The 237,836-nt window shown below is 36.9% G+C and overlaps 2 protein-coding genes, 1 long non-coding RNA gene and 1 pseudogene across 13 annotated transcripts; 3 read left to right on the plus strand and 1 right to left on the minus strand.

Moving 5' to 3' along the window:
* Positions 1-5,280: 5,280 nt before the first annotated feature.
* GAS2 (growth arrest specific 2) lies at positions 5,281-188,477 on the minus strand. 11 transcript variants are annotated; one of them, XM_058305636.2, is made up of 10 exons: positions 157,764-157,966; positions 156,551-156,716; positions 150,075-150,239; positions 139,268-139,389; positions 99,721-99,862; positions 87,807-87,870; positions 75,028-75,169; positions 67,782-67,889; positions 55,509-55,562; positions 5,281-6,481 (listed from the first exon to the last, which is right to left on the minus strand). In XM_058305636.2, the coding sequence occupies exons 3-10, from the start codon at positions 150,217-150,219 to the stop codon at positions 6,263-6,265; spliced, it is 996 nt and encodes a 331-aa protein (XP_058161619.1). In that variant the 5' UTR covers positions 150,220-150,239; positions 156,551-156,716; positions 157,764-157,966; the 3' UTR covers positions 5,281-6,262. The 11 variants fall into 11 exon arrangements, with proteins under 11 accessions (XP_058161619.1, XP_058161615.1, XP_058161617.1 ...); XM_058305632.2 differs by lacking the exon at positions 157,764-157,966 and adding an exon at positions 157,031-157,123 and having other exon boundaries at positions 139,253-139,389; XM_058305638.2 differs by lacking the exons at positions 156,551-156,716; positions 157,764-157,966 and adding exons at positions 15,301-15,403; positions 157,976-158,216 and having other exon boundaries at positions 6,348-6,481; positions 139,253-139,389.
* Positions 67,228-71,350, plus strand: LOC131280049 (uncharacterized). The gene is made up of 2 exons (XR_009187615.1): positions 67,228-67,406; positions 71,160-71,350. It is a non-coding gene; the product is annotated as an uncharacterized lncRNA (long non-coding RNA).
* LOC139439731 (large ribosomal subunit protein uL23 pseudogene) lies at positions 158,960-161,005 on the plus strand (annotated as a pseudogene).
* Positions 188,478-195,354: 6,877 nt separating the features above from the next.
* Positions 195,355-200,966, plus strand: FANCF (FA complementation group F). The gene has a single exon (XM_004482443.5). It carries the CDS (start codon positions 195,537-195,539, stop codon positions 196,677-196,679), a length of 1,143 nt encoding a protein of 380 aa, XP_004482500.1. The 5' UTR covers positions 195,355-195,536; the 3' UTR covers positions 196,680-200,966.
* The last annotated feature ends 36,870 nt before the right edge of the window (positions 200,967-237,836 follow it).

Raw genomic sequence — 237,836 nt, forward strand, 5'->3', positions numbered from 1 at the left:
TAACTCATTGTGACAATTAATTTCATGCATCAGCTTGGCCAGTTTATGGTTTCCAGTTGTTTGGTGAAGCAAGTAATGGCCTGATTGCTACTGTGAAGGGTATTTCATGTATTTAAATCATGAATCAGTTGATTGCATCTGTGGCTGATTATGTTTATAATTAACAGAGGAGATTGCCTTCAGCAATGAGAGGAGTCTCCTCATCCAATCCTTTGGAGACCTTAAAGGGAGAACTAATGATTTCAACAGTCAAAAAGAAGAATTTCATTCTCTCCTTCAGAGAGCCAGGTTCTTGGGTTAAGTTCATCACATTAATGATATTTCCACTGTGCATCCTGACCTATGGAATTTGGACTTGCCAATACTCACAGTCATGTGAGCAGTTTTCATATAAATCTCTTAATACTTGTGCGTCCGTATGTGTGGGGGCACAGGTGTCTGGTATGTGCACATAGTTGTGGGGTGGGTGTATATCATGTGTGTGAGACAGTGTGTCTGGGTATGAGCATGGGTTGTGTGTGGTGAGTGGGTGTATCAGAATGTGCATGTAGTGTGTGGACGGATGAGTGTCAATATCTGTATACAGTCTATTTCTGAATATAAGTGTATAGTGTGGAGTGTGTGTCAGAGTACATGTGTATAGAGTGGGTAGGGTGTCTGTACATGTGTATAGAGTGGAGGGTGTTTGAATCGATATATATGTACAGGGTGGAGGGTGTGCATGTAAGGGTGGGGGGATGCACGTGCATCTCAGGATACATGTACAGGCTGTGGGCATGTGTCGGTACATATATTGGGTGTGGGTATGTGTCATTGTAGGTGTATGGGGTGTTTGTGAGGTGGCATATGGGTGTTGCAGTAACTGGGATATGTGTAGGTGGTGTGTGTGTCAGTATGTCTAAATAGAGTGGGTATGGGTGTGTCAGAGTATGTTTATATAGTGTGGGAGTATTTATGTGTACCAGAGTATGTGAATATAGTGTGTGGGTGTGTCTCCGAGTATTTGTATATGTCATGTTATGCATATACAGTGTGTGTGTGGGTGTGTGTACTCCAGAATATAAGTGTATATTGTGAGGGATATTGTCATGTGTATATGGTGTATGTGTGGTGTGTGTCTCAGAATATGGGTATATAATGTGTGTGTATGGGTGGTGTGCATTGCAGAATATGTGTATAGTGAATGGGTTTGTGTGTGTCAGTATAAGTGTGTAGTGTGGATGTTTCAGGGTATATATGTACACTGTGGTAGGGATGTGACAATTTGAAGTTTTTTGTGGACCCCAGAAAGGACATGTTCTTGAAGCAATCCATTCCTGTGACTATGGGACCCTTTGACTGGATTGTATTCAGTTAAGGGGCTTTTCATTGAATTCTGTCAGTGAGGCATGACCCAGAGTGAGTCTTGAACCTCTTGCTGAAGTCCTTTATAAATGGAGGGCTAAAAGCAGCAGACACACAGAAAAAGTCACAGAGATGGAGAAAGGGATCGAGTTGCTCAGAGAGGAACCCAGCAGAGAGGAAGCCACAGACGGAGCAGCCAGAAGCTGAAGGAACAAGACCCAGAGAAGAGGTATATGCCTCCATGAGTCTTGCCACGTGGAAGGAGTCCAGAATTGCCAGCAGACCTTCGTTAAGACAGCATTTCTGATGATGCCTTCATTTGGACATTTTCACAGCCTCAGAACTGTAAGATTTTAACCTAATAAATTCCCATTATAAAAACAAACCTATTTCCGGTGTATTGCTCCCAGCAGCTTTTAGCAAACTAAAACTGTGTGTGTGTGCACCAGGGTATATGTATATACTGTAAGAATGAGTGTGTGTCAAAGTACATGTATAAAATGTGTATCAGGTTATGTGTTTAGAGTGCATGTTGGAGTATGTATAGAGTGTGTGTATGTCAGAACATGGGTATATAGAGAGTGGGTGTGTGGGTCAGTCAGAGTATGTGTATAAAGTGTATATCTGAGTCAGTATGTGTATATAGTGTGTGGCACTGTGCGTGTCAGAGTATGCTTTATATAAAGTATGTGGAGGCGGTGTCTGTGTCAGCGAATATGTATATAGGATGGTGTGTGTGCGTGTATCAGAATATGTGAACATAATGTATGGGAGATGTGTGCCAGTATGTGTATATGGTGTGTGGGTGTATGTATATCAGAGTATGTTTATATCAAGCATGTGTTGGAGAATGTCCGTAGGTTGGTGGGAGTATATGTGTATCAGAATATGTGAATATATTGTGTCTGGGTGTGCCTCAGAGAGAGTGTATGTGGTGTGTGTAAGAATATGTGTATATGATGTGTGTGGGGAGGTATGTGTGTGTCAAGAATATATGCAGGGAAGCGGACCTGGCCCAGTGGTTAGGGTGTCTGCCTACCACATGGGAGGTCCACGGTTCAAACCCCGGGCCTCCTTGACCCGTGTGGAGCTTGCCCATGCGCAGTGCTGATGCGCGCAAGGAGTGCCGTGCCACACAGGGGTGTCCCCCATGTAGGGGAGCCCCACGTGCAAGGAGTGCGCCCCATAAGGAGAGCCACCCAGCATGTAAGAAAGTGCAGCCTGCCCAGGAATGGCGCCACACACACGGAGAGCTGACACAACAAGAAGCAACACAGATTCCCGTGCCGCTGACAACAACAGAAGCGGACAAAAAAGAACAAGCAGCGATAGACACAGAGAACAGACAATTTGGGGGGAGGGGGGAGTGGAGAGAAATAAATAAGTTTAAAAAATATATATATATGGATATGGTATATGAGGGAGGTGTGTCAGAGTACATGCATGTGGTATGTGTTGGGGTTGTGTATGTCAGTGTGTATAGTGTGTTTAGGGAGGTGTGTCAGTATATGTGTACATGGTGTGTGGTGTTTTTGTCAGTGATGTGTATATAGAATGCATAGGGTGTATGTGTCACACTGTTTATAGTGTGTGTGTATAGGAAAGACTATATAGTGTGGGTGTGTGTATGTATCAGAATATGGGAATATAGTGGGTGGGTGTCAGAGGGTGTAAATAATGGAACCGTGTGTGTCAGAGTATGTGTATAGAGTGGGAAGGCATGTCAGAGTATATGTATATAGAGGGGGTGTCAGAAGATAAGTACATAGTGAGGCAATGTGTGTGTCAGAATATATATTTGGGGGGTTTCAGAGTACATGTACATAGTGGGGAGGCTGTGTGTAAGAGTATATGCATACATTGGGTATGTGTTTAATAGTATATATATATATGGTGAGGTGTGTCAGGATATGTATTAAGTGGGTGTATGTGTCAGAACATGTATAGAGGGGGAACATGTGAGTCAAAAGGTATGTATATAGTGTGTGTGTGTATCAGAGGAAATGTAGAGTGTGTGTGCATCAGAATGTCAGAGTATGTTTATATAAAGTGGGGGGGTGGGGGTCTGTGTCACAGAATCTATATATGGTGTATATGTGAATATGTGAATACAGTGTGTCAGAGTATGTATATTGTGTGGGGGGTGTGTAGATCAGAATATGATGTAGTGTGGGATGAGTTTGTCAGAGTGTATGTATGAGTATGTGTATATAGTGTGTGTGTCAGTATGTATATATATGTGTGCATGTCAGAATGTATATGGTGTGTGTGGTGTTTGTGTCAAAGCATATGCATATGCTGTGCTTTGGGGTTTTTGTGTGTATGTGTGTATATTTAGTGGAGGGGTTCAGAGTATATGCATAAAGTGGGGTGTGTGTATCAGTATGTGTATATGCTGTGCATATAGTATGTGTGTATGGTGTCAGAGTGTATGTATATAATGTATGTCATATATATATACTGGTATGTGTGTCAGAGTATACGTATATAGTGGGGGGTGTGTCAGAGGATGAGGATATAGTGGAAGTGCCTGTGGGTTATAAGATGTGTATATAATGCATTGGTGTGTGTGTCAGAGGATGTGTATATAGTGTGAGGGGGTGTATGTCAAGAATTTGTTTATACTGAATGTGTGTGGGTTTGTGTCAGAATCTGTATGTAGCATGGTGTATATGTATATATCAGAATATGTGAATATGGTGTGTGAAGATTGTGTGTCAGAGTATATATGTGGTGTGTGGTGGGAGTGTGTATATCAGATATGTGAATATAGTATATGGGTGTGTGTGTGTTAGTATGTGTACATAGTGTTTTGGGATTGTGTGTCAGTATATGTGTACAATGTATGTCAAAGTATATGTATATAATGCATGGTTGTGTCAGAATATGTATATAGTTTGGGTGTGTCAGACTGTGTATATGGTATGTATGGGTATGTGTGTCAGACTGTGTATATAGTGTGTGTGGATGGTGTGTGTCAGAATATATATATATGGTGTATTTATTGGGGGAATGTCAGAATATAGGTATATAGTGGTGCGTGTGTGTCAGAGTATATGTATACAGTGGGGCAGTGTGTCAGAGAACATGTATAGTGTGGGTGTGTGCCAGAGTGTGTATATGGTATGTATGTTGAGGTATGTGTCTTAGTATGTTTATTGTGTGTGTGGGTGAGTTGTGCATGTCAGAATATAGGTGTATGGGATGCATGGGGAGGTATGTGTGTGTCAGGATATAGGTGTATGGGGTACATGGGGATATATGTGTGTATCAGAGTATGGGTATATGGGGTACATGGGTAGATGTATGTTTGTCAGGGTATGTGTGTATGTGTGTGTCAGAGTGTGTATATGGGCTATGTGGGTGTCAGTGGGTGTGTGTGTCTAGTGCATGCATTGGGAGTATGGGTGTGGGTGTCGGTGGGTCTGTCCAGTGTCTCTGGAGAACCCTATAGTCACTGTTAACAATAGTTTGGTAAAGATCAGATCACTCAGTGTCTATATTTTAAATTAATTACTGTTCTAAGGTGAATTTTTTCCTACAAAAAATTTTTTTAATTTTCACTGATTTTTATTTCTATGTAATTACAATCACTTCTAGCACCACCAAATTATACTATGCCTCTGGTAAAGACGTCTGCATTTTAAAAACTTCCCAATTAACAGGTTATGCATACTTTGACTAAATTAGTCATATGATGAAACTCTTCCCTGAGTCTGGGGCAACAAAGTTATTTTTTGTTGTTGAAAATTGAGGAAGCAACAAATTAACATTGCCTGTGGTTATTAGAAACTACTATATTAAAATCTAGGAACTCTGCTAAATCCAACAACAACAACCGCCACCTGCCCAAGTCTTCCCATCACGCTTGGGGAAAGTTGCCCTTTGAAGATCAACTTTATTTCAAAATAAGTCACTGACACAGAAACAGGTAAAAAAATTTTAAAGTTATCTTTTTAATTCTTAAATCAGTGAGGACAGTATTTTGCCATTTATTGGCAGAAAACAGCCCTGTCCCAGGTATACAAGGGTGTTACTTAAGTCTGTAACATCATTGGCTACAGTGAACTTACTTTACTAAATAGAGTAGCAAAATAGGATTAACTAAAGATATATTTCAATAAGAAAATGCTTTAAAATAACATGAAGTTGAATAGTTGACTGTACAATTTACTCTGTCAAAATATAAATGTATGTTAACTTGTATGTGTGAATTATACTAAATCGTTCTAAACACAGCCATATGCTTTAAAGTGTGAAACAATTCACAAACAATTCACAAACAATTCTCTAAGGGGGTGTACTGAAGACTTCTGAAAGTGCCCCAGGTATTTGGTCATAGATAAAAGATAAACTTTAAAGCAATATTCCAAGTGAGCGTAAAATTTCTGAAGTGGCCTTTCCAGTTAAAGCTTAAATGATGTTACTCCTCTATACTTAGTTACAAGTGCTGTTGAGTATTTCAGTAGCACATTATTGCGCTAATTGTCACTTAAAAAAATAGCTTAAGAATCCTGCAATTATAAAAGTGTCGGGGTGCTTTTACTCGGTAGGCATAAAGCAGGCACTTTCTGTTGACTTAATTTTAAGTCTTAAATATTTTCAGCTAATAACAGTTTTAGCTAGAATTGTGTTTCTTATATTGCTTTTGTGTTCTAAATATTATGTTCACTTATTGAGAAATAATTTGTCTACAATTTATCTAATGTAAATCTACTTTAGAATTTATTTTAATAGGTCATTTTCTACAGAAGCACAAAAAATAGATAGTGCTACTTTTTGAACATCTTTCTATTTGACACTTTCTCCTTGTTACACTTTTTCCAAAGTAGTTTTCTGAGCGTATGAACTAAACTGACTACACTGGAAAAGTGGATACAGGCCATTCTGAGAGTCCCCTTTTAGTGACCAACTAGTTTCACTTAATCTCCTTCTTAGCCTTATAATTGGCAGAGACTACCAGGTAATTATCTGGATTCATGTCCTTAAGTGTTGGAGATTTGCTTTGGATGGGAGATGTTTTGCCATCCACACGAGAGATCTGCAACATTCGGCAGGGGTCATGTTTCAACAAATACCCAGCAAAAGTTTCCCATCCTCCTCCCACGCGGACCATGACATGTTTGTTGTGCAGCATCTGAAACGAAAAAAGAGCACAAGTGTTAAATTCTAAGAATTCTTAGGATATCTCGAGTCAACTTCCAGTTCTAGTGAAATTAACGTTTTTGTTCTTGTTTTCCATGCCCCATTGTTTTTCTTCTTGGTGCACAGTGTCTGAATTAGCAAACAGTTTATGAAAGAAACCTCGTTTTTCCTATGCTAATGGTTGACGGGTACCCATCCTCAGAATGTGAATGATACTATTATGAACACTGGTGTGCAAATGTCTGTTTATGCCCTTGCCTTCAGTACTTCTGGGTACATATCTAGGAGTGGGGTGGCCAGATCATATGGCAGTTCTTTATATGGCTTCCTGAGGAACTGTCAAACTGTCTTCCACAGTGGTGGCTGCACTATTTTATACTCCCACCAGGATTGGATGAGTGTTCTTCTTTCTCCACATCATCTCTAACACTTGTAATTTTCTGTTTTTTAAATAGTGGCCATTCTAGTAAGTGTGAAATGATATCTCATTGTGGTTTTGATTTGCATTTCCTTAATAGCTAGTGATGTTGAGCACCTTTTCATGTGTTCTTTAGCCATTTGTATTTCCTACTTGGAAAAATATCTGTTCAAGTCTTTTGCCCATTTTTTAAATTGGGTTGTTTGTCTTTTTATTTTTGTAGGATTTCTTTATATATTCTGGATATTAAACCCTTATTGGATATGTCGTTTCCAAATATTTTCTCCCATTCCATAGGCTGCCTTTTCACTTTCTTGTCAGTCCTTTGATGTATAGAAGTTAATAATTTTGAGGAGGGCATTGATCTCTTTTTTCCTTCTGTTGCTTATGCTTTGGGTGTAACATCTAAGAAACCATTGACTACCACAAGGTCTTGAAGATGCTCCCCTACACTTTCTTCTAGGAGTTTTATGGTCCTGGTTCTTACATTTAGGTCTTTGATCCATTTTGAGTTAGTTTCTGTATAACATGCGAGGGAGGGGTCCTCTTTCTTTTGGATATGGATATCCAATTCTCCCAGCACCATTTCTTGTAGAAAGACTGTTCTAGCCCAGTTGAGTGGACTTGGCAGCCTTGTCAAATATCAATTGGCCATAGATGTGCGGATCTATTTCTGAACTCTCAATTTGATCCCATTGGTCAGTATATCTCTCTCCACTGCCAGTACCATTCTCTTTTGATCTTTGTAATATACTTTAAAGTAATATTCTTTAAACTCAGGAAGTGTGAGTGTTCCAATCTTGTCCTTTTTCAATATGCTTTTGGCTATTTGGGGCCCCTTATCCTTCCAAATAAATTTGAAAACTGGCTTTTATATTTCTTCAAAATAGGCTGTTGGAATTTTGATTGAGATTGTGTTGGATTTATATTAAATATATATTGGTATAATAATGATATTTACTCATACATGAACACAGAACATACTTCCAATTATTTAGGTCTTTGATTTCTTTAAACAGTGTTTTATAGTTTACTGTTACAGGTCCTTTATATCCCTGTTAAATTTATTCCCAGATTTGATTTTTACTTGTGACTGTAAATGGAATTTTTATTTCCTTCTCAGATTTTTCATTCCTAGTGTATAGATTTTTGGATGCTGATCTTGTATCCTGCCATTTGCTGCATTTATTAGCTCTAGTAGTTTTGTTGCAGATTTTGGGGGGCTTTTTCTATATAGGATCATGTTATCTGCAAATAATGCAAATTTTACCTCTTCCTTTGCAGTTTGTATGCTTTTGTTTCTTTTTCTAGCCTGCTTGTGGCTGTTTTGAATTTGGTGAATCCCCCAAAAAGATTGTTTTTAAATATTCCATTCCTGTGGGTACGAGACCATTAGATTTAAGGGATCTTGATTAAATCACTTGATTATGTCACTTATGATTGGACTACCATCAGCAAGGAGTAACTTAGGTTAGGTCTCCACCCCTGTGGCAGTTTGACATTATTTTATGAATCCCCCAAAGAGAAATATTGTTTGTAAACTAATCTGTTACTCTGGATGTGATACCCTTGATTGCATTAAATTCAATCCAAGGGACTTTTATTAGATTACTGTTAAGATAGATTTAGGGCTTTTGATTTGACTATGTCAGTGGACATGACTCAGGTTGAGTCCCTGCCCCTTTCTGGGTTGATATAAACAGACACTCATACAGACAGACACAAGAAGAAAGAGCTCTGTCATATTTGATCCTGCCATGTGACGGTAAGGAGGAAGTTTAAACAGCTGAGGTCCCAGGGAGAGCTGATAGCTTACACCTGAATTTGGGAAGAGATCAGAACAGCCCAGACTGATACCTAAGAGCCAAACCCTATGCCAGCCTACAGCTGAAATTGGGAAGAAAGCAGAGCACCTGAGCCTGAGAAAGGACTGCCAGAGGGGAAGGCTGAAACCTCGCAAAGATCAGTGGCCATTTTGCTTCATCATGTGGCAACACACCAGGATCAACAGCAGCTGACTCTGGTGAAAAAGCATCTCTGCTGATGCCTTGATTTGACCTCGGAATTGTAAGCTTTTACCCACCGAATAAATCCCCATTATAAAAACCAACAGATTTCTGGTACTTCCCATTGGCAACCCTTTGGCAAATGAATACAGCCCTTTTACTGAAGGTTTATATAAACAGAGACACAGAGAAAGCAAGCTGCCATTATAACCAGCCATGTGAAAGAGAATACTCAAGGATCACTAGCAGTTGAAGCTGAAGCAGGAAGCTCCCACAAGCTGGAGAAGTTCAAGACTGAAGAGATGAGCCATATGCCTGATAGCCCACAGCTGAATTCTGGAAGAAAGCAAAGCAGCCAAGATTGAGAGAGGAGGCCCAGAAAGAGACAGACCCTATGCCTGGCTGCCCACAGATGAGCTCCAGAACATGGTAGATTCTGGAGGGGAAGGCAGGGACCTTGGCAGAGATTGGCTGTCATTTTGCTTCACCATGTAGAAGGACATCAGGATCACCAGTAGCTGACTTTGATAAGAAGGCATCTCTGATGGTGCTTTGATATTTAATGGCCTCAGAATGGACTGTAAGATTTTTCCCTAAAAAATTCCCATTATAAAAACCACCCTATTTCTGATACTTTGCATTGGCAGCCCTTTGCCAAAGTAAGACACTGCTCTAGCTAGAACTTCCAGTACAATGTTGAATTAGACTGGTGATAGTGGGCATCTTTGTCTTGTTCCTGATCTTAGAGCTTTCAGTTTTTTACTATTGAATACAGTGTTGGCTGTGGTTCATATATGCCCTGAATCATGTTGAGGACATTTCCTTCTATTCCTAGTGTTCTGTTTTTATTAAGGGTGCTGTATTTTGTCAAATACCTTTTCTGCATTAATCAAGATGATCATGTGGGGTTTTTCCACTTTGATTTGTTAATATGGTCTATTACAGTAATTGATTTTCTTGTGTTGAACCAGCCTTGCATGCCTGGGATAAAACTTACTTGATCATGTTGTATAATTCTTTCGCTTTTTAAAAATTTTTTTAATTTTATATTTGTATAATTCTTTGTGTCATTGGAGTCAATCTGCAAGTATTTTGTTGAGGATTCTTGCGTCTATATTCAGGAGAAAATGGTCTGTAATTTTCTTTTCTTGTAATATCTTTATCTGGCTTTGGTAATGTTCTCTTTGTAGAATGGGTTAGGTAGTGCTCCCTCCTCTTCATTGTTTTGGGAGAGTTTGAGCAGGATTGGTATTCTTCTTGGAATGACTGGCAGACATCACTTGTGAAGTAATCTAGTACTGGGTTTTTCTTTGTAGGAATTTTAATGACTAATTCAATCTATTTACTTGTAATTGATCTGTTGATCTTTTATTTCTTCTAGAGTCACTGTGTTTCTAGGAATTTCTCCATTTCATCTAAGTTTTCTAATTTGTTGTCATGCAGTTGTTTGTACTATCTTCTTATGATCCTTTTATTTCTGTGAGGTCAGTGTGAGGTCCCCTTTCTCATTTCTGATTCTATTTATTTGCATCCTCTTTTTCTGTCAGTCTAGCTAAGGATTTGTCAATATTATTGATCTTCTCAAAGAACCAACTTTTTGTGTTGATTCTATTGGGTTTTTTTAAATTCTCAATTTCATTTATTTCTGCTCTAATCTTTGTTCTTTCTTTCCTTCTGCTTGCTTTGAGGTTAACTTTTTATTCTTTTTCTAATTCCTCCAAGTGTGCGGTTAAGTCTTTGATTTTAGCTCTTTTGTCTTTTTTAATGTAGGCATTTAGGGCTATAAATTTCCCTCTCATCACTGTCTTCACTGCATCCCATAAGTTCTGATATGTTGTGTTCTCATTTTCATTCATCTCGAGATAGTTACTGATTTCTCTTGCAATTTCTTCTTTAACCCACTGAGTATGTTGTTTGTACTCCATGCATTTGTGAATTTTCCAGTTCTCTGCCTGTTACTGATTTCCAATTTCATTCCAATTATGGTTAGAGAAAGTGCTTTGTATAATTTGTCTTTTAAAATTTATTGAGATCTGTCATATTACCCAACATGTGGTGTATCTTGGAGAATGATCAGTGTGCACTTGGGAAATGCATATCCTGCTATTTTGAGATGCATTTTTTCTGTATATGTCTGTTAGGTCTAGTTCATTTATCATATTATTCACTTTCTCTGTTTCCTTATTGCTCTTCTGTCTAGATGTCCTGTCTATTGAAGAGAGTGGTGTATTGAAGTCTCCAGCTATTATTGTGGAGATGTTTATTTCTCCCTTCAGTTTCGCCAATTTTGCCTTATGTATTTTGGGGTACGCTGGTTAGGTGCATAAATATTTATCATTGTTTTTTCTTCTTGGTGGATTGCCTATTTTTATCAACATGTAGTATCCTTCTTTGTCTATTTTGTCCAGATTAGTATCGCTACCCCAGCTCATTTTTGGTTACTGTTTGCATGGAATATCTTTTTCCAACTTTTCACTGTCAACCTATTTGTGTCTTTGGGTCTAAGGTGAGTCTCTTTTAGACAGCATATATAATAGATGTGTCATGTTCTTTTTTTTTTTTTTTTTTAATCCATTCTGCAAATCTTTGTCTTTTGATTGGGGAGTTTAATCCATTAACAATACAATATTATTACTGTAAAGGCAGTACTTACTTCAGTCATTTTATCCTTTGGTTTTCATATATCATATCTTATTTTTGCCTCTCTTTTTACCCATTTAGTTACCCTTACTAATAATCTTCATTTTGACACTCTCCTTCAAGCCTCACTCTCCTATCTTTTCCCTTCAGCCTGTAGAACTCCCTTTAGTATTTCTTGTAGGGCAACTCTCTTCTTCACAAACTCTGTTTCTGTTTGTGAATATTATAAACTTATGCTCATATTTGAAAGACTGTTTTGTCAGGTAAAGAATTCTTGGCTGGCACTTTTCTCTTTCAGTACCTTAAATATATCTTATCACTGCTTTCTTGCCTTCATGATTTCTGATGAGAAATTGGCACTTAGTCTTACTGAGCATCCCTTTTATGTGATGACTCACTTTTCTCTTGATGCTTTCAGAATTCCTTATCTTTGATGCTTGACATTCTGATTAATGTGTGTCTTGGAGTAGGTCTATTGGAACTTATTCCGTTTTGAGTACCTTGTGCTTCTTGGACATGTATCTTTACGTGTTTCATAAGGGTTGAGAAATTTTCAGTCATTATTTCTGCCTCATTTCCTTCTTCTCTCCTTCTGGGACACCCATGATGCATATGTTTATGCACTTCATGCTGTCATTCAATTCACTGAGACTGTCTCAATTTTTTCCATTCTTTTCTCTTATTCTGACTGTATGATTTTAGATATCCTATCTTCTAGTTTGATGATCCTTTTCCTGCCCGTTCAAATCTGCTGTTGTATGCCTCTAGTGTATTGTTAATGTCTTCTGTTGTTCCTTTCATTCTCATAATTCTTTTTTCTTTGTATACTTTCAAATTCTTCTTTATTCTCACCCAGTGTTGTCTTAATATCCTTTATCTCTTTAGCCATATTTTCCTTCATCTCCTTGAATTAAGAGATTTGTTTAAACATATTTGAATAGTTGTTCCAAATTCTTTGTCTCCCCTAACTTTTTAATTTGTTCCTTTGACTGGGTAATATCTTCCTCTTTCTTAGTATGCCTATAATTTGTTGCTGATGTCTAGGCATCTGACTATCTTCATGAGCTTACTCTGATGGTCAGTTTCTATCTCTTTCCTAGAAGAGATTTGGCTTTGTGTTAAGGCTTCTTTTACACCTTGTATACTTATGCTAGATCTTTAGAATTGCCCATGTTTAACTGATCAAAAAAGGACCTGGGGCCTATGAAGGGGACACAGACTAATTCCAAAGGGCCCTGAGGAGAGGGTCAGGAAAGACACCAAAAAACCTTTTTGTTGACTCCCTGAAGCTGCATTTTGTTGGCCTGCCCAGCAGATGGCGATCCTTGGAAAACTTGCCCACATCCCTAAGAAGGGAGTGCATTTTTCAGCTTCCAACTGATCCATCCCTGTGGGGTGGTGTTGAAGCAATGGCCATGGTGATCCTTGTCTGGGGCAGGCTAGGACCATGATTCAGAGCCAAGACCCAGTGTCCAAACTCACCAGTCAGAAGCCATGCTCAACACTCTCCCTGTTCCCAGAGAGCAAGAGCCTCCATGTCCCTCTCCATCCATGGTGGCCAGTAACAGACTGTACCCCATACCCATGCTTTGAGGATGAGGGATAGGCACCAGGCACTGCTGTGGAGGAATTCACTCAGAGTTTTTTGCTGCAGCTTCTTGGTCTCCCCTTCCTGCTCTTTCCTGGATACTGTCTAGTGTTTCCCTGGCCTCCCGAGTACTGGGACCATTGTTTGAAATAGTTTTTGTCTGACAACTAGCTGTTTTTGGAAGGGGGTTGTGTCCTGTAGCTTCTTATTCTGTCACCTTCCCAAGGCAAGATGTTTTTGAATGGCCAAACATTTATGGTTTTCTTTACTTTTGTTCTAACTAATTACTTTAAAATGCATCTTTTTAAAAAAAAAGTTACCTCCATCACTGGACGCCATCTAGACCTCAAGGTTAACAAGGTTACAGATTGAAAATGTAAAGAATAAATGGTTCTTTCTATCTAGTAAAAATATATCAGAGTCATGGTGTTTGGCATGGAAAAGCAAAGAATTTGACCTTGGCTTCTTTCAAAATATCAGAAAATGTAGAATTAAGGGTGTACATTGTACTATCACTAGAATCCCTCCCTGTCTCCCACCCCACATTATTACAGATATGTACTAGCAATGTAATAATGTAATGTTGGAAGGGAATGTAGTTGAGAGAGGGAGTTGGGGAAGTTATTTCATTGTAGAGCTTACAAAAGTTGGTTTGAATTCTTTTCACTGTGTGTTAGTCCAAGATCTAGACTTCTTTGGTTCCCATTGAGTAGGGGATAGCTTCTGTTTCTAACCTGTGAGAATCTGATGAAATTCTGGTCCCTCCTTCTATATGCCCTGGTCCACAAAGTTTTGCATGCATGTTTAGAAGTTTCAAGGACTCCCTGAAGCCCATCCACGGAGTCAAACTAAGAAATCCTGATTTATGGAGGTGACATGAAGCAAATTTCAAAATCAATAATTATGCAAAGTAATGTACTGAGTAACAAAAATGTGCTGAGTAACAATAATTAACACTAACAATTAGACAGGTAGGAATTAAATATAACTACTGGTTATTCTCACTTAGAGTATTAGAATTTTGGAATAGAAGAAATCTTAGGAAACATCTTCCTGCTGAAAGTTATCAAGATTATTTTAGCATCAGAATCCACTCATCAAACAAAACCTTAGGGGGAAACCTCAAAATATAAAGCAAGTAAAGGCAGTCAGGATTTACCTTGTAATTGCTTGGCCTTATTTCATTTTATAGATGACACTGATACCCAGATCTTTTAAGTGATTTCCATAGATTGAGACCCAAATTTCCTGACTTTTTCTACAACAATGACTTCTTAAAATTTAAAATTCCTCAGGGCTTTTATAATTTTATTGGCATGTTCTTATTCCTGTACGCTCCTGTATATGCCTCTACTGCCAGCTTCCAAAACATTGAATCACTGGGATAAAATTGTGAAGGTCAGGTCAAAATAGCACTTTCACCCTTTCTTTCACTGTTTCAGGCAGTGTCTGTGTCTAATGTTGAAGTTCTGGCAACTCCTAGCCTTGCAAATTACATATAAGAATTGCCTCTTAATATCCTCAGTATGAATGTTCTGTCAGAATGCCCAGTTCGCTTGACTTGTGTTTGTGAATAGACTGTTTTAACCAGAAAGAATTGTTTATAAACTACTTAATTCTGGGAAACAGTGTTAGAAAGACTTTTTCAGCCTGGAGCATGCTAATCATTTAGGTACATATTCTGCTTGTACATTCTTTAATGAATCCCTAAAACCATGTGAAGTGGCTCCAAAATGAAACTGTCATATTGAATGTGAGTAACACGGGAATTAAATTTCTTCCCACCTCATCTTCCACATTCTTCCTAGAGTGGATGTGGATTTAGGCCCAATTTTCTTGCTACAGTCAATAGCTGAGGATTAAGCAGAAAATAACAAAATATCTAGTTTCAAGTTCCTGCCTTAGCACCTGGAGTCTAAGGAACACAGTGCATTTTGTGAGGAACTGACATCTCCTGAAATCTAGGTTCATTATATGAACTCTTATCTTTCATGGAACTACAGCTGGGGAAGAAGCAGAAATAATTTTGCAGAGGTATGAAATCTTTAATTGATTGTGTGTTTTGGTTATTTCTTTGTTGCTGTTTTTAATAAATCTCACACTTTACCTTTTTTCCCATAAAGATCTGAAAAATTTCTCATCTTGAAATCTGAACCTACATTTTTCATGTAATTGTCTCAATTTTTGTTTGTTTTCTGTAGATGATCACTGAAGAGGGGTTTTCTTCCAAAAGTTTATGCTGCTCATCTCCCCATCTGCAAACTTTGTAAGCAAACAATGAAAAGATAATACATTACACCTTCAATTTTTCCATTTACCGCAAATTAGAGAAACTTTCCCTTTTTAGAAACAACAAATATAACTTCCTATGAAAAATTTTATTTGGTCTACTTGAGACACTGCTTCATGCAGACACCCCAAGAATTGGGGCATGGCTAATCCTAAAATCAGACGTTGGAGGTTTCACTCCCCATGGAATACTCCTGTCCCTATTAGGTTATTGGTCTCAGCCTTAGCTGTTTGGTTTTCTAATTATTCCAAAGGCAGTTTCTCCTGATCTTCCCTTACATGTGGATCCAGCCACAGCTCCATAGCCTGGGCCCTTATACATTTCGCAGGACAGTTGAATGCCTCTCTCTTGCTTTGGAGCTAACCTACTTTTTTCTCACTTTCTTTTGCTTCTATTCTATATTTTAAAAGAAATGTATTCATTAATACATAAACACCTTTCATATATGTCTTATTCAATGCAATATTTTTCAAGGGCCTGAGGAACTATGTCCCATGTGAACTTATATTTACCTATAATACTTAAAACAAAGAGGACTTTTCCATCCTCAGAGAATATTGATTCCATATTGAGGAGCAGCAATTGTGGAATCCATTACCTTTTCCCATAATTCAGTGTGGCCATTCTGGAGAGTTAGAAGGGTTTTGGGTTGATATTGTTATGTTTCCACAAGCAAACCTTGGAAAATCAGATATGTTCTACCTACTCGGAGATTAGTAGCCCCGTCTGAGGATGTATACAAGAGTACAGACTTTTCAGTTTTGAGACATTCTTGCTTAATGCTCAGTTGGACCTTGCTTAATGCTCAGCTGTGATCCACAATTTGTGAAGAAAGCCAGTAGTCAAACTGAGCAACAAATTCAAACAGGATGAAAATAATAGGGCCGTAGTGATTTACAACTTGGATTGTAGAGATTTAAAAATGTCTTTCTTAAAAAACAAGTCTTTGTATGTGCTCAGGCTCAAGGAAAAAATATAACACCCTATCCCCATAAACAACACCCCTACTGTTTAACCTAGAAGCAGATCACCCAGCTGTAAACAAAATACTCTCAATTCCTACCCACTCTCCCTGCCCTCACACTGTACCACTTACCTGACAAAATCTCCAGATTGGATCAAGTGTGTAATATTCCTTCAACACTAAGGCAGAAGAACCCATGAAATTCCTTTATGTCTACACTCACAGCACACACTTTCCTTCATGCTTCTGCACTTTTATCCTTAAATGCAGAATGTCCTTTCTCTTCTGCCATCCCTACCCATCAGAACCCGCCAACATTCTCCCAATTCATATATCACCTCCACCTAAAAAGTCTTCCATGGCCATCTCCCTCTCCAGATAAGTGAATCCTTCCTTACACTGTGCTGGTTAGTTTGAATATTATTTCACTGTTACATTCATTCTACTGTATTAGAATAGTTGATCTATCTAAATGTCTTTTTAGTAGAGTGTGAGCCTGTTTGAGGAGAGGGACAATGTATCTCTCATTTTTGGAATATCACGTATGCAAACTTAAGAACACTGTCAATACTATAATTATATAACACTCCTTTGTGCTTATATTTCTACAGGCTCTACTTACTTTGCCTACCTATAGTGTCATTATCAGTATTATTCCCATTTTATGGATAGGAAAATTGATCTCTAAGAAATTAAGCAATTGCTCAAGATCACATAGCAAATCAATGGCAGAACTAAGAGAAGAATCCTTTCTTCCATTACACCATATCCACATTCCATAAAGCACTTAGATTTGGATTTTTGTACTTGTGTATTTACTAGTGATAATTTATCACAGGAATTAGTATCAGAAATACTAATAAGATTAAATGCTAATTTAGTGATTTATAGTGTTATGTCCTGATAAACCCTAAATAAACACGGAATTCAATTAAAGAAGATTATCCTCTACTAGCCCTAATTATTTCAGAAGTAAATATGTGGGAAGAGCAAGTAATAGTATAGAATATATTGATAGCCAGGTATCTGCTGGCATAGGTAGGATGGGGCTTTGATGTTCAGTGTACATCTTACTGGTTCTTTATTTTGATGCTTTACATGTTGAACAATGTTGTGTTCTCCACTCCAAAAGGTAGCCCTCTTGACCAGTAGCATCAATATTGTATTGCAGTTAATATTGTTTTTCTCTGTTGTTGTATGTTGTATTTCTTTTCAAGTAAATGCAAATAAGTTAAAGTTGCTACAAGCTCCCTAACACCATGGGTCCCATTCTGGTCTTTGCCATTTTCTACAATCAACCTTACTCCTCCCTATGCCTTGGATTCTAGCAAAAGGGAAAATGATTGATTGCCAACTTAAGTAACATTTCTCAATGCTGAAAGGAAAATACAAAACCAAAACCAAAATCTTGTCTCATCACTTCTCTCACTGATCTTAATGAAGATCTATAAGCAGATCGGGACTATTGTAAAACTTAGAGACATTTTCTTTTTTGATGTCTGTGAGTGACACATGTTCCTTATCCAGAGAAAAGAATCAATATGCATCAAAGTTTTGTTTTTGTTTTGAACAATTTCATTCAGTTATCAAGGAAACTTTTCCATTTTTTTCAAGAGAATTTTGTTGTATGACTTTGTCCTTCTGACAGTTTTAAGCATTTTGTGGACCCCATAAAAGTTCATGTCCTTAGAGCTAATGCATTCCTGTGCATGTAGACCTTTTATAAGTGTCAATTCTTGATTAAATTACTTCTGTTAAGGGCCTTTGATTAAACTGTGTGACCCAGGGTGTGTCTTAATCCTCCTCCTGGAGTCCTTTATATACAGAGGACTTAAAGCAGCAAACACAGAAAATTCTGCTGAGATAGAAGGAACCCAGGGGCTCAGAGAGAAAACTGGGAGAAACAAGAAGCTGAAGTAATGAGACCCAGAAGGGAAGCAGATGCATCCATGTGTCTTGCCTTATGAGAAGACTCAAGGATCACCAGCGGCGGATCTCCTGATGATGCCTTGATTCGGACACTTTAATGGCCTCAGAACTGTAAGCTTTTAGCCTAATAAATGCCCATTGTAAAAACCATCCCATTTCTGGTATAGTGTTCCCAACAGCTTTTAGCAAACTAAAAGAGTCCTATTGTGATTTCAATTATGTTTTGTTTTCTTAGGAAGCTTCTTCACATGTTCCCACAAAAGGGGACCTTTTTCCTTAGAGTCACACTATACCTGGCACATGTTAGATGCTGTAATAATCTACAAATATGTCTTGTTGAAATAAAGAGGATAAAAAGAAACAGATCATCAGCAATAGTTTAACTTCATACATGTATAAACAGATAGAGAGGAAGCCATAAAGATGGTTCACACAGAGCCAGCCTAGAAACCATACCCCCCTTATTCTCAATCTAGTAGATAGCCTAACAACTTGAAAAGCTGTATTATTCTAAAAATTCTTACTCTAAAATTCTTATTCCAAAAATGCGCCTACTCTCTAAAGGGTGAATCAGAATCACTTAATATATTGAGTAGTGGTTTATAACATGTCAGATAAGTCACCATCTTTGTTTTACTGAATTAAACATATATTTGGTTAAGGTAAACTATTCCAAATTAACCAACTTCTGTAGCTCTTCCAGATATTTAATGAAAAAAATTTTAAAAATATGGGTCGAAAGAAATAAGTTGATTTTTCCCATGTCAACTTAGAATGTGATGGAAAATTCATAAGTTGTAGCAATGATCTATCAATAGCTCACTACAAATCTTGAGAAGGTCACTGTGTGGAATCAGGAATTCAGTGCACTGGCTCTTATGATATGTGATAGAATTTCAGAAAGTTTTTTTTTTTTTTTCCTTTCTACCTATGTTGCTTGGAGAGACAGACTGGAGTAACATTGGGTGACTTAGAGCAAGGAAAAGAATGCATTTTCTCCTCCTTTGGGACATTAATTAGTACTTAGAAATATATCAACTCATTTTCCACTGACAAGAAAAAAAAACTATATGTAAATCCCAGTAAAACAGTAAGTTTTAATAAATAGAAAATAGTCACATAGCAAACCCTGAAAAAAAAAATGGACTTATTGGTAATATACTTTTCAAGGTGATCAATCTACATATAGCTGTTAGGTAAACAAGCAAAACCACCAAAAATAAAAATAAAAAAGGAGCAGGGAATATATTAGGTGGACAGAATTTAAAGTTAAAAGCTTCAAGTTGATATTTGAGAATTTTATTTTATTAATACCCCAACATGGATCTGCTTGAACATCCGTGACTGTCCTAAACTATAATTCCTATGAAATGCTTCAGGTGTCATCTTCTCAGGACAACACTGACAAATATTTTTCATTCTGATATCTGGTGTTGTGGCCTTGAAAATGGAGCACATCTGTTAAGTGCTCTGAACACTGAGGTCATGAGACCCTGAGGATTGGAAGCTTTCAAGAGGGTGCCCTCATCATCTCGCATTTCAGTAATCCACTAATCTTCAGTGCTAGAGTGATCTTTCTAAAAGGAAATTAGATTGGGCCATTGCCTTGCTTAAAAACCTGTGAGTGGTTCTCCATTGTCTGTAGTGTTTCCAACCATTTTTAGCTCCATTCCACTGAAGAGATATGACTCATTCTTATTAGCACAGTGAATCGGTGCAGCAGTATGCAGCAAGCATTCTGGGAAAGCAGCAGCGTGCGTGTGTGTGCGTGTGCATGTGTAGGAAGGGACGAGAATCAACATCTCCAAGTTGAGCAGAAGTATATATAATTTGGAGAAACAATTCTTCCTGACATGCCCTCTCCTACCTATAACCCCTTCCTCCCCACCAACTGAGGAAAACGAACCTTTATGATCCAACTCCCACCTGTTTTCTCAGTATGCCAGGTGGAGTACTGCACAGTTACAGAGTTGTACTATTGTTCTGCTTACCTTTGCTGAGGCTCACCCTCCAAACTATCTACACTGCAGATATTCTGACCTCCTTAGAATACCCTGAAAGTGGCATGCCTTTCTGCATGCAGGGAATTGTCCACATTCATCAAATGAATCCCTTCCTTCATCCACTTAAGTATTTGTTGACTCCCAGGCAAGGTTATTAATTCCTCACTAAATTTAATAGCCCTGAGGGCCTCACACAGTGCCTGGCACACAGTGGACTTCAACAATGCCTGTTGAATGAATGAAGTTAATACCTACTAATAGTCTGCCCAAGCCTCTCTGCCTTTATAAGTCATTTTTCTGTACTCTCTGACCTGTAGGTTACCTCCTGAGCTCCCTGATGGGCCACATCCTATTCAAATTTGTAAACCTGGTGGCTATTACATACTTGATATGTACAAGACATATTTATGGCAAGGTAGAAAAAAGGGAAAGGTAAAATGATCCACGTATTTTTATAGAAGGGAGAGACTGAAATAACCAGGATGGGGATAATAATCCACATCAACCTTTGCTGAGAGAGTTTCTCTGAGAGCAAGATAGCCTTGGGTCAGAAAATGAAGCCATAACAGGAATCACGAAAGAAAGAAGGAAATTGTATTGAGACTCAGGAGAGAAAGAGAAGAAAGAGAAAGGCAGAGAGGAGAGAATATCAATGAACGAATCCAGAGCTAATTAAATATATTATTCTCTTCATGCTCTTCTTTCAAATCCTCATTACACCTGAAATGCTTTTTTGAAAAAACATAGCAGTGGGAAGTAGATTTGGTTCAAATGATTGAGCGTCTGCCTACCATATAGGAGGTCCAGGGTTCAAACCCAGGCCCTCCTGACCCATAGGGTGAGCTGGCCCATGCACAGTGCTGACATATGCAAGGAGTGCCGTGCCATGCAGGGGTGTCCCCTGTATAGGGGAGCCCCATGCTCAAGGAGTGCACCCTGCAAGGAGAGTTGCCCCATGCAAAAAAGTACAGCCTGCCCAGGAGTGGCACTGCACACACAGAGAGTTGATGCAGCAAGATGACGCAACAAAGAGACACAGATTCCCGGTGCCGCTGACAAGAATGCGAGTGGACACAGAGAGCAGACAACAGGGGGGAAGGGGAGAGAAATAAAAAATAAATAAAAATTTGAAAACAACACAGCAGTAAAAATCACTTCACAGAATTTTCACCCCCTCCCTTTCTCTCTCTTAATGCTTAAGTACTGTGGGTACCTCATTATCACTCAGCAGCAGCCTCTCCCCTCTTAATTGACCACAGAGGCTTATATTTCTGCCCAATCTGTTAACCGTTCTCCACTGGAACCATCCTCTTACGTGGCAACCCTATCCAACATTGGATGCCTGGAGGAGACAAACCACCTAAATTTAGATCAGTTCAGCCTCCTGGGATATCATATGCTTCCTAACACCTCCTTGTGAACCCCATTCACTGTGTGTTTTTACAAGCCATCATAACTTGAGTGAAAATATTGTTTTTAGAATGTAGTCATCTGCTCTCCAGGGGAAGAGTGTTAAATTAATTTATAGGGCAGCAGACTCTGTCATCATCTAATATTATCCTGAAATGGCATATGCTCAAAATTGTGCAACAGGGAATTCAGCTATCTGCCTAAGGTACCATGACACATGGAGAAGTAAGGTGGCAGGTGTTCAATTGATAGTTTGCCATGTTGAAAGTCTACTACAGGTATTTTCAGCGTAAGAGATAAGGTCATCGTTAGCAAGACAAACTGAGGTTCCATTACCAAAAGACATTTGAAAGCTTCTTTGTCAAGGGTTAGGGATTCATCTCAACCTCTCCAGCTATTTGAAATGATAAATGGATTAATCACTGCCCAAATAAGCTTCTGTAATCAGCACTTTATTGTTCACTAAGCTGTTTTTACATTTATCATCTCATGTTACCTTTGTAACAGCCCTTCTGTTTATTACACCTGTTGCATAGTTAAAGCTTCTGAGAGATGAATAGCAGCAAAACAATACCATTTGTTTTGTATTTGCCAGACTGCCTCAGCACAGTTACCACTATCCAGCTTATGACCCTAAGAAATTTATTTATCTGTGGCTTAGCTTCTCTCCATTAAAGGAGGATTATTTCCTTCTTCCGAAAGTGGTTGAAAGAAAGGTGTTAATGCACGTAGCATGGAACAGTGCCTGACATATGGTAAGTACTCAATAATAGGCTCCTATCTTCATTACTAATAAAATGATATTGTTCTTGTGATTGATAAACTTCTTATAGACTTAATTTCATTTAATCTTTGGAACAACTCTAAGAGATATGCATTATTGTCCACATCTACAGATGAGAAAAGTAGCTGAGAAAGGGTAAGTATGTTGCCCAAGGTCATCTGGCTAGGAAGTTGCACGTTACAGATTTGAACTTGAGTCTCTCCGACTGCCAAGACGATGCCCATAACCACCTAACTATACACCCTGAAGGATTTGCCAAGGGTCATGGTCGAATGAGTCCTTTTCCAGACTCTTGCCATGGGCAACTTTTCTTTTGGAATCCAGCCATTTTATGATGTCTGTATTTGTGACTGCCCAGAACAAAGAAGGTGCTTAGTACAGGCTTGGAAGGATTTACTTGAATTTGAATCTGATTATTTCACTTGTAAAAAAAGATTGAGAGTGAGATGTACCTAGAATGCTCTGCCCTGCACTGCACATTCCAAAAGGAAATAATATTAAGAAAATTCCCTACCAGTCTGAAAGTACTTTCTTTTTTTATATCATTTCATTTTGCTACCACAACTACCCAGTGGTTAGGCAGGCTGGTATTACTGTTTCCATGTTACGGATGAATAAATAGAATCTGAGAGGTTAAGTACATGTCTCATGGATGCACAGCAAGAACACAGACATTAATATTCTGATTTATTATCCTCAGTAATAAATCATATATTAGTAGGAACATAACCTTCAAACTTTCATTTGAAGGGTAAACTGTAGACCTCTAAATGGAGATAGCCATTTCCCTCAACATGAATAGCGCTTGAATCAGAAATATTTGAGCTACTGGAGTTGGTCATTTCCAGTCCGCTGTTTGCCTCAGAAGGAAAGTACGCAGCCCAGGCTCACTGTAGAGACAAATGACTCTCAGGAGCTGCCTTCTGGAAACAAACATGAGAAAAGCAGCTAGCGTGTGACATGTAATAATTTACTGGCACAAAGTTCCATTTGCATCTGCTTGGAAATATGTGGAGGGGCACTTAATGCCAACTGCATATCGGTTCTCATCAACTTGTTACATAAAGTCTCTATTTTCCCAGCTTTGCACCAAATGAAATTAAGAAGGCTGAGCTGAAATCTAATTACCAATCTATGGCACCATTTCAGACAGGGAAGACAAAATTATGATATTTTATAGGATACTCAGTGTGGTGAAAAGAACAAGGTAGAAAATGCTGGTGTTGGGAAGGAAAAAGCTGCCTAAAGAAAGGATTTGTAACTGGCATATACCAGAGAGAACTAGAGTTCTCCCACCCCCATGAATATAACAACTTATCAGGAAGGGGAGCTGGGCTCCAAGGGTCAATAAAAAATCATCCTACGGACATGTATATTACTTGAGGGAAAGCTAAAAAATGTAACATGGTACTATATAACACAGTGAAACCTCATGTAAAATACAAATATGGGTGATATTGTATATATGACTGCTTTTACAAAATATAAATACAAATAAACTAGAGAGAAGGAAACAACAGCGGCTATGTACAGCAAGGAAAGCATAGAAGGATTGAGAAATGATAAGCTTTGTTTGGTCTTTGTTTTCTCATATTAATATTACTAGAATAATGAAAATGCTCTAAAACTGACTGAACTGATAAATCCATAACTAAGTGATTATACCGAATATCATTGATTGTATGCTTTGGATGGATTTGTGCTTTATTAGTATCAATAAGATTAATTTGTAAAAAAACATTAAGAAAACAAAACATCCTTCCACTAAGCAAACCAGGGTCATGTTTACCTGACTCAGTCTGAGCTCCATTCTCTCTTCTAAACAGTGATGCCCAAACCCAGCAAACAGCAGGCTAAGCACTGGGAGAGCCAGTGGGTAACCTTTCACGCTGGTTTCCAACCTAGTGTCCTCTGGGCTACTGAAAGGTAACAACAGTGTCTTGGCCTATTCCTAAAATCCAGATATTCTGGGGGAAAAAAACAACTTATTACTTGCCACTGTTTTTAATGTATCTTTAGTATAATGATAGATCGATTAAAATGGAAAATAAAGTTTTTCTAACTAAATACAGCTTTTATACTGGCAAAATATTTTAAAATATGAATCTCCTTCCTCTCAAAGCCCTATTCAGATGAAAGGTAAGGAATAAAAATGTTATAAAGTTACAGGGACAAAGGGAAATTGAGAGGATATAACAGCAGGCAAGAAAGGTCAACGAATTTTCAGCAAATGGAAAATGGATAAGTTGTAACCGAATGAACATAAAAGCCTGAAAAGGCAGGTGTCATAAAGAAAGCAAGCCAAATCACACCTTGACATTCTAAAAAATTCAGGTTTTAGACTCCCCAGGTGTCTCCATCAAGTGAGGAGCAAAGTACATCTGAGAAAAAGGAGAATTGTTTGAAAGTCAGTATAAGGACCAGTTAGCCAGATTTATTATGCACCCCACAATCTTTACAATGCCAGCAACTATCCCATATTGCCAGGAACTATGTCATCTCAGCAGGAGACCAGAGGTTTATCTCTGCAGAAACTGAATCATAAATACTCCAGATGGGAAGATGAAACAGGCACAATGGATAGAGAGATGGAGAGATACGTCATGTATTAGTCAGCTAAAGGGGTGTGGATGCAAAATACCAGAAATCAGTTGGTTTTTATAAAGGGTATTTATTTGGGGTAGGAGCTTACAGATACCAGGCCATAAGCATAAGTTACTTCCCTCACCAAAGTCTATTTTCACCTGTTGGAGCAAGATGGCTCCTCCCACCCCTGTGATGGGGACTAATGACGTGGCCCAATCAAAGCCACAATCATAATTCAATCACGCCCAGGTACAGGCCAGATAACAAACATAATCGAATATCTATTTTTAGAATTCATAACCATATCAAACTGCTACATGTCACAAGGCAAATAGAGCAAAATATTAAGTATAAAACCCAGCAGGTAGTTTTATGGGTACTAACGTCTTTCTATTGAACATTTTCATGTTAAATGTTAGGAGAGAAAGACACCCAGAATCCAACCTATTCTTACCATCTCCACTGTTCTCTCCCTCTTCCAAGTTTCCATCATCTCACCTGGATTACTGCTAACCTTCAAACTGATTTTCCCACTTTTACACTTGACCTGAGTCTATTCTCAACAGAACAAAACAAAGGATCTTGTTAAAACAGAAGTCACTTCATGTCACGACTCTGTTCAAAATCCTCTATGGTTCCCCATTACACTCGGAGTAAATCCAGAGTCCTCCCAGAGGCCCCCAAGGTCGCCCATAACCTGGCCTCGGGCTACTTGTGTGACTTCACCTCCCACCACCGCGCCCCTCATATGCTGTCACAGCCTCTTAGGCCTCCTTGCTACTCCGTGAGCCCTCCCGGCCCACTCCAGGGCACGCTCTGCACTCCCCTCTGCCTGGAATACATTTCCCCCAGATACCCAGATATCTGCAGGACCGATGCCTCAGTCCTTCGTGCCCTTGATCATATTTCACCTTTGCAATGTAGTTTACTCCAACCAGTCTTAAAATTGTAATCCCTGCCCTACTTCTTCCCACCATGGCATGGCATCGATCATTTTTCTAACTATATACTTCATGTATTTACTATGTTTATTATTTATACAGTATAATCCTTCCCTGCCATATTTAGCAAATAAATATAAAGGACACCCCCAATAAATCTGAATTTCAGAGAAACAAAGAACTTTTTTTAGCATAAGTATGTCTCACACAATATTGGGTACATACTTATTCTAAAAAGTATTTGTCATTTATCTGAAATTCAAATTAAATTTGGCCTCCTGTATTTTAACTGGCAACGCCAACTCCAACACACATACACACACACATGAATATAAGGTTCTCAAAGGAGTCAGGGGTCATCTGTATTGTTCTCTGATTCATCCCCACTTTCTAGTACACTGATTCATAGTAGATAATCAAAATATACACTGGACAAATAAATGAATAATTACACATTTTTTCAGGATGAATAATAAAATAAGGTAGTAATCCAAAGAAGACATGAGATCCAGGAAATAGAGGATACAACATGAAAGCAAGATATAGGAAGTCTCAGGATGACATGGTGAGGCAGGCTAGGGATAGGGGGCCAGAAACGAAACTGATGGATCAACTGGTGCATTTGCATGTGGCGTTATTTCCATTGGTCAAACCATTCTCTAAGGGGATCTGTTAAGGACTTCTTGGTGATACTTAACAGTAAAATGAAACAGTGGCTTTAAAGCAAATAGAAACTCTTCCAAAAAGGAAAAGTAACCATAGTACGCTACAATATTTACACATCATTATAAAGTAAATGCTGAATACCGATTTAATCAATATCGTGTTATCACTAATAACACAGGGGAAAGGAGGAGGGGGATGTATGTGTGCAGGGTGGTAGCAGTGAAAGTTTGCTAAATCTTCATCTTCCTATTCCTGCTACCTGGGGTTTATGGGTATACCATAGAAAATGTCTAACATTTAAAAATTAAGACAGAACAGAATAACCATATAATTTAGAAGGCTGGAGATAAATTCAAGAAGGAAAAGCTATAATTTATGAAACTAGCTGCCTCTGGGGAGGAATCAGGAGAAAGAAAGTGTGAAAAGGAAAGAGATGCGATGGGGAAAGTTTGTTGCTTTTTGTCTCATGCACCGTTTTACTAATTATAACGTGTATTTTAAAAAAACTTTACTCACACACCATAAACCTCTCCAAAATGTACAATCAATGGCTCTCAGTATACATGTACTTTTTGATAAAAAATAAAATTCAATTCAAAATACCCAGGCCTGGTCCTTAGGGAAAAAACCAAAATGGCAAAAATAGAAATTCCCAAATGTCAACATAGTTGAAAAAATATATTTTTCCCCCAATTATTTTACTTCTATGAAAACCTTAGTCTTCTTTTTGCAAATAGCTAGGAAACTCTCATATACATTAACACATAAGGATGCAGTTTCACTTGAATCCACAGCAGAATTAATAATCTTCCCACCCTTCCCCTCTTAGCATAGTTCAGCTGAAGCAAATAATGGAACAGTATTTGGACCTTAATCTCAAATCAGTTTTTGACATTTCAATAGTCTTTATCGTTTCCCATGTCCTTTCTTGCATTTCCTTTTATCTGCTGTTACTTTTAAAAGAACTTTTAATTTAATAACACATTCTCACTTTTCTTGTCACCAAACAAAACCATCAGAATGTTCTCAAACATGATGATGACATATTAGGAACGCAAAACTTTGTTATTTGTGTTGTTTCATCCTTAATTTGCTGTATCCCCCCTCTTCTGTATGCTGCTTCTGACTCCTAAACAGAAAGTCTCTATTTCTCAGAATCTTTCTTTCCAAGATCATGATTCTTTGTTCTTCCTTTTTCTCCCTACACTTTCCATAGCTCAATTAGTCTTCACTGTAATGCTCATTGCCTCCAAAATCCTCTGTGGCACAGAGACAAAATATTCCTCTTCTTTTAACTCTGTTTCTCAAATATTTTTAGCTTAAACTATGCTAGTACACAAATTCTTTCACAACTTCAGTGCTCAGATAGTTATGAAGCTACTTAAACAGTTCACTGCCTATAAGAAAAAGTCTAAACTAATTTCATGTCTTGATATATATATAAAAACTTATTTTGAATATTTTTTAAATTTTTTATCTTCCACATGGCTATAATCTCTGCTATATCTTTTAAATTCCTTGTACTGAACTAAAAAATTTTATTTACTGAATATTCTAATTCTACTATTCATTTTCTGAAATGAGTAGGTGGAGTTTGGAGCTCACTTGCAAATTGTTCAGGCTTCTTAAGGGTGAAGTCTAGAAGAATTAAGCAATTCATCATTGACTGTGCTTATCCCACCCTGCTGCAAGGCTTGGTACACACACTGATTTCTAAATGAGCCTATTGTTCCATGGGGCCATTCAGAGGTCCCCTTGGGGCAGATGACACAAACCCTGTTGACAGAAGCCACACAAAATTAATGCACCAGGAAATTAGCTCCAGAAACTCCCAGCTCAAAACGCACCTACCATTTTCAGACATGAACTTCCAAAATTCTGATTGAAAGTTGATCTTTGTTCTTTGGTTTATTTTCACTTCCCCAAATTCTAGTATCTCTTTTTCTTTCAAAGTTTACATTAAATATTTTCATCAGGTCATCTTCAGTTTTTATATTTACATAATTTTATGTATCTGTGCACTCTTTTCTGTAATTTTGCTCATGGTTTTCTAGCCTTTTGTATATGTGCGTTTTATCCCATCCCCATTTCTACGTCTTTGTAACTTCGTCTATTGTTAGATGGATGTTGTTTGTCTAACTAGGGCCTGGCTGGCAAACTGCAACAACTGTTTGGTTCAGCTTTCTCAAATGATATGCATTTCCTAGTGATAAAAATCCTTGGGATGAATCCTCAGCATTGTGGGTGCCTTGGCCACTTCCTTCTCTCTCCCCAACAACCGGTTGCTCATGATGATGTTTTTGTTTGTACAAATATCTTCACACATTTTAGAGCATACCTGCAAAGTCATATCGTTGCATGTCAATGAAAAATCATAGCTATTCTGGTAAACATCTCCTGTGTCCCTTTCATTTTAGTTAAAGCAATGATGTGGAAGGGGCACCTATTTGACTCCTCATTGACAAGTGTAACCTACATTCCTAATCATTTATTTTCACCTCAGCTAGACCTGCAGTAAGTGCTTTGCTTATAGAAGGCCTCCAATACAGACCCCACCCCTAACTTGCCAGTAAAAATGCCACCACTCTTGAGCTCACACGCCATCCCCTTATCTGGTATAAGGGTCTAGGGAAGCAGAGCTGGCCGTGGTGTGCCTCACTCTAAATCTGATCCTTCCTTTTTTTGTCTTGAATCCCTCCTCTTTTGTTTTTTCTATCACCTTTGAAGGTCAGTCACCCAAGGTGACCTTCAGATCTGCCACTTCGTGATTCATGCTCTCTAGCATATTAACCAGCTTATGCAGCAAGATCAAAACCAAATTTTTTATATTAATGTTTGAGTCACATTAGTGACCTCCCGATTTTAAGATCCCTCCTCTCTCCTCTTGCATGTGATCTGATGAAAACATGTCATTTAATGCATATGATTCTCCATCTTTTGCCCACCAGCTTCTACAAGTGTCAAAAGCATGCCTGTGTGAGGTCTTGAAGACCTGCGAGCTGAGATCTATCTACAACAGCCTGCCAGTGCTACTCGAACTGTAACAGCCGTGCCTCCCCTCTTCGTCTAGTTCTCCACTTGGAGAACTCCCTCTCCCTTCTCTTCACCTTTACTAGCTCTTTACAAAGCCTTCACAGGAAATTCAGTCTCTCAGCACCCTCACCATCTATTCATTCTTAAATCTCAAATCCAGCATCTTTTGTCCTCTGTCCTCCTATACCCTCAGACGTCTTCAGGATGGGGATTTAATCTTGCCTAACCTTTCTTTTCTTTTCATCTCTACTCTGTTTTATCTCTGATAGCAGTTAGAATTTCTTCACCTTTTTAGGGACTTTGTAGTTATCTTTGCTCTCCTTTTTGTTTTTTTTTTACTTCTCCCTCAATGTTTTACAGGCTATTTTATTTCCAATTCTCTTTGACACTCTGAAGCAGAAACACTTACTGTATTTTACATTTCTTTTTATACTTACGTAAGTTTACTAATTCCCCACATACCTCTGTCATGCTTTCTAGGATAAATTGTGCACAGGAGGCTATGAAAGCATACTGGAGATAGTGTGAGCTAAGTGTTTGAGGGAAAAGAGGTATTGTGAATGTTTCTTGGAGGAAATGATCTGAGTCCCAAGGAGAAGGAGATTTGGTTTGATGAGTAAAGGGTAGAAGGGCATCCCAGGCTAAGCAAAAAGCACATGCAGAGGCACAGAAATGTAAAGCGTAATGGTATGTATATAACTCTGAGCAGTTTACTCTTACCACTTAGTAGTACCACAAATAGTAGTTTACTATTATTACCACAGTCTAACTGTGAGAGGGCTGGGGAGAGACTGTAATGAGATGTGGTAGGTAAATTGTAACCACGTATAAGATGACCCTGAATGCCTTCCAGTAGCACATGGGATAAGGAAGTTCACCAATGGGTTTTAAGTCAGGGGTTGGCATGACTAGATCTCTATTACACAGGGATTCCTCCCGAAGACTCAGGAAGTCAAAACCTGGAGCGAGAAAGATTAGACAGGAGGCTTTAAGTGTCTAGGAAAGAGGTGACATCGGCTGGGACTTACATTGGGATGAAGAGAAAAGGACACCTTAAAATGACCTTCCTACTGCAACCTGACCTCCAAGTAAGTTATTCCATCCCCCAGCTGTGCTTTTCCTTTAAGGAAAACAAAATAGTCAGCATTATGGTCCAATGCTTTTCTTTTAAATCTCTTCTACTCCTGGATAGGGCACCACACTTTATGGGATCCCAGGGTTTGAAAGGGTATGTTCTTGGGGATGAGCTAATGGGAATCTCATTCACTAATAAAGGAAGGTTTAGGCAATGTCTCAGGACAAAAGGCTCAGGGCAAGGGAAAAGCAGAACACTCAAAACAAGATGGATGAGCCGAAAAGCTGCCCTACTCTATGTAGTTGCCCAACCCAGTAGGTTTTAGGCTTTAATTTTTTATCTCAAATCAGCTCCATAGTTTCTTACTCCCATCATCCATTTTCATATCTTTGTTCTCTTTCTTGAGAAAGGAGTAATTGTTTCCAGTTGATCTGCCTTTCTTTTCAAGGCCACTAGACACTGCTACCAGATTGAACTTATCCTTTACTAAAAACTCTTCGATACCCACATTCTAGGGGCCTTAAAATATGGCCTGATCCAGACTCTCCAGCCTTCTTCCTCATACTTACTCAGGTATTGGCCAAAGCAACTGGTACCCGAGAACCCAATTAACTTTCACTACCTCCACACCCTGGCTCCTGCGGTCATTTTCTTGGACTAGAATATGTTCTCCCAAAACTACTGGCCAAATCTACTTCTTCCATGGATGCTTTCATGCTTTCCTACCTCTGATCAAATACCATTTGTCCCTCCTTGGAATCATTCCCTTGTAATATTTAGAAATTCTCATTTTATAATAATTTTTGTATACTTGCCTTATCTCCTATAGAGGGAAGAAAAAGGAAAAAAATAAATGTTTATTTTGATCAAGGAGTCTTACCCAACATTATATCCTCCACAGTGCCAACACTAAGTTCTCTGTACTCTTTACTCAATCTTCCAAAAATGTATTTATTAGGCAGATAATATATTAAGCACTAGGTATATGATATATAATAAATCTAACACATTTTTGCCCTCTTGGAGCTTAGAGTTGATCAAGAAATCAGGCATTGAAAAAGAAAATACATTTGTGATGAGTGCTGTAAAGCACAAGGTGAGGTTGATAATGGATCCAAAAATACAATTTGAAAGCTTACTGAGGTTAACCAACTGAATGGCCATTTTCAATCTCCTTTCTTTCTTGCCTCTATTCTAGAGGCTGGGGAATCTAAATGCTTCTCAGCTTTCATTGATGAGATGGCCATATGACCCAGCTGGCCAAGAAGAGGTAAGGAGATGTCTGAAAAGAACCTATGACTAGACAACTTCTTTCCACCTTCTTCCTGCCTTAAACTCAAGCATGATGTTTCCAACTTTCAGATGCCATCTTAGACTCACAAGGAAAGAAAAGTGAACATTGAAGCTAACACACTGAGGACAGCACAGTAGAAGAGAAGAGCTTTTGTCCTTACTGGTTTCCCTGTGTAAATGAACCAACAGCTGTAATAACTGACCTCTGAACTTTTCAGTATGTGAAGTTTAAGTTTCTGTTACATACAACCAAATGTAATCCTAATAGATCCAAAGGAAACTAATAGTGTAGGGAAACCCAAGAAGGTGTTCTGAAGACAAACCTTGCGTGCTGAGCCTTGAAAGATGTATGTGCGTTAATCAAAGGATGTTGGGGACAGCAGCAGACAGCGAAGAATATTCCCTCCACAGGAATCAGGTTGGGCCAAGAACCTGAAGCAAAGTGTATGTGGCAATGATGGTGAAGAAAGCAGCAGTTCATTGTCATCAGACAAGCTTCATGAGCCAGGCAGGAGGCCCTTCAAGACCCTAAATTCCATATGAAGCATTTTAAGGTCCCTAAGGAGGGGACTTGCATGTTTACATTCTTAAAAGTTCACTGTGCTAACAATGATCAGGAGGAAAGATACGGGAGGTCAGTGTGGAGGCAAGTGCATTAGTCTAGGCTAGAGACAGTTGACTGGGCCAAGTGATAAAATATTTCTTAAAGTGGTTTCATTATATCACGTTCATCTCACTTTTCTCCCAGGATTTATGTTGTCTTCTTCCCAGAAGGCACCAGTGATTCCCAGGTGGGGATCATGTCGTTTCATATTCCCCAACTGCCTTACCAATTGTTTCACTGCTTTAGAGCAATCTCCCCTACAGGCCCTGAGATCCTTGCCTGTGTGTCACGCCAAGTTAATAAACTGCTTTATTGCAATGAATGCATTATAGTCAAACTTCCCTCTAATGTGCCTCTTACTTTATAGTTCAGTCAGCATTCAGGGGTGAAAAATATCTTGTACCTGCTAATTAATTTAAAGAGTATATAAAGCAATATTGATTTTTTAAATCTAGAGGCTATAATACTGCCCCAGAATGTGGAAGAACTTCTACTTCAGCAGATTAACTAATAATAGCAGTTGATTCCCTAAAAGCATCTCTGTCAAGTTAATGTCAATCCCAATAAAAATGACAACTAATTGAACCCTCTGTCTACCACAATAATTCAAATAACTATATCTACCTTATATTTAACTTCTCTCTCCACCATCACTCTAGTTGACTTCAGATTTACTATGCCTAGGTTTGCCACCATTATCACCCCAGTGCCTAACACAATCCCTGACACATAGCAGGTATTCAAAACTATTAAACAACCAATAATTATTGAGTGATTACTATAACTCCTAAGTACTTTCAATGCAGTATATTATATAATTTTCACATTAATCCTATTAAATAGATATAATTACTATCTCCATTTTGCAGTTGAAATAAATGGAACTTAGGAAAATTAAGTATTATATTGAGTCACAAAGTCCAGTAAGTGGCAGAAACAGGATTCAACCTCAAACCATTTATTGTTACATGATATAGCCTCTCCTGAGCATATGAATTGGTTGAACTTGCTAGAAAGCCATTAAATATTGTACCTGTTTTGACCCCAATTAGCATAAGCCCCAGGCTAACTTAAACAGAAAAATCACTAATTATATACCATTACCATAGCCTTCTTTAAGGTCAGTAGTTCTCAACCCCACAGAGCATTGGGCAATGCCTGGCTTCAATTTCGGTTGCTACAACTTGGGGAGAGGAAGTTCTTTGCACCAGCACGAGCGGCTAGAGGCCGGGATGCTGCTAAACCGCCCACAAAGCACAGAGGGTACACTAAACAATGCAATATGTTAATGGTGCTGAGTTTAGGTTGAAAACTCCTGTTCAGAAGTCAAATTATACTGAAACCATTCCTGTAAAAAGGTTAAAAAAACACATTTTGATAGCTTTCTCAATCTCAAACTTAATTTCTTGTTTTGGTGCAAACTTTACTGCCATGAGATCAAGGAAAATACAAAACTCACAAATAATATTTTATTTTAGGAATTGTAACAGTGGGAATAGAGCGGAGGTAGTGACCGTGTTCCTTTTCTTTGTGGAGAAGAAGTGCCATGGTGAAATGTAGACTCAAAGAAATGCAGAGGCACCCTGATACCTTAAAGAAAGTTGAGCCACGTGACCAGCATGAAGCCAGTAAAACGGTACACCTGGACCAGTCAGCTCTACACTATTATATACTCTAGAAAGGAAGAGAAATAAATACCCACAGACACTTCTCAAAGTGTTTAACATCTGCTTCAAAACTATACCAAGGTACCTTGCATGCTGTTTTCCATAATGAAAGAAACACACAGCAAAGCTGCAGTTACTGAATCGAACCACTAGGTGGCAGCAGCATATTAGTGTGTGGGTTCAGTACCTGAATTAAAAATTTAGCACTGCATTGTTTAAATTCTGTTGGTCCAAAAGAATCATGGTTTCTTCCAATATTTTTCATCATTGACTATGCTCATCGTATTCATTTAACTATGCTTAAAATTATTGAGATATTTTTGTTTTCAGAATAAGTCTTTCCACTCCAGAATATTTTTCTTTGTATGAGAGTAACATTTAGTGTGTGTATGCGTGTGTGTAGATAGATAGATAGATAGATAATTATGCACACTAATAAATCATATATATATAAAATTCATAATATTAATGGTGAGGATACAATGATATTAATAGGTACTCACTATTGAGCACTGTTTAACAACCTATTAGGTTGATTCTCCCTTTGAAGTTTAATTACCAAAGAGCAGAGAGCTTGAGCAACTTGGCCAGGGTCACACAGCCTCATGAGCTACAGAATTGAGATTTTTACTATATATTTCAGAGAGCTCTAAGTATATGAGCTTTTCAAGAAAGAGATCTTGTCTTCTTAATCTCTACTCTCCTACACCCAAAGTGCTCAATAAATATATGAAATCAGCTGTAAGAACAGCTGGGGTCCATTTCATGGTGATGAGGAAAATTTCTTCACAGGGAAAATGAAGGTGATTACTGGATGTTTCTCAAAAATGCAGATTCTCAGCCTCCCACCACAAACTAATTAGGATTTCTTATGGAAAGTGATTTTCTTAAAAAGCTATTGTTGAGAATCTATAGGATAGGATAGGGACTCCTTTTGTGATCAATTTTGTGATCCAGTGTGAGAGGCAGAAATCTACTTTTGTCCATTTCTATAAATAGTGTTTCCACACAAGACCAACATTCATAGAAATTAGTGGGAGATCCAGTTAGGATAGTTTCTCTCCTATATTACTTATTAACTTCCAGGACCTCAGCAAATCGTTCAAGATATGTCTTGAGATGTAGCTTATTATCAATACAGAGAAGTTGCTATTATTAAACACAGATCCTGGCATATAATGGACAAGTGATGACCACTTTGTTAAATGAATAAGTGGATAAATGCTTTTTTAACCATTAATAAGTAGGTAAATGGCTGTAGGCGATAAAACATGTGCCTGGTCTTATTGGTCAATCTTCAAAAACCCACTTCAAGGCAATTCTTAGTCATTTCTACCAGTGTTTCTATAAGGCCAATTGTTACAATCCAGATTGCTGGTGACAGCACAAAGTTCCTTTTAACAATTTTTTTTTTTTTTTTTAATCAACCTAGGTGAATGCAGGTCTGTTTTTAGAAATAAAACTCTGGCAAGTTTTGTGATTGTTCTAACAGAACTATGAGATATAATTAGAAACATTCTAAGCTACTGTGAAACAAAAATAGATCCTTTGGAAAGTTAATACATCAAGAGAGTGACATTTTTCTTTCTTTTGGTTTTGGTGTGGTTTTTAACCAAAACTCCCCAAGGAAAACGAAGTTGATGCTTTTGGAGAATTTATCCAAAAGTCTACCTCCTATGTACTACTCCTTTATGTTCAGAAGCAATTTCAGATCACTACATGTAACTCACCGTCAGTATTATCTTGAAACTAGTTCCTGGATGTGCTCACATGTTAACATCTTTCACAATTATAATGACAGTTCCTCATAAATGTGATACCACCCATGTTAATAATTTGTTGGTCATTTACTTCCCTGCAGACTCCTCTGATGAAGAGGGGGCACTAAGCAGGCTTTCTAACCACTCTTCCAGTGAAGTTGGGTACCATCCAGTACTGTCAATGGCAGAGAGCTGAGAGCAAACACTGCAAGTGCTGCAGATGTAGTAACAAAAGTAAGGGTGGAGACACACTTAGCAAAGAGTCCCCAAGAAACTTGTAATCCATCGACATTTTCAAGGCACAGCTGTGGAGGTGACTGGAGCATTCTCTGATTCCCAAGACAGCAGCAAAGTCCTTTAATCCACACGTACATTGTTCTGTACATAATATTGTTCTTGAATATTAAGCAGCTGGTGATTCAGTGCCATCTGGCACTCCCTTATTAAACACAGCTCTGGTATGGTAAATGTCATGGGAAAGGAAAAGCAGTTTCCAAACGAGGATAATGTGTCACAGTGAATCAGAGAGGCTAGGTGAGAGTATGAGAAAGGACAGAATATTCAAGGATGGATAAGAAATGAGGAAGCGGTAGGGTACCAGATTCTTTGTGCCATTGACCTGCTTTATTCATGCAGGCTCGAAGGACTCAGTATTGCAAGTTTTCATATTGTTTTGTTTTCCCTCAGTAGTGATGCTGAGGAGTGTAGGCCAGTGAATGTAGAGAAGGTTAGGATCAGAGGAGAAAACAGGTACAATTCCCACAGGCAAACAAGCTGCCCTTCGCTTTCAGAATCCTGGGGATGGGGAAATGGACTTGGCCCAGTGGTTAGGGCGTCCGTCTACCACATGGGAGGTCCGCGGTTCAAACCCCGGGCCTCCTTGACCCGTGTGGAGCTGGCCCATGCGCAGTGCTGATGCGCGCAAGGAGTGCCCTGCCACACAGGGGTGTCCCCCGCATAGGGGAGCCCCACGCGCAATGAGTGCGACCGTGAGGAGAGCCGCCCAGAGTGAAAGAGAGTGCAGCCTGCCCAGGAATGGTGCCGCCCACACTTCCCGTGCCGCTGACAACAACAGAAGCGGACAAAGAAACAAGACGCAGCAAATAGACACAGAGAACAGACAACCAGGGGAGGGGGGAATTAAATAAATAAATAAATCTTAAAAAAAAAAAATCCTGGGGATGCAGAATTTGAGTGTGATAGACAATCCTCAGGGTTTTCTTTTCCCTTTCTGTCCTTCAAGAGGAGGTACTGGTCATCACAGCCACTTGTCGCATTCACTGGAGCCTTATGTGGCCATGCCAGAAGATGCAAAGTGGTCTGCAAAATAATTTAAACCATGACCTCAGACCTTATAATCAGAGAAGACCAGATAGAAAGAGTAGTAAGAGGATAGCTCAGAAATGAAAGTTAAATGCCCTTATTATACAAGAGTGAAAGAAGATGCTCAGAGGCTCTAGAGCACTATAAGAACAGCACTGTGCTGATCCCAAGGCCCCTACTCCATCCAAGTAGACGCTTGGAGTGGACGCAGAGAACTTGGCCAGGATAGCGAAGAGCCTAGGAAACTTTGACCGTGAAGAAGAGCTTGCGAACTCTTGAGCGTGATCAGCCACCACTTCCAGTTTAAGAAAATTTTATTCTGTGCCAAAATCTTTCTGTACAATAACCTGTAGGACAGATATTTCTATATCCATTGTATAGATAAGGAAACCAGCTCACAGATGATCAGTGGCTTGCCAGGTAACACCATTAGTGTGTCGAGCTGGGAAGTAGAAGTCTTGGCTGGGTGGTGAGGACTATAGGCTAGAACATACCTAGACTAAACTAGAACATACCTTAGAGATCATCAATCCAACGTCTCCTTTTCACAGATGATAAGGAACCCTTAAGTGGTTGACTTGCCCAAGCTGACTGTATATAATAGAGAACTCAACCAGCTGAGTCTTATGTTGAACACTCAAACAGTGCTTCCCAGTCCTTTCCCAAAGTAGAGGTCCCTTTATTTTTATGATAAGCCCCACTTTTTGAAATAGTAAGAATAATGATGATGATGATGACCATAATTTATTGAGAGGATACCTAGTTATTGTGCTGGGTATCCTCTACTTCTCATAACAATTCTGGCATAGATATTATGAATCCTGTTTGTATAGATGAGGGAATTCATTCTCACACTTACTCAAAGTGTCAAAATAGTACCAGGGCTTAATCTTATATTTTACTACAAAATCTGCCTTCTTTTTATGAATCATGCTGAAAGATTCTGTCTACAAAACTTAGTAAGAAATAATTTAGTCCCCATTTTAATTAAAATTTTAAAAAACATGTATACCTGCTATGCAGAACATCAACTGATTATTAAGAAACAATTACTGGGGAGCAGATGTAGCTCGAGTGGTTTAGTACCTAGTTCTCATGTACGTGGTCCCAGGTACAATCCCTGGTACCTCCTAAAAACAAAATGAAGAAACAAAGGAAAAAACTAACTCGGGGGAGCCAGTGTGGCTCAGTGGCTAACTGCTAGCTTCCCACGTACAAGGTCTCAGATTCAGTCCATGGCCTCAGTAGCTCAAAAAAAAAAAAGAAACAATTATGATATTAATCTGATATGAGTCTGGATAAAAGAAACCTGATGCTTTGGTGAGTTCATGTAGCCTTGCCATGGCTACAGATCCAAGTTTCATTTTACTTTCTAAAATACTGAAATTAGCCTATGAATCCTCATTTCTACAAGCATAAGACGTGGGGATCTATACATCCCAAAATGGGAACAATGCTACATTATTACAAAAAAGAATCCCTGCTGATACTGTATTTTTGAACCTTATACTGCCTTAAAATCTGAAACCTCAGGTGTTTGCACACATCTCTTTAGGTAAAGGTACAGACTGATCTGACAAACCAACAATTAGGGTTTGCTTTCCATTAAGCTTCCCAATGAAAAGCCGTAAGAGTTGTTAAAAGGGTTACTCATCTTTTGCTATAGAAACAAAGGCACTATAAACATGCAAAAGGTAATGAGCATGGACCTCTTCTCTCTGAGAGAGAAAAATTACAAAAGAGAAATGATAGATGGTGCTTGCTGGAAATTTTAATTAAACCTGTGAGTGAAGAATTCTGAATCAGACGAGTGGCAGCTGCACTCAACATGACCTGCTGCAATAGCAGAGGTGGGGCACGTGTCAGGAAACAGATACCCTGAGAGAACAGCCATAATATCCTTGAATTTCATTTAATCTAGCTCTTCATAAGACCTAGTTCTGAAGAGCCTTCTAGGTGCCCCCACCCCCGCCCCAATAGCTCGGCATAAAAGCACGGGCTCTTGGTTGCTTAGTGACTCGACTGCAGACAATGTCTTTAGTGGGGTCGTGCATGCGCGGGGGTGTGTGTGCGTGCACTGCCCTCGTTTTTCAAAAAACATCGCACCCTGCCACTCCATACTTCTGGCTTTGCTGCAGTAAGTATTTAAAAGCCCTGGCCTTGGAAGCTTTCATATGAAATTTCTCTATGAACTATGATCAAGAATAGCAGCGATGGCATATAAATAACACAATGCATGTTCCTCTCTTTAAAAAGGCACTTGAGAAACTCATCTGTTCTCATCTGTACCACCACACACTGTCCTGGCCAGGCTTCGACATGACTTTGGGCGAAGTATCTAGATGTAATATGACATGAACATGATTCAGTCAGGACTCCAATACTTACACTTTGTCTACTTGGGCCTAATAGGTTAACTTCTCCATTTTTCATCAGTAAATCTATCTAACTTTTGGGATTATAGTAGTGAAATGGGACAGTATAATTTAAAGTGCTTTGTAAATGGTCAGGCATTATATATTTAAGCTACTGTGACTTTCTTTTTTATTTTTTTTTAATTAAATAAACTGTGCTTATTCTTTCCCAACCTTTTTTGGAAAGTTAAAGACTTAGATGAATTAGATGAATGATTGGATTTAATCTTGAATCCAAATGAGAAGATGCAAGCCAATACATTTCATCTGAAAACCATGCTATTCCTTATTAAAACAGTCCTTGACCTGACCTGCACAACTCCTGTATGGATTCCACAAAAATGATGAAACAAAAGTGAAAACTGCTACTCAAAGGGTATCATTTAGTATCGATAACTCTTGTTTCTTTAATTTTTATCATAAATGGTAGAATCAAAGCCTTAAATCCAAGGACACAGCTAATGCTTGATGATCTGCCAAGTGGTCATTTAGTTTACACATACTCACTGTGATGTTTACCGTGGTCTCCTGATAAAGTTAGTGAGCGCCAAATAGCTGTTTTTCTCTCCTTCCAGAGCAGAAGAAATTTTAATTGGGCACATACCTGCCCAGAAGAAAGCCAATTTTCCTAGCCTCCCCAGCAACTAGATGTGGCCACATGTCTAAGTTACACTCAGTAAGATGTAAGCATAAGACAGTAAGATGTAAGACAGCTTCCAGGGACTTTCTTTAAGTGGCACATGCACTTTGTCCCTTCTTCATCCTTTCCTCTATCTTTCTACCTGGGATATGGAACAGCTTGCACCACGTGTGAGTCCCACCACAAGTGATGGCAAAGTGATGAGCTGGAAGAATCCTGAGGCTTTGAGGTACAGAGGCATCAAATTAGCCCAGGACTTTTGTGATGGAGAAAGAAACTTCTGTCATCTTTAAATCACTGCTACTTTCTTTCTATTACAGCCAATCCTAATCCTAATCAATAAAATTACTTTTTCACTTCTTTTTTGTTCACTTTTTTTCCAGAGTTCCTCAACTTTCATGAATGCTGTATTATGTCCCATCCACCTCTGTTTATCCCAACTCAATCCATTTGACAAATATTTATTAAGTGACTCTCATGCTTGGCAGCCTATTAGAGAGTGGTAGATTGCACCAGGAGAGAACGGTTTGCAACTCCAACACAGTTCTATCCTTATGATTCCTAATAGTGATGAAGGAAAGAAAACATACCAAAAAATAACTCCAACACCATGAGTGTCTTGAAGAAGTACAGGGTGCTTGGGACCAACATCCTTTAACAGGGAAACCTAAACTAACATAAGCCCAATCAAGGGAGGAAGGAAGTTTTGTTAGAGGACAAGCCATTAGGAGTAATGACCAAAAAATGAGACAAATTAGTTGGGCAATGGACAGAGAGGACAGATTCATTCCAGAAAGAGGAACCAGCATTCCAAAGGCCCTTGAGCAGGAAGGAGCACAGTGTGTTGAAAGAGAGGCAGTCTAAACCAGCTACAGCGGAGCAAGAAGCACACCAGTATGTTTCCCCAAATTCCCTTTCTATTCTTTATTGTCTCCCCCGTCATCTTCGAAAAAGGGAGGTGCAGCACAAAATGAGAGGGGCGACGAAGGTGCAGAAGAAGAAATTTCCAGGGTCCATTTTTCAGAATTTTCTAGTGGGTGAGGAGATAGAATTTAAATACACACTACAGAATCAAAGTATTCCCTGATTCTAGTTTTTTTTTTACCCAAAAAAGAAAAACACTGAAGTTAAAAAAAAAAGATAATCCTTAATGGGATCATTGTTTTGCCCTAGTTTATATGAGAATGAACAGACCAAACTAAAATATGCAAGTCATTCCTCTCAACAGAACACTTCTTATTGCCCTCTGTTTCCTATCCTTCTCATTTGCAAGGATAAAAATGGTTATAAATCTCTCCTCTTCAACAGAAGCTGACTCCTCAGAATTTTTTGTTTCTTTGTTTCCTACATAAAGGAAAAATAATGCATTTCACCAAATAAACTGGCACGCACTTCAACATTCCCCATGGCACTGGGGAGAGTTCGGAAAGCCTTTAAGAGCATTAAACATTCTCTGGAGGACACTAGAGGGCATGTGTTCCTTTTTAACTTGCATAATTTATATCCACAGACCGATAACTAAATGCTACCCATACCTAAATTGGTCCCATTTTTCAGAATTGTTCAAATGTAAGGTAAAAAATCCACTGCACTGCTCCTCAAATAAGGAAATTTTGATTTGCTCTTCCTGTCACCTTTAAAATCTTTTCCCAGCGCTTCTCAAGACTGGCTCTTCCTCATTGCCTGGGTCTCACTGCAAATATCACTGCCTCGGAGTCTGTCCCTTTCAACACTACCTAAAGTAACCCCTCCTAAATCCCATTACTCCATACTGCATCAAGATCTTTCCTTCTATAAGAGCATTTATCAGAATCCAAAGCTACTTTGCACATTTTCTTACTTGAAAAGAAGTTAAGTCTAGTAGAATGTAAGAGACTTTGCCTTATTCACCACTATTCTCAGGAACTAGGAAAGAATTTCTGGAATATCTGCTGAATAACTGAGTGATCAGCTCTCTACAATGAATATATATATATAATTCATATTACAGATGAATCACAGAGATATTAAATAACTTGATCAAGGTTATGCAACAAGTCCATGGTAGAATTACTTGACCATCTTTAAACTATAAATGTTAATTCTCTTCTCAACTAAATTTATACAGGGATGGGGGTAGGGGATTAATTTCTATTATGAAGATCAATATTTTCAAAATTCTAGTTTCTTCTTGGCCTTTCCCTGTTTCATTAATCCCCCAAAAGGGAGCAGGTGTAGCTCAGTGGTTGAGCACCTGCTTTGTATGTACGAGGTCCTAGGTTCAATCCCTGGTACTGCCCTAAAATATATATATACACACACACACATATATGTGTGTGTGTGTAAAATCAAGTCAGCCTTCAGTATGCTATTTACATTGTCCATCCTTTTTCTTACAATGTTCTCTGCCACCATTTTAGTTTATGCTTTTATATCATAGGAACAATTACAATAACCTCCCAAGGGTTAGCAGCATTGTACTTTAGTTTCTTCCTGCTTCAATCTACATTCTATATATAAACCTCTGTGAGATTAATTTCCTTAATTTCAATTTTGTCATCATAATTTTCTGTTCAAACGCCTTCCATTGTTGACTACTGCCTTCAGGTTAAAATGCAAATTTTTTGGCTTTATATTCCAGGGCCTCCAGAATTGCCCCCATCCTACATTTCTCACATTATCCCTTACTTAAGTTCCCTATAAAAACTCCAGACACTGAGCCCTGAATCTCAATGGAGTTGCACCCAGGACAACTAAGGGGAGAAGATGATAGACAAACAACATACCAAGGAACCCAGAGTTCCTACAACTGTAAGCAAGAGAGTACTGTCCACTGAATGTATGGGATTGAAGCCCGCCTCAATTGATGGGAACATTTTGGGGACTTGGGAATCATCCTGAATGACATTACAATGACAGATACAGGCCATTATATATCTGGCCATAACCCACAAAGTCGAATGGGAAAGAGTGTAAACCACAATGTAAACTATAATCCACGCTTAGTGGCAATGCTCCAAAATGTGTGTATCAATTGCAGTGAATATACCACACTGATGAAAGATGTTGCTAATATGGGAAAATGTGGGAGGTGTGGGGAGCGGGGTGTATGGGAACCCCCTATATATTCTCTGTAACATCTATGTAATCAAAGTGTATTTTAAAAAATAAAAAAAGTGAAGGAAAAAATAAAACTCCAAACTGTGTTATTTCTATTTGTCTCCCATTCTAATATCCTCCAAAATACTTTCCCATTATTTCTCAAGACACTGATGAACTTCCATCTTCTTTTTGATAGATTTCCAAGTAAATTTAGCGCACATTGAGCCCACCTGTCTGAATTCACCAGAGTCTAAGAACAGTACTCGGCAAATTTTTGTTGAACAAACTAAATCATGCTTTCCTCTGGTACCTTTCATTTTATATTTTGTTCTTTCATTTGTGTTATTAACTCTCTGGTCTTTCTAACTGGATTCTTTGAGTTCTGAGGCCATAACTCCTATTTAACTCCTTGCACATAGGAGGTAATATCTATTACTGGACAGATTATCACACATACTTTAACCAAGTAAATCACGCCTTACATATTATTGTCAATATGTTTGCATGCTTTTATTTGTTGTATGGCTCAAGATCTGATGATAACTACACAAAAAAACAACTAGCCCTTCATATTTATTAGAAAGACCACTGGACTTTCAAAAGTAGGCACTGGGGAGTGGATGTGACTCAAGCGGTTGAGCGCAAGCATCCCACATGGGCAGTCCTGGGCTCAGTCCCTGGTGCTTCCTAAAACAACCAACCAACTGACAACAACAACAGAAACAAACAACTCAGGAGGAGCCTATTTGTTTCAGTGGTTGAGTGCCAGCACCCCACATATGAGGTCCAAGGTTCAATACCCAGCCCCAGTACCTAAAAAAAAAAAAAAAAGTAGGTACCACCTTCTTCAGTGAAATAGTCACCATATAGCCAACTTACCATGCAAGAATGTGCTATGAAAGCAAAACATCAATGAGCCACTTCTTGTTGGAATCCTAGCTGTATTTTTATTTTAACTTTCTGATCCTTATGAAACCATAATCCAATACTTTGGTGCACACACTACGTAAGAACATCGAAGTAGGCATGCAAGAAAAAACTAGTATAAACCACTACCCATACATTTCAAGGCAGCACACAGAAAAGGCATACTCTCCACTGCTACCGTGCCAAGTGAGCACTGTCACTAATAAATGTTATGAGGTAAAGAAGCCTGGGGCATTAACGGAAGCTTTTCTTCAATGGCAGTGCAACACACACTGATTCACTGCACATGGCAGGCCTCTTCTACATGACCCCTGCCCTCTATACACTTGTAATCTATTATTTAACTTTTATAACTTTACATATTTTTTCCATTAAAAAATGTACTGGATTCTATAATTCATAAAGAGTATATGTAAACAATAACTGTATCATAAAAATTGTGAACTTACAAAACAAACATGCACAGCAACATACAAGGCTCCTATACATCACCCACCACTAATGCCTTGCATTGTTGTGAAACATTTGTCACAAATTATGAAAGAGCATTGTCAAAGTATTGCTACTAATTATAGCCCATAAGTTATATTTGGTGTATTTTCCCCAAACCTACCCTGTTATTTTTTTGTTCATAAACCATACAATTTACCTAAAGTGTACAATCAATGGCATTTGGTATAATCACAGAGTTGTGCATTCATCACAATCAATATTAGAACATAATCATTACTCCAGAAAAAAACAAAAAACAAAAATCAAACCACTATCATACCCACTTGTTAGCACTATTAATTACAAATCCTATGATATGCTTTCACCATTCCTATGCATTTCCAAACATTTCCAAACAACTTTTCACTAAGTCTTCAGAGATTAAACCTCAGTGTTCCATTCTCTAACTACATTCTATTCACTGGCAACTTATATTCTAGCTATTAACTCCATGAGTTTGCTTCTTATATTTAGTTCGTAATAGTGAAATCATATATTTGTCCTTTTGTACCTGGATTGTGTCACTCAATGTCCTCCAAGTTCATCCATGATGTCTTATGCTTCACAACTTCATTTCTTCTTACAGCTGAATAATATTCCATCATTGTATATACCACAATTTATCCATTTGTCAGTTGATGAACACCTGGGCTGTTTCCATCTTTTGGCAAATAACATCAATTGGAACATTGGTATGTAGATGTCAGTTCATGTCACTGCTCTCAGTTCTTCTAGGTATATTCCTGGTAGTGGTATTGCCAGGTCACATGGCAAATCTATACCTAATTTCCTTTGGAACCACCAAACAGACATCCACAGTGGCATAGCATTCACATTCCCACCAGCAATGAAAAAGCATTCCTATCTCTCCCTATTCTCTCCAACACTTGTAGTTTTCTGTTTTGTTAATAGTGGTCATTCTAGTAGGTGTGAAATGATATTTCACTGCAGCTTTGATTTGCATTTCTGTAATAGCCAATGATGCTGAGCATTTTTCCATGTGTTTTTCTTACCATTTGTATTTTTCTTTGGCAAAATGATTATTCAGATATTTCACCCATTTTTTTAATTGGGTCATTTGTCTTTTTATTGTTGAGTTGTAGGTTTTCTTTATATATCCTGTGTAGTAGACCCCTGTTGGATGTGTGATTTCCAAATATTTTCTCCCATTGACTAGGCTGCCTTTTTACCCTCTTCACAAAGTCCTTTGAGGTACAGAAGTGTTTAATTTTGAGGAGGTCCCATTTATCTATGTTTTCTTTTGTTGCTCATGCTTTGGGTGTAAGGTTTAAGAGACTCACACCTACTATAAGGTTTTGTAGATGCTTCTCTACATTATTTTCTAGGAATTTTATGGTCCTGGTTTTTTTATATTTAAGTCTTTGATCCATTTTGAGTTGATTCTTGTATAGGGAGTGAGACAGGTCCTCTTTCATTCTTTTGGTTATGGATATCCAGTTCTCCCAGCACCATCAGTTGAAGAGACTGTTCTGTCCCAGAAAAGTGGACTTGGTAGGTTTATCAAATATCAGTTCACCATAGAGTGAGGGTCTATTTCTAAACTTCCAATTCTATTTCATTAATCAATGTGTCTGCTTTATGTCAATACCATGCTGTTTTTACCACTATAGCTTTATAATACACTTCAAGGTGAGGGAGTGTGCAAGTCCTGCAACTTTGCTCTTCTTTTTGTAGGATGTTTTTTGCTATTTGGGGCCACTTTCCCTTCAAAATAAATTTTGCAATAGACTTTTCTATTTCTGTAAAGTAGGCTGTTAGAATTTTGATTGGTATTGCATTGAATCTATAAATAAGTTTAGGTAGAATTGGCATCGTCCTGATGTTTAGTCTTCCAATGCATGAACATGGATTTTCCTTCCATTTGTTTAGGTCTTCTTTGATTTCTTTTAGCAATGTTTTATAGTTTTCTGGATACAGATCCTTCACATTTCTGGTTAAATTAATTCCTGGATATTTGAGTCTTTTTGTTGCTGTTGTAAATGGAATTTTTTCTTCTTGATTTTCTCCTCAGCTTGCTCATTACTAGTGTATAGAAACACTACTGATTTTTGCATGTTGATTTTGTACCCTGCCACTTTTTTTCCTTCCCCTCCTCTTCCCACACCCTGCTGCTTTTGCTTTCTGTGTCCACTCACTGTGTGATCTCCTGTATTTGTCTTTTTGTCTTCTTATCTTTCTCCTCTAAGATTCACCAGGATTCAATTCTGGGGACCTCTGATATGGAGAGAGGGTCCCTGTCAATTGTGCCACCTCAGTTCCAGGTCTCTGCTGTGCTTCACCTTGACTCTCCCCTTCATCTCTCTTTTGTTGCATCATCATCTTGCTGTGTGACTCACTTGAGCAGGCACTGGCTCACCATGTGGGCACTCAGCTTGCTGCATCACGCAGGCACTCACATGGGCACTCAGCACACCACACGGGCACTTGGCTTGCCACACAGGCACTCACACGGGCATTTGGCTCACCACATGGGCACTGGCTCACTGCATGGGCACTGGCTCACCACAAAGGCACTCAGGTGGGCACTCAGCTTGCCATGTGGGCATTTGCATGGGTACTCAGCTCACTGCATGGGCACCCACATGGGCACTCGGCTCAACGTGCGGGCATTTGGCTCCCCATGTGGACACTTGGTTCACCACATGGGCACAAGCATGCTGAGCAAGCACCCTTTCTCTTCTTTTTCACCAGGAGGCCCCAGGGATTGAATCCAGGTCCTCCAATTTGGTAGGCGGAGGCCTTATCAATTCAGTCACATCCATTTCCCTATCCTGCCACTTTGATGAACTCATTTATTAGCTCTAACAGCTTTGTTGTAGATATTCCATAATTTTCTAAATATAGGGTCAGGTCATCCGCTAATAGTGAGAGTTTACTTCCTCTTTTCCTATTTGGATGCCTTTTCTTTTTCTTGTCTTATTGCTGTAGCTAGAACTTCTAGTGCAATATTGAATAACAGCTGTGAGGAGTGCCCACTCTTGTCTTGTTCCTGATCTTAGAGGGAAAGCTTTCAAACCCTCCCCATTGAGTATGATGTCAACTGTGGGATTTTTATATATGTCTTTTATTATGTTAAGGAATTTTCCTTCTACATCTATCTTTTGAAGTGTTTTTATCAAGAAAGGATGCTAGATTTTGTCAAATGCTTTTTCTGCATTAATCAAGATGATAATGTGGGTTTTTCTATTTTGTTAATGTGCTGTTAATTGATTTTATGTTCAACCATTCTTGCATACCATGAATAAAACCCACTCAATCATGTGTATAATTCTTTTAATATGCTGTTGGATTTGATTTGTATTTTGTTGAGAATTTCTGCACCTATGTTCATTAGAGAGATTAGTCTGTAGTTTTTTTTTCTTATATCTTTACCTGGCTTTGGTATTAGGGTGATTTGGCTTCATAAAAGTGTCAGGTAATTTTCCATCCTCTTCAATTTTTTGGAAGAGTTTAAACAGGATTGGTGGTAATTTTTCTTGAAATGCTTGGTAGAAATCACCTGTAAAGTCCTGTACTTTTCTTTGTGGGAGATTTTTGATGACTGATTCAATTTCTTTAAATGTGATTGGTTTGTTGATTTCCTGTATTTCTTGTAGAATCAATGTTGTTTGTGCATTTCTAGGAACTTGTTCATTTCATCCAGGTTGTCTAATTTGATGGCAAACAGTTTCTCATAATATCTCTTTCAGTACCTTAATTATATCATACCACTGCCTTCTCTCCTCCATGATTTCTGGCAGTAAATTTGTACTAAATCTTACTGGACTTCTCTTGTATATGATGGTTCACTTCTCCCTTGCTGTCTTCAGAATTTTCTCTTTACTTTGGCATTTGGCATTTTGAATATTACATGTCTTGAGGCAGATCTATTTGTATTTATTCTAATAGAGTATGTTGTGCTTCCTGGGCTTGTATGTTCATGTCTTTAATAAGAATTAGGAAATTTTTAGCCATTATTTCATCAAATACTCTTTCTGTCCCTTTTCCCTTTGCTTCTCCTTCTGAAATTTCCATAACATGTATGCTGGTGCACTTTGTGCAATCTTTTATCTCTCTGAGCCCCTGCTTAATTTTTTTCCATTCTTTTATTTTCTTTTCAATTTCAGCTGTTCTCTATGTTGCTGATTTTCCCCCAAGATTTCAAGTCTGCTCTTGTGTGACTCTATTTATGTTTAACCTCATTTTTTATGTTTTTCATTCCCCTAAGTTCTGTTATTTTTCTATACAAGGTTTCAAATTTTTCTTTGTGCTTGCCCGTGTCTTTTTTCCCAGTGTCTTTTTAATGTCTTTTATTTCTTTAGCATGTTGTCCTTCAAATCATGATTTGATTTAGGAGATTTGTATGAACCTCATCAGTTGTTTCAAGTCCCATGTCTCACCTGGAGCTTTGATTTGTTCCTTTGCCTGAGTCATTATCTTCCTTTTCTTGTAATGTTTGCTGATGTCTAGGTGTCTGATTATGATGCTGAGTTTACCCTGATGTTCAGTTATTCTCTCTTGCCTAGGGATTTACTGTTAAGTAGCTGTGTACTACTGTTCTTTAATTCTTGGTTCAACTTGTTCCAGATATTTAGGATTGACCCTGTTTAACTGCTCAAACCAGGGCTAAGGACCAAGTCGTGGGGTGCAAGCTAGTTTTCAAGGGCCTTGCAGAGGGAGGAAGTAAAGGCACCTGATTGCCTCTTATTTGTTTATTTATTTGTTAATTTATTGTTTTTCCCTTCTTTCTGTGCACTTTTCTGGTTAGCCAGCAGATGGCAGTCCTTGGCAGACCTCAGATGCTAGGGATGAATGCATTCACTGCAAATCCACAAGAGGCTGGCAGTGCAGAAGCAATGTCCTCAGGGCAGGCTAAACCCAGCAAACAAATTTTCTCAGAAGCTCTTTTCCTCCCTTGGCTGGCCACACCCTCCCTCCAGGGCAGTAAGGAGGGTGGTTGAGAAGGTAAATTATCTTTACTTCCCTGCAGGCTCTCAGAGCAAATATTATTGTAGTCCTACCCAGCCTGGAAGTGTGGGACCACTCCAACACAGCAGACCAAGTTCACTAGCCAAAATCTGAATTTGCTGTAGGCTCTGTCCCTTCCTCTCCTCTCTTTTGGGTAAGAGAACCCCTGCAAATCCCTCCATCTGCAGCTGCCTGCCAGGGGCCAAAGGACCCACTTCTGTTTGCTCCAATGGTGGGTGGATGGGTGCCAACAGCTGCTGCTGCAGCTTTACTCACAGAATTTTTCCAGCCGAGACTCCTTTCCTTTGTTCCTTTTTCTTCTGGGTGGTGTCTAGCCTTCCCCTGGTGTCCTAAGCCTCAGAACAGCCCTCCAGACAGTCTTTGCCTGTCCTCTCTTATCCTCCATCTTCCTGGAAGTCATCTACATATATATATATATATATATATATATATATATATATATATACACATTTTTTAAAGATTTATCCTCCCCCTCTTGCTGCTTGCTAGCTGTCTCCTCTCCGTGTCCATTCACTGCACTTTCTTCTGTGTCTGCGTGTCTCCCTTTGTTGCCTCTTCTTGCTGTGCCAGCTCTCCACGAGTGTGGGCCATCTACTATTCATGGGCATGGGCCGTCAGCTCTCTGCAGGCACGGGCCACCTTGCCTTCACAAGGAGACCATAGGACGTGACCCCACGGCCTTGCATAGGGTAGACAGGAGCCCAATCTATTGAGCCACATCCACTTCCCTCTACTTATATTTTTAAGAGAACAATAGATGCTACTGACAAACTGCTCTTTAATTGCTCACACATTGATTTAACCCAATTACAAAGAAGTCATTCCCAACCATTCTAGCCGAAATAGTAATACCCAGAGCATTTTTTCCACATTTCCCTATTTTGTCTTCTTTCTAGCCCTCATTGGTACATGAGAAGAGCTCAATTCTTTATTGATCTATGCCAGCGGTCAGCAAACCATGACCTGCAGGATAAATCTGTCCCACTGTCTTTGGTAAGTAAGGTTTTATTAGAACACAGTCAATGAGTGAATATGCTCATTCAATGCATATTGTCTATGGCCACTTTCATTCTAAAATGACAGAGTTCAGTGGTTGTGATGGAAACTGTATGGCCCACAAAGCCTAAAATATGTATATCTGTCCCTTGATCTATGTTTATTGCCTGTCTTCCCATTCCCAGAATATGAAAAGAATTTGACTGTTTTGTTCACTGCTCTATCTCCATCTGACACTGCAGCCAGGCACATAGTAGGTGCTTAATATGTTACTGGCTGACCTCACAAACTTGACAGAAAGGTAAATTACATTACCTTGTACTTAAAGCTCTGGACTTGGTCACACATCTGGAATCACTGCTTTCTGGGTATATATGTAATGAATTCATATAAAGAAATCTGTAAATGGCTAAAGAATACTCTCGGGAGGATTCTTGGCCCAGTAACTATTTCAATATGAAATGCCTTGGTCTCACTGCTGGGCTTACAAAGGGCAGAGCACTGTATTTTTCATAGCCTGGTTATGCTAAACGAAACATGTACTAAATCACCAGACCTGCAACTGAGAAGCTGGGTAACATCTGGAGAATAAGCTTAGGGTAACAAATTTCTAAAAACTTGTTGATAGGAACACCAGCCTATGTTTTTTAATTAATTTATTTCACTCTGGTCAATTGATATACCCAAGGGTTTTTAGAAAAACCACTACAGCTGTAAAATATAAAAACACCATTTCCCATCATTCTCTTTTTGTTTCCATGAGTATCCTGCAATTTTATTCTATGTAAAAGTCTCACCAAAGAAACTCCTAATTAACAAGTGGAAATTCTGACCTAATGAAACCTAGCCAATTCCTCTATGCCAGGCAGATATGCTAGAACAAGCCAAAATCAACATGCTGCTTTTTGGCTATTCTGCTTCAGGGGCAAAGATGAACATTAACAGTGTTTCAATTTAAATAACCTATACACCAAGATAGAAAGCCTCACCTAGAAGATCATAATACATAGTATATGTGTTCTTTTATTTTTATCAGCTAGGTCTCTCTCCAGATTGGGATGCCATTTTCATGCCCTCACCAATGCCCATATGGCTTGATGATGCTTCTCCAATTTTACGCCTTTTCAATCCATTCTCTACACTACAGTCTGAGTGATTTGCAATGTCATCTACTTTCCCCTTCCAAACATTCTTCAGAAGCTTCATAGTGCCTTCAGGGGAAATTCAAAGCTCTGACTCATAATACAGGTGACTTTTCACGAGTAGATTCTGTGTAGCTGCCTGGCCTCTTGCCTTCCCTTACCATACTCACTTCTCATGTCTTCTACACCCCTGGCCCTCTCTGCTCAGAAGGCTAAATGACTAACAGTTTCGATAATGTCTTGTTTTATCTCCATCTCCCTCTTACCTTCTCCGTTGGTGCTTCTGGCCCTTGTGTATACTGCTTCCTTTCTGATTCTGGTTGGAAGACTTTCCCTTTTACTCTGTTTAGCTAACATCTGATTATTCTTTGAGTCTCATCTCAGACTCTGCTTTCTCCTAAAAGCTTTCCTTGATCCCTAAAGACCAGATTAATAGAAACATACCCTGATAGGTTCAGTTCTCTTAAGAACTCCAACCCCAAATCTAACCTCCAAGAAATGAAAGATTGAAGAAAGGTAGAGCTGAAGCTTAACTATGACATCTCCCCAACATGGTCTCAATTCTTAAAGTCAATGTACTAACCAAGTATTGTTTGAAGTTCTCTCATAGGCAATTCAACTATGGTTCTCTCAGATAAATCTTCCAATTCTTTGCTACCAATCAAATTCAGGGATTGTTCTTTTATTATATGGTAAAAGTGTTGTTTAAATTGGCATACTACATACATTTTAACTAAAAATAGAAATCTTGTTTTGAAAGCCCTTTAGTTTAAGAGAATCAGAGAGAAAACATGAAAGAAGATAGGCCACATACAGCTCCACCACCTGAAATATGAGAAAATATTGGGTTATTCAGGAGGAATGCTTGCAACAGAGTAAACAGACTTGGTGATCATTAAGTGTAAAGGCCCATGTTAAAATGAAAATAGAGCATTGATGTATTTCACTAGGAATTTCTAGACTGCAAATACTGGGTAGAGGAATTTTAAGTATATCAATATCTCCCTTACAAGCCTTTGATTTTGTGAAAGATACTCTAACATAAATGGTTAAACTGATGTCTGCTTTTTCAAAACCTGCTGTGGGAAAGGGGTCAGAGAAGGAACCTGGGGGTGAACACAATGGATCTGAGAAGTGCACACAAAGCAGCAGCCCTCAGGAAGAGGAAAAATCAGGAGATTGGTGCTGTGTAGCCCTCTGGGACCTATAGGTGTTTCAGCCCTCAGGTCCAAGGTATGACAGAGCCTTCCAAACCCTGCTTGCCACTCTTTGGAAAACTCTTAACACCCTCCCAGAATGTCCACTGGTTCATGGTGAAAGAAGAAATGACCCCGAAAGGGGCTACACTCAGAGAAGGTCCTTCTCATTGTTTTAGGACAAGAAGAGTCAACTGATATAGCTTAGGTCCAAACTCTTTCTTCGGGCATCACAGGATCCTTCAGGAGGTGAGTCTTGCTCTGGATTCTAATGCACTTCACTTCAATGAAGAGAATGCCAGTGTTGTCACCCCATGTCTGTATTTAGACAGAAAGAGAAACAAGGATGGGGATGACACCCCCAAAACTTGGCAAAGGATTCTCCCCTCTCCACTCATCTTCTTTGGGAAAAAAAGGGAGATAGAGAAAAGGAAGAAGAGAAATCTGGATAATTTTTAGCCTCTAAAATAGGAGGATTTGAACAGCTCTACCAAAACTAGCATGCCAGCTCTATTACAAACCACCCAAGTAAAATCCACAATGCCTACTGAGATCACAGTAACTTCAGAGATTTTCTTTAGAGACTCACTTAAATTATGGACTCATGACTCAGATTACAAGATTATAAGACATTCCTGTCTTTTGAGTTCAATACAGACACACTTTAAAAAAAAAAAAACAGTTCTAAAATGTAAAAAATTATTTTTAAGAGAAGAAAAGAGTGGTATGTCAATTTAAGTAGTCAAAGAACACGGATATTCTTTGGACAAAGAAAACATGTCAGGCAACATCTTCCTCTTTAACCAAGTGACAACCAAATAGGGAAAAGGGTTGAACTATCACCTAGTCAACAAGACTGGCTGAATCAACTTTGGTGATGAATGGGGTCAAGGCTGACATTGTCAGATTAGTTCCACAAACATAGGTTTCAAGTTCATAACTTATTTCATAAATTTTTCGCAACCTCTTTTAACAGATCACAAGGAAAGGTATGTCGGATGTTTCTCCCACCTAACCAAGTCACACAACAATTTCTGACTAACGTATTTGCAGGTTCATTGAGGAGATTTTAGCAGTGACTTTCTAGGAACTCATCTCTTTCTACAGTTTATCAACTATTAATGAAGACAGCCAATTAAATTGTACTTGAATATTAGAATAGATATTAGTCTACGACAACTTAAATTAAGCACAATCTTTAAAAAGAAACAATATTTATAGAGAAATTATATCCTCAAGATTTCTAACAGTTCCTTGCATGTAGAATGCACTTGTGTATTAGGTAAATGAATGAAGAAATAAATGCTGGATAATAAATGAATGCATTGAGCAATATTTTTCCAGAAGTCAAAACTAATTCTCATAATGCAGTTTAAAGACATATTCATCCTATTTAAAGCATAATTTACAAAATGAGATTTTACTTTTTTTTTTTTTTTGTATTTAGGTATAATAGGCAAGACTTTCCCGAGTAATCTGTTTCTTTAAAATTATAATTTTTCATATTCTAAAATCTAAGAATGAGCCTATCATCCTAACCTTGGGACCTCAAATATAAGTCCTGTCCTCTCTCTCTCAATTTTAACCTTTATCGTACTGGAATCGTAAATCACCATTGATACATATGGAAGGCTAGGGACAGTTAAAGCACTTTGATACATATGGGAGGTTAGCACAAATTTGGCTGAGGTGCATGAAGTTCCATATGCATAAAACCACAAAGGGTAATTTGTGGATGGGGAGTAGAATGGGAACATTCTGAAATTATATGGAGCTTTGTTTTTATTCCACAAGTGTATTATTTTAAATATTTTAAAGCAAAGGCCAAGATGATAGTGCATAGAGAAGCTAAAGCATGTTTATACCTTTGAGCCATTTTAATAGTTCAACAAAGGAACACACTGGAGTAATGGATCTTATGCTAAGAAAGACAAAAATTAGGTTACTGCCATTCACTGACCCATAATAAGCCCCAGATTGTCAATATTTCTAAGTATTATGGGAAAGCCAAAAGATAAACAGTATTTTAGTATCACACTGGAAAAAAAAACAGGTGAAATATTCACTTTTGGGTGCCCAACTTCCCTCATTGGATCAGAGGTCAAGGTTCCACAGTTTAAGCAAAGTAGAGAGCTTTCCCCCTTAATTATCTAAGTAATTACCTTCAGTGTCTGCTTTGCTTTGGCTGTGGAGACATAGTCACAACCATGAAGACCCTACTGAAAGAAGAAGATATGAAGTTGATAAAATGCTCCCCATCTCCATTCCGGAAAAGCACAGGAACATTACCTAAAAAGGCAAACTGTGATCTTTTGTGATGAAACTGTAGAAAATCTTTTTTATTATTACAAGAATAACTATCTCATTATTTTTTCATATCCTAGTTAAGGGAAGTTTTATTGCATAATAATCCACACTAAGTGACACACGAGCAATATAGTCTGAGAATTGTAGACTGTTGGCTGGTGGCACTTTAAAACACAAAAGTTGGAGTTATTTCTCTTCTGAGGGTCCTTTGGTATCCTGTTTCTTGCTCAGGGCTCTTACTGTAAAAATAAGAAAAATGTAAAGAAAGAATTGTGGTAGGGAAACAGACATAAAGTCTGCCTCTTGATTCCACAAGCGAACCATACTAGGCTCTAGAGAATAGTCTAATAACGTCCCGAAGAAAACTGTAAAGTAAATGGGAGTTTTTATTTTCTGTGTGAAACATCCTCTTTTGGGGCAACATCCTGCCATCTTGTTGTGGCTGCCCTGGAACCCACTCACCTTACCCAGGTTGACCTTTTCGCTTGGCTCGAAGGCCTTCCCATTATAATGCCCCACAGAAAACCGACACAGAAAGCATATTTTCTGCTCTATCATATCCATCTGATATAGTTAAAAATGCAGTCTCTCAAGGGTCACAGACTCACAAGGAAACTCTTAGTTTATCAGAAAGGTAATTTGTTGAAGAGTCTTTAATTAGAATTGAGGATATGCCCCCAGATTATCTACCTAAGCATCAGGGCTCCAAAGTAAAGTTCTATGATTAGATACTAATATGGCTGCAATTTCTTTATGCATTAGTCAAAACTCTCTATCTTCCCTTTAATTCTAAGAATATTTCAACTTTGCATTGCCTCTATTTGATACCTGTAAATTTATTACCCATCACAACTAGGATACTAAATATGAGAGAAGATCCTATTCAGACCTTTGTTGCTAAGATGTCAATTAAACTCAGATTCCTATAAAATTCTTTCGTTGCTCACTGTGAGGATTTCTTTAAGTTCTAAGACACTCAGAAAATACAAGAGATAAGATCTCTATGGTTGGAAATTAGACATTCCTTGCTTTACTCCTGAGAATTCCCCTTGTTAATTGCCATGTTGGCTATAGTTTGTTAGAGAAATGAGAGGAGGTAGAAAAGTGTTTTGTAAATATCACTGTTTGAGAGGGGCTTTTGTGACAAATACATTATGGCCAAAAGTCTCTCCCTGTGCAAGACTTAAATCTGCCATACCCTTAGTCCTATCAGGTGAGCAGACATTAATAAAACTCCTAAGGTTCTGTGTGCCACAAGAGTTTATATCATTTTTCTATTAACCCAGGACTTCAGAGGATCATGATTATCAGAATGAGAGTCCTGCAGTGGGTAACATTATCATGGCTAACTCATTGGTGGGTGATAACGAATTCAAGTGTTACTCTTTGTGTAGGTGTTGCAGTTTTATAATGGGATGCTGGGAGACCTTAAATTTAATGCCAAAGTTAGAAAAGAGATTTGAAATCAGGCCTACCCTTTACCTGCCTTCAAATGAGGCCTTCAAGGGACTATTCAACTATCTCTGCTGCACATATTCAGTGAGATTGGATTTCAGGAAAAATATGACAAATTGCTTTGTTGAGAGTGAAAGAGATTGTTAACCAAGGCGTTAGTCTCTGGGAAACAGAATAAATAAAACAGTGGTTGGGGTGGAGGGAAGGGAAGGGTAGGGAAGGGAAAGGAAAGAGTAAGAAAGAAAGAGGTAATGCAGTCTTTCACATAGTGATGTCTCCCATATTTAATTTTTTTCCATTGAGTTTATAGTGCCCTACAACTTGTCTGTAACACAAACTAGATTGTAAAGACCCTAGGGCAGAGAGAAGGTATTTCTCCATAATTGGCAAGTGTGTTAGAAGAACAAAGTACAAATGTGTTGCTCTAGGATAAGAAATTGATGAGTAAAACAGATGGTGATATAAGAGAAAGCTGTAATTGGGAGGAGAATAATGCCTTTATGTAGTGATTTTTTGCTGGTATTGTTTTAGAGAAACATGACAAATATTACTGAATAGCCTGCTTTGCTTTTTCTTAATAACATCATGATTTTCATTCTAAAGCAAGTTGAATGATATATTATAAGGGCCAATAGTCAACCCCAATTTTTAAACTTTGTTCCTCCCAAAATCTACTCAGAGAGTTTCTCGATTTCTTGGTATGCTTCTAGACTCCACTAAACAAGATGGCATGAAATGGCAGAAAACATTGGATAACATGCAACCAAGCTTAAAATGAAAATGTTAATATTGATGTTATTGGAACACACCATTGCAGTGAACTAAAATTTGATGTGAATCATTAAGGTTTCCTCAATGGAAGGTTTGGCAGTTTAGGTGATAAAGGCACCTGCTGAGGAGCTGGAATTCAAAATTCCAAATATTAGAAACAAAACATACAGTCTAAACTGACCAAGTCACACAGAAACTTAACCAATTTTCCGAAAATGCTAGCACTAAATAAAGCTCTAATTTATTTTAGTGAATGTTGTAATGGAGAAATTTTTCCACCATGCTTGACTACATCCAATATAAACTCAAGATGGCCACATTTGCAAAGTATGTTTTTTAATAAACCTGGCTTCATCCTGTTTATGCAAGTTGAGCCCATGGGAGAACTAGATACAATTTATAATGACATATTTCAGAGGTTTATTCTTTGGCTGCTAGAAGACTCATCAATAATTCAAGAATAGAGCACATTAGGTATATGTGTTTCATTTCCTTCCCCTTTGCAAAAAATCGTTCACATTTTTATCATTAAAAATTATTCACATTTTTATCAACATAGAATGTATAAACCAAGAAATGGACTTGCTGGGAAGAATACCAAAGGAAGGAAGAGAAAAATTATATAACAATGCTACATCACTATATAATATCTATTGTGTGAGCCAAAGCAAAAGATCCCTATATTGATAACATAGTAAACAACTCAGTGTTTCCATTTATGCTAAGTAATAAAAAACAAATATCAAAGGAAAATCTTGTGTGAAATTTATAATATATGAAGTTTAAGATTCATATATTTTATGATATGATTTAACTATGGCTCAGCCACTTACAAACTATATTACTTGGGAAAATCGATAAATCTTTATGCGCTACAGTTTCCTCATCAATAAGATTTGCAAATTAACAATCACAATGATGTTTCTTAGAGTGGTAATGAGGACAAAATAAGATAAATATATGTGAATGTATTTTACAAACCATTTAAAAGTGGATATCTGTACAGCCATCAGGTAATAACCTAAAAACAGTTCAGAAAAATGTTATTTAAAAAGTACTTGACATCCAATTTCAGGGAACTTGCTCTTAAAAGCATTAGTTGCCATGCTAAATGTTTGGTTTGCAGTTTTATGTAAGTTTACTGTAAACTCTTTAACAAAAATATAAAGAGTATGAAAGACAATTTACTCTCCTGCCCTACCTGCATGGCATGTTCAGAAAATCCTTTCCTCCATAAGTCAACAGTATTTAATACTAACTGGAGCAAAAGCCAATTGTGGATAGAAAATTATATTTTCAGTAGGGTGAGATATTCCTTAGTTCCTGTCGGGTCAATATAATGAAAACAAATAAATATTGGTTGAACAATGTGAAAATCATTCTTGTTGGTTTTCTGGTGTATATATATATGTATTTGGTTGTTGTTTTGTAAAAGTCTTTTGTTTCTTGAGTGCTCTCTTCTGACTCTCCAGTAGCGACTGGCAATTAAGTTCCCTGTTTTGCCAAAGCACAAGGCAAAAGAATAAGCAAATTCAGAGCTAAACATAAAGTGCAAGTCAATTACTAGTGGATGCTGAAAAGGGTGAACAGTAATATTCACTCATTCATAAAAACATACCAAAAGACTAGATGGTCTGAAATAGAACAAATAAGATATAATTAAAATTGTGGGCTCTGAAATCAGATATGTTGAATTCTAATAAACACTTTGATGTTTATTCGCTGTGTGATCTTTTGTAAATAATTAGCCTTTAACACTACCTTTCCTTATTGGTAAAATGGGGATAATAGCCCCTACCTCACAGAGTTATGAGGGTTAAATAAAAGAAATCCAGCAAAGTGCTTAGAACAGCACCTGACACAAGTGTTAAATTCATTCAGCAAGTGTTAAATAAAATATATAAAGAAATATTGACTTAATGAATGATTTCTTTTTCTCACAAAATTCTAAACTGGGATTTAAACTTCAGGCACAGAAAAATCAACCTGAGATCACTTTCAAAATAAATTAAAATGCCAAATCATTGGCTTAATTTGACTCAATAAAGTGCCTTTCAGTGCACATATAAAATCCATATTGATAGGTGTTTGTATGTATGCATGTATGTATATATCTATATACACATACTACACATAATCACACCACTATCCAAGACACTCTTATATATGTGCGTATTTGTTACATATAAGTAACAAATTTATCCTAATGTTGGGAAGGCTATAGCAATACAGAAATTAGGAATGCAGATCATTGGATCTGTGCATTTCCTCAATAAAGCCATACAATTTTCAAATATTTCTTTACATGTAAATAACTTTTATTTGTGACTAGTAAAAAAAATTGTCCATTTATTTTAGATGCAGCAAGATAGCAAAAAAAAAAAAAAGATTCAAGCTTAAATAGAGTCACATATGAATTCACAATTTGAAGGCATGGTAAACTTTGCTAATCACTGTAAAAGGTAGAAGACAATTTTTTAAATCTACTCATTGCTAAGTAACCAATAGCAACAAATTCTCAAGGAAAAGTGTTTTTTGAGCTCTCATTTATTTATTGTTTTCACATTTGATATATTTCTTAATAATTCAATGGAAAGAGAAGAAATGAATTATTTAACTTAAATAAAAATATGAAGGCCTGCTCAGATTAAGAACTAATCTCTCCATTCTTGTAATAGTATCAAATTACATTTTTTTTTCTTGCTTTCACAGTAGTGGCAAATGGATGTAGTGTTGGGCTACAATCCTGGACAAAGTTAGGTTTAAATTTTCGACATACAAATTTTTTTAATCTCAAAGAATAACCCTCAGAAATATAATACTTCATCATCCTAATTCTTTACAGCAAGGGTTAGCCATCATGTGTTTACTTTACATTCACCCATGATCCATGCCTTTGTCAGAGACGAGGGGTAGGAGGGGTTAAGAGATTTATTAACATTTGCAGTGTCCTTTGAGAATATGTTACCCAAGTATAAATTACATCCATGTTATTGACACTGCCTCAGTGAGCATCAATAAATTACAAACGAATGAGTAAAATCATTATAGAGCAAAATCATTATAAAACAAAAATTTAAAAACTGAAATTAAAACAAAATGCTTGAATGCATTTTAAATGCTATTGCTTACTTTTCCTGAATTAGTGCTCAGGTTTAAGGCAAATGGGCAAAAAATGGGAACCAGTGTGAAAATAATTAATCATCCACTAAGAACAGCCATGCTTCCCCCACCATGGATTAGAGCACTGGAAATGTCTGGGATTTGGCATACATCAGAAGTAAACATGGCCATTTCTCCCCCATGGAAATGGACATAAACCATTTTACAGTGTAGTTTTGAAATCATTTTCACTGCTCTCATAAATTGTTAAATTAGATGAAATTTGTCTATGTTTGCTTTTAAAAAATGATTTTTTTTTGTCTGCCAGCTGTTGAGTAATGGCTGCTTCTGCAATGTTCCCACTAAGATAAATGGAGCTTTTAATTTCCTTGCTACTTGTTTAAAGCCCCTTTGCATTTTTGCACAACACCCCATTTTTCATTAACCAGGAAGGGAATGCAATTTGAACCATGCTACTTTTTACTCACAGTAAATCAATATGTGTCATAAGAGAAGAAAAGAAAGTAATACCACTCACTATGGTTGGACCTTTCTTTAGAGCAAGTCCCAGAAGACACTGACTAGGTTTGGTTGCTATAGCAACACAGCTCTGGTGACTCTCTTGCTTGGAGTGTTACAGTGAGTTGATTTTTTACTATACAAGTATAATCCTGAAAAATTTTTATGGTAAAGAAGAAATTACACAAAATCAATAACAGCATGTGTGACTGATCTATTAATCTGTGATAATTTAATTCAAAAGCAATACAAAGAAGGTGATTCCATAACACTTAGAATCCTTGCTGACTTCCAATTAAATAATTCGCTGTATTTTCTTTTGTTTCCTTACTGTGAAAAAAATTACCTTTCAACCAGTAGAGAGTTCATATAGAATCTCATATGGTTTTACCCCAATGTGATGGTCTCTTGTAAAAATGTATTGAAATGATGCTAATCCACTTTAAAAGTTTTTACAATTATCAAGAGAGGACTCAACAATTTCATCCTGGCAATATAGAATTATTTTCTGATTTTATTTAAAAAACCATCAAGGAAGACAATGATATATCATAAGGTATACAGTTCTAATTAGTTTTGCCTATTAAACGAGGTAGGCTATATAAGACACTCTGAACAGTGTCTGGCATGGAGGGGACATGTAATAAACACTGTCATAATTTTGACCATTATCATAATCCTGTTAGATAAACACTATAAATTCCTTTCTTTACAGAAGGTACCCTTGATTATGTAATTATAGTACTGTTTTGCAATCTGGTGATATTTAAAGTGAAAATAGTATAAGGAATACTTTACTGTAGTTGAGCATCTATACATCATGAAAGGGGGCAGATCCTTCTTACATGACTAACCTTAGGAATAAAATATTTGTATTTAATGGACATGCCACAGGGAGGCAGTCTGGAGTAGAATGTGTTATGGGGTTGGGTGAGGGGTCTCCTGTCAGATCTTTTTCTCTGAAGAACCCTGACTAATACAAACATCTCCTAGAACTATTATTCCTTGGAACGCCCTTTGCAAAACCTTTGAGTATAGTGTTAGAGTAGCGACAAATTGTAATTGAATAAGAAAGTATTCATCACAACAGTGCCCCAAGCAAGTAGCACAACAAATCAGCTATCTCACAACAGGTGGCCCACAGGCAGCTCTTTTGCCAGAAAGTCCCACTACCCAATTTTTAGAGGAACTTGGTTAACAGTGTAAAGATTTTACTCCGCAAAGTTCTACTCATTAGTGCCATTCGCATCCATTCCATGCATTAGCATAGATCAGTTTATCTTATCAGGCCATTTTCATGTCACAAAACTGAGCTCTAGCGGAATGGGAAATCAAGTGACTGAAGGTTTATTGACCAGTAGAGCAAAAATTGAATATGTGACTCACTGCTGAGGTCTTCAAAGAGATGGGACATTATCCATACAGTACATAAAGGTTTACATATTTCCTGGTGCTAACCCTAAACAATGTGAGTTTTCAAAATGAAATGGAGAGATAAAATATTAAAGGATGATAAGAAAAGGTGAGAGCTGCATCCAAGGAAAAATACACTACAAGTTCACAACAAAATGCAAAATTTTCCATGGTCTAAATAATACCATGACTCTCATTAACCTCCCAAATCTTTTCCATAAGATGGGAAGCTTAGCAAAAAGACCATAAAAATCAGCAGTCTGGTCATTAATCTGACAACTTTTAGAAGCCATTTATTTATTTTTAAATTTGTAACTATATCAGGTTGCTGACTTTTTTAAAAGAGTTGGTTTTTTAAAATATCATCAGAAATACAGAAAAGAAAATCACTCATGATTTTATGCCCTCAACAAGTGAAAAAATCTATTCTCAATTATTCCTGTTCTCTTCAAGTCTTTTATATATATATATATATATATGTACATACACACACACACAGAGCTATTTTTATAGCTTAAATACACAATTTCAAAGTCTGTTTTTTCCCACTTAACATTTTAGCTTAAGCATTTCCTCACAATGATATATAGAATTGCTCATGATGATCATTTTTAGTATCTGAATGGTTATAATCCTCCATTGTCAAATATGCAAATGATTTCGAATTTTGTTGTACAACAAAACTCTTTCTACGTATTTAGTCATTTCTTTTTATATGGCCATTTTCAAGCTTCAGCAAACATTAGAGTCACTTGGAGACCTTGATAAAATACAGGGAACTGGACAGATCCTACAGAGTTTCTAATTCAGTCAGTCTGGGTTGAGGCCCAAGAATTTGCAACTCTAACAAGTTCACAGTTGATGCTATTGCTCCTTACCTGGGGACCACACTTCAAAAACCACTGTTAAATTATTGAGATAAAACAGTAGTCTAACCAGTAAATCAAATAGTATAGGTATTTTAATGTAATCTAATACATATTTCTGAAGTCCTTTCCTAAAAGCTTATATGGATTCATATTGCCAGTTGATTTTTTGATAATTGAAGCCTCAGAAGATACCAAATTGATGACATGAACAAAGTATCAAGAGAAAATTCTGACCTCTCTCCTCCCTCACAGCAAGACTTTAGACATAAGATACTCTGAAGATGCATAGTATGGCTAAATGGTAATACTTGAATCTCTGTTACTGAAGAAATCATCAAGGAGGTTTTATCATTATGGCCCAAATTCAAAAGTCACTGAAAAAATAACTTGAGTATTTATACTTTGGAGGAGAGTAAATTTTTATCCACAGAAAACAATAATTAGCTGCATTTAGCTTCCTTATCCATGATAGCTCAAAGACAAGGTTGCTCTGTGGAAGGTACAGGGCAAAAATTGGCTTTAAGAAATTGTTTTTGATAAGTTAGAAACAAGAAAATTCCCACTTTGGCAAGAGATTATTATGTTTGCCTAAAAACCACAGGAAAAAAACCTCAGAGGTTTTCTCTCAGACTAAAGGATTCGCTGTATTTGGAAAGAGATTACTTCCCCATCTCAAGATGGAGACATGAAAATATATCCAAACATGTCTACCTCAGTGCATAAATGCATCTACATAAGTACACATAAGATAGCAATGTATGGGAAGTATCTATTCATACATTGGTTTCTATAAATCAACAGAAAAGATATATGCTAAGCAAAGATATTCTCCCCAGAAAATGTTTTCTTAGCTCTTTTTCTGAAATCTGTATACTTTCTTATAATTTACATTCTTATTTGTCTTCATTATATCTCTTTGAACATATAAAAAGATCTGCTTAAATACATATATAACCATAAAACAATACATAAATAAAGTTTTTGTGTGCTGTCAACAGACCCTGGAAGGTGGTTTGCAATGGAACTGTAAACTCCAGCTTATGTTGAAAAGAGAAAATCAAGGGAAAACGTGATAAATACAGGTTTATTAAGGGAATCTTTTATTCATGACTTTCTAATGGGGAGTTCTTTCTTAGTCAGTGTTGTGATCATTGTGTTATGTTTAAGGAAGAGCTAAGCCAACCCTTTTTACAGGCTTAAATGACTTTAAATTGTCTTTGCTTCGACAGATTCTTCTGGCCATATGAATACACTTGTTGCTATAGGTTTGGACAGGAAACTAGGGAATAAATGCTAAGACACCATGTACATTAACTGTATGTACATTTTTATAAATAACATACACAAATGTAGCCAAGCAAATATGACCATTTTTGGCAGCCTCAAAAAAAGATGTGCCAAAGTTTAAAATATACTGATGTTAAAAGTGTAAACTTCTAAAACAGAACTGCAAAGGAGACACTGCGAGGCTGACAATTCTTTAGCATGTTTGAGAATTTGACTATAGACACTACTTAATTCAGGTGTTCAAAGAAACTTTAAGTTAAAATATTAGCAGCTACAGTCATATGAACATTAGAAAAGATATTTAATACCTCTGCATTTTTTTAGTTAGTAATTGCCCTTCAGTGAGTTGGAACAGAATGAAGTCAATTAAATATAGTCTCTGCCATAAGCCAAAAGGTATTGGCCACAGTGTACACATACTGATGCGACATTTTAGGTGATTCATTTAGTATAAAGGGGAGGGAGTAGGGAGGTGTGCAAGGGAGACACGTGGCCTGCCTGAGAAATTCAAGTTCCTGAGTACAAGGGAATGGGAAGGAAAAAGCCTCTAGAGGAAATCAGACCTGAGGAGAGAAGCCTTTTTACCATTGCTTTGCTCCTTCAGCGTGGAGCTGGACCCCTGGCCAACCAGAAGACAAGAATTTCAATGAATATGTGTTAATGAATATCTTCCCTTTTAACAAATACTGTTGGTTTTAAATTTAGGTAGAGATAGTTTCATTTTTTTCTTAAGTGATATATATTTTTAAATGGGTTGATTTTAAAATAAAATTTCTTATAAAAATAGTACAGATATATGTGGACAGGGAGAAAAAGAAATCAAGAAAGTGAATGAACAAAGTTTGTTGAAATAGTATTCTAAAGCACATAACAGCAGCATGATGTGATAATTATATCACAGTAACTCTCTTAGTGTAGGCTTGCCTGAATGTATGAAACTGATTATGGACAATATTTTATGTAGTATTCACTAACATTAACTTCAAATGCTATCACTAAGGGATTTGATGCAATTTTTTCAGTAAGGAAAATATCATCTCCTCTATAAACAACAATACATGGATAAATATCACCAAAAAGAAAAACATTTTCTGAAAAGAAAAATGCAATGTCAAATTATATGAATTTATGCTATTGTTTAATATATAGTAAATGCTGTGACTGACATTGATGTAGAGAACCAGACATAGATATGTTTTATATATATATATATATCCTAAAAATATTAGGTTGCAATAGAAAATTGATTTATTAATTATGAATTCAAGTAATACTTCTATTATTAAAGGGAATAATTGCGTACAGAAATAAAAGATATATTTAGATTTTAGTCTCTAGGACATAATGTTATAAAGGAGTCTGAGAAAGGTAAAAATGGTATAAAATTTTAACATCTGTAGCGATTCTATATCACTATTATATAATGTACTAAAATGAAAGCAGACAACTTGGCTTTCCTTGCAGTAAAGAGTAACAAAACAATAAGCAATGAGTCAGGCAACCATCTTTTCCTAGTTAACCTATTCATCTAAATTTGTTCTCAAGCATGTCAGTAATAATATGCTAAAATTATTCCTTTAGCTGCCATTACAAAGCATAATAGCAATTATTACTTGAAAATCAAAAATAATCAAGATATTTATCTAAAAGTAGGTTAAAATACAAAATGATTGACATATTTTAAGGCAATCGTGATCAAACTTCTCTTTAAAAATAAAAGACACTGACAAAATTGCTACTGGGCCATCACCTATTTGAGTACTATATGAATTAATTGTACTAGATGCACATGTTTAAATCATTCTGTTCTACAAAATAAGAAGCAATATTTTAAAATTATTCAAATGAAACGATTGCCCATCTCTTTTGACTATAACCTATGCTGTTTAAGAATTAACCTAAAAATTTTAGGAATAAAATAATAGACTTATTAACTTCGAATTTCACAATAGGTACCAGTGTTATATTTTTAATTTTCATATTAAAAAAAAAAAGAATACATGGTTTCGATTTCATTTTGAGAGACTAAATTCTCTTGATTATGAGCAAAAGAACTCACAAGGGAAATGTCTGGAATGTTACTTTACTGAGCCTGCAATTATGATGTAAAACTGTTCTTAATGTCTAGTCAGGATTTAAATTATTACCATTGGTAAATGAACTGGGACCACCAAATCATTCATTGGCCTGCGTCCACATGCGTTTATTCTGACCAGATACCTAAGTAGGAAATGACAGTCCCTACTTAACCATGGCTACTAAATAGAGCTTTCTCTCCCTTCACTCTGGATCATCAACCCAGGCTTGTTGAAAAATCATGCTCAAATAATCTGAAAGGTACCCAGGATGAATGATTGTTTTTCCAGGCTTGGGATAGGAAAGACCAGGGCAGAACATTATTTTTGTTTTCCATGGGAGGGTTTTAATTCCTTTGAAAACTAAATGCACAAACAAAAAAGGAATCCTCTTCTTCATTCTATTTCATCTCTGTGCTCTGTTTAGTATATTTGTTTGTGTGTGGGTAAAAAGAGAAACATAATTCTATTTATTCAGTGTTCAGCAATAATACATATTCATACATGGCATCTTCAATCCAACTGTAAACGCCACAATGGGACTTATTTACCTGTCGCAGTTCCTTGGCAACTCCCATCTCAAGTCCTGAATATTCTCATAGAGGGCAAGATATCAAGTGAAAAGTAAAACTTTTACCCTGATGAAGAGGATCTTTTCTCCAACTCGGTATCTTCCTTGGGAGAGCCTCTCAACACAGAATTTGCTTGGGCATTTGCAAGGAGGATCCTCGGAAATTCGCTTCACCTGAAACAGAGCAAGCAAGTTCATTCTCCTTAGCGGGGTCCCATTTAGATCAACAGCCCCCTGGGCCATTAATGCTTTAAAATGTGTTCCATAGCAAAATTATAGGCATGGATGTGAACACGGGACTATCACATTAAACATAACTCTGTAAGGTCAGATCCTGAAGGCATTTTCTGAAGGCCAGTAACTACAGTCAGCATAGCTGGATGCTGGTGACGTTCATGCCCGCGGTGGGGGGGTGGTAACGATGGTGACAGGAAAATTCACTGGCCGTCTAGCCAGGATCATCTAGGTTCTCATTTTTGGAGAATTAGAAAGACCATGTACATTGGGTTGCCAAGATAAACATACTGAAAACTATAATGGAATACATGTATGTGAAATATATTTAAAACTAGAATAGAAATTATGTTAACATAGAAAATGTTTCCTCGGCATAATTTTAATGAGAATAATTTTATGCACTTTCAAAATGTGAATTAAACAAATTATTGTTGTTGTTTTAATGAGACTGTTCCATCTTATTTTGAACTATAAGAAGTCATCTCTATGTCTTAGTAACAATTCACTCTATCTCAGTAATTCCAACCTACCCAACCCTAATTCTGTGGCCAAATCTTTTCGTTTATGTGTTTTATGGAATTTATGTCTATAGATCAGATTTTATCTCTATTAAAGTTATTCTCCCCACTGTTTAAAATATACATAATCTAAATGAGATGTACACATTGCTTATAAATAGTTGTGGCTACTAGGAAACAATATAATAGTTCTTGATTTTAGGAATAAGATTTATGTTTATTGTTTCTTTGCTTGGGAAGCTGTCTTGCAATGTCTCTTAACTATTCATCCTTCAACTAACCAAACAAGCCTAAACAATAATTTTCTGTGTTGTGAGGAAAAGTTTCCTTGGAGGAAACAGAAAGCTCCAAACCAAATAAGGTGCTACCTGCATCTATGAAGCTGGTGGAAACAAATTTAGATTCTCAATGTCCACATAGAAAAGGTGGCATTGGATTGAGAAAAGTGGACATGATGGCTGATGGGTATGGGGAAAGGCAGGAAGAGATGAGAGGTGGAGGCATCTTTGGGACATGGAGCTGCCCTGGATGGTGCTTCAGGGGCAATCACCGGACATTGTAAATCCTCACAGGGCCCACTGGATGGAATGGGGGAGAGTATGGGCCATGATGTGGACCACTGTCCATGAGGTGCAGAGGTGCCCAAAGATGTACTTGCCAAATGCAATGGATGTGTCATGATGATGGGAAGGAGTGTTGCTGGGGGGGGGAGAGGTGGGGTGGGGATGGTGGGGTTGAATGGGACCTCATATATATATATTTTTAATGTAATATTATTACAAAGTCAATAAAAAAAAAAATGAAAAAAAAAAAACAACCAAATTTAGATTCTGAAGAAACTGGCCTGTTTCCTCACCCAAATTCCTTCTTCCACAAAGATATGCAACATGGAGATGTGTGATCAAAGAAATCCAATCATTCCTTCAAATAATCAAATGCCTGCCTCTAATCAACCTTCTGCTACGCAAAGTCTTATGGCAGGAGCAATACATAAACTCACTGACATTTGGTATCAAGGAATTAAACAATTTAGTTTCTCTAGAATAAAGGAGATTCCAGAGAATTATGAAAGCATAAGACACTGAAGGGAAAACAGGAAGGATGAAAGAATGCTGAAACAAAATTTATCTGAAAAACATACAACTGGTGCCTTACTGAAGACCTATAAAAAATGATGCTATTTCCAGGGGAAGAGATTAAGAGAATTAACTTGAGAAAATACCTTTCTATAAACCTACAATTCTTGGTCCTTTTTTTTTTTTTTAAGATTTATTTATTTTTATTTATCTCTCTTTCACTTCATTGTTTTGCACTTGCTATCTTTTTAGGAGGCACGGACAACTGAACTTGGGCTTCCCATGTGGGAGGTGGCACCTAATCACTTGAGCCAACTCCGCTCCCAGTACTTATTTTTATATTGCATACTGCAACTCAGTTATTAGTTCTCCTCAATGCCTTCTTGGTAGACAGTATATTCCTTAAGTATTAAGATAGTGTTTCATTACTATTTTTAATCCTTGATATAAAGCACAAGGTTTCATTGCATGTAAATGTGTTCCACACATGTACATTGAATAAATAAATGAATAGGTAACAAGAATATGGACCTATTCATGACACAGGGGAAAACTGGTTAAACAATAAAACTGGATTCAAAGAACCTTAGAGATGGCTTTCATTTAAAGATGAAGAAACTAGCTAACATTAAGTTAGTGTCTTGACCCATGACTTTGAGTCTGAGGTCTGATATTTTCCTACCACATTATACTTGATCCATAGATACACCCACCCACTCACCCATTATTAATGGATTTCTGTTCCTAGGGATATTTTGAAGGGATTTTCCTGAATAGGATGGCAATAGTAGGACAAAAAGTATAAAGTGGGTAATGGGAGTGTCAGTTCTCCCATAACACACGTTCTTGGGTGGGTTGAGGGTTTTCAGTTGTTCCTCAAACAACTGAAACATATCTCTTTCTATGTTTGCTTATAAAGAAAAAAAGTGTGTGTATGTATAAAAATTATCTTCCATGCCATTGCTAGAAGGAGTACTGTTTTCCTTATCACTACAATGAAGGCTTCCAAAGAAAAGAGGGATGAAGGAAAGGAGCTAGGAAAGAAGGAGGAGGGCTATCCATCCAGAAGAAATTTAAGCAAGCTGACAGCATCATAAACATGCATTGTCTGAACTTTAAGAGGGCCATGCTTGGCGCAGCTCTCCTGTCACATAGTAAGAGAACAAACAGTGAATTGCTGCTGAAGTGGTTCCTCTGCTAAGGTATAACAATCACAAGTATGTGTGGGAAGTATCCCCACCTTGCAGTGTTCTTAGATGAAACACAGAAACTGCTGTTATCAATTGAAGTAAAATAAAAAACATTTTCTCAAGTGACCTGTCCTTCTCTAATGCTTTCCTAGCTTTCAAAATGGACTGATAAATCAAGGGTTATTTTTGTAATTGTGCAAGAGGTGGAGGGAGAAAGGGAAGAGACAAGGCCAGACTGTGGGTAGTGGAAAGAGATTGTTAAGTAAACAGTGACTGATGACATCTGCGCTTCTTATATTACCTTGGGATAAGTCAGTCTGGCAGGTGTTCTGGTTTTTGGCCAGGAACCTAGCCAGTTTTCTGCTGCAATGGGATTTCAAGAGAAGCCTGATTACTCACAATTGTACTATCTCTCATCCCCAGGCTGAGGAAGTTGATGGAAAAGAGGAAGAAAGTAAGAATTGTTTTCTTAGAACTTTATTCAAGCCATTGTGTGGGAACTAACCCAAGAAACTCAAGGGAATGCAAAGAGGAGAACTAAACCTGACCCCACCATTTTATCACCGCTGAATCACTCTATCAGGACATCTGGAGAATAAATTAATCTGAATGGACTCCACTGTGTTTCTTTTATATCTTGATTAAAGGAGGTGGGATGCATTCTTCACATAAAGGGTCACCTATTCCCCTAAGTATCAAATAAATGTGAGGAAACACTGAAGGTTTTAAAACTGGCCGTTTTGCTGAAACTGTCCACTGGAATATGATATCTTAACACAGGTCTGCATCTCTTGCTTTCTCTCTCTTGATTTTTTCTTTCCTCTTTCTTTTTGTCTACATTTCTTCCTCCTCCTTTTATTTTTTTAACTTTGCAGATAGTAATTTGATAGAGGATAAATATTATTATTGACTAAATAGAAATTTTGGAAGCAGTCTCCATTTTATACTCTTTTTTTAAAGCACGTTTGGGTATTTGAATTTCAACTTCCAACTGGTATATGTGCTTCACATGCAGTGAAGCAGTTGCCATAGGAACAATTTCCTTTTTACATTAGACATATGAAGCTCTAATCTAAACCATAAGTGAGGCTGAAATTACTTTTCTATCTGTTCTACCATTCTGAAATAAAACACTTTAGTGGAAAACTATCACTTAAACAGAACACAAACATGTCAGTAGTTTTCCCCAAAGTAGAACGAAGGGGACTGTAAGAGACTTCTATGGTCAAATAAGTTTGAAAAATTCCAAGTTAAACAAGATCTTATTAAGAAATTCACCAGAGTTTTGTCACTGCCAACTAGGTGGTAACTATCAGTAGTTGTATTTCGCAAACTAGCCTAACCACTGAAATCATTTTCCCCATGGGGCATCTGGTGGTGTTAGTGTTTGACTTACTTTGAAAAACGCTGGCTTAAAGACTTGTAGAAGGCAGTATTCTAGCTGGCAATAGTACAGAAATATACACTTTGCACAGTTCCTACATCTGAATAAAACCCTATAACTAGACAGATGGTTCATGTTATCAAGCTGTTTGGTAATCTTTATAGGGGCTTGGAAGCTGCTCTGAAAGCCCTCCATTGCTCTCAGTTGACAGAACTGAACTTAGAGGAGGGAAGAACAACCACCGAGTGACTGCCTTGCCTTGTTGTAGGCAGTCTCTATGGCACTTGACTTTGGAATTGGAGTATTGGTAAAATTTCTCCAAAATCCTTTTCATAGCCAATCCCCCACCTTGCCTCCCCTGTCTCTCTTTTCTCCTTCTCAAGGAAGAGGGGTGGCTAGACATGAGGCAAGCTGGTGAAGAAAGGGAACCAGTCTCACTACTTCTCCCACACTCACATAAATAGTTGAGTCGCAGCATCTCCTCCCTCTGCAAAGCTACAGCAGAACTGAGAAGGGCATGCATTTCCAGTGCACAAGGCCAGTCCAGATAAATAAAACAAGGGGGAATTTTTTAAAAATATAAGTACCCAGATTGATTGTTTATCCAACAAACATGGTGCTGAATGGATATAGATTAATAAAATATGGCCCTTGTCTTTGAGGACAAGGACCCCACCTTTGAGAATAATGGATATTTATGCCAAATAATGTACCTTAATTTATTATTGATGCTATGATGAAAGTGTATACAAGTATTGGGAGCACCATAGGGCAATTTGTCCATTTTACCTGGGATGAGAGATGCCAAGAATAGCTTTATAGAAGAGGTAACACAATCTGAATTTTAAAATATATAAATTTGTTTAAAAGTAGATTTAAAAGATGAGTTAGCCAAAGCATGGTGAGGAAAACAAGTGAGGAAAGACACAGGGCATAAAATATACTTGGGAATTTAGTAAAGTAGGCATAATTAGAATGGCTATCTCAGAATGCAAGGGGCCCAGAGAATGAAAAGTCTGGAAAGTAGGCAACAGACCAGAACATGAGGGGCTTATAGGAGATGTAAATGGGTTTGGGCTTTATCGCGATGTTAGAGGAAACCCCTTCAGAATTTAATCAAATACGCATGGCATGTAGGCTGATCTCCCTGGTAGCAGTGAAGTTCATTGAGAAGAGTTGCAAGAAAAGGTCTTACAATTTGAGAACTGAAAAAAGAATAATTTGATATTAGAAACTCATTCATTAGGATGTTATGGGTGGGGTGACATTGGCCAGATAATCTTCAGTGGGCAGCAACTCTGACCAAATGGGTTAAAGAAATTGAATGGAGGTGACAGTTGAGAGAAAAGGAGTAGAAGCTAGTATAGCAGACACAGAGAAAGACAGTTAAAAATGAAAGACTAAAGAACACCTTACTCTAAACTAAGTTTAATCACAAAATATAACAGAGAGAAAAATTGTTCTCATTTGTATATAAATAATGCATCATTATCTACTATTAATACAATGTTACTCACTTTCCTTACAAAATGAAACAATATGACTAGCAAGGCATGGGACAATCCTTGAAAATAGTCATGTAATTGTAAAATTTAAAAAAAGTACCCTGCTTATTCTTTAAGTCCTGAGTATATTAAACAATTACCCAAAAGAAATTAAACTGCAATTGACTGAGATACCTTGATGGTTTAAGTGTAAGTGTGCTGCCCTTTGCAGAAATGGGGGTTTCATTCTGTCAGAAAATAGGTAGATTTCTGGTCATCTCAATCTGCAAGTATAAGTTATAATGGCACTTGGAGGAAATAAAAGATGGGAAGGCTCTCTTTCTGCAATCTATAGTGTCACTGGACTCTTTTTCAGCTCAGACTCTGTACAAAGAACCCTCCAGCTAGGGACCAGTAGTTCTTTTCAGTCCTGCCTATTCCATACAGCTTACGTTATGGTTGGCGCTGACTTCTGAGATTGCCCCTATGTACATGAGACATACTTCAGTCTAATGTCCTTGATGTTACCGTTTTCTATAATAAAAAACTCACAAGCTACAATTCCATAAATGCAAACTTTACATAAACATCATCCCCATCACCCATGATTTCCCTCTTTTTTTACTATTTTTATATTTACATCCAAATATGTATGTTTGGATCTCTACATATGCGTTATTAAACACACTGCTTATTATAACCAAGAGCACCTTAACAGACAACAGTTACCCTGAGAGTTTTCATTCATCCCCTTTGCTATTACATTCCGAGTTGCTGAGGTTATGAGGGCATATTTACAGTCTTTTCTAATCTGTCAAATGATTAATTCTATACCTTGCTAAGATGGCAAGGACACTGCTGAATAGAGGGACTGGGACCTCAGAGAGGCACATGAAACTGGTTTCAATCTAAGCTCCTCTCAGCTGTCACTACACTTCTAAGTTTCTGTTTCCTCAAAAAGAAATCTGCCTTACAGATAACAAAACATTTGGAAAACAATTACAATAGACACTGGTACGTAGCAGGCAGCCAATAAAGGGCAGTTATCTTCTCTTTAACATGCTTACTTTCCCTCCTTTAACAATCTTCCAAATCTCATGTCTCAGGCTCATTTGTGTCCTGAGGAATCTGAACCAAGAACAAGAGAGTTAAAGTGGTTTCAAATACAATTTTCAGGAAGTTGACTTATTTTCCTAAATATTTAGATACTACTCAGCAGATTAAGTGAAGCTGTACTTTAAATGACTGACTCAGGTTTGAATCTCAAATTAAATTGTAGGACTTCAACATTTTTCACAGGATTTTAAAATGGATTTTAGTGAAATTGAAAGACATAATGGCTACACTGATCTGAATATATACAGAATGAACTTTGTAGTTGACAAAATGACTTTTGGTAAGAAATCTGACAAATTTTACTTACTGCATCATCCAGTAAGTTCCCTGTACTCTTTTTTCCAGAAGACTTTGATGAAGGAGAAGGTGAAGGAGAAGGAGCAGAGAGTGTTTCTTCTTGTTCAATCTCCTTTTCCAATTTTATCAAACCAGGAGGTTCCACACCATACCTTTTAAAACATACCATATTACATTTGATTATGAACATCCAAGAAGCAATGTGCTCTCCTTTCAAAACATTAAATTTTCTGGCACTGAAAGGGTAAGTTATTGAACCAGCATCCTTTTTAGCAGGGGAAAAAATCACATACACTTGCTATGCATATGGATGTGTTTGTGCACAAATGCACATGTAATAGCATAATAGGAAGACATGAAAATACTCAGTGTAATCTATGATTTAGAGGCAAGGGCAGGAATAACCATATACAATTAGTCTTTGGCACTCACATTTATGAGCCTTAATAACATTAGTGCTGTAATTGAACTCCTTTATTTTGAACACAAGGTTGTTAAGAAAGATGGAAATAAAGTCAGAGGGTCAACTAAGAAAGAAGATGGACAGAGAGGAAATTAAGAAATAACATAGAACAAGTGATAAATTGTGTGCTATAAATGATAAACTCCATAGAAGTTCAAAAAACTTGGGAAATGCAGTTATTAGAACACTTATCTCCCATAATTACAATTTTCTTAGGTTAAAGTTAAAATTAACTTTAGTTTCCTAAATATATATATATCGATCAATGTGAGGAAAGACTAAAAAAATAATCCTAGAATCTGAGAGATGGGAAGAATCTTTGGGATCTTCTAGTTGTATTTTCTCATTTTTATAGATAAGAATATAGTTCCAAAGGAGGGATCCAAAGAAGCTAGGAATAGGACCAGGACTCATAGACAGGTTTTCTGACTTCAGCGCCATTTCTCTGACATTTTAATCAAGTGATTCTACAAATGTTAAAGATGAGAAAGAAAAAGTCACTTGGAGATTGAAAAGTAGACCATGGATAATCTACAAATTAAATAATCTGTAGATAGGGAGTGAATATATTGACTATGTGCCTGGTACCTTAGACAGGATAGCATATTAATACTTGGTTAAATGTAAATGCTTAAATTATTGTCCTGTTCTTTTCTAATAGTTTGTTAGTACACATGTGTTCAGTCCACACTGGTAGGGGGAATCAATTTCCCCATTCTAGATGTTTTGTTCTTATACAGGGTGCTCAATTAGTTTACTTCCTGGTCTCCATCATTAGTCACTTTTCCCCAGGGGATAAAGTGATATATAAAATTGATAAATCTAAGAAGAACAAACTGAGCATGTGTGACTCTGTTCACCCTTCTTTTTCTACGGAGGAGGTGCCCACAGGGAGGCCTCATGGGTACCCCCACCCCAATTCACCTCTGCTTGTTACTTGGTAGTTAATTTTCCTACTTCTGGAGCTCAGTTAAAGACATTAAGCCATGTCTTCCAACTTGAATTTCATCAGTAATAAAGGTGATATTTGACATTCTATCTTCCACTCTTTTATTTTTAAATTCTTAAAGAATTCATGTGGGAAGGAGGGGTACTAAGTATGGGGTACCCTTTAAGAGCTGGAAAACTTACTATTAGAATTCCATTTAAAAAAAAAGTTAAGATGGCACAATTCAACTGAACAAGTGCTGTTTTGAGGACTGTCCCTAGTGAACGGTCATTTTTAGTTATAAAATCATTAATACCTAGCCACCATTTATCCTACTTATAAGTTTTTATACACATTAGCCAGTTAATGGGACAGTAGTAGAAGCATATGCTAGGCTGCAAAAGTAACTACCTTTTGAATGAAAAATATTCCATTTATTTTCATATAACAAAGATTTCAGTTTCTAAATCTAAATTCATTTTCAGTGGTTTGGATCCCTAAATGTACCTACAACTTTAGGCAACCCTAAATGTACAAAAATGCTCTACTGAAAAGAAAAAAAAAGTTCTAAAAGACCTTAAACCTTGCCTGACACTAAAACACATATTTTCATTATTCTGAACTTTATAAAGCATCTAATTACCATTGACAAGAACCAACAATATTCACATGGTGATTTGTTCATCATTCTTTCTTGAGGTAAACTTGAACTAACTGTGCCATTAAACTACTCTTTCAGCAAATCCCTTAATCTCTGGGAGTCTGTTTTCTATCAGGAAAGCCAAGATGATAATGGCCTGCCCTCGAACTCTATTCTAGCAGTGGGAAGAGGAAGGAGGAAGAATGTTAGAAAAGTAACTGCTATTGAAGAGCTTCAACGTGTTTGGCACAACTGGGTATCCTGACATAATTTCTGAACCTCAGTTTTACCTCAGTAGTAAAATGGAAATTTGAATTCCTTTAACATTGTTATAAAGAATTAAAACAGTATATAATATATACCCAGTACAGTGTCTGACACATGGCATATCCTATGAGATTGCTACTGATAAATTAATATATCAAGGGCCATACAACCAGGAAACTGCAACTCTGAGGATCTGTTGCCAGTATTTTTGTTATTTTGAATATATTATACCACTAAATGAGATAATGCAACCACTCTCAAAAATTAAGGTATTGCATGATTTATTGGACTTATCACACTCAGCTAAGATGGAGTTGAAGAAGGACAACCACCACACCATGGAGCCTAGAGTGATTACAACTGAAAGTAGGAGGATTGCATCCAACATCCATGTGGAATCTGAGCCTCCTCTTGTCATAGAGGTGCAATGGACACAACCAATCCAATGTCCACATAGAAGAGGTGGCATTGGATTGGGAAAAGTGGACATGGTGGATGATGGGTATGGGGAAAGGAAGGAAGAGATGAGAGGTGGAGGAGTCTTTGGGACATGGAGCTGCCCTGGATGGTGCTTCAGAGGCAATCACCGGACATTGTAAATCCTCACAGGGCCCACTGGATGGAATGGAGGAGAGTATGGGCCATGATGTGGACCATTGACTATGAGGTGCAGAGGTGACCAAAGATGTACTTACCAAATCCAATGGATGTGTCATGATGATGGGAACGAGTGTTGCTGGGGGGGGGGGGGGAGAAGTGGGGTGGGGGGGTTGGGTTGAATGGGACCTCACATATATATTTTTAATGTAATATTATTACAAAATCAATTAAAAAAAATTAAGGTATTGCTAAGATGGTAAAGTAGTATTACTAATATTGTTATATCCTTTCCAAAAAAATTTACTATAGGCTTCCTTTAAATTGATTTTCCTAGAATTGTGGAATAACAGAAATATGTTAGTGCTGGAATTTAGCAGACCAAGTCATAAACTCAACTTTGCTACTAATTCACCAGATGAACTTGGCCAATTCTTCTACTTTCTCTACACTTTGTTGGCTTAATTCCATAAGGCATAAAATTTGGTTATGCTTAAGTTTCTTAAGAGAATAACTTGGAGGTGAGACTAGAGGACTTTACACTAGAAGTCACAGCTAATTAAGATCATCATAGATGAAAAATATATTTGAAGCATAAATTAGGTCAATTGGAAAATATGATTTCATTTGTAACTCTAACTGGATTCATGACACCTTTCAGGAACAGGTTGCAGAATTTTTACGTCTATTTTACAAAAAGAAAATAGAAGAAACAGGTTATTAGAGTAACAATAGGCTCTACTCTACCTCCAATATAAAGAAAGTAGTCTAGCTTGAATAAAACTGGTAACAAAGTCATACATGGAAAACCTTGCCCTGGAGATTTTTTGGTATCTGGGAACGCTGAAAATTAGTTATGCCATTGAACATAGAAAATCAACACTAAGCCCCAAATCTCTGCTTATATTGGCTTTTGAGTACTTCAAGCTGCTTAAGGTACAGTTAGCCAATGCAGAAATGCACACTTAAATGCGATTCATTGGCTTCCTGTCTGTCTGGAGATGTCAACAGACTGTAAATCATAAAATTCCCTCAGGTTGGGGGCCCGTGTCTGTAAGCCAACTTAGTCATCAAATAGGTCTTTTTCTTCCGCTCTAAAAGCCTGCTTAGTTCTGGTTTCCATGATTAACTCTATACCATTTCACATTGCTATTTAGTCTATGTGCTTTTCACAAATTCATACTGTTTTCCATTTCTTCCCAATTACATGACTTTAGAACCATAGAAGGTACAGCTGCTATTCTCAAACTGAATAAGGATCAAATTAAAGACAGCAAGAAGGTTGAATCCACTAAAACCAAATCCTCACACCTGTATTTCCCAGTTATATGAAAGTAGAGAGAATTCTCAAGGGCAACAAATTGTTTTGTTTTTTATCACATTTTAAAAGTAAATGCAAAGTGTTACAAAAAAGGGTCTTATGGTTCAAGGCATTATGATGAGAGTCTAGGAATAGACTTCCCACTTTTCTGGCACATGATACAATGTTTGAGACTGGTCTGGATAAAATACTTGGGTCCCCAAATTGAGTCTCAAACTAGAAATTTACTCAAACTATTTAGGGGTAGATTATATTTTCAAATAAAAGACATCTGGGTCCCATTAGAGGGACACATTTTATAGCTAAATGAGATAAAGTCCCCCTTTTAAGGCATTTAACAGATAGTTGATGGATTCTTGCAAGATGTTTTGCCCCATTTATCTTCTGTTTTAAAGCATTTTAAAGGTAGATTTAGATATGGAAGGAAATGTCAACACTGTGAAAATGTGATATCCTTAGAAGTAAGATTCAAGTATTTTAAGTAGGATGTCAGTTAAAATCCTTATATAAGAATATCTTACTTTTGAATAAAATTTCCTTCCTTTAAGTCATGGATTGAAATGGGAAACTGAATAAAATATTTATGAAGTATGTTTCTTTTGCATAATCATAAGTTTTTATCAAAATCAAAGAAGTGGGAGAACCAGCAAGATGGCGGCATAGTAAGGAACTTCTAGAGTCAGCTCCTGTTACAGGGCAGCTAGCAAACATCCAGAGCTCTCTGAAGCTAGCTGAAGCACCTGTTTGGGGAATCCAGGAGGTCAGAAGAGCATCCTGCAATGTCCTTGGGGAGTTGAAGGAGGAGACTGCCCGTCTGCAGAGAAGACTCATAAGTAGAGAGCTCTACACCATAGAGGCTGGTGCCCATCCTCCACCAGAGGCACAAGCTGCCTCGGGAGCTGTTCTGTGGCTGGAATTGAAAGCTCCACTTCCCAAAAACGGGGGAGGAAGAGACACCAATTTCAGCTATGATGAGGAAATTCAGTGGGCTGCGGTATGATCCTGAGAAGAGCTAAGGTTTGAACCTGTCCAGGTCAGAAAGAGGCTGGGAGCCGCCATCTTAACTCCACACCTGGCACAAGGGGAAGCAGGATGAACTGTGCTGGTGCTGTGGGGACCGGCTTCTTCCCATTCAGATCAGATTGCAAGACTAGCCTATGCCCCAGTGCCACCTCCAGCAGGGAGGACGATGCGGGCACCTGAGCCAGCCTCTCCGGGCAATTACTGGGCAAGCTGCGGAGGCCAGTGATTATCCTACTCTGGCTGCACAAGCCACCCCAGGAGCATATGATCCTGAAAACAGCTAAGGTTTGAGCCTGTCAAGGGCAGAAAGAAGCCGGGAGCTGCCATCTTAACTCCGCTGAGAATCCCAGTGCTGGTGGGGACCGGCTTCTTCCCATCCAGATCATACTGCAGCTCTAGCCTAGCATCCAGTGCCACCACCAGAAGAAGGAAGCTGCAGAGACCTGTGCCACCCTCTCCAGAAAATTACTGGCCAAGCCACAGAGGCCGGTGATTATCCAACTCTGGCGGCATGAGCTGCCCGAGGAGCTGCTCTGTGACAGGAATTGGAAATTCCATTTCCCAGAAATGGGGGAGGAGGAGACGGTTGGCTGCCGATTTTGGCTACTGATTGGGAGACTTGGCTGGCTCAGCGATAACCCAGGGAACAGCTGGGGTGAGAACCAGCCCAAGTCAGAAAGAGGCCAGTAGCCGCCATTCTTACTCCACCCCCAGCCTGAGGGGAAGCTGGGCTGACAGTTTCTTTCACAGAGATCAGCCCGTAGCCCGCCTAGGCTTCAACCCCACCTCTGGTAGGGAGGAGGCTGAGGAGCACTGCACCAGCCTATACAGGTAACTGCAGGGAAATTTAGCTGGCATAACCTGAAAATCATAAGTCTACCAGAGCAACTGCAGTCATCTTAGGACCCGCACTGCATAGATTGCTGCCCACACCTGCACTTATATCCCTACCTTAGATAGGGGAGAAAGGGTTGTGAAGCTTCATCAGTCTCTCTGGGCTACTACAGTCTAGGCCTGCATGTAGATTATTCCACACAGCTGTGACTTTGTCCCTACCTCTGGCAAAAGAGACAGTTGGAAGAACCTTCATTGGTTCCTGGTGCAATGAGAGCAGCTTGAGCCTCCACAGCTTATAGCACCAACTACGTGCTTGGCTCCTACTGCATAGCCAGCAAGGGAGAAACGATAGGAAGCCCTACACCAGAGAGAAAAACTGCACCCAGAAAAAATACTCTAGTAAGCCAGATGTGAACACACCAACAAAAAATTACAATTCATTCCAAGAAACGGGAAGCTATGGCCCAGTTAAAGGAACAAGATTAAGCCTCCAGATGACATAAAGGAATTGAAACAACTAATTATAGATGTTCAAATAAACCTCCTTAATAAATTCAATGAGATGGCTAAACAGATTAAGAATATTAAGAAGACCCTGGATGAGCACAAAGAAGAATTTAAAGGTATACATAGAAAAATAGCATATCTTATGGGAATGAAAGTTGCAATCAATGAAATTAAAAAAACATTGGAATCATATAATAGCAGATTTGAGGAAGCAGAAGAAGAAATGGCCTCTGAAAATGAACATACCAAAAAAACAGATGAAGAAAAGAATGGAAAAAATTGAACAAGCTCTCAGGGAACTAAATGACAGCAAAAGGTGTACAAACATACATGTCATGGGTGTCCCAGAAGGAGAAGAGAAGGGAAAAGGGACAGAAGGAATATTTGAAGAAATACTGGTAGAAAATTTCCCAACCCTATTGAAGGACATAGATATCCCTGTCCAAGAAACACAATGTACTCCCACCCAAAAAAATCCAAATAGACCAACTCCAAGACACATACTCATCAGAAAGTCAAAAGACAAAGACAAAGAGAATTCTGAAAGCAGCAGGAGAAAAGCAAGCATAACATATAAGGGATATCCAATAAGATTAAGTGCTGATTTCTCACCAGAAACCATGAAGGCAAGAAGAGAGTAGTCTGATATATTTAAGATACTACAAGAGAAAAACTTCCAGTCAAGAAGCTTATATCCAGCAAGACAGTCTTTCAAAAATGAGGGCGAGTTTAGAATATTCTCAGATAGACAGAAACTGAGAGAATCTCTAAGCAAGAGACCAGAATTTCAGGAAATACTAAAGGGTGTACTAGAGCCTGAAAAGAAAAGACAGGAGAGAGGGGCCTGGAAGAGAGTCTAGAAATGAAGATTATATCAATAAAAGTAACTGAAAGTGTCAAAAGAGTGGTGAAAATAGAATATGACAGATAAAACTCAAATAGGAATAAACTTAACCAATGATATAAAGCACTTGTATTCAGAAAACTACAACTCAATGTTAAAACAAATTGAAAAAGCCCTAAATAACTGGAAGAACATTCCATGCTCATGGATTGGAAGACTAAATATCATCAAGATGCCAATTCTACTCAAATAGATATATAGATTTAATGCAATTCCAATAAAAATTCCACCCCCATTAAAGAAAAAAATTGAAAACATGATCATTAAACTCATTTGGAAGGGTAAGGAGTCCTGAATAGCCAGAAACATCATAAAAAGGAAAAGTGAACCTTCATCTCCAGACTTTAAATCATAGTACCTACCTATCCATAGTGGTAAAAACAGCGTGGTACTGTTCTAAAGACAGACAAAATAGACCAATGGAACCAAATTTATGATTCAGAAACAGACCCTCACAGGTATGGTCAAGTGATTTTTGACTAGCCTGTCAAAGTCACACAGCTCAGGCAGAACAATCCATTCAACAAATGGTGCTGAAAGAATTAGACATTCATAGCTGAAAGAAGGAAAGAGGACCCCTACCTCACACCTTATCCCAAAACTAACTCAAAATGGATCAAAAACCTAAAAATAACCAGAAAACTTCTAGAAGAAATTATTGGAAAATATCTTCAAGACCTGGTGGTAGGTGTTGGATTCTCAAAGGAGATAAGAAAAAGACTGAGCAGACTACTGATGTTTAATGTATGTAGAAGTTTTAATTAGCTTTACTGTAAAATTTTGGAAATGTATAGAGTGGATGGTAATACACAGTGAGTAACAGCTAGTTTATAAATGGGGATGTGACTGAAAATGGTAGTCTAGTTATGTAAATGCCAATTGACAGAATGCTTGAGAATAATCTAGGAACTGGACAGTACAGCAAACCAAGAAGTGGGTGAGAATTGAGGTTGATGGTACAGATGCAAGAGTGTCCTTTGTTAGCTAGAACAAATGTATATCCCTACTGCAGGGTGTTGGGAATGTGGAGAAGCATGGGGAAAATACAGCTGGAGTGATCTATGGACTGTGGTTAGTAGTAATATAATATTCTTGCATCTATGCAAAAGATGTACTAAGTTGATACTGAGGCAGTATGGAAAATGGGAGCCAAATGTACACTATGGACATGGCAATAATCAGATGATATTATTCTATCTGTAGCAAATGGCACACCACATTGTGGTGTGTTGATGGAGGGGTGTTGAGAATTCTGCACATGTGCATGTTTGTTTTATAAGTTTACAACTATGCCATAAAAAATATATTTAAAAAATAATAATAGGGTGGGTTGGGGGAAAAACACACCAAATGTAAGATAAGAACTATGACTAGTAGTAAGATTTTGACAGTGTTCTTTCATAGTTTGCAACAAATGTCTCATGACAACGCAAGGTGTTGGTGGAGGGTTGATGTACAGGACTCTGTATGATGCTATGAATGTTTGCTTTGTAAGTTTACAACCTTTACTATACACTTAATTGTTTATGTATGTTCATATATAAATGATATAAAGATAATAATCGGATTGGTTAGGGGAAAAATACTTTGTTTAGGAATAATATTTTGACAATGCTCTTTAATCATTAGTTAAAAAGGTTTAAAAACAATCCAAGTTATTGGTGGTAGGGTGAGATGTTATATATGTTTGTTTGATGTTACATATGCTTGTTTTGTAAGTTTTTGTAAGTAAGTTTGTAAGTATTCTACATTTATTGTTTATGTATGTTTATGTATGAGGGATATATTTCAATAAATTTTTTAAAAAAATCAAAGAAGTGCTCCCAAAAAATCACAGAAAGCTTCACTAGAATGTTGTTATTGATTATGGCTTCAAATCAATTTTTTTTTTACCTTTATCATAAAGATCATCTTAATTCTGCAGACTGTCAAAATGTTGAATTCATAGCTTTTTTCAGCATTAAATATCAAATCACTGTCATTAAATTGATTTTTGATGTTTTATTGACCTGCTTTTGCTGAGTGTTCTACTTTCAGAAGACAAACTTGCATATTTTACATTTAGAAATTGACATGTTTTCTGAAATATTACCAGAAGGATTTCACCCTCCAATGATGATAGATCTAGTTAGCTGTAAGAAAGAGGCAGTTTCACCCATGAGTACAAAAATAAGTGATCTCATCCTCCCACCTCAGAACTGAGAAAAGTCCTCATCTCTCAGGGGAGCTTCTTTGAGAATCCCCAGGCAAGAAAACATGACAGAATCAGAAGGCATTCTGGGAATCATTTCCAAAGTGATATTGATGCTTATAAGATGACATTTATACACTTTTGAGAAGTAATTGTTTAGCATCAAAAATAAGAAATCATGTATCTGAAATGAAAACTACAAAACACAAGATTTTAATGGGGACTTTCTTAAGGTCAGAACTCATCAATTGGGTGTGCAAATTTATGTTGTGTTACTTGAGAGCTCTCTCAAACCCACTTCTAATCTTAGTTTAAGCTATTTAAACTCAATCAACTGTGAAATCTACATTCAGGAGGAGGAAACACAAATTTAAGAGTCCAGATATAGGTTAGTATACCTAAAACAAAATTTAGGAGCAAAATGAGACTGGTAGAATGAATTTCCCTTTCTCCTTTAACAGATACACAATATAAAGGGAATAATTTTGAATATTTTGATTTGAATGTATTGAGCTGCTGTTCATAAAACACAACTGAACTTCTATTTTTAAAAAATTTAAATATGTACAAAGAAACATAAATTGAAATTTATACTTAAAGGTTCAATCTATCCAGTTGGTATTCAACTAGTTAACATGTTATACACAATGATGAACGTAAAACCATGAAAAACCTATAGGATATCTTCTCTTTTTCAGTATAGGTGTACAATACTTTACAACACTCAAGTGAATGATGAAGATGAATGGCAAAATTTAAAATTGAATACTGTATTATTAGGGTTATTTTGATCCTTATATAACTCCTCCTTGAAACCAATAATAGTTTTTGCTAATGTGAATAATCACCATTTTTGTCAGTTTGCATGGTCATAAAGTGTTGTCAGAAACAGAACCACCCAGAATCACAATTTAAGACTATTTAGAAAAGAAAAAAAAAAGAAAAAGTCTCCATATGATCCTTCTCCTTGAAATTGACAAGGCCATTATGATTCCCTTTAATTAACTAAGATTATAATTTGTTTTAGAACATATGGCAAGTGGCAATTTATGCCACACTTGGAACTGGAGGAAAGGTGATTCCTAAAGGCATTTTGTTATTGCTAGTAGGTTTTCTTCCATTGATGAATGGACCGTAGCTAAAATCAGTTCATCAGGATACCTAACCAGAGTGCTCAGGGACTAGAAACTACAGATACAAAGAATAAAATAAAATCCAGACCCCAGGCAAATAATATAAAATCATAGGAGAAATACAACTTTTTGTCCTGTGCCCTCATAGACGCCAGGGAACTGGTAACACTGAGAGGGGAATGGAGTCTTAAAAAACAGCGGGACACTCCAGCACTGAAAGGTCCAAGAAGGCTCACAGCAAGCCTGAGAAGCAATGACCAGAATGAAATAAACGGCAAGGGCTGTTCTTCCAGAGACCATCACACAATCCCTGGGAACGGGGAGAAGAGTAGTGAAACCTCTAAAACATCACAAACTGATATCTGCACAGCTTGTTGAGTAGGGACTCAGTCATATTTAATTTCAATTAGAGAATTTGAAACAATCTTCCTTGTACCCAAGTATTGTGGCAAAATAAAATACATACCTGATGTATAGTTATTTAAGAATTTGTTGACTATTATTTCAAAGAATTTGGTTAACCTTAACTTTGGCCGAAAACAATCTAATTATTGGCCAAAAAACAAGTTTTCAATCCATTGCTGTCACTTACCGATGTGCACACTTTGTACTTTCCATTACTTGCTTTTCTTTATAAATTAGTTACTTGAAAATTTATACCCAGAGCTAGCTTTCACTTTATTTTCCTAGTACAACTGCTCTCAATCATAAAAATATACCAAGATCCAGACCACAAAACATTTTCTAATTAATTCTAAATTTTTATTTTGCATTAAAATACCTTCCAAACATTTATGTCTTCAATTCTAGTTCTTTGGGCTCCATAGAATTATCAGAAGCCTGTTTGATGGTTTGCAAGATTCTAAAAGAGAAGGTGTGATACCAAAAGAAATATGCTTGGTTAATAAAGTACCTTCCTCTGCTTATTTACTTAAGTTTTCTGCAATTATTTTTAGTTATTTAGCTATGATTTCTGCAAGAAAAAGATTCAAAAATGTCTTTACATAAGGAGGATAAAATTTTGTAACTTTCTTTAATCATAAAATCAGAGAATGATTTTTAAAATATTCCCCCACTCAAGAATGGAAAATAAAAGTGAGGCGTGTGAGGTTGAATGGTAAAAAACGAGGAAGAGAAACAAAGTTTAAGAGGCTGAATATTTAAGAGTAAACAAGGATAGAGAGAGTGAGGGAGGAGGGAAAGGGAGAAAAACAGAAACAGAATTTCCATTAAGGAAAGGGTAACTATTACATGAAACTTCATGTACAAGATTCCCATTTGCCTCCCCTTTAAGAAAAAGTTGGAAGGAAAAATGTATGTGATTACAGGTGGTTTAGCAAATATTTAGACAGAGTGGCCTTGACAACAAGATCATGATATTAAGAATATTGGGGGAAGCGGACTTGGCCCAGTGATTAGGGCATCCATCTACCACATGGGAGGTCCGCGGTTCAAACCCCAGGCCTCCTTGACCCATGTGGAGCTGGGCCATGTGCAGTGCTGATGCGCACAAGGAGTGCCCTGCCATGCAGGGGTGTACCCTGCATAGGGGAGCCCCATGCGCAAGGAGTGCACCCCGTAAGGAGAGCCGCCCAGTGTGAAAAAAACTGCAGCCTGCCCAAGAATGGTGCTGCACACACGGAGAGCTGACACAAGATGACGCAACAAAAAGAAACAGATTCTGGCGCCACTGACAACAACAGAAGTGGACAAAGAAGAAGACGCAGCAAATAGACACAGAGAACAGACGACCGGGGCGGGGGAATAAATAAATAAATAAATCTTTAAAAAAAAAAGAATATTGGTGGCATGCTTTTGATTGAACAGCTGCCCTTGCGAGGTTTATACTGATCATATTTGAATGAGTAGCTTCTCTCCATTCAGGTTAAACACATTAATGAAAATCTGGCATGCTTCTGGTTTTTTTTGGATGCTTAGATGGTCTATGCCTCTCGATAGTAACCACAGTTTGACCTACCTGGCAGCAATCCGGCCAAGCTCTAGCAAACAGAGGCACACTTCTCTGGGCTGCTTGTGGAGGACTGCAAGACAAGAGAGAGGTGGACATCTTAGCAATAGAAAGGATTGTAAAGCAGCTCAACAGTGAACAGATTTGTGGATGACCCTGATCCCACATATTCCAAGTAAATGAGCTAGTCTATTCAGGTTTCCACTCTTAATCCACAGAAACCATCCTATCACAGAGTATCCTTAGCTCTAAAGACTTAAAGTAGTTTTCAAAACTTTGCCCAATCTCCCTGCCAAAAGATTTTAGCTTCAAGAAATCTTACCATGAGTAAACCTCATGCCAAAAATATTTTCTTCAATTAATAAATCAATATTGGAAACATGTAACTATAATTATGCTATAAACAGGTGATGGATATTTAAAAATAAATAGCACACGGGGGACTACAGTGCCAAGACTGGTCTTTCAAACATCCTGGGTCTACCTTCACTAGTGATTTTTAGCAGAAAATATGCAATGAATAAGGATAAAAATTACACAACACAGTTCTTTGTCAAATAAAAATGAAAATCACATGAGTTCCTGAAACTTGTCCTCTCCTAAATAAATCTGATTAAATGATACTTTAAAAAGAAAACCACTTTTCAAGTGACTGGATTTTGTAAATATGTACCAATGCACTACCAGCTACCTTTACTCATAAAAAAGCAAGTCAGGAGAGTGTGTTCTCCATTAATATTTCTACTATAATATATTCTGCTTACTTAATACATCTGCTGATAGATGTGGGCATATTCCGAAAAGTTGACAAATCTTATTTGCATTTGTTGAACCTACCAAGAGAGTACTACTTTTCTTAATCAAGATTAGATTAGCTAATTTTAAAAATTATTATATACAGAACTTTAAAAAGACAGTTGATGTTGGAAAAATTATTGCCTTGAGAACAGTCTTTTCATAGACACAATTAATAACCTGATCAAAGAAAGCACTAGCTTAGCTTATTGATAAACTTGAAGAAAAATGACAATATTGCTTAAGTTTTTAAACACAGAGTTTGTAACAATTCAATTTCCCAACATTCGGCTCTTTTTAACTTAAATCTCTGGCAATATTTGGTCCACTGATTACCAGAACTGAATTTTGTGGGAGTGTTGTTGAAGAGAGAAATACTCTTACTTGAATACAGTATATGGTTTTATTTGAATTTAAACAAACAATATTATTATCTAACTATAAAATACTTTTTAAGATTTTTTTAAAAAGTTTTAATCCCATCGGCAATGCTCATTAAAATAGACTTTATTATGGAAAATCTGAATTATAGAATATTTCCATTCTTGATCATGCAAATTTTAGTTTCAGCTGACTTTCACTGAATGGTCACAAAATCCTAATAAGGGGAGCCTTAAATAATCCTAATTAAAAAGGCATAACATAAAGATATTTAAGACACCTCCAATTTCAAATGTACTATTAGTTGACTCTAGCGAGAAATGATAGACTTCTCAACTTTCGATATATTAAATCAATTTCAGTGTAATGTAACAAACAATATAACACCACAAATGTATCAGTTTTAAATGGAGAACAAACATCATGAACAGATACAAATGGATGAATATCAATCTTCTAATCTAGAAAACCAATTTCTACTGATTTGGACTTTTTCACTCTGTCCAAGGTACAAAATAGCAAGCAGGAGTTTTGAGTAAGAGGAAGGGGTACATAAAACCCAAGGAAAGGAATATTTTTAAGGAATACTTTAATCTTAAGTAAAAGCTGTGTGAGGCAAGCAGCTAAAGCTCCAGGAGACCTGGACAAAATTTCATGCATTTCTTGATGGAAACAGTGTGAAAATAAGAAAATTAGTAAAGGAACAAATAAATTGTTGAAGATGTACGATAACTAATTATAAATAGTAAAAATATAAAAAGTAATACACGAATATAATGATTCTTTTGCCAACTCGTACAAATTCTGAGGACTATATCAAGCTATAAAAATACGTAAATTTTATGGAAAATCAAATTCATTCTGAAGAAAACACAATAATCTAGGTAATATAAGAAATACACTGTGACATGTAGGATAAATCACTATTTTGTATTTCCTTGCATCCTCAATTGAGCTATCAATTTAAAACAGGTTTTAGAGAGCAAAATTCAAATGCCAACTCTACAATAGATCATTAAAGATAAATTTCAAAAACTAAAATGTAGCAACATAAACTTTTTAACAATACAAGCTTATAGAATTTAAGACTAATTGATATCTTACTGTGCATCACCTCTTAGGAAAATGCTAATACAAATATGTTTTGCTTCTCAATTTTCTTGAAAAATATCATTTTATAAAACAGTAAAACTACTTCAAAATACACCTATCTATCCTGCCATAACCCACTGAATGTACTGGGGGAGAGTGTAAATTTCAATGTAAACTATTATCCATGTGGTGCAGCAGTGTTCAAAACCTATTCACCAAATGCAATGAATGTGCCTCAATGATGAAAGAGGTTGTTGATGTGGGAGGAGTGGGGTGAGGAGAGTTGGGGGGGATATGGGAACCTCTTACATTTTTTGAATGTAACATTTTTTATGATATATGTATCTTCAAAGGAATACAATTAAAAAATTGATGGGGTGGGGGGTGGGGAGAGGCATATATGGGAACCTCTCATGTTTTTTAATGTAACGTTTTGTGTGATCTATTAACATTTTTAAAAAAAGATAATTTAAAAAGAAAAAAACCTAAAAGAAAAATACACCTATAATAATGACTCACATATTATTGTTTCTTCTCACATATTGGGGATATCATGCCTACACATAGTGGCCAAAAATCAATATTTTATGACAAGCAAGCAATGAATGAGGTAAAACTGGAGAGATACACAATTTAGAACAATGCCTAGAACAGAGTAATTCCTTGGTAAGTATTAGGTCTCAGAATATTGAGGAGGAGGAGGATTATAGTGGTGGCAACAAAGAACAAACTGAATAAAGAGTAAAATTTTACCTATCCAGCATCTTTAAAAAAGGCAGGAATTTAAATTATGTAAATTTTTAATTGCGAGAGCATGCTTTCTTACTTTACTGTAAAAGTAAATCCAAGAGTCTTTACATATCCATATCATACCTACTTCATAAGAGTTGGCCTTACTTGATTTTTATACTAGAGCAAGTTCTAAATTAAGCTTAATAGATGAAAGGGGTAAATGGTAGTCATGGGATTTGAGCCAGAAAGATGTTGGTGTGAATGTCAGTCCTAAACCTTACTAGTCATGTTGTTTTGAGAGGTTACTTTATAAAACCTGATTTTTCTGAACCTAGTTCTCAATATTGTTTTGCACTTGGCACATAGTAAACACTTGCTCAAAGTTAAGTTGTTAGTTTTCTTTATTACTATCGCTGTTGATACATGCATTATTAGCATTACTATTTTTTCAGTTATTATTTTGATGAAGATTATCTTGAATTAGCTTAATTTACATTAATTCCCTTTTTTCTATAAGCATTTTAATATTCCTATCATGTCTTAGTCACTATACTAAGTGGTAAAAGAAAACTTAGAATAAAAAAAAATTTCTACTGGGAGATGTTTATAAGTTACAGTGGCACTATTTTAATGAATGAATTTTGAATATTTTAGCATTTATATTATGTCAGAGAAGTTCTAAATTTAGTCAAATTAAATCAGTTCTTTTGGCCAGCATGTAGCTATGGTGAATTTTGTGTTAAGTATAAAACTTAGAAATTATGCTAGGACATGCACCATTTTTTGAAATGCAATATATTTCACCATTAATTTTCCTCTGTGTCTGAGGATAAAATAATTCAAATGATTCTATTTTTAATAAGTTATTTAAGTTGACTATATATGTTAGAAAATCAGATAACTGCATGTCTTTGTCAGTATGATCTGAATGGCAGCTTTTAGCAATATGTTTGAACTAAAGCCTTTGCATGGAGTCATATGCACTACTCATTTAAAACATTTTCAAATTTGTCTTTTCAAAAAAAATAAGGAAACTTCCACTTATCCTAAAGTTTTCAGTAGGAAACATTTTTAATTGCACTGTATAATTGTAACAATATGGCGTTTTACTTTGAGTAAGGGTAAAAAAGGGAACTGCTACTGCTTTCTTTTCTCTGAACAAATTTTCTCTAAAACAAACAAAATGCTCCCTTAGTCAATGGTGATCATTATACAAAAGGTTTATCATTGGAGGCTTCTTTTTAAATCATCAAAACCATTTCAAAGAAAAGCACAATGCAGAACACCTCTGGGAAATGCAACACAGATTACTATTCAAAAATATAGGCCCAGAGACTCAATCTCATATCATAGATTCTACAAAAATCTCATGGGCATCAAATGTCAAACAGGACGCTGCTAACTCCAGGAATAGAAAATGGCCTTCCACTAAAGCAACGGGTAGAATTTCAAGAATCTGCAAGGATAAACTGCATTAGTCCATGAATGTACAGTTTAGTTAAATATATTAAATGTTAACAGATGGACAAAGAAATGAAAGCATGAAAAATGGTTTTGTCTGCTTGGTTTCTATATAATTAAAAGCTACAATGTTCATGTTAGTCTTGAAAGAAACTCTTTCTAGCTTTTTATTTAGAAAGGAATTGAAAAGATTATATTTTTGGACTGACTGTTGTTTAATCTTGAAAGTATCATTAATTAATGGCTGCCCACCTTCCCACAATAGAGAACAACTTCCAAACATCAGGGAGAATAGTGTAGTTGAAAATACTCTAAACTAGAAGTAAGAATTGGGTTCTAGTCCAGACTGCATAATAGCCTCATCTCTAAAACAGGTGCCATGCCACCTGCTTGCTCTTCCACATGAGGTAACATTATGGTTAAGAGTACTTGGTCAGTGCTCAATAAATATTACTCCTTTGCTACTTAAGCCTGATCCTTAGACTAGCAGTATTGGCATCACCTGGCAGCTTGTTAAACCTGCAAATTATAGGGCTCCCACCCCAAATGACTGAATTAAAATCTGCATTTAAACAAGCTTTCTGGGTGATTAGTATTTACATTAAGGTTGTAGAAGCATTGCATCAATCAATGTTAGGATTGTAACAATAAATACTGGTTTTGATTCCTATATCTATGTGCCTGAATTATTTTTAAAATGTGTAAATATCTGAAAAATGAAATGTGTGCTACAAACGTGAAGAATGGCAGGGGTGGTGGTGATGATGATGACTTCAATAGAGAGAAAATAATTCTTTCATTGGACTTAATGGGAATTATGGGTGTTCCTCTCCTGGCAGGTTCTATAAGATGCAAAAGATGCTTCCCAAGAAAATGAAGTGATAGCCACACACTGCTCCCTAAACAATATGCCACTCCCAGTTAAGACTTACCTGAAATCTCTGTTTTAAGGTAGGAGGCAACTGGGGTTAGTGCAGCAATTTAGGGGTCTTAAAACTGATCTGAGGCTAAAGAGAAGAGGGAGAAAGTAAACAAGGAAGAATCTCACAAGCTCATTAATTTGTGTGTGTGTGTCCAAATTTCTCAGAATCACTAGTCAGTATCATTTAATAAGACATCCACATAAAACATATAAACAAGGAGTTTTAATTAATAATCTCATAAGGAATGGATGATCTAAAGGCTAAAATGTGGTTGTCTTTGCCACTAAATTGAGAAAAGTCCCAGAACAGAGTGTCCTCTGTCTCCAGTGCCAAGCACTCAATTCAAGCTTGTTAAATCAATAGATTACGTGACTATTACACAGATTACCCATCAGAGTCTAGAGTCTTTTCTAATTTGGTTTACATACTTTTGGTTATTATATTTGAGATAACCATGTAAACTAAAATTAACTCAAACAAAGCATGAATTTTGGCTGCACAAGGGGAAGGATATTTGGCGGTAAAGTGAGTTGAATTAAAACCCTCCCTGGGCCATTTGGAAGCATAGATATTTAAATTCTCTATGTCTAGCTTTCTCATCCATAAAATGTTGTTTGTTGGGGGAGTAGGTGTGGTAGTGTATGTAACCTTCTTCACTACCATTTATTGAACATATGAATATTATTATCAGATATTGTACAGTGAAAATCTTATCCTGGAAAAGCTAGAAAGCTGTTCATTTTCCCAACTCTGCTTGGAATCCATCAAGTCCTTGCTAAACCTATCATTCTGGGAGGACATTTGACTCTTTCAATCAGATTCAATACTGTTCTCTCTCACATTTTCTCTGGTATAGGGAAAATGGCTAGATTTGAACAGTTTCTTGGATTCAAAAGTAAAAACTGAATTGAGATGCCAACAAAGTAGCTTAAAAGAATAGGTGTTAACAAAGTCTGAAATAAAATGTCCTGGGAGAGAAATAAAGTAACTATAAATAACCCAGAGTGGAATGAGTGCCCTGAAATTGCTATTCTACATTAGTATGCACAAAAAGTAATATAGTAATATCTACATTAGTACTAATGAAAAGTTATTTCCATGGAAATACTCAGTCTACACTACAGACAACAAGAACAAAAATGGATGATATAGCATAAAATAGAAGACAGGCATAGATTCTTTTTCTGATGCAACAGATGACTTTAAAGTATAAAATGGAAAATGTTAACAATTAAGAAGCCACAGACAATTCTTTTCACTTTTGTGCAGCAAGATCAAGCCCACACTGTAGAGGGGAGCAGGTAGATCAGTGTTTGCCTCTAAAACAAAATGCTGACCAATGTGTAACTGAACAAAGGATTTTGTAAAAGTGCGATCATCAGAGTGCTGCATCAAAAGAAGACAGTACCACACAACAAACACAAACACAAAAAAGTGATACTGAAACAAATCACACACATTTGCATGCTAGCACAGCATATAGCAAACCCTTTTCTTGCTGAGTAGATTCTTTCTCAGAGAGACAGATGAAGAATAGTCACTGGGCTCCATATCCTATAATAATCATCCAATAACATAATGATATTGACAAAATTACAGCAAGCAAAAATACTGTATACTTTAAGTTTATCCCATCCCCTTTTCTTCCATCACCTAACCCACCAGAATGTATCCAAATAAAGTAAAACATACAGGGAACTGGAAAAAAAAATTAAGCTAGCATGACAATTAATCAATGTGCTAATGTAAATTATAAATAACCCTATAACACAAAATTATCACTAATTTAAAGACATGTTTCTAACTTTAAATATCTTAGAAAAAAATTCATATGAAAGAATCCATTTTATAATTCATAAAACTGTTTTTAAGATTGAGAATAATAGATTTCTGATATTAGTTTAGATAATAAAAATAAACCATATAGAAATATTCAGCATTATTTTAGAAAAGATGGTTAAAGTATTTAAACTTCATAGAAATGCTTAAATTTTCTATTAGGAAGATCATCGACCTAACACATTCTAACAACTTTCGTATCTCCTTGAAACTGAAAACAAATAATTTCACCCACAGAGCCTTCTAAGTATTTTTTCCCCTTTATTCTTCAATTGAAATAGGTTTATTTCCTTTAAAAGAATTATTGGGGAATATTTTGCTCTTAACTAATAAAGCACATAATTTTAAAGTAAATATTCATGTTGATCTGTTTAATAGAAAGCACACTGTATATTACTCTTCAAAAATCAAAAACAGGGATCAAAATCTCTAGGCACTGACTTACAGGTCAGCTTGATTTGATTGGTGGGGTGGGGAGTGAACATCTCCTCTAGACCCTTAAAGTTAGAGTATGGCCCATGGAGCCCCCAAGAATCTACATCATCTCTTTACTGTAGCAGACGTGATTCTAAAATCACTTGAAATGTCAGCTTAACCTCAACAATATGAAAAACACTTATAATAAACTGGTATGTAAAATTTTATGTCAATAAATAATTTCCCATGTAAATTAGTACATGTAGAAACAAAATTAATCATTCCCTTTTCAGAATACCTGCTGTATCTGTCCTCTGCCTAAAGTCTATTAAAGATTATTGAAGAAAACAGATACAAATTACAACCCAGTTACTGTTTATTTTTCTTTGAAACTCAGAATATGAATTTTTTTATTGTTATATACTAAATATAAATGTATGGCCTCATATTCATAGTATATCATAATTTTCCCATATCCCCTAATAGTCCTCAAGAACATTATTTTTGTTTAGCATCCATGGATGATGATAATTTGCATGAACTACTCCCAGAATGTTTCAATGGACATCCTGGTACATTAATATTTGTGCAAATTTATTTCTATCAGATAGATTTAGAAGTGTAACAACTTGATCAAAGGATATGAATTCTCCTATGGTCTTCGATACAGAATGTCAACTTGCCCTCCAAAGAAGACATTCCACTTTCTATTCTTCTTCAGAATTGTATAGGAGATCCTGTATTCCCACATCCTCACCAAAACTAAATACACAATTCTTAATCTTTGCTAATGTAGTATATGTATAAAAGATATTTCATATTTTTTATTTGCATTTATGTCTTTACTCTGTTGTCCAAGTTTTTGATATCTTTATTGGTTGTTTTAAGTCTCAAGAACTGCCTATTCATGACCTTTGTCCATTTTTCTACTAGCTCATTTTTGAAATGCTTATGTTTTAATTTCTATTCAGTATCTGGTGACCTTATAATTTGAGAAGTGACATTTCACAGGTAAAAATTATCTCTCAAGATTGCCATAGAAGATAAACTGCAGTGCCATGGTCTGTAGCATAGGAAATTATCTGCCAAGAATCAAGAAGATAAAAAGCTCCAAAGAAGCATGGGGAATAAGTTAATACTCCGCAGTTCATCCCTAGCACACCTTCCCCCACCCACTGCCATGTCTTGTCATTAGCGATTGTGAAAAGAGAACAGATTGAGTTGTGAATCAAGATACTCTCACAAATCATTGTGCAGAAAAGCACTGTAACACAGAGTAGCATATCAGTTGCCACAAAGATAAGGATGCTTTATTCAGGCAAAGACCTTTGAACAGCTAAAAACAGAAGCCTCTTGATACAAACTCAGTACACTGATCTACTTTATCATTCATTCAAACAGATTTTTTTCCCCTTCATCAGGACATCTTTTCATTTCATTTGCTGTTCAAAGCACTAAGACACAAAGGGTACTCTTCATCTTGTGTGTTACTGAAATGAAATCTTGAGGTAGGAAAAAAAGGAAAAACCCTTGTCCTAAATTCCTTTTCAAAAGTGAAGTGTGAAAACACATTAAGCAGAGTACACAGTGTTATTGTTGCAAGAAAGTCAATTCTGCAAGTGCAGAGTCCAAGGCCATCAGCAAAGGCTCAATCACCCGCAGCGAATAATAAGAAAAATCCGAGGAGAAAGGGTTCCACTTGGGGAAATGGATTTTCTCATTGTTCCTTCTCTGGATTATCATTAACATCTTTGGGCACAGCTGTTTCCTTTCTCTGAATAATCCTAAAGTCAATGCTATAATATTGGCCCCTTTCTTCCATCTCCCCAGGGCCTATTATATAGCACCTTATATCCTATTCTAAGTATCAAAAATTTCAAATTTATCTTTCCACTGAGCAGCAACAGAGAAAGCTTATTTGATTTAGTTTGGTATTGAGTTGATTAAAAATGATTATTAAATTTTTATATCCTTGAACACTCTGTCTTATTAAAACTTCTTGTATATATAAATGCATTTTAATTGCAACTTGTAAACTGAATTACAATTTAGAAGATAACCAAAATCAATTTTTTAAAATGCATACTCAATAGTCATTATATATTAATCTTCATGCACTTTCCTTGTAAAAGGACGCTTTCTTTTCAAAACAGGATAAAGAACTCAGCCATCTCAAAATTCTTCTTGACATAATTTTACACGCCACACATTATATACTTACATATCAGAGTCATTATTAGAAAAGCTTCTTTGGGGCTTTATTGTTTTAGGGTAAGATGTATTACTTATTTCCTAAAAAGGCCATGAAGATAAATCAGTTGCATTCAATGCACATTAGAATCTTCAGATATAATGATATTCACTAGAGAGAAAATGTGGTATTCGATTCACTCTTATTGTATCTCATCTGAAAATTTTATTAGTTCAAGTAACAAAAAGACTCAAGATAGTGAGTAAATTGGGAACAAGGTCATATTTATATTTGCAGTTCCTAGTAATGTACTTGGTCTGTAGTAGCCACTGGAAAAAAAAATGCTTCTTTAATGAATACCTGAAGAATGAACAAACTACCAAATTAACACTAAAACAGCCTCCCCGTGTGGCAGTCCTCTGGGCAATGCAGTGGCAGGCCAGCTTTTTAAGCTTTTTAAACCGTGATAGTTGTCCACAAGTGCTGCATGACACAAGCACTGCATGATTAATGTTTGATTATATAGCTAAATATATTAATGAGTATTATAAAATCTCACTTTTTTCTCAAATAATTCCTCCACACTCCTTTTGTATAATTGTCCACTCACATAGTTTCCTGCAAAACTGAACATTAAGATATAGCAGTAAAATTATTATTTGGCTTAAAAAAAAAGGGGATATCTCATATTTACATATATTATAAGTTTGACTTTGATTTGAAGAAATAGTAAGAATGAAGCCCATTTATGTAATGAGCATTTAAGTGCAAACAGTTTACTACTGTGCAATTACCTTTTTTTTCCTTTCAGACATAAAATGCTCTCCCAGTCTAAATTCATGCTATTCATTGTTTAGAGAATTCTTAGAAATTAATAACAGTCTTCATATCATATCAGCTCCTCTTAGAACAAATACATATTACCTTATGCATCTAAAATGAGTAAGATTTAAGCTGTTACCATCAATTTCCTAGGTTCAGCAGGGGAATATTGCTCTGTGGCACCTAGGGGCAAAGGTTATTCTGACTGTTTGGAAGGTAATTTGTACACTTATTCTAGCTGAAGGATGCTTGGCTTACTTTGATGTTAATACTTGGTATTATGTGATTTTTTTAATTGATTTTTTAAAGCCTCAGGCAAAAACACAAAACTTTCTTTTCCCTAGACTTCCCCTCTCTTCACTTGGTTTCATTTCACTAGAATGGGACCTTAATTCAAATATTTTCCACATTAGAGTTATACTGGGGTGGAGGCTGCAGAGAAGATTTGAACATTTAATTCTAGGATAGTGAGTAATGTCAAGACAGAACAGCCCAATGTATTGATTCTTCCAAGGAAATACAAAAGCTCACTCTACAGTTTGGAAATGAATTTGCCAATATTCAATGAGAATAAAAACCTTGCAATTTTCTGGGTAGGGTTTATCATAAGAGTATCTGTCTTTTATTTCATTCTGTCCAATTATCTCAACCTCTTCTGTTCTTGCCTGATTTTTAACTCCCTAAAAATATAGACAAATAGATGATTAGACGTATAGGTAGGAAGGAAGGAAGGAAGGGAGGGAAGGAAGGGAGGGAGGGAAGGAGGGAGGGAAGGAGGAAGGGAGAAAGGAAGGAGAGAAGAAGAGAAAGAGAAAAAGAAAAGAAAGAGAGAAAGAGGGAGACTGTAGTTTGAACTAAGTTAGAGCTTATAGTAGATGGTGTTTTTATACTTTTGTAGAGATGAAACAGCAATAATCCTCTGCATGGCTGGGGCATATGAGGACACCTTTCTAATCCAGTGTAGATGGTAAAATTTAGTCCTACATTCTCCAAATATCCCCCAAATTTTAATAGTCTTTGTTTTCAGCTTGGAAAGCTTTATGATATTTTGTTCCTTTTCTTACGTACAAGATAACCATCATAAGATGTCATGCATTTTCCATCTTCAAAAGGTTAAATTTATAACAAACTGCAAACTTAAAAGAAATTCAGATTTTTTAAGCTAGCAATCTGTGAAATGACATCATATAAAAATACGTTGATAGTTTTACTGGCAAAGATAGACAAAGAAAAATGTTTTGTCAGCTAAAATTATGAAGGAAATACATACCCAAACCTTCTGATTCAAATAGACATGTTTCATCCACCCCTAAATCTCGGCACCAGGATAAGAAATTTGCTGTATTATCTCTAGCAAAAAAGGAGCCTGAGGGTGCACTGGCTTTGCATGGAATCTTCTTCAAAGGAAGACTCTGGAAAACAAAGAAATTTTACCCTGGTAGAATATCTGACAAAGTGATCATAGTGACACATAATATACATTTGTTTTCAACAAAATGCTTTAGAATGTCCTCATGTCTTTAAGCGGGCTTGTGAAGAACTTCTAGAAATGGAAATCAAATGCTAATAAAACTTACTACATCAATAAACTATGAAAATCTGTGCCTGCAAACGTATCTTTCCATTTTTATTATATAGTAGCAAATATACAGTGGGTCCTTTCCTGGTTAAGATTGCCTCTTCTCTTTCTCTTCAATTATTTTTTGAACACCTCTTTTATCTAAGCATTTTATCAGTTTTGTTTTTGATTTTTATTTCTTCACACCCCCTCATCATTTGTACTTACTGTGTCTGTTTGTCTTGTTTCTTTTTTCTTTTGAAGGCACTGGGAACCAAACCTGGGACCTCAGATGTGGGAGGGAGGTACCTAACCTTTTGAGCCACCTTCATTCCCTGCTGTTGTGTCTCTCATTATGTTTTTCTTCTTGTGCCTCTTGTTGCATCATCATGTTGCGTCAGCTTGCTGTGCCTGTCCGTTTTGTCAGTTCACTGTCTTGCTAGTCTTCTTTAGGAGGCACTCGGAACCTACGCTCCCTGCTTTGTTGTGTCTCTCATTATGTTCTTTTTTCTTCTTGTGTTTCTTGTTGCATCAGCTTGCTGCACCTGCCCATCACACCAGCTCGCTGTCTTCTTTAGGAGGTACCAGGATCCAAACCAGGGCCTCCCGTTGGGTAGGTAGGAGCTCGATCACTTGACCAACATCCCCTTCCCTCAGTTTTTTTCCATCAAGTATTTATAAATGAATTTCTCATTTATGAAAGGGGAAGGCAGGAAATGCAAATGTAGTGCTTGGATACATTACACATACAACAAATTCTTACATGTATACATATACACCTACTACAGAAATTACACAGGAATGATAAAGTCAAAGAAAGCAACATTACCTGAAAAGGGAGATACTAAAAATCTTTTATAAATTTATTTTTTAAACAATTCAATTTTATTGATACACATTAATAAAGTATACAATTCATCCAAAGTGTACAATCAATGGTATTTGGTATAATCACATAATTGTGCATTCATCATTTCAATCATTAGAGCATTTTAATTTTTTCAATAATAATAATAATAAACAAAAAACAGAAGAACAAGAAAACTCCTTACCAGTCAATCTCTCTGTTTCCCCTTCTGTACATAGCTGCTATTTCTGGCTATTCTTGCACAATTACTTATTTATTTAAGAAGAGTTTTATTGAGACATATTCACATACTATATGATCTATCCAAAGTGTATAATCAATAGCTTTTAGTACAATCACATTGCTGTACAATTATCATCTCAAAAACTAAAAATTTTTTTAACAATAATATTCTACTGTCTTTCTTCCAGGCTATTTTCTTTTAAACCATAGGATATATATTATAAAATAATTCTAGTCTGAACTTGCTATTTGCCCTGGAAACATTATTTCTATTCTGCATCATTTCTCTTCTGGGAACTAAGAAAATGCTTATGATAAGGGAAGGTACAAATCCAGACAGTCTTTGCAATTAGTAATCTCATAAATTTTAATCAGCAGTTCTCCCTTAGCAACACACCAAGTATTATAAAATGGTTATGTTTGTTTGTTTGTTTTATATAGACTATAACAAGTTTCCATGGCATTCTATGAAGTCATAGAATCACTTCACTGGTACATGAAAGGCTGAGTCAAGTAACTAAAAGATCAAGGTGAAAGAAGCACTTTCTGATTTAAATTCATAGATGGGATGTTTCGTTTCTTCACTGTGTACCAAAAGACTTAACTAAAATGTTGCCAATTGTGGAGCTTGTTTACAAGGATGAATATAAAAATGAAGTATTAGCCTTTGTGAAATGATGAAGTCCTGTTAATAGCAAATGATTAATAAGAGTTCTTCATGTCCACAGATTTATGACTGTTTACATAATTAAACATTCAGTTATGACACCACTTAGAGGCTGTATCTCACCAGTCTCAAAGATCCAATTCTTTGTTACTGGCTGAACTTGATTTAAGGTATAAATAACCAAAGTCGTTACATGAACACACAAATATATATACAAATATATACTTTATGCATTATAAATAAACCATATATTGGGTTAGCTCTATAATATCTCCTTAAATTATTTGATCCAGATATCAGTCATGTGTTTCAAAGAAAAGCCTTCCTGTGTGAATTGCAAAACAATCAGAAATAGCATAATGCAATAAGTCTCCTTTATGAACTATTCATAGAAATCAACTCATCAGCATTTATAAAAGTAAAAAACATACATGTCTGGGTAAAAGTAAAATACATATACTTGAAGCTGGGTGGACTCAGAAGATCATGTCCTTGGAGATAATCCATTCCTGTGCCTGTAAATCTATTGTAGATGGAATCTTTTGATTAAATTACTTCAGGCAGGGAATTTGATTAAATTGTGTAACCCAGGGTGGGTCTTAATCCTCTTACTGGATTCCTTTATAAATGGGAGAAACAAGCAGAGACACAGAGAAAAACCCTTAGAAGCTGGGAGAGAAGGCCCCAGGACCTAGATGCTGAAATCAAGAGAACACAGAAGCTGAGAGGAGGCCGCTGAAGCCAAAAGCTGAAAGCAATGGAGCCTGGGGGAGAAGGCAGAGATTGGCAGAAACTGTCATTATGCTCTACCATGTACCTAATCACCTACAGGTGCAGCTCAGGAAGAAAGCATCTCCTGATGAAACCTTGATTTGAACATTTTCTCAGCCTCAAAACTGCAAGCTTTTAAACTAATAAATCCCCACTGTAAAAGCCAACACATTTCTGGTATATTGCCTAGGCAACCTTTAGTAAACTAAATCAGTATACTTAAATCTAGCAATTCTACTTTTAAGAATATATCCTACAGAAATAATAGCATTAGTGCTTAAATATATATGTACAACTATATTTGTTGCAATACTGACTGAATAGAAAAAAACAGATATAAGAATATATCAAAGGATGGGTGATAGAATAATATATAGAATTCTATCATTAGAGTGCAACTCAGTGTCAAGTCCCAGCCCCATTGAACTCACACAGAAGTAGACACACAGAAACACATATACAGGAAGACAGTGTTCTCCACAGATGCAGCCCTGAGAAAAGATAGGAGCCTGATATGAGATATGAGAAGCCTGAGAAGAGATATGAGCTGACTTTGTGGAGAGACCAGAGTAGCTACACCTGGAAAAAAATGAGCCCCAAGGGGGGAGGAGCCTCATGCCAGGCTACAGTTGAGATCACAAGCATTGTGAACCATGGAGCCTTAGAGGAAGGAGGAAGGCTGAACCCTCACAGACATCGCCAGTCATCTTGCATCAACATGTGACAAAAGACTTTGGGTGAGAAAATACCTCTTACAGTACCTTGAGTTGGACTCTTTAGGAACTGATAATTGTAAGTTTCTACCCCAAATTAATACCCTTTATAAAAGCCAACAGAGATCTGGTACTTTGCATCAGCACCCCTTAGTTATTTTTGGACAAATAAAATAAAAGGGGACAACCAGCAAGACAGTAGCAGAGTAAGGAGCTCCTAGAGTCAGCTCCTGCTGCAGGGCAGTTAGTAATCACCCAGAGCTATCTATAGCACCTGTTTGGGGGCTCCAGGAGACCAGAAGAGCATCTTGCAACATACTCGAAATAATGGAAGGAAGAGACTGAAGAGACTGCCCATCTGCAGAGAAGATTCATAAGTAGAGCGATCCACCCCACGGAGACTGGTGTTCGTCCCCAACTGGAGGCACAAGCTGCCTCAGGAGCTATTCTGCAGTTAGAATTGGGAGCTCCACTTCCCAAAAATGGGGAGGGAAGAGATGGTTGGGCACCAACTTCAGCTACTGATGAATAAATTCAGCAAGCTAAAGTATAATCCTAAGAACAGCTCAAGTTTAAACCTGTCCAAGTCAAAAAGAGGCTGGTAGCCACCATCTTAACTCCACACTTGGCAGGATGGGAAGCAGGGTGGACTGGCTTCTTTCCATACAGATCAGATCACAGCTCTAGCCTAAGACTGAAACCCCCCCTCTGGCAGGGAGGAAACTGGGGGGGCCTGCACCAGACTCTCCAGGAAAACACAGGCTATACCACAGAGGCTGGTGATCATCCTATTTTGGTAGTGCAAGCCACCCAAGGAGCTATTCTGTGGCTGGAATTGGAAGCTCCATTTCCAAAAATACAGGGGAGGAAGAGAGAGTTGGCCACTGATTTCAGCTACTGATGAGTAAATTTGGCTGGCTAAAGTATAACCATAATAACAGCTGAAGTTTGAACCTACCCAAGTTGGAAAGAAGCCAGTAGCCATCATTTTGACTCCACCCCCAGCATAAGGGGAAGCAGAGCTGACTGAAAATCACAGTGATGGGATAGACTGTTTTCTTTCACCCATTTTGGCCTGCAGCCTTGGCCTAGGCTTCCGCCCCACCTCTGGCAGGAGGAGGCTGGTGGACCCTGCACCATCTGATCCAGGTAACTGCAGGTACATTCGGTTGGCACAGACTAAATTATCGGAAATCTACTGGGGCAACTGTGGTCATCATCATCCCAAACTGCATAGGTTGCTACCCACACCTGCAGCACCATCCCTGTCCTAGGCAGGGAAGAAAGGAGCATTAAGCTTCTTCAGTCTCTGGGCAACTACAGTCTAGGTCTGCACAACCTGGATTGTTATACACAGCTGAGGTTCTGTCTCTAACCCTGGCACAGGAGAGAGTTGGGAGAAGCTACAATGGTCCCTGGGGCAATGAGGGCAGTTTGAACATCCACAGTTTACACTACCAACTACATCCTTGGCTCCAACTGCACAACCAGCAAGGGAGAAAGGGCAGGAAGTCCTAAACTAAAGAGAAAAACTGCACCCAGAATAAATATTCTACTAAGCCAAATGCCAAGACAATAACAAAAAAATTACAATCCACACCAAGATACAGGAAGTTATGGCACAGTTGAAGGAACAACATAAACTCCAGATGACATAAAGGATTTAAGACAATTAATTATAGATATTCAAACAAATCTCCTTAATAAATTCAATGAGATGGCTAAAGAGATTAAGGATATTAAGAAGACCTTGGATGAGCATAAAGAAAAAATTTGAAAGCATACATAGAAAAACAGCAGATCTTATGGAAATGAAAGGCACAATAAATGAAATTAAGAAAACACTGGAAACATATAACAGCATATTTGAGTAGGCAGAAAAAAAGGATTGGTGAACTTGAAGAAATGACCTTTGAAAGTTAACATAGAAATGAACAGATGAGGAAAAGAATGGAAAAAATTGAACAAGGTCTCAGGGAAATAAATGACAGCAAGAGATATGCATACATACATGTCATAGGTGTTTCAGAAAGAGAAGAGAAGGTAAAAGGGGCAGAAGGAATATCTGAAGTAATAATGATAGAAAATTTCCCAACCTTATTGAAGGACATAATATCCATGTCCAAGAAGCACAATGTACTTCCATCTGAAAAACTCCAAATAGACCAACTCTGAGATGCATACTAATTAGAATGTCAAATGCTAAAGACAAAGAATTCTGAAAGCAGCAAGAGAAAAGCAATGTATAATGTATAAGGAATACCCATAAGACTAAATGCTGATTTATCACCAGAAACTATGGAGGCAAGAGGACAGTGGTATGATATATTTAAGATACTACAAGAGAAAAACTTCTAGCCAAGAATCTTATATCCGGCAAGACTCTCTTTCAAAAAATTAGGGTGAGTTTAGAATATTTACAGATAAACATAAACTGAGAGAGTGGTAACCAAGAGACCAGATTTGCAGGAAATACTAAAGGGTGTGCTAGAGCCTGAAAAGAAAAGAAATGAGAGAGAGGTCTGGAAGAACGTCTAAAAATGAAGATTATATCAATAAAAGTAACTAAAAGTGTCAAAAGAGTGGTGAAATTAAAATATGGCAGACAAAATCCAAATATTCAGGAATAAAATTAACCAATGACGTAAAGCTCTTTTATTCAGAAAACAACAACCCAATGTTCAAAGAAATCAAAAAAGACCTAAATAATTGGAAGAACCTTCCATGCTCATGGACTGGAAGACTAAATATCATTAAGATGTCAATTCTACTCAAACTGATATATAGATTCAATGCAATCCAGATAAAAATTCCACCAGAGTTTTTTAAATAAATGGAAGACATGATTTTCAAATTTATTTGGAAGGGTAAGTGGTCCTGAACAGCCAGAAACATCATAAAAGGAAAAGCAAAGTTGGAAAACTCTCATTTCTGGACTTTAAATCATATTACCTAGCTATAGTGGTAAAAATAGCACGGTACTGGCATAAAGACAGACACATAGACCAATGGAACCAAACTGATGGTTCAGAAACAGACCCTCACATACATGGTCAAGTGATTTTTGGTTAGCTTGTCAAACCCACAGAGCTTGGGCAGAATGGTCCATTCAACAAATGATGCTGAGAGAACTAGATATCCATTGACAAAAGAAGGAAAGAGGATCCCTATCTCACACCTTATCAAAAAATTAACTCAAGGTGAATAAAAAACCTCAATATAAAAGCAAGAACCATAAAACTTCTCAAAGAAAAAGTAGGAAAATATCTTCAAGACCTGGTGGTAGGTGGTCGATTCTCAAAAGAGGTAAGAGGAGGACTGAGATGAACTACTGATGTTTAATGCATGTAGAAGTTTTAATTAGCTTTACTGTAAAAGTGTTGATGGTAACACATTATAGTGAGTAACAGCTGGTTTATAAATGGGGATGTGGCTGAAAATGGTAGCCTAGGGTTGTAAATGCCACTTTTCAGAATTCTAGAGAATAATCTAGGTTCTGAAAATCACTGTAAACCTAGAGATAGATGAGAATTGTGGTTGATGGTACAGATGCAAGAGTGTCCTTTATCAGCTAGAGCAAATGTACATCACTATTGCAGGGTGGCGGGAATATGGAGAAGCGCAGGAAAAATACAACTGGAGTGACCTATGGACTGTGGTTAGCAGTAATAATGTAATATTCTTGCATTTATGCCAAAAATGTACTGTGTTGATAATGGAGAAATATGGAAAATGTGTTCCAAATGTATACTATGGACCTGGTAATAATCAGATGATATTATCTCATAATCCACAACAAATATTCCATCATGGTGTGGTGTATTGATAGAAGGGTAGCATTTAGGAATTCTTCACATGTGCACGATTGTTTTTTAAGTTTACAACTTCTGTCATAAAAATATATTTTAAAAATAACAGCAGGGTGGGTTGGGAGAAAAATCAAGTGTAAGATAAGGACTATAATTAGCAGTACAATTTTTACAAGATTCTTTCATAGTTTGTAACAAATATCTCACGACAATGCAAGGTGTTGATGCAGAGTTGACATATGGGACCCCTGTATGATGTTATGATGTTTGCTTTGTAAGTTCACAACTTTTACTACACTTATTGTTTAGTATGTACATATATAAATGATTTAATAATAATAATAAAGTAGTTTGGGGGAAATACTTTGGTTAATAGTAATATTTTGAGGATGCTCTTTAATCATTAGTTAAAAATGTTTAACAATTATGCAAGTTATTGGTGGTAGGGTGAGGTATGAGAGCTCTGTATGTTTTTTTTGTAATTTCACAAGTATTACTATACACTTCTTATTTACATATGTTCATATAGGAGTGATATGCTTTAATAAATTCAAAAAAAGTAAGCTTGCTATTGGTACACCATAACTTGGGAATTTCCAAGGCAGAATAACTCAGCAGAAAGTCTGGCCTGACTAGCTACTTTGCATTTAGGTGATTTTGTGGTATTTGTTCTGTTCTGGAGCAATTAGTTAGAGGCTCCCATGTCAACCAGAGACTGGGAAACTGTAAATAGTGTGAATGGAAGCCACCAATCTTCATCCAGATGAACATTTTACTTGGTGGAATTAAAAAAAAAAAAAAAGTCAGCCTCATCAACCCAAACTCATGGAGCCTTTCACACAGCACGTATGAAGTCTATCACATATAACTAGTAACAGGAAGCTCAGAGGAAGTGCTTAGCTTGTAGGATTCAACATTCTGGTTGCACACCAACCAGAAATCAAAGGGTCAAGGGTCTCCCCAAGGCTTCTATGTCATTTATAAGTAAGACTCTTAGAGAAGAATTATGGATTTCACTTGAATTAAAGAACAAAGGATTCAACAATACCAGTCCCAAATATCTTTGGAACCTACTATTTTTGACATGTTTTACACAAAGTATTTATAAAGTTCTTTATAAAGAACCTTAGCAATTACATCTCTTGTTTTGCATTCATTTTTTAATTTTTAAATTTAATTCTTATGAAAACCTGAAAAAAAAGTCAGCCTTATCACCTCCATTTTAATAATAAAAAATAAAATAATATGAAAACTGATAACATTGAATAAAATTAACTTTCACCTTTCTGAGGAAATCTTGAAAAAGATGTTTAAAATACAAAAGTGCCTTAATTATGGAATTATGTGCTTGAATACGAAAAATTTACCACAGATAAGGAGAGATATACCTCAGATATAAAAGTGAATGTTCATAAAAAATAATAATAATAAATTAAAAAAAAAAAAAAAGTGAATGTTCAGAAAAGAACCTCCATACATAGCTACCCTGGTATATATTCCAATTAGCTTTCCCTTTACTGTCCATCCCTCCAAAGATCTCCTACAGCACTTAAATTGTATAGTCTTCAATTACTTACTCGTATTTTTCCAAACTTGACACAATGCTGGTATATAATATATCCTCCAAAAATGACTGGTTACATTCGGCCAAATGATAGTCAACTTGAGGGGAGGGTCAAATACTATGCATCAGTGTCTAGATATTCCCGAGGGACATGTTTTGAGGGCCTTTGAAATTCTCTAAATCTGTAACATTCCTATACATAAAATGCTTCTCATAAATGTGGAAAAGCATAAATGAAAATTTTACATGATACTGTCAGGACTTTTTAAAAAAGCTACTGGATATGGAATGATGAGCAGAAAACAGCCAAGCTGAACTGAGATGGGGTAGACATTAGGCTAATTCAAAAAAGAGGTTTTCTACTGTACACCAACCTCCATAGCATGGGATTCAGTATTTTGTGTTAGTAGCATGAAAAATTTCTACCAAGAAACCATTGGGATCTAGTAGGCTATCAAAGTTCAATCTGTGACCGTAAAGACTATAGTAACTCAATTCAACTCAATTCCAACTGTATCCAGAATTATGTGAGTCTCCACAGATGAAGGACAATCCTCTACAAGATTCCCTGTCAGGCACCAGTTGCAAATTTGACTTCTAACCAACTGGCCACAAATCCCTTTAAGTTCAACAGTTGGCTAGAATGACTCCTAGAACTCACTGAAAGTGCTATACTTAAGAACAATTTTAGCTTTTTCATAGTCAAAGGGCACAAATAAGCCAAAATAAGAGGAACACAGTACCAGGTCAAGGATGGTCTCAAACACAAGCTTCCATGTCCTCTCCAACGAGGAGTTAGAACAGATCACCCTCCCAGCAAACTGATGTATTTTCTCAATCATGGAAGCTCATCTGGGCTTCAGGTGTCCTGAGTTTACATGTGGTCTCATTACATAGGCATGATTGACAGAATCATTGTCCACATGGCTGAACTCAATCTGCAGCCCCCTCCCCTCTCAGGGGTCAGGGAGGGGGATGATATAAGGTGGCTCAAAGCCCCGACACCAAATTGCTTGGTTGGTCTTTATGGTGTGGCAGCCCCCACCCAAAGGCTGCAGATGTGGCTAGCCCCACCATAAAGAACAAAATACACTCTTATCACAGGAAATTCCAAAGATTCAGAAGATGGTTCCCCAGGAAGTGGGGACAAAGATCAGCAAGGGCTTCTTTATACTACAGAGATTATATGCAAGTAGGCAATAGGATACATCTTTTAATATCAAGGGGCTGCTTGTTTCTTTATATCTCTCAGTGAGATTAATACAGGATAACTACTTGTGGTCCCTAACATAGCTGAAGATTGGTTAATTAGCATAAAATAGAATGGTTATGAATTCCAAAATTATCCTCCCCATGCCCATCAGGAAGTAGCTAAGGTAGGTTCTAATAAAAAGAATTTAAATTTCTTCCTAAGGCTTTTCATTCCCTCCACTCCTCTCAGGTTAATCACTTCCTAGAGCTTTGGAATCCAGTTACCCGGGTTCAAACTAAGCTACAGCACTGACTAGACATGATACCTCAGGAAAAAGCAAGTTACTTAGTCTCTGTGTCTCAGTCTCCTTTTCTATACAACGCACAAAGAAAACAATTCACACCTAATTGTCTATGTGTATGTAAATGTGAATTAAGTAATAATTCAAGTCAAAGAGTAGGTGTTCAAAAAGGTTATCATTATCATCAATGCAAGTAAAAACATACTGAATTACCTATCATTTTCTTCTCCCTTGCTTTCTTGCAAACATTTTGTTTTTTAAGGGTACAATGATTCAGAAAAAAACTAGCATACAATTAATTTCTTCCTACCTTTGTTCCAAACATGAACTTCAGCTTATAGTAGTTTTCCAACAGAATTTTCTGCAATCATAATTCTGTATCTGTGCCATCAGATATCATGGCCACAAATAACATGTGAGCACATAAAATGTGTTGAGTGAGATTGAGGAACTAATTTATTTTTTTCCGTTTAAGCAATTTAAATTTAGATAGCCACATGTGGATGGTGGCTATCATATTAGATTGCACATTCTTAATGGGGAAGTAAAGCTTTTATTTGGAGTTGCATACGGTCCAATATTTGACCACTTGACTAATTTTCCTTCCAACCCTAACACTGCCCCTATGTCTCTCCATTCCTCTTCAAATGCAGTGACTCCCCAAGATGCAATAACAGTGGCATGCAAATGTGTTGATAATTTACAAAGATTTTAATTATATGCTACAGAGTTCAATAGAGGTATGTCTTAGTTATGGTGTCACAGGTATTACACATTTCCAAGGACCCTAGAGACCAATTCTACTTATAAAAGTCTATAACTCTGACTTATCTCATAGACTGAGCACTGGAGTATCATGTTCTTATTTATCATTATACTGTCACAGTGCTGAACATAGTGCTTTATACACAGGGGGCACTAACTTGTTGAGTTCTTAATCAGGTGGGGGAATGATAAAAGAGGGAATTGATATTGTGAGTACCTATGAAGCACCAGGTACACAAAACTTACAGTCAATTTAATCTTTAAAAATTGATACCATGAATGAAATAGGTAGTATCTCCATTTTCCAGATGAAGAAATTGAACTCCTATACAGTTCAAATCAAGTCACTCAGTTTTAATACTCATACATTTTTAACTGTTCTATGATATCTCACCAATGCCTTGAATTTAATGTATTTCAGTATTTGATTACTTTCCCAAGTTATTGGCCAGGTAGCATTCAAATAAAAGAATTATGGATTCTGTTTCTCCATTCTCACCAGAAAAAAAGGGGTGTGGGTGTACTAGCCAGCCAAAGTAGTGCTGATGTAAAATACCAGAAATTGGTTGGTTTTTATAAAGGGAATTTATCTGGGGCAAAATTGTATAGTTACCAGGCCATAAGCATAAGTTACTTCCCTCACCAAAGTCTTGCCACGTGTTGGAGCAAGATGGCTGCCAATATTTGCCAGGGTTCAGGTTTCCTGGGTTTCTTTCTTCCTGGGGCTTGCTTCTCTTTCCTCACAACCAAGCTCCTCTGTGTGCTTACTTCTCAGAGCTCCAGCTCAAGACTCCAACCTCCCTTCTCCTTGATGCATTCTCTCTGTGAGTCTCTGCTTGCCAAGAGTGCGGGGATGCAATGTCCTACTGACGTAGCTCAATCAAAGCCTTAATCATTATTTAATCAAGTAAAAGTAAAACCTCTGAATTTAATATACTCTAATACTCCCAGAGGAAAAGACCATTTTACAAACATAATCTAATATTTCTTTTTGGAATTCATCAATAATATCAAACTGCTTTGGGGGTGTGGGGAAGACTGAGAGAAAGGCAACTTCAGGTCTTTGTAGGCTGTAAACTGAAAATTTAATATTAGTATTTTTAAAAATTCATTCTTATAGAAGTTTGAGAAAAATTACTACCCTTGGTTACATCAAGTAGACATTTCAGATATAAAGCAGAAGAGATATAAAAGAAGACATGGCAATTGTCAAGAACTAATATCTTTCCTTTTTCCAAAGGGTATATAGAAAGTACTGTTCAAACATGCAGATAATAAAGGTATTCTTCCCATGATGGAATTAATGTTTTCACTTGTATCCCCTTGCTACTTTTAGTTTCTCTATGTATTTTATTGAAAAGAAAAAAAAGAGCTCTCTTCACGAAATTATTTCATTAAACATTCACAGTAATAAGGTATCTAAATATAACTACCAAGGGGTTTTGGAGAGAAAGGAATATATTCTCCTTTCTAATATCAAAATTATAGAAATTTAATATACAGGTAAAAAATCCTCCTCTGGTGCCATAATCCTCTCCTCTGGACTCCACAATAGAACCTCAGACCTCAGATCAAGTTATTTAGTAAAGCAGCAACTGAACTCACTGGCATTAGATTCAGAATAGCCCCTCCCTTCCTGTTCCCTCTCCATGATAAATTCCACTCTACAGATAACAGGTGTAATAGAGAAGTTTTGGTGTACTCTTCATTCTGTAATACCATAAGAACACTCACATAAACAAAAAAGAAACATGAAAGAATATTTCTACCAGCAGAGCTCTCTCTGTAAAACCATGAGGATAGTCAGTTAAATAAAAAATTTAGAAAATACGTAAAGTGTTTTCACTTCATAATTCACAATGATGCTGGAAACAAATATCAAGACTAGACCTCAAACTTCAGGTTTAAAAGCTTGAGATATACAATAAAAACTTAGTATTTCACTGACAGTTGTTTAAGGAGCACCAAATGCCTCACAAGGGTAAAAATATAGGAAGTTCAGCAGCAAATACATTTCTTCCATTTTTATATGCATTATGCCTATTTTACATATGCATCCACATGGGAATCATTATCTAAATGCTAGATGACTATGAAAAGCTTCTGTTCTTAATCAGAAGCTTACATATGAATAGGCAGAGATTTGCTTCTTATTACAAACCAGCTCCTGAAGGGCATGAGTTGGTGAGGTCGCAAAACCAAAGAACACACTTGGCATTTAGTCAGGCATAAGCTTTATTGATTCTTAATGGACCAAAGAGGCTCTCTGATGGTGGTGGTTCAGAGAATGCAGACAGTGTTCCACAAAGAGATGAGAAAATGAGGGGTGACATAGAAGGGGATTCAGAACAAGAACATTCCATAGGGTATGAGAACAGAGTTCCTGCTAGGGTCCCATGACAGGGCACATGGGGTCTGGGGATGTTTTCATTACATTCGTAGGAAGGACATTTACTGCTTTGGGGAGTTTATAGTTTACATACCATCTATGCATTCTCTTCCTTCTGGGGAGGGTTGTTAACCTTTAACTTATGCCTAGGTCACATAGGTAGCTATGAGCTGAGGACTTTGGGGGGTGCCCTGAATCCCCACACTTGTTAAAAACTCCAAAAGTCTAGTCCTACACTTTGAAATTCAATTAACTGGTGGGGTTATCTGAGAATTTTAAATAGAAATTGAAACTGATTCAATTCAATCAACCATTATGCCACAATTCTATACCTGTTATAATATTAGGCATTGGGAACTGAAAGACAAAAAAGAAAGAAAAAAGTGATAAACACAGAGATCCTCCCTGTGCTGTTGAAAAACAGACTTTAAGATCATATTATCATGTTGAAATAATTATAACAGATGTTTAAGTAGTGATTTCAATATAATTCTTTGGGAATTGAGGGGGGAATGTTAAACTCTGGGGAAGGATTGTTTGGGCATTGGTCAGGGAAATCATTCAAGGGAGTAGCCACTGATAGGCTTGAAGCATCAGCAGGTACTCTTACTAGTCTGACAAGAAGGGCAGTGCATTCCATAAAGTTAAATGGCATTTGGCAAAGCTTGAATAAGTCTACAGGTACAAAGGATGAGTTCAAAGCGCATATGGAGGAGAAGATGCGACTAGATAAATTGACTGGTACTTTAGTTTCCTAACTGCTAAAGCAAATATCATACAGTGGGTTACCTTAACAGTGGGAATTTACTGGAGGCCAGAAGGACTGCTTCCTTCAGGGATAGTGACTTCAGAATGGATGACAATCTTTGGAGTTCTGTGGCTTTTCCATCACAAGGGATGTACAGCATTGTCTTCTCCTTCCTCTTCCAGGTTAGGTTGACTTCCAGCTTCTGGATGCTCCCCTTGGCTTCTCTCTGTGACCATCTCTATAAAGCCTCCAGTAATAGGATTAAGACCCACCCTGATTTAATTGGGCCACATCTTAACTGAAGTAAACTCATCAAAAGGCCCTATTTACAATAGATCCATACCCATAGGAATGGATTAAGTTTAAGAATATGTTCTTCTGGGGCAAATAACTTCTGCATCAGGATCCCAATGAGTCTTTTATGTCAACCAAGGACTAACACTATAATAACAACAGGGAGTGATGAACTCAAAGGACCAGCAGAGGCCAATAATAAATAAAGGGGTGAAATGAGCTAGTAGCTTTAGGGGACTAAAGGGAGTAGAGGTGATTGTGGAAAACTGAAGTGCTCATGCCATATCCAGGTGGGGCAGCCATAATTATTGAGTTCTAAGTCACTATAGCCATGAATAAATGCACTTTCAATATTGCTAGGTTTTCCAATTTTTCAAAAGATTCTGGAAATCCACACATTTCAATGTGAAAATCTTGATTTTTAACACTTTGATCTCTAGGCAGATGCAGTCACTGGCTTACAATCTCAGGGTTCATAATGAAGAGTTACAAAAGGATTTTAACGTTATAAACTAAGAAGTAACCCAATTATATGTGTGCTTTGGAAAAACAATCTCATTGTTGTCAAAGGATGGACTGAAGGAAAAAAAGAATTTTGAGATAATTCTAGGAGAATGAAAAACAATGGTTTTTCTCTCTGCCACTTTCATCTTGGGAAACCATTAAAGCATAGCTAGAGTAGCAAGACTAGAAGAGTCAGGTTAAATGGGAGGAAAGGAATTGACTCTATGAACATGAAAGATTCCTAGGAAAGAGAAAGGAGTGTTGGATACCAGATGTGACACTTCCTCAGGCCCTCATGACACTTACGTAGTAGCTCAAAAAAATTAATGATAGTGCCAAAAATCTTTTTGAAAATATATGTCAATTTTTGAGTTCCTCCCATAATCAAGGAATTAAAGAAATAGGCAAGAAATTCTTTTATACCGAATCTTAAATTTTCATTTCTAACAACTATTTTGCACTTGTTAAGATGGAATAACTTTTAATAATTGTTAGCAAATTTTGAGTTCACAGAGTCACAGATTCCAATATTTTAGTCAAAATTACTTTCTGGTAACCACCTGTAGCAGTTTGATGTGGTTTATGAATTCCAAAATAGATATTGGATTATGCTTGTAAATTGGGCTGTACCTGGGTGTGATTAAATTATGATTAGGGCTTTGATTGGGCCCCAGCAGAGGAGTAAGTTGGAGTTTTGATAATGAAGTTTTGATGCTGGATTTTTTAGCTGGAGCCAGGGAAGTAAGCATACAAAGGAGTAGAGCAGCTGAGCCTGAAGAGAGTTGAACCCTGGGGAAAGAGACAGAGCCAGTTCCCTGACAGTCTACAGTTAGCCTTGTGGAGAAAACAGAGCAGCTGAGCCCAGAAAGGAATGAACCCTGGAAAGAGAGGAACCCAGGAAGCCTGAACCCTGGCAGACGTCAGCAGCCATCTTGTTCCAACAGGTGGCAAAAGCCTTTGGTAAGGGAAGTAACATAATGCTTTATGGCCTGGTAAATGCAAGCTTCTACCCCAAATAAATACCCTTTATAAAAACCAACCAATTTCTGGTATTTTGCATCAGCACCACTTTGGCTGACTAATACACCATCTGTAAAATATCCAACAAATAAAAACATTTTCAAAAGTCCAAAGGTTGTTTTATGAATAGATTCCAGGAAATCCAATTTATTTCAGAGGCTAACAGATTTCTACATACTTTCTGAACAGAGACTACATGTCTTTTTTTTTTTTTTTCCCCAACTCCACTACACTGCAGAATATTTGGGGGCACACTGAGAAAGCCCATCAATTGACTGGTGCTACCTCCCTAGATTGTTCAGTAAGTAATGAACGGGGAGGTGTTAAACTCTGGGAAACTGAAAGATGAAAAAGTTAAGCCTTGAAACTGCAAATCACTAGCCATGAGACTGTGGCCAAGAACAGTTTCTCAATCTATTTAACCTTTTGGAACTTCAGGTTCATCATTTGTACCATGTTTTGAGGATCAAATAATATGTCTAGGACAGTGCCTAATGTTAATCATAGGCACAGCTGATCTTTAATTAATGTTAACTTTTCTCTAAAACGTATCGACTTTTGCTTCCATTTACAAAGAATGCCCTGGGGGTTGCATAATAATTACATAATCACAGCTATAATTACATTTCAACCCTAAAATAAACTACCCATATGTATTGGCCATAGGAAAAAAAATTAAAATTTAAAACAAATGCCTTACATGTATATGATGCTTTAAATCTAAACCACTTTTATCAATCTTCTAATTTTTTTTTTTTTTTTTTTTACCATAATGTGCATCTGTCTCCTCTACTCAGAGTGGGCTTCTCAAAAGTCAAATGTGATTGTGATTCCCCTGCTTAAAAACCTTTAATGGCTTCCCAGTGATTTTAAGATAAAAAACAAAACTCAAAACATGGCCTCTATGGCATGTCTTAGCCTGGCTCCAACCTCTTCCAGTTTTATCTAGCACCATACCCCTGCACTTTGTCACACCAGCACACAAGTTTTATTCCCATCCCACATATTCCCATGCTTGCAGCCCTTACACATAACTGCTCTTTTTCCCTTCCTGTACTTCTTTGCTCATTAACTTCAAATCCCACATGAAGAATCAATTACTCAAAACACAACCCCTCACTTCCTTATAATAGTCAAATCCACATTGTTAGAGTCCTCCTGATGTCATGAACCTGTGTGATTAACTGATTAGTAACTATCTCCTCCTTCATAAGTTCCATGAGGAATGGAATCATGTCTCGTTTCATTCACTAGCTTTTCCCTAGCACTTAGCATAACACTTATCAATAATATTTATGGAATTTGTTGAATAAATACAAATCCAAATGTAGATATAAGTCTTATTATTACCTCCAGTGAGCGGCAGCAGAGTGGAGCGGTTAAGGGCTCAAACTCTGGCACATACTACCTGGGTTTGAATCCTGAATTTTCACTTAGTTGTATGACTTCAGGCAAGTAACTTAACTTCTCTCTGTCTCAGTTTCTTCATCTCTGAAATGGCATAATAATAGTGTCTACTTCATAGGGTTGCTGTGAGAGTTACAGGAGTTTATGTGGAAAGTTCTTAAAACAGTGCCTGGGCACACAGTAAGGCCAAAGCATGTATCAGAAACTGAAGCAAAGAGAAGCTAAAGGATGTGATATAAAATTCAGTCTCAGACTTCTATGAACCTTTCAGGGATTTTAATGATCACTGAAACACATAGGTACAATCTAAAAAATCCACATATACACAATCTCAAAACTATTTATCTTGCTATCAGAGTGTACATCATGTCATTACACTTCCCCCAAAACAGGATTTCCCTTTTGTAGTTGAGGCCCCATCATCTTCATTATCTGTCACACTTAAAAATTCAGAGAAGCTTTGACTTACCCTCACCCATTCCTTCTATAGCCAATAAGTCACCAGTAGTTTAATATTACATTTCAATTAATTAAAATGTCTCTTTAATTATCCTACCCATTCAATACAGTACTGACACCCTTACTCCAAGCCCTTTAGCATGTCATGTCTGAACAAATGGAACAACTCAACAAAATGTTCTTCCTGTCCCCAGCCTCAAATCCCTCCTACCCAATCTGCATATCACTATCACATTAATCTTTCTAAATTAAACTTAAACAATGTCTTCAAAATAAAGTTCAAAACAAGCTCCATGGCCTTTCAGCTATGAGGCTATATTCAACTTCACCAGTCCATGTGCCAAAAGTTTTTCCCATATACCCCCACAGCAACCATGTTGATTCATTCACTATCCCTGGAATGCCCTTGATTTTTTCCTTCTTCAATATTTGGTTGAAACAGTCACTCCCAATTTAGATAATATCTGCCTTTCCTCTCTGCCCATCTGTTTGCACCAGATCCAGATGACTCAAATTCATTGCTTCCATGCAAATTCCCCTAAGAACCTTGAGAGATTGGCCTGTTTCCTGAATTCCCATAGGACCTGTGGGCAGTTTGGTATTGTTTTTATGAATCCCACCCCCCAGAAAAAGAGAAAGAATATGATTCTAATCTGGTCTGTTCCTTTGGGTTTGATACTCTTTAATTGGATTAAATTTAAAAGTCTTAAATTACTTAATAAAATCAGTTTAGGGCTTTGATTTGACCACATCAGTAGGGCGTGACTCAAACTGAGTCCCTGCCCCCTTGGTGGGCTGATATAAACATACACTCACAGAAGAAGAAACAGGAAGAGAGAGAGCTCCATAGATGCCAGAGGAGAGAACTTTGATCCTGCAGCCCCTGCGAGGTAGGCGCCATACACCTGATAGCTTGCAGCTGAAGAGAACAGAGCAGCTGAGCAGCTGAGCAAGTCTGGGAAGAAACCCTATGCTGGACTGATATAGGAAGCCCTGAGAGAGGAGCTCTATGCCAGCCTACAGCTGAGATCAGAATTTGGGCCCACAGAGCCTTAAGAGCAAGAAGGAAGGAGAGACCAGGAAGAGTCGCCTGCCATCTTGCTTCAACATATAGCAAATTACTTTGGTGAGAAAGCAGCCTTGAGATGGACTCTTTAGGGCCTTGTGACTATGAATTTTACCTCCAAATAAATACCCTTTATAAAAGCCAACAGATTTCTGGTACTTCTTTCGCTGACTAACATAGGACCTACGGTCTCTGTATCATCTGTATCATCAGGTGTCAATATATAATGGTGTATCTAGATGAGCTGAGAGTAAAGTCTATAGTCATTTGTAACTAAAAAAAATATGTATTATCTTAGCAGTTTACAACTGATATATCATTTAAGGACTATGCTAACAAAGGAATATTCAAGGTAACCTAGAGAGTGCCCCCTTACTCATACACTTACATGTTTTCTAAAGCAGGAAGGAAAGGAATGGTATGACAGGGAAGACAGGGAACCCACAGAATTCAAAACCCATGGGAGTATATTGCAAATTTGCATAGTAATCCATGATCTTTCCCCAATCCTACTCTTCCCTGACCTTTCCAATTAAAAAAAAAAAATTACCATCCATCCATTTCCATGACCAATCTCCTTTACCCTCTCTATCCAATTCATCATCCTGCCAATTCTGCCAAGTTTCAATGTATCTCAAAACCATTTTGTTCTTTCCAGTTTCACTGCCACCATCCTAAAATAAGTGCTCATTATGTCTTACTTGGCCTGGGACTCCCCAGTTCCACTCTCATCTCTCTTCTTCAATCCATTTTCACACTGCTTATATCAACTTTTAAAATGATTATGTGGGAACTGGACTTAGCCCAGTGGTTAGGGCGTCCATCTACCACATGGGAGGTTCGCGGTTCAAACCCCGGGCCTCCTTGACCCGTGTGGAGCTGGCCCACGTGCAGCGCTGATGCGCCCAAGGAATGCCCTGCCACATGGGGGTATCCCCCATGTAGGGGAGCCCCACGCGCAAGGAGTGCACCCCATAAGGAGAGCCGCCCAGTGCAAAAGAAAGTGCAGCCTACCCAGGAATGGTGCCGCACACACGGAGAGCTGACACAAGATGACGCAACAAAAAGAAACAGATTCCCATGCCACTGATAACAACAGAAGCAAACGAAGAACACGCAGCAGATAGACACAGAGAACAGACAAGTGGGGCGGGGGCGAGGCAGATAATTTTTTTTTTAAATGATTATGTCATGCTCCTGTTTAAAACCTTTCAATGGCTTAATATTATTCTTAGGGTAAGTGCCAATATCCAACAAGATCTACATTTGATCTCATTTCAACACTCTCCCTATTGCATGCTAGTGTCCAGAAACACTCATTTGCCTCAGAGTGATTGTGTAACCTCACATCAGAGGACTTTCTTATGTACTATTCCTCTATTTGAACTCCCTTTATTCCTTTTCTGCCTAACTCCTATTCCTGCTTTAAAACAATGTAAAATATCCTTTCTGTAAGGCTTGGCTTGGTCTTTTCTTAAAGCCACTCATGTACTTAGACTTTTCCATAGTTCACAATACAGTTGTAGTTCACTATTTGCCTAATTATTAGTTTAATGTTCTTCCCCTCTGCTATTTCACAAATTTAAGAACCATGTCACCATCTAGTACCTTGCCCTGCATATTTTAGGTGTTCAATAAATATTTGTTGAATAATTATTTGAATGTCATGAATGCAATTGAAAATACAGAGTGTGAGAAAGACTGATGTATGTAACTTATTTAGCACTTGCTATTGACAGCTGTACTTTTAGGTTCAGATTTTATTTATTGACTATGGTAGGTTGAATTATGTAACCCAACAAACACATGATCTTAATCTTAATCCATCTTCCTGTAGGGGTGAGCCCAAAGAAAATAGGACCTTTTGAAAATGTTATTTTTAGTTAAGATGCGGCCAAATGAAATAGGGTGAGACTTAGTCCAGATTACTGGAGGCCTTATAGAGATGACCTAGAAGCCACAGAAGCAATAAAGGAGAGAACATTGCCCTGTGACCAGAGACAGAGATAGATGCCAAGGAGTCCCAAGGATTTCCAGCTGCAGGACCAGTCTTCAGGGAGAACGTAATCCTTGCTAACATCTTGATTTTAGACTTTTAGTTTCTGAAACCATGAGCCAGTAACTTCCCAAATGCCCAAAGACTATTAAGGTCTTTGAGAGGAGACAGTTATTCTTTACTCTTTTTTTAGTTTATCAGTATCTTATACACATTTAAGTTAGCTCTAAAATGTTTATGAATTAAAAAATCTAGAAGATTACCATTGAAAGATACTTCATATAGGGTGATCAGCAAAGGCCTCAGCCAAAGGGAACATTTAAGCAGAGGCCTGAAGAGAGTGAAAAGCAAACCCTAAGCCTATCTCTGAGGAAAGAGGACTCTCAAAAGATAGAACAAGCCAAAGGCCTTGTGGTGGGTGGGATCTGCTTGTTGGGTTCAAGGAGGAGCAAGCAGGCTGGTAAACTAGAGCAAAGTGAGCTGAAGGAAAAGCCATAGGAAATGAGATGACAGGAGGCCAGGGAGCAGAGCACATAGGGGCTTGTCTGCTGTTGGAAAGATTTCGGCTTTTGCTCCCAATAAGTTAAGGTGCAATTGGAGGAAGCGGACTTGGCCCAGTGGTTAGGGCTTCCATCTACCACATGGGAGGCCCACGGTTCAAACCCCGGGCCTCCCTGACCCATGTGGAGCTGACCCCTGCGCAGTGCTGATGTGCACAAGGAGTGCACCCCATAAGGAGAGCCAGAGAGCCACCCAGCACGAAAGAAAGTACAGCCTGCTCAGTAATGGCGCCGCACAGATGGAGAGCTGACACACAAGATGATGCAACAAAAAGAAACACAGATTCCTGTGCCGCTGACAACAGAAGCGGACAAAGAACACGCAGTGAATGGACACAGAGAACAGCAACTGGGGCTGGGGGGCGGGGAGGGGAGAGAAATAAATAAATCTTTAAAAAAAAGGTGCAATTGGAGAATTTTGAGCTAAGAACTGACATGATCTGACTTAAATTTAAATTATTTGATGATTTAATCCAGGTAAAAAGCTTACTTGGACTGACACAGAGTAAATGCTTGGTAAATGTTTGCTTTATTAGCATATCTCATGGCATTTATTAACTCTGAGAAAAAAGAGGATTCTACTTTTTAATGTTTAACCAATGTTTAAATATAGCAAAAATGGCACCAAAGGGAAGTGGATGTGGCTCAGGTAAAAAGGCCTCTGCCTACCATTTGGGAGGACCTGGGTTCGATCCCTGAGGCCTCCTGGTGAAAAAGAAGAAAAGAAAGCATGCCTGCGCAGCGAGCCAGTGCCCACATGGTAAGCCAAGTGCTCATGTGCTGACCGAGTGCCCACATGAGTGCCCATGTGGTGAGCTAAGTGCCTGCGCAGTAAGCCAAGGCCCCAAGGCAAGGGCCCATGTGTTGAGCCAGTGCCCACACAAGTGAGTCACACAGTAAGATGATGACACAACAGAGAGATGAAGGGGAGAGTCAAGGTGAAGCACAGCAGAGACCAGAAAATGAGGTGAGGCAATTGATAGGGAACCTCTCTCCACCTCAGAGGTCCCCAGGATTGAATCACAGTGAATCCTAAAAGAGAAAGATGAGAAAAAAAGACAAAAGAGAAATAGATACAGACGATCACACAGCAAATGGACACAGACAGCAAAAACAAAACAAAACAAAATGGGAGGGGGAGGGGAAGAAAAAAAATGACACCAAGGATTAACATGTTTTGGTTCCTCATTTATAATTAATATACATTTAGATAAGTGGATTCATATATATACATACACATTTATATATATAAAATATAAAATAAAGATTAATCTCTCTTGTCTTAAACTACCTATTGTGCTTTGTTATACTTATCAAAAATCTTTTTATTCTGAGTTTTGTATTTTACGATTAAGAACCTACGATTCCTCATTAGGTTCTGATCATCTAGAACAAGGGTTTTTGTTCTGGGAAGGGCATGAACTTTATAGGAGGTAAAAATTATCTTTATTTTCATTAACTCCTACCTGAAATTTAGAATTACCTTCAATTATAAAAGGAAAAAGACATACAATTTTAGCAGAACCTGCAACTTTTTCATCAATAGAAATCACAGATAGTTTTCATTTATATTACAAACACTGCAGATACCTGGGAATATTTTAGTTACTCTCACCTCTACTTCAAAACTACAGAATGTATTAGAACCAAGACTAGATTATTTAAAAGAAGAAAAAAATAGCAAGCATATTGTTTCCTTGCTTTAATTAATGTTTTAATGTTTATTTTACTTTTGTAAATCTAGTGCCTCCCTTTGTAATCCTTAATGTTTCATTTTATGTATTTAAAAACAGCATTATGAGAAAGGATCCACAAGCTCACCCACCTGCCAAAGCAAGCCATGGCACCAAAATGATTAAGTATCAATATCCCCGATCTAGCAAGAAGACTCCACGACATACTTTCATAACATCTATTGCAAAATAGGATCTCAAGATTTTTCCTGAAATTATTCAAATTCAGTTGGTTTTCTCCATTTTAAGTTTCCTTTATTCATTTTTACTCCAAAAGGTTTCATTCTTTTTTAAACAATTGTTGATTGAATTAAATGGGTTTTTTTTTCCTGCTTTTTGTTTTTTTCTTGGCTCTAAGTTGTTCGAATTGCTACATTATTTACTTCTTACAAGGATGCAGTGAAGCAAGCAAGTCAACCATTAGACAAGCAGCCTTGCCTTTGGGTGAAATTCTACATTACTAGCAAAGTAATATAAATACAAAGCACATGCTACACGACCTCATGCATGATATGTAACACATTTTCAAACTCCTGATGAGACAATACAAGGTATTCATGTAGTCAGCTTCTAAAAGCATAAAAGCAGTTGAAGAGCTCCGTGTACTGTAAACTCAATTACCTCATCTAAAAAACATTATGCCATTATTCTGTAATGTACCAGTATCGCATACCCTGGACCACACACATATAAATAAGGTGAGCACCTACAGTTTAAAATCACCCAGCAAGTCTCAGACATTTTTAAGTGAAAAAGCAATTTTTTCCCCCTCACTTTAAGTCTTTTAAAATAGTTCTTGTAATAAGATCTTGGAATGCTCTTTAAGAAATGACATGCATATTCTTTACTGATTTGTTCAAATAACCTGGATTTCTCCAAAGAATTTAATAACAGCTCATTTTAAAATAATTTTCTATTTTCCATATGGTGAAAGTGACTTTTCTTGACACAGTATACCATATCTACAGTGCTTTGAAAGAGCAGTGCCCACAATTAGTACTATTAAATATCATGAAAAAAGTTCCCCAGTTATACTCCTTTTACAATCTTGTCTAGCTGATGTGCCTACATGAGGCTGAATGCATGTGTGCACATAAATGGAAGAGACGATGTCACCCTGGAAAAATTCACTTAGGTTTACTTTAATGCTCAAGGGACAACATTCTGCTGGTGCTACAAAATCATGTAGACGGAAATAAAGTCAACCTCCCTCTTCCAATCCAGAATTTGTTTTGTTTTTCCATGCTTTCTAGACTTTCACCTCAACATGTTTTATTTTTATTCTTATCTTTCCTATGCCTTTAATGCAACCATGACTCAAGCTGCCAAACAATAACTCACAGTTTGATCTTTTGAAAGTAAAGAACTTCTGATCAGTTTTGAAGGGGGCCTCTTTATCAGCCAGTTAGTATCAATTTGCAGCCTCTGAATACTTGGCAAATTTCTAGGTGGGATTTAGTTTTATGAGATGTGAATATCATCAAGCTTTTTAATTTTTTTTTCATTTTCTTCATTTACTAGGAGACCTTGGTCATGTCATTTAGCCTATCTTTGCTCATTTATTCATCTGTCCAAACACTGGAGAAACAATGGAGTGTGTTAATAGGATTAAATAAGAAAAATGTGCCCAGACAGGACTTTTTTATTTTTTATTACTTTTTTTGTAAGATTTATTTATTTATTTCTCTCCCCTTCCCTCCCACCTGGTTGTCTGTTCCTGTGTCTATTTGCTGTGTCTTCTTCTTTTCTTCTTCTGTTGTTGTCAGTGGCATGGGAATCTGTGTTTCTTTTTGTTGCATTATCTTGTTGTGTCAGCTCTCTATGTGGGCAGCGCCATTCTTAGGCAGGCTGCACTTTCTTTAGCACTGGGCGGCTCTCCTTACAGGGCGCACTCCTTGCACGTGGGGCTCCCCTACATGGGGGACACCCTGCATGGCATCCCATCTATATGTAAAGGGTAATTCCTTGGGCCAAATGTGAATGCCCAAGACAAGACTAATGCCAGAAAGTATCAGCAAGACCCTTATACTTTGGCCTGGAGCTCTTCTCTAAACTCTTTCCTTGGAAAAACTCTAAAGGAGAACGCTTGCATAGGTCAATCTACAGACTGGAAAAATGTGTTACCTTGTTTCTTCTCCTCCTCCTCCTTCTCCTCCTCCTCCTCCTTTTATCTATTAGCTCCAGGCATTCAAGAAAAGCTTTGTAATAACACTAACTGGATAAAAACTTGATGAACAGATATCTCAGAATCTAAATTTCAGCAATAACATGTGAAAATATTAAAATATTCAGGTTTCAACAAAAGATTCCAAAACATACAAGGAAACAGGAAGTGACAACCTAGGCAAAGGAGAAGAGAAAAGCATTCAAATCCATCAATGGAGAATACGACCTGGGATATGCCAGCTAAAGACTTTTAAAGAATGGTTTAAATATGCTCAAAGAGCTAAAGGAGGGCATGGAGAAAGTACTAAAGGAAATCAAGAAAATGACAGATGAATACAAAGAAAATATCAATAGCAAGATGGAAATTATGAAAAGAAATCAAACAGAACTGAAGATCATAGTCAGAGAAATTTAAATTTTCCTGGAGGGGTTCAACAGCTGATTAGAGCTAGCAGAAGAAAGAATCAGGAAACCTGAAAATAAGAGAATTGAAAAAAAATACAGTCTGAGGAACAGAGAGAAGAAAGAATGAAAGAAATTGAACAGAGCCTGGGAAACCTGTGGGATACCATCAGGCATACCAACATAGACTTTGCAGAAAAACCCAGAAGGAGAAGAGAGAGGAGCAGAGAGAACATTCAAAGAAAATGACAGAAAATTTCTCAAATTTAATAAAGGCATGAAAACACACATCCAAGATGCTCAATAAACTCCAAATAGGATAAATCCTAATAGACCCACACCATGCCATATTATAATAAAACTGTTGAATGCCAAAGATAAGCAGAGAATTCTGAAAGTCACAAGAAAGAAGCAATATGTTACATACAAGGGAAACTAAATGGGATTAAATGCTAATTTCTCATCAGAAACCATGGAAGCAAGAAGGAAGTAGGATGATATATTTAAAGTGCTGAAAGGAAAAAAAAAAGCCAACTAAGAAATTCTATAACTGGCAAAACTGTCTTTCAAAAGTGAGGGAGGGATTAAGACTTTCCCAGATAAACAAAATTTGAGGAACTCTGTCACCACTAGACCAGCCCTATAAGAAATTCTAAAGGAAGTTCTGCAGATGGAAAGAAAAGAACACCAAACAACTGACTGAAACCAATGAAGAAATAAAGCTCTTGGATGAAAATGACATTATATTAATATAAATACCAGTAGTAGCTTTGTAAATCTACTTTTTACTTCCTACAAGATATAAAAGGCAAATGCACAATATGTAATGATATATCAGTGGCTTGGACTCATAGTGCCTAAACATGTCATTTGTGACAAGAACAACATAAAAGTGGGGAGAAGGAAAGGTATGGAAACAGTATATGCATATTATTGAAGTTAGGTTGGCATCAAAGCAAATAATACTGTTATAGATTTAGGAGGCTAAATTTAAGCTCCATGTCACAGTAAAGAAAATATCAGGAAATATACAAACTTATAAAGACAGAAAGTAGAGTACAGATTACCAGGGGTGGGGGCAGGGACAGTGGGAGGTAATATAAAATTAGTACAGGGTTTCTGTTTGGTGTGATGGGAAAGTTCTAATAATGGATGGTGGTGTGGGCACTGCAATGTTGTGAATGTAATTGATCCCACTGAATGGTATGATTGGCTGGGGTTAGGACTGGAAGATTTATGTTGTATATGTTTCCACAACTAAAAAAAAATAAAGAGAAACTGATGAGATGACAATTAGATGAGATGGGGCATGTTTGGGGTGGTATGGCTGTAGAGGAGACGACAATTAAATGCAATACATGATACTGGATGGTATCTAAGAATATAGAAGAAACACTCAAAAAGATATTTGTGGGATATGAGAAAAAATGGAATATAGAATGTAAGCTTTATAGCAATGCTATTCTTTTTGAACTTGATAGTTACACTTAACGTGACTAGATAAGTGAATATCCTTGTTCGAAGTAATCTGCTCTCAAATGTTCAGAAGATAGGCAGGCAGACAGACAGAGCAACTGATTGACCCACTGCAGAAAGAGTGATATAACAAAGGTGGCAAAACTTAAAATTGGTGTATCTGAGTATCTGGTGGGTGAGTGTATGTTGGAGTTTTCTGTATGGGGTTTGTATTACTTTAACAACCTTACTCTAAGATTGAAATTATCTCAAAATAAAAAGTTAAATCAATCTTTTTTATAAAAATCATCCAGTAGGCTTACATATAAGCACTCGAGGCACCATAATGTATGTACAGCTATAATATATATTATAAAGGAGGTATTATTATTTTTAATCGGTATCCCTTTTGATTTAGGAGTCAGATGATTTACACTTAAATTTTTTTTAAAAACCTTTCAGTGTATAATTACTGTATAAGTTCTATTCTAAGTTCAGTCACATAATAAAATATTATCTTTTTCTTATGTAAGACCTGTGACTGCTTACAACCAATTTGTTTTCAAATTATTTTGTAAGCTTGATCTCAAACACTATTTATTACCACACACACATCATAGCTTTCCCCTAATAGTAAAGTCCCTAGGAGTAGGACTGTGTCTATCTCTAAGTCAGTATCACCAACACGCATAAGCATAAACACAGCAAATAACATCTTCTCATCTATCCTACCATATATCAGGTTTTAAAATAATGCATGTATGACTCAATTATTATATGTTTGCAATTGGTAATAATCTAAATTATTAAATATTGATAAAATGAACTTGTTATACTCTAGGATTGTTTTTATCTCCTTTTTAAAATTACCAATTGATTAATAAAATAACACATTCCAGAAAGCGAAGAGCAATATTTATTGGGTATTACTCTCTTAAAGTTTTATGGCGACTATATTTTTACTTTGGTTGTTAAATAGTGTTTTGGTAGAGAGCTAATTAGGATTTCTAGGAAGAATCAAAAGAACCATTTGTTTCACTAACCAATCTATTTTATTGGACAAACGGGGCAGTTACTGGGAAAATAATGGAAAAGAAAAAATTTCCAAAATGCAATGATTTCATCTTTATGACTCCTTTAGTAATTGAAAGACACTAACTTTAATTACTAAAAAAAGACCTCATTTCAAATCAAAACATCTCTTGAGCATCAATGTCATGAAAGCCCTTCAGTTTTTGTTTCCCTAATTCTCAGTGGTGAGATTGTGAAGTAAAACTCATCTGATCCTTATGTTATTGGAACCATGGCAAAAACCATAAACAGACCTTGAAAAAAAATTACTCAGACTGAATAAACTGAATATTTAATATGCTTGTTTTTTTAATCATCATTTTTACCTTTTGATAGTGCTTTAAACTCAAATAAAAGCACATCATTGACCCTATATGTTAGCATCTACCATTAACTCAACAATCAACTTCCTCCAGGAACCATTTACTTCACTAACTAGTCTAGATCACGATGGGGTCTATTACTTCAGTCAGTTTCTTTTTAGCATTTTCAGTGTGTTCAGATCTTTGTTCTCCTCACCACCCTAAAATCCTCCAATCCTCTCTGTATTACATACTACTTAAAAAGTTAGCTTTGTTCCTAGTGATTTTGCACATTAAAGACTTTTGAGCTAAGCAAATCCAGCAAAGGGAGAGATTTCACACTTGGTAGGAATAAAATGTCTTCAAGATTAAGTCAAGAGTTGCTAAAACCTATTGATAACATTCTGGATCTTCAAATAAATATCTATATTGGACAATTCATTCATTCATTCATTCATTCATTTATTCATTAATGCATTCATCCAAAAACATATCCACTGAGGGCTTATAGGCCAGACATTATGTTAACCCACAGATGAGTATGCCACAGACGATGTGCTCAAAGATCTTAGAATTCAGTAATGAGAAAAAAGATGTGCAAACAACACAGTATAAAAAAAGGCCGAGGGGTATTGGTACTCTGATCAATGAAAAAATCATAAAGATGTAAGCCAGTTCTATCTACTAAGTGTAGGGACCATAAAAGGCATCTCTCCATTTCCATTTCCTTTCTTAGGCAGTAACACATTAATTTTCCTTTGGGAAACAATCTCTCCCTCATTGTATACAATCTTTTAGCAACTGTCAATCAAGATATAGGGGCAAGACATAGCCAGAGTGTTAGTTCTTATGCAGGTTGATGCGTTGGACTCTCCCTGAAATCTGAACCCTGAGTGCAATGATATAATAAACTTAAATAGCTAGCCCTTACTGGCACCCATCTTTATAAGGCATTCCTCAGTGCTTCTGTATTTATACTTAATGTCCTCATAACAACTCTATATGTAGGTATTATTATGTACATTTTATAAATTATAGGTAAATTATTTATTACTGATTGCAGGTAAATAAATCATAAATTATCTACACTTATGAAAAGTTAAGAAATTTGCCCTAGGCAGTAAGTGGTTGGGTCATAATTTAAACTGAGGCATTCTGGCTGATAATTCCACACTATTAACCACTTCTATTCAGTTGCCCTCTCTAAAAGATGTTAAAATTGATTAATTCTGACAGTGATACTCTGAAGTTCCTGTTTCCATGCTACCTGAACCTTTGGAATGGGTTAAATTTCTAGACACTCTAAGTTCATGTGTGTTTATTTCAACTTTGTTCCTCCAAGATTTATTCCATATCTTTGCACTAAATTCCTTTTTGTTTTTGTTAACAAGAGTTGGTTTTATTTCTTTAGTATAGAGAGCAGAGTTCAGGCAATAGGCCTCAGAGAAATATGAAGTATTTGGTATTAGAGCTACTATCAGAAAAAAAAAAAAAGTGAAATGGGAAGCTAGCAACCCATGGTATTATGCAGAGTGGCATGGGTGGGTCTTATGCTTCTATAATTTGGGGACATTTCTTTAAGAAAAAGAGTACAGGATTATGAATACAAAGTTATATATGAAATTGAATATATATTTAGGATAATAAAAGAAAGGATAACAAATGAATAACTTTTAAAATGACACATGCTGGAAACATCACAAAGACAGAAAAATAATATTTTTATTAGTTAACTGCCTGACACAACTCTATTTTTCCTATAGTCTTATTAGCTTAAAACTTTTTAGAATTTTGGAAATATTAGGAATAAGGTAAGATAATTCAATCTTTCTTCTAGCATGACTGAAACAATTTTATATTATTTTAGAATCATCTCTGCTACACAATTCATTACTGATATCATAAACTTTGAAATTTATGAAAATTTTTAATCAAATTTCAAGAAATCTATCAAGTTTCTTTCATACGTGACCTGTAGGATGTGGAAGAATTTCCCACAGAATAGCTGTGATATAAAGAATTCAAATAATAATATGGTTCATGATTAGGACTGGATCCTGACCCTTGTTTCTGTTACCTGCCCAACCCCAGTTCTCAAAACAGTTAAAGTTCTTATCTTGGAAGAGAGACAGGCTGGAGGTGAAACAGCAAGCATTGCCTCTCAGGAAGCAGAGAAATTATATTTTACATACCTCTACTCTGGGTATTCTCCTGATCCAGCTTCCCTGGATTAGGCTAAATTAAATATACTAATTGACCTGGACATTCTTGGAACCATTGTTCTGTCCTTAAAATCTCAGCCAGCTACAGGATAAGGATTCTATATTTTAAGCTAGAGCTGACACCCTCCGCCAGGTATCAAAATATTGCAGACTGGCTCAGGATGGATTTAGATCCACCTCACAGCAAGACTCAAGAATCCCTGGCCAACTTGCTACACAGCCTCAACATAGTCATTCAAAATCTTGAGCACCACTAAGTGTGCTATGGTACAGTTGTTTTTTTTCCTTCTATTTATACAATGGATTTTGAGAGTGTTACTCTGAGGAGAACAGGATGTAAGTTTAGGCTTGGCAGAATTAATTTACTCTGAGTATACTAACATGATATACTGAATTCAATATGCTAGCATGGACAGCCAGAGATGACCCTAGGAAAGTTTGCTAGATTTGCTAATGCAAACCTAGATGTAATACTAACCTACACTAAATGACACGAGAAGGCCAGAAATCACTTCAAATTTTGAGGAATTATGAAATGCTATGTATACTCTATAATGTGTACCCGCATTCCTCCACACATTTGACTGTCACTCAGGGGAGTCCAAGAGCCTATTTTTTACTCTCATTTGAAGGGTAGAGTTTTTTTATATGAGTCTTCCCTTGAGTATGGGAATGCAGGTGAAGGAAAGTTATTGAAATAAGTGCCCTCACTTTGGTGGCCAGTGGCAGAAAACACATGGTGGCACTTAGCTTCCAGAGGCAAGGTAGACATGGTTTTTATAATGCAAAACTGGCTAATCACAGCTCTTAGAACTATCTGTCTCACAGAAAAATATGTGGTTAATTATAGGGTCTTTTGGTATACATTGAAAAGTAACTGCTAAGTTCAATTTGATTTGTATAACAAAAAGGACAAGAAAACATGAGAGAATCTTTCTGATCACCCAATTTGCAGACTAGAACCGATTGATAGACCCAGATTCTACTAATGGAAGAGAGCAATGACCTCAAGTCTACTGTAAAATTTCCTCTAACCTTTCACTGTATAGGCTTCCTTCTAATCTTCATCTAACAGACCTGAACTGTTTACTAAGCATTAGAAGAGAAAAAAAAAATGCTTCATGGGGGATTAGTTGACAGATGACTTTTTTTTCCTTTATTTTCTTGTAAATGTACATTAAAAAAATATGATATCCCCATATACCCCTACCCCACCCCCACCCTACTCCTCCCACATCAACAACCTCTTCCATCATCATGGCACATTCACTGCACCTGGTGAATACATTTTGGCGCACTGCTGCACCACATGGACAGTGGTCTACATTGTAGTCCACACACTCCCCCATTCTACCCAGTGGGCCATGGCAGGACACACAATGTCCAGCACCTGTCCCTGCAGTGACTTTTTGACCCAAGTCTGTCTTACATTATGACTTTTGGGCCTTTGAAGATATCAGAGGTTATTGTTATATAATTTTTCTGAATGTATAATTGGCTGTATCGTCTCAGCAACTACCTGAATTTTTATTCCCTAACTCATGGAAAAAATTCTTAATTAGTAGGAAAGACCACATAAAATTGGAGCAAAATCACAACTCTGAAAAAAAATCTGAGATTCATGCAAGTATCAATGGCCTGAACACTGCAAGGAAAGTGATTACATTCACCCTTCCGTTCAATTCAAGACAATATAAAAGATTGATGAGAATTGGAGAACAGCAAGGAAATTATAATAAAGCAACAATTTCAATCAGAGTTGCTGTTCCAGTTGTAGTCTTTCCATATCAGCCAAGATCACAGTAACTGGTACGTACCTACTAGCCTGGAAAATGAAATTTTCTTAATTCTGATAAACAGAAAATTCTAAAAACAGTTTGCATCTACTTGACTGGAACAGAAGAACACTTACTATTCTGGAAGTCAACTTTAGCTCCATGCCGTAACCTGCAGGGCCCACAGACATCTCAACATCCCATAAGACATCAAACTCACCTACTACCATATGATATTTTGCTGACTTGATATTGAAAAGTGGGAATAGAATGCAACCCAGATACTTTTGTAAAATACATGCATTCAGTGGGTAGAAGATAAATCTCATTGAAAACACAGGAGGCAGGGAACTAAATCTGGTACTTAAAGGGGCCAGGAAGTAACACTGCCTTCTTAGTAAAGGCCAACATGTAAATATTCTTAGCTTGCTACTGTCTGATCAAAAGTGAATCTCCATCATGGGATACCAGATGGCCATGAAACTTAAACTGTTCATTATGAACTTAGCGCTGGATGATCCACTTTACCATATTTTTTGGTTGTGCCTCATAGCACTCTTTCATCAAGTAGAAGTGTCGTATGTGGAATTAGCTCAATTAAGCCTAAAGACGCAGGTAACATCCATAAGCATATTACTCAATCTCTCTCATGACTGCTTTTTCACATTTTTTCCTCAACTTGCACATATAACCCATAAGAAGTCCTTTTTTGACCAGCTGACTGCAGGTTAAAAGAAATAAAGTTTTTTTTTACATATCGTTCTATGTAAAAAACTGGTATGACCCCATTGCTATGGTATCACAGTCCCATTTAGGCATATCCCTATAAGAGTGTATAGAACAGAAACACTTCCAGTGAGAAAACATTAAGCAAGACATTTTATTGTTTCTTATCGGGAAAGTGAAAGGTTTGGCTAAATGCTAGGGACTTAGAAGAAGGAAGAGTAGATAAATGGTGACAAGGAAATTCAATTTTACACTAGGAAATAAAGTACCTCGATATATTTAAAACTTAATGATACTTACATTTATTTTTTAAAATCCTGAGGAGTTGGACTCTATTACTAATGTTTCTGGTTTTTTATCTTTTTTTCTAGTCCCAGGCAGCAAAACACCCACCAAAAATCATTTCTTTCACATCATTTGATTTATATTCTCTCCGTCTCATCACAATCCATTTTCTGTTGGGTCAATCCTAGCACTTCAGAACCATGAATTCCTTAGGGAATATGCAATCATTTTAGTTGTATAGCCAGATGTGGAAGAGTCTGGATTAATCATAGCTGAAGTATTCTTTTCTTTTCATGAAAAAAATTATCTATTTTTCTGGCAAAAATAGAAGCAGTAAAAACAAATCTCTGAATTTCTCTGAACTCAATCTTGATATGTTTTCTAACAGAAAGTTCTATTGATTTTTGAGGGTAAAAACTCCAATCTTCATGTCTTATTTATTCCTGGGTGGTACAGTCTCCCAAGCTATTATCTTGTAGCTCAGGGATTTATTTGGGTGTTCTTGATGGGCAGGTGTATTATAGGCATTTTATCTGAGTAGGATGTTCTTTCCCTCAAACAAGGGCTGGCTTCTACATTTAGACTGTGAGTATTCAGTTCCTTCCTTGGAGCATAATGTAGTATTCTACCGGGTGACAGAACTTTTTTTTTCCTTCATGAACTTCAAACCTGGTCTAACTACCCAGGGCTCTTTGAAGTCAAGGAAGCTCTGACCCCGGAAAAACACTGATGGACAAAGCAAAGACACTTAAATGAGACAAATGGAAAGGAATATTAGAAAAAAGGAGAGGTTGAACTGAGTATCTTGCCCCATGTTGATTTGATGTCTCAATTGTTAGTCTTTTTTTTTTTTTAAAGATTTATTTTATTTTATTTCTCTCCCCCCTCCCGCCCCAGTTGTCTATTCTTTCTATTTGCTGCGCGTTTTTCTTTGTCCGCTTCTGTTGTTGTCAGCGGCACGGGAATCTGTATTTCTTTTTGTTGTGTCAGCTCTCCTGTGTGTGGCGCCATTCTTAGGCAGGCTGAACTTTCTTTCCCACTGGGCAGTTCTCCCTACGGGACGCACTTCTTGTGCGTGGGGCTTTCCCACACGGGGACACCCCTGCGTGGCAGGGCACTCCTTGCACGCATTAGCACTGAGCGTGGGCCAGCTCCACACGGGTCAAGGAGGCCCAGGGTTTGAACCGCGGACCTCCCATGTGGTAGACGGACGCCCTAACCACTGGGCCAAGTCTGCTTCCCAGTCTTTCTTTTTTTTTTTTTTTTTTTTAAGGAGGTACTGGGGATTGAACCCAGGACCTTGTATGTATATGAGAAGCTGGTGCTCAACCACCGAGCTACATCCACTCCCCTCAATTGTTAGTTTTGTATACAAATCAGCAAAGACATGGCTAATAGTAAAAAGAGCAGAGTAAATATACAGTAAGAAGGGGTCCACACAGTTAACTTCTATCTGGACCAGGAAGTGAAAGTTCATAGATAAATGTAACAATTCTCCTGTTTTGACTGGAGATGTAACTTAGAGTCAGGTAAGTAAAAGCTGAAAGGCATGAAGCCTAAGTTTGGACTTGCCACTTGTTTTTGGTTTTGTCATATTGATGGAATATTGGAAAGATTTGTTTAGATTTTTGCCTTTAATGGTTCTCAGCTCCAGGTATATCAACATTTATAGTTACACTGAATTTTCATATCATTATCGTATGTATCAACTATTTTAGTTTCCTAGGCTGCTAGAGGCAAACACAATGAAACGGTTTGACTTGAACAATGGGTACTTAGTGGCTTACAGTTCTGAGGCTGAAAAATGTTCAAATAAAGGCAATGCTTTTCTTCCTTGACTCCTCTGCCACGTGACAAGGCCCATGGTGGTGTCTGCTGGTTTCTCGCTTCTCTTATGGGTTGTGTTGCTTTTAGCTTCTTGCCTTGTGGCTTTCACTCTCTCTCTCTCTCTACATTCATTCCATTTATCAAGGTCTCAGTAAGAGGATTAAGACCTATTCTGAATAAGGCAGGTCATATTTAACTGAAGTAACCCTATCAAAAGATCCTACTTACAATGGATTCACACCCACAGGAATGGATTAGCTTTAGGAACATGATTTTCTGGGGTACATACAGCTCCAAGTCACCAATCAATAAATCAAAATTACATTTTACATTAAACTGCTACACACTGGTCTCAAATGTTTCTACCCAACTAATGTCTAACTCTGTGAAATCATTTTATCGCTTCCAAGCAAAATCAGAAAATGGTTCTACTGATGCCTGAAATAAAGAATCATAGGATATAGTTTTCTTATGTTCATAGTGTTTTATCATACAAGTATAGGATTTAAAAAGGCACAGATTTATAATTAAACATTAAGTACATAAACTAACATAGTTTAACATAAATATTAGGAATATTTAAATCATTCTTAGAGATATACTTCACACATAACAAGCATAAGTTACTCTTTCCAATGTGTTTACATAGCTGTAAAGCCCTCAAACTATCAACCATGAAAAGTAAAATTATTGCTATGAGAATAAGGAAATGATATTTAAGCTGCTAGAAGAAAATAACAAAGAGCTTCCTGTGATATGACTTTGGATAGGTTCAAATTTGCTGTTGATTTTTTTTAATGTAATTCTCTGTTAACATCTTCCTATGCATAACTTCACTAGCTCAGAGAAGGAGTTCACCAGCTGATCTATACCATTATTGTCCCTAAATTCTAAAATGCCAAAACAGAAAATAAAACAGAAAAACAAAAGGAATAGCATGAATAGCATGAATCTGACAAAAGTATATTTATGAACAATAATGGCTATGAAAGTATTAACCACTTGGTTTCTCATCTTATGAGAATTTCCTTGTAACATGTAGAAAAGAAAAACTAGCCTTTGAATTTTTCATATGGGGAAGCTATTTTGATGTAAGCTGTTTATTGTTAGAAGTCAGTTGTGAAATATATACTGCACAGTATGCAATTCAGTCAAGAATAGTGATGACACAGATATACTATAACTTTCTAACCCAGATTAAATTTGATCTTTGAGCATTGAAAATGAGGTCATAATGGGTATTTTAACATATATGTGTTCAATTAATACAGCTGTGTTTTTTGTTTATATACTAAAATATTTTTTCATAATCAGAATAACTTTGAGCTCCATCTTCAAGTAAACAAAATGATAAATGGTCAAGCAAGTATTTCAAGTATAACACTGCAGTTCTCACTTTGTGGGGAATTTTTCCTTTCCTTCTTTTTATGTTTTATAGTATTATTATAAATATTATACAATTTTAAAATAAATGTTTCCAAGGAAAATAGCTATGGAATTCCTGACCCACATTAATATTACTAGAAGGAATGCTAAAAATTGTAACAAGGAACTATATAACAGTGAAACCTCATGTAAAACTTGAATATGGGTAATATTGCATATATAAGACTTTTTACAAAATATAAATACAAATAAGCTAGAGAGATGGAAACAGAATAGCAACTATCTATGGCAGGGGAAGCATAGGGAGATTGAGAGGTGGTGAGTTTTTGTTTGTTTATTATTATTGGAATAAAAATGCTTTAAAAATGATTGAAGTGATGAATGCACACCTATGTGATTATACTGAATACCAGTGATTGTATACTTTAGATGAATTTATGCTTTATTAATATGTATCAATAAAATTGATTTGTTAAAAAAATCCTAACCCATAACAATTCTAAATATTACATATTGTCATGGAGATTTAGGGCAAATGTACATATATTTACACATAGTTGTCATCATGCTAAATAGGAAAACTTCAAAAAGTACTTATTGTCTACGATTTTTTTTTACTTAATCTATAATTTTAATTAGAATCTCTTAACTGTCCCTTCTGTTTCATATGCGGGAGACAATATTCAACAAGAGTCCTTTATTGTGCAATATACGCATAATTATGAATCCTATTTTACAGATGAGGAAACTAAAGATAGATATGTTCAATTAATAAATAATGAAACCAAAACTGAAGCAAAAGGTGTTCAATGTCAAAGCCTTTGAACTATAGGCTAATGTTTTGGGGCTCTTACACTTGATAATCCTATCATTACAATTGTATTTGGGGATATGTGTTTCTGTTTTAAAAAGCAAAAGCTTATAAAACAAAGCAAAACTTGGAAACTGCATATTAGCAGTAGAGTTGTTTTTCTTTGTTACTACAAAGAGTCCAAGGAATTTTAACACCGAGACACTGGACTCTCTTTTTTCAGCAACAAGTAATACAAATGTTTCGGGACCTATGTAATATTAATGCAAAGCTCTCAAAAGAGCAAACTATTTTTCCCTATGTTCATTTATTTACAGTAAACTCTTTAGACAAATTTCCTGCCTATTAGGCATTATGTTTTCTCATCAACAAGCTGAATTAGGGGCCAGTTACATTACTGTGGAAACCACAGAAGAAAAAGTGGTGTCTTAACTTTAAGACTTGACATGAAGCATTTTCAGTCTCCCCATGTCTGTGCGACCTAAAATGAACCCATTGAGAGAGCACTGGACTTGTAAAGAAGATGTCTTTGTCAAATTCTTGCTCAGCCACTTATGAGTCCTGGGATCTTGTGCAAATACTTTGAGTCTGGATCTATATAAAGAGTTAAAATGAACCCAGTGGTTCCCAAATTTTGCTGAACATTAGAATCCTCTGGAAGCTTTTTAAAAATCCCAAAGCCCAGGTTGCATCCCACAGCGATTAAATCAGCATGTTAAGTCTTGGCAGCCTGGCAGCAGTAGTGTTTAAGGATATTTAGGTGATTTCAATGTGCAGCAAAGTTTGGAAGGGAGCAACTGAATATTTTCACAGAGCTGCTTTTAAGATAAAAAACAACAACAACAACAACAAAAACATGGTGGACATGCTTTGTATATTATATAATACTTCACGGAATTATATGAAATATTATACCCAAACCAAATATAGCATTGTAATCAGCACTGTTTCAAAGAGCTTCATATTTGTTCAAATATTATTTCAATAAACAAAAAGAAACCATATGTTAAAAATTATTTTTACACATTTCTGCCAGAGTTGCTTAAACAGTTTAACGGTTGTTTTCTTTCTAATTTTATTTTAAGCTGTCTTCATTATTTTAACTTATTTTTTCTTCCCTTGTTTCCTTCTCTATTAAAAATTAACAAAGGAATAATTTATCTTGATTTCTTCTACAAATAACAAACACTGCACTTTAATTATGTGTTTTATAAAGAATAATTACATCTGTTCACAAATTTCCTAGTTAAATTGTAACCAGGAAATAATATTACCACTAATGTGTAGAAAGGAAATATGAGCACTAAAAAATAAAACAATATGTCCAAAGTTAATTAGTTCAATACTACTACTTACTTAAACAAAACAATTACACTGCAGATATTTGAGTCCAGCATTATGCAATAATATTTTTGAAAGCAAAGATCTGTTCAGTAAATCTTTCTTGGCCAGACTGTGTTCATTATTTGATGATACAAGTTATTTCTCTGCTAAGCTTTTAATCAATACCTCAAATTTAGCTAGTTTATACACAGTACTTTTGTTTATGAATACCATCAATTTTCAAAACCTTTTAATTAGACTTACCAAAAGGGTTATGTAATTTATGTAATTAGAGTACAAATAACATGTCACCTAATTTAAAAAGCACCCTCTCTGCTTTGTTGTTAATAGAGACTTTGATATACTCATTCACAACAAAATCCTCAAATTAAACTCAATATATAAGGAACTACAAATCTAATCCACATTCTAACAGTGATTTTACCTTGGAGTCATTTACCTTTGTGGGCTTGTTACCATCCATGCTCTCTTTGAATTTCTGTTGTACAATCTCTGCAAGTTGACAGAGCAAAGCACCATTATCCAACTTCTCCATAAAAGTTTCAGCTGTAATCTCTTTCCCTTCAATGACAAAAAGAACCAATATAAAACCATAATCTTGTCCCAACACAAATGTCAGATTCATGCTAAAAAACACATTTGACACAATTTTTATTCCTAAAATTTCTACGCCAGTTATATATCTGGTATAGGTACTTACCAAGAAGAATGCTATCTTTGGAATTTTGTTTTCCTTTGGTAGCAAAAAAGGGTCTCTTTCAACAATTCATATTTTCATAATATACTTACATCAAAGTTTTATTTCACATTATCCTTTGTTAAAGGTGACAAAAACGATATCCTAGGTGAAAGAGTTCTACCATTTAACAAGCAAGGAGAACTAAAACCAACCAGTCAATAAAATTCAGAGAACCAATAGTAACAGTGATTGTACAATTTGGCATGTGGGGTAATTCATTCAATTCTCATCCTCAGTGGCCCATTCAATTACTTTGGCCACCAAGGCAAGACATAAAGCAGAATCAGCATTTTGTATTAGGTATACATGCCTTTGATTAAAAATCTCTTTTCTTTCATGTAAAACAATAGCCATGATATATTAAAAACCAACCACCACTGACAACTTTAATAGGCATGTCTCTAAATACTGTAGAACTAGTTTTCCTGATTAAGATAATAAAAGTAAAAGTAATGCACATGATAAACTTTCATAAAATATATTATCTCTTTTACCACTGCCCTTCCTATTACAGTCCTTGAACTGTAGAATTTTCAGTTTCAGCTCTGCTTTATTTCTCTCTCCATATAACCAGCCTCACTGCTTCAACTACTGCTCTTAAGAACATGATTCAAAATTCCCCATCCCTGAATTTTAATTGGTTCCCAGAAAAACAGCATTTTTCTATCTTTCTTATATGCCCCCAAAAGCATTTTTTCTTTCTTTTCCTCTCCCTCGCACTCTTTTTTAACAGCTTTATTTAGATGTAATTCATACAATTAACCCATCTAAAGTTTATAATTAAATGGCTTTTAGAATATTCAGAGTTGTGCTACCATCATCATCATCAATTTTAGAACATTTCATCACCCCAGAAAGAAATCTGTACACTTCAGCTATCACTCACACCCCAATTTTTCCATCCATCTCACCTTAGACAACCACTATTTTCTGTCTTAAATTCACTTAAAATCCTATCTCCCAGAGCTATCTCATTTTCGTGGTTTCCATTAGTAATTCTTTAAGTTTGAGAATATATTATTTTCCTGCATTAATTTCCTATAATTTATTAGTTGCAAGTCTTGTACATCCAGGCTTCCATTTCTGGTGCTGTAATCTTAATTAAAAATCTTCAGGATCTGATATTTAAACTTTTAGCAACAAGAAAAATAGGGGTTCCTTGTCTCTTCACTTTTCTCTCCAATACATACCACATTCAGTGCTGAAATTAATAAGTCTTATACTACCCTCAGTGGGTCATTCTCCACTCAAAACCCTGTGATACACAAACCGTAATCTCTACGACCTAGAAGGTGAAATCTGTCCACTTTAGCCGAGTAGTCAAAGGCCTCCCCATGTGCCTCTCGGAGAGGTTGAATTACGTACAACCAGAAAAAGCACATGTTCTTAACCTGTTCCTGTGGGTGTGAACCCATTGTAAAGAGGACCTTTTCATTCTGTTCTTTTTGGTAAGGCATGCCCAATGGAATGAGGTAGGGCCTCAATACTATTACAGGAAGCTTTATGAAAAGAAAGCAGGAGGAGTAGAAGAAACAGGAAGTCAATGGAACCCAGAAGAGAAAGGAGAGTACATTGCTAATGCAGTAGAAAAGCCAAGCCAGCCTAAACTGACCCCAAGAGGAAGCAAGCCTTCTTCCCTAACCCACATGGGTATCTGCTTTAGCAGGCAGGAAACCAAAACAGCAGGAAAGTAAAACAGCCTCTAAACCACCTCTCTAACCTACTTTTCCCACAAGATGTTGCGCCTTCCTCTGCACCCTGCCTTGGCGGTTCCTCTAGCAGATCTTCCCATATCTACTGCCACGACTTTGTGCCGTGGCTCCTGTCTGCAGCGCCGTCCCCTACCTCCTAGCTGGCTATGGCCAAATTCTCTCTTTCCTTTAATCAGTCTCGAAAGGCCTAACCACACTGGACTAAACACATTGATCTCATTTCCATATACCACACACATGGGTATCACCCATTTGGGCACTTAGTCGGCGCTCTATTGCTGGTAACTTGTTCTGTATAAGTTCCTGCTTTCTTCAGTACACTACAAATCTCTTGAGGTTTATCTTTTTTCTCTATCTTCCACAGAGGCAAGCATAGTGTTATTTACATAGTCCACACTTAGTAAATGTGTTCAGTGAGTACGTGAACCAGCAGCTGAAGAAATAAGCTACTGGAAATTTTTGATAAAATGTTAAATATTAATTTCATGAACAGTAGTTACATTAAAAGCAAAACAGTAAGAGGAGGTAATGCTTTATACTGAGAATCTCAAAGGCTCGAAGTCTGTTATCTTTCATCTTGAGAAACATTCATGCAGCTCAATTTCATGAACACTTAAAGTAGATAGAACCCAAAAGGAACAATAGATTAACTACTTGCATAAAGTAAAACTCACTATATCTACTATATTTAAATACCAAGAAATATCTGCTTGAAATGATTTTTGTTCCCCAAGTTTGGGGGAAAAGGGAGGGTAAAGAAAGAAAAAGAATTTTTTAATGTTATTTTTCCCTATTGGATAGCTCACATTTTAGCCCCCAGTTAACATAATGACTTTTGCAGGTGGCAAAGCACCAGTGGCTCTTCGTATTCATCACAGAGGTAGCCTACTATTACTTCAAAATTGCATGCAACTCAATTCAGCAATGAATATAATAGTCTCAAGATACAAAAAAACAGCATAACAGAATTTGTATTGTTAACTCACTATATTGGCCTTTATTTTCTAACAATAACAGATATTTTGCAATACGTGTGAAAAACAAATATTAGAAATCATTTTGCAAAATTACTTTATTCAAATGTGATTAAATTTCAAGATGAAGAAGGTAAACTTTGCTCTAAATTGTTGAATAATTCCTTAATAAATTACTACTAAGATTTTCTATGTATCAGAAGAGGTCTTTAAGTATTTTTATTTCATTTTAGTTCCATGGCAATTTAAGGATGTCATTCATAATGTTAAATAAGATGATTGCAATAAACTGAAAAGAACTTATAAATTATAAAAAGAAAAATGACTTTCATTAAAAAGCCATTAGCAGTTTACCAAAAGTTATAAACATTGTACCTGAAGATTTTTTTATCCTGCTTTCCATGAATACTTGAAGAGAGAATTTTATACTGAACATCTGTATCTAATGAAAAATATATTAAGTGTCAGCTTTCAATTTTGGATATTTTATAGCTCCAAAAGGTGGGATTTATTTCTCTTTCTTTTTTTTTTTTTTTGGCTAAAATAGACAGTGTTACATACTTTATATTTGAAATGCACTACCTCAAATGAAGGAAAAGTGCAAGACTGAGAATTAAGGAAAAACCATCATATGTAATATATTTTCCATCCAAAGATTCAGAATAAAATATACATTTAAATGTACTATTTAATTATAAGAAATCAGTTGCAGTCCTTGCATGAGCTGATATATTTCACTGATATTACCAGCAGTGTTTTTTTTTAAAAACAGAATATAAAATTAACACTGACAAACTCATAAGATCAGGCTGTGAAGAAATAATTGCCATTTCTCAAGAACAAGTCCTACAAACCTAAATATCTCTGATAATTAGAATCAGATATTCTTTAATCTAAACCATATAGCTAGTTTGAGAAATCAGATTATAAATACCAGAAGCAGTGGGAGTCTAGCACCAGAGAATCATTTCTTCCCAAACCCCAAATTCCCATGATGTTGGTATAATTAGGAAAAGAAAGGACAGTGAATAGATAGAATTAAATATAAACGTATTTAAATAATCTTGAAGTACCAACCCACACTGTGTTGAAGATTAATCTAAAAGGTCCTAGTCCAGAAAGAGTATCATGAATTCCTGAGTTTTTTATTGCATTCTTCAACCTTCATAACCAGCAATTCATTCACGATCAACAGCTTGCCAGCAGACAAAGAGCAGGGGTGGAGGGTGGGGGAAGGTGAAATATTATGGTTATTCACTTCCCTTTAAGATATCAGGCCACAATGATATTAAATAAACATCTGTCGGAAATCTTCCAACAGATAACCAAAATCAACATTCATGTTTGTACACACACTAGTTTATTCCTTCCAGAAATATTTGTTTGCCATAATTTCCATCAAAATTGGGCATTAATCTATAAAGTGGTTTTAGGCTGGAGCTAACTGGGTAAATCATGCATTTTATTCTCTATGCTGCTGAGAAAAAATGTCTTCCTCCAAATAAATTAGTAATACGAAAGTCAGATTGCTAAAAACTGACAATATCTAATAATGTTATTTAACATTTGAGTTCTTACGACGTGCCAGGCTCTATTCCAAGCACTTTATACGTATTAATGTATTTAATCTTTTCACCAACCTGTGAAGTGGATACTACTATTATGTCCATTTTACAGTTGATGAAACGGAAGCCTGTAAATTAAGTAGCTTGCCTCAGGCCACAGAGCCAGCATATAAAAGAATCTGGCTTTTTAACCCAGGAAACCTAGGTTTTCAGAGCCCATGCTCTTAGCACTATGTTTGACGACTGCAGTAAATATTTGCTGAATATATGACTATTTTCCTATAACAATGCATTGTCCTAGTATACCTGTCTTTTTCTCTTTAGAAACTCAACAGAAAGCCTCCAGAAAAAAAGCAGTTTGGGACTGAGGATAGTGGTCTCAGAAATGTATAGCAATCCACCTCACTAAATGGCTGAGAATGCCACTCAGGCATCTTCTGATATTTGGCCTGATTCATTACAGAAGCAAGCTGGTATATATTTTGTCTCTAAAGGTGATACAAATTCTCCCAAACTCTGCCTTCACTCCTACTGCATCTCTCAATTTCAATGTATCTCCCTAACTGGAGAACTCAAAGCAACTTATTTTTTATCCTAACCCAAATTTTTCAGTATTTTGAGACTGACATTTGAAGATTTGAGACAGAAAATTATTCATTTCATACAGAAATCCCAGATCAGCACCCGTTTCACACTGATTCACATGTATCTTCCCTGCATTTATATTAAGAAAAGACAAAGCTAGTTCCGTTGGAAAAGTCTTAGTAAAAAAGTAGGCACTAACTGTTCTGAAAGGAGTCGGCTTGTGAACATGAACTTGATTCTTTAAACTTTTGTATTAACATGAGATGCCTCCCTCCCTAATGAAATTTTATTGATCATAGTAAGAATGTGAGAGTTCTGTAGGATAAGTATCTGGTAGAAGAGCATAAAGGAAAATAAAAAAAGAAAGCTGTCCTAAACTAATTAGACAGCAGTTGTATTTGACTGCAGCAATGCTGACAAATAGGTGCTTAACTTTTTAATGCCAAAAATGTTGCTTTTAGAAGTAATTGAAAATTGGAAATATTCTACATGGATCACATTAAACAGAAAACAAGTGACTTTTCTTTTAATTCCTTATAGGAAGTTTGGAGAAAGGGAAAATCACCATGACATCAACTGTTATATTAACATATTTTCTACATATAAATAAAATCAACATAATTTGATTTGTAATTTATCTTATGGTTTACTCCAAGTCCCTGTATACAAATATATATGAATACATACTAAAGATTTAAGAGTTTTAGGAATGTCAATTTCTTTGATACTTAACGACTATGATTCTTTTTCAAAAATATACCTCCATATGACACATATAGTGTTATTAGATAATATTAATAGACGATAACAGTAAACCATCATTTTCAACTTATTAAAGAATGCAAGTGAAAAACAATGTGACAGCATTTACGTTAGTATATTCATGTCAAATCTAGACTGACAACCATTTTCTAAAGTCCATTAATAATCATGAAGTTAGAATATGCCTATATTTGTATATCTGTTACAAATCAGACTTATCTATTTGAATAATGGAAAATTGTTATCTTCTTGGACTGTTAATTTGATAACATGCTGTTTGTTGAAAATGACAATTAAGTTTTTTCCAAAAATATATTTGTATAATCCTCAGATGTTGTATTATGTCCTAAGGACACAATTAAGTAACAAATGGGCAATAGCTGATTCATGGACATAAATAACAAAACAGAAAGCCTAAAATAAAGATAAAAAGTATATATTTAATGTGTAACAGAGGATTATGGCCAAAGAATGTTTTTATAGGAAAGGATAAAAGGATTTTCATGATTCTTTTGCCGTCTTTTCTGAATGTGGGTCATAAAGCTGCTTCATGTTGCTAGCTATTATTAGAAAGCATACCTCTTACAGAAAGACTATTTTCTGTAAGGTCAGTTGATATTTCCAACAGTATATTTATAATATTAGTAAATTACCTGATGATCTTCTCATTAATCACATCAGTGTGCTACCCTTTAATCAAAATCCCAACTAATGTAACCATGTTTTCATCCTAACTTGTAACTTATTATAAGATAGCAAGCATTTTATATTCTAATACATAAATTTTAATTGACCTCAAATTTCTCTATTGCTACTTTAATTCTATCCCTAGGAATCTAAAGTGGTATTTATTACTGTTATTGATTATAAACTACATAGCATCTAAAAATTACAAAATTAAAAAACCTTTACATGTGGCATTGAATGTGACTATTGGTCTGTGGACCAATAAAACCATTTTCTTCTCTATCAAATAATTTTATACATAAAATACTATGAATAAGAATTGAATGCTCTTTAAGAACCTATAGTTTTCAACTGACATTTTAGAAGTAGGATCAGAAATAAATGAATTAAAAATACAATTAAAACTCCTTTTGAAAGACAAAGGGAAAAAAGTAGTTAGAGTTTAACGAAGAATTACTACAAAACAAGCAGAAGGTCTTTTCATAGGTAAGGTCCCATATCATAATGATAAACCTAATTAAAAGATTTCACTCTGTACCTGAATTTCTAACTCACCAAAATATTCTGAAACTTCATTTGGAGACAAAATGAACATTGAAATCACTTTTAAGTAGATAAAAAGTAAGATTTGACATATAAGTTTATTTACAAATATTGCTGAGGTAACAAAATGGTCATTGCTAAATAATTTTTAAATTTACTTTAGTGGCTCCATTTCCAAAATATGTGAATAGCAAACGTATCTATTTATGTGTGAAAAAATAAATGTAACATAGCCTTATATTTTCCCCTCGCTTCCTTACTATCAGCATTCTAGAACAAAATGTCTTTTCATACACCCATTGCTTTACCACCTTAAATAATCCCAGGTTACAATGTGGATGTCCACTTGAAGCATATTATCTATATACTCTGTAGGAACTCCAGTCAATGCAAGGTGATCCTTTCCTATATTTTGACTTTCTTTTAGGATCCCTTTCCTGAGAAAATTTCACAAGCCATCTATTGCACTTGTCTTACCACTACTAGCACTGAAAACGTAATAAAACAAAACAAACAAAAAAAACAGTTTTCCAGTTCTTCAAAAGAAAAGCTAGTTATTTATGTAAACTGTCTTATCCTTGCTTATACATATTGATGACTTCAACTGCCCCCACCTGGCTCTCAGGAGATGGTTTCTTGGACACTTAGATTTTGGAGTTGGAAAGGATAGCAGAGATCATCTACTCCAAACCCTTTATTTTACTGTTGAGGATACTGAGCCCAGAAAAGAGAGCTGAGTGACTCTGGGCAAGTTTCCTACCAAGTGGCAGAGCCAAGACCAGAAGCCAGGTCTCCTGATGCCTAGCAAGGAGCCAGGTCTCCTGACTTTTAGTCCAGGGATCTTTCCATTACACACACTGACCCTCTATTCTTCGAGGCTATCTTGTGCTGCTCCCACGGATCAAGCTGCTTTGTAAGTGCTTATATTCACTAAATAAAATGCCTTTAATGACACATCATGGGATCTTGGAGCCTGCCTGGCTCTATTCTAATTAATTATGCTCTTTTCCTCCCTGATATTTCAATGGCTCCTCATCGAACATAATGCAAATTATAAGCTCCTTAATATGGTTTTCAAGGCAATATATGACCTGGCCCCAGCTAGTCTCCTGAAACTCTCCTTTTCTTTTCTGTGCTGTGGACACTGGTCTTCATTCAGCATTTCCAGTGTGCCACACTCCTCCCTACCTCAGTGTGAGATTGATCCCATGCTGTTTCTCCCAAGATCTGTCTGACTAGCTTTTAATTATTCTTCAGCCCTCAGTTGAAATAGAAGTCCCCTGAAGGAAGATTTAACCAAGTCCTCTGATCCTTTGCCCCATGCCCACTGATTCAGTTTTACGTTCTTATTGCAACCTACAATTTTTATTATCACAAGTCCACTTAATGAGTTATTTATTCATTTATTCAATATGCTTCTGTGCCAATTTACTCCAAGATCTATGAGAACAGCTAATAAGTCTATTCTTTCCTTTTTTTAAAGATCCTTAGACTATACAAATGTCACATAAAAAATATAGGGGTTCCCATATGCTCTACTCTCCACACCTCCCACATTTTCCCACATTAACAATGCCCTTCATTAGTGAGGTGTTAATCACACTCTACCCATGAGGACCTAGAAGACTGTGTCTAGAACACAATGATCAGTAGTCCTAGCATTTATTGATTGATTACTTTGTAGTAGACCTTGTCTTAAAGCTGATGATCTCATTTAAACCTCAAACAAAACAATGAGGTTGATACTATTATTATACTTATTTTATAGATGAGGAAACTGAGGCACAGATTAAGGTGCTTGCCCAATATCACATAGCTTGTAAGTAAAGGAACTGAGGATGGAATCTAAGCATTCTGATTCCAAGGTCCACTTCTTTTTACCAATATATTATGTTGCTGCGCACTCAAATATTTGTTGAGTAAATGAATTACTTCTATGCACAAAACCAAGTTAACAGTTTCACTGAACTACATAAAAAAAGACTAATAGTAATAACAAACAACATATATATTGTTTACTACGTACCAGATACTGTTCTAAGTATTTTACTGATTTAATCACTTAATCCCACAGCAACCCTACAAAGCAGATACTACTATTATTACCACTTTACAGATGAAGAAACTTAGGCACAGAGGTTAAGTAATTTGTCCAAGGTCATATTGCTAGTAATTGGGCTGAGCTGGGGTTCAAACACAGGCAGTCTAATTCCACGGTCTCTACTCTTAACTTCTACTCTATACTGCCACATTTGTAATAGCATTTATCTGAAAATAGTCTAGAGTTAATGATACTGTGTAACAATCATTAGTGAACCTTGGAAGGAGAAAAGAAGGAAAGAGTGTTCATCTACTTAGGCTAGGTTGAATCAAAGGAATCAGCTATCCATAATTGCTAGAGTCCAAGCTATTGCTAGCTCATAGACTCCCTCTGGGTGAAGTAAGTAGATAAAAACTTCTCCTTTGCACAAATGAATTTCTAAAAGGTGGTGTCCCTTCCTTGTGAAGAATACAGCACCCTACAGGATGCAGGGTCTTGCTGGGAAGTGCCTTCTGCATTTTTGCCCTTGGCTAAGTTATGTGAAGGGTATAACTTGTAGAACCATATATAGTAGCCTTGGTTAGACTACAAAGACTTGCCAAAATAGTGTGCACACAGTGGGAGAAAAGGAAAACATCTAACCATAGGATATAGGAGTAATATAATAATTGGGGAAAAATGCAAAATCAATGCAAAAATCCAGAATCATGGTAAGCAAGGAAAATTGTACTAAAGTTTGGATGGTCAGGGTGTTTTTCCTTAGCTTTTTTTTTTTTTTCTTTTGGTTTCATCAGCTGGAAAGTGATGATAACACTTATGATGAAGGATTCTTTGACAAAATAATGTTGGGGAAACCCCTTCTACAAGACCTTATATATTTAGTCAATATTCAAACCTTATATCCTATAAACTCCATAAGGGTCCTTTCCTCAGGTTTTCAATTTTATTATCTGTGATAAACTGTTAGTAGAAATAATGGTGCTATACACTTAAATGTTTGATTCCATTATAGCACAGTTGGCATTTTATTCTATGAACATATTAGCACAAAAGAAACAAACAAAAAAAAATGGCAGCCTTAGCATGAAGGTAGCATTTTTCTCCATGACAATACTTTGGAAGGATACCTAAAAATAAAAGCAAATTGAAAAAATTTTAGTCCAAGGTTGGATGACTCTAGTCAGCTCATTTGGACAGAGGATGGATATTTTTATTCCAGTATTTGGGTATTCAGCAATTTTAGAAGGTATGCTATAAAAATAGGGCAAAGAAAGCTAGCTTTAGAAGTCAGATTTCACAAAAACTGTGGTCTTTACACAATGCCAAAAGAATAGGCCAAATTGGCCAGTTGCATGAAAGAAAAGTAAAATATAAATCAGACCAGCATATGGATGAATTAACAGATCTCTCCACAAAATTCCATATCCCAATGCATGACATTGGATTTACTAAGCACAAGTAATGTGAGAGATATTGGGAAATTCATTTAAATTTTCCACATGCTTCAGGTTTCCCACATGCAATACCCAAATAATGAAAGTCTTTCTTTCAAAGGTTCTATCATAGGTTCAGGTGAAAGACACTTCAGTAAGAAAAACCTGTTATCTTCACTCACAATATGAGATCTTATAACCTTACCTAATAGATTGGTTAACCACAAGGCCAGATCTTCTTTCATCGGTAGCAAATTAGCCTCATGTCTGCTGGCCAGCCATTGGCTATATTGATGCATATCAGAGAGGCCAGGTCCACTGCGTACCTTCGGGCTTAAAGCAGAGCACATTATGTATCCACTTGTAATACCTGTTTTGGAAACAAAAGAGTAATTGCTTTTTACACAGACTTCTCTTGTTCAAATCTTGTTACCAATGACATAGTAATGAACTGGATCCACGGATGTTTTGATGACAGGTCAGGTTATTAATTATTAAACCCCAATGAAACAGTATTTGCTTTATTTGTTCTAGCCCTCACATTTCTGGCCAGCCACATGTTAGGAAACAGCAGCAATCAAAGGTCAAAGAGAAAATCAAACAGTGAGCTCGGAGCTTCTGTAAAACCTTATATCGGCAAGAAAATTCCACTTAAACTCAAAAAGCAGTTGAACTGAAATTTTAGTGTCCAATTTGTTAACTTCCATTGTATGGGTTAATTTTTGAAACCATAGATTTCCGCAGAATTTTAGGACTGAGTAATGGCAATGGCATTATTGCAAACATATGCTCATGACTTTTAAGACTATTGCCTAAATAGTTAAGTCCAGCGCTTGGTTCTTTACAGATGGCTAAGCAATTAGGAACTCAGAATTTCAAGAACTGGGAGGGAGACAGGAGAGGAGGTGCTTTCAGAGAGTCTCTACTACAACACTCTCATTCTACAGACACTGAAGACAAGAACCAGAAAGCATAGGTGACAGTCACAACCATACAACCATATCATGGCAGAATCAGGCTTGAACCTGGGTCTTCATACTCCAAGACCACTACTCTTTCCAGAATGACACATTTTTACAAAATAGATTCATCAATGATCTTAGGTAACCTAAGAATTATGCCATAATTGTGAAACATTGCCACAGATTTTCCTTTTGTTCACTATTGTGCCCTCTTCCTTTCTTTATAACTTCCCACTTTATGTTTTACATATTTGGTTTTGCTTGCAATCATGTTTAGAACAGAAATAACTCAATATCTTACATCTATGAATTATGAGATAGCTTCATTAACCTGAACACTTACAAGTAGCCACCACCACCTAGGTGGGTTGTACAAAAGGTGTTTGAATATATAGCTGGCCTTGCATGTAGCACATTTGCACGCATTAGTTGGAGAACCTGAGACCACAGAATTTATACTGAAGCAGCTAAGGTAACAAATTCAGAATAAGTTTGGCAGTGCATAGGATTCTACTCTGTATACAATAGTGTATATGATATGACCAAAACCATTATAAATGGATGAAATTGAGAAGTGGTTTTGCAAATGGCCAGAAGAAGCAAGGTTTATAAATAATAATGGGGTTTTCAGATTTTTTCAATATATATGCTAAGGTAATTTTTGTCCTTTAGAAGCTGCTTTTGAAAAAAATAAGATAGTTCTTAGAAAATGCAAAATGTGACTCCTAAATATTTTGCAGTAGCATTAGAACAGGATTCTTGAGAGTTGAGTAAACACCTGAAAGGTGTCATAAACATACAATTTAAAAAGCACAATTTCATTTCCAAAGCAATTGCCCTTCAGGGTAAATTTTTTGAGAAACATTAACCACAAATTTTCTTTGAAAAATATTTTCTATAAATCTCTATATATCTAAATGTCCAAAGTGAACCAGTGTAGATGACTGCATTTTACTTAAGGAATAATTTCCATTTTTTTCATGCATTTTTGCTGCACAACCCTACAGTTGGTTAAGTGTTTTTAAATACATCTTATTATATGTTACTATTATTGTCAGTATAGGAAACAACATTGTCATTGTTTATACTTTTGCATTTATGAATGGCATTATTTATATAAAGCACTAAAATTTATCCAGACTCTGTGATTAAACACAGAAACCTAAAACAATTTTTGCCCCAATTCTTAAATAAAAAAATTTCCAGATCCAGAAAAACAAAGCATATCCTTATAGCTGGTTAGAAGTCCCATAGGGTAGTTAGCCTCAGAAACAAACATTTAAGTAATAATATATTTAAGCACATGAGTCATGCATTTAAATAACTATTTGAAATTTTAAAACAGTTACCTCTAAAATGCCTTTCTTCTCAAGACACAATCTCTCCTACCACTTTCCTGAAAGTGAGAAGTGGTAGCTTAGTAACTTTACCTACATTCTATTATGGGCGCTGCAACTTCCATTTAATCATCTGAGTTCTATTTTGTTCTATAAAAGCAAGAAGACACCTCAGATTCTTAAGCTTATTGTCCAGCAAAGAATTCAGCAAGGGATAGTTTACAGTAAACCTAATGGCATGTAACAATTTCAATGAGCCAGTAGGATACAATCCTTCCCCTTAATACTTCCCAACAGTGAAGTTTTTATTTTCCTAAACAGTGGCACATTTATTTCTCATGTAATCTGTCCTGTTTTGCCAGAAATGTAACTCAAGCTGTCTTCTAATGTTTACTGATGATCATTAAGTAAAAACAATAAGAGTGATTAAGCAATTTTTGTTATGCTACTTTACATACAATCAAATTTTAGTCGGGAGAAAAAGCAAGAGTGAGTTATATTTTTCCAAGGAGTCAGAAGTGGGTGAAGAAGAACATAGTGGGTAACCAACATGCAATAGAAGTTAAATAATTAAACTTGTGCCAAGTATGTAGACATCTAAAGTCATTTGTCACAGACTGTCTCTTATGCTTAAGCCACTTATGAAAAGAATTAGGGTTGTCCATCCCATTTCTTCAGATCCTTTTTTCATATTCCACTTTACCATTAGACTTAGTACAACCTGGTGGCTCAGCTGAAAGCCACTCTGTGGAGGACTTGGATTTAGATCTGGCAGAGACATGAACAAGAAACATGGAAATGGATCCAGTTAGCAGGATCAAAATTTGTAGTGGGGAGGCATTTACCCCATGCTGAAGTCGTTTCTAATGCAAATTATTAAACTGTGGCAAAGAAAGGTAAAAAAAAAAAAATTGATATTACCCAAATAAAAAGATCAATACAGAAATGAACACTTTTTATAGTTTTTCACCAATGTTCAATCAACGTAGTGAGTTTAATTAGAAGACAAAGAAACTATAACAAAAAGATTATTTCTCATCTTGTGAGTTAACTTCAAAGCTTTATAAAACCAGAAGAGATACCAAAGAGGAGGGGTAGATTTTAAAGATGTGAAATGAAATGATTAATGTTCAACTAGACTTGAAGAAAAAAGAATTAGGTTAGAAAGAAAAAAAATTGGAGATTCTATCTAAACACTGAAAGATGTTACTAATAAAATTTAATCTAAATATTAAAAATCTTGATAAATAACTTTGATGATTACTAAGCAAAGCCCATCCCTTTGAAAAGAGGAGTAAGGACTAAAATCCTTCTGTGACTCCTCCCAGCTACAGTTCCTCCCAGTTTTACAGGTCTTTCTAAAAGTACATAACTCAACCCCTAGGACTTGGAATTCTAAAAAAAAACTTTTAAAAGGAAAAACATGCAGAAACTTGAAACTTAATGCAGAATTCGTCAAAGAATGTGTTTGTGTATATTTTTCTTTCTTTCTTTCCATAGTGGAAGTGATTCTGGAATAACAATTATCAATAAGATGAGACTTGAACTAGCCCAGGGGAAGAAGAAAAAATTAATGACTCCATAAGTAAAATATCACATGTTTTAGAGTCTGTCTAGTCTACTGTTGCTCCAGAACCCCAGCTAAAGTTTTGATTCTGAAGAAGTATTCTTTCTCGCCACCTAGAGGTGTGCTTTGATTTTGACCACAATGCTTTCTGGCCAATCTCTCGACTTTGCTGATCTGTTAGAGAAAATATATTGTAATATTACATAGAAAATAAAATGGAAAAAAAGGAAAATAAGAATAAAAGGATAAACATTTTGTAACTAATGTCTGCCAAAAGATTACCCTAAGATGCCTTACTAATGGATAGTATTTTGGAACTGCAATCAGAAGTCCTGGAGTCAAATACTGGCTCTACTACCTAGCCACATGGCAGTTCTTTTATTTTGGTTATGTGACTTTTTCTCTTTGTGCCTGAGTCATCTAGTATATACAATGGAGAGTACTACCTCAGAGATAATTGTAAGGATTCAATATTTGTGCCAGTGCTTGGCATACATTTTATATTCAGCAACTTTAGGCTGAATCAAAGTCATCACCATTGGAATCATGCCCAAATAAAACTTCCACTGTCTTACTTAAAAAGGAAAGCAATTCTGTGACAATATAGAAATATACTTTAGAACTCTAAATAATTAAGAAAACACCAAAAACCAAGGGGGGAGGCAATGAAATCAGATAAGGTATTGATGAAATACAACCATCAATAATGAAAAATACAAAGTTTTCTTCAAATTGAGAAGGATCATGCCCCCAAGATGGTGAATAAAATGCTGATCTCTAAAATGAGTAGTTTATATGTTTTTAAATTTTTTTAGTAATAAATTATACTGCATTTGTTAGCATTCATTAAGAATCTTAAATATTTAGAGAAGTGATACACCTCTCAAGACAACTAATAGAGGATCTCCTCAAGAAAGCTGCCTTAATTATGGCCATTTATAATAATAAGTCCTAATGAATCCACAGTAAACAGTCTCATCCTTGACGGCCACCTTTGCTCTTACCTGGTCAATTGTCAGTTGTGTGTACCTTCCAATTATGGGAATGAAACAATGAAGAAACAAAGTCCACATAACGCAAAGGTCAATAACACCATTCTTAAAAATGAAAAACACAAAATCACCCAAAACCCAACACTCTTCCAAAATCTAGAAGGAAAAAAAGCCACATTTCATTCTAGACTCAAAGAATAAATCACCATTGTTGGCCCTGGATGGCATTCACCATTTTGGATCCTTTCCTCCTAAGTGATTCATTTTGGCTAACCTATATGTTCTAAACCAGTGCCATGAGTACAAACTCTTAAGATTGTAATCAGAAAACAAAGTCCAAAGTGTAATCAGAAAGATCATTTTCAAACTTATAATTGGACCTTCACTTTTGGCTCAGGACAGCAACTTGTCCACAAATTCTAAAAAGCACCAAAGTACAGGCAAAATAGTGCCCATTACTAGTTCATTTAATTACATAATAAAAATCTTTAAACTCAAAGGGACCTTAGATGATTTATCTAGTCAAATTCCTCAATAGGAATAAGAGACTAGAGACCTTAAAAGATGTTCTGTCCAAGGAACACAACTATTCAGTCCGAAGCATTGGAAGTATCCTACTCAACCCCCTGCTGCCCAGTCCCAGGTAATGCTTATTCACTTCCTGGTAAATTTCCTATCCTGCAGACTCAAGATGATTTGTTTTGAACCAACTAATGGTATACCTACAAGAATGATTCCTTCTCAAATCATTAAAAAAAAAAACCCTTTGAGTAGGAATGGGTTTCTTATATTTTCATAGCATTAGAGAATTTTTTAAAATTCTAGTAAACTATTTACCCAAACAGCACAGGTTTTTGGACCAATACCAGGTTTGAATGGAAAAATATCTGAAGGTCATTAATCAGTTAGAATATATAAGAGCTTATATCAAAATCTAATCTAAGTTGATAAAGTAAACCTAAGTCATGAGAAAATTTTGTTTCTTTGCTTTGCATATAATAAAAAAAAATTCTCTTTTACTTAATAATGTAGGTAAGAGCCAGCAAATTTCTACCTTTGGTTAAACTATATATGTAATGGTGCCATTTAAGAGGAAAAGTAAGACTAGCAGACTCAATTGAATTGATCCTGAACGTATTTAAGACAAAATTACACAAGCATCTTACTCAATTTCATTAGAGATATTTTCTATCTTCTTTCCAGTTCTTTTCTATAGTCAGAAAACATTGAAAAGAAAGTCTTAATAGACACTCAGGCAAAATAGAAAGAAAACAGTCTGATCCTGTTTGTCCCTTCAATATAAAAATTAAGAAGATATCAAAATAGCATTACAACCTGAGCTGCCGTTTTAACTAAGCCCAACTGCAAACTGTTAGAACTCATTATTGGTTTTCAACCAAGGCCACATGGTCCTTCTGAAGGCTCCCAGAGTTCTAAGGCAGGCTTCCAGCCTTGAAGCTAAATTCTAAAATCACACACAATATGTTTAGGACTAAAATAAGACCTGACATTTTATCATACCTGTAAGCTTAAGGCTTATGTAAAGTTTCTTACCTAAAATACCAGAAAATTCAATGGCAATCAGATGACCTTTTGTTCCAGGTGAAGTAAATTTTGCCATGTGAATTGATTTCCCTGCTAAATAGAGTCCCTATCACCAAAACATGATGTTTGGCAGTAAAATGAAGAAATAAGCCCCAAAACATACAGGTTGAAATCCAAACTACCTTTCCACTTAAAAGCCATTCAGGGAGCCATGTGCAAAGGCTGCAATATACATTTTCAAGGCTGCCTGGTCCATGCCTCAGACATCTGTCCCTTACCTTCTCTTAGGCAGTCAGAACAGGATGCCCATGCTGGAGAGGACCACCACGGCACAGCCACCACCTCCTCCCCAATTAGGGGGCAGCATTTCTAGAGAAGTAACTCAGTGATCAATTTCAAAGACAGGCTGGGCAAATCAGATCCCAGCTGTACTTAATCAGTGTCCTGTGAGGAGGCAGAGGAAGAGAAGCAGTGAGCACAAGGGCTTGTTCTTAGTCTTGCTTCTGGGAATCTCAGGGGATAATCGTGGAAGAAAGATGGACTTCCTTTGCCTGACTGGTACATCGGAACTGACTGGGCCTTTATTTTTAACACTAGGAGGCCTAATTGGTGCTCCTGTGCACATGCAGATCTGATTTCCTCTACATAAAATCTCCCATACACAACTAATCTTGCTTTGTTGTAAAAGGTTCTTGGGGATGAGGGGGGTGGGGTAGAGAATTTGCAAGAGGAACAGTGAAGATCTGCAAACTCTTTACCGTAAGAGAACGAAGATGGAGGTGAGAGGATGAAGATGAAGAAGGCGGGGACTGTTAAGGCTGGGATTTCTGGGCGAAATATTGAATAACCCACTCCATTTGCCCTGGAATGTAGAAAACAGAATCTATTTTAAGCCTTGCTTTTGCTGCCTTTCTGTTCAAGACAGTAGAAACTGGGCTGTTGATGGCAATCTACCTAACTGGACTGATACAATTTAATTTTGCCAGGATAATAATGTCTTCAACACAAAGTTCGTGCCTCTATTCCCCAACCAATTTCAGATTCCAAAACTCTGTCCTTAAGGCCGGATGAACGGAATGATACTGTGTAAAATCTTTACAAAGAGAACTGCTTCATAGGCTAGCCCTTGTTTACTCACGCTAAAATAAAAATAAAAATAAAAAATTACTCAAGTCTGTCAAACTCATCAGCGGAAAATAGCCAGGATACTCTCAAAGCACACGTGTGGAACTCTTTCCTCCCATCCTGGCCCCCTTGACTCAAACAAAACATTCGAGAGAAATCCACTGAGACCACTCCCGCCCTTCCCCGCGGCAACAGACAAAGCTGATCATGCATTACAGAAACCCTTGCGCGTGAATGCGCGTGTGTACACTGATAATCGCTGTGCTAATTAGAAACCCGCCTCCGGCCCTGGCTGCCTAAAACCACCCCAGCAGGCTTTTGGTGCTGTGGTCCATTGGGCTATTCCAGAGAAGGGATGAGGGATACCTGGCGGATTCCAGAGAATCAGAGTCACGCACCGCAGTGACCACCCAGCCTCGGCGCCAGAGCCTGTGCAGCTGCTCCCCGCCCTCCCCCGCCAGGTCCCGGAGGTTCTGGTCAGTGACTGCCCTCGCCCCAGCGGCTCCCGCAGCCCCCAGCTGCACAGGCACGCACGCTGCCGCGCGCGGGTGGCGGGCCGAGCACGCCGCGCTGCTCACCGCGCGTCCGGAGCTGGGCGGCCGGCGGCTCTCAGCGGCGGCGGGGCTCCCGGCGCGGCTCCTGCGGCGGCTCGCGGCCGGCGCCCTCCCGGCGAAGGTCCCGCGGCAGCCGCTCCCCGCACCCCAGCCCCCGGGCGGCGGCGGCGGCAGCTGCAGCCGCACTGCCCCTCTTCATACTTCTCTGAGGGCTCCTCTCCGTGCTGTTTGGCAAAACGATTTCCCCCCCCCCTGCCAGAAACAGATTTCCTACATTTCATCAGTCCACATAGACCGAGCGGAAGTAAAATGCTTACTTTTTCTGGTAGACAGCAAACGCAATTCACACTGATTGACCCTTCAAACCGGAGAGATTGTATTACAAGCCCTTGGCAGCAATTCCGAGTTCGGGGCCAAGCTCCAGCCCCCTTCTCGTCCCGCAAACTCTAACCTAAGAGAGCAAGGGCGGGGGCGGGGAGGAGATCGTATTTAACTCCGGAGTTAAACAGTCAGTGGGTTTAGCACAATATTAAAATAGGGTGTTGGAAAAGTTTTCCTTTCCTGGCCAGTGATTTTGCAGACTCCGAAGCATGAACTTTCCAGTAACTTCGGCCACTCTGTGGTTCTAAATTGAACAATTTGTTTTCTTACAATTCGCTTTAAATAGCAGATAATTAAAAAGCTTACATTCAGCTGTTCTCACTTTACAGCAGGAAATACAATTCTACCCTTCCCACTCTCAGCCTCAGGTCACCATAATGTCGAATGTCATAGACAATTTTCACCGATTGTTGCTTGTTAGTACAACATCTGAGATGAAAAGTTCCCCACGAAGCGCACAATCTTTCAAGCGTCAGCTTCACCCGTAACATACAGGCGGCTCTTGCAGAGTGTCCTACAGTGGCGGGTTACTACTTTTCAAGAAGTGTAAAAAAGAGTTGTTTTACTTTTAAAAATTTTGTTTTCGTATTCATCAGTTTTTTCTATATCTCCATCTAGTGTACATAGTGGCAGTGACTTACTCTGATCCTCTCTTGGAAAAACGTGAAAATGTGAGTTATCTACCTTTACCAACTCTTCCCTACCACAGCCACCAAATAGAAGAGACTGTAGATCCACAATAAGAAAGGGATGTGAAGAACTGGATAATTTTTAAATATTTTTGAAAAACAAATGTACTTTGCACCTATTATTATTGCTTTCATCTCGAAGTGAATATATGCTCTAGAAATAACATTAGTTATTTGCTTGTAAAAGCAGTACAAATAATAAAGAAGAAAGGGGAGAAAACAGACTGAAGTGTTTGGCAGCACTGGACTCCAAGTTTTTTAGTTTACTTCAGTTTGGTGTTCAGCAGTCAGCTCCATATTCCTCCTTGTCCTCCCAGAAGACAGGAAAAGCAACATTCCTCATTTAAAGAAAAACAACATTACACAAAGGCCTACGTAACTGCTTGCATACACATTAAAAAAAAAAACAAAAACAACAGGTTACCGATGAATTCGAGCAAATGAATCAGAATCATATAGTTCAAAATTTCTCAAAAGTTAATCATATTTGAGTATTCCTAGAACCCCCAACAAAGCATTCTGAGTTTTCTGAACCTACACAATTTGAGTAAAAAGTCAACATCTATGACAACTTTTCATGATCTAAAGATCTTCAGTCAAGTTTCTCAACAAGATGATGCTGCAAACTGAGAAGGAAGCCCCTGCCCCTTCCAAAGCCGAAGCCAAAACAAAGGGTCTGAAGACCAAGTAGGCAGTGCTGAAGTCCACAGCTACAAAATATATGTATATAGGATCCACATGTCACTCACCTCCCAGCAGCCCAAGACACTGCACCTCTAAAGGCAGCCCAAAAATTCTTGTAAAGTTTGCCCAGGAAAAACAAGCTTAATCACTATGCCATCATCAAGGTCCCCAGACCACTGAGTCAGCTGTGGAGATCAAAGTCAACAACACATTTGTGTTCATTGTGGATGTCAAGGCCAACAAGCACCAGATCAAACAGGCTGTGAAGAAGCTCGGTGACATTGACATGGCCAAGGACAACACCCTGATCAGGCCTGATAGAGAGAAGGCACAAGTTCAACCCGCTCCTGACTAGGAGGCTTTGGAAGTTGCCAACAAAACTGGCATCTTCTAAACTAAATGCAGCTGATTAATTCTAAATCTATTGGTTCTCTCTCTCTCTCACATGCAACCTGAGCCCATAAACGTTAATTTAAGCATCACTAGGATGTGTATAATGAGATAGAAAAATGTTGTCTTGAATTTTAAAAATCTTATATCCTATTCCTATGCATATATAAATATTCAGTATTGTTCAGTATGATGTTAAATATTGGTGTTATAAAAAACAAAGCTTAAGGCACTAGTTTTGTTAATTCAGGGACAATGCTAAACTTAGTTTGGGAAAATAAGGAGCATACAGAGGCATTGGAAAAACAAAATCATTCAGGGTTATTCCCTCCAGCTATTTTTAGTTTGAAATCCTGCATTATATAAGATTCTCTGTCCTTTTAGCAAGAGCCAAAAGAAAATGGCAGGAGACTTAAAGAATATGAATTTTTCTTCCCTTCGTATCTAAGCGTTCATGTGCTAAATATCCTTTTAGTGACAAAAGACCAGTAATAGAAGAGGTATCAAAATAGTATTTTCATTGGATTTTTTTCCACATTTGTAATGATTCCCATTTGATTTTTATGTTTCTTAGCTTGTTCTGAACCCAAGCCTGTTCACCTTAGGAAGCAATGGTCCACTGATTCAATTATAACCTATTTGGTGTAAGTAAAGGAATCAAATGCCTCCCTTAACAATGTGGAAAATGTCTAAATGCATCCTTGAAATGTAACACCATTAAAGAAAAAGTCAAGTTACTTTTAAAGAAAACAGTTTAGTTTTTCTTTTTATGTTGTCACAGTTAAAAGACATTAATATCGAAAGTTTCTGGATTACTATTTGTTTCGAGCATTCTCAACTTTCAACAGTGTCTCAAACATGGATAAAATTGTCCCTTTATGGAAAAAAAAATATTTTAAATTAGCAATAAAACACTGTCTGGTTTTGTTTGTTTGTTTTATTTCTAATCTTAGTCTCTCTCCCTCTCTCTACTTTTCCTGATAGAAATAATATATACTCACTTCTTCCAAAAAGTGGAGCAAGCCTTCAGTAAATGATAGCTTGTTAGAGGGCACTCAGAAATAAATCAAGTTAAATAACATGGAAACAGACACTGGGGTAACATAAAATAAATTTCCAAAGGTGACTAAGAACCTCATATTCCTTAATAGCTTCTAAAGGACAATTAAAAATGGCAAATGTATTGCCTTAGAAGCAAGCGGGATTAATGATACAGATAGCAATATTAAATCATGCAACAGGACTGAAAAAGGATATGAAACAATTTAATGTGACATTTATTTATATTTCATTGAAATAACTTTGACAATGATGTAAAATATCTTTCTTTACTTTGCATCTTGGTCTATACTATACTTTCGATAGATATATATTAAATAAAAAAATTTTTAAAGTGTCATAAGTCAAACAAAATGGAATTTATAAGTCCTAGTATGTTAACTACAAATACTTTAAGGGATACAAAGGGACTCGTTCCTGAAATTTCAAATAATAAATGCTATTACTTTAGACTACAATTCATATATAAAGCTAAAAAGAAATAATTGAATGACAAAAATTCGTGTGGAAAAGTTCATGTGGAAAGCTCATTTTACTGTTTGATATGCAACTTTTAAAAAATCTATTGATTTACTCTCAATGGAGAACTTCAAACTTTATAAATACAACACAACAGTAGCATAGATATTCCTTCCCTACTGTGCAAGAGTCATATTTTTGCAAAATGTATGTTATGTATAAGCATATGTCTGCTATTTTTTCCATAGGGGACAAATTAAAATCATTTCATGAAATAAGTCATTTGATCTAGTTTTAAATATCCTATGCAATATCAGGAGTTCCCTTGTCTAAGTTGGAATTGGTTCTTTTCTTTTTCCTTCATTAAACGTTTTTCTGAATTATTTCTAAGTCTTTAAAATATATATGTTATCCTAATTTCGAGAAACTCAAATTTAATATAAGTGCTTACCATAAAAACACTTTATTTCAATAAGCTTGCCTGTCTTCTGGATCACTATATCACCAGCATCTAGGATATGGTTTGGCATATAGTAGGCACTCAATAAATATTTGTTGAATAACTGAATAGCTATTATAGAAGAAGTCAGTTTCTTAGGTAACTTACTACTAATTGGTTATATTTTCATATATTGCATTTAAGTTCATGGTTTGGAATTCAAAAGAAAAATAATGTTAAAATAGTATTATAAACGGTGGTTTCTTTCCCAAGCTAGAAACATTTCATCTGGTAAAATGTACCTAGAGTTCACTAAAACAGATGCTCGCCTGTGTGCCAGGCTTATAAATGAGGTCAGTCTGTGTCACTTGTCACTTCATTAAAAACCAAGGTTGATTTGGACTCTTGGTGCAATCATAACCAATATAATATGAGTGCAATGAAAAGTAATAGAAAATATGATTACTGCAGTGGCTTTCAACATTTTTTGATTGTGACCCACATTAAGAAATGCATTATGTAAGAGACCCATAGAAACTCACTCAGATGCACATAACCAAAACATGTGCTTAATTTACTAAGTTAATGCACTCTGGTATTTTTTTTTTTTCTGTTTTATACTAGTCTTCTCTATGACATTCAACTGAAAAGCAATATTCTTTGCAGACTGCTTAATTTATTTCACAACCATCAGTTTGAAAAAAAAACTGCCTTAAGGACAGGAAACTAAACTACAGAGAAAATAAGTCAAAATTGGGACAATGTATCAATGAACAGATGGTTTTATTATTAAGTACAAAACTGATATGTATAAATGTTGTTGGTGGTAGACTTGACATGATGTAACATCACTATATCCCAAACATCATACACCTTCACACCTTCTTACCTTTGCTTCTGCTGAGTAGAGTAATCGTTTACCTTTTATTTTCTCCCTTTGCCGAAATCTGACTCATTCTTCCAGGAGCAGTTTAATTGTCATCTTTGAGGTGCCCATGACCTTCCTGACAAAATTATTGCTTAAACCTCTTTGTCCTATCTCTGAACAACTTGTCGTTTCTTTTCTACTCACTTATAATGTAATACGCCATTATTTTCTTACGCAGCTCTCTTCCCTATTGAACTCTGAGTCACTAGATGGCAGGGACTGTTATCCATTTTTGTATGTCAAGTGCTTAGTGTGTTAAAAAATTGAAGGTAATTGAATGACTGAATGAATAAATGAGTTATAAAAAACACTAGATATCTGAAAAGGGAAAAGGGGGTGCCACTGGGTAATGGGAGAGGTAGAAGATACAAAAATAAAGGACTCTGGGAGAACCAGCAAGATGGTGGCGGTGTAAGGAGCTCCTAGAGTCAGCTCCTGCTACTGGGAAGTTAGCAAACACCCAGAGCTCACTGGAGCTGACTGAAGCACCTGTTTGGGGGCTCAGGAGACCAGAAGAGCATTCCACAACATCCTTGGGGGAGTGGAAGGAGGAGACTGAACGTCTGCAGAGAACACTCCTAAGTAGAGCACTCCACGCCACGGAGGCGGGTGCCCATCCTCCACCAGAGGCACAAGGCACCTCAGCAGCTGTTCTGTGGCTGGAATTGAAAGCCCCACTTCCCAAAAACGGGGGAGGAATTGACGTTTGGGAACCATTCTCAGCTATGATGAGGAAATTCAGTGGGCTACAGTATGATCCTGAGAACAGCTAAGGTTTGAGCCTGTCCAGGTCAGAAAGAGGCTGGGAGCCGCCATCTTAACTCTGTGCCTGGTACAAGGGGAAGCGGGGTGGACTGAAAATCCCAGTGCTGGTGGGGACCGGCTTCTACCCATCCAGATCAGATTGCAGCTCTAGCCTAGGTCCCAGTGCCACCTCCAGCAGGGAGGAAGCTGTGGGCACCTGAGCCAGCCTCTCCAGGCAATTACAGGGCAAGCTGCAGAGGCCGATGACTATTCTACTCTGGCTGCACTAGCTGCCCCATGAGCTACTCTGTGACAGGAATTGGAAGCTCCATTTCCTGGAAATGGGAGGAGGAGAAGGTTGGCTGCTGATTTTGGCTACTGATTGGAAGACTTGGCTGGCTAAGAGATAACCCTGGGAACTGCTGGGGTGAGAACCAGCCCAAGTCAGAAAGAGGCCAGTTGCCGCCATTCTGACTCTGCCCCAGTCTGAGGGGAAACCAGGCTGAGAGTTTCACGAAGATAGGCCTGCAGCCCGCCTAGGCTTCAGCCCCACCTCTGGTGGAGAGGAGGCTGAAGAGCCCTGCACCAGCCTATACAGGTAACTGCAGGGAACTTTGGCTGGCATAGACTGAAAATCAGAAGTCTATCAGGGCAACTGCAGTCATCTTGGACCCCCACTGCATAGATTGCTGCCCACACCTGCAGCTACATCCCTGCCTCAGGTAGGGAAGAAAGGGATGTGAAGAATCCTCAGTCTCTCCGGGCAACTACAGGCTAGGCCTGCACATGGATTTTTCCACACAGCTGTGATTCTGTTCCTACCCCTGGCAAAGGAGTCAGGTGGAAGAAGCTTCATTGGTCCCTGGTGCAATGAGGGCAGCTTGAGCCTCCACAGCTTATAGCACCAACTACATGCTTGGCTCCTACTGCATAACCAGCAAGGGAGAAATGATAGGAAGCCCTACACCAGAGAGAAAAACTGCACCCAGAAAAAATACCCTAGTAAGCCAGATGCGAAGACACCAACAAAAAGTTACAATCCACACCAAGAAACAGGAAGCTATGGCCCAGTTAAAGAAACAAGATAAGCCTCCAGATGACATAAAGGAGTTGAGACAACTAATCATAGATGTTCAAACAAATCTCTTTAATATATTTAATGAGATGGCTAAAGAGATTAAGGATATTAAGAAGATACTGGATGAGCACAAAGAAGAATTTGAAAGTATATATAGAAAAACAGCAGATCTTATGGGAATGAAAGGTGCAATCAATGAAATTTAAAAAACATTGGAATCATATAATAGCAGATTTGAGGAGGTAGAAGAAAGGATTGGTGAGCTTGAAGAAATGGTCTCTGAAAGTGAACATACAAAAGAAGAGATGAAGAAACGAATGGAAAAAATTGAACAAGGTCTCAGGGAACTAAATGACAGCAAAAGGTGTGCAAACATACATGTCATGGGTGTCCCAGAAGGAGAAGAGAAGGGAAAAGGGGCAGAAGGAATATTTGAAGAAATACTGTTTGGCTTCAGGGAGGTGTGAGGAAATGCGCACGCGCCAACGAAGCGCAGATAGAGAGCACGCCACGAGAAGCCTGAGGAGATTTGTGAGCAAAGGCCCGGGTCTGCTGCTTTCAAGTAACTAGAATAAGAAGAAAAAAGTGACAAAGAGAAGATATAACACCTATGCAAAAATAACAGCTAATTAACCTCCAAGAGCAGACAAAGAAGCTAAGGAACTGATTAAATCCATCAAAATAAAGAGATGACCAGAAAGCAACAAAAATCTACAAACCAAACCAGTAATCAGGAAAACATGGCTGAATCCAATCAACAAACCAATAATCATGAAGGGGAGCAAAACTTGGCACAAGCAATGAAAGATCTCAGAACATTTATCACCGACAAATTTGATGAAGTAATGAAAGAGGTTAACAACATGAAGACATCACTTGGAGGGGAAATTGCAGACATACGCAAAAACATAACAGATATGATGGGAATGAACACCACAGTTCAAGAAATCAAAAATACACTTGCAGCAAATATCAGCAGACTAGAAGAGACAGAGCAGAGAATTAGTGATGTGGAAGACAGTACATCAGAAATCAAACAGATAGTAGAAGGGGTCAATAAGAAGATAGAAAAAATCCAATTAGGATTTAGGGACCTGAATGACAATGCAAAACGCTCAAACATACGTATTATAGGCATTCCAGAAGGTGAAGAGAAGGGAAAGGGGTCAGAAGGAGTGTTGCAGGAAATAATGGCTGAAAACTTCCCAAATCTACTGAAAGAGACAGATGTACATATCCAAGAAGCACAGCGCACTCCACAAGTCATAAACCCCAACAGGCCCACCCCAAGACATATACTTGTCAAATTATCCAATGCTCAAGACAAAGAGAAAATCCTAAAAGCAGCAAGAGAAAAGAAAACCATCACATACAAGGGAAGCTCAATTAGATTAAGTGCTGATTTCTCTTCTGAAACCATGGAGGCAAGAAGGCAGTGGTATGATATAGTCAAGGTACTAAAGGAAAAAAATTTCCAACCAAGAATACTCTATCCAGCTAAACTAGCATTCAAACATGATGGAGAGTTCAAAATATTCGCAGACAAACAGAAACTGAAAGAGTATACCAACAAGAAACCTCCCCTTCAAGAAATTCTAAAGGGAGTTCTGCAGGAAGAAAGGAAAAAACAGGAAAGGCAGAGTTGGAGGAGAGTATAAGACCAACAACAACAACAAAAAAGACAAAAAAAAATACAAACAAAATATGACAAACACAAATCCAATCAAAATATGGCTAACACAAATAATTCCTTGATAGTAATAACACTGAATGTCAACGGATTAAACTCACCTATCAAAAGATTCAGACTGGGACATTGGATAAGGAAATATGACCCATCTATATGCTGTCTACAAGAGACACATCTTAGACCCAGAGACGCATGGAGATTGAAAGTGAATGGCTGGAAAACAATCATACAAGCTAACAATAACCAAAAAAAGGCAGGAGTAGCTATATTAATATCAGACAAAATAGACTTGAAATGTGAAACAATTGTGAGAGACAAAGAAGGATACTACATTTTAGTCAAAGGGAAAATCTGTCAAGAAGATCGAACAATCATAAATATCTATGCCCCTAACAAGGGTGCCTCTAAATACGTCAGGCAAATGCTGGAAAAACTAAGTGAAAGAATAGATACATCTACAATTATAGTGGGGGATTTTAATACACCACTATCAACTCTGGACAGAACATCTCAAAAGAGAATCACCAAAGAAACAAAACATCTGAATAGTATATTAGAGGAGCTGGATCTAATAGACATATATAGATCGCTACACCCAAACACAACAGGATATACATTTTTCTCAAGCGCACATGGATCATTCTCCAAGACAGATCATATGCTAGGCCACAAAGAAAGGCTGAATGAATTCAGAAAGATTGAAATCATACAAAACATTATCTCTGACCACAGTGGAGTCAAGCTGGAGATTTGCAAGGGACAGAAGCCCAGATTTCACACCACGATTTGGAAATTAAACAGCATACTCTTAGAAAAACAGTGGGTCAAAGAGGAAATCTCAAAAGAAATCAATGACTACCTTGAAACAAATGATAATGATAACACAACATACCAAAATTTATGGGATGCAGCAAAAGCAGTACTGAGAGGGAAGTTTATAGCCATAAATTCATATATCAAAAAAGAAGAAAGAGCAAAAATTGAAGAACTAACTGCACACTTGAAGGAATTAGAAAAACAACAACAAAGTAACCCAACAGGAAGAAGAAGGAAGGAAATAACAAAGATAAGAGCAGAACTAAATGAAATAGAAAATAAGAAAGCACTTGAACAGATAAACAAGACCAAGAGCTGGTTTTTTGAGATTAACAAAATTGACAAACCTTTAGCAACACTAACAAAGAAAAAAAGAGAGAAGATGCAAATACACAAAATAAGAAATGAGAAAGGCTATATCACCACTGACCCCACAGAAATAAAGACTATCATAAGAGGATATTTTGAAAAACTATATTCCAACAAAAATGACAATCTAGAGGAAATGGACAAATTCCTAGAAACACATAAGCAGCCCATATTGACGAAAGAAGAAATTGATGATCTTAACAAACCAATCACAAGCAGAGAGATAGAATCAGTTATTAAAAATCTCCCAACTAAGAAGAGCCCAGGGCCAGATGGCTTCACAGGTGAATTCTACAAAACATTCCGGAAAGAACTGACACCAATCCTGCTGAAACTATTCCAAAACATCGAAACAAAAGAACATTACCCAACTCCTTCTATGATGCCAACATTACCCTAGTACCAAAGCCAAACAAAGACATCACAAGAAAGGAAAATTACAGACCAATTTCTCTAATGAACCTAGACGCAAAAATACTTAACAAAATACTTGCTAATCGTATTCAACAACACATTAAACGTATTATACACCACGACCAAGTGGGATTCATCCCAGGTATGCAAGGATGGTTCAACATAAGAAAATCAATCAACGTAATACACCATATAAACAGATTGAAGGAAAAAAATCACATGATTATATCTATTGATGCAGAAAAAGCATTTGACAAAATACAGCACCCTTTCTTGATAAAAACACTCCAAAAGATTGGAATACAAGGAAATTTTTTGAACATGATAAAGAGTATATATGAAAAACCTAAAGCCAATATTGTTTACAATGGAGAAATCCTAGACTCCTTCCCTCTAAACTCAGGAACAAGACAAGGATGCCCACTGTTTCCACTCCTATTTAACATTGTCTTAGAAGTACTTGCTCGAGCACTGAGGCAAGAACCAGAAATAAAAGGCATTCAAATTGGAAAGGAAGAAGTCAAAATTTCATTATTTGCAGATGACATGATCCTATACATAGAAAACCCTGAGAGATCTACAACGAAGATTCTAGAACTCATAAATGAGTTTAGTAAAGTCACAGGTTATAAGATCAATGCGCAAAAATCAGTAGCATTTCTGTACACCAATAATGAGCAAGATCAGGAGGAAATCAAGAAACAAATACCATTCACAATAGTAAATAAAAAAATCAAATACTTAGGAATAAATTTAACTAAAGAGGTAAAGAACTTATACACTGAGAACTATACAAGATTGTTCAAGGAAATCAAAGAAGACCTGAATAAATGGAAGACTATTCCTTGTTCATGGATAGGAAGACTGAACATTATTAAGATGTCTATCCTACCAAAACTGATCTACACATTCAATGCAATCCCAATAAAAATCAACGCAGCCTTCTCTAAGGAACTAGAAAAACTAACTATGAAATTTATTTGGAAAGGAAAGAGACCCCAAATAGCCAAAGACATACTGAAAAAGAAAAACGAAATTGGAGGAATCACACTACCTGACTTCAAAACATACTACAAAGCTATGGTGGTGAAAACAGCATGGTATTGGCATAAGGAGAGACACATAGACCAATGGAATCGAATTGAAAGCTCTGATATAGAACCTCACATATACAGCCACATAATATTCGATAAAGCCACCAAACCCTCTCAACTGGGAGAGAGTGGCCTATTCAACAAATGGTGTCTGGAGAACTGGATAGCCATATGTAGAAGAATGAAAGAGGATTACCATCTCACACCTTATACAAAGATCAACTCAAGATGGATCAAAGACCTAAATATAAGAGCCAAGACCATAAAAACCTTAGAAAGCAGTGTAGGGAAATATCTACAGGACCTTGTAATAGGAAATGGATTTATGAATATCTCACCAAAAGCATGAGCAGCAAAAGAACTAATAGATAAATGGGGCTTCCTCAAAATTAAAGCCTTCTGCACCTCAAAGGAGTTTGTCAAGAAAGTAAAAAGGGAGCCCACACAGTGGGAGAAAATATTTGGCAATCATATATCTGATAAGAAACTTATAACTTGCATATATAAAGAACTTCTATATCTTGAAAATAAAAAGATAAACAACCCATTTAAAAAATGGGAAAAAGACTTAAACAGACACTTCTCCGAAGAAGAAATACAAATGGCAAGAAAGCACATGAAAAAATGTTCCAAATCTCTAGCTATCAGGGAAATGCAAATCAAAACTACAATGAGATACCATCTTACACCCATAAGATTGGCAGCTATGAAAAAAACAGAAGAATACAAGTGCTGGAGAGGATGTGAAGGAAGGGGAACACTCATCCACTGCTGGTGGGAATGCAGAAGGATCCAACCATTCTGGAGGACAGTATGGCGGTTTCTCAAAAAACTAGCCATAGATTTGCCATATGACCCAGCAATACCACTGCTGGGTATATACCCAGCAGAACTGAAAACAAGGACACAAACCGATATATGTACACCAATGTTCATAGCAGCATTGTTCACTATTGCCAAAAGTTGGAATCAACCCAAATGCCCATCAACAGATGAGTGGATCAATAAAATGTGGTATATACACACAATGGAATACTACTCGGCTGTAAGAACAAACACACTACAAACACATGTGATAACATGGATGAATCTTGAGAACCTTATGTTGGGTGAAGCAACCCAGACATTGAAGGACAAATACTACATGACCTCAATGATATGAAATAAACAAGCTGCCCTAGGTAGCAAGAGACTGAACGATAGGCTTACAGGAAATCGGAGGGTGGAGGAAGGATATGAGCCAATGTCTGCAGGGGTGGAATTTAAGACGAGATGGTGGTAAGTATGAACACAAAGAAGAGATAAAAGGGGGACAAGGGGTTGCCTTTCGTTGGGGCTTTGCGGGTTTGAGGGTGGCTGGGGAGGGACGGATGGGTAACATTGCCCAAAAGTGGGGGGAGGGAGGGGTAGCATACGAACACAGGAGAGGGTCAGGTGTTGGTGGAGAGTAAAATGCCGAGAAAATCATATCAAAATATAATAAAGAGGGTTACCTGTTTAGAATGCTCGGAGGGGAGGGCTTGATGCAGAACGGGCTCCTGGGGAATGTCTAAATGCTCATTCTGCCAGAGTGGGTGACACCATGGGGTAGAAACCCAAGTAGTGAGAGTGGGGGTGGACCCACATCCTGGGGAGGACTAATGCCATCAAATAGAGGGAACTGTATCCCTCGAGAGAAAGGGTGGCTCCCAGGGCATTGGGGCAGTTGAGCAAGTTAGGCCCTGAACACTATTCCATCTATCTCTGGAAGTGGCTCCTCAGGAAACGGAGGTTGGCTGTCACTGTGGGCACCAAGGTGGAAGGGAAAATGGACGTTAAATGTGTGGAACCAAGGTAAATGGGGGGTAAGAGAGGAGTTTCTTGAGAGTACACAAGGATGGATATAAAACATGTAATATTACACCATAACATATAGGAGATGACAGACTGATAATGTAAACCATAATGTAAAACATAGGATAACTAAGAATGTAAAGAACTGTGTATCCTAAAGTATGCACCATAATGTAAGCACAGATGTCACCTTGTTAGAAAGCTAATGTCTCAGACTCTGTACATCACGTTAAGTAAATATGATGTGAATAGGGTATAAGAGTATCGCTGTGGAAGGGAAAAGGTTTTGTGGTGGATGTATGGGAGTGCTGTATATTATATATATGCATTGCTGTGGTCTAGGACTCCTGTGAAGAGAAGTTGAATAATTAGGGGGGAAAAAAAAAAAGAGAAAAAGATAGGATGTAGAATTTTTTCAAGTCAACATTCTTTATCTAAGTTCTTTATCTAACTTTATCCAAGTTCTTTATCTAACCTTTAAACCCATCGTTATATGCCATTCCCTAGTAAGGGACCATGACATTATATTGGGCTTCAAATTTCGGGGAGTTCTGGATCACAGAGTGTTTCAACAATGGCAATGGAGGGATTCTGGTATGGGATACCAATGACAGGTGATATATGGCTGACAGGGAGCTGTACAGAACATATGTCCAGGGTGCATGGTAATGATTGGATATACTCATAGTGGCAACAATTAAAAACCACAGCAGGGCGGGTACTGGGTTCCTGGCCAGTGGTGCTCTGTCGTGGTCCCTAGGGGAGCAGCGACAGTCTCCCAGGTACAGCAGCGGGGACCGGGAGGGAGTGAGGGTTCAACAGTGAGCCCCTGATGCTAATGACTATGCTTGTGAGCTGATAAGCCTAAAATAAGAACAAGGCCTAGAGCAACATTGTGCCTGGGAAGTTCCTCCTGTCAGCCTTCATGTTAATCAAATGTGGCCAGTCTCGAAGCCAAACTCAGCATGTAAATGCAATGCCTTCCCCCCAGCGTGGGACATGACACCCAGGGATGAGCCTCCCTAGCACCGAGGGACCACTATCAACTACCAACTGATGATGCAACTGGAAAATGACCTTATACGGAAGGTTCAATGCGGATCAGCAGAATATCCCTGTCTACATAAAATAACATGACTTTAAAATGCTGTTTGACCTAAAGTAAGGGGGAAATGGAAAGGAGAAATGAGTTTATATGGCTATGAGTTTCTAAAAAAGAGTCTGGAGGCTGGCAGAAGGATTGCCCTCATGCACAACTGAGCAGAGTCAGAGAGACAGATAAAGCAGATACAACCCCCAGATATTGGTTCCTTTGAGGGCTAAAGAGACCCATGGGAGTTATGGTCATGGCCGATGGGGTTAACTACCAGGTCAGATGGCCCCTCTTTGGAAATGGTGTTTATGTGTGATGAATCTGGACTCAGATGGGATCTTCCTTCATAAGACTTTCATGCTAATGTGCTGGAGGTGCAGTTAATGTTGGGGTTTAAGATATATTTAGGGGATTTGAATCTCTGGACTGACAATGTGATAGCCAGGTCCTGAGCCTCAACAGACTCCAGCACCTACAATCTGATTTATTGGACTTACCACACTCAGCTAAGATGGAGTTGAAGAAGGACAACCACCACACCATGGAGCCTAGAGTGATTACAACTGAAAGTGGGAGGATTGCATCCAGCATCCATGTGGAATCTGAGCCTCCTCTTGACATAGAGGTGCAATGGACACAACCAATCCAATGTCCACATAGAAGAGGTGGCATTGGATTGGGAAAAGTGGACATGGTGGCTGATGGGTATGGGGAAAGGCAGGAAGAGATGAGAGGTGGAGGCGTCTTTGGGACATGGAGCTGCCCTGGATGGTGCTTCAGAGGCAATCACCAGACATTGTAAATCCTCACAGGGCCCACTGGATGGAATGGAGGAGAGTATGGGCCATGATGTGGACCATTGACTATGAGGTGCAGAGGTGCCCAAAGATGTACTTACCAAATCCAATGGATGTGTCATGATGATGGGAATGAGTGTTGCTGGGGGGGGGCGGGGGGAGAGGTGGGGTGGGGGGGGGTGGGGTTGAATGGGACCTCACATATATATTTTTAATGTAATATTATTACAAAGTCAATAAAAAAAATAAATAAATTTAAAAAAAAAAAAAAAAAAAGAAATACTGTTAGAAAATTTCCCAACCCTATTGAAGGACATAGATATCCCTGTCCAAGAAGCACAGTGTACTCCCATCCAAAAAAATCTGAATAGACCTGCTCCAAGACACATACTCATCAGAATGTCAAAGGCCAAAGACAAAGAGAGAATTCTGAGAGCAGCAAGAGAAAAGCAATGCATAACATATAAGGGATATCCAATAAGATTAAGTGCTGATTTCTCACCAGAAACTATGGAGGCAAGAAGACAGTGGTCTGATATATTTAAGATACTACAAGAGATAAACTTCCAGCCAAGAATCTTATATCCAGCACGACTGTCTTTCAAAAATGAGGGCAAGTTTAGAATATTCAGAGATAAACAGAAACTGAGAGAATTTCTAAGCAAGAGGCCAAATTTCAGTAAATACCAAAGGGTGTGCTAGAGCCTGAAAAGAAAAGACAGGTGAGAGGGACCTGGAAGACAGTCTAGAAATGAAGATTATATCAATAAAAATAACTAAAAGTATCAAAAGAGTGATGAAAATAAAATATGACAGAAAAAAATTCAAATAGTCAGGAATAAACTTAACCAATGATATAAAGCACTTGTATTCAGAAAACTGCAACTTAATGTTAAAACAAATCAAAAAAGCCCTAAATAACTGGAAGAACATTCCATGCTCACACATTGGAATGCTAACTATCATTAAAATGTCAATTCTACTCAAATTGATAAACAGATTTAATGCAATCCTGAAAAAATTCCACCCACATTAAAGAAAAAATTGAAAACACAATCATTAAATTTATTTGGTAGGATAAATAGCCAGAAACATCATAAAAAGGGAAAGTGAACCTTCATCTCCAGATTTAAATCATAATACCTACCTATAGTGGTAAAAACAGCATGGTACTGGCCTAAAGACAGACACAACAGACCAATGGAACCAAATTTATGGTTCAGAAACAGACCCTCACAGGTATGGTCAAGTGATTTTTGACTAACCTATCAAACTCACACAACTTGGGCAGAACAATCTATTCAACAAATGGTGCTGAAAGAAGGAAAGAGGACCCCTATCTCATACCTTATCCAAAAATTAACTCAAAATGGATCAAAAAACTAAAAATAAAAGCAAGAACCATGAGACTTCTAGAAGAAATTATTGGAAAATATCTTCAAGACCTGGTGGTAGGTGGTGGATACTTAAAGGAGATAAGAGAAGAACTGAGTGGACTGCTGATGTTTAATGTATGTAGAAGTTTTAATTAGCTTTACTGTAAAATTGTGGAAATGTATAGAGTGGATGGTAACACACAGTGAGTACAGCTAGTTTGTAAATGGGGATGTGACTGAAAATGGTGGTCTAGTTATGTAAATGCCAATTGACAGAATGCTAGAGAATAATCTAGGAACTGGATAGCACAGTGAACCAAGAGGTGGGTGAGAATTGTGGTTGATGATACAGATGCAAGAGTGTCGTTTGTTAGCTATAACAAATGTATATCACTGCTGCAGGGTGTTGGGAATGTGGAGAAGCATGGGAAAAATACAGCTGGAGTGACCTATGGACTGTGGTTAGTAGTTATAATATTCTTGCATCTATGCAAAAGATGTACTGTGTTGATACTGAGGCAGTATGGAAAATGTGAGCCAAATATACACTGTGGACATGGAAATAATCAGATGATACTATTCTATCTGTAGCAAATGACACACCACATTGTGGTGTGTTGATGGAGGGGTGTTGTTTGGGAATTCTGCACATGTGCATGATTGTTTTATAAGTTTACAACTTCTGTCATAAAAAAATTTATTTAAAAAATAATAACAGGTTGAGTTGGGGGAAAAACACACCAAATTTAAGATAAGAACTGTGATTAGTAGTAAGATTTTGACAGTGTTCTTTCATAGTTTGTAACAAACATCTCATGACAATGCAAGGTGTTGGTGGAGGGTTGATGTATGGGACCCTGTATGATGCTATGCATGTTTGCTTTGTAAGTTCACAACTTTTATTATACACTTAATTGTTTATGTATGTTCATATATAAATGATATAAAGATAATAATTGGATTGGTTAGGGGAAAAATGCTTTGGTTAGTAGTAATATTTTGACAATGCTCTTTAATCATTAGTTAAAAAGGTTCATAAACAATGAAAGTTATTTGTAGTAGGGTAAGATGTTATATATGTTTGATGTTATATATGTTTGTTTTGTAAGTTCACAACTATTACACATTTATTATTTATGTATGTGTGATATATTTCAATAAATTTTATTAAAAAAGATTAAAAAATAAATAAATAAAAATAAAGGACTCTGCCCATCAGGGATGACAGCAAGTTTTTTTTAACCTAACAATTTCACAAACTACACTGCTATTTTCTGAAATGGGAAAGACTTTGGGTCCTGAAGGAGTTGTTTGCTTTGTTTTGACTTATCTTGTTTTGAGGGAAGTGGAAAGCAGATGTTTATGTTTAGACAAATTAACCTTGAGGTGCCCTTTTGATATCCAGGGGGAGATAATGTCGTCCAAGGAGCCCAGTAGGAGGGTGAATCAAAGAAAATTGTGACTCTTAAAGGTAAATCTTTTTGTATATACAAAAACTCATTGGTCTTTGTTTCTTCCTTTCTCATAGAAACATCCACATTGTTTTAACTCTTTCACATCAAATAGTGGGGAAATGCTGAATAAAGGTAGATATAGTACATGCCATTTTTAATTGTCCAGTTATGTATTGTTGTATAACTCTAGGTGAGACCCTGTGTATTACCAAATAGTGAACAGAATTTAAATGATAACAAAATGCATTAGAAGTAAGGCATGATTGTGGCCAAGTTCTGATGCTCACATAAATCAGTTGCCCCATTAAATAATGAAAGCCCTAGGGAGAAAGAATGTGAGGGGATAGAATGACCATGACTCTGAGGGTGACAATGAAAATAACCAGGTAAAGCATGTGCTAATCAGGAGATAACCTACTCTGTTTTTTATTTCTCTACTTTCTCTGTTCTTCTTTGCCACCACCTCCTCCTTCCTCCCTACTCCTCTTCCTCCTCCAATTCCCTCTCCTCCTCCTGCTTCTTTTCCTTCCTTTTTTGGTCCAGGCAATGAAAGGATGGAGAGATCTGTTTTTATCCTGACCCCTTACTTCCCTTTCTTCATCTTACTCACATTTTCAGGATTCCTCTTTTCTTATAGGATTGCCATTTCTTCCTGCTTCATTTTCCTACTCTCTCAAAACATTCCTTCCCTCTCATTATCTTCTCTCTACAGAAATATAGTGATTATACTTACCCTATATTCATGGATTTCTGCAACTTATCTCAAAATACTTCAAGAAATTTAAAACTAAATAAAAGATATGAGTAAGAAAATACTAAAACTTTAATTAGGGTAAAAATGAAATGTCCAGCATAGAGCATAAAACCATGTCCAGCATAGAAATAGAAGGGTATAAGTGCTCTAAGCCACACACATACACACACACGTACACACAATCATGACACTAGGGGGAAAATAAGAAGCAATACTTCTTTGTGATATCCAATGTAATTTGAACTGCCTTTGGCCTTTGCCACCATCAGCAGTTCTTTGTAGCTCATACAGCTGATGGTTTATAAATAAAGTATGGGAATGAATTTCATTTGTTAATACTGTCTTACCATTTGATCTTGGATTTGTCAAATCATAGGATTTACTTTGAGGTACATTCTATATAAGTTTGTTTTTTATTTCAATAATTCCTCATAGTTTACCTGGATTATGCATTGTTCTTTTTTTTCCCTCCAATATGTAGTTATTCTTTTAACATTCATTCCACTTCTCCACTGCACAAATGCTGTGCTATATTTTCTTTTCCTTATATCAATATTCTGTTTCAAAAGATCTCTCTTTTCAATGATAATATGCCTTAGGCACATCCCCTGAGTGGCGGTGGTGACTTCCACGTGTTGATTTAAGAACAATAGTGAGGAAGTTACCCAACTCCTTCATTAATGACACATGCTGCTGCAACTCGTAAGGAGTCCATGAACCAGTTCAAGTTTCAGGAAATATATCCCAATTTAAGACCCAAAGCTCCAAGCCAAGAATTAGAAGCGACGTTGGCAACTAGTATGAGCTATGATTTTACAGTTTGTAAAAATTATGCATGTGCTTGAAATGAAATTTTCCACTTTGATTTGAAACATTTTTACTTCCTCAATCATGAATAAATTTAGTGCACTGTTTTATTCAGACAATATGACACCATAAAGATATTCTTATTTTTTTTTTTAGCAAATAAGAATATTTCTATGAAATAACAGGAAATATGCTTAAAGACAGAGGAAATACAAAACATACCATAGACAAAATTTTTACCTAACACTTCTTCAGAACTCTTAAATAATCAGTAATAAAATCCTATAGAGTCACTTTTCAACATTGTGCTAATTTTGAGGACAACAGAATATTCTAGACACAAAAGAAAAGGAAATAAAGCTAGGCTTTGCACTGAGAAATAATATGATTTTCCTCTTATGGTTTGGTTTAATTTCTTTGCTGAGCTAGCAGACAAGACATTTATAAGGCCTGCCAAGCCAAACTGTACATTAATTTCTTTCATAGAGGCAGAGTTTTAAGTGGCCCCAAATTTTGTATGGGAATTATACAGATTTCATCATGAATACAGACCGTGGTATTGAATAATGTCCCCCATAAAGACATGTTTGAGTCCTAATCCCTTGTCTTGTGGGTATAAATCTTTTATAAGTGGGATCTTCAAAGATCCTCTTGAGATGAGGCCAAGCTTAAAAGGGTGGGCTTAATCGAATATGACTGGAGTCTTTATGAAATTTGGACCCCAAAATAGAAGCCACAGGAGACCAAGAAGACAGAGCCCTGTGAGCGAGGCACAGATCGAGTGCCAGGCAGCCACCACCAGGACTCTGTAGACTCCATAGAGAGCACCGCCTGCCAAAACCGAGGTTTGGGACTTTTAGATTCCAAAGTTGGGAGACAATAAATTCCTGTTCTTTAAGCCAACCAGTTCGTGATATCTTGTTATAGCAATCCTGGCAAACTTAGACAGAGACATTCATTTTACTAAAACAAATTGGAAATTTCCAAAATCAAGAGATTATGATTTCAACAAAATGCAGTGATTTTTGTTTTTGCTTTTCTCCCTGAGAACTTGGAACCAATTTTGGAATCAATAAAAGAGCAGAAAAGACTTGTAAATTCTTTTGGAATACTTATTTGTCATAAAACACAGTGTTTTCTCTATTGTTCTTAACATTTAGGGAATCTTTATTGAGTATCTAAATTGGGTACTGTGGAGCATACAAAGGTAAATTAGATAAAATCTTTCCCTTGAGGAATTTCCATTTGTGGGGAAAACAGACCTGAACAACTAGTCAAACACAGAATGATGTAAGTGCTAAGTACAGATACAAGCAAAGTTCCATGGGACAAAGAGAAGTAAGATCAGTGTATCAGTGGGAATTAGAGGAGACAAGCATGGTACAAAGGCTCTTGCCAGTTAAGGTGAGGGACTTGAGCCCAGGTGTGGAGGTGTGAAAATACAGTCTTTTTTACCCACATAATAAACTTCATTTTCAAAGAAGCTTTAGACTATAGAAAGTTACATCAGAAGTTCGGGAATCTCCATATACCCCACTCCCTTCTCCCTCCACATTTTCCCCTATTAATAACATCTTACATTAGTGTGATGTACAAAGTCTCCAAGGAATGGAGGCAGTCTGAGAAGTCTGGGGGTTTGGTTCATGGAGGGTAATAGTGTGGGTTGAAGCTCTGATAAGGTGGTAGATCGTCTTGAATAACATATTTTAGAGAGACTGAACACTTAAAAGTGAAACTAAAGTTTCAACTAAATTAATTCCTAACAATTTTGATTACTTCATATTTAACCATTATACCACTACATAATATTTTTCTTCTGATGAGAGATTCCATTTTCTAACCACATGGAAGAGTATGTAGCTCTATGAGAACAATAATTCTCTATGGCCTATCTTTCGGTTTCATAATAAAATCAGGGAGACATTTTACATTGGAAAGGAATGTCTCCTTTAACAGAAAAATAAATAGGTAACTTTTATGTTACTTATTATTTATTATCACTTTGACCGCAAGGTCTTACTAGTCATTTTACATATACTTAGGAAGAAAATAATAATGTAAATAACTTAAATTATAGAGGTTTTAAAAAATATAAAGTGACAATGACATCACAGTTTTTAGACTGGTCTTGAATTAAGCACTCCTCCACCTACATATCACCTAATGTTCCAATTAACATTGTTGTATGAAAAAAATCACCCCAGATGTACTGGTGTAAACAACTATTTTATTTTGCTCATGAGTTCTGTGGGAGGGAATAGACCGTGCACTGGGTAGATGGCTCATCTCTTCTCCACAATGCCAGGGGCCTCAGCTGGAAACAATTGGGGGCTGGAATATCTGGAGGTTTTGTCACTCACATATTTGGTACCTGGGCTGGAATGATTGCAGTCTTCTCCATGTGACTTGGCCTTTTCACCTCGCAGAAACAGAATTCCAGAGGGAGTGTTGCAAAAGAGGGAGTGTTTTTTAGAACTAGCAATCTGAGAGAACAGGTAGAAGCTGCATGGACTTTTAGGATCTAGCCCCAGGAGTCATACACTGTTACTCCTGTTATATTCTATTGACCAAAGCAGCCACAAGCCGATTCTCTCCATGGGAAGAGTCTCAAAGAATTTTGGGTAGTGTTTTAAAACTGCCACACCTAATTTCCCAATTCTCTAATAATTATTCGCCATTTGAAATTTTCTACTCTCTTAGACTGAGCCTGGCTGGTGCGGACTCTGGACTCTGTTCTATTTATTATATCTGTAGAACCTGGCATGATAAATAGTATGGGTTCAGTATAATTAAAAGAATGAATGAACTATTTCTCAAGTGCATCTTACTCATCTTACTTTCATTTTGCCAGTTTTCATAGCTAGAATATCCTCTCCATTCCTCTCTTGCTGCCACTTTATATATGCATATATATGTAGCTATGTATATAAAATTAGAAAAGGAAGGGAGCTGTCTAATATTAAATGTAGGCAGACGGCATACCAGGCACTGTGCTAGGTGCCTTGCAAAGACGATTTCATTGAGTTTTCACAACAAATGAATTATAAGTATTATTACCTCCTCTTTATGGGTGAAGGAGCCAACTCTGGAGAGTTAAGTAACTTGCCTGAGGTATGGTTAAAAGCAACACTGATATTAAACCCAGGTCTGCCTGACTCCCAAATATCCTTGAGCTCAACAAGAATTGAACACCAACTGTGTGTTAGTGCCAAGAACCAAAGGTACAAAAACTCAGCCCTTGCACTCTAAGAGCTCAAGTTTCTTGAAAAAAGTCTCACAGTCTAAGGAAGCTCATATTCTTTCCCCACCATTGTCTTGAATTCCTATATTTTATAAGGCACTATAGTAAGTACCGTGGAGATTAAAAATAATATTAAGAATAGTCATCACATTCATAAGCCTTAAGTTGGTGCTTAGATGCACACATCCACTTGAATATGTAATTGACTTGTTCTAGTCCTATTTGGAGAGATAGTAGCTGGCCCAATCAACCTGGGTTATTAAATCCTTGTGGCAGAAAATTAATAATCCAACCACAAGTGTTAAAGGAATATGCAAGTTAAAAAGATCACTTCCAGCTGGAGTTTGCAGGGAAGATTTATAGAAGGGGTGGGATTTGGTTTGGACTTCTGTAGCATAGAAGGAAATGTTTCATGGGAAGCAGAAGGGAAGACAGTGCTTCCAGGTACAAGAATAGTAGGCACAAGGGGGTTGAGGAGAAAAAAGAACAAGACTGTTCTGAGGCAGAAATGAGACTAGTTAGTCAAATTAGAGATATGGTGAGTATTTTTTAGAAAATATCATGAAATAAAGCCAGCATATATTTTTGACTGCTCCAGGCTCCTATACTAAACAAAATATTAGCTCCCTTTTCTGAGTTATGTATGAGAATATTTATACCCTGCAAATTTAGTGAGTCTTATTTTTATCAGATATAGAAGTAAATAGTTTGAATGGGGAGGTCAGGGAGAGAGGAGAAAGGGGGGCAGGAAAGCAGGGAGGCATGGAGGGATACCACCATGGATCCACCGTGGGAGGTACATGAAGCTGGTTTTTATTTTCTGGATTATCTTCCAAAAGATATGCCAGAGAAATACAAATAAACATAGTCAAATGTCCTATGACTCTGTTTCCAAAATAATCCTGCTTTCTCAAAATAGATTTTCTTTTCACAATTTCAGTTGCATGCATCCTCTAATGTTATGCCAGAAAGCCTTCCAATTTCCTATCATCTAGGTATCACACTAATATTCACAGGTATGTTCCTCAACCATCTATTAATGAGATTACAAAATGCAAAAAGCATAGAGAGATTTCAAGTTGAAAATATTTGACTGCTAGAACTTGAGTGCTAGATTTCATGTACTCTAGGCTCTAAGGAGAGAAGCATAAGGGAAATTTGGCAGGTTGGTAGTATAGACAACAAAAGGTAAATTGATCCTAAAGCACTTTGAGGAGACATTTAGTCATCTTATTAAAATGAAATTAATCCTTTCCCCCCCTTTCTACTAAAATCTGTAAACAAATTAAATAAAATTATCACAACAAATTGCTAGAGGAGAACTGAATGCTCACTAGAATCATTTCCCATTACACAGGATAGCAAATATTATCTGATATTCTCCAGGTTGGGCAGAAGATATGAAATGTTTTTTCTCACTAAATAAATAAAATAAAACTCACATTTTAAAAAAATTTAATTTATTAAAATATATCACCCACACACAAATATACATAAACAATAAGTGCATAGCCTTAGTTGCAATTTATTGTAAGTTGCAAACTTACAAAACACATATATAACATCATACAAGACCCTCATAACTCACCCTACCACCAACACCTTTCATTGATATTAAACCTTTTTAAGTAATGATTAAGGAGCATTGTCAAAATATTACTACTAACCAAAGTATTTTTCCCCCAACCCTCCCTTTTATTATCTTTATATCATTTATATATGAACATACATAAACAATTAAGTGTATAATAAAAGTTGTGAACTTACAAAGCAAACATGCATAACATCATAGAGGGGTTCCATTCATCAACCCTCCACCAACACCTTGCATTGTCATGAGACGTTTGCTACAAATTATGAAAGAATTTAGTCAAAATCTTACTACTAATTATTGTCCTTATCTTTTATTTGTTGTGTTTTCTCCCCACCCCACAACTGTTTTTAAAATATATTTTTTTATGACAGAAGTTGTAAACTTATAAAAACAATCATGTGCATGTGTAGAATTCCCAAACAACACTTCTCTATCAACACACCACACTGGTGGAACATGTTACAGATAAGATAATATCATCTGATTGTTACCACTTCCAGAGTGCACATTTGGCTCACATTTTCCATGCTGCCTCATTATAAACATAGTATATCTTTTGCATAGATGCAAGAACATTATTACTGCTAACCACAGTCCATAGGTCATTCCAATTGTATTTTCCCATGCATTCCCAACACCCTGCAGTAGTGATGTATGTTTGCTCAAGCTCACAAAGGACACTATTGCATCTGTACCATCAACCACAGTTCTCATCCACCTCTTGGTTTACTGTGCTATTCAGTTCCTAGATTATTCTCCAGTATTCTGTCAATTGGCATTTATATCCCTAGACTATCATTTTTGGCCACATTCCCATTTATAAACTAGCTGTTACTGTTTGTTACCATCCACCCTATACATTTCCACACTTTTACAGTAAAACTAATTAAAATTTCTACATACATTAAACATCAGTAGTCCATCTCAGTCCTTCTCTTATCTCCTTTAAGTATCCACCACCTACCACCAGGTCTTGAAGATATTTTCCAATAATGTCTTCTAGAAGTTTTATGGTTCTTGTTTTTATATTTAGTTTTTTTGTACCCATTTTGAGTTAATTTTTGGATAAGGTGTGAGAGGGGGTACTCTTTTCTTCTTTTGGCTATGGATATCCAGTTCTTCCAGCACCATTTTGTTGAATGGAGTGTTCTGCCTGAGCTGTGTGGGTTTGACAGGCTAATCAAAAATCACTTGACCATACATGTGAGCGTCTGTTTCTGAACCATCAATTTGGTTCCTTTGGTTTATGTGTCTGTCTTTATGACAGTATCATGCTGTGCTTATCACTATAGCTAGGTAATATGATTAAAATCTGGAGATGAGAGTTCACTTTTCCTTTTTATGATGTGTCTGGCTATTCAGGACCCCTTACCCTTCCAAATAAATTTGATAACCTTGTTTTCAATTTTTTCTTTAATGCTGGTGGAATTTCCATTGGGATTGCATTTAATCTGTACATCAATTTGAGTAGAATTGGCATCTTAATGATATTTAGTCTTCCAATCCATGAGTATGGAATGCTCTCCCAGTTATTTAGGCCTTTTAAAATTTCTTTTAACATTGAGTTGCAGTTTTCTGATTACAAGTGCTTTACATCATTGGTTAAGTTTATTCCTGTCTATTTGAGTTTTATCTGTCATATTTTACTTCCACCATCTTTTGGACACTTTTAGTTACTTTCATTTATATAATCTTCATTTCTAGACTCTCTTCCAGGCCTCTCTCTCCTGTCTTTTCTTTTCAGGCTCTAGCACACCCTTTGGTATTTCCTGAAATTCTGGCCTCTTGCTTAGAAATTCTCTCAGTTTCTGTCTATCTGAGAATATTCTAAACTTGCCTTCATTTTTGAAAGACAGTCTTGCTGGATATAAGATTCTTGGCTGGAAGTTTTTCTCTTGTAGTATCTTAAATATATCAGACCACTGTCTTCTTGCCTCCATGGTTTCTGGTGAGAAATCAGCACTTAGTCTTATTGGATATCCCCTATATGTTAAGCATTACTTTTCTCTTGCTGCCCTCAGAATTCTCTTTGTCTTTGGCCTTTGACATTCTGATGAGTATGTGTCTTGGAGTTGGTCTGTTTGTATTTTTTCAGATGGGAGTACATTGTGCTTCTTGGACAGGGATATCTATGTCCTTCAATAGGGTTGGGAAATTTTCTACCAGTATTTCTTCAAATATTCCTTCTGCCCCTTTTCCCTTCTCTTCTCCTTCTGGGACACCCATGACATGTATGTTTGCACACCTTTTGCTGTCATTTAGTTCCCTGAGACCTTGTTCAATTTTTTCCACTCTTTTCTTCATCTCTTCTTTGTATGTTCACTTTCAGAGGCCATTTCTTCAAGCTCACCAATTCTTTCTTCTGCCTCCTCAAATCTGCTATTATATGATTCCAATGATTTTTAAATTTCATTGATTGCACCTTGCATTCCCATAAGATCTGCTATTTTTCTATATATGCTTTCAAATTCTTCTTTGTGCTCATCCAGTATCTTCTTAATATCCTTAATCTCTTTAGCCATCTCATTCAACTTATTAAGGAGATTTGTTTGAACATCTACGATTAGTTGTCTCAACTCCTTTATGTCATCTGGAGGCTTGTTTCTTTAACTGGGCATAGCTTCCTGTTTCTTGGTGTGGGTTGTAATTTTTTGTTGGTGTCTTGGCATCCAGATTACTAGAGTATTTGTTCTAGGTGCAGTTTTTCTATTTAGTTTAGGGCTTCCTGCCCTTTCTCCCTTGGTGGTTGTGCAGTAGGAGCCAAGGATATAATTGGTGCTATAAGCTGTGGAGGCCCCAGCTGCCCTCATTGCCCCTGGGACTGATGAAACTTCTCCCAACTTTTTTCTTTGCCAGAGGTAGGGACAGAGTCACAGCTGTGTGGAATAATCCAAGTTGTGCTGCTGAGACCAGCTCAGCAATAGGTTTGCGTGAAGGGAAGGCAGCACAGAACTGAAGAAATAAAAGGACAGAAAGAAAGACACAAGAGAGGAAATAAAGATGGGACCAGGGGACTCAACAGCTTCTGGTACTGAGAGCCTCGACATATTTATTAGAAATTACAAACCAGTAGTTTTCTATGTTTACCTTCAAGGCTGCTTGTTATTAAAGCTGTAGCACTGGCAATGCTAGGGAGCGGGCCATAACAAAGTGCAACTGTCTCCATATGCAAACAATTTTCATGCTGACCAGACAGCATTCCGTCTAGTCAAGGCTGGTGTTTCTGAGCCCACACTTGTTATCTGCATAATGGAAACGTTTCAACTTCAAGCCAGGTTCCCACATTCAAATTCAAGCTATTTTCCCACATTGTGCAGGCCTAGACTGTAGTTGCCCGGAGAGACTGATGAAGCTTCATGCCCCTTTCTCCCTTGTCTGGGGCGGGGATGGAGCTGCAGGTGTGGGCAGCAATCTATGCAGTGTGGGTCCAAGATGGCCACAGCTGCCCTGCTAGACTTCTTATTATTCAGTTTGTGCCAGCTAAAGGTACCTAAAGCTACTCGATAGGGTGGTAAAAGGCTTGCCATTCTCCTTCCTGCCAGAGGTGGGGCTGAAGGCTAGCCTAGGGCTGCATGCCGATCTGGGTCAAAGAAATGGGTTCCTACCATCACTGTGATTTTGGGTCAGCCTGGCTTCCCCTCAGGCTGGGGTCAGTGTCAAAATGGCTGCCACTGGCCTCTTTCCAACTCAGACAGATTCACACCCCAGCTGTTCCTAGGGTTATACCTTAGGCAGCTGAGTCTACTAATCAGTAGCCAAAATCGGCAGCCAGCCATCTCCTCCTCCCGTGTTTGTGGGACAGGGAGCTTCCAATTCCATCCACAGACTAGCTCCTGGTGCAGCTTGCATCACCAGAGTAAGATAATCACTGGCCTCCATGGCTTGGCTGGTAATTTCCTGGAGAGGCTGGCCAGGTCCCCGCAGACTCCTCCCTAATATAGGTGGTGCTGGGGCCTCGGCTAGAGCTGCAATCTGACCTGGATGGAAAGAAGCCGGTCCCCACCAGCACTGAGATTTTCAGTCCACCCCACTTCCCTTTGTGTCGAGCACTGAGTTGAGAAGGCGGCTCCTGGCCTCTTTCTGACTTGGACAGGCTCAAAGTTTAGCTGTTCTCAGGATTATACTTTAGCCCGCTGAATTTACTCATCAGTAGCTGAAGTTGGTGCCCAACCATCGCTTCCTCCCCCCCACTTTTGGGAAGTGGAGCTTTCAATTCCAGCCACAGAACAGCTCTTAAGGTGGTTTGTTCCTCCAGTAGAGGATGGGCACCAACCTCCGGGGCATGGAGCGCTCTAATTACAAGTCTTCTCTGCAGATGGGCAGTCTCCTCCTTCCACTCCCCCAAGGATGTTGCAGGATACTTTTCTGATCTCCTGGAGCCCCCAAACAGGTGCTTCAGCTAGCTCCAGAGAGCTCTGGGTGTTTGCTAACTGCCCTGTAGCTGACTCTAGGAGCTCCTCACTCCACCATCAGCTTGCTGGCTGTCCCTTCACATTGTTTTCTAAAACCAAGAACACCATAAACAGAAAATTCTGGTAAAACTAGCAAAAATTAAGAACACCGGACTTTAAAAATTACCGTTTTTGGCTAACAAAATATTTTACTTTAAAAATTTAGCATTGTTTATAGGTTTAAAGTTATAGCATCAATTAAACAAATGAACACCAAAGTTCCTTCCACTAGGGGAAAGATTAAGGCATACCATATTCTAAGACAAGAAATGGTCGTTTTAACCCACTGGAATGGTTTAAATTAAGATATGTAAGCTGCCAGAAAATTGCAACATTCATTAATGTAATCAAAAGAAAAAATGGACAGAAACTATTAGCTAGGTCAGTCTTGGCTTCAAACACCTGTTTCTCCCCTCAAACGGGGTGTTTCCCACAACTCTGATGCAATATTCCCTTTAAGACATTACTTTATATTTAAATTTTATATTTAACCGATAAAAACATTACCAGAAAGAATTTTTACCTTCCCATAAAATGTCTCTGTGATATTGTGAATTTTGTTTTAATACTTATTTGACTTATTTTAGCCAGTTTATTTTGAAATGCTAGGAATCTTTGGGAAAGCACTGCTTAACATTAACGATATTAACAGACTGGTAGAGAGTCTAAGAACTAAGATTAGGTCTGGAAGTTATTAACAAGAAAGTTTCTTGATACCTTTTTCACCATATTTGCTACTCAGAGAGTATTAATAAGGAAAATTAAATTCAACTATTATATTTTTAAGGAAAATTTTAAATGAGTTTAGATGTCTGTATACATGTATTATACATGTACATATTTCTTTGCTTTCCATTTCCTTGCTTTTATTTCTTTTATATATAAATTCTCTTAGGACATTTTAGGTTATATGTCTGGAAGCTTCAGCCATCCAGCAAAAAAGAAGGCTGGGAAATAATGAAAAAAATGTGCTGAAAGAATCCACATAAAAGTTTTGAAGATTTGAAAATGGGAACAACAGACACTTAAAAAGTTATTGAACCGAAAAGAAGTCTTTCCTGGCAGGTACCCATATAGTAATATACTGATAACTGTGGGATAAAAAATAAAGACATCCAGACATTATTACAGAACTCTCCTACATGAAATCCAAGTTTCAATTCAAAGGTAAAGGGAGAGACTTGATTCATATTTTCTTCTCTCTGGTTTGGACATTAGAACAAATACCATTAATTTTAAAAGAAAAATAAAATATTAAAAATAAACTTAGTTCTTCTTAGGAATTTCCTTCCATTAACCACTATAAAAATAGATCCATATACACAGAGGATATGTATATAATGTTTACTATTATATAGTTTCAAGATAAAATATGTCAATATAAATTTTGCTGTTGTCTCTTTTTAGATATAGATTTTTTTTCAAAACATGCATGCAGTTGAAAAATATATAAATGATAAAAGTCAGAGGAGCCTTTTCCAATGGTAAAAATTCAAATATGTGAGCAAGATTCTGAAAATTGAAATCCAAGGTGGTAAAATGAAAGCAGTATCAAGTTAAATACTCAGGTTATGGGGAAAAAATTCTTTAAGGAAAGGAAGAAATTCTGTTTAAGTTCTTTCTTTTTAATTTAACCTGTTTTAAATAAACCATCTCTCTTCTTACTCAATCTGGATGTCTTCCAGAGTTAACACGGTACTCCTTAATCATCTATTCAATTATCTAAAGTCCTAGATGAGGACATGTGTCTTAGTTTTTCCTGAACTGTTATGACAACTACTACACAATGGGTGGGCTTCAACAATGGGAATGTATAGGCTTACTGTTTCAGAGAGTAGAAGGCTTGCTTCCTTCCAGTGTTGGCGGCATGCTGGCTGGCTGGCCAGCAATCCCTGGATTCCTTGGCTTTCCTGTCACATGGCCATGTCCTCTCCTGTCTCTCCAGGTTTCCACTGGCTTCTGGCTTCAGGCCCCTTCCCATGACTTTCTCTCACTCTGGCTTTGTGTTGGCTTTGTGTTGCTATCTCATTAAAAAGCCTCAGTAATCTGAATTAAGAGCCCACCTCATTCAGTTGGACCACACTTTAATTTTAAATATTTTCAGGAGAACCTATTCACAATGGGCTTATAACCCCCAGGAATGCGATTAAAATTAAAAACATGTCTAAATTGGTTCATATCATTCAACCTATTAAAGGATCCTAGAGAGTATGAAGATGAAATCATACCTTTTTCACCATATTTGCTACTCAGTGAGAGTATTAATAAGGAAAATTAAATTCAACTATATATGTGTTGTTTTCTCTCTCTTTCAAAAGAGATTTTTCAGTTCATATAAATACTAACCCAAGTTCCAACCCAGAGATAAAAAGATTTCACCCAGTCAAACTAGGAAATGCAGAGTAATCTTTGATTATTCTTTAGAAAGAATTTTCAAACCTGATCACCACTCTCTCATCACCCCTACTTAATGTTACATCAACTAGGGGAAAGAGCCTCTGCTGCTCCCTTAGCTAGACCCTCAGTTTGTTCACCTGAACTACTACCATATTTTTCTAGTCAGCCTCCATAAGATTGTTCCAGCTGGCTACAATCAGTTCTCTAAATTGCTTGATAACACAGATATGATTGTCCTTTTCACGCTCAAAAATTGTCAATAGTTTCTCAGTGCCAAATGCACACAGATTCAGTTCTTCAGCACAGAATTCTTCACAATCTGGGACCAATTGATTTTTTCTAGTTCCATCTAAAAACACTTCTGTTGTAGTGGAGAAATTCGGATAGGCGCGGTTTCGAAGGCCAGGACACGAGAGAATACTGAGAAGGAAGTTGGTTTATTTCGACTGGCCGGGCTCGGCGGACTCTTGTCCTAACAAAAACCGAGCCCCGAACAGCCTTTTCCAGACCCTTTTATACAGAGGATATAGGATTAGGAAGACTAACAGTGATGGTAAACAGACCTTTGGTTAGGTTCTTCAGATCTTAGTATCAGATAGGTTATTTCCTCCAGGTGAGTTACATATTCTCCACATCCAAGCCAGTTTGGATTAGCATAGCTCCACATTGTCTGGAGGCAGCCCTGAATACACATTCAGTCTCACATCCCTTCTGAACATTCAAAGACTGTAGGGCCTTTATTACTTATTTGGCCATCTTGGAGACTAGGTACTCTTGGAAATAATTTTGATTTTAATGCACAGGCTATATCACTGTCATTTCCTCCACCAGTAGAGAGATTTTCAGAATTAAGGATTTCACTAATATGAGATATATAGGCAATATATATGTATATATATTTAAGTAGGTATCCAAAATAATGTTTCAAATGCTTTAATTTTTCTAAATTAAGAAAACATAAAATTACCATTAACATTACTATGATTTCATAAAAGCATATTTTTTCTCCTTCTCTGAATGAATTACCTCTGTGAAAACACCTCACATTGTTCTGTCGTATATTTTACATTTATCATCATAATAATGACTTTGTCATAGATTGTCAGCACTGTATGACAATGAGAGGTATTTGAAGATCATGGCACTGGATTACTCACCGTTCCGTGAACACATACTGATAGATAATATTATGTCTCAAAGCCTACATTAATTATAAGCATGGCTGAGAACTCAGACAAACTGTCAATCAAAGTCCTGGCAGGAAAAAGACACACTTAGCAGGTATTTAGAAGATAATTTAATAGAGCAATATTTACAGAGTATGGGCAGGGTTAAGGCAACCACTGAAGTATGTTAGAGTGTTCAGAAGCTAACAACAGCAGGAGTCCCCTAGGGCTGCAGGGAGGACTAGGTATTACAGGGTAGCCATACAGAGGCCTTACAAAACTGTGTTGTAGGGAAGGAACTCGAATTCTGGTGCCTAAGCAGAGAATTAAGTAGAAGCAGAATCTGCTAATGCCTCTCATTGGTTAAACTCAGCAGCAAGCCTGAGGGCAGGGAACTAGGCTGACATTTATTGCAGTCAGTAAGTACCAGGCCACGCCCTACATAGAGCCAGGAAAAAGGAAAACTGGATGGAATGGAGAGGGAAGGACAAATGGAGAATAACTAGCCAAATAAATTTCTTTATCTCCTCGTTTCAAAAACTTAATTCAAATTTGAATCACAGTGGCCTTTCTTTTTTCCTCTTTCCTTAGCTAATTGTGGTGGAATGCCTTTATTAGAGGTTAGCAGTGATGCCTTCCAACCCTTTCCAAAACTGCTCAACCAGAGAAGCGTTTAAAGAGAAAAAAACAAAGCTTACTTTTACAAATGTAATTTCTTAATATTGAGTTTTATACTTGAAATGGTTCATTGTAATTCTTGATCAGACTTTTTAATGAAGTTCTCTTCATATTCTTAAGGGTCACCATTGACCAGAAATGATAATAAGATAGGTAAACTATTTTTATATTCATTAAAATGTAGAAGAAATGAAACTACATTTAAAGAAAAGTTATTTTTCTTTCCTTATAAATGCAATATAATATTGACTGTCACTATAATGATGGAAATGAATTTTGAATTCAAATAAACTTTTTCATATCAAGTGTTTAGAAATTTGGATGAAGCTCTAATTTGCAGAATGCACAAGCAATGACAGAGCCACTTAAAAGCACACACACTGCAAATGAAAAGGGGTATTTGATATCTGTGAAGACAGCAATTTGGGGCCATCATCTATGTGCCCATAAGGAAACTCCATCCTTTAATCCCTCTGAATTCCTTTAAACCTTCCTTTGAATTCAAAAGGACTATGTTCTGTCTTCCTTGGGCACTTGGAACTCTTCCACTAATTTCACGGTCTCTTGTCCTTGATGGATTGCAATGTATATTCTCTCAAGCCACTGAATAAATATCCAGGTGGTAGAGCATGTCCAAGGAGGATGGATTTCAGACATCTTTTCATCGTAGTAATGATCCCAGACTCTCGGCATCTCCCTGGATGCTTTAAGGCCTAAGTAGAACACATCGCAGGTGGAGAGTTGTAACCTTTTCTCCTCTACACTGATTGAGCAGCTTCAGACGAAAGACTGCTTAGTTACAGTCATGTAAAAATTGTATATTTTCTCCTATTTGGTGTAAATTTAGTGTTTTTGAGATCTGGTATAGGGTTCTCATGTCTGATCAGGTCTAGTTGTAATATCATATGATGCAAGACAAGTCCATTTTTTTTTCTGTAAACCTGTGTCATATTTCTTTTACATGTGTAAAATCCTCTATTCATTATCATCCATTTGATTATTATTTTTTTTACCTTTTAAGGGAAACAATTGAAATGGGCAAATTGTTACTGCTATTTTACTTAAGTATATTCCATTAAGATCTATATTACCCATTCTCAGAAAGACAGAATATAGATTGTTGCAACAAATGACAAATATAATGTTTTCAAAATTTCTACAGAAAATCTTTACTAAAACTGTGCCAGCTAGCTATTTATTATTGCTGTGAAAGAATATAGAGAGACCTACCATTAGCTCTGCTTGAATGAGGTAATGGAGTCACAATCAGGTATAATCATTTTCCATAATATCTGCCCCAAGAGTTGTAAAAACAGTTGAAACTTTTCTGTTTAATGAAGCAGATTCTTGGATGAGGGGAAAAACCTGTGTCTGCTCTGCCTAAGGATGGGGAATCCAGTTCTGCTATTGTTATGAAAAAGAAAACTTATTTCAACAAGCATAGATTTGAAATGTGTGCTGTTACGTGAATACGACATTATTCAGAGGAGAATAAAGAGATATCAGAATAATTGTTATTGGCCTATACATTTCATAATGACCTATAATTTCTCACATATATATTAAAATGACCAAAAGTTTTGACCTAACCTGGAGATTGGAATCAACTCTTATTTTTCGAGTTTTAATATGCCATTGAACAAAATCGTATTAAAAACTTCTCAGGACCAGGAGTAAATGTTGCAGCAGCAAGTTGTGTCTTTGATAAAATTTTCTCCACCATTGCCCACAACAAAAGGTTATGTTGGCTCTGTTATATTGGGAAGCAATGGATTCGGGAGATCTGGGAAGATGTTGTGATTGAGAGGCTTATATAATAACAACAGTCAATGCTTATTGGGCATTTTTATGTGCCACATACTGTTCTAAGGGCTTGTATCAGTTGAGGGCATTAAGGTGAAAGCAACTGAAAATAAAAATGAAACAGGCAAAAACAATTGGGAAATACATAGGGTCACATAATTCTAAACAGGGCTAGTTTGAGGGTTATCTTAATCCTATGTGTTCTGCTTTGTGATTTTGAGATTCTCTTGGCCCTGGGAAGTAGATGGTTGTGGGGGCTTTGGGCCTTTTATACCCTCATAACAACAATCAGAGGAAGAGAGAAACTATCTCTTAAGCATGTCTGATATCCAGCAAGTACACACTCACAGTCTATTATGGCTGTCTATTCGTGTTGGCCAATACTTATGCTTCACAATGATGAATGAGAAAAGTTTTCTCTGAATCCTCTAGGCCTAACTGATTGGAATTGAGTCACCTGACTATTTCTAAACAAATTTCTGCCATGAGGAAACATTATACTTGATAGGCTTAAAACTGATACATTGAAAGATTAAGAATGGGTTCCTAAATGACTAAATTAAGAAAAAGACAGATTATCATGATCAGCTCCAAATTACCAGGTCCCACTCCCTGAGCTGAGCTGGGATCAGTGTTCCAAAATGCAGGGTTATTATGCAATGAGGGAGGTGGTGGTGGTGAAATGGCTGCTAAAATATAAACAGAAATATCCACCAAGCATGTTACATTTATTATCTCATTTAATCTTCACCAGGACTCTAAGAGGTAGGTTCTTTGCGAAATCCTCTTTTTCTGACTCTTGGTTGCTTATGTTGCTTGACTCCCATGATATGAATGATCATCTTTTCATAAAATCTCCTGAAATTTGACTTGTCAAGCCTCTGTCCTAATTTACTCATAAAATCTGATTTGCATTATAGTTAAGTGTTTTTGTGCCCTCCTCTCACTGGCACAAGATGGTAGGTTTCTTGAAGTAAGGCACCTTGTCTTAATCACCTTTCAATGCATAGTACTCTATTCATAGTAGGAATTTCTAATATTACCTTTGTTGAATTAGATGGAGCATTGAGGAGATGTTCAAAACTCTAGGTTTTCTTTCTTCTATAGAGAAAAACTTCATAGACATGTATTTATTTAATGTGAAATATGCATGTAATTTATATATTATAATGCTTAGGCAAAGATTTAAGAAAAAAATGAAATTTTAAATAGATAAGGAAAATAGAAAGATATGAAGCTGGAGAAGTTAGTATGCACAGTTCTTGCTATATGCTCTCACCCCAATCCTGGACTGAAGGCAAATTTAGTAGACTTTTTACCTTGAATGAATGAGTTGGGCTCTCTCAACTGAGATGCTCCTTTGACCTTAGACACTCTTCTTGATACTCAGCCTACAGCTTTCAGTTGACAAGTCAGTTTCTAAAGAGGCCTTCCCTAGCCCCTAAGACGTAGTGCCCCTCCTCCATTAAGTCCTACCACATTTGAGGTTACTTGTTTAATGTCTCCTTAACTGTAAGAATACAAACTCCTCCACTAGGGCAAAGAAGATTATTCCATTTGCCACTAAATCCCAAGTTCCTTGCATTGTTTTTGTGACATAAGTTCTCAATATAAAAATAAATGAATGAATGGATTAGTGAATCCTGTGCATTTACTAAAGGTAGGCTGCATATTTGGCTCTGTTTTCTGGTAGCCAAGACAAAGAATATTAGGATTCATGGTTCCTTAGGATGAAATAAAATAACTAGTTATGAACCAAGTTAGAGTTTAGGCTGATAAAAATAAAATAATTAATTTGAATTAACAGCATGAGCACCATTGCTTTTTTTATGTTTTAAAAGGTGCTGGTAAACACACTTCAGTAAATGAAAAATGACTCTCCCTCTCTTGTAAATTTCTTTTCCTCTTCCTCTATTTGTTAAAAGAAAACACTAATTCTGCTTACTTTTTAGATTAATTTTGGCTGTTTTGAGAACTGGAAAGAAATTCAGCTCAAGATTTATTATGTTATTGACTTCAGTAAGTCAGAAAATGGATTTTAGGACAGTGCAAGGGTTTATACTCAAACTGTTTCAACCATTATCCTTTGCATCCTCTAAAATTAACAGGATGGATGTAAGCTCAGAGGTCTTGTCTTGTGTTGTTTACTACTGTCAGATGAAAATCCAGAAATGGGTCTCTCTTCTCAACTCTTTCTCACTTTCTCTTTCCGCAGTCATTAGTAAAACCATGTTTAGTTTTGCTAAATGCCATTCTGCATTTCTTTCAATCAGTTATTTTTTTCGAAATAAGTTAACCAAGCTACCTATTTTGAGATAAAATTTTAAATTCCTTTAAATTTTTAAATAAAATATTGATATTAAAGTTTATTATTTTCTTTAAATTGACCTGGGTTTCCGTTCTAATAATGAAAGCATTGTGAAGACCCACCATTTAGTCTGACATTATTTAATAGGACAGTCCATTTTTACCAAATTGAACTTAAGTTTCATTTAATAACGATCTCCCATTCCAAGCGGCATTACCTAATTATGATAAACCTCAACACAGATCCTCTTTCCAGGAAAAGCTCAGAAAACTTCTACGTGGGGCATTCTTAAATCGAAAGGAAGCGCGGGGACGTTTATAACGAACAGCGTCTCACACACGGCTCGCGGAATTCTCGCGGGGATGCTCTCGGTTTATTCCCCCTCCACCCAGCGCACTTGGAGCAACAGCGGCGAGCCACACCGTAGCAACTAGTTTGGTTCCCAGGGTGAAGGAACCCGTATTAAGGCCGCACTCAGATTGATAGGAGCTCTGTCCAATAGCGTCGCACAGAGGCGGATCCTCTAACAGACGTCCCAGTCGGCCCGCAGAGAGTGGCGGTCCCCTGGGTGAAAGCGGAAGTGGAGCTTAGCGCGGCCCATGGAGACGCTCCTGCAGCACCTGGAGCGCTTCGCTGAGGTGCTGGCGGTCTCCCGCACGACCAGCGTTAGCACCTGGGACGCAAAGACGGTGCGGCGGGCCCTGCAGTGGGCTGGCTACCTGCGCCACGTCCACCGGCGCTTTGGCCGCCGTGGCCGCGTTCGTACAGCTCTGGAGCGGCAACTGCAGCGCCAGTGGAGGCTGGAGGCCGGTCCGGGGCCCGGTCCAGCCTCCGGTTTGACGAACTTCCAGGCCCTGGGGCGCTGTGACCTCCTGCTGTCCCTGCGCCTGCTGGAGAACCGGGCCCTCGGGCCTGCCGCCTACCACCACCTGCTGCAGCAGCTTTTTCCGGGCCCTGGCCACCCGGACGCCAACCGGGAGACGCTCCAGGACAGCCTGGCCGGCCTCACCCGCCGCCGGTCCGCCGTCCACATGCTGCGCTTCAACGGCTACAGCGAGAACCCGGTCCTTCAGGAGGATCCGCTGATGAAGACCCAGGCAGAGCTGCTGCTGGAGCGGCTGCAGGAGGTGGGGAAGGCCGAAGCCGAGGGCCCCAGCAGGTTTCTCAGCCTCCTGTGGGAGCGCTTGCCTCAGAACCACTTCCTAAAGGTGATGGCGGTCGCGCTGTTGCTGCCGTGGTCGTCTGTCCGGTCCCAAGAAGACGAGTTTGGACTAGGCAGTCCCAGAACAACCGGAGAGGGGAGTCAGGAGCTGGTCCATTGGCTTCTGGGGAAGTCGGACATCACGGCCGCCTTTTGCCGCCGCCTCCCTGCCGGGCTTTTAGCTTCGGTGGCAGGCCGTCACCCAGCACTCTCCCGGGTCTATTTGAGCCTGCTAACCGACTGGGGTCGACATCTGCACTACGACCTACAGAAAGGCACGTGGATTGCAGCCGAGTCCCAGGATGTGCCCTGGGAGGAGTTGTACGACAAGTTTCAAAGCCTCTGCCAGGCCCCTCCACCTCTGAAAGATGAAGTTTTGACTGCCCTGCAGTCCTCTAAGGCGCAGGATGGAGATTTTGAAGTCCCTGGTGTTAGCATCTGGACAGACCTGTTGTTAGCTCTTGGGAATACTTCATCTGGAAAAAGACAGTTTCTGGGTCTCAGCTCAGGTCCCAGTTCTCTAGGGCCAACGCTATGTTAACTGATCTCTTGAACATATGGTTTACATAATTAAAACCTTGATGTTCTTACACCAAATCTACTATACTTTCATGTGTCCAAAATACAATTTTTATAGGTGCCAATTTTCAATGGTTTATTTTCCAGTTATAAATAAGTAAATTGGCCATTTATGTTCTGGATGGAGGAGATGACTTTGGAAGTATCCCACTTTTAGCCTGACTAGCAAAGGCCTTTTAAAAGGCCACTTTCTAAGAATGCTAAAAAAATGTACTTTTCAACAAAACAGCAGCTAAAAATAACACCCAGACCAAATATACACTTTTAATATCATTCATGTAGTTTACTTTTATAGGTGTTTTTTTTTTTTTTCTTTTTTCTTTTCTTAGTAGTGAAGACTTCCCTTTAACATGTTTTGTTAGAAATATTGGTTTGAAAACTAACTGGACTATTTGGCCTGTAAGCCCTATTAACCTAATGTTCTAACGAGTTAACCAGCCTCAAAATGTATTAAAATTCTGTTCAGAAAGTTTGATTCTCATTTTGTAAATTACTACTCTTTGAGAGTAAATGACCAAATAGTAATTTAAACTATTGATTCAGACAAAAATAACTGTTTAAAGCTTGCTATATGCAAATATGTGCGTGTGGATATTAATTTAGCATTTGGTTAAAAAATAAAAGTCCACCTTAGAAGACACAGGTTTTAGTGCTGTTTCTGCCACTAGTAACTAGACTAATAGGTTGCAGTCTTAGTGATACAGTTGCCTCATGTATTAAAGTGTTTTGAATAAAATAGTAGAACTTCTTTATTACTTGGTGTCTGACCTATGGGAACAGTTGAGAATTTTTCTTTAATGTTTGTAGGAACCTAATTTTGTCGGTTTACCCATGTGCTCACCAGTGGTTCTGAATAACCAAGCCTAAGCAATTTATTCATTTTTATTAGGGGGTAAAACTTTTTAGAGAGAAAGGTATTTTATCCATAATCAGGTAGCTAGTTTCCTTAGGAGACAAATTGGTTCAGGAAGCTAACTGTTGAGAATGGAAATTAGAGTAAAAAGGTTAAGTGATCTTGTAGAGTTTTTCATTCTGTGGTAAAACCTGGGGTGAACTACTGTTCCACTAGCAAGTACACTTTTCTCAATGAGCGTGGATTTACATTAGCACATTCTTATTCCTGTGGTCCAATTTCATTTTTTAGCCCTATTCCATATAGATGAGCTTTTAGATTGCACTTGCCACTAATCAAGAAGAGAGGCAATTCCTTTCTTCTGTCAGTTACATAAGTCTTTTTTTTTTTCAGGAAAAGTAACCCAGTAAACAATTATACCTAGGCAAAGTCCTAATATTAGGTTTAGTTTCAGAGAATGATAGTTTCAGAACTGTCCCCATTTCTGCAGCTATATCTGAAACTAAGGTAAGCTGATAAAGATTGGTATAAGTTTAAGTAGAGGACATTTTAAAATCAATATTTATACTTTGCATTTATTAAGTTCCTGTATAATTTTAGGCTCCATTCTCTGTTCATTACATATATTATCTTACTCAGTATTCACCTCCAAACTGTAGTCTTACAAATAAAGATACAGGCTAAGAGAGATTAAATAAAATGTTTCCCAGAGCCCAGCACAGTGCTTGGTATATTCACTCCAAATGGGTGAATAAATGAGACAAGATTTAGAACCCTAGGTCTGTACACTTTCATTTATAAATAAAATTAAGGACTTGAAACCATACCACTTAAGATAGTAAATGATCTCTTTAAGAATGTAAGTATAGGACAGAAGGCATAAAAAGGGGAAAGAATGGGAAATTGAATAAATTCAAGCTTTTCTTGAGCCAGCATATAAGATGACTGCATATCTGTAGTGTTTCCTGTTAGTATTATCTTAAGGACAAATACCTCATGCTGTGCTAGACCTTCCTCTGCCTATTTAATTGAGTATATCAGAATATGTAAAATCTGAATGTTGATGCACTGGCTGCCTGTTAAGTGAAATTCACGGTTTTGATTCTAGGAAATTTAATAGGATTTAGCTTTTAGTGAATAAACAAGGCTTTGCATTGTATGGTGCCATGTGGTTTACAGATTCCTGCAATTACATCATCTCAGGAGAGTCTCAATATAACTATAAAATACGGCAATGTGCTATAAGCTTCAAACTTTATTAATAAATGAATTGAGATTTGGGCAATGCTTTATCAAAAAGATGCCTTTTAGGTGACAAAGCCAAGAAGGATCTTGATTTTTCCAACTTAAATCCTTTCTAGAAATCCTTTCTACGGAGCTCGATGGGTGATTTGAAAACCATTAATGAATTAGAAAGACTTAACATTCTTGTATTCCCAAAACTAACATAGGGCCTTGCATTTTATTTGTTGAATTTTGTTTAAATGTGGATTATTAGCTACTGGTATGACTTTCATCATGTTACTTTACTTTCTGAATCAGAATTTATTCATCTCTAAAATGGAAGTATTCCACTTTTTCTACCTAGTTGCCATAATTAAAGGATAAAATGATAATACATATAAAAATGATGTTGTAAACAGTTATAACATCAGATTTTACATAGGCAGATTCATTAATTTTTCTTTGTTTAATTGATAAATATGTAAATAAATGGTTAAAAATATAATCCATACCTCATCCATCAGTATTTATGGAAAATGACCAGACATAAAACTTATAGGAACAGAACTCATTACATTAAGACTTACCCTTAAAATAAAATTTAAAAATAAAAGAAGGTGGGGGGTTTAATTTTTAAATACATTATACTGGACAAATAGTAACAATGTTAGAGGAAAAATACAATAGATGGACCTCATCCATTATCCTACTGCCAGGATTATTTTCATTTTTGTTTATTCCTTTCCATTTTTTGAGTCATTTGTTTGCTATTTCCATAGCTGTAAAAGTGTACATAACATTTCTAGATTTTTAGTTACCGACTTTTTTCAAGTTTATGTGTAGACCTTTAAATTAAAGTAAAAACAATAAGCAACCTCTTTCAGTGTAAGTCCTTAATAAATAATAGTTGAATGTGTTTTCTACATTTAATGAGATGACAATATTGAGGTGTTTTTCTATTTTTATTTTGTTTATTCTAATGTTAATGGACATTTGCATTTCTGGGATAGTGACCTTAGTCATGATGCATTAATTTATTTAAATTTGGCTGGCTTCTATTTTGTTTAGATTTTTGACTCTGAGTTCACAAGTGGGATTGGCGTATAATTTTTCATTTTTGCATTTCCTTTGTTTGAAATTAATGTCAAGGTTATATTGGCCACATAGATGAGTTAGGGAGTATTCCTTTTTACCTATTTTCTGGAAGGGCTTTATAAGATTGGAATGATCAATTCGTTGAAAGTTTTGTAGAATTCTTCTCTAATAAAATATGGACCTGATTTTTTTGCTCATTAGTTTTTGCTCATTAATTTAAAAAAATATATATATTATTTTTTATAATGTATTTCTATTCTATTACAGAAGATGTGAACTTACAAAACAATCTTGCACATGTAGAATTCTCATACAATACTCTTTCACCAATACTACCACACTGTTGTGGAACTTTATTACAGATAATAAGATAATATCAGACTATTACCGCTAGTATGCATTTGGCATGTTTTTTACATACCCCTCTATTAATACAGTACATCTTTGGCATTGATGCAAGAAAACTGCAGTATTGCTGTTAACTATAGTCCATAGGTTACACTAATTGTATTTTTCCCATATTTAGCTCATTAATTTTTAACTTTCTTTTTCTAATATGAACATTTAAATTGTCCTCCAAATTCTGACTTCACTGAAAGTCTCATGTTTTGATAGGTTATGTTTTCATTATCATTGAGTTCTAAATATGTAACAATGATTTTTCTCTAATCCATGAATTATTTAGACTCATTTTTTTAATGCCTCAATGGATGAAGCATTACATTTTTTAAAAATTACGTATGTTTTATTCTTTGCCAAATTAATTTCATTTTGGTCAGGAGAAAATAGTTTTACACCAAATCTTTTTTGAGACTTGTTTATTGTCCAAATAGGGGGTCAATTGTTGAGTGCAAATTCTATATATGTTTTTAAAAGTAGTTAACTTTGATAATATTTTGTTCAGTTATTCTAGGTTTGATTTATTTATTGTCTGTCTGATCAAATAAATGAGGGAGTAATGTTGAAATCCCCCACTGGTTTTATCAATTTCTCCGTGAAGTTTTATTAATGTTTATATTATGTATTTGACTTATTTTATGATATGCATATGAATATAGAATTGTTATATCATCTTAATGAATTGAATCTTATTTTTTTTTTTTTTTAAAGATTTATTTATTTATTTATTTAATTTCCCCCCCTCCCCTGGTTGTCTGTTCTTGGTGTCTATTTGCTGCATCTTGTTTCTTTGTCTGCTTTTGTTTCTTTGTCCGCTTCTGTTGTCGTCAGCGGCACAGGAAGTGTGGGCGGCGCCATTCCTGGGCAGGCTGCACTTTCTTTTCACGCTGGGCGGCTTTCCTCACGGGCGCACTCCTTGCGCGTGGGGGCTCCCCCACGCGGGGGACACCCTTGCGTGGCGCGGCACTCCTTGCGCGCATCAGCGCTGCGCATGGCCAGCTCCACACGGGTCAAGGAGGCCCGGGGTTTGAACCGCGGACCTCCCATATGGTAGACGGACGCCCTAACCACTGGGCCAAAGTCCATTTCCCTGAATCTTATTTTGTAGTGAATATTTTAAGGCCTTTTTTTTCTATTATTGTCATTAATATCCTACTTTGTGCTCTCTATTTTCGTTGATTTTTCTATGTTTAATTTCTTTTTCTCAGCTCTCTTTGTCTTAATTTGTGTTTGTTTCTTTGATTGAGCTCTGGGTCTAAATAGGATATCCATTCTCTGTGAGGGGATTTTCAGTTGTTTTAGCCTACAATAGGGAGCACCCCTAGCCTGGGATCAGTTTATCAGTTTCTCTTGCTTAATTCAAGAGTTTTCTATTGTTTCTCTACTTTGTGGCTTCCTCCAAGCATGGTATCAAAATCCCATTTGCACCCTGCTCTCATCTTGCTTTTGGTTTTCTATTTATATATTTGACAGGCAGGGTGGCTTGGAAAGGTCCCTTATTTCCTAAAATCCCACCAAGGCATTAAAATATGTGTTTTACTAATAATCCAATTGTTTCAAACCATTTGGGTTCTACAGAATAACTAGTCACCACTTTGCCAGAAGTAAAAGCCCTCATTTTCCCTTTAACCCATGCTAACCAAATTTCTGCCTGCAACACTCCACTGAAATAAGTCTTGCAAGGTCACTAATCATCTCAATGGTGCCAAATTTAAAAGATACTTTTTTGATATTAAGTTACTGGATCTCTTAGCAGCATTATACACTGTTAACCATTTCCTCCTTTTTAAAACCAGGCTAGGAATGCTATTTATTTACATGACCCCTGGTTTCCTCTTATCACTTTAGCTACTTTTTCTCTGTCCAATTTTCTGGCTCCTTCTTCCATAATCAACCCTTAAATGTTGGCGATTGTATTAATCTGCCAAAGTGGTGCTGATGCAAAGTATCAGAAATCTGTGGGCTTTTATAAATGGTATTTGTTCCCAAAAGAGTCCATCTCAGGGTTGTTTTCTCACCAAAGTCAGTTGCGAGGTGTTGAAGCAAGATGGTCGCTATCTCTGTGAGGGTTCAGCCTTCCTCTCTGGGCTTCCTTTCTCTCCGCTGCAAGCTGGCATAGGGCTTGTGTCTCAGGGCTTCCTCTCTCCCTGGCTTGGGGCTCGTTTCTTTCCAGGCCTTCGATGTCAGTCTTGGCTTTCTTCCCAAGGTCAGCTGCAAACTATCAAGTGAATGGCTCATCTCTCCCCAAGGGCCTCAAGATCAAAATTCATAGGGTTTTCTCTTCCAGTGTGTCTTTTTGAGTGGGTGGCGGCTTATACCAACCCCAAAGCTGATATCAGGGGACTCAGCCTGAATTATAATTTACTGACTTAGCCCAGTTAGAAGCCCTAAATTTGTTTTATTAAGTAAACTTAATCAGAGGCCCCTCACTGAGTGTAATACAACCAAAGGGTATCCCACCCAGAGGAACAGATCAGTTTACAAACATAATCTTTCTCTTTTGGGGATTTGCAAAAAGTAATCTCAAACTGTCACAGGGATTTCTCAGAGTTTAAGACAGTCTGTCTCTTCTTTTGTGTTACTTTCTCATCCCACATGATCTCATCCATTCCTAAAGTTTTAAACTCTACCTCTTTGCAATCAAGTGGTCTGTTTATATCTCCAGTTCAGACAGTCCACTAGAACTTCATGATGGTATGCCAGGACCAACATCTCCACTTGAATGTCTTACAGCCTTCCAAATCAAACATAGTCCAAACAGAATTCTTTTTATTCCCACAAAAGTTTGTTTATCCCTATGTATTACTTAGTAAACAGCCCCAAACTGGGAATTAATCCTTGAATCCTTCCCTCCTAATCCCCATATCCATTCCATTAATCTTGTTTTCCTCTTCTCCATCACCATTGTCATCACCCTAGTATAGGCTATAGGGGCCATAACTTCTTCTTTGCTCAGGATTAAATTTATGTCTGTTGTCCTGGAATAATTATTAAAGTGCCCCTTTTCTTCTCTAAAATTCCCTGGATTGGATCTTTTTTTTTTTAAAGATTTATTTATTTATTTATTTGATTCCCTCCCCCTCCCCCGGTTGTCTGTACTCTGTGTCTATTTGCTGCGTCTTGTTTCTTTGTCTGCTTCTGTTGTCGTCAGTGGCATGGGAAGTATGGGCAGCGCCATTCCTGGGCTGGCTGCACTTTCTTTCACGCTGGGCAGCTCTCCTTACGGGGTGCACTCCTTGCGCGTGGGGCTCCCCTATGTGGGGGACACCCCTGCGTGGCAGGGCACTCCTTGCGCGCATCAGCACTGCGCATGGGCCAGCTCCACACGGGTCAAGGAGGCCCAGGGTTTGAACCGCAGACCTCCCATGTGGTAGACGGATGCCCTAACCACTGGGCCAAGTCCGTTTCCCCTGGATTGGATCTTGATTTATAACTCAGATCATTGCAATTGTCTTAGCTGGTTTCCCTGCTTCCTTTATTGCATTTCTACAATCCATTCTCTACCTAACTGAGTAATGGCTTTTTGACTCAAGTTCACTGAGAAATCTGAAGCAACTGGAAGAGAACTAATGCCTCAATGGATGAGGCATTAAATTTTTTAAAAATTATGCATGTTTTCACTGCTCCCTCCAAGATAACCTTTTTTACCAGCACACTTCACCTTCTGCTTATTTTCGATGGTAAATATTTTCTACTCTTTTACTTAGATTTCATTCCATACCCACTCAAGGAAATGACTCCAGTAATTCTCTTTCTCTTTCATCTCCAGCATACTAACATGCTGCCATTTCTACCACCTTAACAAAACAAACTAAACTTGTGCCCTTATTTCACCTACCAGCTACTGCTTCATTTATTTGATACTATTTGGTACTGTTCAACTCCTTGAAAAAATTGTTTATATTTACTGTCTTCAATTACTCTCCTCCTGTTTTCTTCTAAGACCATTCTAGTTACGCTTTTCCCATCAATCCTCTAATTACAGCAGAGTTGCCCTTTTACAGACGGAGTACTCCAAATTGTTAAGGCCAATGGTCAGTTCTCAGTTCCAGCTTATCAAATCCAGTAGTAAATTCTGACACAGTTGATTCCCTTCACCTGCTTATTCTTAGGCTTCCAGGATACTATGCTCTCCTGGGTTTCCTCCTTCCTCCATTGTCATTCCTTTTATTATATTCTTTCTCATCCGTAAACTTTTTTTTATTTTTAAAGAAGCTTTAGATTACATAAATATTACATAAAAAATATAGGGGATTCCTGTATAACCCACCTCTTCCCCCCTCCCACACTTTCTCACATTAACGTCTTTCATTAGTGTGGTACATTTTTTACAATTGATGAACACATATTAAAGCATTGCTACTAACCATGGACTATAGTTATTACATTATTGTTTATACACTTTACCCTGCACAATTTTATAGGTTTGAGAAAATGTATAGTGGCCTATAAACTCTTATTGCAATAAACTCAATATTGGAGTCCTTCCAGGCTCAGTCTTTGTTTCTTTTCTCTATATATACCTACTTTCTTGATGATCTTATTCAGTCCATGCCTTTAAAATCATTACTATGTTGATGATTATATATTCTGCAGCCTGGACATCTTCCTCAAACTCCAGACTTGTATATCAGCAGCATATTGAATACCACTTCTTGGATAATGCAAACTCAACATATCCAAAACCTGCTTGATCTACAGCCTCATCCCTGTTATTGGCTATCCTTCCAGTTGCTCAGGCCAAAAATCCTGGAGGCACACTTGATTCTTTACCTGTCCTCATACATATAATCGGGCAAGACTATTGGTTTAATGCTCCAAACATTCCCAGAATTTGACCAGTTTTTACCATTTCTACTGCTAATCCCCTAGTCTAAGCCTCCATCATATTTTACCTGAATTCCTGCAATAAATTTTTTTTATTTTTCAGGAGATACTGGGCATTGAGGACGGGACCTTTTGTATGTGAAGCAAGTGCTCAACCACTGAGCTACACCTGTTCCTCCGTGCAATAGATAACTTTTTTTTTTTAAAGATTAACCTTTACTTATTTCTCCCTCCCCCCTGCATTGTTTGTTCTCGCTGTCTGCTCTCAATATCTGTTCCTTGTGTGCTTATCTTCTTTTCTTAAGGAAGCCTTTTAATCATCTCTTTTTGTTTTCATCTTGTTCTCTCTACTATCTATTCCAACACGGTAGCCAAGGGTTATTTAAAATTTAAGAAAGGTCTTGTTATTCATTTCAAAGTTCTGCACTGGCTACTCATTTCTCTCAGGGTTTTTTCAGTGGTGGAGAAGCCCGTGTATGATCAACACTCTCCCTTTTACCTCTCTAACCTCCTCGTGTCCTGTTCTCTGCCTAAGTCACTCTGCTTTAGTCATGCTGCGCTCCTTGCTGTTCCTAGAACAAGCTGGGCTTGCTCCTGCATTATGGTCATTCTCCCCGCCTGGAAAACTCTTCCCCAAATTATTGCTTAATTAGTTCATTTACCTACTTCAAGTTTTTGTTCAACTCTCACTTCTTTAAGACCTATTCTGAATAATCTATTTAATATAGCAATGTCCCCAACCACCAGACTTTCCCCAGTTTCACCACCCTCATTCATGATCCCCTTGTGCAATTCCATTCTTTGTTTTTTCTATAGCAATTTCTATCACCTACTAATATATCACAATGTGTATTTATTTTGTTTATTTTTAAAATTTCTTCCAGAATGTAAGCTCCTCTAGGATAGGATTCTTTTGTCTGTTTTGATTAGTAATATACACCAAGAATATAGTTCTTAGTACAAAGTGAAAATTTAAGAAATATTTGTTAAATGAACACATGAATGAGTGAAATCATTTTTATGAAATAAATTTTATGATTTCATGCTCTAACTTAACAGTCTATGGTGACTTTCAATTTCCATTCTTTATTGCCTTAGAAGATCCTCAAAGTATAGCCCCCACTTACCTTGACAGGCTCATCGTCTGCCACTCTCCTTTCCAAAACTCCAGGAACACAGGATTTCTTTTAGTTTCTAGAACAGGCTAAGCCTTTTCCTGTCCCTGGACTTCTGTTTACACTATTCTTTCTGCCAAGAATGTTCTCACCCAGGTCCTTCACTTCTCAGCTTAATTCTCATCCTCTCACCCTAAGACCTCTATTTAAAAAAACTAACCCAGTTTTTTTCCTTCAGACCACCCATTTGTACATAAATTGTAGTTTGTTTGGGTCTGTCTTTTCTACTAGATTATAAGGTCGGTGAGAGCAGGACTGCTTCTGTTTTGCTTACCAAAGAATGTCCAACCTGTCACACCATGCCTGGTAACAATTATTGAATGAATATCATCCACTAATCTAAAATAGGGTGCGGGGAATGGGAGGAAGAGATGAGACCTGGAGGCGTTTTTGGGACTTGGAGTTGTCCTGGGTGGTGCTTCATGGACAATTACGGGACATTGTAGATCCCCCCAGGGCCCACTGGATGGAACATGGGAGAGTGTGGGCTATGATGTGGACCATTAACTATGAGGTGCAGTGATGCCCAGAGAGGTACTTACCAAATGCAATGGATGTGTCATGATGATGGGAGAGAGTGTTGCTGTGGAGGGAGTGGGGGGTGGGGGCAGTGGGGTTGAATGGGACTTCATATTTTTTGAATGTAATATTTTTAAAAAAATGAATTAAAAAAAATTAAAAATAAAATAGGACATTAAATAAGGATTCTGAGAAAATCTCTGGCAAGGAATGGAGTGAGTAGTTGATTAGAGAATCATTCCCTGGGTCATATCTCTAAGAAATATAAGTCATTTAATATGACTGCAAGGAATATAAATCCAAACAAAAAGAGTTTGTAGATGGTAATATTTTCAAGCTACAACCCACAATCTAAAACATTTTCCAAAGCCACTTTGTTACATTTGAGTCAGATCCACATTCAGCAATGTCAACATCTAGTTCTGTGGTTAAATTGCCTAGTTTTACTTCATTGGTACAGTGCTTTTATACATTTGTGGACCTCTTAAACTGTATATTACACTAAAGCTCTAAAATAAAACCAGCCATAGAATGGTCTAACTTCCCTAGCAAATTGTGGATACAGGGTATTCATTATTAACATAAATTAATTAATGTAAATGCTTTAGGGAAAAAACATTGATTTCTCTCAGGAATTCATTGGAAATGATCAATCACTATATTAGAAGTCTGGACATAGAATCATTTATCAGATACTAATTGTCACTGTGAGCTAAGGAATGCCTTCTGGCTTAGAAATATGGTGGCCCTAAGGAAAAGTAGCTTGAATTGTTAAAATAATTAATGTGCATACAACTGTCTCTTGGAGCTTCATTACTCTTAATATTGGGGGAAAGATGTTGAGTTTAGAAGAGCTTACAGGGTTTTAAAGTCCTATTGTGGTTTTATCCTTTTATTTCATGGAAGATCAGGACTTAAATCTTAGAAATATTTTATATAGCAGTGACTCAGAAGTATAAGCATAGGGATATAAAATGTGACTAATCAATTTATATTTTATATTTTTATATATAATACAAATAGGATCATCAAGCTCTGAATGAAGTCTATGATAAACCGTAAATGTTGGGGATAGATATGTCATAGTATTTGAAATTTGGATTTTGCCTGTCAATATTGAAAGTAAATTTATTCTAAGGCAAATATATTTGTTTTTCACTACAAACCAAGCCTCCTTGCTTTTTATATAAACTTTTAGCTTTATATTTGTGTTGTAAAGTTTTACTCATTCATTTTTTCAATAAACATTTGATACCTACTATATGTTGAACTGTGGTTTAATGTGCTAAAAATGATTACAAACCAATTTATTTAGTTCATAAATTTTTTACCTTATAAAAGTTTTCAATTTTTAAAGAAAATAAGTCTGGAAAGCAATATGTAAATTATAAATATATATGCAGATTGATATTAGAAGTTTTACTCTCTATAATTGTTCAAAGCTCTGTGGGATAGGCTGCTGAAATATTCATTATTATACCAAGAATCTGACATATTATCAATACTTTTTTGTAAGGTCTTCTGTTTGAGGCTATGCATATATTCATGAGCATTGATAATGTGCCAAGATGGAATAAGAAAATAGGATGCTATTAGCATTCACTGAATATGGAGGCATTAAAGGATGAGAATGGGTAAAAGATCTTTGCTAATCCCAGCTACATTGTAGTTACCTTCAAAATGTTAACTGAATTTTAATCCACATTGAATGCTAAGATCAAACTTCAAATAATCTATCACTATCAAATTGGCTATCAAAATACCTAATAGGAAAAACAAGACGGCTGTAAATTGTTTATAGTCTTTTTTAGGGATAAAGAGATATCATAATTTTGTAATAAATATTCTTGCTGAGGGGGAGTATGTTTTTTAGCTTGTAATTTAAAAAAACAACAGGAAAACATAAAATCACGTTCATATTTTTAAATGATTTTTAAAAATATTCAGTGGTTTACTTTAACATTAGGAGCCAAGAGTAGGGGTGGGATGAGAGGTACACATTCTTTATTGTGCTTTTCCAATAATTGCAAAAACATGTGTTCCTGACGCTGCTGGTTTGAATTGTTGTTGGAAACATAAAATAAATTGCATGTGACTAACAAGAGCAATTTACAGAAGATGCATGATATAGTTCACTAGTCAGGACACATAGGTTGCATATGGAATTACTATAGTAACCAAAACTAATTGAGAGCAGGCACCATTTTCTAATTATAGCTGGAAACCACTGGACCTTGTACATTGCACCAGCAAATTGGCCCTGGTTCATTCAAAATAATTTCACTGTTTGTCATTATAGACGTTAGTTAAGTCAGGATATTTGAAGAATATGGTTTCTGCAGTGGTTAAAGGTATTATATCCGTATTTAGAGTCTAATTCTGTGACTGGAATATTACAATTACAACTAAATATTACAATTTAAAGTTATTACTATTCTGTTAAGGGTTAAAAAAGATTCAAATAAAGAATGATTTTATTTATAGTGTGGGAACTAAAGGGTAGCTATGGAGATAAAGGGAAGAATTTTTAATGGTTTTCTTTTATAAATTACTTTTATGAGCTAACACTATCTCTGAACAACTGGGTAAATTCTCATTGGTCTATGCTTCAATTAGATAAGAATATTACTACCTTTTCCTTCAGTAAAACAATTAAGAGCAAAATATTCAAGAAAGTCCTTTAGCCCTTCTTTTAGGATAATCAGGCTGGTGACAAATTCTTTTACTCTTCCTCCTTCTGCACATGTGTTTATTTCTCCTTCATTCCTGAAGAATAACTATGCCAGATACAGAATTTGAGGTTAACATTTCTTTTCTTCCCAGCGTTCAAAAGGCATTGTGCCACTTCCTTCTGGCTTCCAGATTTTCTGATGAAAAATGTATCATTCGAATGCTTTTTCCCCTATAGGTAAGATTTTATTTCTCTCTTGCTGCTGCTTTTTCTTTTGTTTTCAGAAATTTGATTTCTTTGAGTTTATCCTGTTTCGGGTTTGCTCAGCAAGTTGCTGTATCAAAATCAACATAGTCCTGGGAATAATCAGTAATGATAAGAAAATAGCTAATATTTATTTAACATTTCCTTTTGCATATACAAATACATTTAGTCTTTATAACAACTCTCTGAGATGGGTTACTATTACTTTACTATTTTTGCAAATAAGAGGATCTATGGAAATTATGAAGCTCTTCTTTCTTGAATAAATATCCTGGTACTTTAAAATTGCAGACTACATTGTAAATCATAATTTTTTTAAGTTGTAATTTTATTTTCCTAAAACTTAAACAAAGCTTAGCTCTCAAAGCATAATTGCTGCTGATGGCGGAAAACTTGATTTTTTGACTATGAGATAACACAATTTCTTGTGATTTAAACCTCAGTCTTCTTTGCATAAACACTCCCCCATCTGTCCCTGTATTCTACAGGTGATCTCGGCCCAGGAGGGCTTTGCATGTCATCCTGGCATTCTTGTGGGAAGGACCTCTAACCTCTGGGCACTATTTGACTGGTGTAACGTATCTGTTCTCTTGGCATAGGCTGTGAATGCAAAGCTTGGTGGTCACTGCTTGATGCATATGTCCACACCTCTGGTGCTACTGGTAGTACCAATGCCATGAGAAATAGTCACATCCTTCATGAGGCTGCAATTTGGAACATCCATCCCCTCACTGCTATTGTTGGTTCCCCATGTGTACAATATCCTTAAGCATTCAGGCTCTCGGTTCTCAGGCTTGCAAGAAATTTTCATATCTTATCAATGATCTGATGAAGCTAAGTAAACTCAAGGAGACATGGGATGAGGAATCTAAAGCCTTCTGTCTCCTGAGCCCTGCCCGGCTGCAACATCTACATGATGGTATGGGACATTCTCTGTGACTGTCCCTTCTCAGAGTTACAGATGGGAAGTGTTGCAAAAGTTTCCTAGTTACCTCTACTTTTGAATGCCTGAACCTATGGAGAATTTCCTATGAGCTCTTTAGAGTTTGATTTCAAGGAGGAGTAACGCTGGGAACAGACTTCCACTCACATGTAAACTCTCTTCCTCTGTAATCCAGTGCTTCTCCATCCCCGATAAAAAATTAACCTCCTTTTCTTGGAAGGACTGCTCTGATGTCATCACATGCCTCTTGCTCATTCTGTGGTTAATTGTATTATCCTATGGTCTGAGTCTTCCAGACATGCACTCAAAATATGCAGAGCTAAATTTTCAGAATTATACAAGAGACAAAACCACAAAAAAAGTTTTGAAAAACATGTTTGGAATTCTATTTGATATCATTGTTCCATGTTTTATCTGCCCTCTCCCAATGCAATAAATGCTGTTTCCTCACTAGTGGAGAGGGTAAATGAGGCCACAAGGAACAATGGTTATCAAAATATTATAATGTCATATGAGGATTGAGGTAGGTCAAAAAGCCAACAAATAATGAGGTTTTGGAGTGTATCTTTTAGGAGCAACAGAAAACCCAGTAAAGAGGAACTTTTAATTTTGTTTGGGAGAGGAAAAGAGAAGGAAAACATGGTTATCCTTGGAAATGAGATTAAAAATGAGCATATTTTACAACACTTCTTGAGTCTCATTTCACATTCACTAATCTTTCTTCTGTAAGAATGTCAATGCTTCTGATAATGGAGATAGCAATGAGCAAAGTATTGGAGTGATGGGTAGGGACTCCTAGGGTATGAAGGAGAGAGATAACATTTATTGAGCCCCTATTATTTGACAGATGGTTTGGTAGACTTTTTACATACAATATCTTATTTAATCAACACAATAAAAAATAACATCATCCATTTTATAAGTGAAGAAATGGAAGTTCAGGGAGATTAAATCAAGTGCCCAAGGTCATTCAGTTAGTAAGTAAAAGAGAGGATTATAATTTCATTCTTTCCAAAACATAGTCCTTTCCTCTGCTGCAATGATTTACAAAATATGGGCAGTAAAATTTTTATGGAGACCTCAAATTAATATTTGCTTATATATATTATTAATTCATGGATAATAATAAGCAGATCTGGCAGAGCTGCCCATTTTAAGCAGGAGCAAAATGAAAATAAATGGTATGGAAAATGTGCAAATATTCCAGAAAAAAGAAAAAAAGTTTAGCATGTTATAATTACAGAAGAACTTAGTCTTAAAGAAAACATAACCCAAGGAAAAGCAGAAAGTTCCCCAGTGGTTCCTCAAGCTATAGAAAATACAATAAATTAATGAATTCAATGAAAGAAGAGCTCAAAGACACAGAAAAATGAAAAAGAGAGCTCCAGAACTAAAGAAATAAATTGTAGATGAAAACTGCTATTACAGAAATAATAAGGAAATTAAACTCATAAGAAAGAGAATTTCAGTTTACTGTCATGGAGAAAGGCTTAATATAATCTCAGTAATTAGAGGGCAAATGTGAGATTAAAAGATTAATAGAATTAGAAAGAAGGTAAGAGATGTGAGGTTTAAAGACAGTTCAACACCACAGTATTTGATGTATTTGGAGTAGACAATCTTCCAAAATGGAAAAAAATAAAAATGGTAAAAAATGTAATAGAAAATAATTAAGAATATGTAGAAGGAAAAGTTAATAGAGGATTTATATGTGAAAGCACAAGTGGATAACCTTGATCTTGCTAAAGAGAAATTTTGCATAATCATTTGCTCTAAGTGAAGATGGAGGGAAGGAAGGGGGACTTTAGGAAGTTATGAAATAGTTGTCACAAGGGGTCATCTGGAAGGAGAGAATTCATGAAACTATAATAGAAGGATTTTTTAGACCTTGGCCGGAAACCCCCATATGAAGTTATAGGGAAAGAGCACTGAACATCCTATTATTCTTTTCTCATGAAAAAAATCATCCAATATCAGCAAGCCTTATCTAATCTAGGATCCTTGTTCTTTGGCAGCAAGTAATGATGAAATGTAATTTACTTTACATCAAGCAAATTGAAAATTAGATTTTCAGCTGTGGTGAAATGTTTGAGTGTAAAAGAGTGATGAAATAATGGGAATTAGTGGCATAATACCACGGTGAACTCAAAGCATGACGTACCCCAGAGAAATATAGAAAAATAATCACATCCATGTCACATCTGTCAGAATGGTGCAGGAGACATTACTTATTACCTAATGGTTGCCTCTGACACTGAAATATTGGGGGAGATTAGGAGGAAAACCTTGAATTATTTATATGCAACTCTATGACTGCAGGAGAAAAAAAAATCCTTCTAGTTCTTATGGTTGATTTTATGTCAATTCTTTAGACCTGTGCTAAGCAATAGAACTTCTATGTGAATTTGAATATTTTCTATAAACTGTGCTTTCCAATACAGTAGTTACATGCACCTATTGAGCACTTGAAATGTGCTAGTATGACTGAGGAAATGAGCTTTGTTTGTTAAATTTTATATAGTTTTAATTAATTAAATAGTGACATGTGGCTATTGGCTACTGTATACTACAGCTCTAGACCTTAAATATCCTATTCATCTAGTGATATTCTCAAATCATTCTCATATTGTATAATATCCCAGAATAATCCAAATGAAAGGTATATAGGTAGTAATGTAAGAACTGCTAAGGCAGCTAGGATTCAATTATAGTTTCAATTTGTTTGCAAAAGATTTACTAACTTTTCTTACATATAGTAAGGCTGTCATATATTTCTGTTTAACTTAAGAAGAAGAAAATTGCTAACTTCTAAGTTAAGGATAGAAACTATTTTCAAAACCATTGACTCACAAATGATAATTTAACATGTATATAATATATTTTTGAAAAAGTGTGCAGTATGCATTAGTGTTTAAGAAATAGTTCCACTGTTAAATAGCAGGCATTTGGGTTCAGTGGGAGTTGGGAAAGAAAAATTATTCAGATATTCCTATCCTGGTTCATATATTTAGTAATATAATTGCAACCTTTGGGATTTTCATGTCTCTAGAAACATCCAATCTAATGAGGGATACAGCATAAATAATTCCAAGGAAAAGGTGTAAGGGACATACATGAAAGTATAGAGGAAGAAGAGATTAATTAAAATTGAGATGATAAAATGCCAATTGGGGACCAGAAAGATGTGTACCTGATCATGTGTATTGTATGGATTACTATGCTAGAATTATAAAACATGGGAAGAATAGTATTCTTTGAGACTTATATGTATAAGGACTATTTAAAGAGTGATTGTCCATTATCTTCCATTCTCATATAGCTATATAAAGACAAAAAATCAAAGATGTAATTTCCTAAGAAAGATTTGAAGGTGGAGAGAGAATTAGTTTATATTTTTAAAATACAGAATATACTTTTCCCCCAAAATATAATAATATTTTTCATGGAAATGAGGAAGAGTTTGAGATTATTTCTTAAAGCTACAGAGAATTTCCTTAAAATTGAGCTTTATTTAATATACATTTATTGATTTTGGGGAGGCGATGATCAATTACTACCTTTGAAGGATTTACTTATTTGACTGACAGAGCTACTGAACAGAATTTGATCAACCATTAAAATAAGCTTTGCTTTATCACTAAGAATTGTGCTCCTAGACTTTATACCATAAGCAGTAGAAGTCAGTATATGTATTACTATTGGTAGTTTTGGCTACAAGAACAACATGAAAATATGTAAAAGGCACTTGCAGGTGTGTAAAGTTGGTATGCAAAAGATAGTTTTATATAATGTGTTTATTATATATATACATATAAATAATACATATATATACACACATACATACAAGCCATGAGCTCCCATTTGGAACTCTTTCCACAGTCAAGGGGAAACCCTGGATACCTTAAAAAAAAAAAAGGCCTACTGGGGGCGGACTTGATCCAGTGGATAGGGTGTCTGCCTACCACGTGGGAGGTCCGCGGTTCAAACCCTGGGCCTCCTTGACCCGTGTGGAGCTGGCCCATGTGCAGCGCTGATGCACGCAAGGAGTGCCTGCCACGCAGGGGTGTCCCTTGTGCAGGGGAACCCCATGCGCAAGGAGTGCGCCCCGTAAGGAGAGCCGCCCAGCGCGAAAGAAAAGTGTAGCCTGCCCAGGAATGGCCCCGCACCCACCGAGAGCTGACATAACAAGATGACGCAACAAAAAGAAATACAGATTCCTGTGCCGCTGACAACAACAGAAGCGGACAAAAAAGATGCAGCAAATAGACACAGAGAACAATCAACCGGGGTGGGGGGGAGGGGAGAGAAATAAATAAATACATAAATCTTAAAAAAAAAAAACGCCTCACTATTGGCTCCCTGATAGCTAACAGGCAGGGCAACCAATTAGAACAGCAATCTTGGGTTTTCATAAAATAATGGAGAAAGTAGTTTTTCTTGTACCGCTAAAGTAAAATATTTTTTAATTAATGTAATCATGGTAAAAGTGTAAAATGTAAAAAGTACTGAAATAGTTAAGTTCATTTAATATATTATAAACTGAACTGGAAATATTCAGAAAGTGTATAAAAATTAAAGAGAATTCAGTATTGTCAAATTCTCTTGTGCATTCAAACCAGGCTCCTCCCAGTACCCTCCATGGTACCTCTCCATTTGAGTTATTGGCAAAGTGTTCACTGACCCCTAAAACAACAAAGGTATCTACCACAGCTTTGATTATGTTCCTGAAGTGGATGGAGAATCTGTTTCAGTTTCAGACTCCTGCAGCAGCTGGCAATGGCTCAATATGCCCAGATTTACAATGGACATTGCTTCCAGACTGGCTATGTTTCATAGTGCTGAAGGAAGGGTGCTATGCACCAGGCCTGTAAAACACTGGATCCTTACCTTCCTAGTCTCTTTCTAGGACTAACAGTGCTGCAGCATGCTGGCTGTGTGAAGATGTTCCAAGTGGAGCAATAATTACATAGTGATATGAGTAGAACGTAAACACAAATGGCACTATGGTCTGCTCCCAAAGAGACAACATGTATGATATTGCAAACCTGGAGCTTAGATCTATTAATTGCAGCTCAAAAAGGAACTTATGCATTGATTAGTGCATTGATCAGTATTAAGTGCTGTACCTGTATACTTGATGAATATGAAGTTCTTTACTGAATCCCAGAAAAGATTATGTTCTGGAACTAATCCATTCCTGTGGGTCTGAGACCTTTTTTGTTGCATTAGATTCGGTTAAGTGTCCTAGATGAGATCACTTGATTAGATCGATTTTGATTGAACTACATCAGTGAGGCATGACACTGGTTGGGTCTCTGCCCTTTTTCTGGGTCTTTTGTAAACTGAGAACACACAGGAAAGGAAGCCACTATTTTGACCCTGTTATGTGAGAGATAACTCAAAGATCACTGGCAGCCCAAGCTGAAGCAGGAAACCCCCAAAAGGCTCAGCCCATGAAACAGCTCAAGGCTGAAGAGATGAGCCATATGCTTGATCACCTATACCTGAGCTCCAGAAGGCAGTAAGCCTTGAGGGAAATGGAGTGATCTAGGCAGATTTCGGCTGCCATCTTGCCTCGCCACATGGCAGGTTACCAGGATCACCAGTAGCTGACTTTGGTGAGAAAGCATCTCTGATGATGCCTTGATTTGGACATTTTCACAACCTTGGAAACATAGCTTTTACCCTAATAAATTTCCCACTTAAAAAACTGAATTATTTCTAGTACTTTGCCTTGGCAGTCATATGGCAAACTAAGACAAACATCTCAAATATATTTCCTACTTCATGGAGCAATGAATTTTGCATTTGGATTACCCTGATTTTATTTTGATTTCTATAAGACAACTGTGGTTAAGAACCTGAGAACTCTGAAACATAAGGTATTTTTTCTTTTCAGTTTCCAGCCAAAATACAATGGCACATTACTCTAGTTATGAATAAATCCCAGTAAAAATAATGAAGCACTTGCATAATTTTGTTAGATTATATTAATTCAATAATAAATGGTAACTGAATTATATCAAATCATTTTTCCCTGGGGCCATTTACAGGGAGATTGATGATTTACTTTCCAGTCCCTTGATGAATATATACAACTATTAACTGAAATAAAGTTGCTATGTTTCTGTTTATTTTAATATGATACATATTTTAGACTGCCATGTATATGAACCACATTTTCGTAGATTGATATGTTGCTTCTTGAACTTTACTTTTTATAAAGATTTTTACTTATCACAACAATGCAAGGTATTGGTGGTGGGGTGATGTATAGGAATCCCATATGTTATGCATGATTGTTTTGTAAACACACAATTTCTCTAAAAAAAAGATTTTTACTTTAATGGCAGGGAATTTCCATCACATTGACTTAATTGTGCCCCTAATGCACCTATCAGTTTAGGAAAGATTACCAAGCCAGTTTAGCAATGTAAGTTATAACATTTAAAATGCAACTAGAGTGTATATTAAAATATATCCAACATAATATACAATTTAGACCTATGTTCTAATTTTAAAAGATACAATTAACAAAACTCATTTTACTCTTCTACACATATTTGCTTTTGAGTCATTTTCTGGTCAATATGCCTAATATTCCAGGAAAGAAAAATGATTAGGTGCCAAAGATACATTTATACTGAGTATATATGAATGACACAGAGCATAGAATTTATGAAGACTTTTAGGCCCCTAATTTCCAGGGATATATGACACTTGTCAAATTTCTTCATATTTTAACTTCCAAAATAACTCTCTGGTGAAGCAGTGCAGACCACTCATCACTATAATTCAATGTTGAGTGTGAATGTTGTTTATACCTAATTCTAGTTTCGTCTTCATGTTCCTAGAATAAAGAGGTAGCTCATCAGGAAGTGTATGAACTACTGTAAATTAAGAGACAATATTTACAACTACTCTTTTTCCTCAACTACATGGCACCATTTATTGAAAGGATCATCATCACATTAAACATGGCAAATATGTGATTCTAAATCAGGGAAATGGAGATAGCACTTTCTATTATTTATTTATAATTAACTTTATTAATACTATTTTCTTCATTTACAAAACACTGAATAATCTCTGAACTGCTGAATATAAATTTCGACAACACTCCATTATAAAAATGCACAATGAATATATACACAAGTCTTATAAATCAGTGCATAATATGTCATACTTAATTATCCTTTAAATAAATTGAAATATCTACCTCAATACATAGTGTCTATATATCAAAAGAAAAAAAAGTTTTCCTCATTTATTTTATTTTTGCATTCAGTCCTTCATTCACTCAGTCAATAGCGTTCTGTAATTCCAATTATGTAAGGCACTGATCATGATAAATTAGCAAATGCAGAAAATAAACCCATTTATTGAAGAGTATAAGATTTGTTTGCTTGTAAAAATTATGTTAGTGTGGTTTTAATTTTTTAATTTGCATTTCCCTGTTGGCTACTGGTGTTACACAGCTTCTCATGTACTTATAGGCCAATTGAATGTCTTGTTTGGAGAAGTGTCTATTCAGATCCTTTATCCTTTACAAAAAAAACTTGGGTTATTTTTTTCATTTTGTTGTTGAGATGTGGGAGTTCTTTATATACTCTGGATACTGGATCCTTAAGAGATAAATGGCTGAGTTTTAGTATCGTGAGAAAAAAAACTGAACTTTCTGGCTTTGAAAGTATAAATCAAAGCTGTTTTTAAAAGAAAAAATAACACTTTTTAGAGTTTTTTTAAATTTAGAGTACTATAAATATAGTGGGTGAATCATTAAATTCTTAACATTCCATATTACTCAAAGCATAGTAAATCTAATAAAAATTAAGTGAGATTAATAAAAAACATCTTTATTAAATCTGATATTCTTATTAAGATTTATTTATTTTTATTTCTCCACCCCCCCACCCCCCCCCCCCCGCCCACAGTTGTCTGCTTTCTGTGTCCATTTGCTGTGTGTTCTTTTGTGACCACTTCTATCCTTATCAGCGGCACTGGGAATCTGTTTCTTTTTTTTTTTTTTAAGATTTATTTATTTATTCATTTCTCTCCCCTTCCCCCCCCACCCCGGTTGTCTGTTCTCTGTGTCTATTTGCTGTGTCCTCTTCTTTGTCCGCTTCTGTTGTTGTCAGCGGCACGGGAATCCGTGTTTCTTTTTGTTGCATCATCTTGTTTCAGCTCTCTGTGTGTGCAGCGCCATATTTGGGCAGGCTGTACTTTCTTTCACATTGGGTGGCTCTCCTTACAGGGCGCACTCTTTGCGTATGAGTCTCCCCTACGCGGGGGACACCCCTGCGTGGCAGGGCACTCTTTGCACACATCAGCACTGCACGTGGGCCAGCTCCACATGGGTCAAGGAGGCCGGGGGTTTGAATCGCAGACCTCCCATGTAATAGGCGGATGCTCTATCTACTGGGCCAAGTCCACTTCCCTGATATTCTTATTAATCTCATAAAGGAAATACAAACATTTCCAAAAAGAAAATATTTCATTTTTTAGAAATTAGCATATTTATATAAAACATAAATAGGAAATATTATAAGGAATCTCAGATAGCATTTTAATCAATTAGCCAACAAGTAACTTGTGACCACTTTAAATACAGAAGAAAATTCAATGAAATTTATGTTACAGTACGATATTATCAAAAATAAACAGCAGAACCAGTGTCTTGACTTACAGTAAATATTGTAATAGAGAAAAATATTCAAATGGCAAAATGAATTTCTGAACTTTCACCTAGATGAGTGATAATTCTGTTTGATCGATAGTTCCTGTCAATTGCTGAGTTGAGAGGGATTCTGAGGCCATGTTGCGGGACAGTATTTGCTGATTAATTTCTGCTGAATCCAATGGGAGGAGGGACAAAAGGCATACACACCAGGTATGCATTGTGAGCTGTACCTACGTTTCACTAGGAATATTTCTGTTCATAGATGATCAGGTGATCAAATCAGCAACTGCAAGTCTCTCCACTTAGCAATCCAATTGGCTCAGATCAAAAGTAAAGAGTATTCCATGTCATGATGTAAAATGGATGGTATGGTTCTGATATCCAGCAGGGACAGAGCTTCAGAAGCAATATTGATGGGTCTGATTATTTTACTTTTTACCTTGCATATGGTTCTTTTATTGAGGGAAAGAAATGCCTCCTGCTGACTTAGTTATTTTTTTCATGTTTATAAGGTGTAAGTGTAGGCTCATATGGTAGATCCATATGACGCAGTCAATTGCACATAACTTATAAAACATGATTTATTTAAACTAGTTCCACATTTTCCTTTTTAAATAAAATGCATTTGCTATATTGTGCCAAAGTTATCACATTTTATCATTTAAAAATTGCAGACTGTGGCTATGCTTACTTCTTTGTTTTTCAGTTTAAAATGAGATTTATTACTTCAGACAGAAAAGACACTTTTATAATGGAAATACCATATGCATTAGCAAAGGAAGCCTACTTTCTGCTTGTGCTGGCCTTGGCAGACTGTCATCGCTGGTGACACACATTCTTACCCTTGCTTCAGTCTTCAGAATCTCTACCTTAGGATCTCAGTGTGTGGCCATCAAAGGATTCCAGAAGTTGGCCCTTTCCTAGGAGTTCATATATATCCCTGACTCTTGCAACTCAGGTAGTGTTTTGAATATTTTATTTTTATAATTTAAAAATACTTTAAATCTGTACATAGTGCAAAAGAGAGTGAAATTCTCCTTCACACTGCCACCATCCACTACTTTCAATCTCTCTTCATTTTACAGTGGTAATCATTTTTAATAATTTGATATGTACCCTTTCAAAGAAAAGAGGTACTTCTTTTTGTTAACATAAATCCTAATTGTACATATTGTTCAGTACCTTGATTTTTTCACTTAATTTTATATCTTGGAAACATAAGCATTGTCGTTAACATAGAAATTCTTTCTCATAGCTGCATATTATTCTGTAATGTAGATAAATCATAATATATATACATATATTATGTCATTACTATAACATTACTTGGACATTTAGAATTCCAGTTTATTGCTATTAAAATCCCGCAATATACAATCTTTTATAGGCATCATTATTTAATGTTAAGTATTACTGCAGGGTAGGATCTGGGACCAAAGAATAATTATTTTAAATTTTAACATTATCTCCAAATATCCTCCCCAGAAGGATATATTCACTTACAAATGTACAAATATCCCTTTGTCCAGCAAGTATACTCCTAGGAATTTATCCTGCTTATACAAAGTATGTATGGTTTTTTTGTTGCATTGTAATCAATCAATATATTTGTACTATACAATGGAATACTATAAGGCCATAAATTGAATGAGAAAGCTGTGTGTATGGATGTGTGAAAATTAAAGTGCAGAGCTTGTATCTGAGTTGCCAGGACTGCTATAACAAAGTACCACAGACTAGTTGGCTTAAACAACAGGAATTTATCACCTCATAGTTTTGGAGACTAAAACTCCAAAATCAAGGTGTTGGTAAGGACCATGCTTCATCGGAAGCTTGCAGCATTCTGGTGGTGTCTCATCAGCAAGCCATAAATCAATCAATTTCTGCCTCTCTCATATGGCCATCTGCTCCCTGTCTCCTTCTGTGTCCACATTTCCTCTACTTAAAAGAACTCCAGGCATAATGGATTAAGTCATCCCCTGATTCAGTTTGGCCTCACCTTTAATTAGTAACATCTTCACAGATCCTACTTTACAAACGTTCACAGTCACAGGACCACGGGTTAGGACTTGAATTTGTCTTTGTGGCAGACATGATCCGCTCCATAACAGCTTGTAAATGCATAAAATTTTTGTAAGAAAAATTTTACAAAATTTGGCCCAGTGGTTAGGGCGGCAGATTTGGCCCAGTGGTTAGGGCGTCCGTCTACCACATAGGAGGTCCACGGTTCAAACCCCAGGCCTCCTTGACCTGTGTGGAGCTAGCACATGCGCGGTGCTGATGTACGCAAGGAGTGCCCTGCCGTGCCGGGGTGTCCCCCGTGTAGGGGAGCCCCACGTGCAAGGAGTGCGACCCGTAAGGAGGGCCGCCCAGCGCGAAGGAGGGAGCAGCCTGCCCAGGAATGGGCCGCACACACGAAGAGCTGACACAACAAGATGATGCAACAAAAAGAAACAGATTGCCATGCCACTGACAACAACAGAAGCGGCCAAAGAAGAGGACACAGCAAATAGACACAGAGAACAGACAACGGGGCGGGGGGGGTGGGGGTGGGGCGTGAAGGGGAGAGAAATAAATAAATAAATAACAAAAAAACAAAACAAAACAAAAACCTGCATCTTTAAAAAAAAAAGAAAACATAAAAGACCGATCATATTGCCTATAAGAGATAAATCAGTGACAAGGGACAGGGTAGGAAAGGTTTTTATTATATAATGTTTTGTACTTTATTTTTATTCACATGAATATATTTTCTACTCGATTAAATTGAAAAATATACCAATTTCCCTGCCATTTTGCCAGTGAGTGTACACTGTATCTTATGTGCTACCTTCTCATTTTAATGTGTATTTCCCTGATTATCAGTAACATTACACATCTCTTGCATGGCCATTAGCCACTGGTATTTCTTTTAGTGAATTTTACCTGTTTATACCTTTACTCCTATTTTCAACTTAATAGATTTTTAATTCCTTTATATATTGATGCATTACTATTTTTTCCATTAAAAATGTTCTAAATATTTTTCCTTGAAACTGACCCTTATTTTCCAACTGTTTTTATAGCATGTTTCATTATAATGGTGTTAAAAATGTTTAAAAGCCAAAACTATGTCTTCCTTAGTCTCTGATTTCCTACCTCAAGATTATCAAAATTATATTTCTTTATATTCTTCTAAATTTTTATATTTTACTTAATGTTTTATGTATATTTAATTCTTTTAAAGATTTTTAAAACTACCTGGAATTAATTTTTGCCTTTAGTTGGTAGAAATGGATAGACAGTTATTCCAAAACTATTTATGAAGTAGTCCATACTTTTCTCACTAGTTTGCAATAACATTTTATATGCTAAAATCCAGACTACTGCAACATTTCTAGATTATCTTCTTTGATCTATTTCTTCATTGAAATCACTGTTTTAATTTCTGTATATTTATAATGTGATTTGATATCTAGTCAGATAAGTTTCCATGCATTGTAATTTTACAAGAATTGCTTAATTATTCTTTCATGTTTACTACTGCAGGTGAATTTTAGTATTAGCATACCAAATTTCATCTAAAATTTTAATGGCTTTTTTGTTGGGTTACATTTAACTTTCATATTAATTTATGACTGGCATTCTCATAATACTTTGAAGTTTTCCCATCTGGGAACACTGTATTCCTTTCTTTTTATTCAGGGTTTTCAAAAGTATCTTTAATAATGTTATTTAATTTATTATCTATAAGTCTTTGTGTATTTCTTAAGTTTCTTTCTAGGTATTTTATGATTTTTATTGCTGTTTTGACTGAGTTAGTTGGTAAAGTATTTGAAAGAATCCTAAATAAGAGACAGTTACTTATAATCAAAATTTTTGCGCTACTCTATATAAAATATTTTATTTGAGAAATCTGATTATATATAAATATTTATACACATTTTGTTTGTGTGTTTCTTAAGATATTTGAGCATTAATTTAAAGCTTACCTCATCTAACTGCACTCTCAAAATTTCAGGGGGAAAATTTCTTTATCCTTGGGGAAAGAGAAATCCTCTTTTTCTTTCAATTTCAGTATTTTGGGTAACAAGCAGTATTTTTAGGTTCTTATCTCAGACTCAGTTTGTGTGCAATATGAAATATAGCATTAGATTTGAGTGCTTGATGAACAGGACATTTTATTTTTACTCTGACACTTATTTTTAAGTTTTTGCCAGTCAAGTTATGAAATTTAAATTTGCATAACTATTTTGGACATCATTTATTATATCATGGAATCTACTGTATATTTTTCATGATGGTTTATTCATTTCATAGTAAAGAATGCTGGAATGCAAACAAAAGAGACAAACAATTTTTAAAAGCACAGAGATTGTACATATTTTTGGACCAATATCTGTTTCACTCTGGCATATTACTTTAGGACATTCTATCTGGTCCAAGGCACTACCTGTGAAGCAAGTTGCCTATAGCTGGTCATCATCTTAATTTCTATATATGCTGGTACTTTTTACTAACACATCCCCCACTGTGCTTACTTTCACTGGATCTGGTGCTGAAAAGTTTTAAAACAAAATGAAACAACAAAAATAGAACAAACCAATAAAGGAACCCAGCTTGAAAAATCTTCCGGACTCTTCAAAAACATGGGTAGGGTACTTTTATTCAGTGTCTCACAAGAAATGATGGGCATGGAGAAAATCACAAAGATGAACACCTACTTTCATAGTTAGCAATTGCCCTGGGAAGTTATAAACAGTTAAGTTTCATTCTGTTTTAATATTTAGTGTTCTGGCATCTATCCTTTTTGTGCCCTCTCCTTTCTGTATGGCATAGAAGATCTTAGCACCTGCGGCTTTTTTTTAGAAGACTGCTCTCGGTTATTGTCCTTTGCTTTGCCTACACTTGTGGAGAACTATATGTTCTGGGATTTGAATTTAGGTCTCCCCCGCTCCCCATACTCCCTTCCCTGGTGAGATCTGTAAATGATAAAAAATAAAAACCTCAGCTCCCTTATCCGAGCCTGGACAACTTTGAGGCGAATTTGCACTCCTAGGATTCCCTGAAGGATTGGGCTGGAGTTAATGTTCTTTAGACTGCCTGAGAGTCACTTTTGCTTGGCCTTTCCCCTTTCCCTAATTAGCTTCCCACCATCCCTTACTGTTTTTCCTGAGAGCACTTCCTTGGTGCTCGCCATGAATCCTCTTCTCAAGATTTTTGTCTGGGTAGCTTGACCTATGATGTGGCAAACAAGCATTTTAAATATCATTTATATATTTTGTGCATATTTTCCCCATTTCCCCCCATTGAACAGACTGTTCTTCTTTATTTTTTTTAATGAAAACCCTGCACTTTCAATGAGAAACTCCTCATTACAACCTGGTATCTCAAAGTCCCTTTGTTTTTCCTTAGTCACACTTTCTCACTCTGATCTACCTCACAACCCTGGGACTCCTGCATTTGGTATTATTTTTCTGCATGGAATAGAGGGAATCTAACTGGGCAAGACTGGGTTTGAGGTTGAACCTCCCTTTGCCGACAAAGAGTTCCTTAATCCTATGATCTCAAGGATTGGGTGGGGGGGGGGTTCATGAGACTACATACCACCACTTATTGAGTTCTTGCTGTCTGTATGCCAGGCATTCTGCTAAATATTTTCATACATTGTTTCATTTAAATATCATGATAACCATATGAAAAATGCTATTATTATCAGAATTTTATAGATAAAGAAATTAAGGCACAGAGAAGTTAAATACTTTCCCTACATTTACTCAACTTGTAAGTGATGAAACTAGAATGTGAGCTCAAGTCTCTTTGACTTCAATTTGTGCTCTTAACAGCTATGAACAGCATAGAAATAAGACCATTAGGAGTGAGCTAAGCCCTTGTTCTGAAAGTATGGTCCAAGGAAGTGCAGTATCTAAATCAACCAGGAGCTTATTAGGAATGCAAAATCTTAGATTCCACACTAAATCTGAATCAATATCTAAATTTTAACAAAACCCTCAGGTAATCATTTTCGTTTTAGTTTGAAAAACACTTGGCTAGCTCTTTTGGGGTCGTCAATCTAGATGGAAATGAAACTAAATAGTTAATCAACCCAGAAGCTTTCAATGAAATTTTACTGTGGACAAATTCTGTGTTAGGTAAAAGTGTTAAAAACTGATCACTGTTTTTAAACTGTTCGTAGCCTAGTTGGGGTTCAAATGAGTCAACTAATGAAACAGATGAAGATTCTCAGCTAGATTCTCAGTGTGCAAATCACTATAAACCAGGGAGGGGTTCTTAACCAGGGGGTCCATGAGCTCAAATAGAAAAAAATCAACTTATTATCTTTATTTTCTCTGACTTCAAACTGAAATCTAGCACTTCCTTCACTTATGAATGTATAGTAGTATTCATTTCATATCACATTACAGTTGCGTATCTCAAAAAATCACTTATGCTCCTCCATACTTTGAAATTACAGTAGTTGTTAGACTTGACATTAGTTGAGTGTCATAAAACTATCTGCAACCACTTTCTGAGAAGAGGTCCATGGTTGTCACCTGACTGGCAAAGGAGTCCGTGGAACAAAAAAAGGTTAAGAACCACTGCTATAAACCATTAAAACAATCTCACAATGAATGGAGAAATCTATTGTCTAAAAATGTCCAAACCTGCTGCAAGCATTTGTACATGTGTAATACAAAGTTTTAAACAGTTAATGAGTGAGGTCACTGACTGTGGATCTTAGGCCAAAATTACTCATATTTTCAAGGACTTTAGTATTTGTTTATGATAGATAAAATGAATTTGGATGACTAGGTATGTACCATGGATTATTAGGCAGTTGGGAAGTTTGTTTTCATCTTGTTATATCAGTTTGAAATGGGAATATCTATTGTAGAGAGGAAATAGCCTGAAAAAATCGCTTGAGAAAACATTACTTTTTTTCCCCAATAAGTGACTGAGTCCTAGCTATTTCTGTAATTGCTTTTACTAACTCCTTGCAGTTCTACTAGAATGCCTGATAGTTTAATTCTTTTTATCCAAGTAGGCCAAGGATTCATGCAAATATAAGAGTGAATATTCATCTTAAACATAGCAAGTCTATTTCTTTCCATTTTATAGTCTAGGGCTTAGATTGCCATATACCCATAAAAATATTGAATTATCAGCAAAGTAGTGAAAAAATTCTCTATTCCCCACTCCTTATTCTAGGGTAAGATTTTTTATTATCACCAAAAACTCAAAGAATAACTATTGCCTCTGTCCCTGTCTTAAGAAGTTCCACAGAAAGCTCCCCATTCAAACAATAGCAGAATAATTATCCCTTTTTTGTAGCATATCAAGCACCTGATATCACTTCATGTAGCACTCTGATACAGCTCTGTTGGAAAATCAGTTTTAAATTAGGACCTCCATCTCTATTCTTAGTCTAAATTGAATTCCTCCCCTAAGCTGGACTCTGAATCAAAAGGAATGGCAGTATTCTAGTATGCAGGGAAGAAATGAGGAGCAAAGAGCTGGATGGCCAGTTCTGCTGTGAGGAAGTAAAATTCAATTTACCCACCTAGTGTCAATAGCAGGCATGTGGATAACTGTAATTTCACCAGTAGCAAATGAGTACTAAGTAAGTCTCATTCAGTGTCTGTAATCTAGAATGACATATATATTTCTATATATAATATAATATAATAATATGTGTATTTCCCTTTAGATGAACAGAGTTTTTTTGCTGGCATATATCTTCCTAAAAAGTATGCAACAGCTGTTTTCATTTTATAAGTAGAGTTTTTAACATTTCGGTCTGAAATACTGAAGTCCTTTCATTTGAACAGCTCCACCAAAATCAGGCACTGTGTTAGGAATATTGAGTAGGAACTTAACCATGAGTCTTATAAAGTGATCCCTTTCTTAATTAAAAACAAAAGAATTTAATCAAGAGACAAAATGCCACTGCTACCATATCTCTGTCTTGAGGAACACATTGCCTAACAGTGATATGGATATCAGGAAAATATTGAAGTAAAAATCAGTCCCGCAACTGCTGGAACTGATCAGTAAAATGAATGCCCTAGGTTTTGACTCTTTCTCAGGGTGCAGAACCAATATTACATCTGGAACCCTAGCTTCAAGGGATCTGTGAAATTTCTTTTATTTTTTTTAATTGCATTTTTACCTTTTCAGACTCTGTGTATAGAAAAGCACTCTAAAAAGAGGCTGGAAAAGATGTTGAATGTGCCAATCTAGGGAATAGGACTTGGTCCATTCTAGAAAACTCTGCTACACAACCATGAATGTTTTAATTATTAAAAATAGTATTTACACATCTGTTGTTTGCTTCTTATTTCATTTACTACAAAGGATGTTGAAATGTCAAATTATTAGGTTAAATTTCAGTTATCTGGCAAACATTAATAGCATGGGAACTTTAAGGACTGAAATGAAAGCTAAAGAAAATGACAGTGACAGAATTATAGAAACCAGTAATAGTAACTACGTTTCAATTTCTAAATAAAGTGCCTCCTTAGTCATAGAAAAGCATATAAATGTTTGATGAAAATACCTCTATTCATTATAATTTTCATGATGAATTCTGGGTATTTGAGAACATCTTTTAATTTTTCAGGATTTAATGATTTCTCTAATAATTTTTTGGACAGGAATTTCTACTATGTTAACGGCTGGCTAGGTTAGATAATCTAAGATAATTTTATTTTTTAAGGTTTGTTTTTTATTACTTCTGATCTAAGATGGCTCCTTTGTCTGGATACTCCTTGTGTCTCCTTGTTGTGTCTGCTCATCTATAGGAGGCACCTTCCATGTGGGAGGCAGGTGCCCTACTGCTTGATCCACATCTGCTCCCTGCTTGTTGTATCTGCTCATTGTGTCAGCTCATTGCATCAGCTCATTGCATCTACTCATCTTATTGAGAAGGCACCAGGAATGAAACCCAGGACCTCCCCTGTGGGAGGCAGGTGCACAGCTGCTTGAGTCACATCTGCTCACCTAGGGTAATATTTAAGATGTAAATCTCAGTCATACAAGAACATAAGAACATGCACTATTAGACTGGCTAATACCCCTTCCCCATGACTCTGAAATAATGTAGCTATGAATATTTGAACAGAATCTATTAATAAAAGCATTTATGTCCTTACATTTTCCCCATTAAGCTTTGATTTTGCCTTTGATATAAATTCTTTGTATTATATGCAAGCTATTTAAGGAATAAAGCAATGGATTTTCAATCCATTTGGTTCAATGTTCCATAATTTAAAACACTGAAGTATTCTAGCAATACTAATCAAGACATCATTCTTCAACCTCTTAGAGAATGTATGCCATATTTTTTACAGCTTTGTATTTACTAAAAGTTTAGTATAGTGCTATGGGAAAAGTAGCATACTTCCAGAAGCATGTACTTTAAACCTTATCAGTTCAAGCAATCATAGACACAAACTTAGATGCACACTTTTAGGGATGCTCTAGGAAACCTTGATTTTTTGAGTTGGCTCTCTTGCTATGGGGCTTTGCTACAGAAGTGCAGATGATTATTAAGAGCGAGAATAAGAAAGGATGACCAGATCCATGCATTGTGAGGTTAACAGCTTCAGACCTAGAGAGTCATTCCTGGTTACCTGGAAAAAAAATGGTGAAAGGCCAACACAAAACCAGAGGTGGGATCAAAAGGAAGTAGGTGTTACTTCATGCACCCAGTTTTTGGCATGTCTCTTTCTTGATATTTAAGTTTCAGCTCAGATCTCATCTCAGCTACTCTTCCCTAAATTAACTTCCTACTCTCTCACTACTTACTTTCTATCACATCAATTTGTTTTATTTTTTACTACCTCTTACCACTGTCAAAAATTATCTTATTCATTGATTGCTTAATACTGGCTCTATAAGAAATGAATCCTTAGTGATGCTTTTATTTTATCAAATCCCATACATATACCCTCATACACATGAATTATAATATGTACTTTAGAGGATTATCTTAAGTTAGTTTTAATGGAAAATTCCATCAGGATATTCCAGTACCAACCCACATCCCTTGGATGTACTGAATCTATTAAAGCTAGTCTATAAAATCTCAAAACTATTAACTTCACAATTCTAGTTAGAGCCAATACTGTAAGTATAATGTGCCACATGATTGGATATTGTGTGAGGGTTTGTGTCATGGGCATTATTTATTGGATATTGCTAATGAATGAGGTCTTCATATTAAAACACCCTGGGTCCATTTTACAGAACAAGTATTTATATAGAAAATAATAATAACATTACAGACCTTGGCATAAGCCTCTGGAAAATTCTTTCACTGAGTTATACTTTTTTCATTAACAGTGATTATTTTTCCTGCACAATGTTTCTGGCCAAGGCAAGGAACATTCCATCTTATCCAGGGTTCCACATCCATGACTTCCCCTGACTATCCTTCTTTAGAATTTGCCTTTATTACTACTCATCCTTTTATCAAATGTCCAGTGGATTAGTTATACTTTCTAGGCTAAGACATGTTTTCACTGTGGTGGAGGGGTTCTTTTTGACTGGGTTGCCTTAATAGGTGTGGGGGATGTCAATCTTTGATGATGGCAATAAAATAGTGCTGAAACCATCAACCAAACACCAACTCCAATTTAAAGTATCTCAGATGCAGAAGGAAATGATTACTAGACTTCCATCAAATTTTCTTTCACCAAATAGGACAATTGAAAAGCTGAATAGCTCATTTCTTAGATAAATAGAGAGTATAAGGAAAGCCTGATCAATAAAAAATGTGTTGCTTTGAATTCTACAGCCTTAATGTTTTTGTTTTTTTTTTGCAATTTCAAATTATTTCAAAGATCTATGTTCAATTGTGAAGAAGAAATCTCATTCTTACCATTTGTTCATTCAAAATCATTCAGACTATTAAAACATTTTATATAATCCGTAAAGACCTTTAAAACCCATTTATAAAACAGACCATCATTCATAGAATATTGTCAGACTCATGAGAATCATATAGTGTCTATCTAAATACTTTATGTAAAGTTATGTATAGCCTAAGTAGGTACAGAGTAAGAAAGTAAAGAAGTATCAATTAGGGCACTTCTGATCATATTGCAAATTTATGAAGAACTTAGATTCTGTAGTTGGATCAACCTGGCTTCAAATCCCAACCCTGATAATTAGAATTTGGGCAAGTTTTAAAATGCTGAAGAGCCTCATTTGTAAAATGAGAAAAATGAAAGCACTCATTTCATACGGTAGCTGTAGAAATTAAATTATATACTGTGAACACAGTAACTGGAACACAGCAACCTATCTCTAGTATTAGCTATTGTTGCTGGTTTTTTGGTTTTATGATTCCTCATGTCCAGAAAAAGTTGCTCCTAAACTATTCTCCTTCATAAAAATTTGATATCCAAAAATCTTTATGACACATTATAAAATCTTTAGATTAGGAACTAAATATATGAGCCTTAGACCAAGCTCAAAAGCTTAAGGTCAATAGACTGGTAGTAGTGATCTGTGAACCATCTCTCCCTGCAGATAACTTTAATTTGTACTATACCTACTCTGATTCATTCATTTGTATTACCTACGAGGCCTCTGAAGACATTTGCGTTTTGAGCCCCCAGTACATGATGCTTTGTGGGGGATTTCCAAAGACCCCTCTATTTGGATTTTCTCATCTATCATGGAATATGAATTTTCATTTATTTCTCATTCAGCAACATTCAGTAAGCATGTGGTATGCTCAGTATACCACAGTGGAAAATGGGAATTTAATCATATAAAGCACAGATTCTGCATTTCTTATTAAGCAAGTCAAATTAAAGAAAGATAAGGAATTATATGATCTATCTTTTGGAATAAAACAATTCTCAAAAGATCCTTGTATCTATTCATTAACTTTATTAAAAAAAAAAAAACCTCTAAGTCTTTCTACCATAGATGGGGAGATATCAGAAGTCATCCTAGTTTCCTGATACATGAGGAGAATCATTATCCACTGTGCAGTGTTCAAACCCATTTGCAAATATAGAAGCTTTCTTAGAGAACTTGTCTGATTTATCATTTGGTATTACAGAAAATGAGAAAATAATAATTGCATGTGTTCATGAAGAATTTTTAAAATGTATTTAAATAAATATTGGAAATGTGGCTGAATGATTGAAAAGCTGAAAAAAAAAAAAAAAGAGCTCACAAACAACTAGTAGGGAAAGACAAAATATTAGAATTTTACGTTCTAGATGACTGTAATGCATATGAAAGTGCAGTAGAGATCAGCCAAGCTGGCCTAGACCAAAAGAACCGCCCAGCAGACCCACAGATTTTTAAACCAAACAAATGGTTGTTGTTTAAAGGCACTGAATATTGGAGTGGTTTGTTACTCATAGGAGCAAACTGAGAAAATGGTACTGGGAGTGAAATGTTACTGTTGTGGAAGTCAAGAGAGGTTCAATTAATTGCGTATAGAAATGCCAGTTCTCAGGAATAATTTTTGGGAAGGAAAAATGATTTATTTATGACCAGCCGGGCTCGGAGCTTCTCATTCCAAAATCCGAGCCCCGAACAAGAATTTTGAGTTCCTTTTATACAGAGAGGAAGGGCAAATGGTTCTTTTGTTTCAATGCTCAATAGGCTTGAATTAGCATATATCCTCTACATCCTAGGTATGCTTTTAGCATGGACTTTATACATTCTAGATAAGCTTTTAACACATTTAGTTTGCATTTTCCCTGAATATTTAAAGTTTATAGAATTTGCATTGATAAACTGTTTCCCAGAACTGGAGTTACCATGGTCACCAAGGGCAGGACAGCAGCCTCTTACTGTCCTACACCCACAAGTCAGGACACAGAGAGCTTAGGTTATCTACGATGAGACAATAGCCTCCCACCCATAGCCCACATCATTACCATAAAAAAAACTAAAACTAAAACAAAAAAACTTTGTCATTGGCTTTGGAATTGGGTGGGTGAGTGGAGACTAAAATATAGTGCAGTAATAAAGCAAGTTCTAGGAAAAATAGTGATCAAATTGTTGGTGAAAGCTGGAAAGAAAGTGAGGAAACTGTTATAACATACCATCTGTTATAACAGACTGAAAATATAGTAACCTAAATTGATTTGGAGGATTAAAAATGTTCCTAGGGAAGCAGACTTGGCCCAATGGATAGGGCATCTGCCTACCACATGGGAGGTCCGTGGTTCAAACCCCAGGCCTCCTTGACCCACGTGGAGCTGGCCCATTTGCAGTGCTGATGCACGCAAGGAGTGCTGTACCATGCAGGGGTGTCCCCCACCTAGGGGTGTCCCCCACCTAGGCGTGTTCCCCGCATAGGGGAGCCCCACGCTCAAGGAGTGCGCCCTGTAAGGAGGGCCGTCCAGCATGAAAGAAAGTGCAGCCTGCCCAAGAATGGTGCCAGACACACTGAGAGCTAACACAACAAGATGACGCAACAAAAAGAAACACAGATTCCCAGTGCCGCTGATATGGGTAGAAGCAGTCACAGAAGAACACACAGTGAATGGACACAAAGAACAGACAACTGGTGGGGGGGGGGGGGCGGGGAGAAGGGGAGATAAATAAATATAAATAAATAAATAAATCTTAAAAAAAAAATGTTCCTAATAAATTTTTGGATTTGGCTAAGGCAGAATTTTTGAAGTGTCAGTTGCTTAGTTTAGTTGCTTATAATAAGGTTTAAGAAAAGGAATTGTTTAATTTGCAATCAGAATTTAGAGGGAATATAGAGAGGCCAGAATCTTCAAGGTTGGAGAAAAGTGTTTCTTATCTTTAGTTTTCCCAGCTAGATAAAGATTCTCAAAGTAAAATGAGGTCTGGCAGCAAGGATCAAATCAAGGAGTGTCTATAAAACCCTTTGTTAATATCTCTGAAATATTTAAGATGTTGCTTAGTAGGCCCTCTCAGCCAGGAAAAAGGGCTTCTAAGAATCTTAAGAGTAATATCTCATAGTCTCCTGAATGCTCAAAGCATGGAGAGCAGGCCAAAAAGAAGTGCACTTGGCTTTTGGTGTACAGAGTGACTGATCCATACAAAGGCTATATTTTAAGGGAGGTGTACTAGCACCCTCTTGAATTAAGAGTGACTAAGATTGCTTAAATTGCAAAAACACCTTCAGGCCCCTTATCAAGAGTCAGAGAGCAGGTTAAGAAAGTAACATAGACGCAAACAGGAACTATTTCTTGTGGGGAAAAAACTTAGCAAAGCCAAGAGAACAATATCAAGAGGTGTGGAGACCAATGGAGGAGGAAAGAATTCTGAGGAAGCATGAAAGAACAATGGACTGGGCAGGGGGAGTACTCATTAGCAATCAAATGATTGCCTAATGAAGTGATATTTCCTGGTCTGGGAACCTATAAACTTACTACTACAGGATTTCAGAATTGTAATGGACCAGTGATGCCATGTGACTTCCATTCTTTCCCTTTTGCAATGGGAATCTATATTCCTTCCTCACCATTGTATGTTAGGTTTGTGGGGATCAGATAAATTGTCTTTTTAGTTATTGAAGACATCTGAGGAGCTATATTCGACATGATTTAGATGATAAAATCCTGGACTTTGAGCTTCATGCCATGATGGGATGAGACTTCAGGGATCCTGGGGCAGTACTGAACATATTTTGTGAGTAGAGTACAAAAATTTATTGTCAGATCGAATATGATAGTCTGGGAAAATGACTACAATTTCTTTACCTCCTTGAATTTATTTCCTCTTGTCATTCAGCTTTGAGTGCTCTCCCACTCTGACTTTGGGCTCAATCACCTGAATTGCTTTGGCCACTAGGAAGTTTGCCACTGTAATCAAAACAAATTTAAAGTATCTGCTTCTGAGGATTAAAACTGGGATGTGAGATGTGAAGCTGGTTTTTACTATTTTCAATGTAAGTCTTTTGGTATAATTAATTTTTTTAGCTATGTGAATATATTGCTTTGATAAAATAAAAATTAATCTTCAAAAAGAGTGAATCAGTGATTAAACACTCTGAGATAAAGAGAGGTGAAGCCCAAGAAGTTTTATTATTAAGGAGAATAGAAAAAAGTTTGCAGTCAAAAGGTGAGGGGGGATGCCAAATGGGAAATTTGTTTTGGATTAAGGATTAGAATGTGGGTGCTTATAGAAATGATCTAGAAGAGAATGAGAGAATGATGCAGGTAAGGGGAGATAACTGATGGAAAAAAAGGTTGTTTTGGGGTGGGGTTACATGCCATTTTAATTTCTTGTTTATACCTCAGTAGGATGAGACACAGAGCACAGGTGGAGGAGCTGGCTTTCAGCAGCAGCAGGAATCCTTCCTGCATTGTAAGAGGAGTGAAGGAGATAGGTGCAGATGCATGTGGGGAAGAGGCTCTTGTGCTGGGAAGAACAAACCCTCCTACGTGGAGCACCTGTTTCTTAATGAGTATGAAATAGCTGTCTTGGAGAATGGGAAAAGAAATTATTGGGAACATTTTGTTTTTAATTTAAAATAACAAAACAACTGAATATCCACTCACAGGAATTGGTTCAATACATTTTGATACAGCTCTAAATGCATAAAATAGGAAGAAAATGTATAGCCAATAATGAAAAATAAGGTCAATCTTTTTTTACTAGGGAAGCAACACTGTATATAATGTGATTCTTTCCAAGTAAAGGCTTCCATATTTATGCTGGAACATGTCTCTTTTTCTTGAGAGATAGGCAAGAAACTGTTAACGGTGTTACTTTCAGGGAGAGGTACTGAGTTTTGGAGAAAAAAGGTTTAAAACAAACAGAATTCTAACCCATGTGGAAATATTTTTATTATTAAAAATGTCAACAGGGGTTGTGTGGGTAATGGAATTATGTATTTTTTGTTTGTTTAAAATCTTCTAAGGCATTAAAAATCTTTAGCAAATAAAAAAATTGAAGAGACTGATCTGATCAAAGTGATGCCTCTCATCCCACTTCCCTGTCCTGGTCCCAGATAGAAGGTCCTTAATTATGGAATGTAAAATATGAAAAAATACACTTCCTAGTACCTCAACTCTTTCGTTGGTTTAACAAGGTTCTACTTGTGAAATTGGAGATAAGTATTGATAATTATATAATCAAGGGTTCACTCATAATAGCCATAACTTCATTGCCCTGGAGTTGAGGACACTGGTTTAGTTGCAGTATTACAAAGGAAGGTACTGGTGAGTGTTACAAATAGCATTCCACACAGGACATGTATAACTTACCCAGTTGTAAGAAAGAAATCTTCTGGAAGAAAATAAGGCTCACCTGACTGTGGAGAAGAAAATAATTTATTCTCAATCTTACAAGAAGGGGTGCACAACCAGAAAACATGACTGGCACCCCAAACAAAGAAAAATCACACAATTTATACCCCTAAGCCTAGCATGAAAGCCCTTCCTCTGTTTCTCCATAGATTGGATACTTCAGAGGTTACAGCTTATCCGAGAAGGTCTAACTTTCCTGTGCAAAAGTTTTTGATTAACCGCTTCCCCCATCACATTCCAGTCATTTTAGTTTTTACCTGCTCCCTTTTGCCAAATAAGAAATGGAATTTAGTGCTGAATTGGTATTAACTTGGCTCTTTCTTGAGCATCTTTTTTTACTGGCTATAGGACTGGCTTAAGCTGGTTTCCTTTGTTCCTGCTCAACCCAGGAGTGGGAGACTGAGGCAGTAGGCTGCCAGGTTACATTAATTAATATTTTCTTCCTTTACATGAAAACTGAACTAATCTCCGTTTCTTACACCAGTGGAATATGCCAGGTTTTTTCTGATGAAATCCAGTTCAGTATTGGGGGCCAATTCATAAGAAAACACCCAGGGAATCAATCCAGCTCCCATTCATTTAGCACAGGAGCTTTTGGCTGAAACGCTTTGAAATATATTTGCTAACTTAGAAACTGTAATAAATCAATTCCAGAGACCATCTGGAACTTCCAGAGCACAATATCATCAAAGGTGAAGAAATATATCATTTTAAGGCACTTGACAAGAAATTATTTACAATATGGTAGAAGCATTGAATAAATTTGAATTTATACCTAATTAACTATCTGGTTTTACCTTCCTTCAAAAAGAATACTCTGATAGAGTAATGAACAGATCTCTTCTTAGGGTTCACTGTGTAATGTATTTCCATGGATTTCCTTTTAATTTTTATTCTGTTACCATATATACAGCCTAATATTTCCCCTTTTAACCACATTCAGATATAAGCTGGACTGCTGTTAAGTATGTTCACAATGCTGTGCTACCATCACCACCATCCATTACCAAAACATTTCCAGCATTCTAAGAAAGAATTCTATATATTTTAAGCCTTAACTTCCCATTCCCTATCCCACCTCATCCTCTGGTAGCCTATAGTCTAGATTCTAAATCTGTGAGTTCCCTTATTCTAAGTCTTTCAGTGAGATCACACAATATTTGTCCTTTTATGTTTGGCTTATTTCATACAACATGACATCTTTAAGGATCAGGACTTAACTCTTTTTACAGATGAATACTATTCCATTGTGTCCACATTTTATTTATACATTCATCAGTTGATAAACACCCATTGCTTTCATCTTTTGGCAGTTTTGAATAATGCCACTGTGAACATCAGCATGCAAATATCAGTTCAATAACTGCTTTCAATTTTGGGGTATATACCGAGTAGTGAGTTTGCTGGGTCATATGATATTTTTATACTTCACTTTCTGAGGAACGGCCAAACTGTCTTCCACAGAGGCTGTACCATTTTACATTGCCACTAGCAATGGATGAGGGTTCCTATTTCTCCACATCCTTTCCAGCACTTATTTTTTCAGTAGCAGCTGTTCTAATGGGTGTGAAATAGTACTACGTTATGGTTTTTATTTGCATTTCCCCAATGGTTATTGATGTTGGGGATCTTTTTTATGCTCTGACCATTTGTATATCTTTTTTGGATGCCTATTTAAGTCTTTTGCCCATTTTTAATTGGGTATTTTTTCCTTTTGTTGTTAAGTTGAAGGATTTCTTTGTATATTCTGGATATTAAACTTTTATCAGAGATGTATTTTCTAAGTATTTTCTTCCATTGTGTAGGTTGTCTTTTTCCTTTCATGATAAAGTCTTTTAGGGAACAGAAGTTACTTTATTTTGATGAGGTTATATATATATATATATATTTGTCATGTATATATATATTTGTTGTTGTTAGTGCTTTGGGTATAAATCCAAAAAATCATCACCTAACACAAGGTCCTGAAACTGCTTCCCTATATTTTCTTCTAGGAATTTGATAATTCTAGCTCTTCTTTTAAGGTCTTTGATCAATTTTGAGTTGATTTTTGTATATGGTATATGGCAGTTTGGAAATTCCTTTATGAAAAGAGAAAGATTATGTTTGTGAACTAATCCATTCCTGTGGGTGTGAGACTCTTTGAATTGGACTAGTCACTGAGGCATGACTCAGGTTGGGTGTCCACCCATTTGTTGGGTCTAATAAAAACAGATACAAAGAAAAAG

This window comes from Dasypus novemcinctus, chromosome 10 (genome assembly GCF_030445035.2).
Source record: "Dasypus novemcinctus isolate mDasNov1 chromosome 10, mDasNov1.1.hap2, whole genome shotgun sequence".
NCBI lineage: Eukaryota > Metazoa > Chordata > Mammalia > Cingulata > Dasypodidae > Dasypus > Dasypus novemcinctus.

What these genes read in the sequence shown, in the direction of transcription:
- GAS2 (XM_058305634.1), bottom strand. Translation starts at nt 150,219, where the DNA reads ATGTGCTCTGCTTTAAGCCCGAAGGTACGCAGTGGACCTGGCCTCTCT. An exon ending in AAAAGATCCTCTTCATCAGG is followed by an intron (nt 55,563 to 67,781) that starts GTAAAAGTTTTA and finishes TTCTTTCAGTAG; the next exon opens with GGTCTTCATGGTTGTGACTA. An exon ending in AAGCAAAGCAGACACTGAAG is followed by an intron (nt 6,482 to 55,508) that starts GTAATTACTTAG and finishes TTTTCGTTTCAG; the next exon opens with ATGCTGCACAACAAACATGT.
- FANCF (XM_004482443.5), top strand. Translation starts at nt 195,537, where the DNA reads ATGGAGACGCTCCTGCAGCACCTGGAGCGCTTCGCTGAGGTGCTGGCG.